Raw genomic sequence first — 288,358 nt, forward strand, 5'->3', positions numbered from 1 at the left:
GCGAGTGGGGTCTCGTGCGGTAGCTGAGCAGTACTCGGGACAGGCGGGTTTGGAGTGAGCCTTCTGTGACTCGTTTAAGGCTCTGTTTGATGGTTTGTACTGCCCGCTCTGCCTGCCCATTGGAGGCTGGTTTAAACAGGGCCGAGGTGACATGTTTGATCCCATTGCGGGTCATGAATTCTTTAAATTCGGCACTGGTGAAACATGGCCCGTTGTCACTGACCAGTATGTCAGACAAGCCGTGGGTGGCAAACATGGCCCTCAGGCTTTCAGTGGTGGCGGTGGCGGTGCTTCCTGACATTATTTCACATTCAATCCATTTTGAAAAAGCATCCACCACCACCAGGAACATTTTACCGAGAAACGGGCCCGCATAGTCGACATGGATCCTCGACCATGGTCTGGAGGGCCAGGACCACAAACTTAGTGGTGCCTCTGTAGGCGAATTGCTCAACTGAGCACACACGTGGCATTGCTGTACACAGGTCGATACCGGGCCACCACATGTGGGATCTGGCTATCGCTTTCATCATTACTATACCCGGGTGTGTGCTGTGGAGATCCGCGATGAACGTCTCCCTGCCCTTTTTGGGTAGCACTACGCGGTTACCCAACAACAGGCAGTCTGCCTGAATGGACAGCTCATCCTTTTGCCGCTGGAATGGCTTGGTTAGCTCTTGCATTTCAACGGGGATGCTGGCCCAGCTCCCATGCGGTACACAGTTTTTGACTAGGGACAGCAGAGGATCTTGGCTGGTCCAAGTCCTAATCTGGCGGGCTGTGACAGGTGATTTATCATTTTCAAACGCTTCCATGATCATCAACAAGTTTGCAGGCTGCGCCATTTCCTCCCCTGTGGTGGGCAATGGTAGCCGACTGAGGGCATCCGCACAGTTCTCGGTGCCTGGCCTGTGGCGGATGGTATAGTTATACGCTGATAGCGCGAGTGCCCACCTTTGTATGCGGGCTGAGGCATTAGTATTTATCCCCTTGTTTTCAGTGAACAGGGATATGAGGGGCTTGTGATCGGTTTCCAGCTCAAATTTGAGGCCAAACAGGTACTGATGCATTTTCTTTACCCCGAACACACACGCAAATGCCTCTTTCTCAATCATGCTGAAGGCCCTCTCGGCCTTAGACAAGCTCCTGGAGGCATTGGTGACAGGTTGCAACTTCCCCGCACTGTTAGCTTGTTGTAATACACACCCGACTCCGTACGACAACGCATCACATGCTAGCACAAGTCTTTTACACGGGTTACACAATACAAGCAGCTTGTTGGAGCATAACATGTTTCTGGCTTTCTCAAAAGCAATTACTTGGTTTTTTCCCCATACCCTGTTCTCACTTTTACACAATAACACGTGTAGGGGCTCTAAGAGGGTGCTTAACCCTGGTAGGAAGTTACCAAAATAGTTGAGGAGTCCCAGGAATGACCGCAGCTCCGTGATGTTCTGTGGCCTGGGCACGTTCCTGATAGCTTCTGTCTTGGTGTCTGTGGGCCGAATGTCGTCCGCCGCGATCTTTCTCCCCAAAAACTCTACTTCTGTTGCCATGAAGATGCATTTCGACCTCTTCAGCCACAGCCCTAAGCGATCCAGTCACTGGAGGACCTCCTCCAGGTTTTGTAGGTGCTTGATGGTGTCCCGACCCGTGACCAATATGTCGTCCTGAAAAACCACCGTGCGTGGTACCGACTTGAGTAGGCTCTCTATGTTTCTTTGGAAGATCGCTGCAGCCAACCAAAATCCAAACGGGCATCTGATGTAGATGAACAGTCCCTTGTGCGTGTTGATGCAGGTGAGGCCCTTCGAAGACTCCTCCAGCTCCTGCGTCATGTAGGCCGAAGTCAGGTCGAGCTTGGTGAACGTCTTGCCTCCTGCCAGTGTCTCAAATAGGTCGTCTGCCTTAGGTAGCGGGTATTGGTCATGTAGCGAGAAACGATTAATAGTTACTTTATAATCACCGCAAATCCTGACCGTGCCATCACTTTTGAGTAATGGAACAATCGGGCTGGCCCACTTGCTGAATTCCACTGGGGAGATGATGCCCTCGCGTTGCAGCCTGTCCAGCTCGATTTCCACTCTCTCCCTCATCATGTGAGGTACTGCTCGTGCCTTGTGGTGAATGGGTCGTGCCTCTGGGACCAAGTGGATCCGCACCTTCGCCTCAGAAAAGTTTCCAATATCTGGCTCAAAAAGGGAAGGAAATTTGTTAAGAACCTGGGTACATGAGGCCTCATCGACATGTGATAGCGCTCGGATTTCATCCCAGTTCCAGCGGATTTTGCCCAGCCAGCTCCTTCCAAGCAGTTTGGGTCCATCGCCCAGGACAATCCAGAGTGGCAGTTCGTGCACCGTGCCCTCGTAGGTGACCTTGACCATGGCGCTGCCCAGGACAGTGATGAGCTCTTTGGTGTTCATTCTCAGTTTTGTGTGAATGGGGCTCAGGGCTTGTCTGAATGCCTTGGTACACCACAGTCTCTCAAACATCTTTTTACTCATGATGGATTGGGTAGCGCCAGTGTCCAGTTCCATGGCTACGGGTAAGCCATTCAATTTTACATTTAGCATTATAGGTGGACATTTCGTCAAAAGTGCGTGCAACCCGTGTACTTCAGCATCTGCCTCCTCTCTCTGAGGCTCGAAATTGCTATGATCCACCATGGACCGACCTTCCTCTGCCATGTGGTGGTTAGCAGGTTTTGCAGAGCTTGCAGCTCCTTTGTTGGGGACTTTTGAGTCGTCTGGGTCACCTGAGGCCTGCTGGCAGTTGCAGACTCGTGGCTTCTGCACTGTACATTTCTGCTCGCAAACACATTTCCTGTTAATTTCTGAACATTACTAGCATTTGTGTGCTGAGAGATTTGTTCAGTGTTATCACTGGTGGACATAAACGCCTGTGCTATCGCAATGGCCTTACTGAGGGCCGGTGTCTCTACAGTCAAATGTTTTCGTAGGATGGACTCGTGGCCAATGCCCAGTACAAAAAAGTCTCTGAGCATTTGCTCCAGGTAGCCATCAAACTCACATTGTCCTGCAAGTCGCCTTAGCTCAGCAACGTAGCTCGCCACTTCCTGACCTTCAGATCGCTAGCACATGTAGAACCAATACCTCACCATCAGCACGCTCTCCCTCGGGTTAAGATTCTCCGGAACCAGTGTACACAGCTCCTCATATGACTTATCTGTGGGTTTCACCGGAGCCAGAAGATTCTTCATGAGGCTATAGGTCAATGCCCCGCAGACCGTGAGGAGGACTACTCTCCTTTTTGCAGCGCTTCCTTCTCCGTCCAGCTCGTTGGCTACAAAGTACTGGTCTAGCCGTTCGACATAGGCTTCCCAGTCCTCACCCTCCGAGAACTTCTCCAGGATGCCCACAGTTTGCTGCATCTTTGCGTTGGATTCGTATACTCGTCGCCAGTTATTGTTTTGCGAACACAGATGAGACTGTACACAGGGAGGTTGAAGTAACAGTGACCTCAGTCTTTATTAAGACTCTCGAGAGTAAGGAACAGGCCTGAGGGGCCGGCTTATATACAGTGCTCCCAAGGGATGCTGGGATCCCTTGGGACTTCAGGGGACACTTCCAGTGTCCCTGACTACTATGTGTGCGGGAAGTGTGTCCAGCTGCAGCTCCTGACATTACACATGATGGCACTGGAGCTGCGGATGGACTCACTCTGGAGCATGCGCAATGCTGAGAATGTTGTGGATAGCAGATTTAGTGAGTTGGTCACACCGTGGGTAAGGGTTAAGACAGATAGTGAATGGGTGACCAAGAGACAAGGCAAGAGCAGGAACATAGTGCAGGAGTCCCCTGCGGTCATATCCCTCCAAAACAGATATACCATTTTGGATACTGTTGGGGGAGATGACTTACCAGGGGAAGGCACCAGCAGCCAGGTTCATGGCACTATGGGTGGCTCTGCTGCACAGAAGGGCAGGAAAAAGAGTGGGAGAGCTATAGTGATAGGGGACTCTATTGTAAGGGGAATAGATAGGAGTTTCTGCGGCTGCAACCGAGACTCCAGGATGGTATGTTGCCTCCCTGGTGCAAAGGTCAAGGATGTCTTGGAGCGGCTGCAGAGCATTCTGGAGAGGGAGGGTGAACAGCCAGTTGTCGTGGTACATGTAGGTACCAACGATATAGGTAAGAAGTGGGAAGAGGTCCTACAAGCTGAATTTAGGGAGCTAGGAGTGAAATTAAAAAGTAGGACCTCAAAGGTAGTAATCTCTGGATTGCTACCAGTGCCACGTGCTAATCAGAGTAGAGGGAGCAGGATAGTTAGAATAAATACGTGGCTTGAGCAGTGGTGCAAGAGGGAGGGATTCAAATTCCTGGGACATTGGAACCAGTTCTGGGGGAAGTGGGACCTGTATAAAAGGGATGGTCTGCACTTGGGCAGGACTGGAATTGATGTCCTGGCGGTAACATTTGCTAATGCAGTTCGGGAGTGTTTAAACTAATATGGCAGGGCGATGGGAACCTATGCAGTGAGACAGGGTGAAGTAATATGGAGTCAGAAACAGATGGTAGAAAGGTAAAAAGCAATAATGGAAGGCCGAGTAAACAAAGGCAAGAAACAAAAAGGGCCACACTACATTATAATTCTAAAAGGACAAAGGGTGTTAAAAAAAACAAGCCTGAAGGTGTTGTGTCTTAATGCAAGAAGTATCCGTAATAAGGTGGATGAATTACCTGTGCAAATAGATGTTAACAGATATGATGTGATTGGGATTACAGAGACGTGGCTCCAGGATGATCAGGGCTGGGAACTCAACATCCAAGGGTATTCAACATTCAGGAAGGATAGAATAAAAGGAAAAGGAGGTGGGGTAGCATTGCAAGTTAAAGAGGAGATTAATGCAATAGTTAGGAAGGACATTAGCTTGGATGATGTGGAATCTATTTGGGTAGAGCTGCAGAACACCAAAGGGCAAAAAACGTTAGTGGGAGTTGTGTACAGACCTCCAAACAGTAGTAGTGATGTTGGGGAGGGCATCAAACAGGAAATTAGGGGTGCATGCAATAAAGGTGCAGCAGTTATCATGGGTGACTTTAATATGCATATCGATTGGGCTAACCAAACTGGAAGCAATACGGTGGAGGAGGATTTCCTGGAGTTCCAAAGGGATGGTTTTCTAGACCAATATGTCGAGGAACCAACTAGGGGGGAGGCCATCTAAGACTGGGTGTTGTGTAATGAGAGAGGATTAATTAGCAATTTCGTTGTGCGAGGCCCCTTGGGGAAGAGTGACCATAATATGGTGGAATTGTACATTAGGATGGAGAATGAAACAGTTAATTCAGAGACCATGGTCCAGAACTTAAAGAAGGTTAACTTTGAAGGTATGAGACGTTAATTGGCTAGGATAGATTGGTGAATGATACTTAAGGGGTTGACAGTGGATGGGCAATGGCAGACATTTGGAGACCGCATGGATGAACTACAACAATTGTACATCCCTGTCTGGCGTAAAAATAAAAAATGGAAAGTGACTCAAACGTGGCTATCAAGAGAAATCAGGGATAGTATTAAAGCCAAGGAAGTGGCATACAAATTGGCCAGAAATAGCAGCGAACCCGGGGACTGGGAGAAATTTAGAATTTAGCAGAGGAGGACAAAGGGTTTGATTAGGGCAGGGAAAATAGAGTATGAGAGGAAGCTTGCAGTGAACATTAAGACGGACTGGAAAAGCTTCTATAGATATGTAAAGAGAAAAAGGTTAGTGAAAACAAATGTAGGTCCCCTGCAGTCAGAATCAGGGGAAGTCATAACTGGGAACAAAGAAATGGCAGACCAATTGAACAAGTACTTTGGATCGGTATTCACTAAGGAAGACATAAACAACCTTCCGGATATAAAAGGGGTCAGAGAGTCTAGTAAGAAGGAGGAACTGAGGGAAATCCTTATTAGTCGGGAAATTGTGTTTGGAAAATTGATGGGATTGAAGGCCGATAAATCCCCAGGGCCTGATGGACTGCATCCCAGAGTAGTTAAGGAGGTGGCCTTGGAAATAGCGGATGCACTGACAGTCATTTTCCAACATTCCATAGACTCTGGATCAGTTCCTATGGAGAGGAGAGTAGCCAATGTAACCCCACTGTTTAAAAAAGGAGGGAAGAGAGAAAATATGGAATTATAGACCGGTCAGCCTGACATCGGTAGTGGGTAAAATGATGGAATCAATTATTAAGGATGACATAGCAGCGCATTTGGAAAGAGGTGACATGATAGGTCCAAGTCAGCATGGATTTGTGAAAGGGAAATAATGCTTGACAAATCTTCTGGAATTTTTTGAGGATGTTTCCAGTAGAGTGGACAAGGGAGAACCAGTTGATGTGGTATATTTGGACTTTCAGAAGGCTTTCGACAAGGTCCCACACAAGAGATTAATGTGCAATGTTAAAGCACATGGGATTGGGGGTAGTGTGCTGATGTGGATTGAGAACTGATTGGCAGACAGGAAGCAAAGAGTAGGAGTAAATAGATACTTTTCAGAATGGCAGGCAGTGACTAGTGGGGTACCGCAAGGTTCTGTGCTGGGGCCCCAGCTGTTTACATTGTACATTAATGATTTAGATGAGGGGATTAAATGTAGTATCTCCAAATTTGCGGATGACACTAAGTTGGGTGGCAGTGTGAGCTGCGAGGAGGATGCTATGAGGCTGCAGAGTGACTTGGATAGGTTAGGTGAGTGGGCAAATGCATGGCAGATGAAGTATAATGTGGATAAATGTGAGGTTATCCACTTTGGTGGTAAAAACAGAGAGACAGACTATTATCTGAATGGTGACAGATTAGGAAAAGGGGAGGTGCAATGGGACCTGGGTGTCATGGTACATCAGTCATTGAAGGTTGGCATGCAGGTTCAGCAGGCGGTTAAGAAAGCAAATGGCATGTTGGCCTTCATAGCGAGGGGATTTGAGTACAAGGGCAGGGAGGTGTTACTACAGTTGTATAGGGCCTTGGTGAGGCCACACCTGGAGTATTGTGTACAGTTTTGGTCTCCTAACTTGAGGAAGGACATTCTTGCTATTGAGGGAGTGCAGCGAAGGTTCACCAGACTGATTCCCGGGATGGCGGGACTGACATATCAAGAAAGACTGGATCAACTGGGCTTGTATTCACTGGAGTTCAGAAGAATGAGAGGGGATCTCATAGAAACGTTTAAAATTCTGACGGGTTTAGACAGGTTAGATGCAGGAAGAATGTTCCCAATGTTGGGGAAGTCCAGAACCAGGGGTCACAGTCTAAGGATAAGGGGTAAGCCATTTAGGACCGAGATGAGGAGAAACTTCTTCACCCAGAGAGTGGTGAACCTGTGGAATTCTCTACCACAGAAAGTTGTTGCGGCCAATTCACTAAATATATTCAAAAAGGAGTTAGATGTAGTCCTTACCACTAGGGGGATCAAGGGGTATGGTGAGAAAGCACGAATGGGGTACTGAATTTGCATGTTCAGCCATGAACTCATTGAATAGCGGTGCAGGCTCGAAGTGCCGAATGGCCTTCTCCTGCACCTATTTTCTATGTTTCTATGTTTCTATGCGCTCCCTGGTGGCGGGACATGTGGGTGCATGCTTTACAGATACACAAGCATTTCTCCTTTTCTGCCATATTTCACATGTTCACTATTGATAGAACAAGATAGACTTGGCCTCTTTCATGAGCACCAAACATCCCAGTGTAATTGTAATTGGAGTCTAAAGATGATTTCACCACAAAAAGCGAACAGTTGAATGCTCAATTCTCAATTTCATCTCAATCAGTTATACCTGAACAATTACATTTCCTTTTGGAGCGAACGCCTATTGTTTTAAAAGGCGGGACCATGCAAGGAGGACTCCATTCCGATTGGTAGTCTGTTTGTGGTTACTTTGGTTACGGTATGTGATGGAGAGATGATTTGCGTTTATGAAGTGCTGCGGGCTCACCCTGAATAAGTCTTGTCAGAGGTTACTGCTGCTGTGCTAGACGGCGCTTCCACAGCGATGGAGAATCTGTTGGACGACGTGTTCATTTTGTTTGGCATTTTTGCTATTTTAACTTTTTTTCTAAAAGTAATGAAATGCCTAAAGTATTTAATACTCACCAACTGGTATGGAGTACCGAATTCGTTCTTCAATTCAATGGGCGAATGGGCAGGTAACTTTTTTTTACACGAATGGAATCGTTTTCAGTCACATGTGACAATTAATATTAATGTGTCAATATTCTGAAATAAGGGATTCTTCAGAGTTTCGAGATTTCGATCGTTTAGTTATGTACATATTAAGCAATTCTATCGGACTTTTTCCTGCAAATTAAAACTTTCGAAACCGGTCAACATTGATCTTTTGAACATTTGTTATTTTGCAAAAGTTTTTCTTAAAATGCTTGCGTTTCATGGGAAATCTACAACTTTAGAATCCAAAATTGTGCATTATTTAGTGGGAAAGTGGACCACTTCTAGCAGAGCGGGTCGGAATTTGTGACGTAATTCAGTTACACCCCAATTGTATTTGTTCTAAAATACATATTTATTCTGGTGGAATTGAGTGCTTCCACAAAGTGATCCATGAATCGCAAAGGATTCTATTCATCGAAAGAGCAGCTACTCTGCAACACATCAAGATCACCCTGCAGTTTTTGATCAGCTGTCATTTGAACATAGGAACAAGAGTAGGCCATTGAGTCTACTTGCCCCACCCCGTCAACCCCCCCCTTCTCTGACCCCCCCCTTTCTCCGTCCAGCCGACCCCCCCCCTTTCTCTGCCCAGCCGACCCCCGCCCCCCCCTTCTCCGAAACCCGATCCCCTTCTCCGAAACCCAGCCCTTCTCCGAAACCCGCCCTCCCCTTTCCCCGAAACCCGCCCTCCCCTTTCCCCGAAACCCGCCCTCCCCTTTCCCCGAAACCCGCCGCCAACCTCTTCCCCGAAACACGCGTCCCTCTTTTCCGAAACCCACCCCGCCGACCGGGCATCTGCCCGCGGGTAGCCTCAGACCGCAATTTCTGGGTCAATATCTTGAACTTTGATCAGATTACCCCTTAACCCTCTAAATTCTAAGGAATACAACAATAATTTGTGTAATCTCTCCTTGAAGTTTAACCCCTGGAGTCTGGGTACCATTCTGGTAAACCTAGGCTGCACTCTCTCCAAGGCCAAAATATCCTTCCTGGAATGTGGTGCCCAGAACTGCTCACAGTCCTGCAGATGTGGTCTAACCAGGGTTTTGAATAACTTCTACCCCCTTGTATTCGAGTCCTCTACATAAAAGGCCCGCATTCCATCATGCTGTTTGATTATTTTCTGTACCTGTTCATGGTCACTCTGCTATTTAAGAATGGCGCAAGAGGGTGTAAGAGAAATTTGGCATTAGGAGTACCAGCGGGACAAAGGTTAAAGGGGAAAATGGGAAGGCTTCTCCACCCACGAGCGGGCCCCCTGATATAGAGGGTCGACGCTCACCCCAACCCGCGTAACAGCCCCCGGAGTTAGCAGACAGAGACGAATGGCAAGGTATAACGATCTTGTATTACAGACGTCCGGGAACAGCTCTCATCACAGCCGCCTGTGAGTGAAGATGCTCTCCGAACAGCACAATCATACAACTTTTATACATTTCAAAAACCCCTCCGTTCCTGGTAAAACCTCCCTAGATCTCTAATTGGACTACCTTATCAGTGCTACTTCTCTAATTGGACTACCTTATCAGTGCTACTTTGGATTGACAGGCCAAGACCCTCGTGACCACTTTAGGCCGTGACTAGAATGACTTCATTAGGTCAGAATTTGTTGATTCTCCTTGATGCCTGTGAGTCTGCCTCGAGCCTCTTCGCAAGGTCTTTTCAATGTCTGTTTAGGTTCTCGCATCGTATCCTGTCAGAATATTATTGAATTGATAACTTCTGGAGCCTTGGTACTGGAATGTACAAGGCCAAAGAGAGGCCTTTTACCTCCTTATGGGTCGGTGCAGGAACCAGCACTTTAACCCTTGTCCCGCTGGTACCCCTAATGCCAAATTTCTCTTACACTCTCTTTCGCCATTCTTAAATAGCAGAGTGACCTACAAAACTTTTATAAAGAATGCTTATTTAGGCCACATACTCTTACCTGTCCTTCAGCTCTGATGTTTTACTCGCCTGTTTCTTATTTCTCTCTCCTGGTTTAATCACTTTACATCTTTTAGTTTTCCCTTTATCTGTACTCTTTCCTTTTGTTAATTTTTGAAGGAATATTTTTATTACAATTTCCACCTGAGCCCCCCCCCCTCCCCTGCCTTTTTACTAATTAAAAGAATTTGTGATCGCATTATTTACTGCTAGAGCTCTGGTCCCAGACCAATTCAAGTGGAGCCCCTCCCAATGGTACAGTTCCTTCCTGTCCCAATACTGGTGCCAGTGTCCTATGAAATGGAACCCCTCTTTCCCACACCATTCCTTTAGCCATGTGTTCATTTCCCTAATCAGCTTATCCCTACGCCAAATTGCACGTAGCTCCGTTAATAATTCAGAGATTATAACCCTTGAGGTCATGTTCTTTAATTTAGCTCCTATTTCCTGGTACTCTCTAAACAGGACCTCTTGTCTACTCCTCCCTATGTTGTTGGTCCAACGACTGGATCCGTCTCCCACCCTGCCTCTCCAATACCCTTTCAAGCTGGTTTGAGATGTCCCTCACACGGCACCAGGTAGGCAATATTCCATGTGAGACTCTCGATCTTGCTTACAAATTATATAATCAACCGCCACCATCACCACCACTGTGACCTCCTTGTTTTGCTTTGTCATTTTTGAATTCAACGGAGATGCTCTGCCTCCACTGCTGCCGCCGCTCAGGTCTGCGCTGACCTCTGTCTCCTGCTTTGTTTATATTCTATCGTCGCCACTGCTGCTGCTGTTCAGATCCACAATGTCACGATGGCAAGATAGTTCCGTGTTAAGTGCCGAGATGCACCAGTCTAGTTTGCAGGTTGTCGAAATCTCGACTCTCAATATAAGACTCTGACACAATCAGCTCCGGTAGATGCTCCTTTAATAAGTTTTACTTGCAGCAAGGGAGAGTCCCGTCCAGTCAAAGGCTAAGCGGAGACTCTCACTGTGGTACAGATTCATAATATATTTATACAGTAGAACAAACAAGTTATGATTCCATCCTGTGTATTGGTTTCGCCTTTGCAGTCAGCAAAAACAGATAAAGAGTTCTCCAATCAGTTAATGATTACCACATCCTTGTCTGAGTCTTTTACATATTTCCAAATGTCTCCTTTGTCAGTGTTTTTGGTGGGCTAGTCAGCAGTAACTTGATTAGGGTGTGATAATGTGCTATCACTGGTTTTGCATTGTTTTAGGATTGTCCAGTTTCCTGGCCATCTATTTGGGCCCATAATTTCCATAGTGGTTGATTGGGCAATTGGCTTCTTGCATATTTTGGATGAGTTCTGTAGTCTAGATAATGGCTGGTAATTTGATTATCTCCTAGGGGGTGAATTGGTGCTGCATCTTTACAACCTTTATCTAGCCCTTCTAAGGTCTGGCACAGCGACAGACTATTGATAATACAGGGGAGCACAATGGGTGGTACTTATCTCAGCAGGACAGTCTTTCTGTTGTCTGGTGGTTATGCCTCTGGCTGGGTGGGTTTGCTCGAGGTTCCCTCACCCATACAGATGGCTCCTGCTTTTCTTAATTAATCAGCTATCAGCAGTTTGTCAAGGTTAGCATGTTTGCTGCAGAAGCTTCTGGCAGGATCGGGACTCCATTTTGTTTTATTGCAAAAGGGTACATGAAACAGTGTATGCAACTTTAAAAGAACATTTCCACAGGGTCAAGCAATGTCTTTAATGTAAATGCCATTTTGGGGGACTGGGGGGTGGATGGGGGGGTGCCAATGATGCCAGAAAGTTTGAGGAATGCTAGACAAGAGAGGAATGGAGTGGCTCCTTCTGTGTCATTTTATGATTCAGTTCATATATCGGGCTATCGCCCATTTTCATAAAAAATGTAAATTTCCGCCCGTTTAGCGTCGGTGGTAATTTGGGCGGACCTTTACCGCAGGCGTTGCTGCAAATCGCTCGCCCACTCTGGACATCCAAAAATCTCGGAAAATTCACTCCCATTGCTAAATTCCATTAAAATCTGTTTTTTAAGGCCTGCTACTGCCCGTTAACGCTGCGCTGGAAACCGCCCATTTCTGGAGTACTTACCTGACTTGGGCTCAGCGTTATGCCTCCCTCCATTTTGCTTGCAGCTTGACAGTGGATAATGAAGAAAAGCAATTTTTGAAGCAAATGTAATATGTGCTGTACATATTAACAGATATGAGGTTTCGACAACAGGAACACCACTATAGTACTTATTCTATGCAGAAAATTAACTTTTGTATCACTTGAATGTAATTGGGAGAACCTTTTGTTCAGTAGGCTTTGGGCTGACATATATGCTGAGTTTCTGCTATAATTTGGTTCTATGTTAGCTGATTGACACTTCGACTCTGTGGTGGACTGGAACATCACCTCACCAATGTGCGAACATTGCATCAGAAAGTCTATGAAGGATTGTGACCTCTAAAAGCCTTGCAAATGATTTGATTGTGTAATAAAAAAGTGCTCCTATTCAAAGAGGCTCATTGCCTCATACACACACACCAGGCATTGAATTAACTCCCAGTACAGGATTACAGAGAGAAAGGAGCTCACTGAGGGGGGAGAGGTTGTGCCCACGCAATGGGGCCTCGTCCAAGTCACTGTGTACATAATGACCTGGGGGGCTGGAGAAGGGATTCACTCACTAGGTGTACATCCAAGTAACCATTCTTTCCGTGACTTGACACTGGTCGTGGGGCTATTCAACTGTAGCAGGCATCATAACTGCAATGTATGCACCTGTGAGAATAGAGCTGTTGCATTGTGAGTGGCTTACCCAGTTACGTGATGTTCACAAGACTCAAGAAAATCCCAGTCAGTTGGGTCTCGGTCATCCAAAATAAGATATGAGTTTACAAGGCACGCTATCAATCACACATTTAAAGTTGTCTTTCCTAAAAGTTGACAAATGGGATATATTTTTCCCTTCCCAGAAGTGAGTGAGACACAGCACAAGAATCGTTGAATAAAATTTTATGTAAAAGTAGTAATTTAAAATTTTTTTTTAACAATCTAATAAAATAAATTTTTTTATATGAATACAAATTTTGACAACAAACATTATGAGCAACAACAGTATAAACAGCATCCTGCACCCCCTCTCAATTCTACCTGCGGCAACCTTTCCCAATGCCTTTCCTCCCCAATTCCCCCTGACCCCTTCCTCCTCCTCCTGCTAACAATACCCCTGGCCCTGCCCATATCGGGACCAGTACGTTCTGGACCAGCAGAGCACCTCGAGCGTGACTGCTGGGGTGGGGGAGAGCGACAATGGTAGCGCTATGTTTGGGGGTTCTGGAGAAGTTGGAGGTGCTGAGGACCCATCTTCAAAGTCAGAAGAAACTGGCTCCTCCCGATGATCAGGTACTGTCACCATTGGTGGTATGGCACCTTAGGGTGCAGTGCCATATCCCACAACCGTCGATTGCCACATTGCATTGACGGTCTGGGTGTTCTTTCTCACTGCGGCAATCAGCTCCGCCATGTCCTCCGATTGGTGGGCTGCTAAAGCCGCGATGTTTTCCGACATCCCAGTAATGGACTGAGGAGCTCATGACTCAAGTCGATGCTCATCCTGGGCAGTACCACTATATCCAGGCTAGCATCTGTCCTTCGCGCAGCATTCCCACTTTGGCGGAACAGCCGCCGTGGATTCACCACGAGGGTCGGTGTGTGCTGTTGCAATGTGCTTGGTCCCGCTTCCTCGGATTGGAATCCAAGAAAGTTGGATTCCGACGAGAAACCGGTGGTTGCAGGTAGAAAAGATCCTTAAAGTGCCACCACCCCTCTCTCCTCATGCAACAGCAGCGTTACACGCTTTGACGAGTGTTCTCCTGCGAGACTCCTCCACCATCATCTCTTCATTTCATCTCCCCTGCAATGACTCCTCCCTGGGAGGGGCAGCCAGCTCCACCTGTGCAACTGTAAAAACATAACATTAATGATTGGTGACAGGGTAGTGGAAGGGTCAGAGGTAACATCAGAGCAATTCACATTGCGCAAGCTTATGTGGCGAACAAACATTTTTTACTGAGAATCATTACATCAAAGTACCATAAGCAAAGAATAGAGAAAGTACATGACATAGCAAAACTTCAGTCCCAAACAGTTTGGTTTCCGGGACAACTGGTACCCAAACATCCCACACACATTGCGGCACTGTTATGGCCCCCGCATCACGGGCGCGACGGAGGACACCGCCTCAGCGATCTCTCACCATAATCGCTGATAGTGGCCCTTTTTCTCCCACCTAACTCCTTCTCCACTTTCATGGCATGATTCTCCATTGTATTGATATTTATTTATATGTAAATGTATATTTTATTATCTTTATTTTATTATATTTATATTTTATAATATATAATTGTCAAGATAGTAAATACTCCTCAAAAAACCAAACAAATCCTCACAGCTCCTCTCTCATTGATGTACGCAAACCTCTGCAGTTAGAAAATATTGAGTGCTGTCCTTCTCTTCTCTGTGCATGTGCGGGGTCACCTTTGACCCTGAAATCGCGGGAGAATGTCCGCACATGCACAGAGAAGCTTTTCCGGCTGTTTTCTACAGAAGTTCAGATTTCCTTTGTACAGGTAAGCTGATCGCTGACTTTTGTCCCAGTTTGGCCGCCCGCTCCACTCTGCTATCGTAACGCTTCGCCGCTGCCGACATCGACGACCCGAAAACCTCGGGAGCGCACACCAGTGGTATTCCGGCGGTATACTGCTAACGATTGGGCAGGGGCGATCCGAATGCAAATCCCAGCCCATTGTGTCTCCTCATTCTTCCTACCAAAATGAATTACATCACGCTTCTCTGCATTAAATTTCATCAGCCCATTTCACCAGTCTGTCTTCCTAAAGTCTGTTGCTATCGTACTCACTTTTTTACTACATTGAATTTTGTGTCACTGCAGACTTTGAAATTGTGCTCAAGTCCAGGTCATAAGATATATCAAAAAAAAATACAAGGACGTTATGCTAAACCTTTTATAAATCAGCTGGAGTATTGTGGCCAATTCTGGGCACCACACTTTAGGAAGGCAGTCAAGGCCTTTGAGATGGAGCAGATGAGATGAGAGAGCGAGAGGCAGAAGGGTTCGTAACCAGAGGACAATATTTAAGGTGATTGGCAAAAGAACCAGAGTTGGGAGGGGAAATCACGCACAGTTGTGATCTGGAATGCACTGCTTGAAAGGGTGGTGGAAGCAGATTTAATAATATTCAAAGGGGAAGTGGATAAATACTTGAACGAAAATTTGCAGTGCTATGAGGAAGGAAGTGAGATGAATTGGCTAGCTCTTTCACAGAATGGGCTGAATGGCCTCCTTCTTTGCTATATGGTTCTATGCTGAATCTTGACAACCATCTTCCTCATTCCCTCTAAATATGTGTCCTTTACACCATAAGAAAGATGAACTGCACAACTGCAACAAGGACTACTGGAGGTGATTTTTGAGCCAGACCTGTAAATGCCTCTTCTGATCTCATTTTTGAACCAACCAGGGGGCAGTCTATCTTAGATCTGGTCCTGTGTAATGAGACAGGATTAATAAACAATCTCCTAGTAAAGGATCCCCTTGGAATGAGTGATCATAGCATTGTTGAATTTCAAATTCAGATGGAGGGTGAGAAAGTTGGATCTCAAACCATCATACTAAGCTTAAATAAAGGAGACTACAGAGGTATGAGGGCAGAGTTGGCTAAAGTGGACTGGGAAAATAGATTAAAGTGTCGGATGGTTGATGAACAGTGGTGTACATTTAAGGAGATATTTCACAACTCTCAAGAAAAATATATTCCAGTGAGGAGGAAAGGGTGTAAAGAAAAAGATAGCCATCCGTGGCTAACTAAAGAGATAAAGGACGGTATTGAATTTAAAAACCAAGGCATGCAAAGTGGCCAAAACTAGTGGGAGGACAGAAGATTGGAAAACTTTTAAAAGCCAGCAAAGAATGACTAAAAAAATTATTAAGAAAGGGAAGATAGAATATGAAAATAAACTAGCACAAAATATAAAAACAGATAACAAGAGTTTCTATAGGTATATAAAAAGGAAAAGAGTGGCTAAAGTAAATGTTGGTCCCTTAAAGGACGAGACCGGGGAATTAGTAATGAGGAACATGGAGATGGCAGAAACTCTGAACAAATATTTTGTATCAGTGTTTACGGTAGAGGACACTAAAAATATCCCAACAGTGGATAGTCAAGGGGCTATGGGGGGGAGGAACTTAACACAATCACAATCACTAAGGAGGTGGTACTCAGTAAGATAATGGAACTAAAGGCAGATAAATCCCTTGGACCTGATGGCTTGCATCCTAGGGTCTTAAGAGAAGTAACGGTAGGGATAGTGGATGCATTGGTTGTAATTTACCAAAATTCCCTGGATTCTGGGGTGGTCCCAGCAGATTGGAAAATTGAAAATGTAATGCCCCTATTTAAAAAAAAAAAGGAGGCAGACAAAAAGCAGGAAACTATAGACCAGTTGGGAAAATGTTGGAGTCCATTATTAAAGAAGCAGTAGCAGGACATTTGGAAAAACATAATTCAGTCAGGCAGAGTCAACATTTTTGAAAGGAAGTCATGTTTGACAAATTTGCTGGAATTCTTTGAGGATGTAACGAACAGGGTGGATAAAGGGGAACCAGTGGATGTGGTGTATTTGGACTTCCAGAAGGCATTCGATAAGGTGCCACATAAAAGGTTCCTGCACAAGATAAAAGTTCATGGGGTTGAGGGTAATATATTAGCATGGATAGAGGATTGGCTAACTAACAGAAAACAGAGAGTCGAGATAAATGGTTCATTCTAGAGTTGGCAATCAGTAACTAGTGAGGTGCTGCAGGGATCAGTGCTGGGACCTCAACTATTTACAATCTATATTAATGACTTGGAAGAAGGGACCGAGTGTAACATAACCAAGTTTACTAATGATACAAAGATGGGAGGAAAAGCAATGTATGAGGAGGACACACAAAATCTGCAAAAACATAAGAACATAATAATTAGGAACAGGAGTAGGCCATCTAGCCCCTCGACCCTACTCCGCCATTTAACAAGATCATGGCTGATCTGGCCATGGACTCAGCTCCACTTATCCGCCCGCTCCCCGTAACCCTTAATTCCCTTATTGGTTAAAAATCTATCTATCTGTGATTTGAATACATTCAATGAGCTAGCCTCAACTGCTTCCTTGGGCAGAGAATTCCACAGATTCACAACCCTCTGGGAGAAGAAATTCCTTCTCAACTCGGTTTTAAATTGGCTCCCCCGTATTTTGAGGCTGTGCCCCCTAGTTCTCGTCTCCCCAACCAGTGGAAACAACCTCTCTGCCTCTATCTTGTCTATCCCTTTCATTAATTTAAATGTTTCTATAAGATCACCCCTCATCCTTCTGAACTCCAACGAGTAAGGAACCAGTCTACTCAATCTATCATCATAAGGTAACCCCCTCATCTCCGGAATCAGCCTAGTGAATCGTCTCTGTACCCCCTCCAAATTTTGAATTTCTTTTTTTCTACAACATTTAATTAACTTTAATTTCAATTAATTTTAAATATGTGAGGTATTTTATTTATTATGTTGTGTTTGGGTGTTTTAGGGATTTTTCTCATTGATGGTAATGGGAACTCAGAGAAACGGAGTTTCCATTATTGTCAATGAGAATACTGTACCGTGATTGGTTGTTCAGGCCCACGTGACTCCAGCTTGGACTTGCGTACCTCGAAGACGGGTCCCCATGCACTGCGCAGCGAATATAGGCCTCCGACCGGGATCCTACGTTTCTCCGGGACCAACGAGTAGAGTCGTAGATTTTTTTTTTCAGATTGGAGGCGTTCATACGAAGGAAGCATACGACCGGACTTTTAGCCCCATTTGTTTTTCAGTGTTTTTGAAAAAAAAAGACTTTCATTTATATAGCAACCAAAGGTGCTTTATAGCCAATGAGGTATTTTTTTTAAGTGTAGCCACTGTTGCAATTTGTGCATAACCAGCTCCCACAATAATGTCCAGATAATCTGTTTAAGTAATGTTGATTGAGGGATAAATATCCCTGGGCAGAACACCAGGGATAACTCCCCTGCCCTTCTTCAAAATAGTGCCATGAGAATTTTTACATCCATCTGAGGACAGACGGCACCACTGACAGTTCAGCACTCCCGTCAGTACGGATTGGAGTGTCCACCTAGATTTTTGTACTTGAGTCTCTGGAGTGGGACTTGAACCCACAACCTTCTGACTGGGGCGAGATTGATAACCACTGAGCCACAGCTGACGCTGAAGAATAAAGAAACTGGGCTCGTGATTTATACAACCAGCACTGTTGCTTACCCGCAGAAAATGTTGATAACAGTAGATCATTCAGCTAGCATATAAATTAAAAAAAATGTCAATTCCTATAAATATAAGGGATCATTTTAAGTCTAAGGACAGCCCATGATTTTCGAACAAATTTAGCATTTGGAAAATTGTGGGTAATGCATGCTTGAGTTCTAATATGTATTCCCAGTGAGTATGGCTCCTTCCAGGAGCGCAAATGCATAAATTTATCCCTACAGTCAGTGATCAACTAATTTATTTGCTTTTTCAGGTAAAAGTTGTTTTTCAAAAGTGGAGTTACTATAAATTATCATTTTTAATATTTGTTTTTAGTTGTCACTGGTGGAACAGATGGCATTGGAAAAGCGTATGCACACGAGGTAAGATGTTGCCATAATTTCTTCATCTTGCATAAATTATAAGGCTATATTATTTATTTTGGATATCTTTGTCTGATTTTATTTAATCTGCAATTATATTTGTGTTTCAAGATACTTCATTTCCAGGTATGTGTTCTTAAAAAGAAAATAATTATTCCGACACTCTGTAACCACATTGTTGAAGATGATGGGTTAAAGACTGGTTTTGCAGTTGAGTTTTGAGAGAAGCTACCCTGAAAGTACTGCCATGATACTGCTCTGAATTGGGTTCAAGAAAACATTTTATACTAATGCTTCCAAGCCTGAAATTTATATTCCTTGCTCCGCAAACCCGTTGATGGTTGCATGTTCTGGCCTGTCATTATTTGTGGCTAAAACAAGAACACTACTTTTGGAAATTTGAACTTTTGTAATTCCTTAACTTATCACATAATGAATGCAATGTTCTCTTCTATTTACACACTCTGCCAAGTGCTGACTGGCACTTAAATATTTTTGCAATTTGCAAATTCCTGTGCAGGGATGCCAGAGGTCCTTTATGCTATGTTACCAACATCCACATCCAGAGGTAGAAGTCAAATTCCCTTCCTATGGCAAATGTTGAGATTCCCTTTTCCAAAGCAGACCCCTGATGGCATCACTAAGATAGGAGTGCCTAACGAGCACTGTGCTAGATCATCATAGAATCATAGAAGTTTACAGCACGGAAGGCTGTCATTTCTGCCCATCGTGTCCATGCCGGCCATTAAGAGGCTATCCAGCCTAATCCCACTTTCCAGCTCTAGGTCCGTAACCCTGCAGGTTATGGCACTTCAAGTGCACATCCACTTTTTAAATGTGGTGAGGGTTTCTGCCTCTACCACCCTTTCAGACCCCCACAACCCTCTGCGTGAATAAATTTCCCCTCTAATCCCTTCTAAACCTTCTACCAATTACTTTAAATTTATGATTGTTGACCCCTCTGCTAATGAAAATAGGCCCTTTCTATTCTCTGTTTGGCACCTCATAAATTTTATACACCTCAATGAGGTCTCCTCTCAGCCTCCTCCATTCCAATGAAAACAAATCTGTCCTCGTATCTTAGATTCTCCACTCCCGGCAACATCCTCGTAAAGCTCCTCTGTACCCTCTCCAATCACATGTAATGTGGTGACCAGTAATTACTCCAGCTGTGGCCTAACCAGTTTAAGCATAACCCCTCTGCTCTTGTATTCTATGCCTTGGCTAATAAAGGCAAGCATTCTGTATGCCTTCTTAACCACCTTATCCAGCTGGCCTGCTACTTTCAGGGATCTGTGGACATGCACTCCAAGGTCCCTTTGTTCCTCCTACACTTCTCAGTATCCTGCCATTTAATGTGTATTCCCTTTCCTTGTTAGCCCTTTCCAAATGCATTACCTCACATTTCTCTGGAATAAATTCCATTTGCCACTGTTCTGCCCACCTGACCAGTTGATTGATATCTTCCTGCAGTCCGCAGCTTTCTACTTCATTATCAATCACACAGCCGATTTTAGTATCATCTGAAAACTTCTTAATCATACCCCCTATATTCAAGTCTAGATCATTGATGGATATCACAAAAAGCAAGGGACCTAGTACTGAGGCCTCCAAACCCCACTGGAAACATCCTTCCAATCGTAAAAACACAACATTACCCTTTGTTTCCTGCCTCAGCCAATTTTGGATCCAACTTGCCACTTTGCCCTGGAGCCCATGGGCTTTTACTTTTGAAGGCATGTTGTGCATTTCATGAAATGCACAATGAAAGAATGCATGCTCGGGTGATTGCGAGCCAGTGTTGTTTAATTGGTGACACGTGACCAAAGTCATTTTTGCAAACCCTGGAACAGTTGTCTAAAAAAAAAATCAGATATAGAGCTGTGCCATTTACCTTGGGGTAACATGTAGTAGAGAGCTGGCACATGCAGAGACCATAACAGTTGTGGTCTGAAACGTGGCTGTATCGCCTTGCAATGTTGACCTGTGGGTATGGTACCATGACATGCAACCGAGCGCTGTGTTGCTCACAAGCACCTCGTTCAGCACCACCTTTATTACAGCAGCAATCAAACTGGGGGGCTGATGCTGTCCAGAGGATTGCCTTTTCCTTCCTATTAGCCTGCCACTTCTTAATCTCCTGCCACTTCTTAATCTCCTGCCCCATAGCCTTGGCTAAAGCTTCAATAGGCCAGAGATGCCTTTTAAGGCTCAAAGCTTTCTGAATTTTTGTTCCCCTATTGTGACACTCCAATTTAATTGGCGCCATCTCCATAAATTTCACCGTGCAATTTTCCACTCATTACCAATGTGTTCCTTGGCCCATCCAAGTCTGCACCTAGTCCTATGAATAATTATTTCAATGAGTGTACCTCTGCGAACTGAGTGCAAGTGACATTGACCTTTTTGGCAGGATTTGCATTAGTTTGTAAGCATTTAGAACTGATTTATACCCCGTTGACACAGATCTGTCCTATTATCTTTCAAAGCCCATAATGCTATACAATGTATTTTTTCGACAGTTTGCCAAGCGTGGTTTAAACATTGTACTTATCAGCAGAACGAAAGAGAAGCTAATAAAGGTTGCCGATGAAATTGGTAAGATCACTATTTTCTGTTGACAATTTTTTTTTGTGACTAAATTTCAAAGTTAGGAATTTCTTTGGGCTCTTGCCGTTACTTCAGTGGAAGATGAGCAGAAAGCCCAGATAAACAATGTGAATGGGGATGGTTGATGGGATAGTTGTGCGTAATATTAGAGTACAGGAAATGGTTGTACTTTTTCATTTGGGCTGGGCGCAGAAAGTCCCGGCCCCAGATGGCTAGCACCCCCAATCGTGGCGCAGGGCAATTTCACCCCCTAAAGCTCAATTTTCAGTCCTTATAACTTGATTTCATTTTACTTTAGTAGTTCTTGTAGTGATTGTAGCAGAGGGTGTAGATGCTCATTGTCTATTATATGTAGAAAGTGCCTCTGTAAAATAGAGTGCATTTCCAACAGAGAAAGTCTAAATTGTACAGCTATACCAGCCAGATACAGGCAGATGTAAATGTGTCACTTAGATGTACAAATTTCCCTGCGATCAAGAGGTGAGATTTCAGCCACTAGTCCAGATACAGATATTGGACATTGACTGCCATGATGCGCTGAGTAAAAGAACATAAGAACAAGGAGTCCATACGGCCCCTCAAGCCTGCTCCGCCATTCAATAAGATTGTCATGTATGTATGCTTGGGGTTACCAGCCGCCAGGGGGCGCTCCTGTCGGAGGTTATTGGGCTATACCCACGTGTGTGCAGGTAAGATATATAAAGCAAGCCACCATGTAAATGTGCTCACTTTGGGCCTGAATAAAGTTGAGCCAGGTTTGCACCTGAGTGAGTTTACAGTATTCAGTCTATTGAGTTATTACATACATAACAAAAATCATGGCTGATCTGATCATGGACTCAGCTCCACTTTCCTGCCCGCTCCCCATAACCCCTTATCCCCTCATCGTTTAAGAAACTGTCTATTTGTCTTAAATTTATTCAATGTCCCAGCTTCCATAGCTCTCTGAGGCAGCAAATTCCACAGATTTACAACCCTCTGAGAGAAGAAATTTCTCCTCATCTCAGTTTTAAATGGGTGGTCCCTTATTCCAAGATCATGCCCTCTAGTTCTAGTCTCCCCTATCAGTGGAAACATCCTCTCTGCATCGACCTTGTCAAGCCCCCTCATAATCTTATACATTTTGATAAGATCACCTCTCATTCTTCTGATGAGTAGAGGCCCAACCTACTCAACCTTTCCTCATAAGTCAAGCCCCTCATCCCCTGAATCAACCTAGTGAACCTTCTCTGAACTGCCTCCAAAGCAAGTATATTCTTTTGTAAATATGGAAACCAAAACTGCATGCAGTATTCCAGGTGTGGCCTCACCAATACCCTGTATATCTGTAGCAAGACTTCCCTGCTTTTATACTCCATCCCCTTTGCAATAAAGGCCAAGATTCCATTGGCCTTCCTGATCACTTGCTGTACCTGCATACTATCTATTATGTATAAAAGAACTCCACGAGGCTGAGTACTGTGAGCTAAACTTAGTGTGACCTTAATCTTCTTTATTACAACTCTAGAGTGCCTAAACAACATGGCAGCCAACCTTTTATACTGGCCTTGCACGTGTGTGCAGGTGACCATTAGGACTCCAACAGTCGCGCCCTCTGGTGGCAAATATTACATAGTTACATACATAACTCTATCTTTTTGTGTTTCATGCAAAAGTACTTTTTTTCTGCCAAAGTGCATGACCTCACGCTTTCCAACATTATACTCCATCTGCCAACTTTTTGCCCACTCACTTAGCCTGTCTATGATCGCAGACGATCTGTACGTTCATGGAGTGGAATCCCTTTCAGTTTCGGAAAACCTCTGGATTCTGTAAAGGTGCTCGCAGGGCGATATGCGTACAATCAAGGGCAGTCTGAACCTTGGGGAAGTCAGCAAATCATCCAAAACCTACAGCCCTCTCATTTTGGGTCACCTTGGTTCATTGGGAAGTTTATGAAGTCTACCTTGCATACATACAGTGCAGCAACGTATAGCGTGCTGCGAGGTGGAGCATATGTTCCCCACTGAAAGGAGCTGGAGGCATAGAAGGCAAGTCTTGCAGTCACCTTCACCTCAATGGGCAGTGCAGTCCTGTTGCTGCTGGTAGGCTGTAGGTCTGTCTGTAGGAGCTGGCATATCTCTGTGACCATCTCTTTTCGGAAGTGCAGCGTTGTAACGCAGTGTGCCTCAGAAAGCTGGAGGTATGAGCGATGTTCCCTGTAAATTCGGGGGTAAATGAGGGGGTAAGGCCGCCACCCCATACATCTGCGATCTCTTCGATTACGTTGTAAATGATCATCAATAAGCCTTCTTCCAGCTCGTGCCATATAAATATAGCAGCCAGGATTCATGGCTGACTTAGCATGATCCCCATCTTTTAAAATGTCCTTTATAAAACTGTTGTGTATGCAATAACTCAATAGACTGAATACTGTAAATTCCCCAAACAGGTACAAACCTGGCTCCACTTTATTTAAGTGATTACATTACAAGATGGCTGGCCTTTTATACCTGGGCCGCACACACGTGCGCACAGCCCAAAGATCTCAAACAGTGGCACCATCTGGTGGCTAGTAAACCCAAGCATACATACATGATTCTCTCTCGCGCTCTCTGTGCCTCTCTCTCGCGCTCTCTGTGCCTCTCTCGCTCTGTGCCTCTCTCTCTCTCTCTCTCTCTCTCTCTCTCTCTCTCTCTCTCTCTCTGTTATATATGCAGACGATAGATATACTCTCTGTTTAGTCACTGTACAGTTGAATTAGATGGAGATTTGTTTACCTGATGTACTTGCAATAAGGTTTACACTGTATATATACTATTCTGGCACCACTAGAGGGTGCAACTGGTGGAAACCGGGGTTTCCTGCGCTGCTGGCAAGGGCTGTATAAAAGGGTAGCCACCATGCGGCTGCCTCACTCTGGAGTTACGAATAAAGGACCAAGGTCACTACAGTTTGAGTACAACACATTGCCTCATGGAGTCATTCATAAGTACATTACAGACATCATAACTGGCGATGAGAATACGGACTTTCTCGCAATTATGGCTACCTTTGGCACACTAAACGACTTCGCAGAGGATGATGATTGGGATGCCTTCACGGAAAGGCTTGAGCAATATTTTGTGGCAAATGATCTGGTGGGGAGACGGACGCATTGGCGGAGAAGCGCAAGGCTATACTGCTGACCAGTTGTGGGCCCGAGGTTTACTGCCTCGTCAGGGACTTGCTGGCACCCACGAAGGCCAAGGATAAGACATAAGATGAGCTGACTGAACTAATTCGCGACCAACTAAAATCAAAAGAGAGCATTCTCACGGCCAGGCACAGATTCTACACTCACCGCAGACCTGAGGGCCAGGAGAGTGCAAAATATGCTGCCGACCTCAGGAGACTTGAGGTGCGTGCCAAAATCACATGGTGCCGCAGCGAAGCATTGCGAGACATCTTCGTTATAGGAATTGGCTACGAGGGCCTCCTTCACAAGCTATTATCTGCCGACACCACAGTCAACCTGCAGAAGGCCATCAGCATCAGTCAGGCGTTTATGACCTCGACCTGCAGCACCAAGCAAATTATTCATCCTGTGGACTCAAACCCAGCAAGTACTGTACACAGAATGGTGCCTTTCACAGGCAAGACTGTAGAACGTGGCTCTGCCCAGGGCAGAGAGCACAGACCTCAGGGTTGCAGAACTGATCTGCCGAGGGATGCTAATCGAGTAGCACCATGCTGGCATTGCAGAGGAAACCATACGGCTCACCAGTGTCGGTTTGCTGAGTACCTATGCAAAGCCTGTAACACGAAGGGCCACCTCCAGCGTATGTGTAAAAGAAATACAACTCATCATCTAGCAGAGGAGTTGGTAGATGACTTTGATGATTTGACGAGAGAGGCAGCTCAGCCCCAAGAAGAAGTGTGTGGAATGTATACCTGCACCACCGATTGTCCTCCAGTGAAGATGGAAGTCGAGATAAATGGCATTCCAGTCTTCATGGAAGTGGACATGGGAGCGAGCCAGTCAGTGATGAGCCAGGATGCCTTTGAGAGGCTATGGAACGAAAAATGACCCGAGCTGGTTCCAGTACAGGAAAAGTTGTGCACCTACACCAAGGAGCCGATCCCAGTCCTTGATAGTGCGGATGTAAGTGTAATCCATAATGGCGTGGTGCACAAGTTACCTCTATGGATTGTTGCAGGTGATGGTCCAACGCTACTCAGAAGAAGGTGGATGGGGAAGATCCAGTGGAAATGGGAAGATCTCTTCACTCCAGCAATCGATGTCCCCCGTGCTCAGAGGCAGAGCAAAACCTCACCTTCGCTTGGGCCAGGCACCAGAGAACAGACCAGCGCAGCACCTGAGGCACAAACCCTCCATCATGACTGCATGGCAATGATCCGACCTGGACGACCTAAAAGTACCTTCCCAGCTGTAGTGGCGGGACTCCTGGGGAGGAAGATCGAATTCACAGGCACTCTTCCAGCTTTTGTGGCAGAATTGCGGGAGCGAAGGATCAAGGCAGTTGACCTCGAGGACAGAGGCAAGATGGCGTCCCTGATGCAGCGAGGTGCAACGTGGCTGAAAAAAAAGATGCCCGCAGCAATACCACGAGGTGCAATGCTGAGGGACCAACACGTGGTGTCTAACAAAGGATTTGATTGGGGTAAAGCCAACAGGGTTCTCTTAAAGGAGACCTGCAACCAACTGAATATAAAGAGACATTGTATGCATGGCAATCAATGTAACGAACCGATTAAGATTGTGAACAAAATGTTGTTGCGAGATATCGGTACCATTCCTAATGTAAAGAACAAAATGTTGTTGCGAGATGTCGGGAATAGAGTGTCCCCAAAAATATCAAGCGAGCGAATTCGGGAGGGTAAAGGCGCTGATCCTGATGCCCTGCCCAAGGTGTCCCCACAAGTTATAGGCCAGCGACCTCAAGAGGGTGAAGGCACTGATCCTGATACCCTGCCCCAGGTCTATCCCACGCTGCAGGCACCCGATGGCACTATTCGCCATGGACCTGGAAATGAAAATAACGCTAAACGTGCAGTCAGCCGCCGTTGCCCACCACCCGGGTGGAGACGGTGCAGCCCCCAGACCCAGTCACTACCTCGGCCATGTCCGGGAGCAGGTCAGAACCAACGAGGTCCCCAAACGGGACCTGGAACAACCAAGTTTCCAACACCGTTAGAGAGCAGGCAGAAGATTCTTCAGCCCTCAAAGGAGGACAGGGAGGCCGCACACATCTGTGGCTCTGCCCACCACTAGGCAACGGCAAAGGCCCTGAGTCCTGGCTTGGTGAGCGAACCAAGCCCACCCTGCTAGCAGGGGGCGCAGCGCCACCATCAGACGACTAGGACCCCGTCCAGTTGCTCTGGAACCAGCGTCCTCGCATTCCTGTACTGCTACCTCAGTACTGACCATGACTGAACCATGAATGCAATCTACCGAATTCTGGCGCACGACCGTAAAACATAACGAGTGTAAGTCACTGAACCAAGGTGTCATGATACAAACTTTTTTTTTCTTCCTTTCTTTGTACTTGCACTGTGTCTGATCCTGTATGTTAATGTAACGGGCCAGCTGCATGATCGCGCTGTGGTGGGGGGGCGGGGGGGGGAATGGATGTATGTAGCCGTGGACACACACACGGATCATACCTAGAACCCCCACTGCATCATCGAACCATCCAAACTGGTAACCAATACCCAACGTTGTGGCAAAAGGACTTGGGGGTTAACAGGGAGAGAGCACAGCCAAGGTGCAAGGGCTATTGGCACTTAAGTCTGGGGAGAGCTAAGCTAGAGCACATAATGTAAAGGTAATTGGCACAAAGGACTTTGGGGAGAGTGATGTTATACATGCAGATTATAGATATACTCACTGTATAGTTGCATAAGATGGAGACTTGTTTACCTGATGTCCTATCAATAATGTTTACACTGTGTATATACGTGCTGGCACCACTAGAGGTGGAGACCGGGAATGGAAGACCAGCAGGAAGAGCAGTGCAAGGAAGGTAGTGCAGGGGTAGCCTGCGGTCATCCCGCTGCAAAACAGATACACCGCTTTGGGTACTGTTGAGGAGGATGACTCATCAGGGGAGGGCAGCAGTAGCCAAGTTCATGGCACCGTAGCTGGCTCTGCTGCACAGGAGGGCGGGAAAAAGAGTGGGAGAGCTATAGTGATAGGGGACTCTATTGTAAGGGGAATAGATAGGAGTTCCTGCGGCTGCAACCGAGACTCCAGGATAGTATGTTGCCTCCCTGGTGCAAGGGTCAAGGATGTCTTGGAGCGGCTGCAGAGCATTCTGGACAGGGAGGGTGAACAGCCAGTTGTCGTGGTACATGTAGGTACCAACGGATATAGGTAAGAAATAGGAAGAGGTCCTAAAAGCTGAATTTAGGGAGCTAGCAGTGAAATTAAAAAGTAGGACCACAAAGGTAGTAATCTCTGGATTGCTACCAGTGCCACGTGCTAATCAGAGTAGAGGGAGCAGGATAGTTAGAATAAATACGTGGCTTGAGCAGTGGTGCAAGAGGGAGGGATTCAAATTCCTGGGACATTGGAACCAGTTCTGGGAGAAGTGGGACCTGTACAAAAGGGACGGTCTGTACTTGGGCAGGACTGGAACTGATGTCCTGGCGGTAACATTTGCTAATGCAGTTCGGGAGTGTTTAAACTGCAGGGGGATGGGAACCTATGCAGCGAGATAGGGCGAAGTAATATGGAATCAGAAACAGATGGTAAAAAGCAATAGTGTAAGGCCGAGTAAACAAAGGCAAGAAACAAAAAGGGCCACATTACATCATAATTCTAAAAGGACAAGCCTGAAGGCTTTGTGTCGTAATGCAAGGAGTATCCGTAATAAAGTGGATGAATTAACTGTGCAAATAGATGTTAACGGATATAATATGATTGGGATTACAGAGACGTGGCTCCAGGATGATCAGGGCTGGGAACTCAACATCCATGGGTATTCAACATTCAGGAAGGATAGAATAAAAGGAATAGGAGGTGGGGTAGCATTGCTGGTTAAAGAGGAGATTAATGCAATAGTTAGGAAGGACATTAGCTTGGATGATGTGGAATCTATTTGGGTAGAGCTGCAGAACACCAAAGGGCAAAAAACGTTAGTGGGAGTTGTGTACAGACCTCCAAACAGTAGTAGTGATGTTGGGGAGGGCATCAAACAGGAAATTAGGGGTGCATGCAATAAAGGTGCAGCAGTTATCATGGGTGACTTTAATATGCATATCGATTGGGCTAACCAAACTGGAAGCAATACGGTGGAGGAGGATTTCCTGGAGTGCATAAGGGATGGTTTTCTAGACCAATATGTCAAGGAACCAACTGGGGGGAGGCCATCTTAGACTGGGTGTTGTGTAATGAGAGAGGATTAATTAGCAATCTCATTGTGCGAGACCCCTTGGGGAAGAGTGACCATAATATGGTGGAATTCTACATTAGGATGGAGAATGAAACCGTTAATTCAGAGACCATGGTCCAGAACTTAAAGAAGGGTAACTTTGAAGGTATGAGGCGTGAATTGGCTAGGATAGATTGGCAAATGATACTTAAGGGATTGTCTGTGGATGGGCAATGGCAGACATTTAGAGACCGCATGGATGAACTACAACAATTGTACATTCCTGTCTGGCGTAAAAATAAAAAAGGGAAGGTGGCTCAACCGTGGCTATCAAGGGAAATCAGGGATAGTATTAAAGCCAAGGAAGTGGCATACAAATTGGCCAGAAATAGCAGTGAACCTGGGGACTGGGAGAAATGTAGAACTCAGCAGAGGAGGACAAAGGGTTTGATTAGGGCAGGGAAAATAGAGTACGAGAGGAAGCTTGCAGTGAACATTAAGACGGACTGCAAAAGTTTCTATAGATATGTAAAGAGAAAAAGGTTAGTAAAGACAAACGTAGATCCCCTGCAGTCAGAATCAGGGGAAGTCATAACGGGGAACAAAGAAATGGCAGACCAATTGAACAAGTACTTTGGTTCGGTATTCACTAAGGAGGACACAAACAACCTTCCAGATATAAAAGGGGTCAGAGGGTCTAGTAAGAAGGAGGAACTGAGGGAAATCCTTTAGTCGGGAAGTTGTGTTGGGGAAATTGATGGGATTGAAGGCCGATAAATCCCCAGGGCCTGATGGACTGCATCCCCGAGTACTTAAGGAGGTGGCCTTAGAAATAGCGGATGCATTGACAGTCATTTTCCAACATTCCATAGACTCTGGATCAGTTCCTATCGAATGGAGGGTAGCCAATGTAACCCCACTTTTTAAAAAAAGGAGGGAGAGAGAAAACAGGGAACAAGGGGTCTTGCAAATGCATGGTCAGCCTGATATCAGTAGTGGGTAAAATGATGGAATCAATTATTAAGGATGTCATAGCAGCGCATTTGGAAAGAGGTAACATGATAGGTCCAAGTCAGCATGGATTTGTGAAAGGGAAATCATGCTTGACAAATCTTCTGGAATTTTTTGAGGATGTTTCCAGTAGAGTGGACAAGGGAGAACCAATTGATGTGGTATATTTGGACTTTCAGAAGGCTTTCGACAAGGTCCCACACAAGAGATTAATGTGCAAAGTTAAAGCACATGGGATTGGGGGTAGTGTGCTGACATGGATTGAGAGCTGGTTGTCAGACAGGAAGCAAAGAGTAGGAGTAAATGGGTACTTTTCAGAATGGCAGGCAGTGACTAATGGGGTACCGCAAGGTTCTGTGCTGGGGCCCCATCTGTTTACATTGTACGTTAATGATTTAGACGAGGGGATTAAATGTAGTATCTCCAAATTTGCGGATGACACTAAGTTAGGTGGCAGTGTGAGCTGCGAGGAGGATGCTATGAGGCTGCAGAGTGACTTGGATAAGTTAGGTGAGTGGGCAAATGCATGGCAGATGAAGTATAATGTGGATAAATGTGAGGTTATCCACTTTGATGGTAAAAACAGAGAGACAGACTATTATCTGAATGGTGACAGATTAGGAAAAGGAGAGGTGCAACGAGACCTGGGTGTCATGGTACATCAGTCATTGAAGGTTGGCATGAAGGTACAGCAGGCGGTTAAGAAAGCAAATGGCATGTTCATAGCGAGGGGATTTGAGTAACATAGAAACATAGAAAATAGGTGCAGGAGTAGGCCATTCGGCCCTTCTAGCCTGCACCGCCATTCAATGAGTTCATGGCTGAACATGCAACTTCAGTACCCCATTCCTGCTTTCTCACCATACCCCTTGATTCCCCTAGTAGTAAGGACTTCATCTAACTCCTTTTTGAATATATTTAGTAAATTGGCCTCAACAACTTTCTGTGGTAGAGAATTCCACAGGTTCACCACTCTCTGGGTGAAGAAATTCCTCCTCATCTCGGTCCTAAATGGCTTCCCCCTTATCCTTAGACTGTGTCCCCTGGTTCTGGACTTCCCCAACATTGGGAACATTCTTCCTGCATCTAACCTGTCTAACCCCGACAGAATTTTAAACGTTTCTATGAGGTCCCTCTCATTCTTCTGAACTCCAGTGAATACAAGCCCAGTTGATCCAGTCTTTCTTGATATGTCAGTCCCGCCATCCCGGGAATCAGTCTGGTGAACCTTCGCTGCACTCCCTCAATAGCAAGAATGTCCTTCCTCAGGTTAGGAGACCAAAACTGTACACAATACTCCAGGTGTGGCCTCACCAAGGCCCTGTACAATTCTAGCAACACCTCCCTGCCCCTGTACTCAAATCCCCTCGCTATGAAGGCCAACATGCCATTTGCTTTCTTAACCGCCTGCTGTACCTGCATGCCAACCTTCAATGACTGATGTATCATGACACCCAGGTCTCTTTGCACCTCCCTTTTCCTAATCTGTCACCATTCAGATAATAGTCTGTCTCTCTGTTTTTACCACCAAAGTGGATAACCTCACATTTATCCACATTATACTTCATCTGCCATGCATTTGCCCACTCACCTAACCTATCCAAGTCGTTCTGCAGCCTCATAGCATCCTCCTTGCAGCTCACACTGCCACCCAACTTAGTGTCATCCGCAAATTTGGAGATACTACATTTAATCCCCTCGTCTAAATCATTAATGTACAGTGTAAACAGCTGGGGCCCCAGCACAGAACCTTGCGGTACCCCACTAGTCACTGCCTGCCATTCTGAAAAGTCCCCATTTACTCCTACTCTTTGCTTCCTGTCTGACAACCAGTTCTCAATCCATGTCAGCACACTACCCCCAATCCCATGTGCTTTAACTTTACACATTAATCTCTTGTGTGGGACCTTGTCGAAAGCCTCCTGAAAGTCCAAATACACCACATCAACTGGTTCTCCCTTTTCCACTCTGCTGGAAACATCCTCAAAAAATTCCAGAAGATTTGTCAAGCATGATTTCCCTTTCACAAATCCATGCTGACTTGGACCTATCATATTACCTCTTTCCAAATGCACTGCTATGACATCCTTAATAATTGATTCCATCATTTTACCCACTACCGTTGTCAGGCTGACCGGTCTATAATTCCCTGTTTTCTCTCTCCCTCCTTTTTTAAAAAGTGGGGTTACATTGGCTACCCTCCACTCCATAGGAACTGATCCAGAGTCAATGGAATGTTGGAAAATGACTGTCAATGCATCCACTATTTCCAAGGCTACCTCCTTAAGTACTCTGGGATGCAGTCCATCAGGCCCTGGGGATTTATCGGCCTTCAATCCCATCAATTTCCCCAACACAATTTCCCGACTAATAAGGATTTCCCTCAGTTCCTCCTCCTTACTAGACCCTCCGACCCCTTTTATATCCGGGGCAGGGAGGTGTTACTACAGTTGTACAGGGCCTTGGTGAGGCCACACCTGGAGTATTGTGTACAGTTTTGGTCTCCTAACTTGAGGAAGGACATTCTTGCTGTTGAGGGAGTGCAGCGAAGGTTCACCAGACTGATTCCTGGGATGGCGGGACTGACATATCAAGAAAGACTGGATCAACTGGGCTTGTATTCACTGGAGTTCAGAAGAATGAGAGGGGACCTCATAGAAACGTTTAAAATTCTGACGGGTTTAGACAGGTTAGATGCAGGAAGAATGTTCCCAATGTTGGGGAAGTCCAGAACCAGGGGTCACAGTCTAAGGATAAGGGGTAAGCCATTTAGGACCGAGATGCGGAGAAACTTCTTCACCCAGAGAGTGGTGAACCTGTGGAATTCTCTACCACAGAAAGTTGTTGAGGCCAATTCACTAAATATATTCAAAAAGGAGTTAGATGTAGTCCTTACAACTAGGGGGATCAAGGGGTATGGCGAGAAAGCAGGAATTGGATACTGAGGTTGCATGTTCAGCCATGAACTCATTGAATGGCGGTGCAGGCTCGAATGGCCGAATGGCCTACTCCTGCACCTATTTTCTATGTTTCTATGTTTCCTGCCCTCGTGGCAGGGGCTGTATAAAAGGGTAGCCACCATGCGGCTGCCTCACTCTGGAGTTACGAATAAAGGACCAAGGTCGCTACAGTTTGAGTACAACACATTGCCTCGTGGAGTCATTTGTAAGTACATTACAGACATAATTCTCTCTCTGTGTCTCTCTCTCTCTCTCTTTCTGCTTCTCCCTCTCTCTCTCTCTGTGCCTCTCTCTGTGCCTCTCTCTCTCTCTCTCTCTGCCTTTCCCTCTCTGCCTTTCCCTCTCTCTCTCTCTCCCTCTCTCTCTCTCTCTCTCTCTCTCTCTCTCTCTCTGCCTGCTGCACTCTCTCTCTCTCTCTCTCTCTCTGCCTACCGTGCTCTCTCTCACTCTGTGCCTGTTATGTATGTATTTAAACCTTACCAAAATGTAAGACTTGCCACTAGGGGGTGTTATGTCTACAGTGTACTCACAATTGATCCCACAAGGCAATATGTGGTACTTAAACTGTAGTGACCTTGGTCCTTTATTCCAAACTCCAGAGTGCCGTGAAGGCATGGTGTGCAGCCTTTTATGCAGGGCAGGAAACCTGCGGTCTCCACTAGTTGCACCCTCTAGTGGTGCCAGCATGTATGTACATGGTGTGAACCTTATTGACAGTACATCAGGTAAACAAGTCTCCATCTTTACAATCTCACAGTGACAACACATAGAGTACATCCATAGTCAGCATATACAACAGGGGGCACACCTGTGAGAGACCTAAGGGTCACCTGTGCACCCTGGGGAAAGCAGGTATGAAAGGTGATTCACCATGCTGCTTCCTCACTCTGGAGTCTGAATAAAGAGACCAAGGTCACAACAGTTTGAGCTTGCAATACAGTCCTGTGGATTTATTCTGAACATAAATTGGCGACAATTAACGGATCACGAACTTTCACGTGGATATGGCTGCCGTTGGTATTCTTGCGAGATTTGTTGAGAGTGATGATTATGAAGCCTTCGTTGAGCACCTCGACCAGTACTTTGTGGCCAACGAATTGGACAAGGCTGAGATGGCGACCAAGCGCAGGGCGATTCTCCTCACCGTATGTGGGTCTTCGATATATGGCCTCCTCAAAAATTTGCTCGCACCGGTCAAACCAACAGACAAGTCTTACACAGAGCTGTGTACGCTGGTTAGGGAACACCTCAAGCCAAAGGAGAACATCCCGATGGCCAGGTATAGCTTTTACACGCACCATCGCTCTGAGGGCCTGAACGTGGCGAGTTTTGTCGCCGACCTAAGACGCCTTGCGGGGCAGTGTGAATTTTCAGGATCCTTGGGGGAAATGTTGCGGGACTTTTTCGTGCTTGGAATTGGCCACTAAATCATTCTTCACAAACTGCTGTCTGCCAAATCCCTAGATCTGAGCAAGGCCATCACACGATAGCTCAAGCCTTTATATCCACGAGCGATAACACGAAACAGATATCGTCACAGAATCGAAGCTCACCGGCAAGTACTGTGCATTAAAATAATGTTTTCAGCAGACAGAATGGCACAGGGCAGGGCCCACATGACTGCAGAGGCCAGACCTAGGCCTAGAGTGACTCAGAGTCTGCCGTGGGGCGTGAATGTGTATCTATGAGCACCATGTTGGCGCTGCAGGGGCAGCCATAGAGCTCATCAATGTAGTTTCAAGCCCAATGTGTACAAGGGCTGTGGAACAATGGGGCACCTCCAGCGAATGTGCAAACGATCTCTGACTCACCACGTGGCAGAGTCAGAGAGGAGGGCCGATCCAGTGAGAATCATGATGAACGAGCAGGAGAGGCAACTGAACCTGAGGATGAAGAGGAAGTATATGGGATACACACCTTCACCACCAAAAGCCCTCCGATAATGTTAAAAGTTGAACTTACCGGCACTCCAGTCTCCATGGAACTAGACACGGGGGCGAGTCAATCAGTTATGAGCCAGAAGGCATCCGAGAGGCTGTGGAGCGATGAAGTATAGCGACCCAAGCTGATCCTGATTCAGGCAAAGCTGTGCACCTACACCAAGGAACTGATACCAGTTATTGGTAGTGCGGACATAAGAGTATTCCATGAGGGAGCAGTGCACGATTTACCACTGTGGATTGTTTCAGGTGATGGGCCAATGCTGCTTGGCAGGAGGTGGATGGGGAAGATTCGATGGAACTGGGAAGACGTCTGCGTTCTTTCTCCGGCGAACGATGTCTCCCCTTCTTAAAGGCTGAACAAACCCCGACCTTCAGCTGAACTAGGCATCGAAGTGCAGATCCATTTGCAGATCCCCGAGGCACAGGATGCTCATCACGACTATAAGGAGGTGAAGATCAACCAAGCAACGGTACAGACATGGTACCCACCATCCAAAGCCAACGACCTCTTCGCGACGATGGAAGAGGCTCCAGGTCGACCATGCAGAGTGGGACTCCGGCCAAAATGATCTGAATGCGTCTTCCTGACGCCAGAGGCAAAATCCCTGGGGAGGAAGATCGCGGCAGTCGGCATCACGGACACAGACAAGAGGGCATCCAGACCACGGGACGAGGGTGCGTCCAGACCACGGGACGAGTGAGCGTCCAGACCACTGGAGGTCGCTGCAATGGAACGGAGGAATGTGTTGCCCAGCGAGCAAGACAGCTGGGTTTGGGGCAAAGGTAAAGGGCCGGCCGCTGAGAAGGCCAGGAACCCACCATGTTCCAATAGGTTGTTTTCACTATGTAACCCATGTGAGCGGTCCTTCGCGGCCAATGATGTACCATGATATGGGGTCGGCGGGACCTTGCAACAAGCCAAAGTAGCGGGCGAACATCAACTGGTCGTATATGTATCTGACAAAATTCTTGTAACAAGTGATGTGTTATCACACGGGGTCGGGTGTGTTGTACAGCAAGCGGGCGAACCCCAACCAGCTGTAAATGTATCTAACAAAGTATTCGTAGCAAGTGAGATGTTACCGCACAGGGTCGGGAGTTTTGTGCAGCAAGCAAAAGTAGCGGGCGAGCCCCAAACGATTGAACATGTATCCAATAAGTTAACCAAGGCAGCAGCCTGTCTTCACGGGACTAAAGAGACATACCAAAGAGTGTCCCAATAAGTGCTCGAGTCAGACAACTGCTCATCCCACAAGTTTGGGAGAGCAGAGGCACCATTATCGATGCGTTGTTTCAAGAATGTCCAACACTGTTTGTGCACTGTAACATGATCCGCTACGGGCCAGGCACTGAGAACGGTACTAATGCGCTCAGTTGGCTACTGTTGCCCACCCCCAGGGTGGAAACGGCGCAGCCTGCAGACCCACTCGCGGTCGTGGAAGTGCTAGAAAGCAAGGGGTCAACCGTAACGGCCCCCCAGTTTAGGACCTGGACCAGCCAGGATCCCATGTTATCGCCTGCCAAAGGTAAACTGCGAGACAGGATGTTGCAACCTAGCATCGCGAAGACGATAGGCCCATACCAACGTTGCAAAGTAAGGCAGGGCACACAGTTGGTGGTCCGGGGCCCCCATACTATGGCTCAGGATCCACGGGGACCACTAGGCCTCCTGCCACTACAGAAAGTCTCAAGGCCATTGCGGCCACCTTGGGCTTGCTAGACCTCAGGGTCAGCGACAGTAGTCTGGAGCAGGCAGCCCAAATTACTAAACCAAGCACCATGTGTGCCACGGTAGACTCCCTACAGACCCGGCTATCCTGGGTGCTACGCAGTCACCAGACAGAATCACTCAGAACCGAGCCTTCCGTAGGCCATCAGCAGAGAACGCACCATGATCACACGGCCTCCCCACGCGACATCAGAATAAGTGATGTAGACCATGTTCAGGGCCCCTAGCACAGCATTAGCCAAGGGTGGGAATGGAGTGTATGTGATGAAAACGGAGCGTTTGATTGTGAAACCATATACTGGGCTAACGCGTAAAGCATTTAGACCAGACCAAACCGCAAACTACAGATAACCAGGAACCACTGTGAAAGAATCTGGTCCCCAGCAACCCACTAACATGATCAACTTCGCCGTCAACCACAAGGATGAACCCATCACGTCAACCCAGGCGATCGACCTGGGGACGCGGGGCGCCAGATCACCTGAACTTAAAAATAACTTGCACATAAGACTTTGGGGGGAGTGATGTTATGTATGTATGTAAACCTTACCAAAATGTAAGACTTGCCACACCTGTGGGAGACGTTAGAATCACCTGTGCACCCTGGGGCAAGCAGGTATAAAAGGTGACTCACCATGCTGCTTTCCCACTCTGGAGCCTGAATAAAGAGACCAAGGTCACAACAGTTTGAGTTTCCAATATAGTCCTGTGGATTTATTCTGAACATAACAGTGCCTGCCGCACTCTCTCTTTCTGTGCCTGCCGCACTCGCGCTCTCTCTCTCTCTCTGTGCCTGCCGCGCTCTCTCTCTCTGTCTGCCGTCGCTCTCTCTGTGCCTGCCGTACTCTCTCTCTCTCTCTCTCTCTCTCTCTCTGCTGCGCTCTCTCTCTGTGCCTGCCACGCTCTGTCTCTCTGTGCCTGCCGCGCTCACTCTCTCTATGCCTGCCGCGCTCTCTCTCTCTCGCTGCCTGCCGCTCTCTCTCGCTCTCTGTGCTTGCCATTCTCTCTCTTTCTCTCTGTGCCTGCCGCTCACTCTCTCTCTCTCTCTCTCTCTCTCTCTCTCTCTCTCTCTCTCTCTCTCCGCTCTCTCTCTCTCTGTGCCTGCCGCCCGCTCTCTCTCTCTCTGTGCCTGCCGCGCGCTCTCTCTCCCTCTGCCTGTCGCTCTCTCTCTCTCTCCCGCTCTCTCTCTCTTTCTGTGCCTGCCGCTCTCTCTCTCTTTCTGTGCCTACCACGCTCTCTCTCTCTCTCTGTCGGCCGCTCTCTCTCTCTCTCTCTGTGCCTGCCACGCTCTCTCCCTGTGTCTGCCGCTCACTCTCTCTCTGCCTGCTGCTCTCTCTCTCTCTCTCTGTGCCTGCCGTGCTCTCTCTCTCTCTCTCTCTCTCTGCCTGCCGCTCTCTCGCTCACTCTCTGCCTGTCATGTATTTAACTGTCATTGTAACCCATGTATAAACTGACGAGTTGTAGACTGTAAGAACATTGACCACTAGGTGGTGAACTTGTGGGAGACACTCCTAACCTGGACTTTCAGGTCAAAAAAGGGGAAGCTCCACCCATCTTCTTCACTTCAGTGCTGGAATAAAGGTGACTGGTCACAGAGTGGCTTTCTCTCTAGTATGGGCCTCGTGTGCATTTGTACAGTATAGTAAGGACATATTATTGGCGACGAGAAACTGGGATTTAAACCACGCGAGCATGGCCACTAGCAGCACAGACGAGAGGTACTGTGTCGGTGATAATTGGGACGACTTTATTGAGAGACTACATCAAAGTTTCGTCACTAAGGAATGGCAGGGACAGGATTCGGCCGACAAACGCAGGGCTCATCTCCTGACGGTTTGTGGATCCAGATCGTACTCCCTGATGAAGGACCTTCTAGTGCCAGAGAAGCTGGTGGACAAGACTTTTGAAAAGCTCAGTAAGTTGATCGGGGAACACCTTAAACCGGCGAGCAGCATGCACATGGCGAGACATCGGTTTTACATGCACCGGCAGCGAGAAGGGCAAAGCGTTCCAGACTTCGTGGCAGACCTCCGGCGACTGGCGAGTCTATGTAAGTTCCCAGATGCATACAGAGCGGAGATACTGCAAGTCTTTTTTATTGAGGGCATCGGGCACGCTGGGGTTTTCAGGAAACTGATTGAGACCAAAGACTTGACCCTGGAAATAGCGGCTTTGATGGCCCAGACATTTATCTCGGGGGAGGAAGAGACCAGAATGATGTTTGACAAAAATCTTGGTTTAAATGCAGCAAATGGACAGGGAGTCAACATTGTTAACGCGGCACACAGTTCTCCAGGCAGACAGTGGCAATTGGATATGCCCGAGCATGTAGTCGAACCCAAAGGGGGAATTCAACAGAGACAATGGCTAGCTGAACGGCGATTCATGCCATCGCAAGGGACAATGCGGCCAGTAATGGGGCCATCAACACCTGTTAATGGTGTGCTTAAAAACAGTTACAGAGACAGTCAGAGACGATCGACTGGTAATGGGCCTTTTGTTTCCAACAACGGCTCATGTTGGAGGTGTGGAGGCAAACACACAGCCAGAGCTTGCAGGTATCAGCAATATACCTGCAGAAATTGCAACGTCAGCGGTCACTTGGCGCGTATGTGCAGGAAGCCTGCAGCCAGGTTGATGTACGAGGAGGACGGGCCCGATGTAAGCCCTATGGGGCCAAATGGACACTGGGGGAAATCGCTGGAAGCTGAAGTTCAGCGAGTTCATGTGGAGCACATATACAGTTCATACACCAGGATGCCACCGATAATGATGAAAGTGCTCCTCAATGGCATCCCGGTATCAATGGAGCTAGACACAGGGGCCAGCCAGTCCCTGATGAGTATTAAACAGTCGACAAGTTGTGGGCGTCCAAGGCCAGGAGGCCAAAATTATTGCCGATTGACGCACAGCTACGGACATACACAAAGGAGATCATTCCGGTGCTAGGCAGCGCCACAGTAGTCATGACCCACAAAGATTCGTAGAACAGGTTGCCACTCTGGCTTGTTCCGGGGGACGGTCCCGCACTAATGGGGAGGAGTTGGCTGGCTGTCATGAACTGGAAATGGGGCGATGTCAATGCAATTTCTTTGTGGAGCGAATATCATGCTCACAGGTCCTGGACAAATTTGACTCTCTATTTCAGCCCGGCATTGGCACTTTCATGCGGACCAAGGTAGTGATTCACATAAACCCGGATGCCAGGCCAGTTCACCACAAGGCCAGAGCGGTGCCGTACGTGATGTGGGAAAAGATAGAAGGCAAATTGGACCGCCTGCTGAGGGAAGGCATCATCTCGCCATTCAGTGACCGGGCGAGCTCGATTATGCCGGTGCTCAAGGCGGATGGGTCGGTCAGGATATGTGTTGATTACAAGGCCACCATCAATCGGGTGTCACTCCAAGACCAGTACCCGCTACCGAGAGCGGAGGACCTCTTCGCGACGCTATCCGGTGGCAAACTTTTTTCAAAATTGGACCAAACCTCAGCTTACATGACCCAGGAGCTGGCGAGTGAGTCAAAGAAGCTGACCACCATCACGACACACAAGGGGTTGTTTGAGTACAACAGATGTTCGTTTGGGATTCGCTCGGCTGCCATGATCTTTCAACCAATATGGAAAGCCTCCTCAAGTCGATTCCAAGGACAGTGGTTTTTCAAGACGACATCCTCATCACGGACTGTGATACTGAAGAACACCTCGCAACCTGGAGGAGGTGCTATGCAGACTGGACCGGGTAGGTCTGCGACTGAAAAAGGTGAAGTGTGTCTTCCTAGTTCCAGAGGTAGAATTCCTGGGGATAAGGGTAGCAGCAGACAGGAGCAGACCTACTGCGTTCAAAACAGAAATGATCCAGAGAGCACCCAGACCCCGTAACACGATGGAGCTGCGTTCGTTCCTGGGGGTCCTGAATTATTTTGGTAACTTTCTTCCCAAATTGAGCACGCTGTTAGAGCCGCTACATGTGCTCCTACGCAAAGGTCACGAATGGGTCTGGAGGGACAGCCAGGAAAAGGCTTTTGATAGAGCACGAAATTTGTTATGCTCCAACAATCTGTTAACGCTATATGACCCATGTAAGAAACTTGTTTTAACGTGCAACACGTGGTCCTATGGGGTCGGGTGTATGTTGCAGCCTGCTAATGCCAAGGGTCAGTAACAGCCGGTAGCTTATGCCTCTAGAAGTCTGTCCCAGGCAGAAAGGGGCTACAGGATGGTAGAAAAGGAAGCGCTTGCGTATGTATATGCTGTAAAAAAAAAAATGTACCAGTACCTGTTTGGCAGGAAATTTGAGCTGGAGACAGATCACAAACCCCTAACGTCCCTTTTGGCCGACAACAAGGCCATAAATGCAAATGCATCGGTCCGCATACAGAGATGGGCACTCACGTTAGCCGCCTATGACTATACAATTCGGCACAGACCGGGCACTGAAAACTGCGCTGATGCACTCAGCAGGCTCCCACTAGCCACCACCGAGGGGGCAACCGAGCATGCTGCTGAGATGGCCATGGCTGTGGAAGCTTTCAAAAGCGAAGGCTCACCCGTGACAGCCCGTCAGATCAAAGTCTGGACAAATAGAGACCCGCTACTGTCTTTAGTCCAGAAATGTGTCCTTAATTGGGACTAGGCAGCCACATACGGCGCATGCCCTGAGGAATTCAAACCATTTCACAGGCGCAAAGATGAACTCTCGATTCAGGTCGATTGCCTGTGGGGAAACCGAGTAGTCATGCCCCAGATGGGCAGAGCGATGTTCATCAGAGAACTCCACAGTGAGAACCCGGGCATTGTCACGATGAAGGCAATTGCCAGGTCACACGTTTGGGGGCCAGGGATAGATGCAGATATGGAACTTTGTTTTCGCAGGTGCAATACGTGTGCTCAGCTGGGCAATGCGCCCAGGGAAGCCCCTCTTAGCCCCTGGTCCTGGCCCGCCAAACCATGGTCACGTATCCATGTGGACTACGCAGGTCCTTTCATGGGAAAAATGTTTTTGGTTGTAGTAGACGCCTACTCCAAATGGATCGAGTGTGACATTCTCAATTCAAGCACATCCTCGACCACGGTAGAAAGTCTACGGGCAATGTTCGCCGCCCATGGTCTACCTGACGTCTTGGTCAGTGACAATGGTCCGTGCTTTACAAGCATTAAATTCCCGGACTTCATGGCAAGGAAATGGTATCAACCATGTCAGAACGGCACCATTCAAGCCGGCCTCAAATGACCAGGCGGAATGAGCAGTGCAGATAATCAAACAGGGGATGCTCAGAATCCAAGAGGGTTCCCTACAAAGCCGCTTATCACGCCTCCTGTTGGCCAATAGATTCCGACCTCACTCGCTCACAGGGGTCCCACCCGCAGAGCTGCTAATGAAAAGGACGCTCAAAACCAGGTTATCCCTTATACACCCTACTATGAAATAAATTTTTGAGAGCAGGCGCCTGTCACAATATGACTACCACGACGGGAATGCGAGGGCCCGATGTATTGATGTCAATGACCCTGTCTTTGTTCTCAACTATGCTGCAGGGCCCAAATGGCTCATAGGCACTGTGATTGCCAAAGAGGGGAATAGGATTCCGGGAGTTAAACTTACCAGTGGACAAATCTGCCGCAAACATGTAGATCAAACAAAAAGGTGGTTCAGCAACCCCATAGAAGAAGCAGCGGAAGAACACGATGTCGAGTTCACTCCTCCACAGCTGGCCGAACACTGGAACCAAGTGGAGGAGAGCCCAGTCACTGTGGGCAGTCCGGACAGGCCTGAGGCACCGCAAACAGCAGACACTCAGGCCAGCGCCCAACAACCGGAGCCCCAACTCGGGCGCTCTACAAGGGAGCGTAAACCATCAGAGAGACTTAACCTGTGATCCCAAAATGACTTTGAGGGGAGGTGATGTCATGTATTTAACTGTCATTGTAACCCATGTATAAACTGACTAGTTGTACACCTTGAGAACATTGACAACTAGGTGGTGAACTTGTGGGAGACACTCCTAACCTGGTCTTTCAGGTATAAAAGGGGAAGCTCCACCCACCTTCATCACTTCAATGCTGTAATAAAAGTTGCAGGTCAGAGTGACCTTCTCTCAAGCATGGGCCTCGTGTGCTTTTGTACTGTATAGTAAGGACATATCAGTGATGATTGGGATGCCTTTGTGGAGCGGCTAGAACATTTCTTCACAGCAAACGACCTGGCAGGAGACGACCCGGCCGCACTGGCTGATAAACGCCGAACTATCTTGCTAACCAGTTGTGGGTCCAATGTCTATGGCCTCGTCAGGGACTTGCTGGCACCAGCGAAGACAATGACCAAGTCGTACAAGGAGCTCATAACCCTGATCCAAAGCAACTCAAGCCCAAGGAGAGCAACCTCACAGCCAGACACCAGTTCTATACCCACCGATGGCCTGAAGACCAGGAAGTCACGAAGTACGCCGCAGACCTCAGGAGGCTGGCGTCACCGTGTGAGTTCGGCACTCACCTCAACGAAGCACTGCAGGACATTTTTGTCATTGGAATTGGCCATGAGGGCCTTCTTCACAAACTACTGTTGGCGGATACCACAGTCACAATGCAGAAGGCCGTCTCTGTGAGCCAGTCATTCATGACTTCGACCTGCGGCTCTAGGCAGATGTCTCACCCTCAGGACTCAAACCCGGCAAGTACTGTGCACAGAGTGGCGTTGTTCAGGGGCTGTACTGAAGAGCCCAAACTCTCTCAGGGAAGAGAGAACAGGCCCCCGAGTCCCTTAACTCAGAGTCCGCCGAGGGGGGCTAATCGAGTCGCACCATGCTGATGTTGCGGACGGAATCACAGGGCTCACCAGTGTCATTTTAAAGACTATGTATACAAAGACTGCAGCACAAAGGGCCACCTCCAGCGAATGTGTAAAAGAAATAAGACTCACTGTGTCGATGAGGAGTCCACAGATGGTCATGAATCCAGCGCGGATTATGAATTGATAGACAGAGAGGCTTCCCAGTCCCACGGGGAGGTACATAGCATGTTTATCTGCACCACCGAGTGCTCCCCACTGAAGATGTAAGTCGAGATAGAGGGAAGTCCATCTTCATGGAAGTGGACACGGGAACGAGCCAGTCAGTGATGAATCAAGGAGCCTTTGAGAGGCTATGGGACAATCCGGCTGAACGACCCGAGTTGGCACTGGTTCAGACAAAGCTACACACCTACACCAATGAAATCATCCCAATCGTTGGTAATGCGAATGTAAAGGTACTCCATGATGGCGCGTTGCACAAGTTACCTCTGTGGATTGTTGCAGGTGATGGACCAACGCTGCTCAGCAGAAGGTGGAAGGAGAAGATCCATTGGAAGTGGGAAGACTTCACCCCTCCAGCGTTCAAAGCCCCCTGCGCTCAGAGGCAAAGCAAGCCCTCACTTGAGGGTGGACCCGGCACTGGAGAGCAGACCAGCACAACACCTGAGACACAGACCTCCCAGCATGACTGCGTGGAGAGGATCCCGCTGAGATGACCTGAACGCACCTTCCAGACTCCAGTGGCAGGACTCCGGAGGAAGAAAATCGGATCCAGAAGCGACTTCCCAACTGCGGAGGCAGAACCCGGGGAGAAGAGGATCATCGCAGTCGACATCGTGGATGAAGGAAAGATGGCGTCCAAACCACGAGGTGATGTGCTGAAGACAAAGATGGCCGTGGCCAGATCACGACGTGCAGCGCTGATGGAGCAACACATGGCACCAAACGGAGAAGCAGATTGGGGTAAAGCAAGCAAGGCTCTCTTAAAGGAGGTATGCAACCCACCACAATTAAAGGGACAGTTCCACACATTTTAGCAATGTAATAGTAATTGTGAGTTAGAGACAAAATGTGTAACGGATCATGTAAAGTGTGTAACTGATCATGTAAAATGTGTAACTGATAATCGGAATTGTATACATGCAACCAGCGAGGAAAAGTCGTGCGATCGTGATCGGACACCCAGAGTGTCCGTCATAAGTAAGGAAAAGCTGTGCGATGCAGGATTTCCACTGCACGCAGCCAATGCAGCGGGCAGACACCCATCGGGTGCACACAGGTCCAGCGAGCTATCCAATACTGTAGCCTGCGTCTCAGGGATCAGAGCCATGCACCATGAAGTGTGGCCACAAGCAGCCAACACACATGAGCTACGGAGCAAGCGACCTCAGCAGGGCAATGACACCGGTAGTGATACCATGCCCTGGGTCGGCTCCACCTCTCAGGCAACCGATGGCACCAACTGCCATGAGCCTGAAGGAGCAGACTGCACCAAGGCCATACCCCTAGATGTAGTGTCACCCGCCACTGTTCCCCCAGAGGAAACAGGCACCAGCCAAGATCCCAAACCAAACAACGCTCAGGCCAGCGAGTCAGCAGTTCCCTGTGCACTGCTAGACAACAGCTCCTCAGGGAGCAGCTGTGACCCAGGGCACAAAGAAAGGACAATGAGGACACAGGCATCTGTGAACCTGCCCGACGCTAGGGACCACGGCAACAGCCCCGAGAGCAGGCTACGCGAGCCAACCGGGCTCCCACTACTAACACCGGGCACTGAACCGCCACCAGATTGCAGGGACACCACCCAGCAGCTCCAGAGCTAGCTTGTCCTCACGCACCAGTCACTGCATCGACACGGCATCTAATGTACTTGTCACACCACGGAACCACGCAAAAAAACTGCAAAACCCACTTACCTGAACTTGAAGGTACACGAATGTCAGAAACCCCCGCCATATCGATGTGGGAGGGGGGAGAATGGAATGGTTAGGAACACACACACACACAAATAGCAACCACCATCACGCTACTGCACCAACTATCCACTCAAGGTTGAGGTCGCCCACCAGAGGTCAGCCAGACAAAACACACATAAAGCTAAGCCCAAAGCACAGACAATGCAGACGCGATTTGCACTGAGGATTCAAGGGGGAGTGATGTCATGTATCCTACACGGCTACTGTTGGTACTATCACAAGGTGTGCCACCAGAGGGCACAGCAGTGGGAGACTCATAGATTACCTGTACAGGTGTTCTTGGCCTAGTATAAAAGGCAGGCCACCAGGTGTGATCCTCACTCTGGAGTTAAAAGGACTAAGTTCACTACAGTGCAAGTACAACACACTGCCTCGTGGAGTCATTGTTAGAGCATCTAAGGACACAACAGACAGACTCCAGCGTGAAGGGAGCATCTCACCGGTCAAATTTAATGAATGGGCCAGCCCCATTGTTCCTGTGCTGAAAAGTGATGGCACAGTCAGAATCTGTGGCGACTACAAGGGTTTCAAAACCAGATCAGTACCCCGTTACCGAAGGCTGATGACGTGTTTGCGATGCTAGCCGGAGGGAAGTGGTTCACAAAACTGGACTTGACGTCGGCCTATAAGACGCAGGAGTTGGTCGAGCTGTCGAAGAGATATATGTGCATTAGCACGCACAAAGGACTGTTTATTTACCACAGGTGCCCCTTTGGAATTTGCTCGGCTGCAGCAATATTCCAGAGGAATATGGAAAGTTTACTGAAGTCCGTTCCCAGAACCGTCATGTTCCAAAATGACATCCTGATCACCGGTCGTGACTCCAAGGAATATCTGAACAACCTGGAAGAGGTTCTACTGCGTTTGGACAGAGTGGGACTCAAACTTAAACACTCGATGTGCGTCTTCATGGCACCGGAGGTCGAATTCCTCGGGAGGAAAATCACCGCTGATGGCATCAGACCTACTGACGTGAAAACCAAAGCCATCAAGAATGCACCCAAGCCACAGAACGTGACGGAGCTGCGTTCGTTCCTGGGTCTACTCAACTACTTTGGTAACTTCCAACCTAAATTGAGCACCTTACTTGAACCACTGCACATGCTATTGAGAAAAGGCAACAACTGGGTGTGGGGCGCATTGCAAGACAGAGCTTTTGAGAAAGCCACCAATCTGCTTTGCTCGAACAAGCTGCTGGTACATTATGACCCGTGTAAACGTTTAGTTTTGGCCTGTGACTCATCGTCATATGGAATTGGTTGCGTGTTACAACAAGCCAATGAGTCGGGGAAACTTTAACCTGTCGCGTATGCATCCAAAAGTTTGTCTAAAGCAGAAAGAGCCTACAGTATGGTAGAAAAAGAAGCTTTAGCGTATGTGTACAGTGTTAAAAAGATGCATCAATACCTGTTCGGTCTGAGGTTTGAATTAGAGACTGATCACAAGCCGCTCATTTCGTTGTTTTCCGAGAGCAAAAGAATCAATACCAACGCTTCATCCCGCATCCAAAGATGGGCGCTGACATTAACTGCCTATGATTATGTCATTCACCACAGACCTGACACAGACAATTGTGCCGATGCTTTGAGCCGGTTGCCGTTGCCCACACCGGAGGTGGAAACGCCACAACCGGCAGATTTAATGTTAATCATGGATGCTTTTGAGAGTGAAGGTACCCCTGTCACGGCTCAACAAGTTAAGACCTGGACCAGCCAGGATCCGATATTATCGATGTTAAAGGGTTGCATCCTCAAAGTGGATTGATCTGCCATACCTAAGTAAATGTGCGAGGAGGCCAAACCGTACATTCGTCACAAGGACGAACTATCTATTCAAGCAGATTGCATATTGTGGGGCAATCAAGTTGTAATGCCTAAGAAAGGGAGAGAGAAGTTTGTGCGTGAGTTACACAGCACACATCCTGTTTTAGTGATGATGCCATCTCCAGGTCCCACGTATGGTGGCCAGGAATTGATTTTGAGCTGGAAGCATGCGTGCATCAGTGCAACACCTGCGTTCAGCAAAGCACCAGTGGAATCACTGCTGAGTCTGTGGTCATGGCCATCCAAACCTTGGTCCAGGATCCATGTAGATTTTGCAGGTTCCTTCCTGGACAAGATGTTTTTAGTGGTGGTGGATGTTTATTCGAAGTGGATAGAATGCATAACCATGTCATCCAGTTCATCCACGGCAACCATAGGGAATCTCAATGTCATGTTCGCAACACATGGTCTGCCTGACATAATGGTGAGCGACAATGGGTCGTGCTTCACCAGTCAGGAGTTTCAGGAGTTTGTAAAACTTAACGGCATAAAACATGTAAAGTCAGCACCATTCAAGCCTGCGTCCATCGGGCAAGCAGAACGTGCAGTACAAATTATCAAGCAAAGCATGAGGAGAGTAACCCAAGGGTCACTGCAGACCCGCTTGTCTTGCATACTGCTGAGTTACAGGACAAGACCCCGCACACTCATAAGGGTCTCGCCTGCTGAACTCATGATGAAAAGAGGTCTTAAGTCCAAGTTATCTCTTGTACACCTGGATTTAAGTAATCATGTTGAATACAGAAAACAGAGTCAACAAGGGTACCATGATTGCACAACTGTGTCACGCGAGATTTCTGTTAATGATCCTGTATATGTGTTGAATTATGGTCAGGGTCCCAAATGGATCGCTGGTATGGTCATGGCCAAGGAAGGCAACAGAGTATTTGTTATTAAGCTCAAGAATGGGCAAACTTGCAGGAAACACATGGATCAAACAAAGCTGAGGCACACAGATGAGCCAGAGCAGTCGGACGAAGAAACTGTCGATGACCAACCAACCTACCAGCAGCCTTCAGTGGATTCCAGAGTCATCAGTGAACCCGAAATTTCCATCACGGACTTGTTCAATAAAAATGGGCTATCAATTCCTGACATGGCCACTGCCACCCCCAATAAGTCAGCCATCCAGCCACCAGCCACAACAGACTGCACATTCACCCAAGGCCGCAATTGAATGGAGACGCTCAACCCGGGAATGTAAAGCACTGGACCGTCTCAACCTGTGAAAGACTGTGATAAGATCTTAGAGGAGGGTATTGTCATGTATGTACATGCTGTTTATAGCCACCAGATGGTGTCATTGTTGGAGGCCACTGAGCAGCACGCACATGGTGCTGCTCTGGTGTAAAAGGCCAGCCATTTGTGAGTCAGGCACTTTGGGGCCGTAATAAAGCAGAACAAGGTTGTACCTTGTTCAGTTAAACAGTACTCAGTTTGTATCTTTATTGCATACATAACACACTCTCTCTGTGCTTCTCTCTGTGCCTCTCTCTCTCTTTGTGTCTCTCTGTGTGTGTGTCTCTTCTTCCCTCTCATAGAAACATAGAAAATAGGTGCAGGAGTAGGCCATTCGGTCCTTCGATCCTGCACCACCATTCAACAAGTCCATGGCTGATATATTCCCTCAGTACCCTTTCCTGCTTTCTCTCCATACCTCTTGATCCCTTTAGCCGTAAGGGCCATAAAAATAGAGTTGTTGCATACTTAACACTGTGCCTCTCTCTCTCTCTCTCTCTCTCTCTCTCTCTCTCTCTCTCTCTGTACCTCGCGCTCTCTGTGCCTCTCTCTCTCTGTCTCTCTCTCTCTCTCTGTCTCTCTCTCTGTGCCTCTCTCTCTGCCTTTCTCTCGTTCTCTCTCTGTGCCTCTCTCTCTGTCTCTGTGCCTCTCAGAGAGAGTGAGAGAGAGAGTGAGAGAGAGAGGCACAGTGTTAAGTATGGAAGAACTCCACAAGACTGAGTACTGAGAGCTAAAACTGATGTGACCTTAGTCTCTTTAATACAACTCCAGAGTGCCTAAGCAGCATGGCAGACAACCTTTTATACTCCCTCGCACGAGGTGTGCAGGTGACCCTTGGGCCTCCAGCAATTGCACCCTCTGGTGGCAAGTCTTCCACAGTTACAATGTTTACATAACATCACCCCCCCCGCCCCCCCAAAGTCAAATAATTTACAAGTTGAGATGATCCGGGGCCCTACGCTCCCGGGTTGATCGTCTGAGTTCAAACTCTGGCATGGGTGAGTTGGTCGGACCATTGCTGCACTGCGGCGCGGCTGGTCAGACAGGACTGTTGGGAATGGTAAGTTCATCCTCTTGATTGACAGTGAGGTCGATTGCTGGTTGGGTGTGTGTTGGTGGGTCGATGATGGTGAGGCCCTCTTCAGGTTGTTCCTGGTTGTCAGTGAGCCGCAGTTTGGTCTGATCCAAATGCTTTCTGCACGTTTATCCATTCAATAGTTTGACGTTAAACACTCTATTCCCCTCCTTGGGCAAGACAGTGCCAGCGACTCATTTAGGACCATGATTGTAATGAAAGACAAACACAGGGTCGTTAACATCAATGTCACGTGATACAGTCGCGCGCTCGTGGTACATGTTTTGCCGGTGACGCTGGGTTTCCACATGATCATTTAGATCCGGGTGGACTAGGGAGAGCCTGGTTTTGAGTGCTCTCTTCATTAACAATTCTGCAGGGGGAACCCCAGTGAGCAAGTGGGGTCTCGTCCGGTAGCTGAGCAGAACCCGAGATAAGCGGGTCTGCAAGGAGCCTTCCGTCACGCATTTCAAGTTCTGCTTGATGGTTTGGACTGCCCGTTCCGCTTGACCGTTGGATACAGGCTTAAACGGGGCAGACCTGATGCTTGATGCCATTGCGGGTCATAAGCTCGTTGAATTCTGAGCTGGGGAAACACGTTCTATCGTCACTGACAAGGATGTCGGGCAAGCCATGGGTGGCGAACATAGCCCGGAGGCTTTCAATGGTGGCAGTGGATGTGCTGGATGACATGATTACACATTCAATCAATTTAGAGTAAGCATCCACTCAACTAAAAACATCTTTCCGAGAAAGGGGCCAGCAAAATCTACATGGATCCTGGATCACGGTTTGGAGGTCTCAATGGAGCCTCTCTTGGTGCATTGCTCAATTGTGAGCACGTGTTGCACTGGTGTACGCATGACTCTAAGTCCGAGTCAATGCCGGGCCACCAAACATGCGAGCTGGCTATAGCCTTCATCATGACTATACCTGGGTGGGTATTGTGTAGGTCGCGTATAAACGTTTCCCTGCCTTTTTTTTTGCAAAACCACGCGATTACTCCATAAGAGACAATCCGACTGGATGGACATTTCATCTTTGCGTTGGTGAAACAGCTTAATTTCATCTTGCATTTCCCCGGGAACGGCCGACCAGCTCCCATCGAGGACACAACTTTTTACAAGTGATAGCACAGGATCCTGGCTGGTTCAGGTCCTGATCTGGCGAGCAGTGACGGGTGATCCCTCGCTCTCAAAGGCATCCATGACCAGAAGCAAGTCTGCGGGCTGCGCCATTTCCACCCCGGTAGTGGACAATGGTAGCCGACTGAGGGCATCAGCACAGTTCTCCGTGCCTGGTCTGTGGCGGTAAACAGTCATATGCGGACACTGTTAGCGCCCATCTTTGGATGCGGGACGATGCATTAGTGTTTATACCTTTGCTTTCTGAAAACAGCAAAATGAGCGGTTTGTAGTCGGTTTCAAGCTCAAACCAAAGTCCAAATAGGTATTGGTGCATTTTCTTAACCCCGTAAGCACATGCTAATGCCTGTTTCTCGACCATACTGTAGACTCTTTCAGCCTTAGACAGACTTCGAGATGCGTATGCAACTGGTTGAAGTTTGCCCGATACATTGGTTTGCTGTAACACACAGCTGACCCCGTACAAAGATGCATCACAAGCTAGCACTAATCATTTACACGGGTCATACAGTACAAGTAACTTATTAGAACAAAGTAGGTTTCTGGCCTTCTCAAAGGCTGTCTCGAGATTTTCCCCAAATGCAGTCATCACCCTTATTTAGTAACATGTGCAATGGTTCCAGCAAAGTGCTTAACCCGGGTAGAAAGTTACCAAAGAAGTTGAGGAGTCCCAGGAACGCACGCAACTCCGTCACATTCTGTGGGCTGGGTGCATTCTTGATGGCCGTCTGCCACAATCTTTCTTCCCAAAAATTCAACCTCTGGTGCCAGGAAAACAAACTTGGAGCGTTTCAGCTCGAGTCCCACTCTGTCTAGTTGAATTAGAACCTCTTCCAGGTGCAGGTGTTCGGTGGTGTCACGGCCGGTGATCAGGATGTCGTCTTGAAACACAACGGTGCGCAGAACCGATTTCAGCAAACTCTCCATGTTCCTCTGGAAGATGGCAGCAGCCGAGCGAATCCCAAAAGGGCACCTGTGGTATATAAACAGTCCTTTGTGCGTGTTGATGCACGTCAATCTTTTCGAAGATTTAGCCAGCCCCTGTGTCCAACTTGGTTAGGTCCAACTTGGTGAACAACTCCGCCCCTCCCCCCCACTAACGTTGCTGATAGAGAATTCAAGCTCTGCAGCCTGGCTGCAGTTTTGAGAAAACACAGACCACATTGCATTAAGTCATCAATCAACTTGACATTTTAGGATCTTGGGTAGCGAGCCAATTAAAGGTTAACAGACTATCAATTGAGCCAATAAGGTCAAAGAAGGCGAGTTCTTTTCTGTAAATTGAATCAGGTATAAGTACAGCCATTTTGGCCATGTGGTCTCAGAAGGACAAAGGCCTGGCTTAAAGCCAGAAGCTTGTTGCTGCTGCCAGAATAAAGTTACATTTACCGGAGTTCGTATTTCATTGGGAATTAAGAGATCTAACAATTTTGGCATCACGAACAGGATCGCTGAGGAAAGAAACTGAATTTTGGACATCGGACCTACATACCGAGGTAAGGACTCCTCTTTATACAACTCCTCGGTCAAAAGCCAAAATTCGCCTCTCCTTCTATGCGATTCCAAAAGCTTCCGGTTTGCAAGCCCTCCGGTTGGTAGTCGGCTCGAGGTCCCATAGACGTCTAACTTCGGCGGTGTGTTAGTTAATTAATCACCGACCTACTGATTGGCTGGAAAGCCTACGACTCGAGACCCCAGTAAAGAAATCAGTATTAAATCAGCAGGAGATAAGAGCAAAGAATTGCCTACAACTGTTAAAGATGGGCGGGCACCACCTGAGGTTTCGATAGATGAAATCCTCCAACAGTTGAAAGAATACATAGAGCAACAATTCAACTTATCTAAAACCTGTATTAAGATCGAACAAAAATACGGAACCTCCAAAGGACAATGGTCCTTGGACGAGATGAAAAGAGTCTGGGGAAAAACAACCCGTATGAAAAATAAAGAGCGAACTAGATGGCCCCTAGCCGAGATGGGACAGATCCGAAAGCGGAATGAAATTATAATGCGATCCAAACATGATCGAGAACTGACTAGTACAAAGGACCAATTGCAAGCTGTTTGTGCACAGCTGCGACAGAAAAGATTTGAACTTGAAAAGTCGGAAGCGGAAGTTAAAGATCTTAAAGGTGAAATTAAAGAATGGAAAAAATCATTAGGTCAAGAGACAGTAATTGGAAAAGGAAAATGTATCGGTCAATTCCCAGGGTACCCATGTTTGGATAAATTAAAAACGCAAACCCGAAGACACGACCGAGGAATAGATACAGATTCTGAGTCCTCCGACGATACAGGGTCGGAGGATGAAGATGCTTTGCCCCGTTTAAAAAAAGACGAGCTGTAGTCAAATCAGAAGAGACTGCGGATGAGGGTGGAACCAAAAAAACGAGGAAAAGGGTGTATGCAGAATATTTAGTTCATGATCCAGAGAAAATTGATAAATGGTCCAAGGAATTGCCCAATCCAAAGAAAGGGGGAGTAAAAACGTGGGACCAATTGGACCGCTTAAGAAATATATATCAACTTCATCCCTGGGACGGAGTGCAAATTTTGACCATAATGGTACCAAAAACACAGGGAAGAAAATTGCATGACAAGGTAGATGAAGCTTTGGGGCAGGATGAGCAAGAATTAGATGCAGGGTGGGAGGCGATTAAACACTGGCTGTAAGCCTTCAGTCCAGCTAAGACAGACTGGGGAAAAATTGCAGCCTGCCAACAGAAAGGAACAGAGGATGTCCTGGAGTATGACGAGCGGTTTAGATGCACGTGGCTAGAACATTTGGGTATGAATAATACGGATGAGGAAATGGATGAACAAGTGTTTGGACCCCTGAAAGCAGCTTTTGTGGCAGGTCTAAAGCCAGAACTGTCCAAAATGCTTAAGGTAGTGTTACCGGACTGGGAAGGTAGAGGAACTACCTTTTCAGCATTGGTGGATCGATGTAACCAATTAGATCGGGATATGGGAGCTAAAGTCCGAGCTGTACAGGCTATGGGATGGAAATCCCAGGATTCCAATGAACAGTTATTCGGAAAATTACCTAGAAAATGTCATTATTGTGGGAAAGAAGGTCACTGGGCCAAGACGTGCAAGGCAAAACAGAAAGGTCGTGGCCGGCGAAGAGGACGCAGCCAGGGATACAATTCAGCCAACAAGCCAGGCTTGTCACAAGAAACCGACCTCATAGAAGCATTTAAGCGACTGACAATACAACAACAGAAGGAGTTACTTGGGATAGCAAAAAACGATTAGAGCCCACCCTGGTCCATCTCCTCGCATTAATACAACAAAGGGGAGATGGGCTATATATAACTGTGAGGGTGGGCGATAAGGATGTGGACTGTCTTTTAGACACAGGGTCGAAATTAACATGCTTACCCCTACAATATGGAGACTTTTTGTCGTTGGATGGTAGGGCACGTACAGCCTATGGAGTTGGGGGACGTGGCTCCAGGATGATCAGGGCTGAGAACTCAACATCCAGGGGTATTCAACATTCAGGAAGGATAGAATAAAAGGAAAAGGAGGTGGGGTAGCATTGCTGGTTAAAGAGGAGATTAATGCAATAGTTAGGAAAGACATTAGCTTGGATGATGTGGAATCTATATGGGTAGAGCTGCAGAACACCAAAGGGCAAAAAACGTTAGTAGGAGTTGTGTACAGACCTCCAAACAGTAGTAGGGATGTTGGGGAGGGCATCAAACAGGAAATTAGGGGTGCATGCAATAAAGGTGTAGCAGTTATAATGAGTGACTTTAATATGCACATAGATTGGGCTAGCCAAACTGGAAGCAATACGGTGGAGGAGGATTTCCTGGAGTGCATAAGGGATGGTTTTCTCGACCAATATGTCGAGGAACCAACGAGGGGGGAGGCCATCTTAGACTGGGTGTTGTGTAATGAGAGAGGATTAATTAGCAATCTCATTGTGCGAGGCCCCTTGGGGAAGAGTGACCATAATATGGTGGAATTCTGCATTAGGATGGAGAATGAAACAGTTAATTCAGAGACCATGGTCCAGAACTTAAAGAAGGGTAACTTTGAAGGTATGAGGCGTGAATTGGCTAGGATAGATTGGCGAATGATACTTAGGGGGTTGACTGTGGATGGGCAATGGCAGACATTTAGAGACCGCATGGATGAATTACAACAATTGTACATTCCTGTCTGGCGTAAAAATAAAAAAGGGAAGGTGGCTCAACCGTGGCTATCAAGGGAAATCAGGGATAGTATTAAAGCCAAGGAAGTGGCATACAAATTGGCCAGAAATAGCAGCGAACCCGGGGACTGGGAGAAATTTAGAACTCAGCAGAGGAGGACAAAGGGTTTGATTAGGGCAGGGAAAATGGAATACGAGAAGAAGCTTGCAGGGAACATTAAGGCGGATTGCAAAAGTTTCTATAGGTATGTAAAGAGAAAAAGATTAGTAAAGACAAACGTAGGTCCCCTGCAGTCAGAATCAGGGGAAGTCATAACGGGGAACAAAGAAATGGCAGACCAATTGAACAAGTACTTTGGTTCGGTATTCACTAAGGAGGACACAAACAACCTTCCAGATATAAAAGGGGTCAGAGGGTCTAGTAAGGAGGGGGAACTGAGGGAAATCTTTATTAGTCGGGAAATTGTGTTGGGGAAATTGATGGGATTGAAGGCCGATAAATCCCCAGGGCCTGATGGACTGCATCCCAGAGTACTTAAGGAGGTGGCCTTGGAAATAGCGGATGCATTGACAGTCATTTTCCAACATTCCATTGACTCTGGATCAGTTCCTATCGAGTGGAGGGTAGCCAATGTAACCCCACTTTTTAAAAAAGGAGGGAGAGAGAAAACAGGGAATTATAGACCGGTCAGCCTGACCTCAGTAGTTGGTAAAATGATGGAATCAATTATTAAGGATGTCATAGCAGCGCATTTGGAAAATGGTGACATGATAGGTCCAAGTCAGCATGGATTTGTGAAAGGGAAATCATGCTTGACAAATCTTCTGGAATTTTTTGAGGATGTTTCCAGTAAAGTGGACAAAGGAGAACCAGTTGATGTGGTATATTTGGACTTTCAGAAGGCTTTCGACAAGGTCCCACACAAGAGATTAACATGCAAAGTTAAAGCACATGGGATTGGGGGTAGTGTGCTGACGTGGATTGAGAACTGGTTGTCAGACAGGAAGCAAAGAGTAGGAGTAAACGGGTACTTTTCAGAATGGCAGGCAGTGACTAGTTTCTGTGCTGGGGCCCCAGCTGTTTACATTGTACATTAATGATTTAGACGAGGGGATTAAATGCAGTATCTCCAAATTTGCGGATGACACTAAGTTGGGTGGCAGTGTGAGCTGCGAGGAGGATGCTATTAGGCTGCAGAGTGACTTGGATAGGTTAGGTGAGTGGGCAAATGCATGGCAGATGAAGTATAATGTGGATAAATGTGAGGTTATCCACTTTGGTGGTAAAAACAGAGAGACAGACTATTATCTGAATGGTGACAGATTAGGAAAAGGGAAGGTGCAACGAGACCTGGGTGTCATGGTACATCAGTCATTGAAGGTTGGTATGCAGGTACAGCAGGCGGTTAAGAAAGCAAATGGCATGTTGGCCTTCATAGCGAGGGGATTTGAGTACAGGGGCAGGGAGGTGTTGCTACAGTTGTACAGGGCCTTGGTGAGGCCACACCTGAAGTATTGTGTACAGTTTTGGTCTCCTAACTTGAGGAAGGACATTCTTGCTATTGAGGGAGTGCAGCGAAGATTCACCAGACTGATTCCCGGGATGGTGGGACTGACATATCAAGAATGACTGGATCAACTGGGCTTGTATTCACTGGAGTTCAGAAGAATGAGAGGGGACCTCATGGAAACGTTTAAAATTCTGACGGGTTTAGACAGGTTAGATGCAGGAAAAATGTTCCCAATGTTGGGGAAGTCCAGAACCAAGGGTCACAGTCTGAGGATAAGGGGTAAGCCATTTAGGACCGAGATGAGGAACTTCTTCACCCAGAGAGTGGTGAACCTGTGGAATTCTCTACCACAGAAAGTAGTTGAGGCCATTTCACTAAATATATTCAAAAGGGAGTTAGATGAAGTCCTTACTACTCGGGGGATCAAGGGTTATGGCGAGAAAGCAGGAAGGGGGTACTGAAGTTTCATGTTCAGCTATCATTGAATGGCGGTACAGGCTAGAAGGGCTGAATGGCCTGCTCCTGCACCTATTTTCTATGTTTCTATGTTTCTATAAAATGGAAATTAAAAGGACAACACCGGTACTTATAGGGCTGGGTCCACATGAACTAATCACGCCGGTCTGGATAGGCCCAGTAGATCAACCCCTTTTGGGAATGGACGTTCTAATCCAAGTAGATTCATCGTTGCATTTCGAGGATGGTCGGGTGAAATGGTCAATTAGAACTTTGAAGAAAGAAGAATTGAAGGAACACCCGATATGGGCTAAAGATAAGAATGATTGTGGCCTACTCCAGATAGAGCCTGCGTCATTTACCGGGACCAAGCCTCCATGCACTAAACAGTATCCCATCAGTCCAACTGCCATCGCGGGAATCTTACCGGTTATTCAGCAATTGGAGAAACAAGGGGTGCTTATTAAAATGCATAGCTCCTCCAATAGCCCCGTGTGGCTGGTACAGAAATCTAATGAGACTTGGCGTTTGACTGTCGATTATAGCAAAGCTAACCAGTGTATTGATCAAAAAACTCCTTTGGTCGCAGATCCCTCCACCATTTTTAATGCCCTCAAACCGGAACATAGTATTTCTCGGTTATAGATATGGCCAACGGATTTTGGTCGGTGTCTCTGGCACCGGAGGTTCGACAGTGGTTTGCTTTCACTGTCCAAGGACAACAGTATACTTGGACCCGGTTACCGCAGGGTTTCCACAACAGCTCTACTATATTCCACATGGCTTTACAAAGCCATTTGCGAGAATTACCTCTCCTGTCATCCACAGTCATCCAATATGTAGACGATATCCTGTCAGCTTCAAACACGGAAGAACAGCATGAGCAAGAGTTACGAGCTTTGCTGGACCACCTTCGGCTGAAAGGACATAAAGCCAGCATCGACAAAGCACAAATATCCCAAGAAGAGGTTGTATACCTGGGACAAAAGATTTCACAAGGAAAGAGAGAACTTACCCAGGATAGAACTGCAGCCATTCGGGCTGCTAAAAAACCCACCACTATTCAGGAACTAAGGTCTTTTTTGGGATTGTGTAACTTTAACAGAAATTGGGTTAACTCCTTCACACAGCTTGCTCAGCCATTGATTGATATCGTAAAGGGGAAACGTGCCTCTAAATAAGCCATCACCCTCACTAAGGAACAGCAAGAGGCCTTCCTGAGTTTGAAAAAGGCTTTGTGTTCGGCACCGGCTCTGGGAATCCCCGACAGTGGTAAGCCATTTACCCTGTTTGTCCATGAGAAAGAAGGATATATGACAGCTACACTGACACAAGAACATGGGGATCGGCAAAGACCTATTGGCTATTATTCGGCAAAACTGGATGCGGTAGCCCTCGGATGGGGAAGTTGCCTAAGGGCCATGGAAGCTACATGTCGAGCGGTAATGATCACTGCGGGTCCAGTCCTCGACCAAAAGCTGATTGTCAAGTGTCCCCACACCGTACACGCTTTGCTGTCTTTGAAAAGAATGTCTCAGGTGACGGCAGCTAGATGGACCCGCTGGACAGTAGTTTTGGAAGCTCCTAATCTCCATACCGTCCGGGCCAGCCCGGTTAATCCCGCAACTATGCTCCCGATGTCAGAATCGAGGGAGCAAGAGGGGGGAAGAATGTGAAGAGCATGACTGCGTGGAGATTTTAAAAGAAACAGAAGAAGCAGCCTTAGGAGCAGAGGAGCCTCTGCACAACCCAGACCTCATCCTGTTTACAGATGGTTCCTCCTTTGTTGACAATGGTACCAGAAAAGCAGGATGGGCAGTTACAACCTTATATGAGGTAGTGGCAAAAAGATGTTTACCCTCGGGAACATCAGCACAACAAGCCGAGTTACGGGCCCTGTCAGAAGCATGTCGAATAGCAGAAGGACAGACAGCTAATGTCTACACAGATTCGCGTTATGCTCACGACTTTGGTCTGTTATGGCGGAAAAGGGGATTCCTCACTGCTGCTGGTACACCTATCCGAAATGGCAAAGAAGTCCGAGACTTACTAGAGGCCATACAATTACCTCAGGAAGTGTCCATTCTGAAGTGTAAGGCCCATACCAAGGAAAATACCACGGAAGCACAGGGAAATGCCCTAGCCGACCAGGCAGCTAAAGATGCTGCCTCACAGGGCGTTCCCCCAGAAGAACCAACACAGATGTGCAGATTGAAAGCACTCAGGACTCTGACACAAGACCTTCAAACAATGCAAGGCAAGTGCTCCCGAGAGGAAAAATGGACATGGATTGAGGCAGGAATTAAGCTATGCGAAGATGGTGTCTGGAGACAAAGAGTTACCGACAAGCCAGTCGCGCCACAAGCGCTTATGCCTTTTTTTAGCCCAACAGATCCACTCGTGGGGACACTTGGCCTCACAACAGATGACGGCACGGTTCCAGAAAAGCTGGTGGGGTCGGGGATTTAAAAAACATGCCCAGCTGGTAGCAGACTGCTGTGTGGTCTGCTAGAAAAATAATTCTGGACCCATCACGGTAATGCCCCAACTGAGGCCCCCTGCCCCTGTCTGACCATTCCAGCATCTGCAGGTTGATTATATATCTCTTCCTTCATGCCAAGGATACACTAACATTCTTGTCATGGTCGACAGATTCTCTAGATGGGTAGAAGCTGTCCCAACTAAAAGAGCCACAGCCAATCACACTGCAAAGGTCTTGTGTAAGGATTACATTTCCTGATGGGGAGTCCCAAGTAGCATTGACTCAGATCAGGGAACACACTTCACAGGTGCTGTCTGCCAAGAAGTCTGTAGGTTACTGAACATTACCTGGGATTTACACTGTCCTTATCATCCACAATCATCAGGACAAGTAGAACGAATGAATCGAACTCTGAAACAACAGCTTGCCAAATATCACCAAGAAGGAACACCCTGGCCCCAGGCACTACCAATAGTGCTATGTAGCATTAGGGCAACTCCGAACAGAACTACAGGTCTAAGCCCATTTGAAATTATAACAGGAAGACCCATGTCGCTGCCAGGAACTATCGATTTAAGGAAAGCTGATGTTCACTTGTCAGAACCTAACCAATGCTATTAGTTCTGTTTCCCGACAGGTATTGGCAGCTTGGGGTAATCCACCCGAAGGAGGACACGACATCATCCCGGGAGTCTGGGTGTATGTGAAAAAGTTGCATAAAGAACCTTTGGGTGCCAAGTGGGAGGGACCTTATCAAGTGTTATTGACCATCCAGGCAGCTGTTAAAGTCTAAGGAAAGAAAGCCTGGATCCACGCTTCACACGTTAAACGAGCACCTGTAACTGAAGCTGAAATCTAATAAAGACAATTACTTTTTGCCAAAATGTATAAATTTACTGTATTACTGATTGTAGGTATTCTAGGCATTTGCCTACTTCTTACTAGCCGACCCTAGGGAATTACATGTAAATACCTTTTTATATATGTCATACATTTATGCTAAACAAGGTAACATTTCTAGTTGTTGGATGTGTGCGCATATTCCTATTCACTCAAAGGGAGGGATTCCCTTGAGGCCAGTTCCCTTGAATATCTCGGAAATGGTTGAGTGGATAATTAATCAAAACAAGACAGGCAATGCGTTTCAGGATACGGAAAACTGGGCACGTAAATGGAAGTCAGCAGGTTACAATCTGACTACCTTTGAAGGGGGATACCAACCGTGCTACAATAATTCCAAACGGCCCCCATTTTTTGTTATCACTAATGCAACGGGAATAGGAAGATCGGGGAAATCGGTCTGTCTGATTAGAAACATCAAAGGAGGCCAAAATATGGGGTATAGTAACTGCTCCCAGAATTATAATATAATCAAGCCACGGAACCGTCCAAACTGGGCCGATGTGGGAATTTTTAACGTAACGGGGATTCTGAATAAAACAGATGGAAAAGCCTGGACAGGCCCCGGAGTGTTGCTGACAAACAAACAGCTAACCTTCATTGCCTATAATGGCACCTATTGGGTGTGTGGCCATAAGGCCTACCCTTGGCTGCCCCAGAATTGGACAGGATCCTGCCATTTAGCCTACATTGTGCCTTATATGTATCATAAAGTCACTGTCGGAACATTTGCACCGTCCTAAGAGAGCTATCACAGAAACAGAGAGGTTCTTTGCCATTCTGATCCCCAGGTATGGGACCGCCAGACTGGCAAGGGAATCCATTAACATGGCATCCGTTGTGGAATGGGTAGCCAATGATACCTCAGAGGCCCTTGTTAAAATCAATGCAGAAATGGTAGAAATCCACACAATAGCCCTACAGAATAGACTGGCCCTTGATTACATCCTAGCTGAAAAGGGAGGTACTTGCGCCCTGCTCGGAACTGAGTGTTGCACATATATCCCAGATAGCTCCGAAGAAATTACCCACTTAGCGGAGCATAACCAAAAGGAGGTAGAAAAATTTAAGCAACCCCCATCATTCACTTTGTGGAGCGGAGCCACTGAATGGCTAGGTTCAATAGGAACTTCATTGGTGGAAGGTTTAATTCTATTTGTTGTAATTATTTTACTTTTATATTGTTTGTTTATGTTGATTAAATGTTGTTGCAACCAGGCGGCTGCAGCTGCTATCCTGATGTGAGACACCTTGCAGGTCCCAGCAGACCATCTGTACGTGGCACAGGGGTATGTTATGCTTAAGGGAAGGTTGTTTACTGGTTGAATTAAGATATTGATTTGGATTAAATTGGAATAAGGTTAATTAACCTACTAAAACCAGACTTCCATAGTGGTCACGATGGAACTCGGGTTGGTGTAAATTTGTGTGGAAGCTACTAGTCCGGACATGTGGCGAAACACATCTACAAATTTTAGAAGGAAACTCTATTAACATGTATGAAATTATTTTGTAGAATGTTTAACCAGTGATAGCTGATGTTTTATGATTCAGTTTGTGAAAGAATCAAAGGGGGGATTGATAGATAATTCAAGCTCTGCAGCCTGGCTGCAGTTTTGAGAAAACACAGACCACATTGCATTAAGTCATCAATCAACTTGACATTTTAGGACCTTGGGTAGCGAGCCAATTAAAGGTTAACAGACTATCAATTGAGCCATTTTGGCAATGTGGTCTCAGAAGGACAAAGGCTTGGCTTAAAGCCAGAAGCTTGTTGCTGCTGCCAGAATAAAGTTACATTAAAACTACAACCGGAGTTCGTATTTCATTGGGAATTAAGAGATCCAACAGTTGCGAACAGATCATCCGCCTTGGGTAGTGGATACTGATCTTGTAACGAGACTCGGTTGATCGTTACCTTGTAGTCTCCGCAGATTCTGACCGTGCCATCACTTTTCAACACTGGAACAATCGGACTGGCCCACTCATTGAACTCGACTGGCGATATCATTCCCTCTCGTTGAAGTCTGTCCAGTTCGATCTCGACTTTCTCCCTCATCATAAATCGAACCGCTCGATACTTGTGATGAACGGGCCTTGCATTGGGGACTAGATAGATCTGCACCTTGACGCCTGTGAAGTTGCCGATGCCTGGTTCAAATAGCGACGGAAACTTGCTCAGCACTTGGGTACATGAGGCATCATTCACTGAAGATAGTGCTTTGATGTCGTCCCAGTTCCATCGAATCTTTCCCAGCCAGCTTCTGCCGAATAGCGTTGGGCCATCGCCTGGTACAATCCGTAGTGATAAACCATGCACAGCTCCATTGTACGATACCTTAACTGCCTCACTGCCAATGACTGGTATGAACTTTTTGGTGTAGGTGCGCAGCTTTGTCGGAATCAGGCTCAGTTTGGTCCTTGTTGCCCCATAGTTTCTCAAAAGCCTTCTGGCTCAGAATTGACTGACTCGCCCCGGTGTCCAACTCCATTGATACCGGAATACCATTGAATTTGACTTTCAGCATGATAGGAGGGCTCTTGGTGGTGAAGGTGTGTACCCCATACACTTGTTCCTCGGGTTGAGTTGCCTCTCTTGTTTATTCTGCGTGATCCGTGCCGGATCGATCATCCTCTGCCAGCTCTGCCACGTGGTGAGTCGCAGCACTCTTGCACATTCACTGGAGGTGCCCCATTTTAGTGCTTGAATCGACATTGATGGGCTCGATGATTACCCCCGCAGCGCCAACATGGTGCTAATGGATTTGCATTCACACCCGATGGCGGACTCTGAGTCATCCTAGGTCTTGCAGCTGCAGATGTGTAGGTCCTGCCATATGCAATTCTGCCTGCTAGCGATGTTATTTTATGCACAGTACTTGCCGGTGAGCTTCGAAGCTCGGATGATATTTGTCTGGTATCGCTCGTGGATATGAATGCCTGGGCTATCGTGATGGCCTTGCTCAGGTCTAGGGATTTGGCGGACAGCAGCTTGCGAAGAATGACCTCGTGGCCAATGCCAAGTACAAAAATGTCCCGCAGCATTTCCCCCAAAAATCCAGCAAATTCGCAAGTTCCTGTAAGGTGTCTCAGGTCGGCGACATAACTCGCCACGTCCTGGCCCTCGGAACGGTGGTGCGTGTAGAAGCGATACCTGGCCATTAAGACACTCTCTTTCGGCTTGAGGTGGTTACGAACCAGTGTACACAACCCTGTATATGTCTTCGCCGCTGGTTTCTTGCAGATTCTTGATGAGGCCATATATTGTGGACCCACAAACGGTGAGGAGAATCGCCCTGCGCTTGATCGCTTTATCGTCCCCATCCAGCTCGTTGGCCACAAAGTACTGGTCGAGACACTCAACGAAGGTTTTCCAATCATCACCCTCTACAAATCTCTCTAAAATACCAACGGCAGCCATGACCGCGTGAAAGTTCGTAATCTGTCACTCGTCGCCAATTGTTAAGTATGGAAGAACTCCACAAGACTGAGTACTGTGAGCTAAAACTGATGTGACCTTAGTCTCTTTAATACAACTCCAGAGTGCCTAAGCAGCATGGCAGACAACCTTTTATACTCCCTCGCACGAGGTGTGCAGGTGACCCTTGGGCCTCTAACAGTTGCGCCCTCTGGTGGCAAGTCTTACACAGTTATAATGTTTACAAACATAACACTCTCTGTGCCTCTCTCTCTTTCTGTGCCTCTCTCTCTCTCTCTCTCTGTGCCTCTGTCTCTGTCTCCTTTTCTGCGCCTCTCTCTCTGTGCCTGCCTCTCTCTCTCTCTGTCTCTCTCTCTCTCTGTCTGTCTGTCTCTCTCTGTGCCTGCCTCTCTCTGTCTCTCCTTCTCTCTGTCTGTCTCTCTCTGTCTGTCTCTCTCTCTCTCTCTCTCGCTCTCTCTCTGTGCCTCTCTCTCTCTCTCTCTCTCTGCCTCTGTCTCTGTCTCTCTCTGTGCCTGCCTCCCTCTCTCTGTCTCTCTCTCGCGGTGTCTGTGCCTGCCTCTCTCTGTCTCTCTGTCTCTCTCTCTCTGTCTCTCTCTCTCTCTCTCTCTCTCTCTCTCTCTCTCTCTCTCTGTCTCTTTGTCTCTGTCTGTCTGTCTGTCTCTCTCTCTCTCTCTCTCTCTCTGTTATGTATTTATGCTTCGGGGTCACCAGACACCAGGGGGCGCCACTGTCGGAGGTTATCGGGCTGTACGTGCACGGTTACTTGTATATAGGCGCGAGTATCATGTCACGCGGGTTACTTTGGGCGCAAATAAAGTTGGATCAGGTTTGCACCTGAGACAGTTTACAGTAACAAGTCTTTTCAGTCATTACATTCATTACATTTGGCGATGAGGTAACTTAAGAATCTTCGCATTTACAATAGGCACTATTGGAATTCTGGAGAGATTCACAGATGGCGAGGATTGGGCGGATTTTATCGACCGCCTAGATCAGTATTTTGTGGCCAACAAACTGGAGGGAGATGCTGACGCAGTACGGCGCAGGGTGGTTTTCCTCACTGTTTGTAGTCCAAAAATTTATGACCTCACGAAGAAGCTTCTCTCACCTTTACGTCCAATGGACAAAGAGTACGAGGATTTGTGTGCTTTGGTGCATGACCATCTCAAACCAAAAGAGGAGATCATCATCTCACACTATCGCTTCTAGATTGTTTGATTGGCGAATGATACTTAAGGGGTTGACTGTGGATGGGCAATGGCAGACATTTAGAGACCGCATGGATGAACTACAACAATTGTACATTCCTGTCTGGCGTAAAAATAAAAAAGGGAAGGTGGCTCAACCGTGGCTATCAAGGGAAATCAGGGATAGTATTAAAGCCAAGGAAGTGGCATACAAATTGGCCAGAAATAGCAGTGAACCCGGGGACTGGGAGAAATGTAGAACTCAGCAGAGGAGGAGAAAGGGTTTGATTAGGGCAGCGAAAATGGAGTACGAGAAGAAGCTTGCAGTGAACATTAAGGCGGATTGCAAAAGTTTCTATAGGTATGTAAAGAGAAAAAGGTTAGTAAAGACAAACGTAGGTCCCCTGCAGTCAGAATCAGGGGAAGTCATAACTGGGAACAAAGAAATGGCAGACCAATTGAACAAGTACTTTGGTTCGGTATTCACTAAAGAGGACACCAACAACCTTCCGGATATAAAAGGGGTCAGAGGGTCTCGTAAGGAGGAGGAACTGAGGGAAATCTTTATTAGTCGGGAAATTGTGTTGGGGAAATTGATGGGATTGAAGGCCGATAAATCCCCAGGGCCTGATGGACTGCATCCCAGAGTACTTAAGGAGGTGGCCTTGGAAATAGTGGATGCATTGACAGTCATTTTCCAACATTCCATTGACTCTGGATCAGTTCCTATGGAGTGGAGGGTAGCCAATGTAATCCCACTTTTTAAAAAAGGAGGGAGAGAGAAAACAGGGAATTATAGACCGGTCAGCCTGACCTCAGTAGTGGGTAAAATGATGGAATCAATTATTAAGGATGTCATAGCAGTGCATTTGGAAAATGGTGACATGATAGGTCCAAGTCAGCATGGATTTGTGAAAGGGAAATCATGCTTGACAAACCTTCTGGAATTTTTTGAGGATGTTTCCAGTAAAGTGGACAAGGGAGAACCAGTTTATGTGGTATATTTGGACTTTCAGAAGGCTTTCGACAAGGTCCCACACAAGAGATTAATGTGCAAAGTTAAAGCACTTGGATTGGGGGTAGTGTGCTGACGTGGATTGAGAACTGGTTGTCAGACAGGAAGCAAAGAGTAGGAGTAAATGGGTACTTTTCAGAATGGCAGGCAGTGACTAGTGGGGTACCGCAAGGTTCTGTGCTGGGGCCCCAGCTGTTTACATTGTACATTAATGATTTAGACGAGGGGATTAAATGTAGTATCTCCAAATTTGCGGATGACACTAAGTGGCAGTGTGAGCTGCGTGGAGGATGCTATGAGGCTGCAGAGTGACTTGGATAGGTTAGGTGAGTGGGCAAATGCATGGCAGATGAAGTATAATGTGGATAAATGTGAGGTTATCCACTTTGGTGGTAAAAACAGAGAGACAGACTATTATCTGAATGGTGACAGATTAGGAAAAGGGGAGGTGCAACGAGACCTGGGTGTCATGGTACATCAGTCATTGAAGGTTGGCATGCAGGTACAGCAGGCGGTTAAGAAAGCAAATGGCATGTTGGCCTTCATAGCGAGGGGATTTGAGTTCAGGGGCAGGGAGTTGTTACTATAGTTGTACAGGGCCTTGGTGAAGCCACACCTGGAGTATTGTGTACAGTTTTGGTCTCCTAACTTGAGGAAGGACATTCTTGTTATTGAGGGAGTGCAGCGAAGATTCACCAGACTGATTCCCGGGATGGTGGGACTGACCTATCAAGAAAGACTGGATCAACTAGGCTTGTATTCACTGGAGTTCAGAAGAATGAGAGGGGACCTCATAAAAATGTTTAAAATTCTGACGGGTTTAGACAGGTTAGATGCAGGAAGAATGTTCCCAATGTTGGGGAAGTCCAGAACCAGGGGTCACAGTCTAAGGATAAGGGGTAAGCCATTTAGGACCGAGATGAGGAGAAACTTCTTCACCCAGAGAGTGGTGAACCTGTGGAATTCTCTACCACAGAAAGTAGTTGAGGCCAATTCACTAAATATATTCAAAAGGGAGTTAGATGAAGTTCTTACTACTAGGGGGATCAAGGGGTATGGCGAGAAAGCAGGATGGGGGTACTGAAGTGCATGTTCAGCCATGAACTCATTGAATGGCGGTGCAGGCTGAATGGCCTACTCCTGCACCTATTTTTTATGTTTCTATGTTTCTACACGCATGTTCGTGCTGAGGGCCATGATGTGTCTTGATTCGTCGCCGACCTGCGACGTCTTGCTGAGCCGTGTTAGTTTGAGAACATGTTGAAAGACATGCTGCAAGATTTCTTCGTGATAGGAATCAACCATGATGTGATTCTTCGGAAGTTATAGGCCGAAGGGAAGCTGGATTTGAGCAAGGCCATCGCGACTGCCCAGGCTTGCATGACGACTGATGATAATTTGAGGCAGATATCATCGAAGAGTCGGCGCTCCATGGCAAGTACTGTAAACAAGATTGTGTCATCGTTTGGCAGAGCTGCTTATGGCAGGGCCTACTCAACTGCTTATGTGAAACCTGTAGCTGCTCAAAGTCTGCCAACTGGTACGAATCTGATTTCACCCTGTTGGCATTGTGGGGCCAATCATCAGTCTCATCAGTGTCGGTTTAAACAGTACTCATGCAATGGATGTTCGAAAGTGGGGCATCTTCATAGGATGTGTCCACAACGGAGCAAGCATGATGCGGCTCACCATGTGGTTGATGAGGACCAGTTCAGTGATGGCCTGAGTGTATGGTCTGTATTCGCTCTTGGGAAAGAGCCAGCCGATAATCGTTAATGTGAAGCTGAATGGCGTGCTTGTATTAATGGAGCTGGACACGGGTGCGGGTCAGTCGATAATGAGCCCAAGGACATTCAACAAGCTGTGGGACTCTAAGGCTGTGAAGCCTAAGGTGAGTTCAGTCAATGCCAAGTTGCGTACCTACACTAAGGAACTCATACCGGTGATTGGCAGTGCAGTAGCCAAGGTGTTATATGATGGTGTGGTTCATGATGTACCATTATAGATTGTCCCAGGTAATGGTCTAACGCAGTTCGGCAGGAATTGGCTTGAGAAAATCAAGTGGAATTAGAATGATATCAAAGCATTGTCATTGGTGGATGACACTTCGTGTGCTCAAGTGTTGAAAAAGTTTCCTTCTTTGTTTGAACTGGGCATTGGCAATTTTACTGGAGTCAAAGTGCAGATTCACCTGGATTCTGATGCAAGGCCTGTCTATTAAAGCTCGGTCTGTTCCTTACATGATGAGGGAGAAGGTTGAAATTGAGCTTGACAGACTCCAACGTGAAGGGGTCATATCACCGGTCGAGTTTAATGAGTGGGCTAGTCTCATTGTTCCTGTGTTGAAGAGTGATGGCACTGTCAGGATTTGTGGAGACTACAAGGTTACGATTAACTGATTTTCGAAACAGAATCAGTAACCTTTACCGAAGGCTGATGACCTGTTCGCCATGCTAGCTGGTGGAAAGTCGTTCACTAAACTGGATCTGACGTTGGCCTACATGACACATGAGCTTGTCGACACTTTGAAGAAACTCACCTGCATCCACGCCCATAAAGGACTGTTTGTCTACAACAGGTGTCCTTTTGGAATTGGTTCGTGTTATGTATTAATGCTTAGGGGTCACCAGGCACCAGAGGGGGCTGTGGTCGGAGGTCATCGGCGGTACGCATGCGGCATGTGTGCTCGGTCACCTGTATATAAGCTGAGTGTCTTTGTCACGCTGGCACTCTTGGGCTGGAAAAAAGATGGATCAGGTTGCACCTGAGTGAGTTTACAGTAACCATACTCTTGAGTCATTACAAGTGGCGATGAGGTAATTTAAGAACCTTCGCATACACAATGGGCACTGTTGGAATCCTGGAGAGACTCGTGGAGGGTGAGGATTGGGTGGATTTTGTCGACTGCCTGGATCAGTATTTTGTGGCCAACGGCATGGAGGCAGAGGCTTACGTAGTTAAATGCAGGGCAATTCTCCTAACCGTTTGTGGTCAAAATATTTGTGGCCTCATGAAGAATCTTCTCTCGCCTGAACGTCCGGCAGGAAAAGGGTATGAGGGATTGTGTACGAAGGTGGGTAACCATCTGAAACCAAAAGAGGGGATCATCATATCACGCTACAGTTTCTACACGCATGTTCGTGCTGAGGGCCAGGACGTGTCGGGATTTGTCACCGACCTGCGATGTCTTGCTGAGCCATTTAAGTTCAGGAACGTGCTGGAAGACATGCTGCGTGATGTCTTCGTGATAGGCATCAGCCATGATGCGATCCTCAGGAAGCTGTTGGCTGCAGAGACACTGGATTTGAAAAAAGCCATCGCGACTGCCCAGGCATGCATGACGACGGATGATAATTTGAGGCAGATACCATCGACGAGTCAGAGTTCCATGACAAGTACTGTAAACAAGATGGCGTCGTCTTCGGGCGGAGCTGCTTACGTGAAACCTGCCGCTGCTCAGAGCCCGCCAACTGGTTCGATCCAGATTTCACCCTGTTGGCGTTGTGGGGGCAATCATCGGCCTCATCAGTGTCGGTTTAGACAATACTCATACAATGGATGTTCGAAAGTGGGGCATCTTCATAGGATGTGTCCACAACGGAGCAAGCATAATGTGGCTCACCATGTGGTTGATGAGGACCAGTTCAGTGATGGCCCGGATACACAACCCAAGGAGGAAGTGTATGGTCTGTATTCGCTCTTGGGGAAAGAGCCAGCCGATAATTGTTAATGTGAAGCTGGATGACGTGCCTGTATTAATGGAACTGGACACGGGTGTGAGTCAGTCGATAATGAGCCAAAGGGCATTCAATAAGCTGTGGGACACTGAGGCTGTGAAGCCTAAGCTGAGTCCAGTCAATGCCAAGTTGCATACCTACACTAAGGGACTCATACTGGTGATTGGCAGTGCAGTAGTCAAGATGTCATATGATGGTGTGGTTCATGATGTACCATTATGGATTGTCCAATGCAGTTTGGCAGGAATTGGCTTGAGAAAATCAAGTGGAATTAGAATGATATCGGTGGATGACACTTTGTGTGCTCAAGTGTTGAAAAAGTTTCCCTCTTTGTTTGAACCGGGCATTGGTAATTTTACGGGAGCCAAAGTGCAGATTCACCTGGACTCCAATGCAAGGCCTGTCTATCACAAATCTCGGTCTGTTCCGTACATGATGAGGGAGACGGTTGAAATTGAGCTTGACAGACTCCAGCGTGAAGGGATCATATCATCGGTCGAGTTTAATGAGTGGTCTAGTCCCATTGTTCCTGTGTTGAAGAGTGATGGCACTGTCAGGATTTGTGGAGACTACAAGGTTACGATTAACCAATTTTTGAAACAGGATCAGTATCCGTTACTGAGGTCTGATGACCTGTTCGCCATGCTAGCTAGTGGAAAGTCATTCACGAAACTGGATCTGATGTCAGTCTATATGACCCAGGAGCTTGTCGACACGTTGAAGAAACTCACCTGCATCAACACCCACAAAGGACTGTTTGTCTACAACAGGTTTTGGGATTTGTTCGGCTGCAGCCATATTTCAGAGGAATATGGAGAGTTTACTGAAGTCCGTTCCTAGAACTGTAATGTAGGATTAGGGGTAGGTCATTTAGGACTGAGATGAGGAGAAACTTCTTCACTCAGAGAGTTGTTAACCTGTGGAATTCCCTGCCGCAGAGGGTTGTTGATGCCAGTTCATTGGATATATTCAAGAGGGAGGTAGATATGGCCCTTACTATGGCTAAAGGGATCAAGGGGTATGGAGAGAAAGCAGGAAAGGGGTACTGAGGGAATGATCAGCCATGATCTTATCGCATGGCGGTGCAAGCTCGAAGGGCCGAATGGCCTACTCCTGCATTTATTTTCTATGTTTTTATGTTTCAAGATGCCATTCTGGTCACAGGTCGCGACACTGCTGAACATCTGAACAATCTTGAAGTCATACAGCTTCTGGACAAAGTGGGACTCAGGCTGAAACGCTCAAGGTGTTTATTCATGGCAGCTGAAGTCGAATTCCTTGGGAGGAAGATTGCTGCTGATGGCATCAGGCCTACTGATTCGAAAACCGAGGCTATGAAAAATGAATGTGACGGAGCTGCGTTCGGTCCTTGGGCTACTCAACTACTTTGGTAATTTCTTACCCAGATTGAGTACTTTACAAGAGCCACTGCATGTGTTACTAAGAAAAGGCAACAACTGGGTCTGGGCTGTGTCCCAAGATAGAGCCTTTGAGAAAGCCAAGAATCTGCTATGTTCACACAAGTTGCTTGTTCATTATGATCCACGTAAGCGTCATGTATTGGCCTGTGATGCTGCTTCATATCGGGTTGGCTGCATATTCCAACAAGCAAATGAATCGGGTAAGCTACAACCTGTTGCGTATGCTTTGAAAAGTCTGTCTAAAGCGGAAAGAGCTTACAGTATCGTAGAGAAAGATGCTTTGGCCTGTGTGTATGGGATAAAAAAAATGCACCAGTACCTGTTTGGTCTTCGTTTTGAATTAGAAATGGATCACAAGCCACTCATTTCATTGTTTTCGGAAAACAAAGGTATTAATACCAATGCATCGTTCTGCATTCAAAGGTGGGCGCTGACATTGTCTGCCTATGATTATGTCATCTGTCATAGACCTGGTACTGAGAATTGTGCCGATGCACTGAGTCGTCTGCCCTTACCCACAACTGAGATGGAGAAGCCTCAACCTGCAGATCTACTGTTAGTAATGGATGCTTTTGAGAGTGAAGGAACCCGTCACTGCTCAACAAGTTCGGATCTGGACCAGCCATGACCCTATCTTGTCGATTGTGAAACGTTGTGTACTCAGTGGTGATTGGTCTGCCATACCTATGGAGATGTGTGAGGAGACCAAACCTTACAACCATCGCAAGGATGAGCTGTCCATTCAGTCAGAATGTTTACTGTGGGGTAATCGTTTAATCATGCCTAAGAAAGGTAGAGAAAAATTTGTACGTGAACTTCATAGCACTCACCTTGATATTGTCATCATGAAGTCCATTGCTAGGTCTCATGTCTGGTGGCCTGGAATTGATTCTGATCTGGAATCATGTGTGCATCAGTGCAATACTTGCATGCAGCTAAGTAAAGTACCAGCGGAATCTCCGCTGAGTCTTTGGTCGTGGCCATCTAAACCATGGTCGAGGATCCAAATTGATTTTGTAGGCCCGTTCCTAGAAAAGATATTTTTTGTCGTAGTAGATGCATATTCTAAGTAGATAGTGTGTTGTTATGTCATCCAGTACGTCTACAGCTACTATTAAGAGCCTTCGTATCATGTTTGCTACACATGGTTTGCCTGACATTGTTGTGAGCGATAACGGATCTTGCTTCACAAGTCTGGAGTTTCAAGAGTTCATGAAACTCAATGGTATTAAACATGTGCGGTCAGCCCCATTCAAACCTGCTTCTAATGGTCAAGCAGAGAGTGCTGTTCAAACGATCAAGCAGAGTATGAAACGTATGACTTAGGGTTGACTGCAGACTCGCTTGTCCTGTATACTGCTGAGTTACAGGGGTCTCCCCTGCTGCACTACTGACGAAGAGAAATCTCAAGACCAAGCTCTCTTGTTCATCCTGATTTGAATGATCGTGTTGAAAACAGACATCAACGTCAGCAAGGATATCATGATCGTGCTGCTGTATCACGAGACATCCCTGTCAACAATCCGGTTTATGTACTGAACTATGGTCAAGTTCCAAAGTGGATCGCCGGTACTGTTACAGCCAAGGTGGGTAACAGAGTGTTTATTGTCGTGCTCAAGAATGGGCAAACATACAGGAAACATGTTGATCAGATAAAACTGCGGCACACGGATGAACTGGAACCGCTTGAGGAAGATGCAGTCAGTGACCAACCAGCCAATGTTCATTCATCAGAGGACTTTGCTGTCATTATTGAAACTGGACCTCCAGTCTCTGATGTGGTCATTACCACTCCCATCAGATTGGTTACTCAGCTTTCAGTCACAACTGACTCAGAACGCTCGCCGAGAACTGAAATTGAACTGAGACGATCAACTCGTGAGCGGAAAGTCCCAGATCGTTTTAATTTGTAAAAAGACTGATATTAAGATCTTGAAAGGGGATGTTGTTATGTATTTATGCTTGGGGTAACCAGACACCAGGGGGTGCCACTGTCGGAGGTCATCGGGCTGTACACGTGTGTGCGGTCACTGGTATATAAGCGCGGGTACCATTTCACGCGGGTTACTTAGAGCGCGAATAAAGTTGGATCAGGTTTGCACCTTAGGCAATTTACAGCAACAAGTCTTTTGAGTCATTACATTCATTACACTCTCTTTCTGTGCGCCTCTCTCTCTCTCTCTCTCACTCTGCCTCTCTGTGCCTCTGTCTCTCTGTGCCTCTCTCTCTCTCTCTGCCTCTTTGCCTCTCTCTCTCTCTCTCTCTCTCTCTTTGCCTCTCTGCCTCTCTCTCTCTCTCTCTGCCTCTCACTCTCTCTGACTCTCTCTCTCTCTGACTCTCTCTCTGCCTCTCTCTCTGCCTCTCTCTCTCTCTGCTTCTCTCTCTCTCTGCCTCTCTCTCTTTCTCTGCCTCTCTCTCTCTCTGCCACTCTCTCTGTGCCTCTCTCTCTCTGTCTCTCTCTCTCTGTCTGTGCCTCTCTCGCTCTTTGTTGTGTGCAATAACTGTTAGACTGAGTACTGTTTAACTCCAAGAGGTATAACCTTGATTCTGCTTTATTAAGGCCCAAAGTGACTAATATACAAAATGGCTGGCCTTTTATACTTGGGCAGCACACACATGCGTGCAGTCCAATGGCCTCCAACAGTGACGCCATCTAGTGGCTAGTGATCCCAAAAGTACATACATGCCTCTTTCTCGCTCTGCCTCTCTTTGCCTCTCTCTCTGCCTCTCTCTCTCTCTCTCTCTGCATCTCTCTCTCTGTCTCTCTCTGTCTCTCTCTCTCTCTCTACATCTCTCTCTCTTTTTCTCTGCATCTCTCTCTCTCTCGCTGCATCTCTCTATCTCTCTCTGTCTGTCTCTCTCTCTCTGCATCTCTCTCTCTCTCTGCATCTCTCTCTCTCTCTGTCATGTATGTACTTTTGGGATCACTAGATGGCATCACTGATGGAGGCCATTGGGCTGCATGCATGTGTGCGCAGCCCAAGTGTAAAAGGCCAACTATCTTGTATATTAGTCACTTTGGGCCTTAATAAAGCAGAGCCAAGGTCATACCTCTTGGAGTTAAACAGTACTCAGTCTAACAGTTATTGTAAACACAACATTTGGCGATGAGGCAACAAGAACCTTTGCATGCAAAAATGAGCATAATTGGATTGTTGGAGCGATTTGTGGAAGGAGAAGATTGGGCAGACTTGGTGAGCTGCTTGGGCCAGTTCTTCGTGGCACAAAATGGAGGAGGTCAGCGACGCAGATCGGCGCCGGGCGGTGTTCCTCACGGTTTGCGGTCCAAAAATTTGTGGTCTGATAAAGAATCTACTCCTGCCTGTGAGTCCAACAGAGAAGACGTATGAAGAATTGTATACACTGGTACAGGACCACCTTAAGCCAGACGAAGGCATCATCATCTTGAGATACGGATTTTACACGCACGATCGCTCAGAGGGTCAAAATGCAGTGGAATTCGTTGCCGACCTGAGACGTCTAGCGGGACCGTGTAAGTTCGGGGCTGTGTTGGCAGACAGGCTGCGGGACTTCTTTGTAAACGGCATCAACCACGAGGTGATCCTGCGTAAACTACTGGCGGTGGAGACGTTGGACTTGAACAGGGCCATCACGATCGCTCAGTCATGCATGACGACGGATAGAAATCTAAAGCAGATATCAGTGAAAAACTGAAACTCGGCAAGTACTATAAATATGATTGATTCGGCAGAGTGGCACATGGCAGGGCCTATCCGACTGCGTACGCGAAACCTGTGGCTGCCTAAAGTCCGCCAGCGTGAATGCATCCGATTTCTCTGTGTTGGTGTTGTGGGGGAAATCACCGGCACCAGCAGTGTCGATTTAAGCAATATAGTTGCAAAGGCTGTCTGAGAGTTGGGCATCTCCAGCGCAAGTGTCTGCAGATGAGCAAGTGAGCTGCGACACACCATGTGGAGGATGATGGTCAGACTAGCGCGGATCCAGATACGCTATCCGAGATATCAGAGGAGGAAGTGTATGGACTGCACTCGTTCCTAACTAAGAGCAAACCGATAATGATCAACGTGAAATTTAATGGGGTGCAGGTATCGATGGAACTTGACATGGGGGCGAGTCAATCGATAATGAGCCAGAGGGCATTCGACAAGCTGTGGGATGCTAAGGCTGTGAGGCCCAGGCTGAGTCCAGTCAATGCCAAGCTGTGCACATACACCAAAGAACGCATAATGGTGATTGGCAGTGCCACAATTAAAGTGTCGTATGACGGTGCGGTTCACGAGTTACCACTATGGATTGTCCCAGGCAATGGGCCAACGCTGTTCGGCAGGAACTGGCTTGAAAAAAATCAGATGCGATTGGAAGGACATAGAAACATAGACATAGAAAATAGGTGCAGGAGCAGGCCATTCAGCCCTTCTAGCCTGCACCGCCATTCAATGAGTTCATGGCTGAACATGAAACTTCAGTACCCACTTCCTGCTTTCACGCCATACCCCTTGATCCCCCGAGTAGTAAGGACTTCATCTAACTCCCTTTTGAACATATTTAGTGAATTGGCCTCAACTACTTCCTGTGGTAGAGAATTCCACAGGTTCACCACTCTCTGGGTGAAGAAGTTTCTCCTTATCTCGGTCCTAAATGGCTTACCCCTTATCCTTAGACTGTGACCCCTGGTTCTGGACTTCCCCAACATTGGGAACATTTTTCCTGCATCCAACCTGTCCAAACCCGTCAGAATTTTAAACGTTTCTATGAGGTCCCCTCTCACTCTTCTGAACTCCAGTGAATACAAGCCCAGTTGATCCAGTCTTTCTTGATAGGTCAGTCCCACCATCCCGGGAATCAGTCTGGTGAATCTTCGCTGCACTCCCTCAATAGCAAGAATGTCCTTCCTCAAGTTAGGAGACCAAAACTGTACACAATACTCCAGGTGTGGCCTCACCAAGGCCCTGTACAACTGTAGCAACACCTCCCTGCCCCTGTACTCAAATCCCCTCGCTATGAAGGCCAACATGCCATTTGCTTTCTTAACCGCCTGCTGTACCTGCATGCCAACCTTCAATGACTGATGTACCATGACACCCAGGTCTCGTTGCACCTTCCCTTTTCCTAATCTGTCACCATTCAGATAATAGTCTGTCTCTCTGTTTTTACCACCAAAGTGGATAACCTCACATTTATCCACATTATACTTCATCTGCCACGCATTTGCCCACTCACCTAACCTATCCAAGTCACTCTGTAGCCTCATAGCATCTTCCTCGCAGCTCACACTGCCACCCAACTTAGTGTCATCCGCAAATTTAGAGATACTACATTTAATCCCCTCGTCTAAATCATTAATGTACAATGTAAACAGCTGGGGCCCCAGCACAGAACCCTGCGGTACCCCACTAGTCACTGCCTGCCATTCCGAAAAGTACCCATTTACTCCTACTCTTTGCTTCCTGTCTGACAACCAGTTCTCAATCCATGTCAGCACACTACCCCCAATCCCATGTGCTTTAACTTTGCACATTAATCTCCTGTGTGGGATCTTGTTGAAAGCCTTCTGAAAGTCCAAATATACCACATCAACTGGTACTCCTTTGTCCACTTTATTGGAAACATCCTCAAAAAATTCCAGAAGATTTGTCAAGCATGATCTCCCTTTCACAAATCCATGCTGACTTGGACCTATCATGTCACCATTTTCCAAATGCGCTGCTATGACATCCTTAATAATTGATTCCATCATTTTACCCACTATTGAGGTCAGGCTGACCGGTCTATAATTCCCTGCTTTCTCTCTCCCTCCTTTTTTAAAAAGTGGGGTTACATTGGCTACCCTCCACTCGATAGGAACTGATCCAGAGTCAATGGAATGTTGGAAAATGACTGTCAATGCATCCGCTATTTCCAAGGCCACCTCCTTAAGTACTCTGGGATGCAGTCCATCAGGCCCTGGGGATTTATCGGCCTTCAATCCCATCAATTTCCCCAACACAATTTCCCGACTAATAAAGATTTCCCTCAGTTCCTCCTCCTTAATAGACCCTCTGACCACTTTTATATCCGGAAGGTTGTTGGTGTCCTCCTTAGTGAATACTGAACCAAAGTACTTGTTCAATTGGTCTGCCATTTCTTTGTTCCCCGTTATGACTTCCCCTGATTCTGACTGCAGGGGACCTACGTTTGTCTTTACTAACCTTTTTCTCTTTACATACCTATAGAAACTTTTGCAATTCGCCTTAATGTTCCCTGCAAGCTTCTTCTCGTACTCCATTTTCCCTGCCCTAATCAAACCCTTTGTCCTCCTCTGCTGAGTTCTACATTTCTCCCAGTCCCCAGGTTCGCTGCTATTTCTGGCCAATTTGTATGCCATTTCCTTGGCTTTAATACTATCCCTGATTTCCCTAGATAGCCATCAAGGCATTGTCGTCGGAGAAAGATACATGTGCTCAAGTACTGAGCAAGTTCCCCTCGCTGTTTGAACCAGGCATCAGCAACTTCACGGGAGCCAAGGTGCAGATCCACGTGGACTCGGATGCAAGACACGTCCATCATAAAGCTCAGGCAGTTTCGTATATGATGAGGGAGAAGGTCGAAATCGAACTGGACAGACATCAGTGTGAAGGGATCACATCACCGATTGAATTTAATGAATGGGCCAGTCCCATTGTTCCTGTGCTGACAAATGATGGCACAGTCAGAATCTGCGGAGACTACAAAGCTACGATCAACAGGGTTTCGAAACAGGATCTGTACCCGTTACCGAAGGCTGATGACTTGTTTGCAACGCTAGCCGGGAGGAATTCGTTCACCCAACTGGACTTGACGTCGGCCTACATGACACACGAGCTGGGCGAGACTTCGAAGAGACTTACGTGCATTAACACGCATAAAGGACTGTTTATTTATCACAGGTGCTCTTTTGGAATTCGTTTGGCTGCAGCTCTATTTCAGAGGAATAAGGAGAGTCGACTGAAGTCCGTTCCCAGAACCGTCGTGCTCCAAGATGACATCCTGATCACAGGTCGTGACTCCGAGGAACATCTGAACAACCTGGAAGAGGTTGTACATCGTCTGGACAAAGTGGGACTCAGACTGAAATGCGACTTCATGGCATCAGAGGTCGAATTCCTGGGGAGGAAAATTGCTTTTGATGGCATCAGGCCCACGGACGCGAAAACCAAGGCCATCAAGAATGCACCCAAGCCGCAAAATGTGACGGAGCTGCGTTCGTTCCTGGGTCTACTCAACTACTTCGATAACTTCCTACTTAACTGGAGCACCTTATTAGAACCACTGAAAATGCTACTAAGAAAAGGCGACAACTGGGTGTGGGGTGCATCTCAAGTCAGAGCTTTTGAGAAAGCCACTAATCTGCTTTGCTCTAACAAGCTGCTGGTACATTATGACCCATGTAAACAATTAGTTTTGGCCTGTGATGCTTCGTCATATGGAATTGGTTACGTACTCCAACAAGCTAATGAGTCGAGTAAACTTCAACCAGTCGCGTATGCTTCAAAAACTTTGTCTAAAGCAGAAAGAGCCTACAGCATGGTAGAGAAAGAAGCACTAGCCTGTGTGTATGGGGTTAAAAAGATGCATCAGTACCTGTTTGGTCTTCGGTTTGAACTGGAGACAGATCACAAGTCGCTCATTTCACTCTTCCCTGAAAACAAAGGTATCAATACCAATGCTTCATCCCGCATCCAGAGGTGGGCACTGACATGATCCGCTTATGATTATGTCATTCGCCATAGACCTGGCTCTGAGAATTGTGCCGATGCTTTGAGCCATCTGCCGTTGCCCACACCGGAGGTGGAAACACTACAACCGGCGGACCTATTGTTAGTTATGGATATTTTTGAGAGTGAAGGAACCCCTGTCATAGCTCAACAAGTTAAGACCTGGACCAGCTAGGACCCGATTTTATCAGTGGTGAAGAGTTGCATCCTCAAAGGTGATTGGTCTGCCATACCCAAGCAAATGTGCGAGGAGACCAAACCTTACATTCGTCGCAAAGACGAACTATCTATTCAGTCGGATTGTATACTGTGGGGCAATCGTGTTGTTATGCCCAAGAAAGGGAGAGAGAAATTTGTACATGAGCCAAATAGCATACATCCCGGCATTGTAATGATGAAAGCCATCGCCAGGTCTCATGTATGGTGGCTGGGAATTGACTCTGAGCTGGAATCATGTGTGCATCAGTGCAACACTTGCATACAGCTCAGCAAAGTACCAGCGGAATCGCCGCTGAGTCTGTGGTCATGGCCGTCCAAACATGGTTCAGGATCCACATAGACTTTGCAGGTCCCTTCCTGGGGAAGATGTTTTTACTTGTGGTGGATGCATATTCAAAGTGGATAGAGTGTATAATCATGTCACCCAGCACATCCACAGCTACCATTAAGAATCTCAGTTTCATGTTCGCGACACATGGTCTGCCTGACATCGTTGTTAGTGACAGCGGATCGTGCTTCACCAGTCAGGAGTTTCAAGAGTTCATGAAACTCAATGGTATCAAACAAGTAAGGTCAGCACCATTCAAACCTGCATCCAATGGGCAAGCAGAACATGCTGTCCAAATCATAAAGCAAAATATGAAGTGAGTAACCCAAGGGTCACTGCAGACCTGCCTGTCATGCATACTGCTGAGTTACAGGCCAAGACTACACATGCTTACCGGGGTGTCGCCTGCTGAACTAATGATGAAGAGAGGTCTTAAGACCAAGCTATCTCTTGTACACCCTGACTTGAATAATCATGTTGAATATAGAAGACAAAGTCAGCAAGGGTATCACGATCGCGCAGCTGTGTCACATGATATTTCTGTAAATGACTCTGTATATGTTTTGAATTATGGTCAGGGACCCAAGTGGATCACTGGTACTGTCATGGCCAAGGAGGGCAACAGAGTATTTATTGTCAAGCTCAAAAATGGACAAACATGCAGGAAACATACGGATCAGACAAAGCTGTGTCACACAGACGAACCGGAACAGTCGGAGGAAGAGACAATCGACGAACAACCAAACTACCCCCCAGTCATCAGAGGACTCAGTGGTCAACAATGAATCGGGACTTTCAATCACTGACATGTTCAATGAAAATGGATTTTCAATCCCTGACATGGCCATTGCCACTCCCACCAGGTCAGCCACCCAGCCACCAGTCACAACAGACTCTGAACACTCGCCAAAGGCTGGAGTTGAACTGAGACGGTCAATCCGGGAGCTTAAAACCGGACCGTCTCAATTTGTAAAAGACTATGTTAATATCTCAGAGGGGGATATTGTCATGTATGTACTTTTGGGATCACTAGCCACGAGATGGTGTCACTGTTGGAGGCCCTTGGGCTGCATGCACGTGTGTGCAGCCCAAGTATAAAAGGCCAGCCATTTTGTCTATTAATCTCTTTGGGCCTTAATAAAGCAAAGCCAAGGTCATACCTCTTGCAGTTAAACAGTTCTCAGTCTAACAGTTATTGCATACACAACAATCTCTCTCTGCCTCTCCCTCTCTCTCTCTCTGCCTCTCGCTGTCTGTCTCTCTGTCTCTGTCTCTCTCTGTCTGTCTGTCTGCCTCTCTCTGTCTCTCTCTGAGCCTCTGTCTATCTGTCTGTCTGTTTCTCTCTCTGTGTCTCTCTCTCTCTCTCTCTGTCTCTGTATCTGTCTCTCTGTCTCTCTCTCTCTCTCTCTCTCTCTGTCTATGTGTCTCTTTCTCTCTCTCTCTGCGTCTCTGTCTCTCTCTCTGTCTCTCTCTGTCTCAGTCTCTCTCTGACTCTTTCGTCGCTCTCTCTCTCTCTCTCTCGTCTCTCTCTAACATTGTTTGGACCATTTTTACTGCAGCATCTTCAAATTGATCTCCAGTTTTGTACAGTCAGGAAAAAAAAAATTTTTGCAGAAGAAAATAGATTTTCCTATGGTGGGAAAGAGATGTTCCTGAAGTTTCTTGCGCCCAGTCACTTACTGTGAGGGTATGGAGGTGAATCATACCTCTATCATTCTCACACAATGTGACTGGGGACATGTACTTTCATTTACCTTGGCCAACATTCATGCAGTCATTAAACCTATTCTTGCATTGTGGCTGCACATGGGTGGTGGAGATAGCACTGACTGCTTTGGCCACTCCTGACGTAATGCTTGTATCACTTTCTTATAGGGCTTCTATCCCTCCATTGCCAAGAGATGATTCCTCTTTGATCATATTTTTGATAACAGCACATCCACTAATGCATCAGGAAACCTGGGGGCTCTTCCTGCTGTTGACCTACATGAGGCCACTTTTGCTTCAGTCATTTTTGCAGTCTTTCACATCTTTTGGTGTGATTCTAGAATTCACAAGAAGAATGTGCTACTGAGCAGCTGCAGCATTTTAAAAGAGTTGGGAACATCAATGTTGCTCTATACCTATATTTATTAGGTGATCCAGGAAAATGTGTTATGTTGCTGGTGGGGTTTGATGGAAAAGAAATGTGGTTTGAAGCTGTATTAATAGTCAAATAGGATGATAAGTTTGTGGATTGACTGGGAAGGGGACGTGGCACAGACGCAAAGTGTTTTGTAAGGGACCAAAGACGATGGCTCTGATTTTTTTTAAAGGGAGCATACAGCTAGTCTGCTGATCTAAATGGCCAGACCCCGTATTCATAATTTCCTTGGTGACCTGGGCAGGGGCAGGAATTTGGTGGCAGGAGGCCACAGACTGGGACCTAGGCAAGTGGCACAGAGGATTCTGGATGCAGGGGGGAAGAGAGTCCAGGGCAAGGGAGGAACCACCTGGCTCATGACTCCGCTCCGCAATCCGGCCACACATGGTCAGCATGTGTACAAGAGCCAGGCTGCCACATACAATATCACAGAGAAGGTCATATGGGTGCTGAAGCAAAGGTTCCAATGCCTGGACTGCTGTGGAGGAGCCCAGCAGTATTCACCAGAGCGGGTGTTCTGATTCGTCATGGTCTGCTGTATCCTCCACAATGTGGCCATCATGAAGGCACAGCCCTTGCCCCCAGGGATATGGCCACCAGCTCCGGAACAGGAGGAAGCGGAATAGAAGATGGCAACCCAGACAGCCCCTTTCTGGCTGTGATAGCTGGGATCAAATCATCCGCCTGCAGTACGATTGAACACAACCCCAATTCCCCTTTCTACTTTTGTCCCACACCTTATCTTTCCTCTGTTGCTGACTATCACAGCATCCTCTTGGCCACAATGCTACAATAGAAGCCACTACAAAACAAACATTCCAGTCAAACTTTATCCAACTATTGATCCAACATTACGTCAAAAAATCAACTAAGCACTCTTGTGAATTCCCTTGGAGTCTGTTTTGTGTGTGCCTTTGCCTATTCTGGTGCTTCTTCGCAGTGCTACCCAAGTGGCAGCAGCATGGTTGGTGGAAGGCTGCTGACTTTCAGTGGGGGAGACTGCAGATGGCCTTGCAGGTTTGGCTTTGGACTGCACCACCTTCGCATGGGTGGGAGCAGTCTGAGCTGGCTGGCTAACGGGCAACAGCAAGGGTACTGGCAGAGGGGCAGTGGTAGGAGGATGCATGCTGTCATCCTGAGAGGGTAGCAGGGTCATCCTCCACAAATTCGTTGCCACTCCCCGGGATAATGCCTCAGTAATCTGATGGAGTACAGACTGCTGGATTGCTGTGACCCCCTGCATGCTGCATTCAACACTGGTAAACCCAGCCACAATGGCAGTCTGTGCTTGCATGACTTCAGTACTCAAATGTTTGGTGGCTTCTACTTGTGCTGCAATGGAAGCTGAGATTTCGACTATCAGATGTGGCATGATGGTTGGGCCCACAAGTATGATAATGGATCTGCCCAGCCCTTTCATGCTGGAAAGGATTTTCTCCAAGCGCTGCCCAAAGCTCTGTGCAAGGTTGGTGTCAGACCTCTCCATGCTCCTTGACATTGCATTCAGGCTTTCTGGCAGGTCTGCCAATGCACAACGCATTTCATTGCGCATTCCCATCAGTTTTGTTTTGTAGGCCACCCCATCAAAGTCTTTATCTGAATCCTGTACAGCAGAACTCATGTGTGACTTTCCCCTATGGGGAGCTGCACCTATGCTACCCTTTCCCCTTGGCTGCAGGCCCCTCATGTCCAGTGTCTCGCCATGTTCAATCTTGCGTCCAACCTATCCTCTAAATTACGCAGAGTGTTAGTAGCTGAGCTGTGGCTGGGAGTGTGAAATCGAGTGATGGTGTTTCTTCTGCACTTTCTTCTCTTGTTCAATCACCGGCTGGGCAGGCTGAATTTCTTGATGTCTGAAATGAGAAAGGCACAAGGGTAAGGCTGTGGTGGTGGGGTGGAGGGTGGAGGATGGGGAAGTGAAAGCTGCATGCTTACATCATGTACAACTTGTAAGTCAGAAGTAATTGTGGATTGTGAGAAGGTGGATAACTTGTGAGGATACCGGCATCTTCTATTCTTTCATCCCTGCCACTGGCCACTGGCTCAGCCATGCCCCTTCCAAGAATGGCCAGCATAGTTTCCTCCAAGGGGGTGAGGTAATGCAGGTGAGCCTATCCCATGCCAGTTAAGGTGTACTAGCGCCATATGCGCCATCTTTTCCTGCAAAAGAAAGGAAATGTGTCTGAGTGTGGTGCAATGTATTTGGGTGATGTGCCTGTCATGGTGGAATAGTTGGCAGTGTGTTCAAGTTGAGATGTGGGTGTGAGGCTTGCAGGTGAGGTAAAACTATGAATGTGAAGTATGAGTCGTATTTGGTAGGTAAGTGGGTGTGGTGCGTTTGAGGCTAGTGATGGGATATGGCATTTGAAGTTGAATTCACTGACCTTGACTATCAGTGTGAGGTCAATAAACTTCTTCCTGCGCTTAGTCCTGGTCCTCGTGGCTTTACAGCTGGCATTGACTATGTCGGCTATCTGCTCCCACTGCAGTCTAGTCTGTTACCTAGAGGGCCTCCTGGACTCCAGTGGCAAGAGAGCCTCTCTCCTGGAGTTGACGTCCTGGGCCAAGGCCACCAGTGCTGCATCCGAGAATTTTGGAGCCTTTTCTTTGGCTTGTTGAGCCATTAATCAGTCGTCTTGTTCATAACATGTTTCAGCATCTGTTGCAGGCAGAGTGGAGATGCAGGCTAGCTTTAATTGGAGCTAGCCTTGCGCAAACTTTGGTCACCTGCTGAGCGTTCAGCCACTTGGTAGCGCTTTCAGTGCTCAGCTGAATGCTACAATCATGTAAAGTAGCAGGCAGCACAAATTTCGCGTGATGCCTGCAGTCCTCTGAATGGGTGCATTCGGGGACACAGAATGTCTAGGTCTGCAAATTGTGAACAAGCAAAGGGATTTGGGTGTCCAGCAACACAGATTTTAAAAAGTATCTATCTCAACGGGATTGGTATACAAAGGAATGCTTCAGTTGTACAGAGCCTTGATCCATCCCCATTTGTGAGTTTTTGCTCCACACCTCGAAGGATGTATTGGTTTGGGAAGGGGTCTAGTACAAATTCACCAGATTACATCAGGTTTTAAAATATTAAATTATGAGGACAGTTTCATAAATTTGGTTTATATTGCTTTGCTCTTTGCAATATACATTAATGATTTAGATGAAGGAATTGAGTGTAATATCTCCAAGTTTGCAGATGACACTAAACTGGGTGGCGGTGTGAGCTGTGAGGAGGACGCTAAGAGGCTGCAGGATGACTTGGACAGGTTAGGTGAGTGGGCAAATGCATGACAGATGCAGTATAATGTGGATAAATGTGAGGTTATCCACTTTGGGGGCAAAAACACAAAGGCAGAATATTATCTGAATGCCAGCAGATTAGGAAAAGTGGAGGTGCAATGAAACTTGGGTGTCATGGTTCATCAGTCACTGAAAGTTGGCATGCAGGTACAGCAGGTGGTAAAGAAGGCAAATGGTATGTTGGCCTTCATAGCTAGGGGATTTGCGTATAGGAGCAGGGAGGTCTTACTGCAGTTGTACAGGGCCTTGGTGAGGCAGCCCCTGGAATACTGTGTTCAGTTTTGGTCTCCTAATCTGAGGAAGGACGTTCTTGCTATTGAGGGAGTGCAGCAAAGGTTCACCAGACTGATTCCGGGATGGCTGGACTGACATATGAGGAGAGACTGGATCAACTGGGCCTTTATACACTGGAGTTTAGAAGGATGAGAGGGGATCTCATAGAAACATATAAGATTCTGATGGGACTGGACAAGTTAGATGCAGGAAGAATGTTCCCGTTGTTGGGGAAGTCCAGAACCAGGGGACACAGTCTTAGGATAAGGGGTAGGCCATTTAGGACTGAGATGAGGAGAAACTTCTTCACACAGAGAGTTGTTAACCTGTGGAATTCCCTGCCGCAGAGAGTTGTTGGATGCCAGTTCATTGAATATATTCAAGAGGGAGTTAGATATGACCCTTATGGCTAAAGAGATCAAGGGATATGGAGAGAAAGCAAGAAGGGGGTACTGAGGGAATGATCAGCCATGATCTTATTGAATGGTGGTGCAGGCTCGAAGGGTCGAATGGCTACTCCTGCACCTATTTTCTATGTTTCTATGTTGAGTGGGATCTAATTGAGGTGGTTACAATGATAAAAGGATTTGATAGAGTAGATTTTTTTTATTCGTTCATGGGATGTGGGTGTTGCGGGCAAGGCCAGCATTTATTGGCCATCCCTAATTGTCTAATTGTCCTTGAGAAGGTGGTGGTGAGCCGCCGACTTGAACCGCTGCAGTCCGTGTGGTGAAGGTACTCCCGCAGTGCTGTTGGGGAGGGAGTTCCAGGATTTTGATCTAGCAACAATGAAGTAGATAGAGAATGTATTTCCTCTGATGTTAGAATCCAGAACAAGGGGCACGAGTGAAATCAAGAAGCACTTTTTACGAAGGATAGTCGAAATGTAGAATGATCTACTCCAAAAAAGCTGTGGATTCTGGGTGAACTGAAATTTTAATTGGGCAAGGGTATCAAAGGATATGGATCAGCAACGGGAGCCTACTTTGAAGTCTAGACAAAGAGTTGCCATTTATATTTGTGCAGGAGGAGCAGAGTATTGGATGATAAGAATGAGCTAGTTGTAAAGAGAAAGAACAGAAATGTATTTGTGAAGGTCAGCCAAAATTAAGGGTAGAAGCTCCAATACAATCAGTATATAAGGGTGGTAATTTTATTTTTCTAAAGGGAGGAAATATTATCATAAATGTGGTTTGCCTTGTATGTGAGTATATATGATGTACAGAATAAAGAAGAAGAATGTACTTGACACTAAGCTGGCAGGAAGCCACATGCAGACCATCAGAAATTGATTGCTACTGCTATCCTGCCGCTGCCCCCACCTCCCCCCCCCCCACTCCCCCCCACTTCACCAGCATGAGGTATTTGAAAATAAATGTTTGTTGTGGCTACTTGCCTATCAGTGGATGCATTGACGGAATGTAAAACATGTTAGAAAATATGAGCTTGGATAATCCTGGAATTTTCAAATTGGGCACATACAGAGGAGTACGATATTTATGATTTTTAGTACAATTTAGTTGAATTCAGAAATGTCTGACCATTAAATTTTATACATATGCAGTATTTTTAAATGTTTTAAAAAAAATATTTGACAGAGCAAGCAACAAGAAGAAAAGTAAAGACAATTCAAGTTAACTTTACTAAAAGGGACATATATCAGCACATTGAGGAAAATCTGAGAGGACTTGAAATTGGGATCCTGGGTAAGTTAAATATTTTGTTCAGTTTGCATAATTCCTTACTTTAAGATTATGGGGGCTGATTCTAGTCTCCACTGTCCTGGACACAAGCAAATAAGTTCAAAATGTTCAAATTCTGACTTGGCACATAGTACCTGCAAAATTGACTTGTATATTGTATGTTCATGTATTGAACCTAGGATGTTACCACAGAGAGATTACAGTTACGAAGAGACACGTAACTCTAACTGTAATACATTTGCTTCATGGGTTCTTGCTTGCGATTTCATATTGCGAATTAGTTGGTTTATTAACTACTTGGGCTTTTTTTCAACAGAGCTAAGAAGGTGAAGGAGTGATTTGATAAGGGCCTTGAAGATTATTAAGAAATAATGATAGGATAAATAGATGGATGGCATGGATTTTGCAGTGAGCAATGAAATGTCGGTGTTCGCCGCTGACCTAAAAAAAAACCTGCCCCAAAAAATCTAGCAATCTATGGCATCAATTTTGCCTTTCCTGATAATTTCATTCTGGCACCAACTCTAGTGGATCTCCAGCATCCAACAACAGTGTACTTAAACAGGCTAAGTAGCCAATCACATTGAGGAATTCTCAGACAGCAAATGCACTGATTATCCTTCACTTTTTAGAAACTTGAGCAAAATAAAGATTGGGACATACACATGGGATTAAGATAGAAGCTGAAACATCAAACTTTAAAAAAAAGTTTACATTAAAAATCTATGGGATTTTTATCATAATGGAAAAATTTGACATTCCACAAATATAAAATTGTTTTTTAGAGCCAGGAAAGGTTGGTCAGCAGTAGTTATGGCTTAGTACGCCATTTAAAATCCACTTATACCTCTTGAGGCCATCTCTGACCACTTCCTTGTATCGCTCTCCACCCACATTCCTGCCCCCAACCCTACTTTCTTCTGTGTCTGTCCCTGGGGAAAAAAACTCTCTCTTAACTCTTACAACTACACTTACAAAATCCCAACTGTCCAGCGTTTGGCTCTCCATTCACCACAACATTCCTGCAGCTACCGATCAGCTCAACCATACCCTCACCACCATCTTTGATTCGCTAATCCCTATTAAAACAGTTACCCTTTCTCACCCTGGTCATTCCCCCGATACAGCCCTCTCCTTCACTCCCTTAAGTCCAAGGGATGCAGACTTGAACAGATATGGCGGACAACTGGTTTAGCCATTCACTGCCAGATCTGGCTGGACTATTGGGTCCTGCTCTCGTCTGCCAAAATCGCTCACTATTCCAGAATCATTCTGGAATGCAAAGATAAATTCCAGCTTCTATTCTTTACTACTAACCGTCTTCTTAAACCCCTCCCCTATCTCCTCCACTCTCACCTCAGACAACAAGTGTGAGAAGCTCATGGACTTCTTTGTCTCTAAGATTGAGACCCATCCATTCAGCTGTCTCTGCCACTTCCCATCCTTCCGATAGCCTACTTCCTCTAAGGTTTACCACCTACCTGAACTCGCATCTTTCTCCAGTTTCTCTCCTATCTTGCCTCATGACCTCTCTGGCTCAATCATGTCCATGAGACCCACTTCCTGCTCCCTCGACTCTATTCCCACCAAACTGCTGACCACCCAATTTCCATTTCTGGTTCCCATGTTAGCTGACATTGTTAATGGTTCTCTATCCTCGGGTACTGTCCCCCTCTCCCTCAAATCTGCCGTCATCACCTCTCTCCTAAAACCAACCTTGACCCCTCCGTCCTTGTAAACTAACACTCCATCTCCAACCTCCCTTTCCTCTCAAGTCCTTGAACATGTTGCCTCCCAAATCTGTGTCCATATTTCCCGCAATTCCACGTTTGAACCCCTCAAGTCTGGTTTCCGCCCTTGCCATAGTACCAAAACGGCTCTCAAGGTCACATATGACATGACATTCTTTGTGACTGTGATAAAGGCAAACTATCCCTTCTTGTCCTTCTTGACTTGTCTGCAGCCTTTGACGTGGTTGACCACTCCATCCTCCTCTGACACCTCTCCATCATCATCCAGCTGGGTGGGACTACACTCACCTGGTTCCATTCTTGTCTAGTTAATTGTAGCCAGAGAATCACCTGCAATGGCTTCTCTTCACACTCCCGCATTGTTACTGTTGTGTATGGAGAGAGAGTCAGACTGAACACTGTGAGCTCAAAGTAAAGTGTGAACTTAGTCTTTTATTGCAGGTCTCCAGAGTGCCTCTCCAACCTGTGAAGCCTCCTTAAATATCTGTGCTCCCAAGGGATTATGGGATCCCTTAGGTCTCCAGAGAATGAGCCCTCTGGTGGCTGTACAGAGTAAATACAAGTATACATATATAACAACACCCCACCCGCCCCAAAGTCAATAGTGTAACTATTTACAATGTGAGTCGATCTGGGGCGCTTCTTGCCCTGGTTGATCGTCTCGGTGTGAAAGCTGGTGTTGTTGGATCATTTGTTGGGCTGCTGTGCAGCTGGCCTTGATGGGCTGCCTGGTGTGTTGGGCCCTGCAGGGCTGCTGTGGATGATGGGTTCTGCTTCGTGGTCAACCGTGGTGCCGGTTGCCACTGGTGTGTATGTTGGGGGATTAAAAAAGGTAGGGTCCAAGGTGGGTTGCTCAGGGTATTCCGTGAATCTGAGTTTGATTTGGTCCAAGTGTTTCCGGTGAATGAGTCCATTTGAAAGTTTGACCCGAAACATCCTGCTCCCTTCTTTGGCCATGACAGTGCCGGGAAGCCACTTGGGACCTTGTCCATAATTTAATACAAATACAGTATCATTGATTTCAATCTCACGTGACACACTTGCGCTATCATGGTATGTACTTTGTTGAAGCCGACTGCTCGCTACCTGTTCATGTAGATCAGGGTGAGCTAACGAGAGCCTTGTCTTAAGTGCTCTTTTCATGAGCAGTTCAGCAGGTGGGATCCCAGTGAGTGAGTGGGGTCTCGTGTGGTAGCTAAGCAGGACTCGGGATAGGCAAGTCTGCAGTGAGCCTTCAGTTACCCTCTTCAAGCCTTGCTTGATGGTTTGCACTGACCATTGGACGCTGGTTTAAACGGGGCAGATGTGACATGTTTGATCCCGTTACGGATCATGAATTCTTTGAACTTGGCACTGGTAAAACATGGCCCATTGTCGCTCACCAGGACATCGGGTAAGCCATGTGTGGCAAACATAGCCCGCAGGCTTTCATAAGTGGCAGCGGATGTGCTAGCCGACATTATCTCACATTCAATCCACTTGGAGTACACGTCTACAACCACAAGGAACATTTTACCCAAGAATGGGCCTGCATAGTCGACGTGTACCCTAGACCACGGTTTGGAGGGCCAAGACCATAAACATAGTTGCGCCTCCCTGGATACATTGCTTAACTGCGAGCATGTATTACAGCTGTGAACGCAGGACTCTAAGTTCGCATCGAAACCGGGCCACCACACGTGGGATCTGGCTATCGCTTTCATCATTACGATGCCTGGGTGGGTACTGTGGAGATCATTGATGAAGGTGTCTCTGCCCTTCTTGGGGACCATTACTCAAATTGCCACACAGAAGGCAGTCTGCCTGTATAGACATTTCATCTATGCACCGCTGGAATGGCTTTATCTCTTCCTGCATTTCCACTGGGACACTGGACCAGCTCCCATGAAGCACACAGTTTTTGACTAGAGATAATAAGGAGTCCTGGCTTGTCTAGGTTTTGATCTGCCAGGCAGTGACGGGTGATTGCTCACTCTCAAATGCTTCCATAACCATGGCTAGATCTGCTGGCTGTGCCATTTCCACCCCCGTGGTGGGCAATGGCAGCATACTGAGAGCATCAACGCAGTTTTCTGTGCCTGGCCTGTGGCGGATGGCGTAGTTGTATGCGGACAATGTGAGCGCCCATCTCTGGATGCGGGCCGATGCATTGGTATTTATCCCTTTACTCTCGGAGAACAGGGATATAAGTGGTTTATGGTCAGTTTCCAATTCGAATTTTAGCCCAAACAGGTATTGATGCATTTTCTTTACCCCATTAACACACGCTAACGCTTCTTTCTCAATGATGCTGTAGGCTCTCTCAGCCTTAGACAGAATCCTAGATGCATAAGCAACCGGTTGCAGTTTCCCGAAATCATTTGCTTGTTGCAATACACACCCGACGCCATATGACAACGCATCACATGCTAGTACCAAACGCTTACATGGATCATACAACACAAGCAATTTGTTTGAGCATAACAATTTTCTCGCTTTTACAAAGGCATTTTCTTGGCTTTTGCCCCAAACCCATTCATCGCCTTTTCATAGTAAGACATGTAGTGATTCTAGCAGTGTGCTGAGACCTGGTAAGAAGTTACCAAAGTAGTTCAGGAGTCCCAGAAACAATCGCAGCTCCGTCACGTTCTGTGGCCTCAGTGCATTTTCGATTGCCTCCGTCTTCGCGTTGGTGGGCCTGATGCCGTCCGCCGCAAGCCTCCTTCCCAGGAACTCCACTTCAGGCGCCAGGAAAACGCACTTCAAGTGTTTTAACCTGAACCCCACACAGTTGAGTCGACTAAGAACCTCCTCCAGGTTCTGCAGATGCTCGATTGTGTTCCGCCCTGTGACCAAGATGTCATCTTGGAAGACCACGGTGTGCGGGACCGACTTTAGTAAACTTTCCATGTTTCTCTGGAATATTGCCGCCGCCGGTTGGATTCCAAATGGGCATCTGTTATAAATAAAAAGACCTTTGTGCTTGTTGATGCAGGTGAGGGCCTTTGATGATTCCTCCAGTTCCTGCGTCATGTAGGCTGAAATCAGATCCAGCTTCGTGAACGTCTTTCTTCCCACCAGTGTTGCAAAGAGGTCGTCGGCCTTTGGTAGTGGTTATTGGTCCTGCAGGGAGAAACGATTGATAGTTACTTTGTAATCGCCACAGATTCTGACAGTGCTGTCTCCCTTGAGGACTGGGACGATAGGACTGGCCCACTCATTGAACTTGATCGGGAAAATGATGCCCTCTCTTTGCAGCCGGTCTAGCTCGATCTCTACCCTTTCTCTCATCATGTACGGTACTGCTCTCGCCTTGTGATGGATGGGTCGCGCCCCCGGAATTAGGTGGATCTGCACTTTTGTTCCTTGGAATTTCCTGATGCCTGGTTCAAACAGCAAAGGAAATTTGTTTAAGACCTGGGCACACGAAGTGTCGTCAGCAGGCGATAGCACTCGGACATCATCCCAGTTCCAGCGTATCTTACCCAGCCAGCTCCTGCCGAGCAGCGTGGGATCATCACCCGGTACCACCCAGAATGGTAGCTTGTTCACCGCTCCATCGTAGGAGACCTTTACGGTAGCACTGCCGATTGCAGGAATCAGTTCTTTCGTGTAAGTTCTTAGTTTCGTGCGAACTGGTATTAAGACTGCCCTTGAGGCATTGTTGCACCACAACCTTTCGAAAGTCTTTTTGCCCATGATGGACTGGCTCACACTCGTGTCCAGCTCCATTTACTCTGGGAGTCCATTTAGTTCAACATTTAGCATTATCGGGGACAATTCGTGGTGAATATGTGCACTCCATGTACCTCTGTCTCCTCGATCTGAGGCTCTGGTTCGTCGTGATCCTCCGTGGATCTGTCCTCCTCTGCAACATGGTGGTTTGCAGGTGTAACAGGCTTTGCAGCTCGCCTGCACACTCGTTGGAGGTGTCCCATTGTTCCACAGCCCTTATAAACATACTCTTTGAATCGACATGAATGGAAACGATGATCACCCCCGCAGCACCAACAAGGTGTTAATGGCATTGCATTCATTACCCTTGATGGTGGCCTCTGAGACATTTGTGGATGTGTAGCTGCAGGTATGTGTGACCTGCCCTGTATGCTTTGTTCACAGTACTTGTCGCAGCACTTGTGTGCTGAGAGATTTGCTTCGTATTGTCACTGGTGGCAATGAATGCTTGGCCTTACTCAAGGTTGGGGTCTCTACAGTCAAATGTTTGCGAGGTATGATTTTGTGGCCAATGCCAAGTATGAAAAAGTCTCTGAGCATGTGCTCCAAATGTCCTTCAAATTCGCAATGTCCTGCAAGGCGTCTTAGCTCGGCGACATAACTCGCCACTTCCTTGCCTTCAGACCTTTCGTAGGAAGTAGAACCGTTATCTCAGAATGCTGTCCTTTGGGTTCAAATGCTCTCGGACCAGTGTGCACAAATCGTCGTACAATTTCTCCGTGGGTTTCGCTGGAGTGAGCAGATTCTTCATGAGGCCATACGTTGGTGCCCCACAGACGGTGAGGAGGATCGCCCTTCGTTTGGCAGCGCTCTCTTCCCCATCTAGCTTGTTGGCCACGAAGTATTGGTCGAGTCGCTCCACAAAAGTTTCCCAATCATCTCCCTCCGTGAATTCTCCAGGATGCCCACTGTTCCCTGCATCTTTGGGTTCGCTATCTGTATCTTGTCGCCAGTTGTTGCGTCTGGAGAAAGAGTCAGACTGAACACTGTGAGCTCAAAGTAAAGTTTGACCTTAGTCTTTTATTGCAGGTCTCCAGAGTACCTCTCCAACCTGGCTGGTTAGCACTACCCATTAGGTCAGTTGCAGTGGTAGCAGCCATGGCCTCAGCTTCATAAAGTAATTGAATTGAGAACTTTATTGAAGATTTGTCATACTGAAAATAAAACTAGCCCTGTCTAATATAGTGCACATCCTCACCAAGCTCATTACAAATGGCAGAGTCATAGTTATTGAATGTTTGTGCCAGAGAATTCCACAATCTAGTCACCCTCAAAGTTTTTTTTAATTTGCTTTAAAGCGACTTTCTTCAATTTGTGCACCTCATTCCCATCCCACTGTGAAGCCTCCTTAAATACCTGTGCTCCCAAGGGATTATGGGATCCTTGGGACTCCAGGGGATGAGCCCTCTGGTGGCTGTACAGGGTAACTACATATATAGTATACATATATAACAGTTATCTCTGGTGTCCCCCAAGGTCCTATTCTTGATTGACCCCCTCCTATTTCTCATCTACATGCTGCCCCTTGTCGACATCATCATCAAAAAACACAGTATCAGTTTCCACATTGACGCTGACAACACCCAGCTCTTTCTCCTCACCACTTCTCTCGACCCCTCCACGGTTTCTAAATTGTCAGACGCCTTGTCCGACATCCAGTTCTGGATGAACAAAACCTTTCTCCAATTAAATATTGGGAAGACCGAAGCCACAAACTCAGATCTCTAGCTACTGACTCCATCTCTCTCCCTAACATTTGTCTGAGGCTGAACCACACTATTTGCAACCTTGGTGTTCTATTTGACCCTGAAGTAAGCTTCCGACTAATATCCGCGGCATAACTAAGACCACCTATTTCCACCTTCGTAACATCAACCGTCTCTGCCCTGGCTTCAGCTCATCCACTGCTGAAACCCTCATCCATGCCTTTGTCACCTCCTAGACTTGACTATTGCAACACACACCTGGCTGGCCTCTCACGTTCTACCCTACGTAAACTTGCGGTCATCTAAAACTCGGCTACCCATGTCCTAACTTGCACAAAGTCCCGTTCACCCATCACCACTGTGCTCGCTGACCTACATTGGCTCCCAGTTAAGCAGTGCCTTGATTTCAAAATTCTCATCCTTGTTTTCATATTCTTCCATGGCCTCGCCCCTCCCTATCTCTGTAATCTCCTCCAGCCCCACAACCGGCCCCAGATATCTGCACTCCTGTAATTTTGCCCTCTTGCGCATCCCTGATTATAAATCGCTCAGCCATTGGTGGCTGTGCCTCCTGTTGCCTAGGTTCTAAGCTCTGGAATTCCCTGCCTAAACCTATCTGCCTCTCCAACTCTCTCTCTTCCCTCATTTAAGACACTCCTTAAAACCTACCTCTTTGACCAAGTTTTTGGTCATCTGTCCTAGTTTCTCCTTATGGCTTGGTGTCAAATTATTTTTGTCTTCTGATTTTCCTGTGAAGTGCTTTGGGACGTTTTACTATGTTAAAGGTGTGGTTGTCATTGTCATGGCCATGTGCGGACACCAGAATTTGCTGTCTGTTTCACGGAGTCATTGCGGTGAACGCTGACTGTTTCGCCATCATTAAAACTGCAAAATCCAGGCCATTGTTTTTAGTAGCTAGTGGGATGGGAATGAGGTGCACAAATTGAAGAAAGTCACTTTAAAGCAAATTTTTAAAAACTTTGAGGGTGACTAGATTGTGAAATTCTCTGGCACAAACATTCAATAACTATGACTCTGCCATTTGTAATGAGCTTGGTGAGGATGTGCACTATATTAGACAGGGCTAGTTATATTTTCAGTATGACAAATCTTCAATAAAGTTCTCAATTCAATTACTTTATGAAGCTGAGGCCATGGCTGCTACCACTGCAACTGATCTAATGGGTAGTGCTAACCAGCCAGCATCGCAACCGCTACCATCTCAGCTGCCAGCTTTGCCAGTAATGAATTTGTGTTCAGCATCTACATTGCTGCCCCTTTCAGAGGTTTTATCAATTATCAGTTGATCTTGACCAAGGTGTGCCCCCCAGGTTGGGCCGGCACGCGGTGTCCTCGGGCTGGCCGTTCCCGCCCCCCCCCCCCAACCCCCCGGTCGGGTCCGAGCGAGGAGCGCGGCAGCTGACTGAGGCGCCGAAGCTGGGCTTGACATGCTGTGTGACGACTCAGCCGCATTCTGTGCATGCGTTGTGCAGAAGCCTACTGCACAGCATTTTGGGCCCAGCTTCAGCACCTCGTTCGGCCGCCGCGCTCCCTGCTTGCTCTCCGCGCCGACCCGGCCAGGGAGGGGGCAGCGGGGGCAGCGGGGAGCGGCCGGGCCCAGGACGCAGCGTGCTGATCCGCCCTCGGAGGGAACACTGGAGGCGGTGGGTGGAGGAGGAGCAGGAGGAGGAGGAGCAGCCAGCCCCAGGATACAACACGGGTCGCGACCCTCCCGCCAGGAATGATGCCGGATTGGAGAGGTACAACTTGTAGCTGGGTTTCGTGCCCTATTATGACTATAACATGAAACTGAATTAAAATTAGTAGATGTAAGCATTATATCTGGAGTGCTTCAGTGATTTTGTTTCTTTTGTTCAGATATCATGTACCATTGAGCTTAATAACTCCTTTAAGTCAGTTCTTGGTGTATCAACAATACTCAATATTTTGACAGGTACTTTTTAAAGTCAATAGAAATGGACAGAAACATATAAGATGGCATTGGGTAACTTTTTTTTTGTAACTTTTTAACAAGAGGAGAATTGATGATGCAGGTATGAAAAAAACAAACCCATAATATAATTAGCTGTGGGCAGCAGGAATGTTTTTGCAATCTTCTGACCAGATGCTCTATTGGTTGGATTGGGATTATAAATTGAATTTGGTTAGTGTGCAAAGCTGTTTTCGCATGATTTGGGCAGGGTTTTTTTATTATTTTGGTACTGAATAGATCAATGCAGTGTATAAACAAAGTTGTATTATCTATTTCTGTATATTGTAAACATAACGACTTTAATTTTTCTTATAGTAAACAATGTTGGAATGATGCCAAACCCAAATCCATGTAGGTTTCTTGAAATGGCCGACATCGATAAGGTACAATGCTTTTTTTAAACGCACAGAATCTGGGTGTTATATTTTGAAACAAACCTTTACTTTTCAGTACACTTACAACATAAACACCATATGTGATTATGGGCTCAGTACTGGGTCCCTTGCTTTTTGTGGTATATATCAACGATTTAGATTTGAATATAGGGAGTATGATTAGGAAGTTTGCAGACGATATTAAAATTGGCTGTGTGGTTGATAATGAAAAGGAAAGTCATAGGCTGCAGGAGGCTATCGATCTACTGGTAAGGTGGGCAGAGCAGTGGCAAATGGAATTTAATTCAGAAAAGTGTGAGATGTTGCACTTTGGGAGGGCTAATAAGGAAAGGGTATACATATTAGGCGGATGGCCACTTAATAGTGTAGATGAACAAAGGGACCTTGGAGTGCTTGTCCACAAATCCCTGAAAGTAGCAGGCCAGGTAGATAAGGTGGTTAAGAAGGCATACGGAATGCTTGCCTTTATTGGCCGAGGCATAGAATAAAAGAACAGGGAGGTTATGCTTAAATTGTATAATACTTTGGTTAGGCCACAGCTGGAATATTGCGTGCAGTTCTGGTCGCCGTATTATAGGAAGGTCGTGATTGCACTAGAGAGAGTGCAGAGGAGATTTACTAGGATGCTGCCTGGAATGGAGAATCTTAGTTATAAGGACAGATTGGATAGGCTGGGTTTGTTCTCATTGAAACAGAGGAGATTGAGATGAGACCTCATTGAGGTGTACAAATTATTGAGGGGCCTGGACATAGTGGATAGTAAGGGTCTATTACGAGGGGGCATAGTTTTAAGATGGTTGGTGGAAGGTTTAGAGGGGATTTGAGGGGGGGCTTCTTTACGCAGAGGGTTGTGGGGATCTGGAACTCACTGCCTAGAAGAGTGGTAGGTGCAGAAACCCTCACCACTTTTAAGAGATGGTTGGATGGGCACTTAAAGTGCAGTAACCTGCAGGGTTACAGACCTAGAGCTGGTAGTTGGGATTAGACTGGATGACCTTTTGTTGGACGGAGCAGATATAATAGTAAGTAGTGCAGGGAATAGAATACAGCCAGGGTGGTCTCCTGGACTAGTTTCGATCGCCTGGATGGGACGGAGAGGAATTTTCCCAGATTTTTTTCTCCCTAAATTGGCCTGGGTCTTTATCTGGTTTTTGCATCTCCCAGGAGATCACATGGCTCCGGTTGGGGTGGAGTGTAGAATGTTTTAGTATAAGGGGTGTCGCAGTTGTGGTGAGGCGGACTGGTTGGGCTGGGTGCTCTTTGCCTTTCCATCATTGTTCATAGATTTATATATAACCTTTAGGGCTGCTGACCAAGGGCCGTGTGGCTCTTTGTTGGTCGGCGCGGACATGATGGGCCAAAATGGCTTCCTTCTGCGCTGTAAATTTCTATGTTTCTATGTTCTATGTGACAATATCATGGCTCAAATAGCAGTAGTGGTTTTGTGACATTGAAGTAATTGTTTTTGTCATTTAGGGGAAACTCTTGCCATCAAATAATTGCTGAAGTATAAAAATCCTGAGGCATGGGAAGGATTCTGTAATGCATTTGCTAATATTTTGACAAAACAGAATTAATTTAGTTTGAGTTTAAAACCTATGCCAAAGATGCTGTTTTTTATAAAGCCATAAATTGTTCTTCTTAACATTTGCACTAGGGGGCTTGCTGCCACTACCTTGAAATCTACTGCCACCTCTCATGGTCCCTGGGGTCAGCTGGAGTTGAGACGAGAGGCAAGGAAATTGGCTGGGTTCTTGGAATCCACCAACATTGATGTGTAGCAGGGCAGTTGAAGGTTGGGTGGCTGACTTCCTTGCTGTGGGGGATGGGTGGGGGAGTTTGAGGGGGAGTTGGAGGAAGATTCTTGACTATGCTGGCAGGGGCTGGGATTTGGTAGTCCTCCCCTACTTCCATTAATTTTTCATTGCCCAAATCCAGTTCTTGTTGCCATAGAACATAAGAACATAAGAATTAGGAACAGGAGTAGGCCATCTAGCCCCTCGAGCCTGCTCCACTATTCAAAAAGATCATGGCTGATTTGGCCGTGGATTCAGCTCCACTTACCTGCCCGCTCCCTTATTGGTTAAAAATCTATCTATCTGTGACTTGAATACATTCAATGAGCTAGCCGCAACTGCTTCCCTGGGTAGAGAATTCCACAGATTCACAACCCTCTGGGAGAAGAAATTCCCTCTCAACTCGGTTCTAAATTGGCTCCCCCGTATTTTGAGGCTGTGCCCCCTAGTTCTAGTCTCCCCGACCAGTGGAAACAACCTCTCTGCCTCTATCTTGTCTATCCCTTTCATTATTTTAAATGTTTCTAGAAGATCACCCCTCATCCTTCTGAACTCCAACGAGTAAAGACCCAGTCTACTCAATCTATCATCATAAGGTAACCCCCTCATCTCCGGAATCAGTCTAGTGAATCGTCTCTGTACCCCCTCCAAAGCTAGTATATCCTTCCTTAAGTAAGGTGACCAAAACTGCACGCAGTACTCCAGGTGCGGCCTCACCAATACCCTATACGGTTGCAGCAGGACCTCCCTGCTTTTGTACTCCATCCCTCTCGCAATGAAAGCCAACATTCCATTCGCCTTCCTGATTACCTGCTGCACCTGCAAACTAACTTTTTGGGATTCATGCACAAGGACCCCCAGGTCCCTCTGCACCGCAGCATGTTGTAATTTCTTCCCATTCAAATAATATTCCCTTTTACTGTTTTTTTCCCCAAGGTGGATGACCTCACACTTTCCGACATTGTATTCCATCTGCCAAACCTTAGCCCATTCGCTTAACCTATCTAAATCTCTTTGCAGTCTCTCTGTGTCCTCTACACAACCCGCTTTCCCACTAATCTTTGTGTCATCTGCAAATTTTGTTACACTACACTCTGTCCCCTCTTCCAGGTCATCTATGTATATTGTAAACAGTTGTGGTCCCAGCACCGATCCCTGTGGCACACCACTAACCACCGATTTCCAACCCGAAAAGGACCCATTTATCCCGACTCTCTGCTTTTTGTTAGCCAGCCGATTCTCTATCCATGCTAATACATTTCCCCTGACTCCGCGTACCTTTATCTTCTGCAATAACCTTTTGTGTGGCACCTTATCGAATGCCTTTTGGAAATCTAAATACACCACATCCATCAGCGCACCTTTATCCACCATGCTCGTTATATCCTCAAAGAATTCCAGTAAATTAGTTAAACATGATTTCCCCTTCATGAATCCATGCTGCGTCTGCTTGATTGCAGTATTCCTATCTAGATGTCCCGCTATTTCTTCCTTAATGATAGTTTCAAGCATTTTCCCCACTACAGATGTTAAACTAACTGGCCTATAGTTACCTGCCTTTTGTCTGCCCCCTTTTTTAAATAGAGGCGTTACATTAGCTGCTTTCCAATCCGCTGGTACTTCCCCAGCGTCCAGAGAATTTTGGTAGATTATAACGAATGCATCTGCTATAACTTCCGCATCTCTTTTAATACCCTGGGATGCATTTCATCAGGACCAGGGGACTTGTCTACCTTGAGTCCCATTAGCCTGTCCAGCACTACCCGCCTAGTGATAGTGATTGTCTCAAGGTCCTCCCTTCCCACATTCCTGTGACCAGCAATTTTTGGCATGTCTTCCACTGTGAAGACCGAAGCAAAATAATTGTTTATGGTCTCAGCCATTTCCACATTTCCCATTATTAAATCCCCCTTCTCATCTTCTAAGGGACCAACATTTACTTTAGTCACTCTTTTCCATTTTATATATCTGTAAAAGCTTTTACTATCTGTTTTTAGGTTTTGTGCAAGTTTACCTTCGTAATCTATCTTTCCTTTCTTTATTGCTTTCTTAGTCATTCTTTGCTGTTGTTTAAAATTTTCCCAATCTTCTAGTTTCCCACTAACCTTGGCCACCTTATACGCATTGTTTTTTAATTTGATACTCTCCTTTATTTCCTTGGTTATCCACGGCTGGTTATCCCTTCTCTTACCGCCCTTTTTCACTGGAATATATTTTTGTTGAGCACTATGAAAGAGCTCCTTAAAAGTCCTCCACTGTTCCTCAATTGTGCCAATGTTTAGTCTGTGTTTCCAGTCGACTTTAGCCAATTCTGTCCTCATCCCACTGTAGTCCCCTTTGTTTAAGCATAGTACGCTCGTTTGAGACACTACTTCCTCACCCTCAATCTGTATTACAAATTCAACCATACTGTGATCACTCATTCCGAGAGGATCTTTTACTTGGAGATCGTTTATTATTCCTGTCTCATTACACAGGACCAGATCTAAGATAGCTTGCTCCCTTGTAGGTTCTGTAACATACTGTTCTAAGAAACAATCCTGTGTGCATTCTATGAATTCCTCCTCCAGGCTACCCCGTGCGATTTGATTTGACCAATCGATATGTAGGTTAAAATCCCCCATGATTACTGCCATTCCTTTTTCACATGCCCCCATTATTCCCTTGATTATTGCCCGCCCCACCGTGAAGTTATTATTTGGGGGCCTATAAACTACGCCCACCAGTGACTTTTTCCCCTTACTATCTCTAATCTCTACCCACAATGATTCAACATTTTGTTCATTAGAGCCAATATCGTCTCTCACATAGAAAGAATGAATATTTGGATGAGAGGGATGCTAATGCCTATGGCACCATAACCCAGCTGGAGTCTGTGGTTTCAGGAGAGGAGGGGAAAAAAATCAACATTATTCAACACAATTTTGAAGTAGATCAATTGGTTGATATGGCTAAAATATTGATTTGCATTGACAGCAAGATATAAATAAGCCCTTTGGGATGTTTGTATACAGCTGTCTATTTGTTTCATTTGCTGCTTACTATCTGGACCCTTGTAAGATTTTATAATTCAGTTGGATTTACTTTAAAGCAATATTCCTTGATAAAACTCTAAGGGGTCGAAATTCGGTATCGTCGATTTTGAGGCAGTCTCACCAGCTGAGACGATTATTTAGTGTCAGGCGTTGGGCACAGCCTCCAAATGCGAAATTTCATTTTGGCGCCTGAAAAGTGGATTGCAGCCTTCAGTCATGGCATTGCTCAGTTACCTGGGGGCGATAAGCGGCGTTGAGTGGACCGTTAAGTGGGGGCCTTAGCATCTGGCTGTTAGGCAACATTTAGAGCTGCGCCACACACATATTGCCGCCACCTGGATTCCATTGAGGGGTTTGATTGTGTGCCTCAACGCCTCGTGGATATATTCACTTCCTATGCACTCAGACAGTGAGCATGGCAGACCTTACAACGGCAGCGTGCTCACAGGTTCACGGACGCCGCCATGGATGCCCTGAAGAGGCGGCAGGAGTTGCTCAGGACAGAGGTTAGGAGGAGACTACAATCACAAACGTACAGAAGGCTATGGAGGGAAATAGCAGAACGAGTGACACGAAGGCCAGGACAGCCACTTAATGCAGAAAAAAGTGGAATGACATGACGCGGCTGGTGAGGGTGAGTATCTTAAATTTTAAATGTCACTGTGCTAAGCTCTGAGCTCAATGTGCATTCTCTGCTCAATGACGTGTTTCAGAATCCATGCTCTATGTGGGTGATGCCAGATGCAAGATTCCCATTTGAAGCCTCACCCACTGCAAGGACCTGCATGTACTGTTAACCTTGCTACCCGGTTCTACAGACCCATCCCTAATGTTAACTCCTCAGTCTTCTTATGCGTCTGGAAGACGGTAGCCTCCTCATTACTGGTCATGGCCCCCTAATTCAAGCATTGCCACAGCAAGTCCAGGCAGCGAATGGAAATTACATCAAGTTGTGAAGACTCTCATTCAGTAATATCTGCTAAACTATGTAAGGCACTTGGGACACAGATAGAAGGGCTGTAACTCAGACGTTCTCTTTAATCTTACAGGCGAAGCTCGCCCATAACCACAGAGAGCAGATGCGGACTGCAGGAGTGAACTCTGAACTCCAGGACCTGACTCTGTTGGAGGAACACGTCTCGGCCCTGATGGGCGTTCAAGTTGGTGCCATGACAGTGGATGAGGCTGAACCCCCCTCGGGGTAGTGACGGTATTTTGAGTTCCTGTGCAGCGTCCGGCAGGCCACTTGGGCCTGATACCACAATCCTTCAACTCTTTCCATGAGACTGGCATTCTCGAATGTCTTCACCGCTGCTGGGCTCCCTCCCCTGCAGGTAACCAGTCTTCTGTGTGATTGTGCTTTCAGATGATCAACAAGACGCACCGGAGCCTTCACGTCAGCCTTCCACTTGTGGAGATGCTGCCTAGAAAGAGGAGGAGGAGGAGGAGGACACCTCATTCGATGTAACGCAGGAGCAAGCGGGACCAGCAGCTTTGTGGACAATAGGGTGGTCGGGAGGTGGAAGTGGGTGATGCTCCAGGACCCAGTGCCTGCAGCTACGCCGCGGGGGAGGGGAAACCCAGGGATCAGCTCCCTGATGATAAGCAGGAACTAGAGATTGTCGTAAGAGAATCCTTGCAGCTGCCCAGCGATCTATTGGGTGCACTAGCAAGGGTGCCACAGAATCTTGATGCACTAGCTGTGACGATGGAGGAGTCCACCTCCACTAATGCTCATGCCTCTCAGCAGCCCACCGAGCCCATCCTTGGTAGATACCAACGGATGTAGGATCTCAGACATGGTGGCACGGGCTATGGCTATGTCCATTGGGCACCAGGCCAATGCTATTGTAGGCCTGCAGACTGTAATGTCGTCCGTGCGTGGAGGCATCAATCAGCTCTGTACTGTGCTGCAGTCGCAGTCAGTCATAATGCAGAGGCAACTTGATTCCACGGACGCACTGACCGTTGCCATCCTGTCTGGGGCCCCATCAGTTGAACGGGGACCTAACCTTGCTGAACCAGGGCAGCAATCTGTACTCACCCAGATTGCTGCAGATGATGAGGTTCTGCCCCGGGGGAGTAGCACCATGTTGGGCCTGTTGGAATGTGATGTCATCTTGTAGGATGATATCATTCTGCCCTTGCCCCTGCCGTTCTCTGCAACCCATCCACAACAGAGTGCTGCCGCCCATGCTGAGGTGAGGCAATCCGCAGCCGGGCCTTCCTGGGCCTGAGCTGGTCGGGGACTTCCTGCTAGGCCATCATGTGTGGCTGTGGCTCCAAGTCTGCAACTGACTGCCAGCCTTGCTGAAGGCTCTGAGACCCCATTGAGGAGGAGCAGTAGGTGAGGGAGAGGAGAGAAGGGAGGGGTGTTAAAGCACTGTACAAGAGCAAATAAAGACTTGTGGGAAGGTGGCCACATATCCTCACCTTATTGAGATCTGAACTTATATAACTAGTTGCAATTGTATATGTAACTAGCACCCAGCAAACATTTACTTGATAGTCAACAGAGATGGCTACTTTGTTGGAAAATGAACTGAGGTCAATAGTTGCACTTGGATGTCATTGAGAATGTTTGAAGTAGTCTTGTGGGTATGATTATTTGTTGGGGATGAAGGCGTTGTCTTGTGCTTGTTTTCAGCACACCATGGTTTATGTGTTAAATAAATAAATGTAGATTCTTCACATTATTGTGCTGCGATTTATATACACGGAGGGTTGCAGGGTGGGGAGCAATGTGTTTAGTAGATGCCGAGGTGTACAGGCTGGCAATTTGGCAGGTCTTGAGCCATTCACTGGAATCGATGCACGATGAGTCTCTGACGAGCAGCCCTTCCAGCCACAGCAGTGTCAGGCTGCCTCCTCATTGGCTGAAGCTCATCATCGTTGTCCTCCTAAGGTGGGTCATCCATCTCTGGTGGTAAAGGTTGTCCCCTCATAATGGCCAGGTTTTGCAGCAAGCAGCACACTATCAGGAGAGTACTGAAATGCCCTTCCAGAGCGCTCAAGACAGTATAAACACTGCTTCAGGACCCTGATAGTTTGCTCTATAAAGGGTTGCTGGTTGCGATATGGCTGCTGTTATAGCGCTGCTCGGCAGGTGTGGTGGGATTGCGGAGGGGTATCGTTATCAAGGTGGCAACACCATATCCTTTGTCACCAAGAAGCCAGCCACGGTCTTCACGCATTGGCTGGAAGAGTCGTGGCACAGTGCTCTCCCGCAGGATGAAGTCATCGTGGCAGCTGCCAGGATAGCGGACATTGACAACGAGGATCATCTGCCTATAATCGCCGACTAGCTGAACGTTGAGGGAGTGGAATCCCTTGCGATTCAGAAACAGCTCTCCATCTTGGGGTAGTGCCCTCAATGCCACATGTGTACAATCAATGGTTCCCTGAACCCTTGGGAAGCCCGCTATCTTGGCAAAGCCACGGGAGCACTCATCCAGGTCTTCCCTAGACATCCTGAACTTGATGTAGTCCATTTGTTTAGTCACCTGGCAAATGCAACAATGTACTGCAAACTGTGAGATGTTGCCTATATCACTTACAGGAGATTGGAAGGAGCCGGTAGCATAGAGGTTGAGGGCACTTTCACTGCCACTGACAGCGAGGGCCTGGTGCCGATGTCAGTTGCCAGGTATATCTGCAGGAGGTGGCAGAGCTCCGTCACCACCTCCATGCGGAACCTCAGCCTTCTTAGGCACTAGTCCTCAGACATGTCAAGGTAAGGATAATGCGCACAGTAAACCCTGTGACTATACGGCTTCCTGCCCCACTGTCTGGGGTCTCTCCTTTGGTGAGCATCCACATTTGCCATAAGCCGTCTCTGCAGCCAGCGCCTTTCAAGTCTTCGCCGCAGGACGACGTGGTGTGCGATCACTGCCCCCATAAACTTGCAGAGGTAAAAGTGATACGTTAATTCCAAATTTATACGGTGTTGAACCCACCAATGTCTCCGAGGTGCTAGTACTAAAGCTTAGGGATCAGTAGCCGCAGGACACCAGCACCTTCAAACTGTGCGAGCAGCCAATGCAGCACGGGCCACAAACTTTCTGGGCCAGCTGCAACTTGCTTTAAATAATGCCCTGGATTTGTTTCCCCGCCTTCTGCACGCCAACTTTTTCAGGCGTCATCGCCGCCAATGAGGCGGCAAAAGTGAATTTGGTGAGACCGGCGCCAAGGAGACATTGCACACGTACTGATATCAGGATTTTCATGGCGGTAGTCGGCGGGGCAAATCTATACACCCTTGAAAAAGGACAACCAAATTTCCCATCAGGCGACACCCGCGCCTAATGCCATTCATGCCCTGTTGCCCCCCTCACTCAGGCCGTATCAGCTGGCGATAGCAACTGAATTTAGACCCTTAATTGCTTTATCTTGAAGTTTCTACAACTATAATAGTTACATTGTTAAGTTTTTAATTACACCTTAAATATACTTAATGTGAATCTCCACTTAAACACAACTGCTGATTGGGCGGGTAAGTGGAGCTGAGTCCACGGCCAGATCAGCCATGATCTTATTGAATGGCGGAGCAGGCTCGAAGGGCTGGATGGCCTACTCCTGCACCTATTTTCTATGTTTCTATGTTTCCTGCTTGGTGGTTGCAGCATTAACACTCAAGGACTGGATTAATCTCCCTGCCTCCATCACTCTGCTTGCTGCCCATTATAGTAAATGTGTCAAAGCTATTGAGCAGATAGCTTTCAACCTGCTTTGTATTATTAATGCAATTCTATTTTAATTTCATGGGAAACATGAGATTGCGATTTGCTTTATGGATATTCAAAAATATGTTATACAATTGTTATTGTAATAGTGTCGATTCTAATTGTAATGCCGATTCTAGTCCTACTGCATCACTTGCTAATTTCCTCTTATTTCTGTACATTAGACCATCAATGATATAATCGCTGTTAATATGGTATCTGTTGTCAAGGTATGAAGTCTTTTACTATGATTAGTTTTTTTGTGTGTTACACCAAGTACCGTTAAAGCAGCATTGGATGATTCTCCATTCATGACTTTTTTTCTCTTCATGGTTATGTCCTGTGTAAATTCTACAAATTGAAGCCTTTTGTATTTGTTAAATCGCTGTCATAATGGTTTTCAAGTAGATGTCTTGGTATGCAATGTTATAAAAATGCAATAATTGGTATTTTTATACATGGATAAAATGTAGCTATTTACAAATTGTCTCAATTGCTCCACTGATGGCACAGCTAATGGGCTCAATTTTTCCCAAAGCTTTATTACGACTGTTTTTTTTGGGCCCAAGTTAGCCAAAAGAAAATATTCTAAGTTTCCCCGTTGGACGTCTTCATTTTGGCGCAGCCTAACCTGTCCTTAAGTTTTGGGGGTGGAGCCTTGATCTGCGCCAAAAACATCAGGTTGCCACGGTAACCAGGGACACAATGCCGTCTGAGGCTGGAAAGTGACACAGCTCAGCTTGCAACCTGCACAAGCACATTAAAATACATTGCAGCAACTTAAAAACACCTTAAAATACATTGCAGCAACTTCACAAACACATTAAAATATATTGCAGCGACTTACCTCTATTAAAGTTCCCCCCCCAATGCCGGTGCCGATCCCCGCTCCTATCCCAGGTCGAAGGGCTTCCCACTTTCCGAGCCGAGTGTCTTGCCTGTCCACTCCTCCACCCCAGCCCAGTCCAAAAGGCCTTCCGGTCCACTCCTCTGGCTGAGTGGCCTCCCGGTCTGTTCCTTAGCCCTGGCCGAATGGCCTCCCAGTCTGCTCCCCCGCACCTAGCCCAGGCCTCCTCCCTCCCGGTCCCTGCACCTAACTATACTCGAAAGGCTTCCCCCCCCTCTCTCCCCCTCTCTCTTACCTCTCCTGCTGTTGCTGTCCAGGCATCTGCTGCACTTACTTGCACCGATTTCCTTACCTGTGCCGACTTCCTTAACTCTCCAGAGGTTTTTCTACAGAGGCCACATACGCTGGCTTAAGAAGAACTGGGGTTCTCAGCTGGCCAAACTTGCCTAAATGGCCAGAATTGGTGCGGGTGGCAGGTTACGCCCCCTTTGGCTGAAAAAAAAGTACCTAAAAAAAATCGTACCTAACTGAGTTACGCTGGTGCAAATTGATCGGGGAAACTGTTTTTTAACTTAGGACAAAAATGTTGCCTGCGCCAAAAAAACAGCGCAAATCACCGGGGAAAATTGAGCCCAATGTAAGTAAACTATTGAAGTATAATGCTGAAAGTTTGCAAAACTGGAATGATAATGAAGCTACTTTTGGATTCAGTTTTTAATGTTGATGTATAATAATTACATTTTGAAGGGGGATTCAAGAAGCTAATCTATATAAAAAATGGTAGCACAGGAGGAAGAGGTACCAGCTGCTTGTCTCCCTCCTTGACTGAGCCTGGGATCTGGTCCTCAAGGGACCTCGTTTTCTTTTAAAAGAAGGATGATTTCTAAACATCTGCACTGGTGCAGTCACTAGACTGTCGAGCAGCGTGCTGCTGATTGTTGTTCAGGTGGAGGAATTCATTAGTGGCATGTGTAGAACAGTCCATCATGGAGCATGTAGCAACTCAAAGCTGAGACATTTACCCACCATAAGCCCAAATAACTCTCATCCTACTAGAATCCTCGGGATCAGATGTGGTTTTGTAACAAGCTTTACAAGTTAATATCAGCAAGAAATAATTTAGTAGTTTGATTTTGGTGGTTCTTCAATAAATATTGCTGAACCCAGTCGAAAGGCATATGTTTTTAAATAGATGCATGAAGTGTATCTTGCTATCAAGTGCATTAATATCTTGCAACTATTTGCAGATGACCCAGCTTGTCCTGCCGAAAATGAAAGAGAGGTAGGACTTTGAACTTTTTTCATAATTTGAGAAGTCTAATTAGTCATTAGCAGACGTCCTTTTAGAGTTTTACTAGAGGTGGTTTTATAATGAATAATTTGTATTTTAGTAAACATCAATACAATTAAAATATCTAACAGAATTTTATTGGTAGTTAGTGCTGGCATCACTAAATGGGATAACTTGTATTTGTACTTGGCAGCAGGTTTTTGTGTATATGTGTATCCATTGTACAATATACCACTTCTCAGTTCTGTGTCTATTCTTTCAGCCAATTAAGGGCAACATGTCAATGAATTAAAAACGGGATGTTAATGAGATACACTGGGTATAAAGGACAGAACTTGCTGATGTATAGAAATCCATGCAGTTAAAAATGGTTTGAGACTCTGTCAGCGTAGCAATAGTGCGACTCCAAAGTGTGCTTATTGTGGATAACTTGGATACGTCTGACTTTTCTGCACCCCCCAGCGCACCCCCCCCCACCCCCACCGCAATAAATTATTGTTTTTAAGCATCTGGACACCAGATGCTTAAAAACAATAATTTATTGCGGGGGGGAGAGGTGGGGTGCAGAAAAGTCGGACGTATCCATACTCAATTTACACATTTGATTTGATGCTTTGCGTAAAACAAAAATTGTGACCATCACTGTTTCTCCATTCATCTGTTTACAGTGAGTGCAGACACTTTAGAACCTTTCTCAAGTTACCACACTATAGATGATCCCTAAAAGTATGGTGATCTAAATGGTGCATGGGACCCATAATTACCGACATTGCAGCTGTGACTACATTTCAAAAGTACTTCATTGGCTTTAAAGCGCATGGGACATTCTGAGGTTGTGAAAGGTGCTATATAAATGCAAGTCTTTTTATCCCATCACTTGTATGGGAATAGATCAATTGCTTTTCTGTCTCCCAGATAAAGTTAATTTCATTTTTCCAATTATAAAACTAAATGATGCAAGATGGGGTTGGAATAGCATAGAGACAGGTCAAAGGGTGGGATCACTTGTCTTTTTGAAGTTTTCTTCACTGCTAATGAAAACTAACTTTTCCACATTTTAAAACAAAAAAAGTAAGAGTGAGCTAGGGACAATAGGCTTCTACTTTATTTAAAAAAACAGAATTTGGTATCCAGTTTATATTACAGAAACTTCTGGACTAACTGGTCCAAAAGTGGATGGATGTTGATAAAGGATACACATTTATAGATGTTCCCTTACTTTAGAAAATTAACGCACTAGTAAGGAAGGACATTAGCTTGGATGATGTGGAATCGGTATGGGTAGAGCTGCAGAATACCAAAGGGCAGAAAACGCTAGTGGGAGTTGTGTACAGACCACCAAACAGTAGTACTGAGTTTAGGGGCAGCATCAAACAAGAAATTAGGGATGCGTGCAATAAAGGTACAGCATTTATCATGGGCGACTTTAATCTACATATAGATTGGGCTAACCAAACTGGTAGCAATACGGTGGAGGAGGATTTCCTGGAGTGTATTAGGGATGGTTTTCTAGTCCAATATTTCGAGGAACCAACTATAGGGCTGGCCATCCTAGGTTGGGGGGGGGGGGGCGTGGTAATGTGTAATGAGAAAGGACTAATTAGAAATCTTGTTGTGTGAGGCCCCTTGGGGAAGAGTGATCATAATATGGTAGAATTCTTTATTAAGATGGAGAGTGACACAGTTAATTCAGAGACTAGGGTCCTGAACTTAGGGAAAGATAACTTCGATGGTATGAGACGTGAACTGGCTAGAATAGACTGGCGAATTATATTAAAGGGTTGACAGTGGATAGACAATGACAAACATTTAAAGATCACATGGATGAACATCAACAATTGTACATCCCAGTCTGGAGTAAAAATAAAATGGGGAAGGTGGCTCAACCGTGGCTAACAAGAGAAATTAAGGATAGTGTTAAATCCAAGGAAGAGGCATATAAATTGGCCAGAAAAGGCAGCAAACCTGAGGACTGGGAGAAATTTAGAATTCAGTAGAGGAGGACAAAGGGTTTAATTTGGAGGGGAAAAATAGAATATGAGAGGAAATTTGCTGGGAACATAAAAACTGACTGCAAAAGCTTCTATAGGTATGTGAAGAGATAAAGTAGTTTGTGAAGACAAACGTAGGTCCCTTGCAGTCAGAAGCAGGTGAATTTATAATGGGGAACAACGAAATGGTAGACCAATTGAACAACTACTTTGGTTCTATCTTCACGAAGGAAGACACAAATAACTTTCCGGAAATACTAGGGGACCGAGGGTCTAGTGAGAAGGAGGAACTGAAGGAAATCCTTATTAGTCAGTAAATTGTGTTAGGGAAATTGATGGGATTGAAGGCAGATAAATCCCCAGGGTTGATAGTCTGCATCCAAGAGTAATCCCCAGGGTTGATAGTCTGCATCCAAGAGTACTTAATGAAGTGGCCCTAGAAATAGTGGATGCATTGATGATCATTTTCCGGCAGTCTATCAAACATAGAAACATAGAAAATAGATGCAGGAGTAGGCCATTCGGCCTTTCGAGCCTGCACCACCATTCAATAAGATCATGGCTGATCATTCACCTCAGAACCCCTTTCCTGCTTTCTCTCAATACCCCTTGATCCCTTTAGCTGTAAGGGCCATATCTAACTCCCTCTTGAATATATCCAACGAACTGGCATGAACAACTCTCTGCGGCAGGGAATTCCACAGGTTAACAACTCTCTGAGTGAAGAAGTTTCTTCTCATCTCAGTCCTAAATGGCTTACCCCTTGTCCTTAGATCATGTCCCCTGGTTTTGGACTTCCCCAACATCGGGAATCTTCTTCCTGCATCTAACTTGTCCAGTCCCGTCAGAATTTTATATGTTTCTATGAGATCCCTCTCATCCTTCTAAACTCCAGTGAATAAAGGCCCAGTCGATCCAGTCTCTCCTCATATGTCAGTCCAGCCATCCCGGGAATCAGTCTGGTGAACCTTCGGTGCACTCCCTCAATAGCAAGAACGTCCTTCCTCAGATTAGGAGACCAAAACTGAATACAATATTCCAGGTGAGGCCTCACCAAGGCCCTGTACAACTGCAGTAAGACCTCCCTGCTCCTATACTAAAAAAAACCCGAGCTATGAAGGCCAACATACCATTAGCCTTCTTCACCGCCTGCTGTAACTGCATGCCAACTTTCAATGACTGATGTAGCATGACACCCAGGTCTCGTTGCACCTCCCCTTTTCCTAATCTGCCGCCATTCAGATAATATTCTTCCTTCGTGTTTTTGCTCCCAAAGTGGATAACCTCACATTTATCAACATTATACTGCATCTGCCATGCATTTGCCCACTCATCTAACCTGTCCAAATCACCCTGCAGCCTCTTAGCGTCCTCCTCACAGCTCACACCGCCACCCAGTTTAGTGTCATCTGCAAACTTGGAGATATTACACTCAATTCCTTCATCTAAATCATTAATGTATCTTGTAAATAGCTGGGATCCCAGCACTGAACCCTGCAGCACCCCACTAGTCACTGCCTGCCATTCTGTAAAGGACCCATTTATCCCGACTCTCTGCTTCATGTCTGCTAACCAGTTCTCTATCCACGTCAGTACATTACCCCCAATACCATATGCTTTAATTTTGCACACCAATCTCTTGTGTGGGATCGACTCTGGATCATTTCCTAAGGACTGGAGGGTAGCTAATGTAACACCACTTTTTAAGAAATGGGGGAGAGAGAAAACGGAGAATTATAGACAGGTTAGCCTGACATCAGTTGTGGGGAAAATGTTGGAATCAATTATCAAAGATGAAATAGCACGCATTTGGAAAGCAGTGACAGGATCGGTCCAAATCAGCTTGGATTTATGAAAGGGAAACCATGCTTGACAAATCTTCTAGAATTTTTTGAAGATGTAACTAGTAGAGTGGACAAGGGAGAACCAATGGATGTGGTGTACTTGGACTTTCAAAAGGCTTTTGACAAGGTCCCACACAAGAGATTGGTGTGCAAAATTAAAGCGCATGGTATTGGGGGTAATGTATTGAAATGGATAGAGAACTGGTTGGCAGACAGGAAGCAGAGAGTCGGGATAAACGGGTCCTTTTCAGAATGGCAGGCAGTGACTAGTGGGGTGCCGCAGGGCTCAGTGCTGGGACCCCAGCTATTTACAATATACATCAATGATTTAGATAAAGGAATTGAGTGTAATATCCCCAAGTTTGCAGATGACACTAAACTGGGTGGTGGTGTGAGCTGTGAGGAAGATGCTAAGAGGCTGCAGGGTGACTTGGACAGGTTAGGTGAGTGGGCAAATGTATGGCAGATGCAGTATAATGTGGATAAATGTGAGGTTATCCACTTTGGTGGCAAAAACACAAAGGCAGAATAATATCTGAATGGCAACAAATTAGGAAAAGGGGAGGTGCAACGAGACCTGGGTGTCATGGTACATCAGTCATTGAAAGTTGGCATGCAGGTACAGCAGGCGGTGAAGAAGGCAACTGATATGTGGGCCTTCATAGCTAGGTGATTTGAATATAGGAGCAGGGAGGTCTTACTGCAGTTGTACAGGGCCTTGGTGAGGCCTCACCTGGAATATTGTGTTCAGTTTTGGTCTCCTAATCTGAGGAAAGGCGTTCTTGCTATTGAGGGAGTGCAGCGAAGGTTCACCAGACTGATTCCCGGAATGGCAGGACTGACATATGAGGAGAGATTGGATCAACTGGGCCTGTATTCACTGGAGTTTAGAAGAATGAGAGGGGATCTCATAGAAACATATAAAATACTGACAGGACTGGACAGGTTAGATGCAGGAAGAATGTTCCCAATGTTGGCGAAGACCAGAACCAGGGGACAGTCTAAGGATAAGGGGTAAGCATTTAGGACTGAGATGAGGAGAAACTTCTTCACTCAGAGTTGTTAACCTGTGGATTCCTCTACCGCAGAGAGTTGTCGATGCCAGTTTGTTGGATATATTCAAGAGGGAGTTCGATATGACCCTTACGGCTAAAGGGATCAAAGGGTCAAATGGAGAGAAAGCAGGAAAGGGATACTGAGGTGATGATCAGCCATGATCTTATTGAATGGTGGTGCAGGCTCGAAAGGCCGAATGGCCTACTCCTGCACTTATTTTCTATGTTTTTATGTTTTTATGTTTCTATGTTTCTATGTTAGCAATTGCCCTTTTTAGTTTAGACTGATAATTGGTGACATTGGGTGAAGCCTCCAGAACAATTCAAGCCTTCTCCCCCATAAAAGGCAGGTACCATGAATAAAATGATGGATGGTCTGCCCAAACCAAATGTCAGTAACTGGTAAGTTCTTGAAATAATAATTCTGGAATTGGTGCTGATTATATATTTGATTTCCTGTGGTACTCAGCAGTTGGGAAAAACTTCAGTAAATACCCAATCCCACAAGCCAACTTAAAGCATCCCATCCCATTTACAGTGATTGCCACTAATAATGTAAACAGTCTGTACAAACTAAATGTCCAGTCATTGGATTGAGCATACATTCAATCCCTCTGATACCCACAGGTTAGGGAAAGATTATAGAGAACTGGTGGACACCAAGTGGTTACATTCTTTCTGGACATGTGCCAGAGCTCTAAACATGGACAGTCATTCTGAGAGATCATGCCCAGTGATCTTTGGCCACCAGGATACATAGACTGCAGATTTTATTGAGCCCAGGGGTAGACCCACTAGAATTAGCTGCACTGCTCTAGTCTAACACTGGGAAAATTCAGTGAGATGGGTGCTGGATAATGAGGGCGGGCAGAATTCCCACAGCATCATACTTCTGAATAAATAGTGACAACTTGGAGTATCCAGGCCTGAGTATAAACTGGGTTTCCATTCAATGTATAACTAACATTTGCCATGCACTATGATGAAAATAATGCATTGATAGTTGGATTCAGTTCTACTGAGTTTGACTTTGACTGTTTTTGTGGCAATACAGATGAAAGTGAGCCTGTTTATATTCTCTCTCAGAATTACTTTAACTGCTATGACCCACTTCTGATAAGATTTTGTTTGGGGAAGCATAGCTGTATGTTTTTCACTCTGCTCTGATTTAGTCTTGCTGCACCTGGACTAACATGTTACCACTTGCACTTCCTGTGCTGCTATGGCATATTTCTGTGGGCCAATCTGCGCTGTATGTGCTGCTTAATTATTAGATGGATGGGACCCTGGAAAATATCAGGCGATTTCCCTTCTTGCACCTAAAATTAAATTGCTGCTGCAATGTGTTGGTGGAAAACCTGTTCTTAATAGCAGCACTTTACATCTCAAATGTTAAATGCAAATGAAAAATTTCATAGATGCAATTGTACTGTGATCAAAAGGGCAGAGCGTTGGCATGGTGCCAGGTTTTTGGAATGTTTTTCAGTCATTTTGTGGTAGTGTGTGTTTTGAGATCGCTTCCTTCATTGATTACTTGCCCTTCTCTTGACCCCAGGAACATAGGCCCCAAGTTTCCACATGATTTGCTCCTGATTTTTAGGAGCAACTGGTGTAGAATGGAGTATCTCAGAAATCGGAATTCTCGTCATTTAGTTTGCTCCAGTTCTAGTCAGTTAGAACAGTTTCACTTTGGAACAGAATTTTTTTTTCAAAAGGGGGCATGTCCGGCCACTTATGCCTGATTTCAAAGTTTCGTGAGTGAAAACTTACTCCAAACTAACTTAGAATGGAGTAAGTGAAGATTTTTGTACGCTCGAAAAAACCTTGTCTACACTTTAGAAAATCAGGCGTAGGTTACAAATCAGGCGTAGGGAATGGTGGGGGGGGGGGTTTAAAGGGAAGTTTACAAACATTAAACACTTCAGTTTTACAAATAAAGAGCCATCATCAATAATAAATGATAAATACATCAATAAATCAACCAATAAATCAATCAAAAAAAATTAATAAGAAATTTAAAAAAAAAATCAATAAATAAAACATTTTCTACTTACCGACTGCAGCACCTGGAGCCCTCCAACAGCGTGCTGGGATGCCCCCCTCAGTGTGTCTCTGTCAGTGTCTCTATCTCTCTGTCTGTGTGTGTCTCTCATTCTCTGTCAGTGTCTGTGTTTCTGACAGCAAGGGGAGGGGGAGGAGGGGCGTAGAGGGAGAGAGTGGGGGGAGCAGAGGGAGGGAAGGGGGAGGGATGGGGAGAAGGGGGAGGGATGGGGAGAAGGGGGAGGGATGGGGGAGAAGGGGGATGGGGAGAAGGGGGGAGGGGATAAAGGGGAGAAGGGGAGAAAGGAGATGGGAGATGGGGGGGAGAAGGAGATTGGGGGGGAAGGAGATTGGGGGGGGTGGGGGGGAAGGAGAAGGGGGAGGGAGGCTGAACGGGCTGGGCCCGAGACTTCGGGCAGGGCCCGTCCCCAGCACCAGATTTGGGAGGGAGGTCGGTTCGGGTCGGGGGGAGGGAGGGAGGGAGAGGGAGGTCAGGTCGGGGGGAGGGAGGTCAGGTCGGATCCAGTCCGGAGGCGGGGGGGGGAGGGGGGAGCGGGTGTCGGTTCGGGGGCGGGGGCGGGAAGCGGGAGTCGGGTCGGGAGGAAGCAGGAGCTGGCCATGGGAGGAGCCTTAATCACGCAGCCCCAGTGAGGCCATTCGGCCAGGGCTAGGGGCTGCGTGCTTCGGGCCCCTCCCACACAGTTTCGGGCGCCTGGGGCTACTGCACTTGCGTGCCCACTGTAGCGCGCATGTGCAGAGGTCCCGGCACTGTTTTCAGCGCAGGGACCTGGCTCCGCCCCGTACAGCTCTTGCTGGCTGCGCCGAGGGCCAGAGGACCTGTAGGGAGGTGGACAATATGGAGGGTTTTTTTAGGCGCACTTTGTGGCGTGAAAAACGGGCGTCCAGGTCGGGACTGCGCCGTTCGAGGCACGGCTCGAAACTTGGGCCCAAAGAAGGGTGGGTGGGTGGAGGGAAGGAGTAGAAAGGAGCATTTTAACCTAAAAGAAATGGGTGAATTGGGGGCATGAGGGTGTTAAAGTATTAAAAATCTGAATCCTGACTCCAACCCGCCCACTTCTGGGCTGAATGGAGACAGATTGGGCAGCCAACCTGTTGTGAGGAGGCAAGTTGGCACTTGAAATATGATGAGTCTCTGAAGCCCTGGGGATCCCAGACCTCAAGACTTCTAGTAACTGCAGTGAGGCGAGGACAGCCTTGCCTACCTGTGCTTGTGGCCTCCTATCCAGCGTTTCCCACCCGACTGTAAGCCAGCCTGTCAATCAGCCCCTAAGATTGAAAATGTCCCAAGAACCTTTACAGAGGGGGAATGGGGAGGTAAAATATATATTTTTTAAACCAAAGAAACGGGTGCCGAGTTATGGGGAGGAGACTAAAACCTTGGTCGAAAAGATGGGTTTTGAGAAGGTTTTTAATGGTGGAGAAAGAAGTGGAGTGGTAGCGGGCTGGGTATAGGCAGGGAGTTCCACAGAATGGGGCAAGGTGGCTGAAGAGAAAAATGTACAAAACAAGTGTTATGGCAAATAACTGGATATTTTGGATCTAATCTAATCTATTTTCTCTGGAAAGACAATGACGGTTATCTGTAAAGTATATTTTAATCTTTATATAAAGCAATGTTGCACTTTCAGGCAAAAGGGTCTGATCCTGAACATTTCGTCTGGTGTGGCTAATACCCCATGTCCTGTATACTGTTTGTACAGTTCTACTAAGGTGCGTTTTAGATCAATAGGTTATCATGTTAATCTAGTAGGTCTATATTTCCCTGTAAAATATATTTTTGAATTCCTCTATTTAGAACTAGAAGTAAAAATTCACAGAGTACAGAATAAGCAATTAAGGATGGGTATTTTCTCACAGCTGCTCCAGCTCCGCCCTTGTAGTTTCATTGCAAGTGCGGTAGAAACCCCATTTATGCACAAACAGGGTTTCTGTTGTATTTCCGGTGAAGTTTCAGCAGTGGAGCAGGAGCAGCTTCGAAGGAATTCCTGGTTGAAACCAATGATGTGTAGTTCTGTTCAGAAAAATATACAAGAAGCGTTATGAAAACTGACTCATTGATGACTTGTTTCTGGTTTTTCAAAAAATTATTTTCCTTTCTCAAGTCGTATTTGACTTCTATTATTTTGTATGCTCTCAATAAGGAAATTAAATAAATTAAATGCTATTGGAAGGTAAAACTTTCTAATTCCTCTCATCGTCCCCCACAGTCATTTAATCTCCTGGGAGAGGGAAAAAAAACCACGGCCAATAAGTGAAAAAGATACTCTGTAAAAATTCTTCTCCGACCCCCTCAGGAGATCGCAACTGGTCCATAGACAAAGTGTTACCTATAAAGACACTTCCTTCTTGTATGATACGATCTCTGTCCTCGCCAAGAACCTGTCCAGCGCCCTCTTGAAGGCATACAAAGAGTTGGCACCCAACACAGCAGCTGGGAATGTATTCCAGAGGCTCACAAGTATTTGGGAAAAGAACTGCCTAACATCCAGTCTATTCTGACTCTTGAATAGTTTAAACTCATGTCCCCGGTCCTCCCCTCCTCAATCTATTGAAGTGGAATAATCTATCATTAGAGATCTGGTCCTTTAATTATTTGATAGACCTCTATTGGGTCTCCTAAATCTGCAGCTCTGGATTGGCCAATAAGACTAAACCTAATTATATTGTGATCAGAGCTGGCCAGGTGTTCTTTCTCTCCTCTCCCCCCTGCCCCCCCACTCCCCGCCCCCCCCCCACCCCCTGCCTCACGTGGAGGTTTGATACAGCACTAGGTTCAATTATTAAAAAAAAACAGATCTAGAATTTGTTTATCCCTAGCTGCCTCACCAACATGTGTCAGGAAACAATCATTGATAGTGTCCACAAAACTCTCAGCTACTCTCCCCATTACACTCGATGGTTCACCATTGGCCCATTTAATATTGGGAAAGTTGAAGGGGTCGAAATTCCATTTGCAATGCCACCCATTAGCACCGGAGATGGGCGGCTAACGGATAGTTAAGGACTTACCCTTGGCGGGAAGCGGGTTCCTCAGCTCACGAGAAATTTAGTTGGGCGCTGGGGGAGGTGTCAAGATGTACCGCTGCGCGCTCTACCGCCACCCACGTGGTGATGTCATCGAGCGTGCAACATCCCCTTGGCACTGCGGCTGCGAAATTAGGTAGGTACGGTGGCCTTACCGGCAGGCGTTTGTACGGCCTGAAAAAGCTATCGGTACATCGGGGATTCCGGGGCGGTATTGTCCAGAGATCAAGGTAAGTTGTTTTTAATTTCTTCAGCATTTATGTATTAATGGCACCAGTGGGGAAGTGTGGGTGTGGGTTAGAAGTTTTCGGAAATTTACTTTTTCAGTTTTTTCAACTCGCCTGCCGGCAGCCTACCGTCAGGAAATTCAGTAGGACCCCTGAGCTACCGCTCCGTTGGTGCCCGAGGATGAGTGTGCAATGCCACTTTTAGCACTGCTCTCTCATCTTTGGGCGGCAAAACTGAATTTGGCAGTTTGAGGCGGCGATTACTGCCTGGCGGTAAAATCACCGTTCATGCATTGTCACCGCCTCCAACACAACGGTACTGAATTTCGACCCCGAAGTCTCCCATAATGTAAATTGGGCTCAGTGTGTTAAAAAGAATTCCAAGCATTTTTCATGACCATACCCTTTAAACAAATTCTTTTTTCCTCATCTATACGTGTTCAGCTAATTATTTCAATGGAAAGTGAAAAGTGGTACTATTCGGGAGAGAAAAGGAGGGAGCATATACACCTCAGAAAAGGATCATTGTCTTTGAAAGAGAAAAGTGGCAATGCAGAGCACCACAATATTATCAGTTTTGCTGATTTCTTGACTTTATGAATGTGCGGCCTGAAATTCCAAAGAGATGCAAATGCATTAGATTGCATATTGTTTATGATTTAAAAATAAATTCTCTTAATAATCTGAGATCTTTAAAATAGATTTTTGCTTGACATATTCCGGATAATTTAAAATGTATAAATTTCTGTTTCTCATTAAATCATGTGTCAGGTTTTTATGGAAAGATTCTCCAGAGGCTGTCAAGCTGAATATTGTTCAGAGGGAGTTATCATTCAGGTAAAAGTGAATTATCCTTTTGAGGATGCTTGTGTGAAATGGAAAAACATGGAGCCCGTGCTGTGTGTTTCTGCTGCATTTCCACTGTATAAATACTTAGCATTTTAGTTTTGCAATACAATATTTCGATAAATGTCATAGTAAACTTTTTTGAAGCAGACCAGTAAAATATATCCAAAATAACATGGCTCAATTCATATTGCATTAATGTACCAGGGATGAGTGGGCATGGTTTCTTTCAATTCCCTACATAGTGAGTTAGAGCACAAGAACTTAAGAAAAAGGAAAGACCTTTTGTCCCGTTTCATGGGTTAAACCCTTCTTAACTACCATCTTTCAATCCTTTCTCCAAAATGCATTTAATTGTTTTTGGAACCCATTTATATTGTCTGTCTGTTTCAATAGCTTTTCTGGTCATTTATTCCACAATTCTTTATTATCCTTGAGAAAGAATGTGCTTTTTAATTTCCCTTCTTACTGCCAGTTTCCTAATTTTTAACTTCTTTACCCTTTTTAACTAATTTGAACCCTTTACCAAAAAGAAGAATTTGCCTTGGTCACTTTTGTCAGTTTCCTTCTAATCGTGAAATCACTTCAAAGTCTCCACTTCTAAAGATAAAATGCATAATTTTTGAACCTTTCCTCATAACTTAGATTCTTGACACCATGCCATTTTCAGGGCTTTCTTTGATTCTTCTGCTGAAGTTACCACAGAAATTCACCCTCTTAGTTTCTCAGCAGTATTTTTAATTCTTGCTCCAGTCATACTACAAACATCAGTCATCATCATAATGGAGGAAGACTTGCTTCCACTCAAAGTGACTTCTCAGGTGACTGAACAGTCCAATACGGGAATTACAGTCTCTGTTACAGGTGGGACAGACAGTCGTTGGAGGAAAGGGTGGGTGGGGAGTCTGGTTTGCCGCACGTTCCTTCTGCTGCCTGCGCTTGTTTACTGCATGCTCTCGGCGATGAGACTCGAAGTGCTCAGCGCCTTCCCAGATGCTCTTCCTCCACTTAGGGTGGTCTTTGGCCAGGGACTCCTAGGTGTCAGTGGGGATGTTACACTTTATCAAGGAGGCTTTGAGGGTGTCCTTGAAACATTTCTTCTGCCCACCTGGCACTCGCTTGCCTTGTAGGAGCTCCAAGTAGAGCGCTTGCTTTGGGAGTAGTGTGTCGGGCATGCGAACAATGTGGCCTGTTCAACGGAGCTGGTCGAGTGTGGTCAGTGCTTCAATGCTGGGGATGTTGGCCTGATCGAGAACACTGACATTGGTGCATCTGTCCTCCAGGGGGATTTGCAGGATCTTGCGGAGCCATCGTTGGTCGTATTTCTCCAGCGATTTGAGATGTCTGCTGTATATGGTCTCTGAGCCATACAGGAGGGCGGTATTACTGCAGCCCTGTAGACCATAAGCTTGGTGCCAGATTTGAGAGCCTGATCTTCGAACACTCTCTTCCTCAGGCAGCTGAAGGCTGCGCTGGGGCACTGGAGGTGGTGTTGAACCTTGTCGTCTATGTCTGCCCGTGCTGATAATAGGCTCCCGAGGTATGGAAAGTGGTCCACGTTGTCCAGGCCTGCACTGTGGATCTTGATGACAGGGGGCAGTGCAGTGTGGCGGGGTCAGGTTGGTGGAGGACCTTTGTCTTACATATGTTTAGTGTAAGGCCCATGCTTTTGTATGTCTCGGTCAAGATATTGACTATGATTTGGAGTTCAGCCTCTGAATGTGTGCAGACAATGATGCAGCCCTGCTTGACTCTGGTCCGGACATGGATTGGGTCTGTGGTGGATCTGTTGGTCAGGATCACGGCTTGCATGTCGTCGTGAAGCAGGCGGAGGATGGCAACAAACTTTTGGGGCCAGCCGAAACGGAGGAGGACGCTCCACAGTCCCTCACGGTTAACAGTGTCAGAGGCCTTTGCAAGGTCAAAGAAGGCCATGTACAAACGTAAGTGTGTGGAGGTTGGCTTCCAAACTGCCGCATTAATACTACAGATGGGTTCCCACTGATTACTTGCTATGTTTATTGAGTATGATTACGCAATCTCTGGACAACAGTAGATACTTTGGGCCTGACTTATCTAGTTGTGGCTTCTTTGTCATCAGATATCTTTGTTGCCCACTTTACTTGTTTTTTTTTTAAAAGCGCACCTGAGGTGGATGGTGGTATTTCTATTTCCACTTCCAATCACTGACAATGACAGGTTCTGCTAGCTGGTGTAGATCTATGGTGCTCCACTGAAGCAAGAATGTTGTCTAAAAGACCAGAGCATAACTTGTGGTGCAGTGTGGAGCATTATTGTAGAGACATCCTTATCAGCATAGCTTCAAAAACTCCCAGCTATCAATTAAAGTTCTGCTGTATATGTCGAGTTGAATCTGGTAAACACTGTTATCATGTATAACTGGCATAACTCCACATGCTGCAAGTGCAAACTGACTGTGCTGGAGTCACATCTTCAAGGACAAACTATGTTGCCGTTTTAGAGTCCAATAAAGAGATAATATTGGGGGGAAAAATCCAAGAATGAAGCAATGTTATTTATCATTTAAAGTCCTATTTTGTCTGAGATTTTACAGCTGTTTGTGTTTGAGCATTTTCCATTTCAAAATTCTGTGCTTCAATTTCTATGTTTGCATCCCGAGGCAAAGCAGCGCAGAAAATCTGTTGTATATGTTTTATAATAATTCTGCCAGATAATCCAGATGCTACTATTGCATTCAGTATCTCATGGTTATGCTTTCAATTCTGCCTTCCATGAGAATTGTGTTAAAGATACTTCAATGTTTCCTGAAGTTTTTCTATTTCATGCTTTGTCATTTCTTCATTAAGTTATTCATTTTGGACTTTGCAGTCTAGAAATTGATTGATGTACAACAACTTGTATTTATATAGCGCCTTTAACCTAGTGAACTGTCTCATGGTACTTCACAGGAGCGTTGTCAAACAAAATTTGACACTGAGCCACATAATGAGATATTAGTGCAGAAGAGGTAGGTTTTAAGGAGTGCCTTAAAGGAGTAAGGAGACCTTTTAAGGAGGGACTTCCAGAGGTTGGGGCCTTGGAGCTGAAGGCATGGCAACCAGTGGTGTGCTGTTGTGTGGTCAGTTCTTTGTGCGGCAAATATGGCCAGTGCGAGTGCACAGCGATTCTGGTGCCAAAATGAAGTATACCCTGAATGGTAAGATAGTGGACAAATATGATAATATGATCGAGAGGTATAGCTATGTAGAGTGAAAATTCACTGGAATTACACCAGGGATAAAGGGTTCAAGTTAGGAAGAAAGGCTTGGGCATGTTTTAACTTGAGGAAGAATTGAATTGCTGTTTTCACAATTCTGACGGGTTTGCGGAGGGTAAGGTTGTTTTCTCTGTTTGGCAAATTAGTTAACAAAGGGGCACAAACTCAGGAATGTGACCAGTTGATCAAAAATGGAAGAAATCTTTTTCACAGGATTATTAGATCATGGAATGCTTTACCATAAATGACTCTTGCAGTTGTGGCTATATGGTCATTTTGCGAGACCCCACTCTCAGCGGGGCGCGTTGTGACACAGTGACCTCATAAAATTGACGTTGCAGGTCTATACATCAGATACAAAGCTTTGCTATATTTTATAGATCACGGGTTTTGGAGCTACGGAAGATCATGCACTTCAGGATTTCATGTGTTTTAGGCAGCCTCTGCCTCAGCACGGAAATCTCCCATGAGTAATCCTACAACCTTACCTGCTTCATTTCAATTCTTAAAGGAAGGTTATTGCTGCTGAACTTGTTTAACAAATGTTCTTGTTTTTGCAGTTAAAATTCAAATTTTAAATCCCAGTTTGTTTGATTAGCTGGTCAGTCAAGTTGGACACGGGCCCCGATTTTTTCCTACCTCAGTGGGTCCAAGGTGGGCGATGTTGGTGGCGGGTCATGGCCTTGCTGCTGGCTCCATCCTGGCCTCCGACATGACTTTCCATTGATTGGGCTTGTTAAGCCCGCCCAGCGAGTTTCCCAGCCTATTGAAGAAAGCAGGTCTGATGACGTCATTTGATGATATGTCATCAGCTGGTTTCCTTAAAGAGACCATGTGTAAATTTATTTTGAAAGTTGTGCTGCCAGTGTTCTACAACACTGATGAGCACTGCAGAGGTGCACGGCTGCACCCAGGCTCTCCCATGACTCCCTCCATATGCTCACAGCATGTAGGGTGATTCTCTTCCCTTCCAATGGATGGAAGAGACCCCCACCATGAGATCAGCACAGCCTGGTTGCACATTGCAGAGGAGGGCACAAGCCGAGATATGGTGCAAACCTTTCAATTATCTAAGTGGATCACAAAATGTTACTGCAAAGCCACATGCAACCTCATCCTGCTATGCCACTCATCACATCCCATCACTCTGCCTTCCCTACCCTACTCCTGCACATCCTTACACATACCAACTTATTTTGCACCTCCACCCATCCCTCTCTATCTACATTATCACTTCCCCATCTCACTAGCCACCCCACACACACTCCCTCATCCTTGTCCAATCATACCAACTAACAATACACAAGGGTAGGCACTTTTGTGTTTTAACCAATGTTCATGTAAAGTTTCTGTTAATGTGGTGTCAAACTGGCATGTATGTATGCTTGAGTTTATTAGCCACCAGGTGGCACCACTGTCGGAGGTCATTGGGCTGTGCGCACGTGTGTGCGGCCCAGGTATAAAAGGTCAGCCATCTTATAATGTGATCACTTTGGGCCCTAATAAAGTAGAGCCAGGTTCGTATCTGTTGGGAGTTTACAGTATTCAGTCTTTTGAGTTATTGCATACACAACATTTGGCGACGAGGTAACACGAACCTTTGCATGCAAAAATGAGCACAATTGGAATTCTGGAGCGATTCGTGGAGGGAAAAGATATGACAGACTTTGTAGCCCGTTTGAACCAGTACTTCTTCGTGGCCAACAAAATGGAGAAAGAGGAACACACAATTCGGGTCCTCCTCACGGTTTGCGGTCCAAAAATCTGTGGACTCAAAGAATCTCCTCTCGCCCTTTAGTCCAATGGACAAGGACTATGAAACATTGTGTGCTCTGATACGTGACCATCTCAAACCAGATGAAGGCATCATCATCTCAGGATATCGATTCAATACGCATGTTCGTTCTGGGAGCCAGGATGTATTGGAATTCGTTGCCGAACGAAGACATCTAGCTGGACCATGTAAGTTCGAAACTGTTTTGGCAGACATGCTGCTGGACTTCTTTGTAATCGGCATCAACCATGAGGTGATCCTGCGTAAGCTACTGGCGGCGGAGACACTGGATTTGAGCAAGGCCAATCATGCATGACGACGGACAAAAGCTTAAAGCAGATATAATTGAAAAATCAGAACTCAGCAAGTACTGTAAACAAGATAGTATCGTCGTTTGGCAGAGCTGCATATGGCAGGGCCTTCCCGACTGCGTCGCGAAACCTGTGGCTGCTCAGAAAGTCTGCCAACAGGAATGAATCCAATATCACAGTGTTGGCGTTGTGGGGGAAATCATCGGCATCATCAGTGTCAGTTTAAACAGTATATCTGTAAAGGCTTTTGGAGACTGGGGCATCTCCAGCGCATGTGTCCGCAACTGAGCAAGCGTGCTGCGACACACCACGTGGAGGATGATGACCAGTCTAGCATGGATCTGATATGCAATCCAAGACACCAGAGGAGGAAGTGTATGGACTGTATTCGTTCCTAACAAAGAGCCAACCGATAATGATTAAGTTAAACTTAATGGTGTGCCGGTATCGATGGAATTGGACATGGGTGTGAGTCAATCAATAATGAGCCAGAGGACATTCGGCAGGCTGTGGGATACTAAGGCTGTGAGGCCTAAGCTGAGTCTAGTCAATGCCAAGTTGTGTACGTACACTAAAAAACTCATAATGGTGATTGGCAGTGCCGTAATCAAGGTGTCGTATGATGGTGCGGTTCACGATTTACTGTTGTGGATTGTTTCAGGCAATGGTCCAACGCTGTTCGGCAGGAACTGGTTAGAAAAAATCAAATGGAACTGGAATGAGATCAAAGCGTTGTCGTTGGAGGATGATACTCCATGTACTCAAGTGCTGAGCAAGTTCCCCTCGCTGCTTGAACCAGGCACCGGCAATTTCACGGGAGCCAAGGTGCAGATCCACGTGGACTCGGATGCAAGACCCGTCCATCATAAAGCTCGGGCAGTTCCGTACATGATGTGGGAGAAGGTTGAAATCGAACTGGACAGACTCCAGCGTAAAGGGATCATATCACCGATCGAATTTAACGAATGGGCCAGCCCCATTGTTCCCGTGTTGAAAAATAATGGCACTGTCAATGTTATGTATTGATGTGTGTATCGTCCTGGTACCTTAAATGTATAATAAGCACAATGGTACACCACAGAGGGCGCTGTGGTGGGAAACCTGAAAGTACCTGCAAGAGGCAGTATAAAAGGCTGACCACCACACCTGAGAGTCACTCTGAGGCTGTTCAATAAAAGACAAAGGTCACAGCAGTTAGATTAACACCAGACCGTGTGGAGTCAGTGATTTGTGTGCTGCATACACCACAGTCAGGATTTGTGGAGACTACAAGGTTACGACCAACCGAGTTTCGAAACAGGATCAGTATCTGTTACCAATCTGATGACCTGTTTGCAACGCTAGCCGGGGGGGAAGTCATTCACAAAACTGGATCTGACATTGGCCTGCATGACACAGGAGTTGGTCGACACATCGAAGAAACTTATGTGCATCAACACTCATAAAGGACTGTTTATCTATAACAGGTGCCCTTTTGGAATTCGCTCGGCTGCAGCCATATTTAAGAGGAACATGGAGAGCCGACTGACTTCTGTCCCCAGAACCGTCTTGTTCCAAGATGACATTCTGGTCACAGGTTGTGACTCCACCAAACATCTGAACAACCTGGAAGAGGTTCTACATCCTTTGGACAAAGTGGGACTCAGACTGAAACGCTCGAAGTGCGTCTTCATGGCATCGGAAGTCGAATTCCTGGGAGGAAAATTGCTGCTGATGGTATCAGGCCTATGGACTCGAAAACCAAGGCCATCAAAAATTCACCCAAGCCTCAGAATGTGACGGAGCTGCGTTCGTTCCTTGGTCTACTCAACTACTTGGTAATTTCCTACCTAGATTGAGCACCTTATTAGAGCCACTGCACATGCTGCTAAGAAAAGGCGACAAGTAGTTTTGGGGTGCGTCTCAAGATAGAGCTTTTGAGAAAGCTACTAATCTGCTTTGCTCTAACAAGCTGCTGGTACATTATGATCCGTGTAAGTGTCTAGTATTGGCCTGTGATGCTTTGTCATGTGGAGTTGGTTGTGTGCTCCAACAAGCTAATGAGTCGGGCAAATTACAACCTGTTGCATATGCTTCAAAAAGTTTGTTAAAGGTGGAAAGAGCCTACAGCATGGTAGAAAATGAAGCATTAGCCTGTATGTATGGGGTTAAAAAGATGCATCAATATCTGTTTGGTCTTCGGTTTGAACTGGAAACAGATCATAAGCCACTCATTTCATTGTTTTCAGAAAACAAAGATATCAATACCAATGCATCGTCCCACATCCAGAGATGGGCGTTGACATTATCTGCCTATGATGATGTCATTCACCATAGACCTGGCACTGAGAATTGTGCCGATGCATTGAGCCATCTGCCGTTGCCCACACCGGAGGTGGAAACGCCACAACCGGCCGACCTACTGTTAGTCATGGATGCTTTTGTAAGTGAAGGAACCCCTGTCACGGCCCAACAAGTTAAGACCTGGATCAGCCAGGACCCGATATTATCGGTTGTGAAATGTTGTATTCTTAGTGGTGATTGGTCTGCCATACCCAAGCAAATGTGTGAGGAAACCAAACCTTACAACCGTCGCAAAGACGAACTATCCATTCAATCAGATTGTATACTGTGGGGTATATTGTGTTGTTATGCCCAAGAAAGGGAGAGAGAAATTTGTGCATGATCTACACAGCACGCATCGTGGTATTGTCATGATGAAAGCCATTGCCAGTCTCATGAATGGTGGCCTGGAATTGACTCTGATCTGGAATCATGTGTGCATCAGTGCAACACTTGCATGCAGCTTAGTAAAGCACCAGTGGAATTGCCGCTGAGTCTTTGGTCATGGCCATCTAAACCATGGTCCAGGATCCACATCGACTTTGCATGTCCCTTCCTGGGAAGGATGTTCTTAGTTGTGGTGGATGTTTATTCCAAGTGGATAGAGTGTATAATCATGTCATTCAGTACATCCACAGCTACCTTCATGTCATGTTTGCTACGCATGGTCTGCCTGGCATCGTTGTAAGCGACAACGGATCTTGCTTCACCAGTATGGAGTTTCAAGAGTTCATGAAACTCAATGGTATCAAACATGTGAGGTCAGCACCATTCAAACCCGCATCCAATGGACAAGAAAAGCGTGTGGTCCAAACTATCAAGCAGCGTATGAAACGTGTAACTCAAAGTTCACTGCAAACTCGCTTGTCACGCATATTGCTTAGTTACAGGACAAGACCCCATACGCTTATTGGGGTCTCCCCTGCTGAACTATTGATGAAGAGAAGTCTCAAGACCAGGCTCTCTCTTTTCCAGCCCAACTTGAATAATCGTGTCGAATACAGACGTCAAAGTCAGCAAGGGTATCATGATTGCGCTACTGTGTCACGCAACATTCCTATCAATGATCCTGTGTATGTACTGAATTATGGTCAAGGTCCCAGATGGATCACCGGTACTGTTACGGCCAAGGAGGGTAACAGAGTGTTTATTGCTATCAATAATTAATCTGGACTTTCAATCACTGACATGGTGAATGAATCTGGACTTTCAATCCCTGATGTGGTCATTGCCATTCCCATCAGATCGGCTACCCAGCCCCCAGTCATAATGGACTCAGAACGCTTGCCCAAGGCTGGAGTTGAACGGAGACTGTCTCAATTTGTAAAAAGACCGTTACTAATATCTTAAAGGGGAATATTGTCATGTATGTATGCTTGGATTTACTCAACACCAGGTGGTGCCACTGTCGGAGGTCATTGTGCTGTGTGCACGTGTGTGCAGCCCAGGTATAAAAGGCCAGCCATCTTGTAATGTAATCGCTTTGGGCCCTAATAAAGTAGAGCCAGGTTTGTACCTGTTCGGAGTTTACAGTATTCAGTCTTTTGAGTTATTGCATACACAACACAAATATTGAAATCTTTATCTTCAACACTTTGCTTTCTTGGACACCTTTGTGTGCATCTTTGGAAGTGGCTTTGTGAGTTGCAGTGAATGGTGAGACATAACGGAACCCCCGCAATGGTCAGGAGTGTGAAAAGAATGAATTGGGCATTGTAGGGAAGCTTTTTGTAGTTGACTGGTGCCAACCTGGTGCATCATTTGGCAACCAGGGTGTGCAGTAATGTGGTTGGGTGCTGATGCCCTGTGTCCTGTGCAGCATCAGGTGATTGCAGAGAAGGTTGGTGTGGTTGTTGGTGCTGTTGGTGATGCTGGTGTTGGGGATGATTGTGGTCAGATTCTGAGGACCAAGTTAACAGTGTGTAAATGGTTCCCATTCTGATGGAGTACATAGCAGTTGAAGTTGAGATGACCGAAGCGATCTGTCAAATGTGAGCGAGGTTGCTGCAATGAGGTGACCTAGGCTAGAGAGTTTGCTCCAAAGACATGCAGCCTGCAGAAAGCTCAATCTGTGTTCCAAAGAGTCTCTGGGTTTGGAAAGTGAGCAGTTGTAAAGTGGGAGCTTTTGTGTGAGTTCTCAAGCTGTCGGCAACAATCTGCTTCAATGGCCACTCAACCTCCGCCTGAGACGGGGCCCAGGAGATGCGTGAAAGCTATGGAAAACTGTTAAAGTTAAAAGGTGAGTAAAATATCACTGTGAAGGGCTTGTGAACAAGCCAATAATTGCTTCAGTTGCCTCCTCCGCCGCTGCCGGCCGGGTCCGCTCAGCGCAGGCAGACCCGATGTTGGGAAAGTAGGGTATGCGCGATATGACAGCGGGTTCCCGACCCGCTGTAAATCATTATCAATTTCACTTCTGACCCGCTACCAATCCTGTACACTGAGCGCCAGCAAAATCGCGGCCATACTTTTTGTTTATGGATCCTTACTCTGGATGCCGCTTCCGTTCTATGTTGGCACAGGCCTGTTCATTCTGCACCCCACATGCACAGACTTAAAAAAAAATTAGATTTTTAATTATTAACTTAGATCTGTTTTAAAGTTACAAATCTTGTATGGGCCAGTGCAATGAGTAACATGATTACAACAGCTCTCCTGGAAGATTTCTGCTGGTCACTATTTATAGTGAAATCATAAATGAATGTGTAAAGAAAATTTTATTGTTAGCCTCTCATTCATTTTGCTATAACGTGAACAACAACAATCTTCCACCTGCACCCCTCACATTATTACACCCTCTCCTACATACAAATCTGGTAAATATGCATTTTCTACTGGCACAAGTATAAAGCCACCAGAAACAAACTGTTTCCTTCCTTTATATTTATTTTGTGCATATAACTGGTGTTTGTTCTTGTTGCCATCCTCTTTACTGTTTTCTTTCTTTGCCTTCTGCTGTTCTCTTACTCTTTTCTCCCTTCATTCAGCCTCCCACCATTGCCTTGACTGAGATAATTACATTTGGTGGGAATTCCTCAATCCACTTCTCTGCCTAACATTATTCCTTAGTGAGTCCTGCTCCACTACTGTACCATGGCAGGGAGATGCTTCGCCTGCTGGCATGATGCACCCCAAACCCCAATTTCCCAGAGTTTGGGATATTTGTATAAAGTAGGCAGACACTTACAGCAGCGGATGGGAGGAAATTTGTGGCAGAAGCTAGCTGTGATGCAGTGGAGCAGGTCGAGCCAGAAGAAGAAGCTGGCCTGAGCGGGGGCAGGGGAGAAACAGTCACGTTTCCAGAAAGGCTGGAAACCGTCAATGCCAATTGCTTTGCAATGGAAAATCGCCTTATAATGGGGATCACTTCATTAAATCAAAAGTTTGTGGGTTCAAGTCCCACGCCAGAGACTTGAGTCGATAATCTAGACCTAACAGTCCAGTGCAGTATGGAGGGAGCATGGCACCAGCAAGGTGCCATCTTTCAGATGAGTTTTAAAATTCTCATCCTTGTTTACTGTGTCAGTGTCTGTCTGTCTGTCTCTCTCTCTCTATCGCTAAGCTGAAAGTCGTGATCCAAAAAATGAGCAATGTTCCAGCGATCATGAAGGCTGGAACATTGCTGGCTATCGCCCCAAAAATGGGCAAAGTGTAAAGTCTAGCGCTCAAGGTGTTCGGTGCTTTCCCAGATGCTTCTCCTCCACTTTGAGTGGTCTTGGGCAAGGGATTCACTGGTCTCGATGAGGATGTTGCACTTTTTCAAGGAAGCTGACAGGTTGTGCTTGAAGTGTTTCCTCTGACCAGCTGAGGCTCGCTTGCCGTGTCTGAGCTCTGAGTAGAGCGCTTGTTTAGGGAGTCTAGTATTGGGCATGCGGATGATGTGGCCCGTCCATCAGAGCTGATCGAACGTGGTCAATGCTTCAATGCTGGGGATGTTGGCCTAAACGAGAACACTTACGTCAGTGTGCCTATCCTGCCAATGGATTTGCAGAGGCAGCATTGGTGGTGCTTCTCCAGTGCTTTGAGGTGCCTGCTGTACATAGTCCATGTCTCTGAAGTAATTAGGAGGACGGGTATCACTACTGCTCTGTAGGCCATAAGCGTAGTGCCGGGTTTGAGGTCCTGGTCTTCAAACACCCTTTTCCTCAGGAAACCGAAGGCTGCACTGAAGGCAGTGTTGCACTTCGTCATCGACATCTGCCCTTGTTGACAGTAGGCTACCAAGGTATGGAAAAAGGTCCACGTTGTCCAAGGGCTCATCATGGATCTTGATAATCGGGGGGTAGTACTGTGTGGCAGAACATTTATCTAACAGATGTTTAGTGTTAGTATACTCACGTACGCTTCGGTGAAAGTGTTGCCAATGGTTTGGAGTTCGACCTCCGAGTGTACACAAACGCGAACATTGTCTGCATACTGTAATTCAATGATAGAGGATGGGACAACCTTGGATCTGGACTGGAGGAGACGGAGGCTGAACACTTTCACGTTTGTTCTGTAGATTAGCTCCACTCCAGCGGGGAGCTTATTGAGGGTGAGATGGAGCATTACAGCAAGGAAGATCGAGAAGAGCATTGGTGCGATGACACAGCCTTGCTTGACACCCAGTCCGCACGTGTATTGGGTCTGTGGTGGATCCATTGGTCAGGATCATGGCTTGCATGTCATCGTGAAGCAGGCAGAGGATCATGGCAAACTTTTGAGAGCAACCGAATTTAAGGAGGACTCTCCATAATCTCTCCTGATTGACTGCGTTGAAGGCCTCTGTGAGGTCAAAGGCGGCCATGTACAAAGGCTGGCTGCTCCCCGCATTTTTCTTGAATTTGCCACGCGGTGAAGATCATATACATTGTGCCCCTTAGTGGGCGGAATCCGCATTGTGACTCTAAGAGGAGCTCTTCAGCCAATGGCAGAAGGCAATTGAGGAGGATTCTTGTGATGACTTTCCCTGTGACAGATAGCAGGGAAACTCCTCTGTAATTACCGCAATCGGACATGTCACCTTTCTTGAAGATGGTCACGATTACGGCATCTTTGAGATCCCCTGGTATGCTCTCCTCCTTCCAAATAAGATAAATGAGCTCATGGATTCACGCCAATAGTGCTTCTCTGCCTTGCTTTTAGTGCTTCGATGGGGATTCCATCTGCTCCTTAGACCTTGTTGTTCTTCAGTTGTCGGATGGCCTTCTCCACCTCATGCTGGGCTGGGGTTGTGCTGAGGTGGTCATGGGTAGCATGCTGTGGAATACAGTTGAGGATACTCCCATTGAAGACAGAGTCTCGGTTAAGGCAATCTTTGAAGTGCTCCTTCCAGCGGGCACTGACTGCCTCTCTGTCCTTGATGAGTACCTCTCCGTTCAGTGGGGTAGGACCTTGGGTGCTTAGGCTGTAGGTGGTTTTGACTATGCACGTCGTGGTTGTTGGCTAGTTGCTCGATCTCCTGCGCTTTTTCCGCACACCATCTGTTCTTTAGGTCGCGAGTTTTCTGTTGGACCTCAGCCTTCAGAGCTGCTTCCTAGCTCTTGAGTTGTGTTTCAAGACTTCAATTTGTTCATGTCGAGTTCTGCGCATGCGTCACCTGGGAATAATTCTGGACAAGGGATGGTTCCGGATAAGGGAGTTCTGGATAAGGGAGGGTGAACCTGCACGATAATTGTGAGGGACTTTATTGTTCATATAGACTGGGCACATCAAATTGTCAAAGATAGTCTGGAGGATGAGTTCATAGAATACATTCGAGGCAGTTTCCTAGAACAATACACCATGGAACCAACCAGGGAACAGGTTATTTTAGATCTTGGATTGTGTAATAAGACAGGGTTAATTAGTAATCTTATAGTAAAGGATCCTCTGGAAGGTAGCAAATGTAGCCCAGCTATTCAAGTAAGGAGGAAAGAGAAAACCGGGAACTACAGGCCAATTAGCCTGACATCAGTTGTCAGGAAAATGCTGAAATCCATTGTTAAGGAAGTTGTAACAGGGTACTTAGAAAATCATATAATTAGGCAAAATCAACATGGTTTTATGAAATGAAAATAGTGTTTAATAAATATTCGTTTTTTGAGGATATAAGTAGCAGGGTAGAACTAGAGGAAACCAATGGATGTAGTCTATTTGGATTTCCAAAAGGCATTCGATAAGGTGCACCATAAAAGGTTATTACACAAGATAAGGGGGCCAAAATTGTCCCTCTCCTTAAGGCCTGTTACCACCGCAAATCGGCGGCCACGCTGCGGAGTTGAGTGGCTGCCAACTTTTCGTGGAATGGCTGCTGATAAGGCAATTGCCCTTCAAGGTTTCCCAGCAGTGCCCCTCCCGTCCCCGCCCATCCCCCCTCTACTGCTCTGCTGCTGCCGATCCGTGTTAAGTGCGTCATCGCCGTGCGCACCGTCGATCTATGTCGGCCCGACAATTATGCCCCCGGGTTTGTCCGGGCCACCAACAGGAAACCTGGCATCCCTCTCTTGGGTGCCAGGCTGCTGGCCCGGCCAAAACCCTCCCAGGTGGCCCAGTGGACCGAAGTTTTAAAATCGCGAAAGCTCTCCCGTTTAAGTTAAGGAGAAAACTGTGGGGACGCGGCGCCGTGATGACATCATCGCGGTGGTCACTCCGTTATCCCCCCCCACCCCACATCTGCCCCTCGGGCATTGCCACCGCCACGTATCCGCCCCTCTAGTGTAGTCACCGCCCCCATTAGGAGCGACTACCGGATCCAAATTTTAAAATAAACAACAGAGTGGAATTTCGCTCAAGAGGTGACCTCAATCATAGCTGCGATTAAAAACCATTGAGACGGGGTGCCTGCGCCCCATTTCGGGCGGGGGGCAATTTCGGCCACAAGGGCTCCTGGGGGTAATAGCACAGATAGAAGATTGGTTAATGGACAGAAAACAGAGTCGGGATAAACGGGTCATTTTCTGGCTGGCAGGCTGTACCTAGTGGGGTGCTGCAAGGATCAGTGCTTGGGTCTCAGCTATTTACAATCTTTATCAATGATTTGGATGAGGGGACCAAATATAATATATCCAAGTTTGCTGATATGAAGCTAGATAGGAAAATAAGCTGTGAGAGCACACAGAGCCTGGAAAGGGATATAGACAGGTTAAGTTAGTGGGCACTAAGGTGGCAGATGGAGTATAATGTGGGGAAATATGAGGTTATTCACTTTGGGGAAGAATAGAAAACAGTATTTTTAAATGGTGAGAAACTATTAAATGTTGGTGGTCAGAGAGATTTGGGTGTCCTCATACAGGAAACACAAAGTTAGCATGAAAGTACAGCAAGCAATTAGGAAGGCAATTGGCATGTTGGCCTTTATTGTAAGGGGGTTGGAGTACAAGAGTAAGGGGGGCCGAAATTGCCCCTTCCCTTAAAGCTTGTTACTGCCGGAAATCGACGGCCACACAGCGAAGTGGAATGGCCGCCAATTTTTTGTGGAATGGCCGCCATTTTGAAATTTCCACTCTTGTGGTATCCCGGCGGTGACCCTTTTAGGTAGAGAATTCCAAATATTCACAACCCTGAGTGAAGAAATTCCTCCTCATCTCAGTCTTAAATGGCGGACCCCTTATCCTAAGACTATGCCCCTTGTTCTGGACTCTCCAGCCAGGGGAAACAATCCTTCAGCATCTCAATCTCCCTCAGAATCTTAAGTTTCAATGAGATCACCTCATTCTTCTAAACTCGAGTAAAGGCCCAATATACTCAATCTCTCCTCATAGGACAACCCACTCATCCCAGGGATCAATCTAGTGAACCTTCATTGCACTGCTCTAAGGCGTGTATGTCCTCCTTCAGGTAAGGAGACCAAAACTGTGCACCAAGGTGTGGTCTCACCACAGCCCTGTACAATTGTAATAGGACTTCCTGGAGCCAAAATTGCCCCCCGCCGAAAATGCGGCGCACCTACCGTGTTTCGACTGTTTTTACCGCAGCGGTAGATGTGATGACCTCTTGCATGAAATTCCGCTCTTTGGCTCTTTTTTTCGAGCGGCGTGGAAGTCGGTCATAATGGGGACAGAAGTGCGGCGGTCAACGGAAGTTCGGGAAGTAGTAGCGCTGATGATGTCATCATGCTGGCGTGTCACCATGTCTCTTCCCTTCATTTAAAAGGGGAGAGCCGCTGCGATTCTTGTAAGTTAGGTTTTGGCCGGGCCAGTGGCCTGGCACCCAAGAGGGGGTGCCAGGCTGTCTGTCGGTGCCCGGCCAAACCCGGGGGCATAATTGTCGGCCAGACCTGGCTGTCGGCTGACAAAAAAACTAAGATGGCAGTCGTGGCAGTAGGTCCTCCCCTTTAATGGCAGCCTCACTGCCATTTTGCAAGCACTCCAAGCCCAGAAAAAGCTGTCAGTGGCACTGAGCAGCGGGAGGAAGATTTTCAGCATGGAATTTCGCATTCGGGCAGGCACATCGGCAGTGCGTGCACTGATGACGCACTTGGGATGGGTCGGCAGCAGCAGAGCAGTACTGTGGGGAGCGGATCACTGCCGGAATACCACAAGAGCGACATTTTCAAAATGGCGGCCATTCCACCAAATATCGGCGGCCATTCCACTCCGCAGCATGGCCGCCAATTTCCGGCGGTAACTGGCCTTAAGGGAAGGGGCAATTTCGGCCCCACTCATCTCTAACCTCCTCAGCATGTTAGAACTGTATAAAACACTAGTTAGGTGACAGAGTACAGTTTTAAAAGCAAAATACTGCGAATGCTAGAATCTGAAATAAAAACAGAAAATTCTGGAAATCTCAGCGGGTTAGGCAGCATCTGTGGCGAGAAGCTGAGTGAGTGATAGCTGGAGTATTGTGCACAGTTCTGGTCACCACATTACAGGAAAGATGTGATTGCACAAGAGAGGATACAGAGTAGATTTACGAGAATGTTGCCAGGACTAGGGAATTTTAACTGAGGAAAATTGGATAGTCTGGGGTTTTCTTTGGAACACAGGTGGCAGAGGGGGGACTTAATTGTGGAGCCGAGATAGAGTGGATAGGAAGGATCGATTTCCCCTAGCAGAGGTTAATAAACAGAGGGCATAGATTTAAAGTAATTGGTAGAAGGATTAGAGGGGAGTTGAGAACTTTTTTCATCCAGTGGGGGTCTGGAACTTGCTACCTGAATAGATGGTAGAGGCAGAAACCCTCATTACATTTACAGTACTTGGAAAAGCATTTGAAGTGCCGTAACCTACAGGGCTATGGACTAAGAGCTGGAAAGTGGGATTAGGCTGGATAGCTATTCTTCAGATGGGCCAAATGGTTGCCTCCTGTGCCATAACTTTCAGATTCGATGATTTTAAATCTGCTCTATCATCCACGCCCTGCTTCTAAGTCTTTTCTACTTTCTTCCATGGCTTTTTCTACTAAATTCACCCCCCCCCCCCACCCCCATGCAATGTGTATATTTTAAAATCCTTAACCCTCATCCATCACTGGTGAGGAGTGGATACTGCTGGCCTCGTGCCTTGATCCTGCCAGTGTACTGGAATATCTTGGTAACCACATGAACCAGTGTGGGTACATGTTGGGCACTGGTTAAAGGTGGTGGGGGAGGTGTGGGAAGAGGAGATGCAAGAGGCACGACACTAGCAAGTCATTAGTGTACCAGCCAGAATCATCAGTTTGTCTCAAGGCAGACCGTGCCGGCTGCCATCAGGAAAACCAAGTCTACCACCATAAACATTTAGGGGCCGAAATTGCTCTCCGCCCGAAACTGGTCGCACCCACCGCTTTTCACGTGTTCCGCCCGCCCCAATGCATGGGGCGGACAATCTGGAAAAATTCAGCTCTTTGGCTTTTTGGCTTTTGTTTCCGGTCAGAGTTGGTGTGAGGAGAGGGGCTGAAGTGAGGTCGGGTTGGAGTAGCCGCCACTAGCGGGGGCGGGTCGGAGTGGCCGACGCTCCAAGTCATCAGCGCCGTGCTGATGACATCATCGCGCTGGCACATCACAACGTCCCTCTCCTTCAGTTAAAGGGGAGGGCCGCTGCGAACTCTGCAGCAATTTTAGTGGCAAACACTAGGCCACCAGGGAGGGTTTCAGCCAGGCCAGCAGCCTGGCACGCAAGAGGGGTGCTGTGAGAAATTTGGCATTAGGGGTACCAGCAGGACAAGGGTTAAAGTGCTGGTTCCTGCACCAACCCATAAGGAGGTAAAAGGCCTCTCTTCAGCCTTGTACCAAGGCTCCAGAAGTTATTAATTCAATAATATTCCGACAAGATACGATGTGAGAACCTAAACAGACATTGATAAGACCTTGCGAAGAGGCTCGAGGCAGACTCATGGGCACCAAGGAGAATCAACAAATTCTGACCTAATGAAGTCATTCTAGTCACGGCCTAAGGTGGTTACGAGGGTCTTGGCCTGTCAATCCAAAGTACCACTGATAAGGTAGTCCAATTAGAGAAGTAGCACTGATAAGGCAGTCCAATTAGAGATCTAGGGCCCAAGTTTCCACATGATTTGCGCCTGATTTTTAGGAGCAACTGGTGGAGAACGGACTATCTTAGAAATCGCAATTCTCCACATTTTTTTTTCTGCAGTTCTAGTCAGGTAGAACAGTTCTACTTTGGAACAGAATTTTTTCTTCAAAAGGGGGCGTGTCCGGCCACTGACGCCTGATTTCAAAGTTTCCACAGTGAAAATGTACTCCAAACTAAAGTAGAATGGAGCAAGTGAAGATTTTTGTAGAACTGAAAAAACCTGTTCTACACATTAAAAAATCAGGCGCAGGTTACAAATTAGGCGTCCAGAACGAGGTGGGGGGGAGGGGGGGGGAAGGGAACTCATTAAATTCTACAATAAATCCTTATTTATACTTCTACAAATATTATACAAATAAATCCAACCTGAATAAACATTTATAAGCAAAGAAAAGATTAAATAAACCATCTTCCTACCTGTGTGAAAGTGCTTCAGCCAGGGAGAATTCTGCAGCCGTTCGTTGCCGCTGAGCGGGAGGGGGGGGAGGAGAAAGCGGTTTGTTGTTGTGGAGGGGAGGGAGGGGAAGGAGACAGCGGGTTGTTGCCGCGGAGGGGAGGGAGGGAAAGGAGACAGCGGTTTGTTGTTGTGGAGGGGAGGGAGGGGAAGGAGACAGCGGGTTTGTTGCCGCGGAGGCGAGGGAGGGGAAGGAGACAGTGAGAAGGGTAGCCTCAGTGCTGATGTGCTGATGGCAATGTGATTATATTAAAAAATGTTCAAAAATTAAACAGCTACAAGGAACTACAAAAATGGCCGAGTGGCAATTTTTTTTTCACATTGAGCATGCGCGAACGCTCCAACGCGCACACGCAGCGTTGCCGGCAGGAAAAAAACTAATTTAAATAGTACCCGCCCCCTCCCACTTACAAAATCGGCGCGAGTGTAGGCTCCGCCTCCCTTGGGCACCGCGCCAAACAGACAAGGAGCTGCCAAGCCCTCGAGAATAGCGCGTTTTTTTTCTGGCGCCGTTTTAGGCACGAAAAATGGGCGCCCAGCTCGGAGGGGCGCCCGTTTTTTATCCTGTGGAAACTTGGGCCCCTAGGGAGGTCTTACCAGGGAACGGAGGGGTTTTCAAAATGTATAAAAGTTGTATGATTGTGCTGTTCGGGGAGCATCTCCACTCACAGGTGGCTGTGATGAGAGGTGTTCCCGGACGTTCGTAATAAAAGATCGTTATACCTTGCCATCTGTCTCTGCCTGCTAACTCCGGGGGCTGTTACGCGCGTTGGGGCGAGCATCGACCCTTTATATCAGGGGGCCCGCTCATGGGAGGAGAAGCCTTCCCATTTTCCCTTACATTTGGCGCTGCGAGCAGGGTACGGACTTCCCGAACGGAACAATGACCCAGCTGTCGGGGTGAGTATGTTTTAATTTACCACCTTCAAGTTAGAGCTGTGGCATTGTAAACCGCAAGGGAAGGACATCTGTACAAAGAACCATTTGTAGCAGGTCCAGGAGGGACGGAGACAGAGGACAGGGACGATCTAGGGGTAGAAGGGGGTCAAAAGGTGCATCCTAAAATGCGCGCGTGGAGGTAGCACGGCAGTGCAAGGGCACGACACAAGGGAAGATATAGAGGAAGGTCTATTGACCCGAAGCAGTACAAGCGCACGGTGCAGGGACGAGACATATTGACCCAAAGCATGGCAGTACGAGTGTACGGCGCCAAGGGAAGACATATAGATATAAATAACGTCCTGCATGCCTAACACGAATTAAAGGGAGTGCCCAAGATAGCCCTGAAGAAGATGGGTAACACGGCTATTAAAAAGGCGAATAAAACCAATTGTAACTTGCGTAACTACGTAATGCCATAAAAAAGCTGATAGTGACTATCTTAAGTGACATATGGATCCAAAAATAGAGCCGGCCAAACAATTAATAGGCTTTGTTGAATGAAGAGAGACTTTTGTGAATGTCTGTCATTGAGTGAGAGTCCGTGTGTTATTCTTTGACTGCGGAATGAATTTTTCATGTTTCTGAAAGCGTGTTTGGAAAAATAGTGCAGCTCCACCTACTTTTCCAAACAGAGTGAATTTTTTTTTTAACCCTTTGTAGTATTGTCCTGTATGTGGGAAGTTTTAAGACATTTTAAGTTAGAAACGCAGGTGTGGACTTATTCGGATAATAAGTTACGGAGCTAGGAAATACACAAAGGATAGGTTTGTTGAGCAAAAGATAAAAAATACATAGTCCCTGTTGGCGGCCCAGCCGAACCTGCGGTCCAACCTGGCAGTCGGCCAACCATAAAAATACAATGGAGTCATCGGCAGCACCACCACCCCTTTAAGGGCAGCCGCACCGCCTAGCCACAGAAAGGTACTGATAGAAAAAGCTGTCGGGGACACTTCCGTGGGGCAATTTCCAAAAGGGGCAATTTACCACGGGACAGTTTTGGAAAGGGAACGCCGCCGGTCACCAAGCGGTCGGCACATACACACCGCGGTGGGAAAACGGGCGGGGCGGTCCCCTACTCCGCTGCAAAACTAAAGGAGGGCAATATCCAAAATGGCGGCCCCTCCATGACGATTCGGCGGCCACGGGCCGTATAGAAAGGGGCAACTTCGGCCTCTTATTCCCTCCACCACTGGTGCATTGGCTGTAGATGCACTGCGGCGACTCACCAAGACTTCTTGGACACGACTCCCAAACCCATGACCTATACTACCTAGAAAGGACAAGGGTAGCCGACACATGGGAACACCACCACCTGCAAGTTCCCTTCTATGTCACACATTAACCTGACTTGGAACAATGGGGGGAAAATTGCGGTCGGAGGCTTCCTTCCTACGAACGCCTCTGACCCGAAAAAAATCTATGAAATGACCTGGTGGTCCCGGAGCAACCTACGATTCCAGTCGGAGGCCTAGCTTCGCTGCGCAGCACCTGGCGAGATGTCTTTCAGGTACGTACGTACAAGCTGGAGTCACGTGGGCCTGGACCACCAATCACTATGGAGTATTCTCAATGATAAAAATGGGAACTCCGTTTGTGTTAGTTCCCTTTACTATCAATGTGAATAACCCTCTAAAACACAGCACAATAAATAAATAAAACACCTCATATATTTAAAATTAATTGAAATTAAATGTTTTAGAAAAAATATATATTTTGGGGATTTTTTTTAATGTGTTTTAATAGGGTGAAAAATAAACTTGCCTTAATGGACAGGGTTTTTAAATATAAAAATGAATGTTTAAATGTTTTTTTATATGTTTTAAAACTCTTGCGCTGGTAAAAAATAAGCTATGCGCTTGCTTTTCCCAGGCGTAAAAGTTTGAAGGACATTCGTTGGGCAGATAGCCCAATCTCTCCGACACGAATGTCCTTCCTGCGGGGATGTGGAGGATCTGTCAAGAGGAATTTTGACAGATCGGAAAAGCTGGTTTTCGGCGCATGTGCATTGTGACCGGAAAACTGGCGTTTGCGAGGCCTTGCCACACTTCGTACGGACCCAGCAAGGCCGCAATTTTCGGCCCTATATCACTATTCCGTCATTGTCGCAGGGTCAGAATCCTGGAACTCACTCCCTAACAGCACTATGGGAGTACCTTCATCTTACGGACTACAGCGGTTCAAGAAGGCGGATCACCATCACTTTCTCGAGGGCAATAAATGCTGGCCTTGCCAGCGACGCCCACATCCCATGAATTATTTTTTTAAAACTTGCAGCCTAAAAGGAACACTGCAGGCCCCCACCAAAAAGGTAAGTTTGTTTAAAAATACCTGAATATAGAGCCGGGACTGTTCCTACCGACCTTATATCGAAACAGCAGCTGAAGCCGACCATCATTGCCACCCCACACCTCTTTTCCAATTACAACCTCATCTCCCAATTGCCCGGTCACCTAATTCTCTTTTGAGGCCTTGCCTGAAGTCTGCTGCCGGCAACACAATGGCCTGATCTTCGAGGCCTCTTCTCTGTCGAGCTGCCTGGACACACCAATTGGGGGCTGGATTTCGGGGCAGTAAAGTTTGCGTCGGAAATAGTTTGTGCCTCAGTCATCAAAATTGGGCAGCTGGGCACTGAGTGTGGGGCGGAGTGCTAAGGGAGGCATTATACACCTCTCTTAGGGCGCTAGACTGGCTGAGCATTCGAAAATCCCGAGCTAAACAGCCGGTCCGGGGGCACTGAGGTTGGGGGAGAAAAAAAACTGAAAAAAACCTATTGACAATACATGGCCCATGCCACCACAGCATAAATCACAAAAAAATTAAAAGAAAAAACAATCCCACTTACCTGAGGTCGACATTATTTACCTTACTGCAGCCAGTATAGGTTAGGCCGTCCGTTTTTACAGGATGGTCCTAGGATGGCACACTGCAGGGTGTATGGGTCGGGCGGGAGTCAAAAATCGAGCCGGTGTCGCAACCAGGAGCGTTGCACACTGGTTCAACTCTTCTGGGCGGTACTGTTCCGTGGCCCCGCAAAACTGGCCCCGAAACCTCCGCGGAGTGCTGAAAGCTAACCACCCGCCCAGAAGAAGCTCATTGCCGTGACTCTGGGCGAAAACAGAAGTTTAAATCACCGGAAAATTCGACCCTGGGTGTCTGAGGCCCATATTCATTCAGGTGCAGGTATTGTTCCCTGTGTGCCCATTTTTCAAAGTGAACAAATCTTTACCCTCCAGTGTTCGGGTCTCACTCGAATTATTTACGTGATTTTGGGCCTAAAATCTTTTTAATTATTTTTCTAGCAGTACTCCGAATACAGAACTCTTTATTTGCTTATCTTACAGTGTTTAATGCCCTATACCGTTACTTCTAAAATGTCACGAATTAAGCCTGGGGTGATCACTCAGATGCCTGAAGACTATGTGAGGAAATCATTGGATTGTACTTTGGTTGGAGATCGATGCCATGGCTGTCTGCCACATGAGATACTGGTAATCATTTGCAGTGAAAATTCATCTTGCTGTCAGGCTTAGTGATGGAATGTCAACTGTAAGCATTACAATAGTGTATTTGTAAATCACACACACAACAGAGCACCTTTTAAACAATTTCTGCTTTTTTAGGGCTATGTTTATGGAAAAATCCCTCGATGGATTATTTATAGTGATGAGGCTCAGGATAAAATGGTGGACTATGTGCAGAATTCTGCCAGAAGTTAGAGCAGCAATCAACCCTGGAGAAGAGCGTTATCTTCATCCTGTTCATTGTGATTAATAGTCCATTGTAATGTCACTGCTGTATTCAAATTGTAGCTTTGCTGAACAATATTTAATGGCTTTTTGTTTGATTTTAAAAATATTAACTAGCTTACTACAATTTTCATCAAAATTGCAAATATATAATGACTGCCTACATATAAGCCCTGATAACTCCTGTTGTGTAGGCATGCCTGTTCATTGTGTGATGTCTGTAACACTGTCATGCAACATTGAATGTACCCTTGCACTGCACACACCTTACCGGTACACTAGAGGGTGCTGTTGTTGGAGACCCAGGGGTTGCCTGCACACGGCAGGTAACCCAGTATAAAAAGGAATACACAGCTTGTTGTCATCACTCAGGAGTTGCTAATAAAAGACTGCAGGTCTACACAGTTTAAGTACCATACCCTGCTCCGTGGAGTTATTACTAAAGGTGCCTACATACAACACAACTCCAGGACGCATTTGCGAGGATTGGGGCGGGGTGGTGTAGGGGAGGGAGAGAGGTGCTGCGATATCGATTTGGGGGTGAGGGGCTTTCAGCGGATCTGTCTGTCATTTTAACGCAGCTACCTCATTAGAATAGAACTTCTGGGTTTGGCTCAGCAGCGGGTGTGATGCATGATCTCAACTTAAAGGGCCAATCCAAAGGTGGAATTTGAAGGAGTTAGGCGTTTGAACCAAAAGAGCGCAAAGTCTCCTCATCGATTCAGATCAGTCAAAGACTGCGTCCCAAAGGATGCTGGAATCTGCAATAAAACCAGAAAATGATGGAAATCTCAGCAAGTCAGGCAGCATCTGCAGAGAGGAAGCAGAGGTGACGTTTTGGGTCGATGACCCTTCGTCCGAACTGGAGAGTGTTCAAAAAGAACATTTCCAACTCGTGTCATTACCATTTGAATTTGGGCCATCATCCCTTTTGTTTCTCTGATCTCTCCTGTTTTCCAACCTATCATTGATCTTTCCTTTTGTTCTTTCTTCCCCTCCCCCATTCAGTGCTTGTTAAGAATCTGTTCTTTTCGAAAACTTTCCCATTCTGCTTCCTCTCCACAGATGCTGCCTAACCTGCTGAGATTTCCAGAATTTTCTGTTTTGAGTCAGATTCTATTCCCCAGCCACGGGAGGAAGAAACCTGCTGCTGTAGCAAAGACAGCGTGGCTTGAGGCGATCCAGGAGGTCAGCAGCAGGAGGATTGTGGGACACTCCTGGCTTCAGTGCAGGACATGCTTTCAAAACCAGGTCCCCCCACCCCACCCACCCCCAAAAACTCCTATGTTAAGCCGACTCCATCGCATTACTCCTTGCACCCACTTACCTTACAGGTGCATCCATCCTTCTCTTTTTATGCACTTCCTCACAGCCCCATCTATCCATCCACTACTGCCACTCATCCTTACCCTTTTGTAATTGGTGACACTCCCTGTCACCCTCACCAAACACACTGCATCCATCTCGTGAACACATGCCATTACAGTCACTTTTATAGGCCTGTTCTATAGGGAAAATAGAGTACGAGAGGAAGCTTGCAGGGATCATTAAAACGGACTGCAAAAGCTTCTATAGATATGTAAAGAGAAAAAGGTTAGTAAAGACAAACGTAGGTCCCCTGCAGTCAGAATCAGGGGAAGTCATAACTGGGAACAAAGAAATGGCAGACCAATTGAACAAGTACTTTGGTTCGGTATTCACTAAGGAGGACACAAACAACCTTCCGGATATAAAAGGGGTCGGAGGGTCTAGTAAGAAGGAGGAACTGAGGGAAATCCTTATTAGTCGGGAAATTGTGTTGGGGAAATTGATGGGATTGAAGGCCGATAAATCCCCAGGGCCTGATGGTCTGCATCCCAGAGTACTTAAGGAGGTGGCCTTGGAAATAGCGGATGCATTGATAGTCATTTTCCAACATTCCATAGACTCTGGATCAGTTCCTATGGAGTGGAGGGTAGCCAATGTAACCCCACTTTTTAAAAAAAGGAGGGAGAGAGAAAACGGAATTATAGACCGGTCAGCCTGACATCAGTAGTGGGTAAAATAATGGAATCAATTATTAAGGATGCCATAGCAACTCATTTGGAAAAAGGTGACATGATAGGTCCAAGTCAGCATGGATTTGTGAAAGGGAAATCATGCTTGACAAATCTTCTGGAATTTTTTGAGGATGTTTCCAGTAGAGTGAACAAGGGAGAACCAGTTGATGTGGTGTATTTGGACTTTCAGAAGGCTTTCGACAAGGTCCCACACAAAGATTAATGTGCAAAGTTAAAGCACATGGGATTGGGGGTAGTGTGCTGATGTGGATTGAGAACTGGTTGGCAGACAGGAAGCAAAGAGTAGGAGTAAATGGGTACTTTTCAGAATGGCAGGCAGTGACTAGTGGGGTACCGCAAGGTTCTGTGCTGGGGCTCCAGCTGTTTACATTGTACATTAATGATTTAGACGAGGGGATTATATGTAGTATCTCCAAATTTGCAGATGACACTAAGTTGGGTGGCAGTGTGAGCTGCGAGGAGGATGCTATGAGGCTGCAGAGTGACTTGGATAGGTTAGGTGAGTGAGCAAATGCATGGCAGATGAAGTAGAATGTGGATAAATGTGAGGTTATCCACTTTGGTGGTAAAAACAGAGAGACAGACTATTATCTGAATGGTAACAGATTAGGAAAAGGGGAGGTGCAACGAGACCTGGGTGCCATGGTACATCAGTCATTGAAGGTTGGCATGCAGGTACAGCAGGCGGTTAAGAAAGCAAATGGCATGTTAGCCTTCATAGCGAGGGGATTTGAGTACAGGGGCAGGGAGGTGTTACTACAGTTGTACAGGGCCTTGGTGAGGCCACACCTGGAGTATTGTGTACAGTTTTGGTCTCCTAACTTGAGGAAGGACATTCTTGCTATTGAGGGAGTGCAGCGAAGGTTCACCAGACTGATTCCCAGGATGGCGGGACTGACCTATCAAGAAAGACTGGATCAACTGGGCTTGTATTCACTGGAGTTCAGAAGAATGAGAGGGGATCTCATAGAAACGTTTAAAATTCTGACGGGTTTAGACAGGTTAGATGCAGGAGGAATGTTCCCAATGTTGGGGAAGTCCAGAACCAGGGGACACAGTCTAAGGATAAGGGGTAAGCCATTTAGGACTGAGATGAGGAGAAACTTCTTCACCCAGAGAGTGGTGAACCTGTGGAATTCTCTACCACAGAAAGTTGTTGAGGCCAATTCACTAAATATATTCAAAAAGGAGTTAGATGAAGTCCTTACTACTCGGGGGATCAAGGGGTATGGCGAGAAAGCAGGAATGGGGTAATGAAGTTGCATGTTCAGCCATGAACTCATTGAATGGCGGTGCAGGCTCGAAGGGTCGAATGGCCTACTCCTGCACCTATTTTCTATGTTTCTATGTTCTTTCACCCATTGCAGGAGAATAGAGCACCAGAGGTGGTCTTCCACAGATTTCCCTTTTGTTTTCTAAGGCCTTCACGCAGAGAAAGTGTGGCTGGACATGAGACATACAGCCATGCAGCAGTGCAAATACATTTCCTCCGGTAGATCCACTTAGATAGTTGGGTTTTCACCAGGTAATTCACAACTCTCAAGTGTGCATGAACAGACACTGGTGGTAGGACAGTTGTGGAGTGTCTGTGTCAGGGGGCCGCAAACCTCCAAGCTCTGCTCAGCTGGACACAGATGCTGAGCCGCGGGGGCTATCATTGACAAGTGCTAGTGGTGCATCAACAACTTAGCGAGCTAATGACAGATGTATCACACATACTCCACAATAGCGGAGAGGATAGAGAAGTACAACTCGATCATTAGTGGATTGGTGGTTCAGGGAATTGCGAGAATGTCTGACATGGTGAGAATGGCTGCCTCCATGGAGCTTCAAGCATAGCTCTAGGCCCCACCCACAAAAACTGGCCACACCCCCAGGGTGAATTAATCATCTCTTGGAGTTTCTGGACCTTCGTGGAACTTGAACTTTTGGATGCAAGAACACTAACAGGCATGCTTTGAAATGTTTTGAATTTTCAAAAAAATTACTACTGTATCCCAATCTAATGAGGAAATAGTTTTGTATATTTTTTTGTAAGTAATTTTCAGCAATTAAAATTGGATTACTCGGGTAGTGGATTGACATTGGGATTTAAAATGCTTACTTTTTGTAATAAACTAATTTTCAGCTATATTAATAAAAATTACCAAGTTAACACTCTTAAATATATTAAGGAATCACTCTTAAAGCAAGTTATTATAAAATTACATTTTAAAACTCTACCTGATTGTGCTGGTTCAAGGCAGATTTTGCATTCGGTGATGTGCAAAATGAGTGAGCAGAAACTTAGGAAAAGAGGCTATGAAATTCAGAGGTTTAGTGCCGGCTGCTAAGGCAGGTTTGCTGAAAAATGGCGGTCGCCCACTTCCGGCGGGTCCTGCGGTTGCCCCCATTTTGGGGAGGTCGGTAGCGCTGCAGTTGCCTGCGCTCGTTCCACTTTAGATGAGGCAGATCGTGACATCAATAAGTGTGCAACGATGATTTGCCGAACGATCTGCCATTTTGAACAACGCCATTTCATTTCATGCCCTCTTTTAGTCATAATCAGCTGACCATGTGTTCAGCAGGAAGGACCCCCCTCCCCCAGCATCACTATTAAAAGGGATCATTAACAACTTGCAGCTGAAAGGCTTTTTCTATTCTACTGGCTCTAAGTGTGTGCAACTGTTTGGAGCTTTCTAAAGTTCCTTAGTTGCTGAGGTGACGAAGTGTTGCTGCAAGTGAAGGACACCTTGCTTCTCAGTAAAAGCTTCTGTTCATACCACTTGCTCCTAGTTATGGGGGCTCTACTTGCAATTCCCCCCATACTTGAGTATGCCAGGGAGATGGAGCGAAAGGAGAGGGTGACAAGATGCTCAGGTGGAAGAGGAGGAGGGCTCTTAGCAGGAGGTTTTACCTACCTAGGGTTTTCTGAGAGCACTTCACCGGCCTGTACTTCAGCCAGTACAGGCTCCGCTTCACCGGGGAGGTGGTCACAGAATTCTTCCGCCTCCTGCAACCAGACCTGGAGCCTCAGAGCAGAGCGACCAGTGGCTCTCAAAGTCATAGTGGCCCTCGTTTTTTTTCACCAGAGAATCTTTACAGTCTGGAGCAGGAGATGTAGCTAACATCCCCCAGTTTGCCATGCATGGCTGCATCCGAGAGGTCACAGAGGCTCTCTACTCCAGGAGGAGGGACTTCATTATCTTCTCTCTGAACAGAGAAGAAGGACGAGTGGACTTGTGCCTTTGGCAGAATAGTGGGCTTCCCTATGGTGCAGTATCAACTGCACACGTGTGGCTTTGTGGGCACCGTTTACCAAACCAGCGATGTCTGTAATGCAAAGGCTACCACTCACTTAATGTTATTGTGCGACCACGCCCAGTGCATCATCATCATCATAGGCAGTCCCTCGGAATCGAGGAAGACTTGCTTCCACTCTTAAAATGAATCATTAGGTGGCTGAACAGTCCAATAGGAGAGCCACAGTCCCTGTCACAGGTGGGACAGATAATCGTTGAGGGAAAGGGTGGGTGGGACAGGTTTGCCGCACGCTCTTTCCGCTGCCTGCGCTTGATTTCTGCACGCTCTCGGCGATGAGACTCGAGGTGCTCAGCGCCCTCCCGGATGTTCTTCCTCCACTTAGGGCGGTCTTTGGCGAGGGACTCCCAGGTGGGGGTGTTGCACTTTTTCAGGGAGGCTTTGAGGGTGCCTTGTAGCGTTTCCTCTGTCCACCTTTGGCTCGTTTGCCGTGAAGGAGTTCTGAGTAGAGCGCTTGCTTTGGAATATTTTAGCAGTGATCACTTAAACCCTTACTCTAAACCCAACCCTGCGAATCCCACAAGTTCGGGCCTACCTCAGGCTTCTCACCACACCACCCATCGGCGACGATGGTCGGGCCTCCTGTGGCGGCAACCTGAACTATAAGTGATACGTCCTTACTATACAGTATAAATGTACACGAGGCCCATGCTTGAGAGAAGGCCAGTCTGTGACCTGTCCTTTATTCCTTAGCACTCAAGTGCAGGAAGTGGGCGGAGCTTCCCCTTTTATATCTGAAGGTCTAGGTTAGGAGTGTCTACCACAAGTTCACCACCTAGTGGTCAGTGTTCTCACGGTGTACAACTTAGGTCAGTTTATACATGGGTTACAATGCTGGTTGAATACATGACATCACCTCCCCCCCCAAAGTCTTATTGGGATCACAGGTTGAGTCTCTCTGGTGGTTTACACTCCCTTGTAGAACGCCTGAGTTGGGGCTCCGGTTGTTAGGCGCTGGCCTGAGTGTCTGCTGTTTGTGGTGCCTCAGGCCTGTCCGGACTGCCCACAGTGACTGAGCTCTGCTCCCTTTGGTTCCTGTGTTCGGTCACCTGTGGTGGAGTGAACTCTACATCGTTTTCTTCCTCTGCTTCTTCTATGGGGTTGCTGAACCTCCTTTTTGTTTGATCTACATGTTTGCGGCAGATTTGTCCATTGGTAAGTTTAACTACCAGAATCCTATTTCCCTCTTTGGCAACCACAGTGCCTGCGAGCCATTTGGGCTCTGCAGCGTAGTTGAGGACAAAAACAGGATCATTTACATCAATACATCGCGCCCTCGCATTCCTGTCATGGTAGTCATATTGTGACTGGTGCCTGCTCTCGACAATTTATTTCATGGTGGGGTGTATAAGGGATAACCGGGTTTTGAGCGTCCTTTTCATTAGCAGCTCTGTAGGTGGAACCCTTGTGAGCAAGTGTGGTCGGGATCTATAGGCCAACAGGAGGTGTGATAAGCGGGTTTGTAGGGAACCCCCTTGGATTCTGAGCATCCCCTGTTTGATTATCTGCACTGCTCGTTCTGCCTGGCCGTTTGAGGCCGGCTTGAACGCTGCCGTTCTAACATGGTTAATTCCATTGCCTGCCATGAAGTCCTGGAATTCAGTGCTTGTGAAGCACGGGCCATTGTCGCTGACCAAGATGTCCGATAGACTGAAGGCGGTGAACATTGCCCGTAGACTTTCTACCGTGGCAGAGGATGTGCTTGAATTTAACATGTCACACTCGATCCATTTGGAGTAGGTGTCTACTACAACCAAAAACATTTTCCTCATGAAAGGACCTGCGTAGTCCACATGGATGCGTGACCAAGGCTTGGCGGGCCATGGCCAGGGGCGAAGGGGGGCTTCCCTGAGCACATGGCCCAGCTGGGCACACGTGTTGCACCTGCGAACACAAAGTTCCAGATCTGCGTCTATCCCTGGCCACCAAACGTGTGACCTGGCAATTGCCTTCATCGTGACAATGCCCGGGTGCCCATTGTGGAGTTCTCTGATGAACACCTCTCTGCCCATCTGGGGCATGACTACGCGGTTTCCCCACAGTAGGCAATCGGCCTGAATCGAGAGTTCATCCCTGCACCTGTGAAATGGTTTAAATTTCTCAGGGCATGCCCTGTACGTGGCTGCCCAGTCCCCATTCAGGACACATTTCTTAACTAAAGACAGTAGCGGGTCTTTATTTGTCCAGACTTTAATCTGGCGGGCTGCCACGGGTCAGCCTTCGCTTCCGAAAGCTTCAATAGCCATGACCATCTCAGCAGCATGCTCGGTAGCCCCCTCAATGGTGGCTAGTGGGAGCCTGCTGAGTGCATCGGCGCAGTTTTCGGTGCCCGGTCTGTGCCGAATTGTGTAGTCATAGGCGGCTAACGTGAGTGCCCACCTCTGTATGCGGGCCGATGCGTTTGCCAAAAAGGACGTTAGGGGTTTGTGATCTGTCTCTAGCTCAAATTTCCTGCCAAATAGGTACTGGTGCATTTTCTTTACCGCATATACACATGCGAGCGCCTCCTTTTCTACCATCCCGTAGCCCCTTTCTGCCTGGGACAGACTTCTGGAAGCATAAGCTATCGGCTGTAACTGACCCTTGGCATTGACATGCTGCAACACACACCCGACACCATAGGACGACGCATCGCACGTTAACACAAGTTTCTTACATGGGTCATATAGCGTTAACAGATTGTTGGAACATAACAGATTTCGTGCTCTATTAAAAGCCCTTTCCTGGCTGTCCCCCCAAACCTATTCGCGACCTTTGCGTAAGAGCACGTGTAGTGGCTCCAGCAGTGTGCTCAATTTGGGAAGAAAGTTACCAAAATAGTTCAGGAGCCCCAGGAATGAACGCAGCTCCGTCGTGTTAGGGGGTCTGGGTGCTCTCTGGATCGCTTCCGTCTTGGACGCAGTAGGTCTGATCCCATCTGCTGCGACCCTCATCCCCAGGAATTCTACCTCTGGAGCTAGGAAGTTGCACTTCGCCTTTTTCAGTCGCAGCCCTACCCGTTCCAGTCTGCATAGCACCTCCTCCAGGTCGTGGAGGTGTTCTTCAGTATCGTAACCCGTAATGAGGATGTCGTCCTGAAAAACCACCGTCCCTGGAATCGACTTGAGGAGGCTTTCCATATTTCGTTGGAAGATCGCGGCGGCCGAACGAATCCCGAACGGACATCTGTTGTACTCAAACAACCCCTTGTGTGTCGTGATGGTGGTCAGCTTCTTCGACTCACTCGCCAGCTCCTGGGTCATGTAAGCTGAGGTCAGGTCCAAAAGTTTGCCACTGGATAGCGTCGCAAAGAGGTCCTCCGCTCTCGGTAGCGGGTACTGGTTTTGGAGTGACACCCTATTGATGGTGGCCTTGTAATCGCCACATATCCTGACCGACCCATCCGTCTTGAGCACCGGCACAATCGGGCTCGCCCAGTCACTGAATTCGACTGGCGAGATGATGCCTTCCCTCAGCAGGCGGTCCAATTTGCCTTCTATCTTTTCCCGCATCACGAACGGCACCGCTCTGGCCTTGTGGTTTACTGGCCTGGCGTCCGGGTTTATGTGTATCACTACCTTGGCCCCCATGAAAGTGCCAATGCCGTGTTGAAATAATGAGTCAAATTTGTCCAGGATCTGTGAGCATGATACTCGCTCCACAGAGGAAATTGCATTGACATCGCCCCATTTCCAGTTCATGACAGCAAGCCAACTCCTCCCCAGTAGTGTGGGACCGTCCCCTGGGACAATCCAGAGTGGCAGTCTGTTCTCCGAATCTTTGTGGGTCACGACTACCGTGGCGCTGCCCAGCACCGGAATGATCTGCTTTGTGTAAGTCCGTAGCTGTGCGTCAATTGGCGATAATTTTGGCCTCATGGCCTTGGACGCCCACAACTTTTCGAACTGTTTGATACCCATCAGGGACTGGCTGGCCCCCGTGTCTAACTCCATTGATACTGGGATGCCATTGAGGAGCACTTTCATCATTATCGGTGGCGTCCTGGTGTATGAACTGTATACGTGCTCCACATGAACTCGCTGAACTTCAGCTTCCAGCGATTTCCCCCAGCGTTCATTTCTGCAATTTCTGCAGGTATTTTGCTCACCTCTGCAAACTCCGGCTGAGTGTGTGCCTCCACGCCTTCAGCATGAGCTGCGGTTTGAAATAAAAGGTCGCTTGCCAGTCGATCGTCCCTGACTGCCCCTGTTATTGTCCTTGAGTGCGCCATTAACAGGTGTTGATGGCCTCATTACTGGCCGCATTGTCCCTTGCAATGGCGTGAATCGCCGTTCAGCTTGCCATTGTCTCTGTCGAACTCCCCCTCTGGGTTCGACTACATGTTGGGGCATGCCCGACTGCCCTTGTCTGCCTGGAGAACTGTGTGCTGCTTTAACAATGTTGAATCTCTGTCCCAACCATTCCTTAACACAGTACCTCTCGTCTGTTCTGCTAGTGGCCATGCTCGCGTGCTTTAAATCCCAGTTTCTTGTCGCCATTGATATGTCCTTACTATACTCTATAAATGCACACACGCCCATGCTTGAGAGAAGGTCAGTCTGTGACCTGTCCTTTATTCCTTAGCACTCAAGTGCAGGAAGTGTATGGAGCTTCCCCTTTTTTATCTGAAGGTCCAGGTTAGGAGTGTCTCCCACAAGTTCACCACCTAGTGGTCAGTGTTCTCACGGTGTACAACTTAGGTCAGTTTATACATGGGTTACAATGCTGGTTGAATACATGACAATAAGGATCATAAAGCAGAGAGCGGAGGAACAGCGTGGACCTAATTGGAGGCACCAGTAGTGGTGGATGAAGCAGAAACACCCCTTTACCCCTCCAGCGGCGATCGGAACCAAGAGGATCTTGGCTGGTCCAAGTCCTAATCTGGCCGGCCGTGACAGGTGATTTATCATTTTCAAACACTTCCATGACCATTAATAAGTCTGCGGGCTGCGCCGCCATCAACAAGTTTGTAGGCTGCGCCATTTCCACCCCCGTGGTGGGCAATGGTAGCCGATTGAGAGCATCCGCACAGTTCTCGGTGCCTGGCATGTGGCGGATGATATAGTTATACGCTGACAGCGCGAGTGGCCACCTTTGTATGCGGGCTGAGGCATTAGTATTTATCCCCTTGTGTTCAGCGAACAGGGACATGAGGGGCTTGTGATCGGTTTCCAGCTCAAATTTGAGGCCAAGCAGGTACTGATGCATTTTCTTTACCCCGAACACACACGCAAATGCCCTTTTCTCAATCATGCTGTTGGCCCTCTCGGCCTTAGACAAGCTCCTGGAGGCATAGGCGACAAGTTGCAACTTCCCCACAATGTTAGCTTGTTGTAATACACACCTGACTCCATACGATGACGCATCACATGCTAGCACAAGTCTTTTACACGGGTTATACAATACAAGCAGCTTGTTGGAGCATAAAATGTTTCTGGCTTTCTCAAAAGCAATTACTTGGTTTTTTCCCCATACCCAGTTCTCACCTTTGCGCAATAACACATGTAGGGGCTTTAAAAGGGTGCTTAGCCCCGGTAGGAAGTTACCAAAATAGTTGAGGAGTCCCAGGAGCGACCACAGCACCGTGGCGTTCTGTGGCCTGGGCGCGTTCCTGATAGCCTCTGTCTTGGAATCTGTGGGCCAAATGCCGTCCGCCGCGATCTTTCTCCCCAAAAACTCCACTTCTGTTGCCATGAAGACGCATTTTGACCTCTTCAGCCGCAGCCCTATGCGATCCAGTCGCTGGACGACCTCCTCCAGGTTTTGTAGGTGCTCGATGGTGTCCCGACCCGTGACCAATATGTCGATCTGAAAGACCACCGTGCGTGCTACCGACTTGAGTAGGCTCTCCATGTTTCTCTGGAAGATCGCTGCAGCCAACAGAATTCCAAACGGGCATCTGTTGTAGATGAACAGTCCCTTGTGTGTGTTGATGCAGGTTAGGCCCTTCGAAGACTCCTCCAGCTCCTGCGTCATGTAGGCCGCAGTCAGGTCGAGCTTGGTGAACGTCTTGCCTCCTGCCAGCTTCGCAAATAGGTTGTCTGCCCTAGGTAGCGGGTATTGGTCCTGTAGCGAGAAACGATTAATAGTTACTTTATAATCACCGCAAATCCTGACCGTGCCATCACTTTTGAGTACTGGAACAATCGGGCTGGCCCATTCGCTGAATTCCACTGGGGAGATGATGCCCTCGCGCTGCATCCTGTCCAGCTCGATTTCCACTCTCCTTCATCATGTGAGGTACCGCTCGCACCTTGTGGTGAATGGGTCGTGCCTCTGGGACCAAGTGGATCCGCACCTTCGTCCCAGAAAAGTTTCCAATGCCTGGCTCAAAAAGGGAAGGAAATTTGTTAAGAACCTGGGTACATGAGGCCTTATCGACATGTGATAGCGCTTGGATATCATCCCAGTTCCAGCGGATTTTGCCCAGCCAGCTCCTTCCAAGCAGTGTGGGGCCATTGCCCAGGACAATCCAGAGTGGCACCGTGCCCTCGTAGATGACCGTGACCATGGCGCTGCCCAGGATAGTGATGAGCTCTTTAGTGTACGTTCTCAGTTTCGTGTGGATGGGGCTCAGGGCTCGTCTGAATGTCTTGTTGCACCACAGTCTCTCAAACATCTTTTTACTCATGACGGATTGGCTAGCACCAGTGTACAGTTCCATGGCTACGGGTAAGCCATTCAATTTTACATTTAGCATTATAGGTGGACATTTCGTCGAAAATGTGTGCACCCTGTGTACTTCAGCATCTGCCTCCTCTTTCTGAGGCTTGAAATTGCTTTGATCCACCATGGACCGATCTTCCTCTGCCATGTGGTGGTTCGAACTGCAAGCTCGTTGGAGGTGCCCCATTATTCCACAGCTCTTGCAAACATACCCTTTGAATGGAAGCCTCCACAATGCCAACAAGGTGTCAATTGCCTTGCATTCATCCTTTATTGGGGACTCTGAGTCATCTGGGTCACCTGAGGCCTGCTGGCAGTTGCAGACTCGTGGGTTCTGCCCTGTACATTGCTGCTTGCAAACACAGTTCCAGTTAATTTATGAACATCGCTAGCACTTGTGTGCTGAGAGATTTGTTTGATGTTATCACTGGTGGAAATAAACGCCTGTGCTATCGCAATGGCCTTACTGAGGGTCGGTGTCTCTACAGTCAAAAGTTTTCGTAGGATGGTCTTGTGGCCAATGCCCAGTACAAAAAAGTCTCTGAGCATTTGCTCCAGGTAGCCATCAAACTCACATTGTCCTGCAAGTCACCTTAACTCGGCGACGTAACTCGCCACTTCCTGACCTTCAGATCGCTGGCACGTGTAGAACCGATACCTCGCCATCAGCACGCTCTCCCTCGGGTTAAGATGCTCCCGAACCAGTGTACACAGCTCCTCATACGACTTATCTATGGGTTTCACCGGAGCCAGAAGATTCTTCATGAGGCTGTAGGTCATTGCCCTGCAGACCGTGAGGAGGACCGCTCTCCTTTTTGCAGCGCTTCCTTCTCCGTCCAGCTCATTGGCTACAAAGTACTGGTCTAGCCTTTCGACATAGGCTTCCCAGTCCTCACCCTCCGAGAACCTCTCCAGGATGCCCACAGTTTGCTGCATCTTTGTGTTGGATTCGTATTCTCGTCACCAGTTCTTGTGTTCCTAACACAGATGAGGCTGCACATAGGGAGATTAAAGTAGCAGTGACCTCAGTCTTTAATAAGAAACTCCAGAGTGAGGAACAGGCCTTAGGGGCCGGCTTATATACAGTACTCCCTTGGGATGCTGGGATCCCTTGGGACTTCAGGGGATGAGCTCCCTAGTGGCGGGACATGGGAGTGCATGCTTTACAGATATACAACAGGAAGACCTCCAGCGGCGGTTGATGGGCCTCTTCTCCACACCCAGTGCATCATGACAGTGAATGCCCACTATCGTGGCAGCAGTCATCATGCCTTTATCCTGCGGCCAGTCCAGTGTGCCTGCAATCTTCCAGTCTCCATGCCAAATCCGAGACGAGGGCTATTGACTCTGCATCTGGCTGATGACTTCCCTCCGCAACCCTCACCACCTTGCCCAGCATTCATATAATGAGAGCCATGCTGCAACGAGGAACACCATGAAGCAGTGCATTGGGCCGCTCAGGCAACAATTCCGCTGCCTTGACCACTCGGGAGAAGCTCTCCAGTACTTCCCAGAGCGAGTGTCCTATTTCATGGTGCTGTGCTGCATGTTCCACAATGTGCAGGCCTTGCCACCACAGGTTCCGTGATCACCTTGGGAGGAGAATGATGAGGAGGAGAAAGGGAGGAGGCAGGCACCACATTCCCATTCCAGACAGGCTGTCCGCGGGTGCTTCATCAGACTCTAGTTTCAGTGGATGAAACCCCAGATCCCCATTGATCATCACTTTCCCATCATCCTTCTGGTGCGTCTGTCCTCCCAGGGGATTTGCAGGATTTTGCAGAGATGTCATTGGTGGTATTTCTCCAGTGATTTTGAGGTGTCTACCGTATATGGTCCACGTCTCTGAGCCATACAAGAGGGCAGGTATCACTACAGCCCTGTCAACCATGAGCTTGGTGGCAGATTTGAGGGCCTGATCTTCGAACACACTTCCTCAGGCAGCCAAAGGCTCTACAAGATTGTTCGCATGCCTGACACAAGACTCCCAAAGCAAGCGCTCTACTTGGAACTCCTACATGGCAAGCGAGCCCAAGGTGGTCAGAGGAAACGTTTCAAGGACACTCTCAAAGCCTCCTTGTTAAAATGCAACAACCCCACTGACACCTGGGAGTCCCTGGTCAAAGACTGCCCTAAACATAGACACATAGAAAATAGATGCAGGAGTAGGCCATTCGGCCCTTCGAGCCTGCACCACCATTCAATATGATCATGGCTGAACATGCAACTTCAGTACCCCATTCTTGCTTTCTCACCATACCCCTTGATCCCCCTAGTAGTAAGGACCTCATCTAACTCCTTTTTGAATATATTTAGTGAATTGGCCTCAACAACTTTCTGTGATAGAGAATTCCACAGGTTCATAATTCTCTGAGTGAAGAAGTTTCTCCTCATCTCAGTCCTAAATGGCTTACCCCTTACCCTTAGACTGTGACCCCTGGTTCTGGACTTCTCCAACATCATAAGTGGAGGAAATGCATCTGGGAGGGTGCTGAGCACCTCGAGTCTCGTCGCCAAGAGCATGCAGAAACCAAGCGCAGGCAATGGAAGGAGCGTGTGGCAAACCAGGCTCCCTGCCCACCCTTTCCTTCAACGACTGTTTGTCCCATCTGTGACAGAGACTGTAATTCCCGTATTGGACTGTTCAGTCACCTGAGAACTCACTTTTAGAGTGGAAGCAAGTCTTCCTCGAGTTAGAGGGACTGCCTATGATGATGATGATGATGATGAGATCTCTGTTGTTCAAGACTTCCTCATCTTACCATTCCTCTGTCATGAAACACCTGGGCACAAAGCTGAAATGAGAGCCATCACAAAGCACACCTTCCAAACATAATTTGTATGTTGATCAAATTCAAATCAAAAGAACAATCAACTAATCACCCTTCTGCTGACGTCCAGTGTGGGAGACTGCAAATGGCCTTGCAGGCTGACCTCAATCAGATCTGGCAGGTAGGGAAGGAGTACCCCGAGTGCATCTCACTCGCTAACCGGTTTTCAGTTCTGGATACTGGTGCGGGCAATGGTTCCTCTGGGGAATGCAGCCAGAGCCAAGTACACAGCACCATGGGTAGCTCAGCTGCACGGGGAGGGCGCGGGGGGGAGGAAGAAGAGTGGAAGAGCAATACTGGTAGGGGATTTGATAGGGGAACAGACAGGTGTTTCTGCGATCATAGATGTGACTCTAGGATAGTATGTTGCCTACCTGGTGCCAGGATCAAGGATGTCACTGAATGGCTGCAGGACATTCTGAGGGGGAAGGATGAAGAGCCAGAGGTTGTGGTTCATATTGTACTAAGCTGAGACATGGCTGAAAGAAGAGCAGGAATGGCAGCTCAACATTCCTGGTTACAGGGTTTTCAGGGGGATGGGGACCTAAGAACAAATTCAATAGGGAAGGAAGTAAAGCTGAAATTGGAAAGCAAGAATGTAGAATGTGAATCTGTAAGACAGAGGAAACAAGGGTTAGTAAGTAGTAATCAAGGAGGTCTTCCTGTGCTAAATGTTATATACTTCAATGCAAGGAGTATAGCGAATAAGGTGGATGAGCTGAAAGCACAGGTAGACACTTGGGAGTATGATGTTATAGACATCACAGAGACATGGCTGCAAGAGGGGCAGGTTTGGCAGCTCAATATTCCTGGCTACAGGGTTTTTAGACAGGACAGAGAGTGGGTGTAAAAAGGGGGAAGGGTCGCAGTATTGATTAAAGAAACTATTACAGCTGTGAGGAGGGATGATATGTTAGAGGATCATCAAATGAGGCCATATGGGTCAAACTGAAAAATAAAAAAGGGGTGTTGGGCATGTATTATAGACTCCCAAACAGTGGGAGGGAGATGGAAGAGCAATTATGTAGGCAAATTGCTGTGAAATCCAAAAACCATAGGGCAGTAATAGTAGGGGATTTCAACTATCCAAATATTGATTGGGGCAAATATAGTGTGAAGGGTATAGAGGGTGCGGAATTCTTAAAATGCATTCAAGAGAACTTTTTTATTCAGTATGTGACAAGCCCAACATGAGAGGAGGCGGTTCTGGATTTAGTTTTGGGGAATGAAGCTGGGCAGGTGGAAGGGGTATCAATGGGAGAGCACTTGGGTGCCAGTGACCATAATTCAGTCAGATTCAAGGTAGTTATGGATAAGGACAATGATAGACCAGGAATAAAAGTCCCAAATTGGGGAAAAGCTAACTTTGCTAAGTTGGGAAGTGATTTGGCCATAGTGGGCTGGAAACAGCTACTTGTAGGTGAATCAGTGTCGGAACAGTGGGAGGCATTCAAGGAAGCGATCTGAAGGGCTCAGGCCAAGCATGTGCCCTTAAAGAAAAAGGATGGGAAAACCAATTCTCGAGCCCCTTGAATGTCTAGGGACTTACAGGAGAGGATAAAGAAAAAAAAGGAAGTTTATATCATAAAGCGACAGCTAAATACTGTAGAATCTCTGGAGGAATGTAGAAAGTTCAGAGGTAAAATTAAAAAGGATATCAGGAATACTAAGAGAGAGCATGAAAAAGTCATGGCAAGTAAAACCCAAAAATGTTCTATAAATATATTAAGAGCAAGAGGATAACTAAAGAAAGGGTAGAGCCTATTAGAGACCATGAGGCTAATCTGTGTGTGGAGGCCGAAGATGTTGGTATGGTTCTTAATGAATACTTTGCATCTGTTTTCACAAAGGAAAGGGGCAATGCAGATACTGCTATCGAGGAGGAGTGTGAAATTCTGGATGAAATAAACATAGTGAGAGAAGAGGTATTAAAGGGTTTAGCGGCTTTGAAAGTGGATAATTCCTGAAGCCCAGATGAAATATATCCCAGGTTGTTGAGCGAAGCAAAAGAGGAAATAGCAGAGGCCTTGACCATCATTTTCCAGTCCTCTTCAGATTCAGGCATTGTGTCGGAGGACTGGAGGACTGCTAATGTGCTACCCTTGTTTAAGAAGGGATAGGCTGAATAATTACAGGCCTGTCCGCCTAACCTCAGTGGTGGGACAATTACTGGAAAAAATCCTGAAGGACAGGATAAATCTACATTTAGAAAGGCAAGGATAAATCAGGGACAGTCAACACGGATTTGTTAAGGGAAGATCGTATTTGACTAACCTGATTGAAATTTTTGAGGAGGTAACCAGGAGGGTCGATGAGGGTAGTGCGTATGGTGTAGTGTATATGGACTTTAGCAAAGCTTTTGATAAGATCCCACATGGCAGACTGGTCACGAAGGTAAAAGCCCATGAGATCCAGAGCAAAGTGGCAAGTTGGATCCAAAATTGGCTTTGAGGTAGGAAGCAAAGGGTAATGGTTGATGGATGTTTTTGTGACTGGAAGGATGTTTCCAGTGGGGTTCCACAGGGCTCAGTACTGGGTCCCTTGCTTTTTGTGGTATACATCAATGATCTAGATTTGAATATAAGGGGTATGATTAAGAAGTTTGCAGATGACACTAAAATTGGCTGTGTGGTTGATAATGAAGAGGAAAGTCATGGACTGCAGGAGGATATCAATCTACTGGTCAGGTGGGCAGAACAGTGGCAAATGGAATTTAATTTGGAGAAGAATTTTGAGATAATGTACTTGGGGAGGGCTAATAAGGAAAGGGTATACACATTAAATGGTAGGCCACTTAGAAGTTCAGATGAATAAAGGAACCTTGGAGTGCTTGTCCACAGATCCTTGAAAGTAGCAGGCCAGGTGGATAAGGTGGTTAAGAAGGCATACGGAATACTTGCCTTTATTGGCCGAGGCGTAGAATACAAGAGCAGGGAGGTTATGCTTAAATTGTATAATACACTGATTAGGCCACAGCTGGAATACTGCGTGCAGTTCTGGTCGCCGTATTATCGGAAGGACGTGATTGCACTGGAGAGGGTGCAGAGGAGATTTACGAGGATGCTGCCTGGAATGGAAAATCTTAGTTATGAGGACAGATTGGATAGGCTGGGTTTGTTCTCCTTGGAACAGCGGAGGCTGAGAGGAGACCTCATTGAGGTGTATAAAATTTTGAAGGGCCTGAATTTAGTGGATCGCAAAAGCTAAGGGCTAATTACGAGGGGGCATAGGGGGCATAGGTTTAAGGTGGTTTAAGGTGGTTGGTGGAAAGTTTAGGGGGGATTTGAGGGGAAGCTTCTTCACGCAGATGGTTGTGGGGGTCTGGAACTCACTGCCTGGAAAGGTGGTAGAGGTAGAAACTGTTGTGTATAGGAGAACTCCATGAGGCTGAGTACTGTGAGCAAAACTTAGTGTGACCTTAGTCTTCTTTATTACAACTCCAGAGTGCCTAAACAACATGGCAGCCTTTTATACTGGCCCTGCATGTGTGTGTAGGTGACCACTAGGACTCCAACAGTCACGCCCTCTGGTGGCAAGTATTACATAGTTACATACATAACATCACTCCCCCCCCCCCCCCACCCAAAGTCTTCGGTACAAGTTGAGGCGATTCTGAGCCCTTCGCTCCCTGGTTGATTGTTAAACCCTGGCGTATGTGAGTTGGCCGGACCATTGCTGCACTGCACCGCAGCTGGTCTGACCGGACTGCCAGGAATGGTGGGTTCATCCTCGTGATTGACAGCGAGGTCGATTGTGTAAGGTTCTGCAAAACCAACCACGGAGACATGTGGCAGGGAGAATGGGAAGATGCCATGTTTAAAATGACCAACTGCAGCCAACAGCCTGTAAACCGCGGAGGATGATGGGACTCTGGCCACCCTGTACAGTAACAGATAGTGTTGCAGGGGCACGGAACCGGACGGGGGATGAGCCAGCTACCGTAAGGGGGAAGAGTATACATTCGGTTCTTCCAGGAAAATGGATACAAGGCAACTTTATATTTTAAAAGGACATTTCTCCAGCTTTTCGTGTAAAACCCTCACAGAAGAGGCAACATGTCCAGGCAAAATCTCCCCAGTAATACACAAGGCAATACAAAGGGTATCAGTTTGATAATTAAACAAAGGCCCACAGGTCTGATGCAATCATTTTGGCCAGCCCAGACAGAGTGGCACCTCTGTCGAGATAGTGAACAATCATCTTCATTCACCCCATCAGCGAGCGACAGGATACAGGAGGTGTGGCTAATTTCCCATTCCAGACAGATCGATACATATCGAACTGCCATTCACACCCCATTTTATTCAAGGAAGTCCCAAGACAATGGCATGCAGTTTTGGCGTGAAGATGAACAGACTATAAGAAAACGCTGCAAAAACACACAAAGAGGTTGGGAGGTTGGAGGTTGGAGTTTGGAGGTTGGGAGGTTGGAGGTTGGAGTTTGGAGGTTGGAGGTTGGAGTCAGCTTTTGCATTGAGTTGTAGAGTTGAGTAAGAAGGTGGGAGTCAGTTTTCGTTATGGTTGAGTTGAGTTAAAGGGGAGTTGAGTCAGCTCTTCCACAGGGCCCTCGCTCTGGGGAAGGTGTGCTTAACTCCAGCAGCCTTTTGCTTAGGAGCCAACTGAGAGGCAAAGAGAAGAAACCGACGCAACATCGAGGAGGAAAACCGAACCGACCAACAATGTAAAACCCATCCCAGAGGGACCCCGAGCTGAAATAAGTGCCCCCAGAACCCCGGAGTTGATAGGGATTGTGAGTAGAGCCCAAACTCCCTCACAGACTCAATTTAGGATAGGAATTGGTAAGAAGGGTGGAAGTGGGAGGTGGGGTTGTGTGTGGGTGGAATGTTTCAACCTCTTATCTTCCCCTTCCCTGTTGCGGGAATTTTTCGTGTTGTTGTGTGAGATTGTGCCATTACTGCTATTTATGACCACTTCCTATGCCCTCTATCTTTGTGTTTACTATTCTAAATAAACAACATTAGCCATTTTGTACTCTTACCCACTGTGTCTGGTGCCTCGTTACTCACCCACCCTCATAAATCGCACGTACAGAATCTCAGGGAAGTGTGGATTCGAACCCACACCCCAAGCTCACCTTACAATTGCTGGTTAGGTGTGTGTTGGTGGATCGTTGATGGTGATGTCCTCTTCAAGTCGTTCCTGGTTGTCATAAATCACAATTTGGTCTGATCTAAATGCTTTCTGCACATTTGGCCATTCAACAGTTTGATTATAAACACCCTATTCCCTTCCTTAGCCAAAACAGTGCCAGCAACCCACTTGGGACCATGACCATAATTCAGGACAAACACAGGGTCGTTAACATCAATGTCACATGAAACAGCCGCGCGATCGTGGTACAGGTTCTGCCAGTGTCGCCCGATTTCCACGTGATCATTAAGATCTGAGTGGACTAGGGAGAGCCTGGTTTTGAGGACTCTCTTCATTAACAATTCTGCCGGGGTAACCCCGGTGAGCGAGTGGGGTCGTGTCCGGTAACTGAACAGAATGCGAGACAAGCGGGTCTGCAGGGAGCCGTCCGTCACGCGATTCATGCTCTGCTTGATTGTTTGGACTGCCCCTTCCGCTTGACTGTTAGACACGGGCTTAAATGGAGCAGACATGACATGCTTGATGCCATTGTGTGTCATAAACTTGCTGAATTCCAAGCTGGTGAAACAAGGATGGTCCATTGTCGCTGACAAGGACGTCGGGCAAGCCATGTGTGGCGAACATGGCCCAGAAGCTTTCAATGGTGGCTGTGGACATGCTGGATGACATGATTACGCATTCAATTCATTTGGAGTAAGCGTCCACAACTACTAAAAACATCTTTCCTAGAAAGGGGCCGTCAAAATCTATGTGGATCCTGGACCACGGTTTGGAGGGCCATGGCCACAGACTCAGTGGAGCCTCCCTTGGTGCATTGCTCAGTTGCGAGCAAGTGTTGCACTGATGCACGCATGACTCCACGTCTGAATCAATGCTGGTCCACCAAACATGTGACCTGGCAATTGCCTTCCTCATGACAATGCCTGGGTGGGTACGGTGTAGGCCGCGTATAAATGTTTCCCTGCCTTTTTTTGGCAAAACCACGCGATTACCCCACAAGAGACAATCCGACTGGATGGACATTTCATCTTTGCGTCGGTGAAACAAAATGGCTTAATTTCATCTTGCAATTCCCCGGGAACAACCGATTAGCTCCCATTTAGGATGCAACTCTTTCCTAATGATAGCACAGGATCCTGGCTTGTCCAGGTCCTGATCTGGCGAGCCATGACGGGTGACCCCTCACTCTCAAAAGCATCCATGACCAGTAGCAAGTCTGCGGGTTGCGCTATTTCAACCCCGGTGGTGGGTAATGGTAGCCGGCTGAGAGCATTGGCACAGTTTTCAGTTCCTGGTCTGTGGCGGATAACATAGTCATAAGCGGATAATGTTAGTGCCCATCTTTGGATGCGGGCCGAAGCATTGGTATTTATACCTTTGCCCTCTGAAAACAGCGAAATGAGCGGCTTGTGGTCAGTTTCAAGCGAAGTCCGAATAGGTATTGCCGCATTTTCTTAACCCTATTTACACATGTTAGCGCCTCTTTCTCGACCATACTATAGGCTCTCGCAGCCTTAGACAGACTTCTAGACGCGTATGCAACCGGTTGGAGGTTGCCCAATACATTGGCTTGCTGTAACACACAGCCGACCCCGTATGAAGAGGTGTCACAAGCTAGTACTAAACATTTACATGGGAAATAGTGTACAAGTAACTTATTTGAACATAGCAGATTCCTGGCTTTCTCAAAGGCTGTGTCTTGAGATTTTCCCCAAACCCAGTCGTCACTCTTACGTAGCAACATGTGCAAAGGCTCTAACAACGTGCTCAACCCGGGTAGAAAGTTATCAAAATAGTTGAGGAGTCCGAGGAACGAACACAGCTCCGTTACATTCTGTGGTCTGGGTGCATTCTTGATGGCCTCTGTCTTTGAGTCTGTGGACCTGATGCCGTCTGCTGCAATCTTTCTCCTCAAAAATTCGACTTTTGGTGCCAGGAAAACACACTTGGAACGTTTCAGCCTGAGTCCCACTCTGTCTAGGTGACTTAGAACCTCTTCCAGGTTGTGTCGATGTTCGATGGTGTCACGACCAGTGATCAGGATGTCGTCTTGAAACACCACGATGCGTGGAACAGATTTCAGCAAACTCTCCATGTTTCTCTGGAAAATGGCTGCAGCCGAGCGAATCCCGAAAGGGCACCTGTGATATATAAACAGTCCTTTGTGTGTGTTGATGCACGTCAGACTTTTCGAAGATTCAGCCAGCTCCTGTGTCATGTAGGCGGAGGTTAGGTCCAACTTGGTGAACGACTTCCCCCCCCCCCGCTAACGTTGCGAACAGGTCATCCACCTTGGGCAGCGGCTACTGGTCCTGTAGTGAGACTCGGTTAATTGTTACCTTGTAGTCTCCGCAGATTCTGACTGTGCCATCGCTTTTCAACACCGGAACAATTGGACTGGCTCACTCGCTGAACTCGACTGCCGATATGATTCCTTCACGTTGGAGTCTGTCCAGTTCGATCTCGACTTTCTCTCTCATCATGTACGGAACTGCCCAAGCCTTGCGATGCATCGGGGCCCAGATGGATCTGTAACTTGGCGCCTGTGAAGTTGCCGATGCCTGGTTCGAATAGCGAGAGACACTTGCTCAGCACTTGAGAACACGAGGCGTCATCCACTGAAGATAGTGCTTTGATGTCATTCCAGTTCCATCTAATCTTTTCTAGCCAGCTTCTGCCGAACAGTGTTGGGCCATTGTCTGGAACAATCCACAATAATAGGTCATGCACAGCTCCATCATACGATACCTTCACTGCCGCACTTCCAATGACTGGTATCGGCTCTTTGGTGTAGGTACGCAGCTTCGCATTAATCGGGCTCAGTTTGGGCTTTTGTGTTTTATTGCCCCAGTTTCTCGAAAGCCTTCTGGCTCATTATTGACTGACTCGCACCCATGTCCAACTCCATGGATACTGGAACTCCATTTAATTTGACTTTCAGCATTATTGGTGGTGAAGGTATGTCCCCCATACACTTTTTCCTCGGGTTGAGTTGCCTGTGCTGCATGATCGCGCTGGATCGATCATCTGCCACGTGGTGTGTCGCAGCACGTTTGCACATTCGCTGGAGGTGCCCCATTGTTGCGCAGCCTTTGCACACGTAGTGATTGAATCAATATTGATGGGCTCGATGATTACCTCCGCAGTGCCAACACGGTGCTAATGGATTCACATTCTACCCTGATGGTGGACTCTGAGACATCACAGGTCTTGCAGCCGCAAATGTATAGGCCCTGCCATATGCAGTACAGCCTGCTAGCAACGTCATTTTATGCACAGTACTTACCGGTGAGCTTCGATGTTGAGAAGATATCTGTTTGGTGTTATTGTCTGTGGCCATGCATGCCTGGGCAATCGCGATGGCCCTGCTCAGGTCTAGAGTTTCGGCAGCCAGCAGCTTTTGAAGAATGACCTCGTGGCTGATGCCCAGCACGAAAAAGTCCTGCAGCATTTGCCCCAACGCCGCTTCAAAATCGCAAGGTCCCGTGAGGCGTCTCAGGTCGGTGACATAATCCGCCACGTCCTGGCCCCGGAGCGATAGTGTGTGTAAAAACGATACCTGGCCATGAGGATACTCTCCTTCGGCTTGAGGTGATACTGAACCAGTGTGCACAACTCTGTATACTCCTTCTCCGTTGGTTTTGTCGGTGCGAGCAGATTCTTGATGAGGCCATATGTTTTAGGCCGACAGATGGTGAGGAGAACCGCCCTGCGCTTGGCCGCATTAGTGTCTCCTTCCAGCTCGTTAGCCACGAAGTACTGGTCGAGACTTCCGACGAAGGTTCCCAATCATCACCCTCTACGAATCTCTCTAATATTCCAATGGCAGCCATGGTTGCGTGAAGGTTTGTATTCTGTTACTCATTGCCAATTGTTGTGTATAGAAGAACTCCATGAGGCTGAGTACTGTGAGCTAAACTTAGTGTGACCTTAGTCTTCTTTATTACAACTCCAGAGTGCCTAAACAACATGGCAGCCAACCTTTTATATTGGCCCTGCACGTGTGTGCAGGTGACCATTAGGACTCCAACAGTCGCACCCTCTAGTGGCAAGTATTACATAGTTACACACATAACAGAAACCCTCACCACATTTAAAAGGTGCTTGGATGTGCAATTGAAGTGCCGGGTTATTGACCTAGAGCTGGTAATTGGGATTAGATTGGATAACCTCTTGTTGGCTGGCACAGATACAATGGTAAGTACATCAGGGAATCTAATAAGGCCAGAGTGATCTCCTGGCCGACTTTCGATCGCCTAGATGAGTCGGAGAGGAATTTTCCCAGATTTTTTTCCCCAATTGGCCTGTTTGTTTCCCTCTCCCAGAAGATCGCATGGCTCTGGATGGGGTGGAGTGTAAAATACTGTGATACACGGGGTATCGCAGTTGTCTCGGGCGGACTGGTTGGGCCGGATGCTCTTTACCTGTCCACCATTGTTCATTGTTCATAGTTTTATATGTTACCTGCAGGGCTGCTGACCAAGGGCTGTGTGGCTCTTTGTCGGCCAGCACGGACACGATGAGCCGAAATGGCCTCCTTCTGCGCTGTAAATTTCTATGTTTCTATGAAACCCGATTTACAGCTCCTCCTCAGTTGGAATTGCACTGTGGTTTCCCTCCCTCATCCTGGATTGCGCATGTTTTTCCGTCTGATTGTTGGTGACACGAGGGAGCACCTCCGTGTCAGTAATTTTTATGAAAAAGAAAAGCACTGCACCAGTGCCATTTGCACTCTCATGAGCATGAAGCAAAAACTACGCACGATCCGCTCTTGGAGAAAGTCTCATTTATGCCAGTATTAGCCCACACCAATAACATTGCACTGTATTCTGAAGGTGTCCTGTGGCACTAAGTGAGAATGGAAGTTTTGCATCTCAATAGTTAAATTGCCTTTCAAATCACACTTATTGTAAAGTCTGTCCCCTCAGTACAGATTCACACGAGGCATGTAGTGAAGTCAAGGTCACTCTGGACCTGCACCTTTTATTTCACAGCTCTGGAATGCTGCACTTGCCTGAGACCTGTCCTTATATACCTGTCTCTTGCAAGTGCACCCCTGGTGGTAAGGTATGCTGGTGGTTACAGGTCATATCTTATTACAGTCATGTATAGCATGTTGGGATACAGTTATATATAATAATGTAAGATACATGACATCACCCTCCCCCAAGGTCTTATTTTCTTTATAAGTTCGGTCTCTCAGGTGGTCTATGCTCTCGCGTGGAGCGTCTGAGTTGCGGTTCAGTTGTTTGCCTTGGTGTCTGTTTTTCTTTGAGTGTAGTTGCTGGTATCTCACCTGGGCTGTCTGTTTCGATTGGTGTGATTGTTATTGACTCGCCTGGGCTGTCTGTTGGGATTGCCTTTTCCTCAGGTTGTTCCCTCTGTCTGTCCACCAGGTGTGTGCAAGTTCCATATTGTAGTCTGCCTCTGGTTCCGCAGTGTTGTTGATAAATCTGCTTTTGACTTGGTCTACATGCCTCCGGCAGGTTTTGCCATTGTCCATTTGTACTACCAGTAGCCTGTTTCCTTCCTTGCCCATTACTGTCCCTGCAAGCCATTTGGGACCCCTGCCATAGTTTAGTACAAACACTTTGTCCCCTATCTCATTCCATCTCCCCCACGAATTTCTGTCATGGTACTCAGTCAGCTTACGGCGCTTTGCCTCAATGATTTCATGCATGTCTGGGAGGATTAATGAGAGCCTTGTTTTTAAAGTCCTTTTCATCAACAGTTGCGCGGGGGTGATCCCAGTCAGTGAGTGCGGATGAGATCTGTATGCCAACAGCAGTCGCGACAGACGACCCTGCAGCGTGGGACCTTGGATTTTAAGCATGCCTTGTTTAATGATTTGCACTGCTCTCTCCGTCTGGCCGTTGGAGGCCGGCTTGAACAGTGCCGGCTTGACGTGATTCGAGGAGGCGGGAGCTCGGAGCAGCGCGAGTCCGGGGTCGGCGAGAGGCCTATAAAGGCCAGCGGGAGTCGAGCAGTTCGAGCAGTCAGTCGAGGAGGCGGGAGCTCGGAGCAGCGCGAGTCCGGGGTCGGCGAGAGGCCTATAAAGGCCAGCGGGAGTCGAGCAGTTCGAGCAGTCAGTCGAGGAGGCGGGAGCTCGGAGCAGCGTGAGTCCGGGGTCGGCGAGAGGCCTATAAAGGCCAGCGGGAGTCGAGCAGTTCGAGCAGTCAGTCGAGGAGGCGGGAGCTCGGAGCAGCACGAGTCCGGGGTCGGCGAGAGGCCTATAAAGGCCAGCGGGAGTCGAGCAGTTCGAGCAATCAGTCGAGGAGGCGGGAGCTCGGAGCAGCGCGAGTCCGGGGTCGGCGAGAGGCGTACCGGTGCAGCTACAGGGAGAAGGCAAAGAAAGAAACAAAGGTGACGTCACAGCCTAGGGGGTAAGTGATTGGCTGGTGATTGGTGAGTAGTTTTTCTTTTTCTTCTTATATTAGTCAGTAACTTTTAACATTGTTGTTGCCAATTTAAGTGTATCTAAGGGTTAAGTCATGGCAGGAGAGCTCGGTCGGGTGTTATGCTCCTCCTGTACCATGTGGGAACTCAGGGACACTTCCGGTGTCCCTGACGACTACGTGTGCGGGAAGTGTATCCACCTCCAGCTCCTGACTGTCCGCGTTGCGGAGTTGGAGCTGAGGGTGGATTCGCTCTGGAGCATCCACGATGCTGAGAATGACGTGAGTATCACATGTAGTGAGTTGGTCTTACCGCAGGGAAAGGGTCCACAGCCAGCTAGGGAATGGAAGACCAGCAGGAAGAGTAGTGCAAGGAAGGTAGTGCAGGGGTCCCCTGTGGTCATCCCCCTGCAAAACAGATACACTGTTTTGAGTACTGTTGAGGGGGATGACTCATCAGGGGAGAACAGCAGCAGCCAAGTTCATGGCACCGTGGCTGGCTCTGCTACACACGAGGGCAAGAAAAAGAGTGGGATAGCAATAGTGATAGGGGATTCAATGGTGAGGGGAATAGATAGGCGTTTCTGCGGCCGCGACCGAGACTCCAGGATGGTATGTTGCCTCCCTGGTGCAAGGGTCAAGGATGTCTCGGAGCGGGTGCAGGACATTCTGAAATGGGAGGGAGAACAGCCAGTTGTCGTGGTGCACATTGGTACCAACAACATAGGTAAAAAAAGGGATGAGGTCCTACGAAACGAATTTAAGGAGCTAGGAGCTAAATTAAAAAGTAGGACCTCAAAAGTAGTAATCTCGGGATTGCTACCAGTGCCACGTGATAGTCAGAGTAGGAATCACAGGATAGCGCAGATGAATACGTGGCTTGAGCAGTGGTGCAGCAGGGAGGGATTCAAATTCCTGGGGCATTGGGACCGGTTCTGGGGGAGGTGGGACCAGTACAAACCGGACGGTCTGCACCTGGGCAGGACCGGAACCAATGTCCTAGGGGGAGTGTTTGCTAGTGCTGTTGGGGAGGATTTAAACTAATATGGCAGGGGGATGGGAACCAATGCAGGGAGACAGAGGGAAACAAAAAGGAGGCAAAAGCAAAAGACAGAAAGGAGATGAGGAAAAGTGGAGGGCAGAGAAACCCAAGGCAAAGAACAAAAAGGGCCATTGTACAGCAAAATTCTAAAAGGACAAAGGGTGTTAAAAAAACAAGCCTGAAGGCTTTGTGTCTTAATGCAAGGAGTATCTGCAATAAGGTGGATGAATTAATTGTGGAAATAGATGTTAATAAATATGATGTGATTGGGATTACGGAGACGTGGCTCCAGGATGATCAGGGCTGGGAACTCAACATTCAGGGGTATTCAACATTCAGGAAGGATAGAATAAAAGGAAAATGAGGTGGGGTAGCATTGTTGGTTAAAGAGGAGATTAATGCAAAAGTTAGGAAAGACATTAGCTTGGATGATGTGAAATCTATATGGGTAGAGCTGCAGAACACCAAAGGGCAAAAAACGTTAGTAGGAGTTGTGTACAGACCTCCAAACAGTAATAGGGATGTTGGGGAGGGCATCAAACAGGAAATTAGGGGTGCATGCAATAAAGGTGTAGCAGTTATAATGGGTGACTTTAATATGCACATAGATTGGGCTAGCCAAACTGGAAGCAATATGGTGGAGGAGGATTTCCTGGAGTGCATAAGGGATGGGTTTCTAGACCAATATGTTGAGGAACCAACTAGGGGGGAGGCCATCTTAGACTGGGTGTTGTGTAATATAGAGAGGATTAATTAGCAATCTCATTGTGCGAGGCCCCTTGGGGAAGAGTGACCATAATATGGTGGAATTCTGCATTAGGATGGAGAATGAAACAGTAAATTCAGAGACCATGGTCCAGAACTTAAAGAAGGGTAACTTTGAAGGTATGAGGCGTGAATTGGCTAGGATAGATTGGCGAATGATACTTAGGGGGTTGACTGTGGATGGGCAATGGCAGACATTTAGAGACCGCATGGATGAATTACAACAATTGTACATTCCTGTCTGGCGTAAAAATAAAAAAGGGAAGGTGGCTCAACCGTGGCTATCTAGGGAAATCAGGGATAGTATTAAAGCCAAGGAAGTGGCATACAAATTGGCCAGAAATAGCAGCGAACCTGGGGACTGGGAGAAATTTAGAACTCAGCAGAGGAGGACAAAGGGTTTGATTAGGGCAGGGAAAATGGAGTACGAGAAGAAGCTTGCAGGGAACATTAAGGCGGATTGCAAAAGTTTCTATAGGTATGTAAAGAGAAAAAGGTTAGTAAAGACAAACGTAGGTCCCCTGCAGTCAGAATCAGGGGAAGTCATAACGGGGAACAAAGAATTGGCAGACCAATTGAACAAGTACTTTGGTTCGGTATTCACTAAGGAGAATACAAACAACCTTCCGGATATAAAAGGGGTCAGAGGGTCTAGTAAGGAGGGGGAACTGAGGGAAATCTTTATTAGTCGGGAAATTGTGTTGGGGAAATTGATGGGATTGAAGGCCGATAAATCCCCAGGGCCTGATGGACTGCATCCCAGAGTACTTAAGGAGGTGGCCTTGGAAATAGCGGATGCATTGACAGTCATTTTCCAACATTCCATTGACTCTGGATCAGTTCCTATGGAGTGGAGGGTAGCCAATGTAACCCCACTTTTTAAAAAAGGAGGGAGAGAGAAAACAGGGAATTATAGACCGGTCAGCCTGACCTCAGTAGTGGGTAAAATGATGGAATCAATTATTAAGGATGTCATAGCAGTGCATCTGGAAAATGGTGACATGATAGGTCCAAGTCAGCATGGATTTGTGAAAGGGAAATCATGCTTGACAAATCTTCTGGAATTTTTTGAGGATGTTTCCAGTAAAGTGGACAAAGGAGAACCAGTTGATGTGGTATATTTGGACTTTCAGAAGGCTTTTGACAAGGTCCCACACAAGAGATTAATGTGCAAAGTTAAAGCACATGGGATTAGGGGTAGTGTGCTGACGTTGATTGAGAACTGGTTGTCAGACAGGAAGCAAAGAGTAGGAGTAAATGGGTACTTTTCAGAATGGCAGGCAGTGACTAGTGGGGTGCCGCAAGGTTCTGTGCTGGGGCCCCAGCTGTTTACATTGTACATTAATGATTTAGACGAGGGGATTAAATGCAGTATCTCCAAATTTGCGGATGACACTAAGTTGGGTGGTAGTGTGAGCTGCGAGGAGGATGCTATTAGGCTGCAGAGTGACTTGGATAGGTTAGGTGAGTGGGCAAATGCATGGCAGATGAAGTATAATGTGGATAAATGTGAGGTTATCCACTTTGGTGGTAAAAACAGAGAGACAGACTATTATCTGAATGGTGACAGATTAGGAAAAGGGAAGGTGCAACGTGACCTGGGTGTCATGGTACAGTCGTCATTGAAGGTTGGCATGCAGGTACAGCAGGCGGTTAAGAAAGCAAATGGCATGTTGGCCTTCATAGCGAGGGGATTTGAATACAGGGGCAGGGAGGTGTTGCTACAGTTGTACAGGGCCTTGGTGAGGCCACACCTGGAGTATTGTGTACAGTTTTGGTCTCCTAACTTGAGGAAGGACATTCTTGCTATTGAGGGAGTGCAGCGAAGATTCACCAGACTGATTCCCGGGATGGCGGGACTGACCTATCAAGAAAGACTGGATCAACTGGGCTTGTATTCACTGGAGTTCAGAAGAATGAGAGGGGACCTCATAGAAACGTTTAAAATTCTGACGGGTTTAGACAGGTTAGATGCAGGAAGAATGTTCCCAATGTTGGGGAAGTCCAGAACCAGGGGTCACAGTCTGAGGACAAGGGGTAAGCCATTTAGGACCGAGATGAGGAGAAACTTCTTCACCCAGAGAGTGGTGAACCTGTGGAATTCTCTACCACAGAAAGTAGTTGAGGCCAATTCACTAAATATATTCAAAAGGGAGTTAGATGAAGTCCTTACTACTAGGGGGATCAAGGGTTATGGCGAGAAAGCAGGAATGGGGTACTGAAGTTGCATGTTCAGCCATGAACTCATTGAATGGCAGTGCAGGCTAGAAGGGCTGAATGGCCTGCTCCTGCACCTATTTTCTATGTTTCTATGCCGTGGTCAATTATAAAGTCTTGGAATTCTGCACTGGTGAAGCATGGACCATTGTCACTGACCAATATGTCAGGGATTCCGTGCATTGCAAACATGGTTGCGAGGCTCTTCATAGTGGTGAGGTTGTGCTCGAGTTTAAAATGGTGCATTCGATCCACTTGAAAATGCATCAACAACTACGAGGTACATTTTGCCCATGAATGAACCTGCATAGTCGACGTGCACCCGCGACCACGGTTTGGTAGGCCAGGGCCAGGAGCTCAGTGGAGCCTCCCTGGGGGCATTGCTGAGTTGGGCACAAATGGTGCACCTTTGGACGCAGAGCTCCAAGTCCGCGTCAATACCAGGCCACCAGACGTGGGATCTGGCTATGGCCTTCATGAGAACGATCCCCGGGTGCTCGCGGTGGAGCTCCCGGACAAATGCCTCTCTGCCTCGCAGAGGCATGACTACTCGGCTGCCCCACATCAGGCAGTCTGCTTGTAGTGATAGCTCATGTATGCGCCTGTGAAAGCGTTTTAATTCCTCGGGGTAGGCATCGCGAGCCTCTGCCCAGTCACCGGTTAGGACACATCTTTTTACTAAGGAAAACGTGGGGTCGCTAGCCGTCCAGGCTCTGATTTGGCGAGCCATCATAGGCGAACCTGTGGACTCAAAGGCATTGATTGCCATGACTATCTCACAGTCCTGTTCGTCAGACCCTTCCGTGGTCGCCAGGGGTAGCCCGCTGAGCGCGTCGGCACAGTTGTCTGTGCCTGGTCTGTGCCTTATGGTATAGTCGTAGGACGCCAGCATGAGTGCCCACCGTTGAATTCGAGCTGAGGCGTTGGCGTTTATTGCCTTGCTCTCGGATAGGAGGGACGTGAGGGGCTTGTGGTCAGTTTCTAACGCGAACTTGGCCCCCAAAAGGTATTGGGGCATCCTTTTGACACCATACACGCACGCGAGCGCCTCCTTCTCTACCATTCCGTACCTGCGCTCCGCCCGAGAAAGTGACCTGGAGGCATAAGCTATGGGTTGTAATCTGCTCGCACTATTGACATGTTGCAAAATGCACCCAACCCGATACGCTGATGTATCGCATGTGAGAACTAGCTTTTTACCTGGGTCAAAGAAAGTCAAAACACTGTTGGAACACAGAAGGTTGCGTGCCTTATTGAAGGCGCGTTCCTGGGCGTCCCCCCAAAACTAATCGCATCCCTTCCTGAGTAGCACATGGAGAGGCTCCAGCAGCGTGCTTAAGTTCTGCATAAAGTTCCCAAAGTAATTGAGTAGCCCGAGAAAGGCGCGCAGTTCTGAGACATTCCGGGGCCTGGGTGCCAGGCGAATTGCTTCTGTTTTGGACTCTGTTGGGCGGATTCCATCAGCGGCAATCCTTCTGCCCAAAAATTCAACCTCGGGTGCAAGAAACAGACACTTGGATTTATTGACTCGTAGGTCTACCCGATCCAACTGCTTTAGTACTTCCTCCAAATTACGGAGATGGGAGTCGGTGTCCCTGCCCGTGATAAGTATGTCGTCTTGAAATACAACCGTCCCCGGGATGGACTTGAGCAGACTCTCCATGTTGCGCTGGAATATGGCAGCTGCCGACCTGATGCCGAATGGGCATCGATTGTACATGAAAAGGCCTCGATATGTGTTGATGGTGGTGAGTAGCTTGGATTCCTCGGTCAATTCTTGCGTCATATACGCAGATGTGAGGTCTAATTTTGAGAAAAGTTTACCTCCAGCCAATGTGGCAAATAAGTCCTCCGCTCTGGGCAGCGGGTACTGGTCCTGTAGGGAGACTATGTTTATGGTAGATTTGTAGTCCCCACAGATTCATACGGATCCATCAGGCTTCATGACTGGGATGATGGGACTTGCCCAGTCGCTAAATTCCACAGGTGATATAATGCCTTCCCGCAGAAGCCTGTCTAGTTCGTGTTCAATCTTTTCCCTCATCACATAGGGTGCAGCTGTGGCCTTGTGATGAACCGGTCTAGCATCCTGTGTGATGTAGATTTTGACTTTGGCCCCTTTGAAAGTGCCCACACCTGGCTGAAAGAGATGTTCAAATCGCTTTATAACTGTTGAGCAGGAGGTCCGTTCCTCCAATGACATGGCATGGACATCATCCCATGTCCAGTTTAGTTTTGCCAGCCAGCTTCTCCCCAGCAATGCTGGGGGATCTCCAGGGACAATCCGCTGTCCCTTTGTGTATGACAGAGAGCATGCGCTGCCGAGGACAGGTACAATTTCTTTGGTATAGGTCCTTAGTTTGGTGTCGACCCTTGTGAGTTTTGGTCTGTCTCTTTTATGCAGCCACAGTTGTTCAAATTGTTGAGCACCCATGAGAGATTGACTCGCTCCTGTATCCAGCTCCATGTTGACAGATATCCCGTTGAGTAGGACCCTCATCATTATAGGAGGCGTCCTGTCGTAGGAGCAGCGGCCATTGATCGTGTTGACCCGCTGTACATCGGTGTCCCGGGTACTGTCCCCACCGTCTTCTGGTCCACTTTCTGACCCATCCGATTCGTATACCAGCCGAGCTGCCGTTTTTTTGCACATGCGGGCCAAATGCCCTGTATATTCACAGTTCCTGCAAACAGCCTGCTGAAATCGGCGTTCCCTTGACGAGTGCCCACCCCCACACCTCCAGCACGGACTGCTTGCAAAGAATGAGCTGTGTCTGGCTGATCTCTCTTGAGCTTCTCTCAGTTTGTAGTTGATTGCTTGCATTGTGGGTTGATGAAGTGTGAACGGCCGTTCCTGTGGCCCTTGATGGCTTCTGTTGCCACTGCTTGCTGTCGAAAGCCTGTTCTGCTGGTTTTGTCTGTGTGTGGGGGTAGCAGCTTTTCTAATGCTGTGAACTCCTTGTTGCATTATTTCGTTAGTTGTCGTACCTGCATTGTAAATCAACCTCGTTTCTTCTTTCCCTACCAAGAATGTCTGTGCAACCAGTGCTGCTGCCTCTAAGGTCAGGTTCTTGGTCTCTATGAGCTTTCGGAATATGCCTGCGTGGCCTATTCCTTCAATGAAAAAGTCTCTCAGCATTTCTCTCCTCAGTTCATCGGAGAACTCACATAAACTAGCCAACCTCCGAAGTTCCACCACAAAGTCCGGTATGCTCTGGCCCACACAGCATCTGTAGTTATAGAACCTGTGTCTGGCCATGTGTTGGCTGCTTGCTGGCTTCAAGTGGTCTCTTACCAGTGTGCTCAATTCTTCAAACGACTTGCTTGCTGGTTTCTCAGGTGCTAACAGATCATCAAAGCGTATGTTTTCGAGCCACAGCTGGTCAAGAGATGGGCTCTTCTCTTGTCTGCCATATCGTCGCCTAGCCAGTCTTTGGTTACAAAGCTTTGCTGGAGCCTTTCTATAAAGTCCTCCCAATTGTCTCCCGCATTGTACTTTTCATCTGATCCGTTGTTCGCCATTCTGTGGATTCTGTAATCCCGTAACCTGTCGCCTCTGTAAAGTCCTGTCCCCTCAGTACAGATTCACACGAGGCATGTAGTGAAGTCAAGGTCACTCTGGACCTGCACCTTTTATTTCACAGCTCTGGAATTTTGCACTTACCTGAGACTTGTCCTTATATACCTGTCTCTTGCAAGTGCACCCCCGGTGGTAAGGTATGCTGGTGGTTACAGGTCATATCTTATTACAGTCATGTATAGCATGTTGGGATACAGTTATATATAACAATGTAAGATACATGACACTTACCTTATTAAAAAAAATACTTGTACTGTGGGTGAGGAAAACAGCTTTTAAAAAGGAAGTTGATAACCATTTGAGAAAGAAAAACCTTTTAATAGGGAAGGGGAATGGGTCCTGGTGTACAGGCTGAATGGCCGCCTTCTCTGCTAAAATAATCTGATTGTGATCTTTCTGTCAAACTAACCTTAAGTACGAAATTTTGTTTTGAAGTGAGGGAGGCTTCCTTTAGCTGCTCGGTGCATAATCGGCATTATTCTGAGGAAATAAAATGGATTTGGGGAATGGGAGAAGAGTGGCTGTAGTGGAGAGAACAAGGTATAAACTTAAGGATGCATTTATTTGCACTGCAAAAATGGCCACCATGCTCCACCCTGTGTAACTCAATCCACTTTGACTTCCTGAAGCAACAGAGGACAGAGCTTTCCTGAAGACATCAAGGGCCAGTCAAAGTGCCTTACCCCAGCGCAAGTGCATCCTTCCCCTTCCCCCCCCACCACCCCCCCCCCCCAGCCCAAAGATGGGGCAGGCATTGTGTACGGATTGTTAACAGCTTTATTGGGTATGAAGTGAATAGTGACAGTGTCGTGACTTCTGGATATCATCCACTCCAACGATATCCCTTGTAGGGGATGGAAGAACGTGATTCAATTTCCCTGAGTTCCTGCTCTCCCCTCCGATCTCTGATTCCCCCCCACCCCCCACCTGCATCTCCCTTTTTGCCACGCCCCCGCCCAGTCTCTCTCTCTCTCTCTCCCTCCCCCAGTCTCTCTCTCTCTCTCTCCCTCCCCCAGTCTCTCTCTATCCCCCCAGTCTCTCTTTCCCTCTCCCTCCCCCAGTCTCTCTCTATCCCCCCAGTCTCTCTTTCCCTCTCCCTCCCCCAGTCTCTCTCTCGCTCTCTCCCTCTCCCAGTGTGTCTCTATCCCCCCAGTCTCTCTTTCCCTCTCCCTCCCCCAGTCTCTCTCCCTCCCCCAGTCTCTCCCTCTCCCCTCTCCCTCCCCCAGTCATCCTCCAGTCTCTCTGTCTCTATCTCCCAGTCTCTCTCCACCCCGCTCGCCTTGGCCCCCCCCGCCGCTTCTCTGCCCATCAACGCTGCTCTCGGCTGCCCACGGGCCCTCTCCCCCCACCCCCGCCACCGCTCTCTGCCCTCCCCCGGCCACCGCTCTCTGCCCCCCCTCCCTGGCCACTGTTCTCTGCCACCCCCCCTCCCCCGCCGCCACTCTCTGCCCTCCGACTGCCGCTCTCTGCCCCCCCCACCGCTGCTCTCTGCCCCCCCACCGCCACTCTCTGCCCTCCGACTGCCGCTCTCTGCCCCCCCCCCCACCGCTGCTCTCTGCCCCCCCACCGCCACTCTCAGCCCTCCAACTGCCGCTCTGCCAACCGCCCCCCCCCCCACCCTCTGCCCCTCCGGCAGCCGCTCTCTGCAGCTCCTGGCCACTGTTCTGTGCCCCACCCGACTGCCGCTCTCTGCCCCCCCCACCCCCGGCCGGCGCTCTCTGCCCCCTGAGAGGGGTTGGAGCGGGAAGAGAGTTGAGGGGTGGGGGAAGGGAAGAAGAGCGTTGGGGGGGGCGGTAGGTGGAGAAGGGAGTTGAGAGGGGAGGGGGAGAAGAGAGTTGGGGGCGGGGAGAAGCGATTCGTGGGGGGAAGAAAAGAGTCGGTGGGGGTGGGGTGGGGGGAGAAGAGAGCCGGGGTGGAGGGCGGTGGGGGGAAGTTGGAGCCGGGGCCTGAGTGGGCAAAGAGAGTTGGGGCCTCCGGTCCTGTTTCTCAGCACCACGTGGCGGGAATGATTTGAGGCGGGGGGTGGGGGAGGGGGGAGTAAATAATGGGGGCGGGGCTTGACCTACGCATGTCTGCCAAAAAAGGAGCATTACGGACAGGGGCTGGGGGCATGAGCACTGGAAACTGGAAACAACATAGTCCTGATGTATGATTTTAAATGTCATGACTGCATTGAGGTTGGACTGTGACTAAATTCCCCCCCCTCCACCCCAAATTTACAGAGAGACTGAGGCTACTCCAGCTGAAGAGGTGACTGAAATGGAAGAACCCCAAGAAGTGCTTGAAGGAGATGCAGAGAACAAATGAGTTCACTACTGATTTTTGTTACTATGCAGCACTTGTGCTTTCCTCACTTTTGTATCGGCTCAGAAGATACTTATAGATGAGAGAAGCAATTTAGTTCATCTTGCTTCATCCATCTAAAAAGTCGTTTTGTTTTGTTTTACTTTAATTCTTTCTTGAATAATTCAATTTTTCTTCCACTACTCTATCCAAAAGTCCATTCCATGTATTAATCACTATCAATACTTCCATAAGATCACCCTTCAAGATACCTTTTAAAGCTGAAAAGCCCAAGTTTCTTCAGTCTTTCCTTATAATGCAGATATTTAACACTATGGGTTAGTTTTGTGGGTTTTCTGGGTACTGTTTCCAGTAATTGAATGTCTTGGGGACCAGAACTGGAAACAGGAATGGTCTGATTAGACACTATACAGTTGACTTCATCTGACTTGTGCTGACTATTTTGGTTATATAGGTCAGCATTCCATTTACTTTGTTGATTGTGGCTCTGCATTGGTAGGACATAGTGTCAAGTCTATTAAAACTCATAGATCTTTTTCAACTTCATCCTAGGCTATTTCAACATCATTCGGAATACATGTATCACTGGGTCATGATACTGGGTCATGAATCAGTCACTGATTACATTTGCAATCTTGAGCTCTGAACCCGATGGTTATTGCCAATTTATATTTGGTTGATTGAAGTTGCCCATTACAAATAACTTTCCTGCTCTTGCACATCTATCCTCGCATACCGTTCTGTCTTGTGGAGCAAACTGTCTTCCTTCTTTGGTTGATGTGGAGTCCTGGTATTAGTTTTGTGCTTTTGCGTTAAAGATGTCTGACCAGAATAGGATCAACTTATTACCTCCCAGCTGTTCCTGACGTATAGGACTACTTCCTTTTGCTGTCCACCATCTTTTCTGAACACTCCATGAACGTTGTTTTCACTACCATTCCCGGGACTGAATAACATTCAACATAACCGCTACATTGAAGTTCCCTGCTGCCACAACAGCCTTCATTTCTGGCATTTTTTCAAATGCTTTCAGGTGTTTGTTTATATATAGCTTTATTGTTGATTTGCCTCCTTTGGTCACCAGTGTGCCTGTTATTGTACGTGGTTCCCATAAAGCTGAGTTACTGTGTTTACATCCACCTGTTCTTGGGGTCGGTGGACAAGGGAAGATTGAAGAAACTGGGGGCAAGGTCAACAGCTTTGATTTTCATGCCCACTTAAGCCCCTTCAGTCCTGTTTATTGTCTTGCAATGATGCTGAGAATTCTCTTTAAAAGGCTACATCTGCCTAATTTAATTAGAAATCCTTGATTGAAATAGGACTATCTCGGAAAAAGAAGCAGAATACTGCGGATACTGGAAATCTGAAGCAAAAAAGGTTGGAAATAGTAAGTAGGTCAGGCAGCCTCTGGAGAGAGTTAACATTTCAGATCGGTGACCTGTAACTGTTAAGAGATGAACAGCATTTAAGCAAGTGCAGAGCCAGGGAAAAGAACATGGAGAGGTCTGATTGGGTGGAGGATAGACGTGATTAAATGACAAAAGTGATGATGAGATATTATCACCTCCTTTTGTCTTGTACCATCAAATATTTTTGAGGAGTTTATCATTAATTTGGCTGTTTTTTTTGTGTTGTGTTGTAGACTGAATGAAGGGGAGCATGAAGCAACTGTCGATGATGGTCCTCATGAAATGACTCTGGATGAATGGAAAGCACTTCAGGAACAGACTCGCTCCAAGAAAGAATTCAACATCCGCAAACCAGACTCCAGTGTTTTGTCAAAGGCAGTTGTGATCCATAAGTCTAAATATGAAGGGGATGTAAGTGGATTAGGTTGTTAAACTGTCCCAGCGCCTATTGGTATTTATAAAATTCTGCAAATTTGGAAAGCCTAGAAGTAGGCGTGTTGCTCTGTCTCTCTGACATGGTACCAAACAGTCACCACTCTGCTCAGTCCCTGATTTCGACCACCTTGAGCTTTTGGTGCAGGTGGCTGAGCAATATCTCGGGAGGGGAGGAGAATCAGTGGGTCGTCCAGCTTGATCAGAAACATGTTTCACCCAGCTACATTCTTGCAGCAGTCCAGTCAGCCCAAAGAATGGAGATAACTTGGAAGTAGCATTACCAGTTTAGATTGTTTTAAACAAATTCTTCTTCTCATTAGCCAATATGCCTGTCATACAAATATTTGTTTTCTAATATTGATTGCTTCCTTTATTAGGAACAGAAGGAAGAATCTGATGATGAGGATCACCATTACTTTAGAAGATCAGCAAATGACATCACCTCTAAACTGGACATTAACTTTGGCAGTCTAACACGCCCTGGACGAGGACGGGGTGGTGCTAGAGGTCGTGGAAGAGCCAAACGAGTCACTGAAACCAGGCCAGAGGTGCCAGCTGCAGAGATGGTAAAGGTGGTCTTCATATTGGGGGAGTGGGCAATTGCTGGAGGGAAAAGAGAAAACACTTCTAAATGGGACAAGTGTATGAATCAATAACTATGGCACTTCGAAGCAGTGAATGCCCGTCTTGGTAACAACAACAACTTGCATTTATATAGCGACTTTAACATACTAAAACATCCCAAGGTGTTTCACAGGAATGTTATCAGGTAAAATGTTACACTGAGGGACATGAGATATTTGGACAGTGACCAAAGGCTTTTGTCAAAAAGGTAGGCTCTAAGGAATGACTTAAGAGGTGGGGAAGTTTAGGGAGAGAATTCCAGAGCTTGGAGCCCAGTTGCTGAAGGTATGGCCGCCAATGTGAAGTGAAGGAAATCTGGGATGTTCCGAGATCTGAGGGTTGTAGGGCTGGAGGAGGTTATAGAGATGGGAAGTTATAATTTATATAATGGGTAAATACACCATGCAGTATAGTATGACTCCTATAGACAAGTAACTTGTTGGGTTCGATCTCTGGGCTACACTGATTTAAACCAACTTAATCATGGAAGTTCTACATTTCACCTTGGGATTCCTGGTGTGCATTGCTATTTACAGATCCCTTATTAAAAGTGAACGTTGCATAGAATTGCAAAGAAATTATAAGACTAAAACAGGCCATTCATCCCAACTAGTCCATGGGGATTATAAGCATTAAAACGAGCAGTACTCCTAATATCATGTACTTGTCCTTTTATCCCCTTTTTCTTCAACCACCTATTAAGCTATTCTTAAATGTTGCTTTAATAGTCAATGATCTCTTCTTCAATAAATAACTTTGGTAGTGCGTTCTATGGCCTCATAACGTCTCTGTTCTAGATCATTTTTTAAATATTTATATTTTTGTACTATGTCCACTTGTCCATCAAAAAACAACTTGTTTCTAGTATAATATTAGGCAGTCCCTCGTATCGAGGATGACTTGCTTCCACACCAAAAAGGGATGAGTTTACAGGTGTTTCAATGAGAGACCTGACATTTTAGGTCCCGAACTACATATTGAAGGGTGGAAGATGCCTATGCATGGATTCTTTTAACGTGGGGTGACCGTTGCACACCAGTCACTACACAGGCTTGACAGAGCTAAGTCTTGATCTAGTGGCAAGGGTTAATGAAGACGACTGGAGACCAAGCTCTGCTGCACAGACCTAGTGCATACACATGCTCCTACTCTCCATAGATTGCAGTGTGGGCTGGCCCATGCTGCCCCATGGCCCTCGCCTCTTCTTGGCCCCAAACCCTCGCCTCCCTTGGGCCCCGATCATGATGGTCCTCCGCCCTGATCTCTCACCACTCCTCTATCCCAATCAAAAATGGAGCAGTCAGTAACAGGACATCAATTAGTCTCCTCTTATCTTGGAGAGGTAAACATACCTTGCCTTTGGCAGGTGCCTGATCCATACGGAGGCTCCTATTCCCGAAGGAAGCTGGGACAACAGAACTGATGACGCCACTAAGATATGTGAATGTCTGACTCAGAAGCACCCCAATCACAGATGGTCTTACTTTCAGTGGTGAAAGAATGTATTCCAGGGTGACCAACAGCCAGAATAGCCTGGATGACCACACATACCAAGATGCCATCAATCATATCTGCAGGCTTTGGCATATCTTCCTGTCACTAGCCAAGGGAACCATCTGCGCAGATCTGAATCAGCAAACATCCAGATGCAGATAAGTGCCGTCTGCTGCAAGGATGCTTGCGGTGACTGTGCAGCTTAGGTTTGGCGCATCCAGTGGTGATAATGGTTCGTTGTAGCCTGAAAGTTGGTTTATCGCCTTGCTAACATGGCCCATGAGGCTTTATAGTGAGTACTTAAGCAACCCAAGAAGCCAAAATCTTGCACACTCCTGTGTTTGGTATTTTCAAAATATTTTTCAGATAACTAAGAGTTAATAGGTGGTCTACTGTGACTTCATTTTTTCTAAATCCAATCTGTTCTTTACAGAAGGAGATCAACTTTGTAATTTGATTGCCCAAAACTCTCAATTACTTTATTAGGTAAACTCAAGACAGTTAAGGTCCCACTGATCCCTTTTTTGAAAAGAAAACAAATATAGCTTTCACTTCCCTCCCATTCTTTCGGGAAGTTTTAGTTTTCTATGGAGCATGGCAGTTGGTATATCTGCTTGGAGCATTAGGAATCAAGAATCACGACAGGTGATTCTTCCAGGTGACTTGCAAGGTTTAAGCTAAATTGAAAACTCTTCCATCAGCTTTCAAAACATGAGGCTGCATGATGTCATCAAATCAGTGGATGGGTGAAGAGTAAAACGACACCAGCTCTTTGTATCAGATGTAAAGTGTACAGCTAACATGAAACTTAAGTTTTAGTCCCATTATCATCCTTAACACAATCTAATTAGCATTTTTGTTCTCCTTTGTTGGTCTTGCTCCTTTCATATAAGAATGTGTAATAGTCTTTACTAATCTATCATCACTCATTCTATTTATTTGTCCAAACCAACTATGTGGTCTTTAAATGATTTAGAGCTTTTGCTCAGTCCATGTTTCTTTTGTATTGTGCCATTTCAAATTCTCTAGAACCCAAGAATGATTATAATGCAGATCAGACAAGCTGTTTCTGTCATTAATAATTTTGGTTCTTCTTCTGCCCTGAGGCACCAGGCTTCACTACCATCTAGTAAGACTTGAAATCAAGAACCAATTTTCACACAAAAAGTGGTGGAAATTTAGAATTTCCTCCACCAAAAGCAATAGGGCAGTAATGGGATAGGATTAGTGTGAAAGAATTCTTAAAATGCATTCAGGAGTACTTTGTTTAGCCAGTACATATCAAGCCCATCAAGAGAGGGAGCGTTTCTGGACTTAGTTTTAGGGAATGAAGCTGGGCAGGTGGAAGCGGTATCAGTGGGAAAGCATTTTGGTGGTAGTGATCATAATTCAATTAGATTTAGGGTAGTTATGGAAATGGACAAAGATTGACCAGGAATAAAAGTTAACAATTGGGGAAAAGCTAATTTTACTAAGCTGAGAGGTGATTTCGCCAAAGTAGACTAGAAATAGCTACTTGAAGGTAAATCAGTGTCAGAGCAGTGGGGGACATTCAAGGAGGAAATAGTGAGGGTTCAAAGCAAGTATGTTCCCTTAAAGAAAAAGGGTGGGACGAACAAATCTAGAGCCCCCTGGATGTCAAGGGGCATACAGAGTAGGATAAAGAAAAAAAGAGAAGCTGATGACAGATCTCAATACTGCCAAAAACTCTAGAGGAGTATAGAAATTGCAGGAGTGAAATTAAAAAGGAAATTAGGAAAGCAAAGAGAGGGCATGAAAAAATATTGGCAAGTAAAATCAAGGAAAAGCAAAAGATGTTTTATAAATACATTAAGAGCAAGAGGACAACTAGAGAAAGAGTAGGGGCTATTAGGGACCATAAAGGTAACTTGTGTGTGGAGGCGGAAGATGTGGGTATGGTTCTTCATGAATACTTTGTGTCTGTTTTCACAAAAACGAAGGGCAATGCAGACACTGCAATAAGGGAGGACGAGTGTGAAATATTAGATGAAATAAACATAGTGAGAGCGGAGTTATTAAGGAGTTTAGCATCTTTGAAAGTGGATAAATCCCCAGGCCCGGATGAAATGTATTCTAGGCTGTTAGGAGAAGCAAGAGAGGACCCTCTCTGGCTACCACTGTGGTGCTAGAGGACTGGAGGACTGCTAATGTTGTATCGTTATTTAAAAAGGGAGAAAGGGATATACCGAGTAATTACAGGCCAGTCAATCTGACCTCGGTGGTAGGAAAATTATTGGAAAAAATTCTGAGGGACAGGATAAATCTTCATTTAGAAAGACATGGATTAATCAAGGACAGTCAGCATGGATTTGTTAAGGGAAGGTCATGTCTGACTCACTTGTTTGAATTTTTTGAGGAGGTAACAAGGAAAGTCGATGAGGGTAGCGCATTTGATTTAGTCTATATGGAGTTTATTAGCAAGGCTTTTGATAGGTCCCACATGGCAGACTGGTCACAAAAGTAAGAGCCCATGGGGTCTAAGGCAAAGTGGCAAGTTGGATCCAAAATTGGCTCAGAGGCAGGAAGCGAAGGGTAATGGTCAATGGGTGTTTTTGTGACTGGAAGGCTGTTACCAGTGGGGTTCCGCAGGGCTCAGTACCAGGTCCCTTGCTTTTTGTGCTATATATCAATGTAATGGGTATGATTAAGAAGTTTGTCGATGATACAAAAATTGGCCGTGTGGTTGATAATGAAAAGAAAGCTGTAGACTGCAGGAAGATATCAGTGGACTCGGTGAAGATGTTGATGATGGCTTGGAGTTCAGCCTCTGAATGTGCGCAGACACTTTCTGAATGTACGAAAGCATGGGCCTTACACTAAACATCCGTAAGACAAAGGTCCTCCACCAACCTGACCCCACCACACAGCACTGCCCCCCCCGGTCATCAAAATCCATGGTGCGGCCTTGGACAACGTGAACCACTTTCCATACCTTGGGAGCCTACTATCAGCAAGGGCAGACTTGACGACGAGGTTCAACACTGCCTCCAGTGCGCCAGCACAGCCTTCGGTCACCTGAGGAAGAGAGTGTTCGAAGACCAGGCCCTCAAATCTGGCACCAAGCTTATGGTCTACAGGGCTGTAGTGGTACCCGCCCTCCTGTATGGCTCAGAGACATGGACCATATAAAGTGGACATCTCAAATCGCTGGAGAAATACCACCAACGATGTCTCCGCAAGATCCTGCAAAGCCCCTGGGAGGATAGATGTACCAACGTCAGTGTTCTCGATTAAGCCAACATCCCCAGCATCAAAGAACTGACCACACTCGACCAGCTCCGTTGGGCAGGCCACATTGTCTGCATGCCCGACACAAGACTCCCAAAGCAAGCGCTCTACTCAGAACTCCTACATGGCAAGTGAGCCCCAGGTGGGCAGAGGAAACATTTCAAGGACACCCTCAAAGTCACCTTGATAAAGTGCAACATCCCCATTGACACCTGGGAGTCCCTGGCCAAAGATCACTTTAAGTGGAGGAAGAGCATCCAGGAGGGCGCTGAACACCTCAGGTCTTGTCGCTGAGAGCATGCAGAAAACAAGCGCAGGCAGCGGAAGGAGCATACGGCAAACCAGGCTCCCCACTATCCTTTCCTTCAAAGGGTCTGTCCCACCTATGACAGCGACTGTAATCCCATATTGGACTGTACAGTCACCTAAGAACTCATTTTTAGAGTGGAAGCAAGTCTTCCTCGATTTCGAGGGACTGCCTATGAATGATGATCAATGGACAGGTCAGGTGGACATAACAGTGGCAAATGGAATTCAATATGGAGAAGTGTAAGGTAATGCATTTGGGGTGAGCTAACAAGGCAAGGGAATACACAATAAATAGTAGGACACTGAGAAGTTTAGAGCAACAGAGGGACCTTGAAGTGCATGTCTACAGATCCCTGAAGGTAGCAGGACAGGTAGATAAGGTGGTTAAGAAGGCATACGGGATATTTGACTTTATTAGCCGAGGCATAGAATATAAGAGCTGGCAGATTATGCATCAACTGTATAAAACACTAGTTAGGCCACAGCTGGAGGACTGTGTGCAGTTCTGGTGACCACAATACAGGAACGATGTGATTGCATTAGAGAGGGTACAGAGGAGATTTACGAGGATGTTGCCTGTACTGGAGAATTTTAGCTTTGAGGAAAGATTGGATAGGTTGGGGTTGTTTTCTTTGGAACAGAGGAGGCTGAGGGGGGACCGAATTGAGGTGTATAAAATTATGAGGGACCTAGATAGAGTGGATAAGAAGGACTTATTCCCCTTAGCAGAGGGGTCAATAACCAGGGGGCATAGATTTAAAGTAAGTGGTAGGAGATTTAGAGGGGATTTGAGAAGATATTTTTTCACCCAGAGGGTGGTGGGGTTCTGGAACTCACTGCCTGAAAGACTAGGAGAGGCACAAACCCTCATAGCATTTAAAAAATACTTGGATATGCACTTGAAGTGCCGTAAGCTAATGACTATGGACCAAGAGCTGGAAAATGGGATTAGGCTGGATAGCTCTTTGTCGGCCGGCACTGTAAATTTGTATGATTCTATGATGGACCTAGAAGGCCTGGCTGTAGACTGTACCAGTTTGGCATGGACGTCAGCAGTCTAGGCTGGCTGGATGATGGGCAGCAGCAAGGGCACAGGCGGAGTGGCAGTGGTGGGAGTAATCTTGAGAGAGGACAGAAGGTTCATGCTTCACAGCACTGTACCCAGGTCCTCCACCAAAACCCTGTGCAATGACAGCTTGAGCGATCTCCTCCCAGTTTCTTCTTGTGGTTATCCTTGCAGGCCTCCTGCCACCCTGTGGGTAGATAACATCATGGCGTTGTTGGACCCCCCAGGACCAAGGCCTCCAGTGCCGCATTAGAAAATCGTCTAGCCCTTTCCCTCGGCTGTTGGGCCATGGCTTCCTTTCGACTGACAATGTGGTGCTTCTGCAGCAAAGCACTCCTTTATGTAATGGAGAGAGCTCATGCCAAACTTTGTTGGCCAGCAGACTGCACATGATCTTGGCCCTCCTGCTGTGCGCTAAGCCAATCAGCAGCGCATTTAGCGTTGAGCTCAGCGCTGCAATCATGTAAATGAGCAGGCAGCATGAATTCTGCATGCTACCTGCACCACTTTGAACAGGAGCTGGGAAATTGCGCTGGGCGTTATCCCTGCCCGTTTTCAGGCCTTTTCCAATTTCTGGGCCACACACTTTGCTAAACGGGTGCAATTTTGGGTGGAATTTGTGCAGGAATCGCCCAAAGCAGAAACTCCACCCCATTATATCGAAATCGCAACATGAAAACAGGCGATTTGGCCCAACTAGACAATGTGCATGCTCAATTCCCATATCCCAAGAAGGGCTGTGGGAATAAAAACTCATGATTTAAATGGCAGTCTGGAGCTGTGATTGGGGGATGGGGATTTTTTTATGGAAAGGTGAAGTATGTGGGGCTGAATGTCAGTTCAGAAAGAGTTACTAAGCTCTTGTAGACAATTCAGTGTCTACTTGCCAGCTTAAAAATGAAGAGCAACTACTTTAACTTGAGTGTAATAGCTTTTAAAATGACAAACAAGCCTAAAAAAAAAACAAGGCGGTTGAATTTCCTCGGGGCATCTCCTGCTGTACTGTCGTAACTTTGATGGAAATCCAGTTTTCATGCGTAAGCGGGATTTCCAGCGAACTTCCACTGAAACAAGCCCCGAGGAAATTCAAATATTTAAATTTTTGTTGCACTCGTACCTACTTTCTGCTACCGTATCCCTAAGTTTCTAATCAAAGTGAAAGCACTCATATTATGTTCAAAGTAGCTAACACAAGAATTTTTTAAAAACTCTCTTGTTGTCCTGCAGCACTAACCAGAAATCCCCAGTGGAAGTACACAAGACATTTTAAAATAACAAAGTGCAGATCATTTTGTAAAACATTCCTCTGATAAAATGACTCAATAGTATGTCAGCTCCCTGTCTATGAACATCATGTTCTTCTAATCGCAATAACTATTGGACTGAAGGTCTGTTCATTTATGGCTGTTAGGACTACTCTTATTTCATCTGTTATATTACAAATAGTAATTGTAGCAAATGTATTATGATAATGACAAAGTTGTGCGATTGCATTGAAATAGCACAGCCGTGAACTACTGAACACTGTTGCCATCCTAATCAGTGAAATACATTTGGTGCCATTAATTCTTGTAAAACCCAGTTCCTATGGATTTAACTATTTTGTGAATTTTGTGCTCATCAAAGTGAGGGATATTATGGGAATAGAACACTTTATTTGAGACACCTACACCCTGATTTTAACTCGGGAAAGAAAATGGGTGGGCAGGGCCAAGGTTGGCGGCAAAGCGTCCTGGTCATGGCAATATGCGGCCCAGGTGATTTTAACTCTCGGGCCTCATGTGCATGCTGCTGGTCAGTTTCGTGCCTGAAATCGGCAGGAAATGACATTTGGGATGTGGGCAGGAGTGGGCTGTCGAGCAACAGGAATCTGCCACCGGGAACCAAAGGAATAGTCCCCGGAATTCAGATCTTCAGTGGCCTAAAGTGGGAAGGGTGTTATAGGTAGGCCTCGTGACTGGTGGGAGAGGAACTTGAGGCCTCAGAGGCTTACAGTTTGTTTGTGGGGCCCAGAGGAGTCCTCCTGACCACATAAGGAAAGTTTAAAAAAAAATGTTAACAGACATACCTCCTTGGTCCTCTTCTGGCATCGGCTCCTCTTCCTGTTAAGTTCACCTAGCCGGAAAGCCAAAATGGCTTCCTCGCTCAAGTCCATGGTTAAAATAGTAGTTGAACTTGATGTTGACATCGGAGCCTGATTTGCATATTTAAAGGACCCTGCAAGTTTTTGGTGGGTGTCCTTCCCACCTTCTCAGAAGAATAAGTTACAATTGAAGATTGCAGGAACAGGCAAGTAGCTAGGGTTAGCCCCTTAGGGTCAGGATTAAACATTAATTACTCTGTAATGAGGGATTGCACATTTAGCAATGCAAAGCTCCTTGCACGTAACCCAACTTCAAGTGAGAATGCAACAAATGAATTGACTAGTTGTAATGTTTGAATTACTAACTAGCTGTGGTATTGGATTAACTAGTTGTGTTTAATTTACTGTGCAACAGATCAGAGATCTGTCCTGTCTCAGTTTATAAGAGATGCAATTGATTTAAATGATTTGATGAGAATTGATAGCTTGTCAGAATTGTAGCCATTTTTAAATTGCTGTATGCAGCCAGTCTGGAGCAATACATGTAGAGCAGAATTTTCAAAAACGTTATACCACTGGCAGGGCCTCAAAGTTTCCATCATATTATCTGAACCTGGACTCCACCATCTATGGTGACTGTTCATCTTTTATCCTGTGATGTCTTTAATTACGTTTAAGGAAATATATAGGACTGGGAATAGTTATGGGGAATGAAAGTTCTTTCCATATTATTCATCAAGTGAGAGAAGACTCATGGCCCTGCAGATGATAGAAACAATTAAAATGGTTATGATCTTTTCAAATTTACAATCTTCTTCTAGTAGCAAAGCAAATCAAATGTCAATATCTAAATCAGATATCTAGGCCAAAGCTTCTGCTGTAACAGCGTGGATATCTTGTAGGCTGCCTGCGAATTTCCTCTAAGGACAGTGCTCAATGATGTGTTCCAGAGTTTGATAAGGAGCTCCACAGTCACATGATGTGGATGCTTTAATCTTCCATCTATGGAGAAGGTGGCAGCATCCACCATGACCAGTTCTGAGGCGGTTGATGGTTATCCACTGTTTGCAAGGAAGGTTTGATCCTTTAGGTTGTACTGTGGGGTCCTCTATAAGGAATCCATTCTGTATATCACAATTCTTCCAAGCATTTTGCCATCGGTCATCAAGGGAGAGGGGCGATTGCTGAAGGGCTTCGGCGATGGTTCAAATGTCCTTCTAGATTTGAGACAGGTTGGTGGTAGGTTGGTTAAGTTGGCCTGGTTCAGATTGCTTTTGCTGGTATAGTGGCTGCATTCTCTGGAGACTGCATAATTGTGGCGGAGGTGTGGTGTTGAGATGTTTGCTATTGCACAGCTCTTTGAAAGGTCACCAGCTGTGAGAGCTATCTCAACAGGGATCCTGGTTATTAGATTCACAGCTCTTATTCTGTGATGAAATGGATGAAAAGCTTGAGCCAGGCTTCTGAAGGGTTGCCCAAGTAGCTTTGAAGTCTATTTTAATTGACAGTTCTGTTGTCAGAAGTAATCGGAACCTGGGTGTATGACATGTTCACCACTTGCTTCTTGATGGATAAGCAGAAGTAAATGTATGAAAAATGTAAAACTTTTATTGAGAACAAATAATTCTGCGGGGAGGAAGCCACAATGCAGACCAAGGCACCGTGGCTCAGAAGGTTGTCCAAGGTGGGGAAGAGCAGAATATTAATGTGGTAGTGATTCTATAATTGAGGGGATAGATAGCATCCTCAGCAGCCATGAACGAGAATCCCAAAGGATATGTTGCCTATCCGGTGCCAGGGTAAGGGATATTTTCTGGCGGCTGGAGAGGAATTTGGAAAGAGAGGGGATAAATTCACTTATCATGGTCCATGTCGGAACAAACGACTTGGGTAGGAACAGGGAGGAGTTCCTGCTGAGGGAGTATCAGGAGTTAGGAGCTAAATTTAAAAAGCAGGACCTCGAGGGTAATAATCTCTGGATTATTGCCCGAGCCATGTTCAAATTGGCATAGAAACAGCCCGATCAGATGAATTAATACGTGGCTAAAGGGATGGTGTGGGAAAGAGGGATTTCTCTTCATGGGACACTGGCACCAGTACTGGGACAGGAAGGAGCCGTACCGATGGTACAGCTCCACCTGAACCAGGTTGGGACCCATGTCCTAGCAGAAAGGGTAAATAGGGAGGTGGCAAAGGCTTTAAACTAGTAACACAGGGGGAGGGATCTACAAGAAATGAACCCAGTCTAAATATAAACAAAACAGGAAAGGAGAGCATATGAAAGAGTAAAGTAAGGGAGGATATTGATGGCCAGGGAATAAATAGAGTTATAAAACAGGAGTTTAAAAAGATGGTTAAAAATAAAGTGAAAGAAACTGCTATTAAAAATAGTATTAGGCAGTCCCTTGTAGCAAGGATGACCTGCTTCCACACCAAAAAGGGATGAGTTCACAGGTGTTTCAATGAGGAACCTGACATTCTAGGTCCAGAATTACATATTGAAAGGTGGAAGATGCCTGTGCATGTATTCTTTTAACGTATGGTGGCCGTTGCACACCAGCCACCACACGGGCTTGACAGAGCTAGGTCTTGATCCAGTGGCAAGGGTTAACCAAGACGACTTGAGACCAAGCTCTTCTGCACGGATCTAGTGAGCACGCATGCTCTACTATCCATAGATCGCAGTGTGGGCTGGCCTGTGCTGGCCCTGGGCCCTCGCCTCTCCTGGGCCCCGATCACGACACTCCTGGGCCCCGATCTCTCACTGCTCCTCCGCCTCGATCAAAAATGGAGCAGTCAGAAACAGGACATCAATTAGTCTCCTCTTATCTTGGAGACATCAAATATCAACACTGTTATTTGAAATATCAAAATATTAAACTCCAGTCTAATTGAAGGGCTATTAACATCAGCAGAAACAAACGCCACCTAACAGAATGAACACGATTCAGTAGGATGTGAATAACAGCAGCAACAACAGCAGAATCCAACCCCTGCAGTCACTTGTGAATGTGCTGGTGTGTCAGCAGGTTGGATGACTGAGTGAATCCCTTCCCACACACTGAGCAGGTGAATGGTCTCTCCCCAGTATGAATGTGCTGGTGTGTCAGCAGGTTGGATGACTGAGTGAATCCCTTCCCACACACTGAGCAGGTGAATGGTCTCTCCCCAGTATGAATGCGCTAGTGTCTCAGCAGGTTGGGTGAATGAATGAATCCCTTCCCACACTCAGAGCAGGTGAATTGTCTGTACACCAATGCACACAGTATCCGTAATAAAACCGGGGAGCTGAAGGCAATCTTGCGTTGCTAAGGAACCAGGCATACTAGGGATTACTGAGACAAATTTACAGAAAAATCAGGGCTGGATATTAAATATTGCAGGGCATCACATATTTAGAAAAGATAGAGAGGGAAAAAAGGGAGTAGCTGTATTAGGGCTAACTTAATGGCAGTATAAAAAAGTGACTCAGCCATCAGCAAAACAGAAATAGAATCCATTTGGATAGAGATAAAAGGTAATAAAGGATAAATCACACTAATTGGAGTAGTCTACAGACCACCTAATAGTAGAAAGGAGGCGAAGGAAGAAATATGCAAACAAATTAGGGAAATGAGTAAAAAAATATAGAATAATAATCATGGGGATTTCAACTACACAGATATTAATTGGACAGAAGACGTAGGTAAAGGGGATAAGGGAATGGAGTTCCTACAATGTGTATAAAACTCCTTTTTAACCCAATATGTAAGAAGCCCAACAAGATATTGGATCTAGTAATGAGGAATGAACCAGAGCAGATGGGAAGTAAAAGTGGGGGAACATCTAGGAAATAGTGACCATAATATAATACGCTATAAAATAATTAAGAAAGACATAAGCATGACACAGATCAGGGTAATACATTGGAGAAAACCTATTATTGATTTACATCTTAGACTTTTTAATAACTCTTAGAAACTTTTTTAACAAATTGGGAATGTTCATCAACTTTTAACTTTTAAAATAACTTTGGAAGTGACCTTCCTAATGCCTGCCCCCCAAACAAACCTCGGGCCATCTACGATCAATGGCGCTACTCGGCGCTGAGCTTGCGGCCAACACTTTGCCGTAGGCAATTAGGTTTATAGAGCTGTGCCTGGTCTCCAGTTGTCTTGGACCCCCTTGCCATTGGACCAAGACCTTGCTCAGCTAAGCCCGTGTGGTTGCCGGTATGCAGCGGCCACCCCACGTTAAATGCACTCACGCACAAGCATCTTCCACTTTGTCAGTATGTAGTTTGGGACCTGGAACATCAGGACGCTCATGGATAATTCCAACAGCAACAGGCCGGAACGCCGCACCGCTATAGTTGCTCGGGAACTCAGATGTTTTGACATTGACATCGCTGCCCTAAGCGAGACACGGTGGGCAGGGGAAGGCCAGTTGAAGGAACATGGTGGAGGTTATACCTTCTTCTGGAAAGGGAAATCAGAGGCAGAATGCCACCTTCATGGAGTCGGCTTTGCCATCAAGAATGAGCTGGTCGACTGCCTCAAAGACTCACCCTGTGGGGTTAATGAACGCCTCATGACTCTTCGTCTTGCCCTATCCCGGAACCAATGCGCCACAGTCATTAGTGTGTACGCCCATACACTCGATGCAACGGATGAGGCTAAAGAGGGTTTTTATTCCAACTTCGAGACATCCTTGTCCCGCCTCCCCACGGGTGACAAATTGATCCTCCTGGGTGATTTTAATGCCAGGGTCGGCAAAGACACAGCCATCTGGGGAGGCGTGATTGGTAGAGAGTGGGTAGGGAAAGCCAACTCCAGCGGTACCCTACTCCTGACAAAATGTCTAGAACATGAACTCCTTGTGATGTGTGTAGCACTCAAATCACTGACTCCACACAGTCTGGTGTTGTAGTAACTGCTGTGACCTTGGTCCTTTGTTGTGTAACTGCAGAGTGCCCTTCAGGTGTGGTGGTCAGCCTTTTATACTCTGTCTCACAGGTACTTTCGGGTCTCCCACCACAGTGCCCTTTGTGGCGCACCATTGTAACTATACATTTAATGTACATGGACAATACATAACACTGCACATCACCAACACCCTGTTTCGCCAGAGGGACAAATACAAAGCATCGTGGCAACACCCTCACTCCAAACACTGGCACCTGCTCGGCTATGTCATTGTCTGAGCCAGGGATCGCAAGCCCCATGACAGGGGCTGACAACTGCTGGATGGACCACTGCCTAATCCAATCCATCATCAACATTAACATTGCCCCAAAGCAGAAGGGACAGCAGAAGCAGTTCCGCAAAAAAGTTAATGCCGGGGCACTTAGAGACCCAGCTAAGAGAGCCCTATAGAGCCAGCGCCTCACAGCCAATCTGGCGTGCCTTGATGACCCTGAGATGCTGGATGCCCACAGCGCTTGGTCTGCCCTCCAGGCCTCTATAACCAGTGCCTGTGAAGAGACACTTGGTCACTCAACCAGAAAACATCAGGACTGGTTTAATGAAAATGATCAGGAGATCGAAGAACTAATAGATCGCAAGCGCAAAGCATTTCTGAGCCTCAAGCAACAATCCAACTTGGGACCTGCAAAACAACATTACAGATGGCTCAAGGCTCAGGTCCAACAAAAAATCCGGGATCTAATGAACAGGTGGTGGATGGAGAAAGCACAGGAGATACAACAACTGGCCGACAGCCATGATATGTGAGGATTCTTCACTGCAGTCAAGGCCACCTAAGGTCCAAACTCCCAAGGCCTCACCCAACTCTTGGTCAAGAACGGGGAAACACTCATCAGGGACACCAAGGCTGTCAGGGCCCGATGGAAGGAGCACTTCGAAGATCTCCTCAATCGAGACTCTTCCTTTGACTCGAGTGTTCTCGACTCCATCCCGCAGCATGCGAGCCTCCACCAACTCAGTGAAACCCCAACGTTGCACGAGATAGGCAAAGCCATAAAACAGCTCAAGAATAACAAAGCTACGGGTGCGGATGGAATTCCTGCTGAGGCGCTAAAGTATGGCGGAGAGGCATTGTTGGCACGGATACATGACCTCATCTCTCTCATCTGGAGGGAGGAGAGCATGATAGGAGATCTCAGAAATGCAATGATTGTGATCATTTTTGAAAAAGGGGACAAGTCCAACTGCAGCAACTACAGGAGAATCTCCCTGCTATTAGCCACTGGGAAAGTTGTCGCTAGAGTTCTCCTCAATCGTCTTTTCCCTGTGGCTGAGGAGCTTCTCCTGGAATCACAGTGCGGATTTCATCCCCTATGGGGCACAACTGACATGATCTTTGCAGCATGACAGCTGCAGGAAAAATGCAGGGAGCAGCGCCAGCCCTTATAGATGGCCTTTTTCGATCTTACAAATGCCTTTGACATTGTCAACCATGAGGGTCTATGGAGCGCCCTCCTCCATTTCGGATGTCCCCAAAGGTTTGTCAGCATCCTTCGCGTGCTTCACGATGACATGCAGGCCGTGATCCTTACCAATGGATCCATTACAGACCCAATTCACGTCCAGACCAGGGTCAAACAGGGCTGCATCATCGCTCCAACCTCTTCTCAATCTTCCTCGCTGCCATGCTCCACCTCACAATCAACAAGCTCCCTGCTGGAGTGGAACTAAACTACGGAACCAGTGGGAAGCTGTTTTACCTACGCCGCCTCCAGGACAGGTCCAAGATCACCCCAACCTCTGTCGTTGAGCTGCAGTACGCGGACGACGCCTGCGTCTGCGCACATTCAGAGGCTGAACTTCAGGATATAGTCAATGTATTCACTGAGGCATATGAAAGCATGGGCCTTACGCTTAACATCTGTAAGACAAAGGTCCTCCACCAGCCTGTCACCGCCGCACAGCACTGCCCTCCAATCATCAAGATTCACGACGCGGCCCTCAACAACGTGGACCATTTCCCATATCTCGGGAGCCTCTTATCAACAAAGGCAGACATTGATGTGGAGATTCAACATTGCCTCCACTGTGCCAGTGCAGTCTTCGGTCAATTGAGGAAAAGAGTGTTTGAAGACCAGGCCCTCAAATCTACCACCAAGATCATGGTCTACAGGGCTGTAGTAATGCCCGCCCTCCTGTATGGATCTGAGGCATGGACGATGTATAGAAGGCACCTCAAGTCACTGGAGATATATCACCAACGATGTCTCTGCAAGATCCTGCAAATCCCATTGGAGGACAGGCGCACCAATATCAGTGTCCTCGTCCAGGCTAACATCCCCGGTATTGAAGCACTGACCACACTCGATCAGCTTTGCTGGGCAGGTCACATAGTTCACATGTCAGATACGAGACTCCCTAAGCAAATGCTTTATGCAGAGTTCCTTCATGGTAAATGAGCCAAAGGTGGGCAGCGGAAACGTTATAAGGACACCCTGAAAGCCTCCCTGGTAAAGTGCGACATCACCACTGACACCTGGGAGACCCTGGCCGAAGACCGCCCGAGGTGGAGAAAGTACATCCGGGAGGGCGTTGAGCTCTTCGAGTCTCAACGCAAAGAGCATGAAGAGGTCAAGCGCAGGCAGTGGAAGGAGCACGCGGAAAACCAGCCCCATCCACCCCTTCCCCTGACAAATGTCTGTCGCACCTGTAACAGGGTCTGTGGCTCTCGTATTGGACTGTTCAGCTATCAAAGAACTCACTTTGGGAGTGAAAGCAAGTCCTCCTCGATTCCAAGGGACTGCCTATGATGGTGGAGGGCCTTTAAGGGATGGACAAGATAATACCACAGGCAGCGATAGTGAGATGGCAGAGATACAAAATAATTACTTTGCTTCAGTATTTATCAGGAAGATGGAACAGGTGGAGATGACATTGGATGATGAGATTAGTAATTAGAAAGCTGCATTTAAAATAAAACAAGGAGATATATGAAATAAACTAATGAAGCTCAAAGAGGATAAAACCCCTGGTCCAGATGGATTACATTGGTGCATTTTAAAAGAATCTAGGGAAGAGATAGCAGAGGCATTACTACACATATTTAGTAATTCTTTAGAAAAAGGTGTAGTGTAGAGTACTTGCTTGTTGCTAACGCAGCACTTATATTTAAGAAGGGAGATAGAACATGTCCAGGGAACTATAGACAAGTCAGCATAACATCGGTGGTTGGAAAAATAATGGAATCCCAACTAAAGGAGTAAATGCAAATATAAAATATAATAATAAATAGTTAGCATGGATTTCAAAAGGGCAAATCTTGCTTGGCCAACATAATTGAATTTTTTGAAGAGGTAACAGAAAGAGTAGACAAAGGTAATGCCATAGATGTAATTTATCTAGATTTTCAAAAGGCATTCGATAAAGTACCCCATAATAGACTAATGAATAAGGACAGGGAATGCAGAATCAGGGGACAAGTAGCAAATTGGCTAGCTAGCTGGCTTCAAGAAAGAAAGCAGAGAATATGGGGAAGGGATAGTTATTCAGAGTGACAGAAGGTGGGAAGTGATGTTCCACAAAGGTTTCACTGTTGCTCACAATTTATAGCAATGATTTAGACTTTAGAATCAAAAACACCATTTCTAAAGTTGCGGACAACACCAAATTGGGGGAGATAGTCAATACTGAGGAGGACTGCAAAAAATTATGAAAAGACATTAATAAACTTGCAGAATGGGCATATGAAATTCAACACAGATAAATGTGAGGTATTACATTTTGGTAAGAAAAATAGGAAGGTCACATATTGGAAAATAAGAATCCAAATGGGTAGAAGAGCAAAGGGAGCTTGGAGTACAAATACACAAATCACAATGTATAGATACAGGTTAACAAGGCCATAAAAAAGCAAACCAAGCTTTAGGGTTTATTTATAGAGGGATAGAATTGAAAAGTAGGGAAGTTATGCTAAACTTGTATCGAAACTTGGTTAGACTACACTTGGAGTACTGCATACAATTCTGGTCACCATATTATAAAAATAATATAGAGGCACTGAAGAGGGTGCAGAGAAGATTTACAAGGATACCAGAAATTCAAGGGTATACCCATCAGGAAAGGATGAACAGGCTGGGTTTTTTTTTCTGGAAAAGAGAAGGCTGAGAAGTGACCTAATAGAGGTCTTTAGAATTATGAAAGGTTTTGATAGAGTATATACAGAGAGAGTGTTTCCACTTGTGGAGAAGAGTATAACTAGAGGCCATCTATATAAGATAGTCACCAAGAGAGTAGTGAGAATGTAGAACTCGCTACCACAGGGAGTGGTTGAAGTGAATAGTATAGATGCATTTAGTTAGATGGCATATGAGGGAGAAGGGAATAGAGGATTATGCTGCTAGAGTTAAATAAGGAAAGACGAGAGGAGGCTCGAATGGATTATAAACGCCGGCATGGACAGGTTGGGTCAAATGGTATGTTTCTGTGCTGCATATCCTATGGGCTAGACTTTCCACTTCACATCGCTGGGCTAATGCCTATATATCGCCCAAAACGGCCTGCTATCGCACATTTTAACAAAAAAGTGGAAAGTTGGGCTGGAACATCGCCGGAAAATTCTCCCCCAACTTTCGGCTCACATTGCCGAGGTGCTCGCTCAGGTGATCGCCCGCACATCGCCCAACGCAACTTTTGGCACATCGCCGGGCTGATCGTCGCCGAGAACATCACTGGAGAATAGTTGCTTTTCCCTGGTCTTCCTCACAGAACTCGGCACTACGGACACCATTTTGAACGTCGCAGGAAGAGAGGAGGCTGCTTAAACAGGGGCTTCGTTAGTTTGTGAATTATTTAAAGGCCTTTTAAAGATAGATCCACTCACAATTAGATGTTTTATTATATTTAAATTAATAAGTGACGTTTCATCCTTACTTGGTTGGCGTGGCCATTGTTTTACAACAGTTGCATTCATGTTTTACTAAAACTTACGTTATTAGAAGACACTGCACAACAACTGTAAAGTGAAACACCCTTCCGTCCCCCAACCATCCCCCGCCCACATACACCCCAACAGTGAAACAACAATAAAACACCAGCAATAAACAATGTGAACACTGGAGTTTAGAAAGATGAGAGGGGAACTAATAGAAACTTATAAGATTCTGACGGGACTGGACAGGTTAGATGTGGGAAGAATGTTCCTGATGTTGGGGAAGTCCAGATCCAGGGGACACAGTCTTAGGATAAGGGGTAGTCCATTTAGGACCAAGATGAGGAGAAACTTCTTCACTCAGAGAGTTGTTAACCTGTGGAATTCCCTGCCACAGAGAGTTGTTGATGTCAGTTCATTGGATATATTCAAGAGGGAGTTAGATATGGCCCTTACAGCTAAAGGGATCAAGGGGTATGGAGAGAAAGCAGGAAAGGGGTACTGAGGTGAATGATCAGCCATGATCTTATCGAATGGTGGTGCAGGCTTGAAGGACCGAATGGCCTACTCCTGCACCTATTTTCTATGTTTCTATGTTTCTATGAACAATATGTACAATATAAAAAAGATTGCACCCCCCTCCCTACCTGCAGCCACGTTGCCCTCCAGGTCCTGGACCCAACCGTCTCCTTACCTCACCCACCCGTTTTGGTCCCTGGGTACTGCTACGAAGCTGGCGTGCAGTGAGCAATGGAAAGACTTCCTGCCGTGGTGGGGGATTTGGTGAAACGATCACCTGTTGGGGGGCTGTTGGAGGGGAAGACAAAACAGGGGGAATCGTCTTCTGAGTCAGGAGGTGGTGCTTCCTCCGGACCCGCCTGTGTGCTGGTGCTTGTGGTCACGGGAGCTCGGGGTGCAGCGCCGTGTGCCGCCAAGAATGCATGTCGCAATGCATGGGAGGAGGCGGTGTTTTCACGCATTTCGTGGATCATCTGCTGCGTCACCTCCGCTTGGTGAGCAGACACCCGGGAGAATTCCTCTGTGGACCCCACAAACACCTGGAGCTAGATTTTACACTTTTTTTGCATGCATAATACCCACTTAACGTCCATTTTACCGCAGAAATGATGTATAACGCCCAGATATTGCTCATTTAGCCACAAAATGGAAACTGACGCCCATTTTTCAGACACTTATCGACAAGCGTTACTTTCCCCATGTACATAACGCCGGGAAAAAAAACTACCGCCCGCCCACTTTTTTGGGGCGGAATCATCAGAATGGGCGAGACCAAAGCACATAATATCGCCCGGCGTTACTTTCCGCACATAATTAACGCTGAGATTCAATAATACCGACTTCCCACTTTATTTTGTTGTAAAGATCACACTTGCCGAAACTAACGCCCAGGAGATCGCCCAGCGTCACTTTCACCACCTCGCACACATCTCGCCCACAATATCGCTCGTCCAAAAAACCGCTGGGAAAAAGTGGAACTAACTGGAACTACTCACAGCGGTATGGACGCCATGTTCTATATCACCCGTCGCATCATTTAAAAGGCTGCTCTGCTTCAACCTTGGGGGAGTTCGGATGCACTCTGGAGGTCTTTGGAGGTGATGTGAATATCTGAACAAACATCTTTTTCATACTGTGGACGATTGGAATTTAATAGGTGTCTTCGTCAGGACATTCATTCTTTGTGACCAATCGGTAGAAAACAGATAGCTATTGGAATGGGGCCTGCCCTTTCTCAATCTCTCTTGATGACCACATACATGCTGCAGACTCGAGATATCCGAAGGTATGCTCCATAGCATCATGTGCCCAATGTAAGATGTGCCAGACTGATGAGGAGGACCAGACGTTACACACGCAAATACCGGGAGCAGCAGTCTTCCCTTAACTTACCCAACACCATCTGCCTTCGGAGACTGCGCTTCCACAAAGAGGTTATCAGTGAGATATGCTGGCTGATAAGGACAGATCTGCAGCCTGCCAGCACCATCAGAAATGCACTGTCCGTCGAGGTCAAAGTCACCGCGGCACTGTCGTTCTACGCGTCGGGTTCTTTTCAGGACTCAGCTGGTAACATTTGCGGACTTTCTCAGCATGCCACACATCGCTGCATTAGACAGGTCACTGAAGCTCTGTACGCATGCAGGAGGGACTTGATCAGCTTCCCTATGACCAGTGAGGCACAGACTGAGAGGGCTCTAGGATTCTACCGAATTGCTAACTTCCCCAAGGTGCAGGGAGCAATAGACTGTACGCACATCGCAATGCAGGCACCTTTTCAGGATGCAGAGGTTTGCAGGAACCGCAAGGGATTCCACTCCCTGAATGTGCAACTCGTTGTCGACCACCAGCAAATTATTATGGCAGTGAATACTAAATTTCCGGGCAGCATCCATGATGCACACATCCTGCGTGAGAGCACTGTATCTGACTTGTTTAACAATCAGCCACAAGGTCAATGCTGGATGCTTGGTGACAAAGGATATGGCCTCGCCACCTGGCTGATGACCCCCTGCATGACACCCACACCGAATCCGAGAAGCGATACAACGAGAGCCACAGAGCCACTCGCAATATCATGGAGAAAACCATTGGAGTACTTAAGCAGCACTTTAGATGCCTGGACCACTCAGGAGGCAAGCTCCAATACCACCCTGAGCAGGTAGCTCAATTCATGGTGGTGTGCTCCATGCTGCACAACTTGGCTATCAGGAGGGGACAAGAATTGCCAGAAGGGTGTGACGGTCCACCTCACCAGAGAGAGGAAGAGGAGAACGAGGAGGTGGATACAGACATCAGCCCACACAATCAGGCTGATGCTGAAGCCATGCCCCTGCCCCCCTGTAGACAGCATGAAAGGGCCCGTGGTGGCATGATAACTGCAAGAGCCTTACATCAGGAGCTCATAAATGAGCGCTTTGCCTGAAAGAACGTTAGTATTATTTGCAAGGCTGACACATTGCTGGGTGTGCAGGTCATGCATCAATGGTGGGCATCACCTTGGTGACAGTTAAAGTTTAAGTTGATTGAAGTTAAGTGTAATTATACCCTTTGATACACCAGTGTATAACGGTGCAGCTATCTGAGCCAATGTGCAACAAGGTTTTGCTAAATAAAAATCATTTAAACCGAACATTTGTCTGAAATCATAAGTATATTTGTAAAAACCAACGCTCCCCCCCCCCCCGCTTCTCATCCCCACCTCTACCCCTTCCCCTTCCTCTCCTGACTCCAAGCCGCCTGGCTGAGGAGTTCCTCAGGCGATGTTTCATTGGGGGGTGGGGATGACAGCCGACCCACTGCTTGGATGGATACGGGAGAGGACGGTCACGAGGTGTGAACGTGCTCCGAGCCAGAAGCAAGATGTTGCTCCTGGCTCTCATGTGTGGTTGGCAATGGGTGTGTGGCATCTTGGGGTGCAGTGCTGCGCTCCGGGACCACTGGGAGCCCTCTGCCACCAGTGTTCCTGGCTAACAGCTCCAGAGCCTCCTCCATCCCTTCCATGTTATATATTATTTGTTGGACAAATACTCAGTGCCAACTATGTTCTGGGTGCTTAGTAGGCTTTTTGCTACTGGTGAATCTCCCTCGTGCCTCCAACAACAGCCAAACAAGCACATACAACATCCATACATGCTTTCAGTCCCTCTCTGCTCCCTCTCTCTCTGTCTCCTCTTCTGTGCATGTAATGATGACCCCTGGCCTCCTGAATCGCGGGAAACGAGCGTTGCCATGCCGTTGCTAAGGACGGCGATACTTTACGGCAGAAGGTCAGAGAGATTTAACGCTAACGCCCATTTCAGATCGCTCGTGGTAATGCCAAATTTTTTAAATGGAGACTAGGGGCTTTGAAAATGGGCGAGAAGCCGGCGATCTGAAAACCCATGTTTACCGCCCACGCCGGAAATAACGCCCATTTTTGGGCGATCTGCACAAAAGTGTAAAATCTAGCCCCTGGAGCTGCTCACGATTGATCACGACAAACTCCTCGCACAGTCGTGTCAGGCTGTCTACGCGATCATTCAGGGTAGGCCTGTGCTCAAGCCATTGAACAGGCCTCCATGGGGTCTGTGACAGCACCAATGTGCGCCTTGGCATCGCCAACTGCATGCCGCTTGTTGCCGGTACCTCTTCGGTGGAAATCAATGTCGTGGCCACAGGTTCAACAGACAGAGGAATGCAAGGGGCATCCTCCTTGTGTATGGAGAAAGAGTCAGACTGAACACTTTGAGCTCAAAGTAAAGTGTGACCGTAGTCTTTTAATGCAGGTCTCCAGAGTGCCTCTCCAACCTGTGAAGCCTTCTTAAATACCTGTGCTCCCAAGGGATTATGGGATCCCTTGGGACTCCGGGGAATGAGCCCTCTGGTGGCTGTACAGAGTAAATACAAGTCCACATATATAACAACATTCTCACCCAAAGTCAATAGTGTAACTATTTACAATGTGAGTCGATGTGGGGCCCTTCTTGCCCTGGTTGATTGTCTCGGTGTGAAAGCTGGTGTTGTTGAATCACTTGTTGGACCCTCGCTGGGCTGCTGTGCAGCTGGCCTTGCTGGGCTGCCTGGTGTGTTGGGCCTTGCAGGGCTGCTGTGGATGATGGGTTTTGCTTCATGGTCAACCGTGGTGCTGGTTGCCACTGGTGTGTGTGTTAGGGGATCAAAAAAGGTAGGGTCCAAGGTGGGTTGCTCAGGATAGTCCCTGAATCTGAGTTTGATTTGGTCCAATTTGGTTTCCGGTGAATGAGTCCATTTGAAAGTTTGACCCGAAACACCCTGCTCCCCTCTTTGGCCACGACAATGCCGGGAAGCCACTTGGGACCTTGTCCATAATTCAATACAAATACAGGATCATTGATTTCAATCTCGCATGACACATTTGCGCTATCAAGGTATGCACTTTGTTGAAGCCGCCTGCTCTCTACCTGTTCATGTAGATCAGGGTGAACTAACGCGAGCCTTGTCTTAAGTGCTCTTTTCATGAGCAGTTCAGCAGGTGGGATCCCAGTGAGTGTGTGTGGTCTCGTAGCTAAGTACGACTCGGGATAGGCGAGTCTGCAGTGATCCTTCAGTTACCCTCTTCAAGTCTTATTTGATGGTTTGCACTGCTCTCTCTGCCTGACCATTGGACGCTGGTTTAAACGGGGCAGATGTGACATGTTTGACCCCGTTATGGGTCATGAATTCTTTGAACTCAGCACTGGTAAAACATGGCCCGTTGTCGCTCACCAGGACATCGGGTAAGCCGTGTGTGGCAAATATGGCCCGCATGCCTTCGGTGGTGGCAGTGGACATTATCTCACATTCAATCCACGTGGAGTACGCGTCTACAACCACAAGGAACATTTAACCCAAGAACGGGCCTGCATAGTCGACGTGTACCCTAGACCACGGTTTGGAGGGCCAAGACCATAAACTTAGCGGCGCCTCCCTGGGTACTTTGCTTAACTGCGAGCATATATTACATCTGTGAACGCAGGACTCTAAGTCCGCATTGATACTGGGCCGCCATACGTGGGATCTGGCTATCGCTTTCATCATTACGATGCCTGGGTGGGTACTGTGGAGCTCATTGATGAAGGTGACTCTGCCCTTCTTGGGGACCACTACTCGATTACCCCACGGAAGGCAGTCTACCTGTATAGACATTTCATCTTTGCGCCGCTGGAACGGCTTTATCTCTTCCTGCATTTCCACTGGGACACTGGACCAGCGCCCGTGAAGCACACAGCTTTTGACTAGAGATAATAAGGGGTCCTAGCTTTTCCAGGTTTTGATCTGCCGGGCAGTGACGGGTGATTGCTCACTCTCAAATGCTTCAATAACCATGGCTAGATCTGCGGGCTGCGCCATTTCCACCCCCGTGGTGGGCAATGGCAGCCTACTGTGAGCATCGGCGCAGTTTTCTGTGCCTGGCCTGTGGCGGATGGCGTAGCTGTATGCGGACAACGTGAGCGCCCATCTCTGGATGCGGGCCGATGCATTGGTATTTATCCCTTTACTCTCGGAGAACAGGGATATAAGTGGCTTATGGTCGGTTTCCAATTCGAATTTTAGCCCAAGCAGATGTTGATGCATTTTCTTTATCCCATAGACACACGCTAACGCTTCTTTCTCAATCATGCAGTAGGCTCTCTCAGCCTTAGATAGATTCCTGGATGCATAAGCAACCAGTTGCAGTTTCCCGAAATCATTAGCTTGTTGCAGTACACACCTGACGCCATATGACGACGCATCACATGCTAGTACCAAACGCTTACATGGATCATACAATTCAAGCAATTTGTTTGAGCATAACAATTTTCTCGCTTTTACAAAGGCATCTTCTTTGCTTTTGCCCCAATCCCGTTCGCCCCCTTTTTGTAGTAAGACATGCAGTGGTTCTAGCAGTGTGCTGAGACCCAGTAAGAAGTTACCAAAGTAGTTCAAAAGTCCCAGAAACGATCACAGCTCCGTCACGTTCTGTGGCCTCGGTGCATTCTCGATTGCCTCCGTCTTCGCGTTGGTGGGCCTGATGCCATCCACCGCAATCCTCCTTTCCAGGAACTCCACTTCAGGCACCAGGAAAACGTACTTCAAGCGTTTTAACCTGAGCCCCAAGTAGTTGAGTCGACTAAAAACCTCCTCCAGATTCTGCAGGTGCTCGACTGTGTTCCGACCTGTGACCAAGATGTCGTCCTGGAAGACCATAGTGTGCGGGAGCGACTTCAGTAAACTTTCCATGTTTCTCTGGAATATCGCCGCCGCTGATCGGATTCCAAATGGGCATCTGTTATAAACAAAAAGACCTTTGTGCGTGTTGATACAGGTGAGGGCCTTCGATGATTCTTCCTGTTCCTGCGTCATGTAGGCTGAAGTCAGATCCAGCTTCGTGAATGTCTTTTCTCCCGCCAGCGTAGCAAGGAGGCCATCGGCCTTTGGTAGTGGGTATTGGTCCTGCAGGGAGAAACGATTGATAGTTACTTTGTAATCGCCACAGATTCTGACGGTGCCGTCTCCCTTGAGGACTGGGACAATAGGATTGGCCCACTCGCTGAACTCGATCGGTGAAATGATGCCCTCTCGTTGCAGCTGGTCTAGCTCGATCTCTATCCTTTCTCTCATCATGTACGGTACTGCTCTTGCCTTGTGAAGGATGGGTCGCGCCCCCGGATCTGAACTTTTGCTCCTTGGAATTTCCCTATGCCTGGTTCGAACAGCGAAGGAAATTTGTTTAAGACCTGGGCACACGAAGTGTCATCAGCAGGTGATAGCGCTCGGACGTCGTTCCAGTTCCAGCGTATCTTTCCCAGCCAGCTCCTGCCGAGCAGCGTGGGACCATCGCCCGGTACCATCCAGAGTGGTAGCTTGTGCATCGCTCCATCATAGGAGACCTTTACAGTAGCACTGCCGATTACAGGAATCAGTTCTTTAGAGTAAGTTCTTAGTCTTGTGCGAACTGGAGTTAAGACTGGCCTTGAGGCCTTCTTGCACCACAACCTTTCGAAAGTCTTTTTGCCCAAGATGGACTGGCTCGCGCCCGTGTCCAGCTCCATTGACACCGGAAGTCCATTTAATTCGACATTCAGCATTATCGGGAGACAATTCGTGGTAAATGTGTGCATCCCATGTACCCCTGCCTCCTCTATCTGAGGCTCTGGTTCATAGTGATCCTCCGTGGTGGTTTGCAGGTTTAACGGGCTTAGCAGCCCGCCTGCACACTCGTTGGAGGTGTCCCATTGTTCCACAGCCCTTGCTGGAATGAAAATGATGATCACCCCCCCAGTGCCAATAACGTGTTACTGGCCTTGCATTCATCACCCTTGATGGTGGACTCTGAGACATCTGTGGACATGTAACTGCAGGTATGTGTGACCTGCCCTGTACGTTACCATTTGAAAATAACATCACTTTGTTCACAGTACTTGCAGCAGCACTTGTGTGCTGAGAGATTTGCTTCGTATTGTCACTGGTGGCAATGAACGCCCGGGCTATCGCTATGGCCTGAATCAAGGTTGGGGTTTCTACAGTCAAAAACTTGTGAAGTATGGTTTCGTGGCCAATGCCAAGTACGAAAAAGTCTCTGAGCATGTGCTCCAAATGTTCTTCAAATTCGCAATGTCCTGCAAGGCGTCTCAGCTCGGCGACATAACTCGCCATTTCCTGGCCTTCAGATCTTTTGTAGGTGTAGAACCGGTACCTCACCATCAGAATGCTTTCCTTCGGGTTCAAATGCTCTCGGACCACTGTGCACAAATCGTCGTACGATTTCTCCGTGGGTTTTGCTGGAGTGAGCAGATTCTTCTTGAGGCCATACATTGGTGCCCCACAGACGGTGAGGAGGATCGCTCTATGTTTGGCAGTGCTCTCTTCCCCATCTAGCTTGTTGGCCACGAAGTATTGGTCGAGTCGCTCCACAAAAGTTTCCCAATCATCTCCCTCCAAAAATGTCTCCAGGATGCCCACTGTTCTCTGCATCTTTGGGTTCGCTAACTGTATCTCGTCGCCAGTTGTTGTGTATAAAGAAAGAGTCAGACTGAACACTGTGAACTCAAAGTAAAGTGTGACCTTAGTCTTTTATTGCAGGTCTCCAGAGTGCCTCTCCAATCTGTGAAGCCTTCTTAAATACCTGTGCTCCCAAGGGATTATGAGATCCCTTGGGACTCCGGGGAATGAGCCCTCTAGTGGCTGTACAGAGTAAATACAAGTCCACCTATATAACACTCCTCTGTCTCCAAGTATTCCTCCTCCTCTGGCATGGTGGTCTCCTCTTCACTACCCATGGTTAATGACACATGCAGTGGGGTAGGTGCATGTGAGGGTGTGTCCTCCATTGGTGCCTCTGGAGCTGGGAGTCCTGCAAAACACACTTTAGCTTATTAGAACAGAAGGGATTGTTGCAACGCACTGGCATACATAGGAGGAACAGCACTACTCCAATAAATGCGAGTGAGAGACGTTACATATTAATGCATCATATGGTAGTACATATGGTGGTACATCTATGTGGAATTCACTGCACCAGAGAGCTGTGGAGGCTGGATCAGTCGCTGATAGACAGAATGATAAGGGAGTGGGGGTTTATGGGGTGTGGACAGAGGAGGGGACAGATGGCCTGCTCTTATGTTCTTATGTTGTCAACCTGAGAGTAGCACAGAGGCTGCATGCATAACATGACATCATTTGTCGATTCTATTATAATAAAATGATGTTACATTACTTGAACACTGCTTGACACATTACTCACGTGAGGCATGGGAGGGTCCGGCAACACCACGGGTGGTGACCGCGCGACTGTGGGCCCCCACTAGTGATGCAGCACGTTTCTCAAGGCCGGTCAGTGGCTGTAGTACAGCAGGGTCTCCTCCGGTGCACCTCTGCTGCGCCCGATTATGAGATATCTTCCTCTGCAAACGTGAAAAGAGCACGGCATAAGCTACTTGACCAGGTTTTATAATTTATAGATAATTGTTTCCTGCGTTAGATGCTAATAGGGTTTGTGTCCACAATTGATGCATGGTAATAACAAAGATCGGTGTGTTTAGGAGCTAATGCTTGACACAAACATCTCTCTTGAATATAATCTACATTGAACTCAGCAATGACAGTAGCTAATGTCCCAAATTGTCTCAGGCCAGACAGTGAGTAAAAGCAGCTCTCCCCCAGTCCATGCTGTGTAAGTGACAGCATCCAGAGAGACTTAAAAAGGGCACAGGTTCATAGCCATGTCCAGTTCTTAGCAGGGATGAAATATCTTATATATGTTAGAATAACAAGCTTACATTCAATCCAGGATATTGACTATTATAATTAAAATGATACTTAGAATTTGCATCATTACAGTATAAAATCGTACTTACTCTCACAAGGCTGTTCCAGTGCTTGCGGCACCTTGCTTTATGGGACGAAGACGAGACGACAGTGGCGATCTTGCTCCATATTTGACAGTACGCCTGTGGTACTAGTTTCCCATCACGCTCCCCCCCCTCCACCGGTCAATTGGGCCTACCGGGAGTGAACCTCTGCGACGAGGGTCTTGTTGGCCTCTTCCTTCCAGTCTCCACATCTCTAACACTTTCATCAATCTCAGACATATTCTTTACCTCTCTCTCTATCTATCTCTCTCTTTTCACTCTCCTCTCTGTCTCTGCTTTCCTCCTCTCTCTCTATCTCCCTCTCTCCTCTCTTGATCTCTCTCCCCCTTCTGCGCATGTGTGGATGACCCCTGATCTCCCGAAATGCAGGAAACATGTCCACCAAAAAAAACCATGCATGCACAGAAGCCCGTTGCTAGGGAAGCTTTTGCCTTCACCATCGCTGCGCTATCGCTGGGCGACGTCACATCGCTGGGCTGTCGCCGAGCCGAAAGTCGCTATCCAAAAAATGGGCGATGGTCCAGCGATCATGAAGGCTGAAACATTGCTAAGGCTGGAACATCGCCCATTTTTGGGGCGCTAGCGAGCAAAGTGGAAAGTCTAGCCCTTTGTAATTAGAACAGTAAGATAGAGATGAAGAAAAGTTAAAACAAGTAATCCTGACACACGGGATATTCAGTGAGATTCAACCTCCTTATAGCAGAACATAGGGCTGAGTCTCTCGTGTTGTGCTCAAGCACTCCCCTCGCTGGGAACACACAATATCTCGATCAGGCCAGTAGCCTAAAACTCAATTCCTGAATCTGTGGGAGATGTTTTGTCAGTTTCTGTGACTGTACGACAGGCAATATGCTGGCTTCATTTGACCCACCAAAATCATTTAAATGAATATTAATGAATCCCACAACGAATTACCTATTGTCTTTTGCATCACCACACCTTATTTTCTGAGCACCCATATAGAATGGATGCTGGGAGGCCTCTGTGTTGTTCACTGAAGAACTCCAGTACTTAAAACTGGCTTGGCTTAATTTTGGAGAGATGCTGTTTTTGACTTGATTAATTGAACTTTGTGGATTATTGTCAGTACACTTTTTATTTTTCTCCTGCTGCTTGCTGATTTTCTTCTGCAATTCAAGAACTGCTTTTGTGCACCCCTCTAACAGCAACATCATTTACTGCCATCAGTTGACTACCACAGCTATACCACAGTGTTCAGCATAAGCATTCCTTTGGGCCAATCAATGGCTGACCTGGATTTAGAAAAGAAAGAGAAAGTTTCTGCAGAAGGAGAAGAGACTGGTATACTTGCACTTTTTGTAACTGGCTCCCTGAAGCTAGTACTCTGATTTACTGCCCAAACAGCCTAGGCAGCTACCAGGAATTACATAATCTGACGCTGACACAACTACTTAGACATGGCTGAAGAGACCTACCATTGCTGTGTATATTTCAGCTGTCACCATCTACTGCAGCCTAACCGTCAGACTACACTCAGCCCTGCGCATTGTGATGAAAGTCATCACTCCATTGAACTTTATGCAACTAGCTCGTTTCAAGTCACCACTGAAGATATTTAGCAGATCAGTCAGATTTCTGTTGTTTTCCAGGGTAACACACATGTCACTTTTCCCTTGGAAATGAGAGAACCACTCGAGGGTACAGCATTTATCCAGGTGACCGGGATCCCAAGAGTGAAGGACTTCATTGATGGCTCCCATGTAGCCGGCAGGATGCCTAATAGCAACCATGTGACAGATATGAATTACAAAGGGTTCTATTCCATTAACCTCAAGATGTTCTTCAATCACCATAAAAGAATAATGTAATGACTGCAAGATCCCCAGCAGCAGATCTTGTGACCATAGACAGCAGCACAACTATTTGAGATAACAGGAAGAATGGATGGGTGGCTGCTGCTTCAATAGGAATACCCCTTGTTGCAGTGGCTGTCAACACTAGTCAAGAACCTCCATACATAGCTGGAAAGGAAAATGCAGGCATATGCCTGCACCCAAATTCCGGTAGAACATATGATCAATATGTTAAAGGAGCTACAGCAGATCGGGTGCATTTTTACTCTACAGTCCCAACTGTATGCTGCACAACTTTCCCCATTCAGAGGGGCATGCATACAGCCAGAGAGTTGGAAGATGAGCCTACTGCCTTGGAGGAAGAAGAAGAACTTTCAGTTAAAATCAGCTGGTGAGCTCTTATATGGAAAATCCTAGGGTCCTGTTTCCATTACACTTGCTCCATATCAATATACTGGGTCAAATCCCCACTGGCATTCACTACCGTCCCTGTATGTTCGTTGCCAACACAAACAAACATGTGTCTCTTCTGCCCCAAAATATTTTCAAACTTTACAAAGTAGGTGCAATCAGTGCCCCTGCCTCAATATTTAGTTCATCAGTGCTTGACCTTGGTGATAGTGTTACTTACTTTCTAATCTTCTGTTGACTATTCCAACACTGTCCTGGCTGGCCTCCCACATTCTACCCTATGTAAACTAGAGGTAATCCAAAACACAGCTGCCCATGTTCTAACTCGCACCAAGTCCCGCTCACCCATCACCCCTCGCTGAACTACATTAGCTTCCGGTTAAGCAATGCCTCAATTTAATATTCTCACCCTTATTTTCATATCCCTCCATGGCCTCGCCCCTTCCTATCTCCGTAATCTCCTCCAGCCCTAGAATCCTTTGAGATATCTGCACTCCTCTAATTCTGCCCTCCTGAGCATCCCTGATTGTAATCACTGAACCATTGGCGGCCGTGCCTTTTGTTGCCTAGGCCCCAAGCTCTGGAACACCCTGCCTAAACCTCTCCACCTCTCCACCTCTCTTTCCTCCTTCAAGACACTCCTTAAAACATAGATCTTTGACCAAGCTTTTGGTCACCTGCGCTAATTTCTTCTTATAATGGCTCAGTGTCACATTTTTATCGCATATTATGCCTGTGAGGCACCTTGGGACATTTCACTACGTTAAAGGCGCTATATAAATACAAGTTGTTGTTGTTCTTCTTCTAAGTTTCACCTCACTGGTGTGCTGCTATGCTGCTGCCCTTGAATGGGAGCATCGTGACTCACCTGTAGCAGATAACCTTTTCGTACATGGTCATGAGGTGGCCCTGTCACTAATTCTGGCACCTTGATGCCTGTGCTGGCTGGCTGCTTCTGTTCTTGACCTGCCTCTTCTATAGTCCTTTAAGGTGTTTGGATGAAAGGGAAAAATAGGTGAAGTTCTCATATGTCTTTCCATCTGCTAAACCCCAACTTTTGATTGCCCTTGTGGATAATCCAGGATCTGTGTGGAGACAGACTTTGGCCACCACTGTGACTGCAGCAAAAATGGCCCTGTGGGTTTTCAGGCTCTACATGATCATGTTTTTGGCTAAATTAGTTGTACACTTTTCTTCAAACTAGAAATTAGGGATGCGTGCAATAAAGGTACAGCAATTATCATGGGCGACTTTAATCTACATATAGATTGGGCTAACCAAACTGGTATCAATACGGTGGAGGAGGATTTCCTGGAGTGTATTAGGGATGGTTTTCGAGACCAATAGGTCGAGGAACCAACTAGAGGGCTGGCCATCCTAGACTGAGTGATGTGTAATGAGAAAGGACTAATTAGCAATCTTGTTGTGCGAGGCCCCTTGGGGAAGAGTGACCATAATATAGTAGAATTCTTTATTAAGATGGAGAGTGACACAGTTAATTTAGAGCCTAGGGTCCTGAACTTAAGGAAAGGTAACTTCGATGGTATGAGACGTGAATTGGTTAGAATAGACTGGCGAATGATACTTAAAGGGTTGACAGTGGATAGGCAATGGCAAACATTTAAAGATCACATGGATTAACTTCAACAATTGTACATCCCTGACTGGAGTAAAAATAAAACGGGGAAGGTGGCTCAACCGTGGCTAACAAGGGAAATTAAGGATAGTGTTAAATCCAAGGAAGAGGCATATAAATTGGGCAGAAAAAGCAGCAAACCTGAGGACTGGGAGAAATTTAGAATTCAGCAGAGGAGAAAAAAGGGGTTAATTAGGAGGGGGAAAATAGAGTATGAGAGGAAGCTTGCAGGGAACATAAAAACTGACTGCAAAAGCTTCTATAGATATGTGAAGAGAAAAGATTAGTGAAGACAAACGCAGGTCCTTTCCAGTCAGAATCAGGTGAATTTATAGTGGGGAACCAAAAAATGGCAGACCAATTGAACAAATACTTTGGTTCTGTCTTCACGAAGGAAGACACAAATAACCTTCCAGAAATACTAGGGGACCGAGGGTCTAGCGAGAAAGAGGAACTGAAGGTAATCCTTATCAGTCAGGAAATTGTGTTAGGGAAATTGATGGGATTGAAGGCCGATAAATCCCCAGAGCCTGATAGTCTGCATCCCAGAATACTTAAGGAAGTGGCCCTAGAAATAGTGGATGCATTGGTGATCATTTTCCAACAGTCTATCGACTCTGGATCAGTTGCTACGGACTGAAGGGTAGCTAATGTAACACCATTTTTTTAAAAAGGAGGGAGAGAGAAAATGGGGAATTATAGACCGGTTAGCCTGACATCAGTAGTGAGGAAAATGAAGGAATCAATTATTAAAGATGAAATAGCAGCGCATTTGGAAAGCAGTGACAGGATTGGTCCAAGTCTGCATGGATTTATCAAATGGAAATCATGCTTGACAAATCTTCTGGAATTTTTTGAGGATGTAACAAGTAGAGTGGACAAGGGAGAACCAGTGGATGTGATGTATTTGGACTTTCAAAAGGATTTGACAAGGTCATACACAAGAGATTGGTGTGCAAAATTAAAGCACATGATATTGGGGCTAATGTATTGATGTGGATAGAGAACTGGTTGGCAGACAGGAAGCAGAGAGTAGGGATAAACGGGTCCTTCTTAGAATGGCAGGCAGTGACTAGTGGAGTGCTGCAGGGCTCAGTGCTGGGACCCCAGCTATTTACAATATACATTAATGATTTAGATGAAGGAATTGAGTGTAATATCTCCAAGTTTGCAGATGACACTAAGCTGAGTGATGGTGTGAGCTGTGAGGAGGATGCTAAGAGGCTGCAGGGTGACTTGGACAGGTTAGGTGAGTGGATGGCAGATGCAGTATAATATGGATAATTGTGAGGTTATCCATTTTGGTGGCAAAAGCATGAAGGCAGAGTATTATCTGAATGGTGGCAGATTAGGAAAAGGAGAGGTGCAACGAGACCTGGGTGTCATGGTACATCAGTCATTGAAAGTTGGCATGCAGGTACAGCAGGCGATGAAGAAGGCAAATGGCATGTTGGCCTTCATAGCTTGGGGATTTGAGTATAGGAGTAGAGAGGTCTTAATGCAGTTGTACAGGGCCTTGGTGAGACCTCACCTGGAATATTGTGTTCAGTTTTGGTCTCCTAATCTGCAGAAGGACATTCTTGCTATTGAGGGAGTTCAGCGAAGGTTCACCAGACCGATTCCCGGGATGGCGGGACTGACATATGAGGAGAGACTGGATCGACTGGGCTGGAATTAACTGGAGTTTAGAAGAATGAGAAGAGATCTTATAGAAACATATAAAATTCTGACGGGACTGGACAGGTTAAATGCAGGAAGAATGTTCCCGATGTTGGGGAAGTCCAGAACCAGGGATCACAGTCTAAGGATAAGGAGTAAGCCATTTAGGACCGAGATGAGGAGAAACTTCTTCACTCAGAGAGCTGTTAACCTGTAGAATTCTCTACCACAGAGAGTTGTTGATGCCAATTCATTAGATATATTCAAGAGGGAGTTAGATATGGCCCTGACAGCTAAAGGGATGAAGGGGTATGGAGAAAAAGCAGGAAAAGGGTACTGAGGTGAATGATCAGCCATGATCTTATTGAATGGTGGTGCAGGCTCGAAGGGCCAAATGGCCTACTCCTGCACCTATTTTCTATGTTTCTATGTTTCTATGTTTACATTCAGTTTATATTCTTAAGACTGTAACTTGTGCAAATACAATGCAAGTGTGTGTTTTTTTTTTAAGTTGTTGAATTCATTTTGGACTCACCAAATTGAAATGGAGCATATTCTATTTCAGACATCTAGATCAGGTGTAGCACAGATAGATACAGCATAAAGCTCTTATTATTGTTATCATGTATGTAACCACAATGTAACACCACTGTATTACTGTATACACTCAACCTAGATGCACACCTTGACCATAAGGGGTGAACTTGTGGGAGACACTCCTTACCTGATCACTCAGGTATAAAAAGGGAGGTCCCACGCAGGGTCACTGTCTTTGGAGTCCTGTGAATAAAGAGTTCAGGTCACAGAGTGACCTTATCCCCAGAATGTGCCTCGTGTGGTTTCATACTGTAGAGTAAGGACTTTACAATTGTGGTCTGGCAATCTGCCTCAGATCCAACCTCAAAACTGTGCGTCCAACTATACCAATGTCACATTTTTTCCAGTTTCCACACCTGCTTTCCTGGCAATTTAGTACCAGCACTAATTAGTAGCTGATTAAGGACAGTTTTACAGTGTAAGCCCTGCTTCTGCCCTATATTCATTCCATGTAGCACCCTACAGCCATTAAAGAGAACATTTTCATCTTGAATTTGAACCTGTGTCTTGAAGGTGAAAGGCTCATGTCTAAATCGCTATACCCAAAAGTGTGTTTTTAATTTTGAAAAATCCCATATGATTAAACATCTATGGTAAATTATGAAAATCATATATTGCCTAATAAAATCCCTCCATGACTGCTCCTCTCTATCCTTGTAACATCCTCAATCACTACAACCCTCTGTAATCTCTGTGCCCCTCCAACTCTAGCCTCCTACGCATCCCTGATTTTCATCACTCCATCATTGCCAGCTACCTAGGCCCCAGCTCTGGAATTCCCCCTTTAAACCTCGCTGCCTCCCTCATCCTTTTAAGATGCTCCTTAAAACCTACCTCTTCGATCAAGCTTTTGGTCACCTGTCCTAATACCTCTTAGTGTCGCTCTGTAATGCTCCTGTGAAGTGCCTTGGGATGTTTTAGAATGTTAAAGGTGCTATATAAATATAAGTTGCTGTTTTACTATGTTGAAGGTGCTGTATAAAAGCAAGTTGTAGTTGTTGAAATAGCCAAATAGTTGGAAAATGACTCCTGGCCATTAGCATTTGGAGTAAAAAATAAAAGAAAGTGAGCCAGGTAAACATACTATTCAAAACAAGTTGACAAATCAGCAGGTGTACTTGTGTAACACAAAAGCAAAATATTGCAGATGCTGGAATCTGAAATAAAAACAGAAAATGCTGGAAATCTCAGCGGGTCAGGCAGCATCTGTGGAGAGAAACAGAGTTAACGTTTCAGGTCGATGGCCCTTTGTCAGAACTTGCAAAAGTTAGAAATGTAACAGATTCTTAAGGAAGTGCAAGGGGCATTAAAAGGGGAAGGGAGGAAAGAACAAAAGGGAAGGTCTGTGACAGGGTGGAAGGCAGGAGAGATTTGAGAGACAAAAGGGATGATGGTGTATTTGTGTGTTGTTCAGGAATTGAATAGTTTAGGTCACCATACTTAAAAATGTTAGAAAATAATGCAAAGGATTTAGAGCAGGGCTACAAGGATGATTCCAGGTATTTAATCATTCCTAGGTTGAGAAATATTGCAACTGGAAACAAAGATTAAGAGTACACTGCTGCATTACGAGTTCTTTTTGAATGGACTCTGGATTCTGAAGCAATCGATCCCCAGAACATGTTTTCCAGGGGCCTTGTAGCTTCCAGCGCAGCAATGAAAATTCTGCATTTGAATACTGTCCTCAAATCAGATTAAAGGGCTGAAATTGCCCCCTTTTTAAGAGCCGTTACCGCTTCAAAGAGACGGCAAGGTGCGGAGAGCAATCACCGCTCGGTCGGCGAGGAGACGCCGACATTTTGTAAATTGTTCTACTTTATTTTTGGAGCAGTGTACAACACCGTCTCAGCCGTCTTCCCGCACCGTTGGGTACCACCGACCCCTTACCGATCAGCGACGACCTCCTTCCTGGGAGGGAAATTGCCCCGCGGGAGCGGATCGGACGCTGCTCGGTGTCCCCAACCTCAATATTGCTCAAATCTCCACTCCATGGATTGAGGCGGAGAAAAAAATTTAAAAATCGGTAAGTCCGCCCCGTTTGGAGTGGAGGGGCAATTTTGGCCCCGATATCTGCTGTCTCTCTCTTTACAGTGACTCAGCACTCCCTCTGTTGGCCTTTATTTATATTGCATATATACGTAGGTAAGAGCTGTTGACTACAGGTCCTGATTGGTAACACCAACTTGCATTTATATCGCATTTTTAATGTAGAATAACAACCCAAGTCACTTTATTAACGCACAATCAGACCAAAGTGAATTCCAAGCCAAAGAAAGCGATATTAGGAGGGATAATCAGCCAAGGTTCGTTACATCAATTATTCATCTTACTGAGGTATTACTTCAGCAAACATGTTCCTTTCCTGCTATATATTTATTTCCATGTAGTATCATAAAGGGAAACTTAAATTTCATTTTAAATTTGAAAAATGACTTTACCTTAACTTTTGTTCATTTATAGATTTAGATGTCATTAACCCTGATGGGCAAGATAAAGTGACTATTTTTTATTTATATATATCAGGTACTGAAACATGATGGCAGAGTGAGCTGATTGGGATACACAGACTGTTCTCATTTTTATATTCTTGTATTGTTAAGTTGATTGATTTGCATGGATGGTTCGATTACCTTGAGCTTCACCAGTGGAATGGGAAGATTGTATGGAGCCTTGGTTGGAGAGTTGAAATGAAAGAATTCCTGCTCTAACGCTGATAAGCATATCATCTAAGAACCTATAGAACTCACCCAGCTCTACGGGCATATCTAATTCTACTATCTTCTCTTTAATCTCAACACAATGGAAACGACAACAACTGTTTTTATATAGCACCTTTAACATAGTAAAACAACCCAAGGCACTTCACAGGAGTGTTATAAAACCAAATTTGACAATAGCCACATAAGGAGAAATTAGGGCAGATGACCAAAAGCTTGGTCAAAGAGGTAGGTTTTAAAGAGCGTCATAAAGGAGGAAAGAGAGGCAGAGAGGTTTAGAGAAGGAATTCCAGAGCTTAGGGCCCAGGCAGCTGAAGGCACGGTCGCCAATAGTTGAGCAATTAAAATCAGGGATGCTCAAGAGGCCAGAATTAGAAGAGTGCAGATATCTCGGAGGATTGTGGGGATGGAGGAGATTACAGAGGTGGGGATGGCGAGTCCATGGAGGGATTTGAAAACAAGGATGAGAAATTTGAAATTAAGGCGTTGCCTAATCAGCGTTGCTTAACAGGGAGCCAATATAGGTCAGCGAGCACAGGGCCGATGGGTGAATGGGACTTGGTGCGAGTTCCAACATGGACAGCTGAGTTTTGGATGACGTCAAGTTTATTAGGGTAGAATGTGGGAGGCCAGTCAGGAGTGTGTTGGAATAGTAAAGTCTAGAGGTAACATAGGCATGGATGAGGGTTTCAGCAGCAGATGAGTTGAGGCAGGATCGGAGATCGGTGATGTTACAGAGGTGGAAAGAGACGGTCTTAGTTACGGCGCAGATATGTGGGCGGAAGCTCATTTCAGGGTCAAATAGCAAACAAACAGCAAGGATGGTTTGAAATTTTAGCATAAATCCTTTAAATAAATGGGCTTATACCATTATGCCACACTAAAATGGTAGTGAGTGGAATTTCAGACAAACCTATTAATTGTTCGTCCACTATTATCTCTACAACTTTCACAATAATACTCCCATCAGAACTTCTCTGCTGTGATGACTATGTATATTACAATACATTTAATGCATTCTTCTCAATTGCATTTGCTTGAGAGTAAAATCTCCACTTTCCTCCACTGGATTCTCAGCAATTCTTACCGTATTTTCCAATGGTTTATACTAAAATATTAGGAAACATACTATTGTTTTCTATTAAAATGACTATTTTTCTGTCCTAGACTATATTTTAAAATTAACTCTCTAAAATATATATTGCACTGTTCAAGTTCAAATTGTATACGCCTCTGACCCATCTCTGTTATTGTATAATCACCTGTAATTAGGGGTCAATTTTAACCCCGAGCTTCTTTTGGGCAGGTGGGGGCTGGGATGAGTGCTGGCTTAAATTTGAGGCCCTGATATTTAACTCCTTGGGGCCTTATCTACAAGCCGCCAGTCAGCTAACCGCACCCCCCCCCCACCCCACAAAACAGGTAGTAAGCCCCGTTATCTGACCTCGCCATATCCTAACACTGCCCACATGAACTACTGACTGCTGCTTCTGCCTGCAACCTGCCAAAACTAACTCCTGCTACTCAGCCTCTCAATCAGCGATATGCTGCTTACCCTTGCAATAAATGAAACCTAGCTCATCCTCTCCATTTCTTTGACTCTGGATTACTGCAATTTCCCTGCCCTCTAGAATTCCCTTCCAAAACCATGTTGTTACCTCTTCCCCTGCATTTAAAAGCCTGCTGAAAGCTCAAGGGATGGATTTTAGGCTTTTCGGTTTTCGGGCGAAAACAGAGGCAGGACGGGAAAGTTACCGGCCGGGAATAGTTTGTGCTTTGGTAAGGAAATTTCGGCATCTGGGCCCTGCATCAGGAGACGCAGCGCTAAGGGAGGCGTTGTTCACTTTTCGTGGAGCAAGGATCGGAAACACGCGAACTCAACTGCCGGACCATGTGAGCTCTTAAAAAAAAAAATACACAAAAGCATTCCCAAAACATTGCCCATGCCACCACAACACAAATCGCTAAAAAAATTAAAAGAACAAACACTCGCACATACCTTTGGAGTACCTTACCTTCCTCTGCACCGCCAGCTATGCTGGACTGCACTGATTTCCCAGGTGGTCATTGTGTGCGCACATCCGGGTGGACGGAATGGGCAAAAGTCCAAAGTACTGCCAGTATCGCAAACAGAAACATTGCACACCTGGAACTGCTCTTCCCGGCAGTGCTATTCAGTGCCGCCGCAAAATGGGACTGGAGGATCACAACGGGGCGCAGGAGACCTGAACACCACCAAAAGAGGTTCTGCTTTTTAATTTAGCACCTAGCTGCTCATACTCCCTCAGCAGAACCTCTTGGCACTAAGGTAATAATCTCTAGATTACTACCTGAGCCACGAGCAAACTTGCATAGGGTAAATAAGATTAGAGAGATGAGCACGTGGCTCAAAGACAGGTGTGGGAGAAATGGGTTTTGATTGGGGCACTGGTACCAGTACTGGGGTAAGAGGGAGCTGTTCCATTGGGACGGGTTCCATTTGAACTATGCTGGGACTAATGTCCTGGTGAATTGAACAACTAGGGCTGTAGATAGGGCTTTAAACTAAATAGTGGGGGGGGAGAGTTCAGGTGAGTGGAAATTTAAAAAGTCAATGAGCAAGGAGAAGGCAATAGAGCAAGGTAGTGGTGGGGGCAATGATAACCAGAGTGTGACAGGAAGGGACAGAGGGGTCGATTTTTATCAAGGCCTCCGCCCAGCCAAGTGCTGTCCAAAGTGCCGCTGATGGCCGCCGAGGTACCAGATGGTACTTTGGGCGGGATATTTATCGCCAAGGTCCCTCCAAGATCGCCGGGCAACAAATGGATGATGTACGCCGCCAATCTGGGTGGCAGCGGGTGGGAGGTCTCATTCTCGGCGGCAGAGACGTTGCCACCCAAGTGCCGCCGAGGATAGAGTTGGGGCCCACGGAGGGTCAAAGATCTGAAAAAAAAAATCAACAATAAAAAATACAAAAACTATCTGAAGACCTTCAGGGGACCCCATCCAGGTAAGTCACTGTTGCAAATACATTTTTAAATGTTCACTTACCTTTTTTTTAGGTTCTTCATACTTACCGTCGGGGACAGACTAACCTTCTCACAGCTGTCCACCCCCGTTCTGCCGCCGAGTCCCGCCCGCAGGAATCTGGGAGCTCGGCGGGCGGGAGGTCAGTTGCACCACTCAGCCCTCTGCTGACGTCAGCGGGCGGATCCTGGCGGCTCTCCCCTCCCGCCCGCTCCAGCCCGCTCCAGGCCATCTCCAAAGTGGCACTGGGCGGATCTTTACGAGGAATGTCGGCGGCATTGGGCGGCAGCGGGCAGTGAGTTGATGAATTTCGGCCCCAGAATGTATAAAAATAAGAGTGTATCAGAAAGTGGGTCAAAGCAGGGAAAAATGGCAAAAAGAAAAAATTAAAAGCTCTTTATATGAATGCACACAGCATACGTAAAACGATAGATGAGTTGATGGCACAAATAGGTGTAAATGGGTATGATCTGATAGCCATTACAGCGATGTGATTGCAAGATGATCAAGACTGGGAACTGAATATTCAGGGTTTCTTGACAATTCGGAAGGATAGACAGAAAGGAAAAAGAAGTAGGGTAGCTTTGTTAATAAAGAATGAGATCAGTACAGTAGTGAGAAATGATACTGGCTCAGAAGAGCAAGATGTAGAATCAGTTTGGGTGGAGATTAGAAATAATAAGGGAAAGAAGTCACTGGTGGGCGTAGTCTATAGGTCCCTTAACAGTAACTACACTGTTGGATGCAGTATAAATAAAGAAATAATGGAGGCTTGTAAGAAAGGTACAGCAATAATCATGGGTGATTTTAATCTTCATATTGATTGGACAAATCAAATTAGCCAAGGTAGCCTTGAGGAAGAGTTCATAGAGTGTATCCGAGATGGTTTCCTTGAACGGTACATTGTGGAACCAACCAGCGAGCAGGCTATCTTGGATCTGTTAGTGTGCAATGAGACAGGATTAATAAATGAACTCATAGTAAAGGATCCTTTAGGAAAGAGTGACCATGGTTGAATTTCAAATTCTGTTGGCGGGTGAGAAAGTTGGATCTCAAACCAGTGTCATGATCTTAAATAAAGGCGATTACAAAGGCATGAAGGCAGAGTTGGCTAAAGTGGACTGGGAAAAGAGATTAAAGTGTAAAACAGTTGATAAACAGTGGCAGACATATAAGAAGATATTTCGTGACTCTCAACAAAAATATGTTCCAGTGAGAAGGAAAGACTTTAAGAGAAGGGAGAACCATCCATGGTTAACTAAGGAAGTAAAGGATGGTATCAAATTTTTTAAAAATGGCATACAACGTTGCCAAGATTAGTGGGAGGTCAGAGGATTGGGAAATTTTTAAAAATCAACAATGAACAACCAAAAATATTATAAAGCGAGGGAAGATAGAGTATGAGAGTAAATTAGCAAGAAACATAAAAACAGACGGTAAAAGTTCCTACAGATATATAAAAAGTAAGAGAGTAGCTAAAGTAAACGTTGATCCCCTTGAGGATGAGACTCAGGAATTAATAATGGGGAACAGGGAAATGGCAGAGACTTTGAACAAATATTTTGTATCGGTCTTCACAGTAGAAGACACTAAAAACAGCCCAATAATTGATAATCAAGGGGCAATAGGGAGGAACTTAAAACAATCATTATTACTAAAGAAAAAGAACTTGGTAAAATAATAGGAGTAAAGGTGGACGTCCCCTGGACCTGATGGCCTGCATCCTCGGGTCTTAAAAGAAATGGCTACAGAGATAGTGGTTGTAATTTACCAAAATTCCCTGGATTCTGGAGAGGTCCCAGCAGATTGGAAAACCGCAAATGTAACGCCCCTATTTAAAAAAGGAGGCAGATGGAAAGCAGGAACCTATAGACCAGTTAGCCTAACATCTGTCATTGGTTAAATGTTGAAATCCATTATTAAGGGCTCAATTTTCTCCAAAGCTGTTTTTGGCGTACTTGAAGAGTTACGCCCGTTTTGTGGGGGCCCAAGTACACCAAAAAAAAAATGTTCTAAGTTGCCCATTTGATTTCTTCATTTTGACGCTGCCTAACCTGTCCTTTAGTTTTGAGGTGGAGCCTTGATCTACGCCAAAAAGATCGGGTTGCCACAGTAACCAGGGACACAATGCAGGCTGAGACTGGAAAGTGAAACATAACAGCCATCTCGCAACCTGTACAAGCACCTTAAAATACATTGCAGCAACTTCACAAGCACCTTAAAATAAGAACATAAGAAATAGGAGCAGGAGTAGGCCCTTTGGCCCCTCGAGCCTGCTCCGCCATTCAATAAGATCATGGCTGATCTGATCATGGACTCAGTTCCACTTCCCTGCCCGCTCCCCATAACCCCTTATTCCCTTAGCAGTTAAGACACTGTCTATCTCTGTCTTAAATTTATTCAATGACCCAGCCTCCACAGTTCTCTGGGGCAGAGAATTCCACATATTTACAACCCTCTGAGAGAAGAAATTCCTTCTCATCTCAGTTTTAAATGGGCGGCCCCTTATTCTGAGTCTATATCCCCTAGTTTTAGTTTCCCCTATAAGTGAAAATATCCTCTCTGCATCCACCTTGTCGAGCCCCCTCATTATAGAAACATAGAAACATAGAAAATAGTGCAGGAGTAGGCCATTCGGCCCTTCTAGCCTGCACCGCCATTCAATGAGTTCATGGCTGAACATGCAACTTCAGTACCCCATTCCTGCTTTCTCACCATACCCCTTGATTCCCCTAGTAGTAAGGACTCCATCTAACTCCTTTTTGAATATATTTAGTGAATTGGCCTCAACAACTTTCTGTGGTAGAGAATTCCACAGGTTCACCACTCTCTGGGTGAAGAAATTCCTCCTCATCTCGGTCCTAAATGGCTTACCCCTTATCCTTAGACTGTGTCCCCTGGTTCTGGACTTCCCCAACATTGGGAACATTCTTCCTGCATCTAACCTGTCTAACCCCGTCAGAATTTTAAACATTTCTATGAGGTCCCCTCTCATTCTTCTGAACTCCAGTGAATACAAGCCCAGTTGATCCAGTCTTTCTTGATAGGTCAGTCCCGCCATCCCTCTCATTCTTCTGAACTCCAATGAGTATAGGCCCAACCTACTCAACTTATCTTCATAAGTCAACACCCTCATCTCCGGAATCAACCTAGTGAACCTTCTCTGAACAGCTTCCAATGCAAGTGTATCCTTCCTTAAATATGGAGACCAAAACTGTATGCAGTACTTAGGTGTGGCCTCACCAATATCCTGTACAGTTGTAGCAGGACTTCTCTGTGTAGTGTCCTTACACCTTACTATAGAATCACACGAGGCATGTACTGCAGACAAGGTCACTACGTGACCTGAACCTTTACTCCCAGGATCAAGAAGTGCTGACCCTGCATGGGACCTCCCTTTATATACCTGGATGACCAGGTGAGGAGTGTCTCCCACAAGTTCACCCCCTGTGGTCAAGGTGTGGATTTCTTACATATATACAGTTACACAAAGGTTACAGTTATGTGAAGGTTACAAACATGACATCACCTCCCCCCAACATCAGGCGGTCGACGCTCTCTCGTTGAGCGCCGCAGTTGGGGCTCTGGTGGTTGAGCCTTGGCATGCGTCTCTGTCGCCTGAGGTGATTCCGGCCTGTCCGCAGAGACTGTGCATGCTGGTGAATGTCCTTGTTGCTCGTTCACTGGCAGTGGTGTGGGTGACATCTCATGATCTTCCTCAGGTTCCTCAGTGTCCATGCTGAACCTTTTCTTTACTTGGTCCAGATGTTTGCGGCATATCTGTGACCATTGTTAAGTCTGGAGACTATGACCCTATTCCCCTCTTTGTCAATTACAGTACCCTCAAGCCACTTGGGTCCCAAAGCATGATTCAGAATGAATACAGGGTCATCAATTTCTATGCATCTCCCCACTGAGTTGCAATCATGGCACTCAATTTGGGACTGGCGCTTGCCTTCACCAATGTCTGACAGGTCTGGGTGAATGAGGGACAGCCGCGTTTTAAGCGTGCGTTTCATGAGTAGTTCCGTGGGCGGGACTCCCGTGAGCGAATGCGGGCGGGACCTATAGGCCAGCAGGAGGTGCGATAGGCAGTACTGAAGGGAGGGTCCTTGAATTCGGACCATGCCCTGTTTTATGATTTGAACCGCACGTTCCGCTTGGCCATTGGAAACCAGCTTGAACGGTGCTGTCCTGACGTGTTTGATACCATTACCCGACATAAACTCCTGGAATTCATAGCTAGTGAAACACGAGCCATTATCGCTAACCAGGATGTCCGGCAAGCCTTGGGTTGCAAAGACCGTATGCAGACTTTCCACGGTGGTGGATGTCGTGCACGAATTCAATATGATGCACTCGATCCATTTCGAGTATGCATCGACAACAATTAGGAACATTTTTCCCATGAACGGGCCCGGGTAGTCTATGTGAATACGTGACCATGGCCTGGTGGGCCAGGGCCACCGGCTGAGTGGGGCCTCCCTGGGGCATTTCCCAGATGAGCACACGTCGTGCACCTGCGAACACAGTGTTCCAGGTCTGAGTCAATTTCCGGCCACCAAACCTGTGACCGGGCAATGACCTTCATTAGCACAATGCCTGGGTGCTCACTGTGGAGTTCCCTGATGAATGCTTCCTTTCTGGGGCATGATTACCTGGCTGGCCCATAGCAGGCAGTCGGCTTGGATGGAGAGCTCATCCATCCGTCTGTGAAACGGCCTGACCTCCTCGGGGCACGCTCCGTGTGTGGGCGCCCAATCCCCAGTCAGGACACAATTCTTTATCAGTGACAGGAGGGGGTCTCTGTTGGTCCAGATTTTGATCTGGCGGACTGTGATGGGGGGGCCTGCGGTGTCGAAAGCCTCAACGGCCATGACCATCTCCGCACTTTGTTCCGACGCCCCCTCAGTGGTCGCCAGTGGGAGCCTGCTGAGTGCGTCAGCGCAATTTTCGGTGCCTGGCCGGTGCCATATGGTGTCGTCATACGCAGGCAGCGTAAGGGTCCACCGCTGTATGCGAGCTGACGCATTGGCATTGACAGCCTTGCTGTCAGACAATAGGGATGTTAACGGTTTGTGATCCGTTTCTAACTCGAACCTTCTGCCGAAAAGGTACTGGTGCATCTTTTTCCCCTGTAGACACATGCGAGTGCTTCCTTTTCAACCGTATCCCCGTTTTGCCTGGGAGAGCGACCTGGAGGCATAAGCCACAGGTTGGAGTTGGCCCTCATCATTACTCTGCTGCAACACGCACCCAACCCCATAGGATGATGCATCACACGTTAAAATCAGTTTCTTACAGGGGTTGTACAAGGTCAACAGCTTGTTAGAACAAAGCAGATTCTGCGCCCGATTGAAAGCCCGTTCCTGACAGTCCCCCCAAAACCATTCACAACCCTTATGCAGGAGCACGTGTAGTGGCTCCAACAATGTGCTTAAGTTCGGCAGAAAGTTCCCGAAGTAGTTCAATAGTCCCAGAAATGACCGTAACTCCGATGTGTTTCTGGGCCTGGGTGCACGACGGATCGCCTCTGTTTTGGATTCGGTAGGCCGGATCCCGTCTGCAGCAACCCTCCTGCCCAAAAACTCGACCTCTGGGGCCAATAACACACACTTGGACTACTTTCGTCGCAAGCCTACCCGGTCCAGTCGGTGTAGTACCTCCTCCAGGTTGTGGAGGTGTTCCTCGGTGTCTCGACCCGTGATAAGGATGTCATCTTGGAATACGATTGTTCCAAAGATGGATTTAAGCAAGATTTCCATGTTCCTCTGGAAGATAGCGGTCGCTGAACGAATGCCAAACGGACACTTGTTGTAAACGAATAGCGCCTTGTGCGTAGTGATGGTGGTTAGTAGCTTGGCTAGTTCCTGAGTCATGTAGGCCGAAGTGAGGTCCAACTTGGTGAACAGCTTGCCACCTGCTAGCATGGCAAAAAGGTCCTCCGCTCTCGGAAGCGGGTATTGGTCCTGCAGTGTCACTCGGTTGATGGTGGCCTTGTAGTCGCCACAAATCCTGACCGAGCCTTCCGCTTTGAGAACAGGAACGATGGGGCTTGCCCAGTCACTGAATTCAACGGCCGAAATTATGCCCTCTCTGAGCAGCCTGTCCAATTCACTTTCAATTTTCTCACGCATCACATACGGCACCGCTCTGGCTTTGTGGTGCACTGGTCTGGCGTCCGGGGTCTTGCGTATCACTACTTTGGTGCCCTTGAAAGTCCCGACACCGAGTTGAAACAGTGCCCCGAATTTCTGTAGGACCTGTGAGCATGAGCTTCGCTCCACAGATGAAATGGTGTGCACATCCCCCCATTTCCAGTTCATCTCGGCTAGCCAGCTCCTCCCCAAGAGCGTGGGACCATTCCCCGGGACAATCCAGAGTGGCAGCCGGTTCTCCGATCCATTGTGTGTGACCACCAAGTTTGCACTGCCTAGTACTGGGATGATCTCTCTGGTGTACATCCGTAGCTGCGTGTCAATGCGTTCCAGTTTGGGCCTGTTAGCTTTGAGTGGCCATAGTTTTTCAAATTGTTGGGCACTCATAAGTGATTGGCTGGCTCCTGTGTCCAGCTCCATGCGTTCCGGGATGCCATTTAATAGAACTTTCATAGGTGGCGTTTTAGTATACGAGCTGTGGACGTCTGCCACATGAACCCGCTGGACTTCAGCGTCCAAAGCTTTGTCCCAAGCATTACCCTGCCTTGCAGACCCCTCGTCTGGTTCCTCTGCCTCATAAACTAGCCTCGTTACGGGCTTTCTGCACATTCTGGCCAGATGTCCATTGAAGTTACAGTTTCTATAGATAAATTGTTGAAACCTACAGGTTTTCGTAGCATGTCTGCCACAGCACTTCCAGCATGATCTGAGATTATTGTGAACAAAGGAACTGTTTACAGGCATTCCTCTCTGATTGTCTCTTTGATTACTCCTGAGCACTCTGTTGCTGAGTGTCAATGGCCCCATTCTGGGACACATTGTCCCTTGTGATGGTGTGAATTGCCGATCCCCCTGCCATTGTCTCTGTTGCTGGCCCAACCTACAGCCTGTTGCTGCCTGGGTGGTGTCGAATTGCCCTTGCCTGCCTGCAGGGTTCTGTGTCTCGTTTACAATGTTAACTCCCTGGTCCATCGCCACATTGGAACCAGGGCTGCGCGCGTAAATTATCTTGGTCTCCTCTTCAGCATTGCACTTTCCAGAGTCAAGTCCTTGGTCTCAATAAGGTTCCTGAAAATCCTGGCATGACCAATGCCCTTAATGAAGAAATCCCTTAACATCTCTCCCCTGCAGGCGTCTGTGAACTTACAGAGGCTGGCCAAACGCCGAAGGTCCGCAACAAAGTCCAATATGCTTTGTCCCTCCGACGCCGGTGTGTATAGAACCGGTGCCGGGCCATGTGTATACTGCTCGCCAGTTTGAGGTGCTCACCGATCAGTGCTGAGCTCTTCAAAGGAATTGTCCGCCAGCTTCTCGGGTCCGAGCAGGTCTTTCATCAGCGCATACATCTTGGATCCACAGCTGGTCAGTAGATGCACTCTCCGCTTGCCAGCCGCTTCCTCTCTCAGCCAGTCCTTCGTGACAAAGCTCTGCTGGAGCCTCTCAACGAAGTCGTCCCAGTCCTCACCAACACAGTACCGTTCCTCTGTGCTGCTGGTGGCCATCCTTGTGGGTCGTTGACTCCCGTTTCTCGTTGCCAAATGTAATGTCCTTACACCTTACTATAGAATCACACGAGGCATGTACTGCAGACAAGGTCACTACGTGACCTGAACCTTTATTCCCAGGACCAAGAAGTGCTGACCCTGTGTGGGTCTTCCCTTTATATACCTGGATGACCAGGTGAGGAGTGTCTCCCACAAGTTCACCCTCTGTGGTCAAGGTGTGCATTACTCAGGTGTATACAGTGTTCAGTGTTGTTACATAAAGGTTACAGTTATGTGAAGGTTACAAACATGACACTCTGCTTTTATACTCTATCCCCCTTTACAATAAATGCCAACATTCCATTTGCCTTCCTGATTACTTGCTGTACCTGCATACTAACATTTTTGTGTTTCATGCACAAGGAGCCCCGTGTCCCTCTGTACTGCAGCACTTTGCAATTTTTCTCCATTTAAATTATAATTTGCTTTTCTATTTTTTCTCCAAAGTGGATAACCTCACATTTTCCAACATTATACTCCATCTGCCAAATTTTTGCCCACTCACTTAGCCTGTCTATATCCTTTTGCAGATTACTTGTGTCCTCCTCACAATTTGCTTTCCCACCCATCTTTGTATCATCAGCAAACTTGGGAATTGTTTGCCAACCAGAAAATTACCCATTTATCCTGACTCTGTTTTCTGTTAGTTAGCCGATCCTCTATCCATGCTAATATATTACCCCCAACCCTGTGAACTTTTATCTTGTGCAGTGAACTTTTATCTTGTGCAATAACCTTTTATGTGGCACCTTTTCAAATGCCTCCTGGAAATCCAAATACACGACATCCACTAGATTAATGTAGTACGATGTCCCAAGGCACTTCACAGGAGCATTATCAAACAAACATTTCACACCGAGCGCCTAAGCACTTGGTCAAAGAGGTAGGTCTTAAGATCTGTCTTAAAGGAGGAAAGGGAGATGGAGAGGTTTAGGGAGGGAATTTCAGAGCTTAGGCATGGCTGGCAATGGTGGAGAGATTAAAATGTTGGATGTTCAAGAGGCTTGAATTGGAGGAGTGCAGCTATCTCGGAGGATTCTAGGGTTGGTGGAGATTCCAAAAGAAGGAAGAGGTGAGGCCATGGAGGGATTTGAAAACAAGGATGAGAATTTTAAAATCGAGGTATTGCTTAACTGAAAGCCAATGTAGGTCAGCAAGCATATGGGTGAACGGGATTTGTTGCGAGTTAAGACACAATGTAAGATTTCTAAATCTCTGGCATTAAATTAACAGCAAGACTGATTCTTTTAAAACAATTTGGAATCGTTTATTAAACACACACACATGCACATCTTTCAGCAATTGTCAGCTATCCAACGGATCTACTTAGTTACAACAGATACAATGATGTTACAATAAAAAACGTATACTTCACTTCCCTCTGGCAAAGCACACGGCCTGCTCCTTTGTCTGTAGAGGAAGGAACTGCTTTTGCCATGTGCTGAAGAAAAGAGAAAAGGAAGAAGAGACCCAGCAATCTTTGGCTTGGATTATTATACCCTTAAGGCTATTGTTTCTCAGAAAGCCTCAGGATTGGGTTTTGGTTCCAGGGCCATTCCTGATTGGCTTCTCCTCATACATGTGTCTGTCTGGAGGGCCGGTGCCATTCCTCGATTAGGGTAATAGCTTTCCAATTAACATCTTTTCTAGTTTGGTGAGTTTCAAAGCCATGGAGACATGAACTTGGGGAAATCATCCATTCTTACAGACTCCCCACCTTGAGGGGGAAATATCCTTATTGACTCCTCAAATGGTTTATCTCCTCAGGGTTCACATATCATAAACATTGAGAGAGATCTGATAGTTCTGCTGTTTGTGTTTCTGTGAGGTGGATGACCACTGTATAATGGATTTTAAACTTAGAGAGAGAGAGAGAGAGAGAGAGAAAAGTGGATGGCCTGACTCGGTCCACACCTCATAAAGTGTATGCCACACGTAGGGGATTTACTATCATTATCATAGGCAGTCCCTCGGCATCGAGGAGGACTTGCTTCCACTCTTAACATGAGTACTTAGGTGACTGAACAATCAAATACGAGAGCCACAGACTCTGTCACAGCTGGGGCAGATAGTCGTTGAGGGAAAGGGTGGGTGGGACAAGTTTGCCGCACGCTCTTTCCGCTGCCTGCGCTTGATTTCTGCATGCTCTCAGCGATGAGACTCGAGATGGTCAGCGCCCTTCTGGATGCACTTCCTCCACTTAGGGTGGTCTCTGGCCAGGGACTCGCAGGTGTCAGTGGGGATGTTGCACTTTATCAGGGAGGCTTTGAGGGTGTCCTTGTAACATTTCCACTGCCCACCTTTGGCTCGTTTGCCGTGAAGGAGTTCCGAGTAGAGCACTTGCTTTGGGAGTCTTGTGTCTGGCATGCGAACAATGTGGCCTGCCTAGCGGAGCTGATCAAGTGTGGTCAGTGCTTCAATGCTGGGGATGTTGGCCTGGCCGAAGATGCTGATGTTGGTGCGTCTGTCCTCCCAGGGGATTTGTAGGATCTTGCAGGGTCATCGTTGGTGGTATCTCTCCAGCGACTTGAGGTGTCTGTTGTACATGATTCATGTCTCTGAGCCGTGGGTGGGTATTACTACAGCACTGTAGACCATGAGCTTGGTGGCAGTTTTGAAGGTCTGGTCTTCAAACACTCTTTTCCTCAGGCGGCCGAAGGCTGCACTGGCGAACTGGAGGTGGTGTTGAATCTCATTGTCAATGCCTGCTCTTGTTGATAAGAGGCTCCCAAGGTATGGGAAATGGTCCACGTTGTCCAGGGTTGTGCTGTGGATCTTGATGACCTGGGGGCAGTGTTGTGTGGCGAGGACAGGCTAGTGGAGGATCTTTGTCTTACGTATGTTTAGCGTAAGGCCCATGCTTTCGTACGCTTCAGTAAAACATCGACTATGTCCTGGAGTTCAGCCTCTGTATGTGCACAGACGCAGGTGTCGTCCGCAAACTGCAGCTCGACAACAGAGGTTGGGGTGGTCTTGGACCTGGCCTGGAGATGGCGAAGGTTGAACAGGTTCCCACTGGTTCTGTAGTTTAGTTCCACTCCAGCAGGGAGTTTGTTGACTGTGAGGTGGAGCATGGCAACAAGGAAGAATGAGAAGAGGGTTGGGGCAATGACGCAGCCCTGTTTAACACCGGTCCGGACGTGGATTGGGTCTGTAATGGACCCGTTGGTAAGGATCACGGCCTGCATGTCGTCGTGGAGCAGGCGGAGGATGGCGATAAACTTTTGGGGGCAGCCGAAACGGTGGAGGACACTCCATAGACCCTCGCGGTTGACAGTGTCAAAGGTCTTTGTAAGGTCGAAGCAGGTCATATATAAGGGCTGCCGCTGCTCCCTGTATTTTTCCTGCAGCTGTCGTACTGCAAAAATCATGTCCGTTGTGCCCCGTAGGGGACGAAATCCGCACTGTGACTCCGGGAGGAGCTCCTCGGCCACGGGGAGAAGACGGTTGAGGAGGATTCTAGCGACGACTTTCCCAGTGGCTGATAACCGGGAGATTCCTCTGTAGTTGCCGCAGTCGGACTTGTTCCCTTTTTTAAAGATGGTCACGATCACTGCATCTCTGAGATCTCCCGGCATGCTCTCCTCCCTCCAGATGAGAGAGATGAGGTCATGTATTCGCGCGAACAGTGCCTCTCCACTATACTTCAGTGCCTCAGCGGGGGTTCCACCTGCTCCCGTAGCCTTGTTGTTTTTAAGCTGTCTTATGACTTTTTCTACCTCGTGCAGTGTTGGGGTCTTGCCGAGGTGATGGCGGGTAGCATGCTGCGTGATGGAGTACAGAACACTCGATTCGAAGGCAGAGTCTCAATTGAGGAGATCTTCGAAGTGCTCCTTTCAGTGGGCCCTGACTGCCTTGGTGTCCTTGATGAGTGTTTCCCTGTTCTTGGCCAGCAGGTGTATCTTTGGACCGTAGGTGGCCTTAACTGCGATGAAAAATCTTCGCACATCATGGCTGTTGGCCAGCTGCTGTATCTCCTGTGCTTTCTCCATCCACCACCTGTTCTTTACATCCCGAGTTTTTGTTGGACCTCAGCCTTGAGCCGTCTGTAATGCTGCTTTGCTGCTCCCGAGTTGGGTTGTTGTTTAAGGCTCAGAAATGCCCTGCGCTTGCGATTTAATAGCTCTTGGATCTCCTGATCATTCTCATCGAACCAGTCCTGGTGTTTTCTGGTTGAGTGACCGAGCGTCTCTTTGTAAGCACTGGTTATGGAGGCCTGGAGGACAGACCAAGCGCTGTGGGCATTCTGCATCTCAGGGTCATCAAGGCGCACCAGGTTAGCTGTGAGGCGCTGACTGTATAAGGCTCTCTTAGCTGGGTCCTTAAGTGCCCCGGCATTGACTTTTTTGCGGCACTGTTTCTGCTGCCCCCTCCACTTTGGGGCTATGTTGATGTCAATGATGGATCGGATTAGGCAGTGGTCCGTCCAGCAGTCGTCAGCTCCTGTCATGGCACGGGTGATGCGCACATCCTTGCAATCCCTGGCTCGGACGATGACATAGCCGAGCAGGTGCCAGTGTTTGGAGCGAGGGTGTTGCCACAATTCCTTGTGTTTGTCCCTCTGGCGGAACAAGGTGTTGGTGATGAGGAGTTTCTGTTCTAGACATTTTGTCAGGAATAGGGTACCGCTGAAGTTGGATTTCCCTACCCCCTCTCTGCCAATCACGCCTCCCTAGAGGGCTGTGTCATTGCCGACCCTGGTGTTGAAGTCAACGAGGAGGATTAGTTTGTCATCTGCAGGAACGCAGGACAGGGATTTTTAGAGGCTGGAGTAAAAACCCTCTTTGGTCTGTGGCACATTGCTTCCGGGATAGGGTGAGTCGAAGAGTCACGAGGCGTTCATTAATCCCGCAGGGGGAGTCTTTGAGGCGGTCGACCAGCTCGTTTTTGATAGCGAAGCCGACTCCGTGGAGGTGGCATTCTTCCTCTGGTTTTCCTTTCCAGAAGAAGGTGTAACCTCCACCTTGTTCCTTGAGCTGGCCTTCCCCTGCCCGTCCGGTCTCGCTTAGGACGGCGATGTCGATATCAAAGCGTCTAAGTTCCCGGGCAACTATGGTGGTGCAGTGTTCCGGCCTGTTGCTGTTGGAGTTGTCCATGAGGGTCCTGCTGTTCCAGGTCCCGAACTTCATGTTAGAGGAGTGGAAGATGCCTGTGCGTGAGTTTTTTTAACGTGGGATGATCGTCGCACACCGGCTACCACACGGCCTTAGCTGAGAAAGGTCTTGATCCAGTGCAAGGGGGTCCAAGACAACTGGAGACCAGGCACTGCTATAGGGGCCTAGTTGCCTACGGCAAGATGTTGGCCGCAGTGTCGGCGCTGAGCAGCGCTCTTGATGGTAGCTGGTCTGAGTCTTGGTTGGGTGGAGGCATTGGGAGGGTCAGTGGCCCACTGGGGTTCAGAGTGGGAGGTCAGGGGGGTCATAGCCATGATGCTCACCATGTGTTGGAGAGGGAGAAGAGGCCAGGTCACCAGTGGGGCAGGAGAGCCCCAGTCGTCATGTCGCCGTTGAGGAGGAGGTCGCCTGTCGCTGCAGGAGGTCCAGCTAACGCCGGGGAGGAGAGCCCCATCTGCCACCGCTGGAGGTGTTCCAATCATCAGGTCTGGGCCATCGCCGCAGGAGGCCCCGGCCGTCGCCGCAGGAGGCCCCGGTTGTCGCCACCCAGAGGCCCTGGTCATCGCCCTAGGAGGCCCCGGTCATCGCCGCAGGAGGCCCTGGCCGTCGCCGCAGGAGGCCCCGGTTGTCGCCACAGGAGGCCCCGGTTATCGCCACAAGAGGCCCTGGTCATCGCCGCAGGAGGCCTCGGTCGTCGCCACAGGAGACCCTGGCTGTCGCCGCAGGAGGCCCCGGTTGTCGCCATAGGAGGCCCCGGCCATCGCCGCAGGAGGCCCCAGCCATCGCCGCAGGAGGCCCCGGTTATCGCCAAAGGAGGCCCTGGTCATCGCCCTAGGAGGCCCCGGTCGTCGCCGCAGGAGGCCCTGGCCGTCGCCGCAGGAGTCCAGGTTTGGTGATGGGTGGTGTAGTGGGAGGCCTGAGGTAGGCCTGAACTTGTTGGGTTGGGTTTAAGCTAAAGGTTTAAGTGTTTAAGATCCCCTATTAGGGTCTGTTGGGGCTAGGGGATGTTTAAACAGTGGGAGGGGGAAGGTTGAGGGTTGAAAGTTGCCGATGGTAGGGGATGGGAGTTGATTAGTGGGAGTTGCCACCCCTAGCGGCCATTTTGCAGTGCCATTTACTATAGTACAATAACATCTCCAGCGGAGACCCTCCCTTCCCATATCTTCAGTGCACCGTCACTTCTTAAAGCACATTGATGATGTTTGTAAATCATGCTGCAGCTCCCGCTTCTCCATCTTCCCTCGGCATCGGTCGTGGCCAGTGCTGTCCCGACGATCATAAGGTCTGTGGGAAATAAGATCAGTGTAGTATTAACTCTTTGGCAGTTTTTAACTGATTAATGTGAAACCATTTCTTGCACTTAACGTCCTTTTTCCCCGGTAACTGAATCAAATAAACCGCAGGGTTCAATCGGTCGATAATCGTACACGGTCCCCACCACCTGGGCTCAAAGGCAGCTTCTTTTTCCCATAATTTAGAATCATTACTGAGTCTCCCACCTGATATTCAAAGGGACGTACTTTCTTGTCAAAGTACCTTTTCATTTGTCTTTTTGACTTCCCCAATTTGGTGGCCACAAATCGATTGATCTGATCGGTGTGATCTACCACTTGTTCCAGCCACTTGTCAGGGGACTTAACCCTGTTGGTGTTAGCTAGCCTGGCATTCTAATGAGCCTCCCAGTCATGGCCTGATATGGGGAGACTCCTGTTGGTTTGTGAGGTGTGGACCTCATTGCCATTAAGCACATTGGCAGCATGTTAGCCCATTGAGTGGGGTGGTCCGCGCACAATTTTTTAACATTAACGTGAGGGTCCTGTTCCCCCTTTGGATAACTGGGGGCGATGAGCAATATGTAATTTGTGTTTTATCCCCAACATTTCCTGCAGGTGGGTAAAAATTTTACTGGTAAAGTGTGAACCTTGATTGCTGTCCACTTGTACTGGTACTCCCAACTACAAAACATATGATTTAATAATGTTTTGGCTGCTGTGATTGCGGAGTGTTGGAGGAATGCTTCGATCCATTTAGTGAATTGATCCACCACCACTAGGGATGCTGAAAATTGCCTTGTGCCTGTGGAAGTGGCCCAATGAAGTCTATCTTGAGGTGAGTCCATGGCCCTTGAGGTGAGGGCGTGCTTTGAAAGGCTCGGTTAGTGTATGCGGAAGGATTGTGCTGCAGACACGGTAGGCATTGTGCCACATATTGGTTGATTATTTCTCTCATGGAAGGCCACCAAGCTGTGAATACTACCTTATAGAAGGTTACCTGGGCCAAATACTGCCCTGCTGTGGGGTGGGAGAGCAGTTCCTGACCCACCTCTGGTGGAACACACAGAGGGTGGGCAGGCATTTGTCTTTCTTTTGAACATCAGCAACTGCTCATCTGAATCAGGGGCTGTTATGTATTTAACCCCTTGTAACCTGTATTACCCTACCACAAGAGGGCCTAATTGTTGGAGTCCCAAGGGATCCCAGCATCCCTTGGGAGCACGGTATATAAGCAGGCCACCCACGAGGTACCTGCACTCTGGAGTCTTATTAAAGGATCTAAGGTCACTTGCTCATTGTACACAGTACTCAGTTTCATCCTTTATTATAAGTGTACCAATTGGCGACGAGGTAACGAACAACCGTGCGAAAATACAAAGAACAGTTGGTATCCTGGAGAAGTTCTCAGAAGAGGATGATTGGGAGGCCTTCATGGAGAGACTCGACCAATACTTCATGGCCAACGAGCTGGAAGGGGACGAGAACGCTGCCAAACGAAGGGTGATCCTCCTAACTGTCTGTGGGGCAACAACCTATGGCCTCATGAAGAACCTCCTAGCTCCGGCAAAACCAACAGGGAAATCTTATGATGAATTGTGTACACTGGTCCAGGAGCACCTAAATCCTAAGGAAAAAGTTTTGATGGCGAGGTATCGGTTCTGCACGTGTCAACGATCGGAGGGCCAGGAACTGGCGAGCTATATCGCCGAACTAAGGTGCCTCGCAGGACATTGTGAATTTGAGGGATTCCTAGAACAAATGCTTAGAGACTTTTTTTGTACTGGGCATTGGCCATGAGACAATCCTTCGCAAATTGTTGATTGTAGAAACTCCGCATCTAAGTAAAGCCATAACGATAGCCCAGGCATTTATATCCACCAGCGACAACACCAAACAGACTTCGCAGAGTAAAGAAGTTTCGGCCAGTACTGTGCATAAAGTAACATTGGTTTCAAGCAGAAATGTACATGGCAGAACGTACACGCCGGCTGCTGCTGCCCGATCTCAGATGACCCAGAGTTCGCCATCAATCGTTAATCCGACGCCTTTAACACCTTGTTGGCACTGTGGAGGTGATCATCGGCCCCATCAATGCTGCTTCAAGCACTATGCGTGCAACAGTTGCAGAACAATGGGACACCTCCAGCGCAAGTACAGGCGAGCTGCAAACCCTGCAAACCACCACGTTCCAGAAGAAAATCGATCCACTGTAGATCAGGTTGAATTGGAGACTCGTACCGACGAGGCAGAAGTGTACGGGGTACACACATTCACCACGAAATGTCCATCAATAATGTTGAAAGTTGAACTGAATGGAATTCCAGTATCTATGGAACTGGACACAGATGCAAGTCAGTCCATAATGAGTAAAAAGGCCTTCGACAGGCTGTGGGGCTAAAAGGCACACAGGCCCAAGCTTAGCCCCATTCACACCAAACTAGGGACTTGCACCAAGGAACTAATCCCTGTAATTGGCAGTGCAGAAGTCAAAGTCTCCTATGATGGAGCAGTACATGAACTCCTGCTGTGGATTGTGCCAGGGAATGGCCCCACATTATTTGGCAGATGCTGGCTGGGAAAAATCCTCTGGAACTGGTACGACATCCAAGCGCTTTCATCCGTCGATGATACCTCATGTGCCCAGGTTCTGAGCAAATTTCCATCATTATTCGAGTCAGGCATTGGAAGCTTCTCGGGGGCGAAAGTGCAGATCCATTTGGTTCCCGGTACGCGACCCATCCACCACAAGGCAAGAGCGGTACCGTACATGATGCGAGAGAAAGTGGAAATTGAGCTGGACAGGCTGCAGCGAGAAGGCATCATCGCGCCGGTGGAATTCAACAAGTGGGCTAGTCCGATTGTCCCGGTACTTAAAGAGGACAGCACGGTTAGAATTTGTGGGGAATATAAAGTAACGATTAACCGTTTTTCGCTACAGGACCAGTACCCGCTACCCAAGGCAGACAACCTATTTGCGATCCTGGCTGTAGGGAAGATGTTCACCAAGCTGGACCTGACCTTGGACTACATGATGCAGGAGCTTGAGGAGTCTTCGAAAGGCCTCCCCTGCATCAACACGCACAAAGGTCTGTTCATCTATAACCGGTGCCCATTTGGGATTTGGTCGGCCGCGGCAATCTTCCAACGGAACATGGAGAGCCTGCTAAAGTTGGTTCCTTGCACCGTGGTTTTCCAGGATGATATACTGGTTACAGGTTGGGACACCATTGAGCACTTGAAGAATCTGGAAGAGGTTCTTAGTCAGTAGGATCACGTGGGGCTCAGGTTGAAACGCTCAAAGTGTGTTTTGCTGCTGCTAGAGATCGAGTTCTTGGGAAGAAGAATCGCGGCAGATGGCACCAGACCCACCGATGCCAAGACGGAGGCCATCAAGAACGCGCCAAGACCACAGAACATGACGGAGCTGCAGTCGTTCCTGGGACTCCCTAACTATTTCGGAAATTTCCTACCTGGTTTAAGCACCCTGCTAGAACCCCTACATGTGCTACTGCGCAAAGGAGATGACTGGGTATGGGGGAATTCACAAGAGGCTGCCTTTAAGAAAGCCAGAAATCTGTTGTGTTCAAACAAACTGCTTGTTCTGTATAATCCTTGTAAAAGATTAGTGCTAGATTGCGATGCGTCGTCATACGGGGTCGCGTGTGTGTTACAACAGGCTAACGAATCGGGGATCTTGCAACCGGTCGCTTATGCGTCCAGGAGTTTGTCCAAGGTCGAAAGGGCCGACAGCATGGTTGAAAAAGAGGCTCTGGCGTGCGTTTACAGGGTAAAAAAAATGCACCAGTACTTATTTGGCCTCAAGTTTGAGCTTGAAACTGACCACAAGCCACTCATATCGCTGTTCTCTGAGAGCAAAGGGATTAACACCAATGCCTCTGCCCGCATCCAAAGATGGACGCTCATGCTATCGGCATACAACTATGTAATCCGCCACAGACCGGGCACAGAGAACTGCGCAGTTGCTCTCAGTCAACTGCCATTGCCCACCTCCGGGGTGGAAATGGCACAGCCTGCGGACTTGCTCATGGTCATGGAGGCATTCAAGAATGAAAAGTCCCCCGTTATGGCCCGCCAGATCAGGACTTGGTCCAGCCAGGATCCTTTACTGTCCTTGGTAAAAAACTGTGTCCTCCATGGGAGCTGGTCCAGTGTCCCAGCGGAGATGCAGGAGGCGATTAAGCTGTTCTACAGGCGCAAAGACGAAATGTCCCTACAGCCGGACTGTCTGTTGTGGGACAATCGCATGGTCTTGCCCAAGAAAGGCAGAGATACGTTCATTTGTGAACTGCACAGCACCCACCCAGGCATTGTAATGATGAAAGCCATAGCCAGATCCCATGTGTGGTGGCCTGGCGTCGACTCAGATTTAGAGTCATGCATGTGCCAGTGCAACACTTGCTCGCAACTGAGCAATGCGCCCAGAGAGGCACCGCTAAGTTTGTGGTCGTGGCCCTCCAAACCGTGGTTGAGGAACCACGTGGACTATGCGGGCCCATTTCTAGGCAAACTGTTTTTGGTTGTCGTGGATGCTTATTCAAACTGGATTGAATGTGCGATAATGTCTGTAAGCACGTCCACGGCCACTATTGAAAGCCTACGAGCTATGTTTGCCACGCACGGCTTGCCTGATGTCAAAGTCAGTGACAATGGGCCGTGCTTCACCAGTGCTGAATTCAAGGAATTCATGATCCGCAATGGGATCAAACACATCACAACTGCCCCGTTCAAGCGCGCATCCATCGGCCAGGTACAACGGGCAGTTCAGACCATCAAGCAAAGCTTGAAACGTGTGTCGGCAGGCTCCTTGCAGACCCGGCTGTCAAGGGTGCTGCTCAGCTACTGCACCAGACCCCACTCACTCACCGGGGTTCCCCCAGCCGAGCTGCTCATGAAAAGGGTGCTAAAAACAAGGCTCTCTCTTGTCCACTGTAGAATTTACCAATATTTCACAAAGATTCCTTGTACCTTTCCCCTGCAGAGGAGAAGAATCCCTTTTTGGACTTTTAAAATGGAAGGAAAAACTTCGGGACACAAATGAGTTTAAAGGGCAGACGAGGCCTGCAGGGGATAAGAGGGGATGCATTCATGGAGACCCCGCCCCCAGTGTTTGGACTCATAGGAAAAGGAATTTAATTTGGAACTCGATGAACATTTTGGTATCCTAGGAAAAACTCTGAGGAAGATACCTAAGAGCTTTACAAGTTTAAGATCTTTAAAGGAACGCGTTGGAACAGACTGCCAGAACAGAGGGTGGGACTTCACTCAGGAATTGGGTATTGGAGCTAATTCAATTTGTCTGGGAGAATGAGTCAATCGATAACTAACAAGAACTGTGAGGCATAAAAATTCGCTCCCTAGGACATAAACGCATCAAGAGCTATCAGGCTAATTACCACAGGCTAATTATTGGCATGCATGTGCCACGGACCCAGCCATATGGCCCAAGAGTTTAAACACTGCTTCAACAATGCCAACCGGTGATTTTCCACATTACCACATCATAATCAAATTACTGCTGAACGAGCCCGCCAAATTCTGACAAAGAAGAGAGCTCAAAACTAATGAGCAGCTCCCTTGAAACAAAGAGCTGGGCCAGATTTGGTAGGAGATAAGGAAGCCTTTTTGGGGTATATCTATTCCCAGTTTTATAAGGGAAAGAAAAGCAGCAGGAGGTGGGGAATGAAGAAATGGAGTAGTGGCGAAAACTACAAGAAACCATCAAGGATCAACTGAGCATGCCGACAGCAAGAGGCCCATGAAACGGAAGGTTGTCAGCAACCAAATTGACAACCCGGGCCACCACAACCAGCGAAACGACCAACCAAAACCAACTAAGCAAAAATTGAAGAATCGACATTTATTTCCACTCTACAATCTACTTCTGAATGACCAACGGGTGAGAAATTACCTAAAAGGACTAACTAAAACTATTCCTAACCAAAGAAAGTGGGTACTTATCCCAAACATCCAAAACGCGACTTACCGCATCAGCAGACTCACCCCAACTGAAGACTACGCAGTCCAAAGTCCTCTCCTCCGTCGGGGTACGGCTCGCCTAGAAGGCAAAGTGCAGCGGACCCCAAAACTGACGGCAACTGTCAAAAGGGATTTCTGAGCATAGCCCCTGAACCCCCAGAGTCCTATAACTTAGTTAGTTAGGGGAATTGGGAGAGGCAGGCTGGGATAACTTGTGTAAATGTATCTGCATTCTCCTCTTTACCCCATTTAGAGTTTAAGCTGTATTCTTTTCCCCACAGGCTGTATTTTGACAAATTATTCAATGTGTTGTATCTCTCAGTGTGTATTGGTATCACTATTCTGTGTGTGTTATTAAAGGTGTGCCTTTTACTTCTTTTTAAACACAATAAAGCCATACCTGCTTCCTACCTTGAAACCAATTGTCTGTCCAAGTCTGTCACAGTCCCCTCATAATTCCAGAGTCTAGAACCAAGGGTGTGGGAGCGATTTGAAACCGCTCATATAAGGTCAGAAGGGAAAGCTGACTCCCTGAAAACCACCCCTTACACTACCCTGATCTCCTTGATCACATGGAGGGCAAGCGGCATCAACAAAGTGTCTGCGCAACTTTGTCACGCGATATTGAGATAAATGATCCTGTGTTTGTGCTCAATTATGGACATAGTCCCAAATGGCTCGCTGGCACGGTCACAGCCAAAGAGGGGAGTAGGGTGTTTGAGGTCAAATTGGCCAATGGATAAACGTACAGAAAACATTTGGACCAAATCAAATTGCGGTTCACCAACAGCTACGAACAACCCGAAGAAGACACCATCAACTTTGACCTTCCAACACACACACACAAGTGGCAACTGACATCATGGTTGACCACGAAGCCGAACTCACCATCCCCAGCAGCCCGGCAAGGCCGGCTGCCCAACAGCCCAGTGAAGAACTAATCAACCCACCCACATCTGCATTTGTACCGAGACGATCGACAAGGGAGAGAAAAGCCCCAGATTGTCTCACCTTGTAAATAAGTGTACTATTGACTTCACGGGGGAGTGATGTTATGTATTTAACCCCTTGTAACTTGTATTACACTACCACCAGAGGGCCTGCCTGTTGGAGTCCCAAGGGATCCCAGCATCCCTTGGGAGCACGGTATATAAGCAGGCCACCCATGAGGTACCTGCACTCTGGAGTTTTATTAAAGGAGCTAAGGTCATACTTGCTCATTGTACACAGTACTCAGTTTCATCCTTTATTCTAAGTGTACCGGGGCAGTGGCTAGTATGGTATTGGGAGCCCAGGCTGTCGGTTGAGGAAGGGGTCTGCCTTCCTCGTGCCAGGCGCTTACAACAGCATGTGGCCAGTATTCCTGCTGCAGGGATTTTAAATCTATGTGATCTGTTGGGGAGGCCTTGCGAACAGCATTGTAGGGCTCAACAACTATATCCTGTATCTCTCCATCAATTGCGACGTCCTTGGCTGCTCTGTCTGCTCTGGAATTTCCCTCACTATATCGACCCCCTTTTCTATGGGCTGCTATCTTTCCTATGAAGCAGGGCTGGGATCGCTGTTTAAGGTATGACCAGAACAGGTGTAACCACGGCCGATGGACCAGGGCCTTACCGTCTATCGTACGATAGTTATTTTTGTGGTATAAATATCACCAACGATGTCTCTGCAAGATCCTACAAATCCCCTGGAAGGACAGGTGCACCAACATCAGCGTCCTCATCCAGGCCAACATCCCCAGCATTGAAGCACTGACCACACTTTATCAGCTCCGTTGGGCAGACTATATAGTTCACATGCCAGATACGAGACTCCCAAAGCAAGTGCTCTACTCGGAGCTCCTTCACGGCAAATAAGCCAAAGGTGGGCAGCGGAAACGTTACAAGGACACCCTCAAAGCCTCCCTGATAAAGTGCGACATCCCCACTGACACCTGGGAGTCTCTGGCCCAAGACCACCCTAAGTGGAGGAAATTCATCCGGGAGGGCGCTGAGCACCTCGAGTCTCAATGCCGAGAGCATGCAGAAATCAAACGCAGGCAGCGGAAATAGCGTGCGGCAAACCAGTCCCACCCACCCCTTCCCTCAACGACTATTTGTCTCACCTGTGACAGAGTCTGTCGCTCTCGTATTGGACTGTTCAAACATCAAAGAACTCACTTCAGGAATGGAAGCAAGTCTTCCTCGATTCTGAGGGACTGCCTATGATGATGATAGGGGCAAGGAGAGCATTGTGTTTATAGCATAGGCACTATCTGACCAAATATTCATGGGTCTATCTGAGGTTTCCTTCACAGTGGTTAGAAACGCGGTGATTTCTGCATATTGTGAAGACTGTTTGTTGCATCTTCGCTGGATGGTTCTTTCTGGCAATACCACAGCATACCCGGTGTGGGGAGATTCCTCAATGTGATATGAGGACCTATCGATGTAGGCATCTGGGGCATCCTGTATGGGCTCTTTCTGCACAGGATGGGTCTTAAAGTTAATCGGGGTAACGGACATTCATATGGGTCCCCCTCATAGATCAGAAATTGTGGCAGCACGGTGGTGGGTTTGGAAATGGTATCAATGTCTCTTTCCATAAATTCCAATGGCCATTTGCTGAGAAGCTGTGAGGAAACTAACGAATCTCCCGGTTTCATCAGTAGTTTCAGAGGTGTGTGTCCGCTATACAGGATTGTTGCCTGTAACCCAGTAATAAAGGTAAAGTGATGTACCACCCAGAAAATGGCCAGTAGGTGGCGCTCACATGCGGTATACGTCTTTTCTGCCCCCTGCAGGATTCGGGAAGCATATGCAATGGGATGTAGTCGATCAGTTTGCGTTTAGCACAGAACTGCAGTGAGGCTTTGCTCTGTGACCCTGACCTCTAAATGAAAGGGCTACATGGGATCAGGAGGGATCAGACATGCGGCCTGTATCATTGCAGTTTTTAATTTAGCCACGGACTGGGTGTGAGCATCAGTCCATGCCGGCCGTATGTCATCACCCTGCAGTTTTATCAAATCATACAGGGGCTTAGCGCACTCTGCAAAGCCTGGGATAAAGTTCCTTTGGTACCCCACCAAACCCAAGAATGATGATAGGGCTGTTTTGGAAGTGGGTAATGGCAGTCGCTGTTTTATCTACACCTTGTGAGAGTCAGGGGATGATCCCTCTGGAGAAATGGACACTCCTATAAAGGTGACCTACTCTTCTACTAAGTGAGCCTTTCGGGGATTCACCTTTAGTCCCGTCTGAACCAACAATGTCAACAGTTCGTACAAAAGGGACAGATGTTCCTCCATGCTGTCGGTTGCCAGCAGTAGGTCGTCTACGTACTGCAGCAAGCAGGTAGGGCAGGAAAAGTCTTTTAAAGTTGCAGCCATTCTTTTGTGAAACCCCTGAGGCAGGCATGTCCAGGTGTAGCTCTGGTCCTCAAATGTGAACGTGAATTTGTGCTGGTCTTCCCTTTTAACAGGGATACTCCAGAATCCATTGGCGATGTCGAGGGTCGAGAAGTACCTGGAACCAGCAGGAATTTGAGATAATATGGTGGGAGTTTTACTTACTGAGCAGGCCGGTGTTACAGAGTTTAACTTTCTGTGATCAATAGTCAGTCACCAGCTGCTATCAGGCTTTTTAGCCGGCCATGTGAGTGAATTGGTCGTGAAAGTGCCTGTCCTAACAACACCCTGCTCGACTAGGGATTTTATAGTATCTCGGATGTAAGGCTGACTCTCCCTTGGGATGGGGTACTCTCTAATGAGTGTGCATCGTCGATTGCATATATTGGTAAATGATTTTGCATCCCCCTGCGCCGTGGCAATTTGGGTTTGTATGAGGGTTATCAACTGGTCCAATCATTGATCTGTCACAGAGGGCTTGGATTCATCCCTTGGGAGATATCTGTGCATTGCACCGTGGTCCGGTGCCTGTCTGGGTCTGCTGCAGTCTTTTGCGAGGTGGCCTACCTTCTTACAATTAAAGCACTATTCTTTAAAGGGGTAACACCTAAATCCCTCCACCGTTGACACTGTTTTATTTGTGGTGGGTGGTGACTTCATCTTTAACTGGTCTTTTACCACCTCCCAGGCTATTTGAGCGCTGGTCTCTATATCTGTCCATTGATTGGTGGGCCTCATGGCTATGCCCCAGAGTGGAGTCGATTTAAATTGTTCCTGATTCTTTCCTACTGCAGCATTTGCAGGTACTTGGTTCTGGGTACGTTCATAGATATCATACAGGTGATTATTGAAGGCTCTAGGAGTCTCTTCTGGGCGCTGCTTGGTCTGATTAAGCAGAGCCACCAAGCTTAAGTTTTGGATCACTAAATGGTTTTGGATCTCGGTCATGACTGCATCGGTCGCTGTGCCAGGCTGGAGGACTGCGTCTGGCAGATTATCTTTTAGGAAAGTGGAACAGGCCAAGAAAAGGAATCGAGAGCGGGAGAGTACGTGACGAGAGCGGAAGAGTCTGTGACGAGAGCGGGAGAGTCTGTGAGTTCCGGGGAGTCCGAGTTCAGGAGGTCGGCGATTCGGTAGGTCCTGAGGTCGGCGATTCGGTAGGACCTGAGGTCAGCGAGTAGGTAGGCCCTGAGGTCGGCAATTCGGTAGGCCCTGAGGTTGGCGATTCGGTAAGTCCTGAGGTCGGCGATTCGGTAGGACCTGAGGTCAGCGAGTAGGTAGGCCCTGAGGTCGGCGATTCAGTAGGACCTGAGGTCGGCGAGTACATAGGCCCTGAGGTTGGCGATTCGGTAGGCCCTGAGGTCGGCGAGTAGGTAGGCCCTGAGGTTGGCGATTCGGTAGGACCTGAGGTTGGCGATTCGGTAGGTCCTGAAGTCGGCGATTCGGTAGGCCCTGAGGTTGGCGATTCGGTAGGACCTGAGGTTGGCGATTCGGTAGGTCCTGAAGTCGGCGAGTAGGTAGGCCCTGAGGTCGGCGATTCGGTAGGACCTGAGGTTGGCGATTCGGTAGGACCTGAGGTTGGCGATTCGGTAGGTCCTGAAGTCGGCGAGTAGGTAGGCCCTGAGGTTGGCGATTCGGTAAGTCCTGAGGTTGGCGATTCGGTAGGACCTGAGGTCGGCGATTCGGTAGGCCCTGAGGTTGGCGATTCGGTAGGCCCTGAGGTCGGCGATTCGGTAGGCCCTGAGGTCAGCGATTTGGTAGGTCCTGAGGTCGGCGAGTAGGTAGGCCCTGAGGTCGGCGATTCGGTAGGACCTGAGGTTGGCGATTCGGTAAGTCCTGAGGTCGGCGAGTAGGATGTTCGGAGGCCGGGAGTTCGGAGGCCGGGAGGTCGTTGAGGTGAGTTGGTAAGCAGCTGTCCTTTTTCTATTTTCTCTATTTCTTGTTAAGTAGGTCGGGAGTTCGGAGGTCGAGTGGTCGGGAGTTCGGAGGCCGAGAGGTCGGGAGGCCACAGAGGTCGGTGAGTTCGGGAGGCCACAGAGGTCGGTGAGGTGAGTTGGTGAGTAGCTCTTTTTTCTCTATTTCTTTTTAATTAGATTTTAAACTAGCTAAGTCTAACTAGAGGGATGGCAGTGCAGCTCAGCCCCATGGAGTGGACATCCTGCGGCATGTGGGAAGCCTTGGACGCTTCGCGCAGCCTAGACAACCATGTGTGCAGGAGGTGTCTCCAGCTTCAACTGCTCGAGCTCCGCATTTTGGAGCTGGAGCAGTGGGTGAAGTCAATAAGGTGCATCCACAAGGCTGAGAATTACATGGATAGCACGTTTCAGAAGGTGGTTACCCCGCAGCTTAAAAGCGTGCAGGTGAAGAGGAAATAGGTGACCACCAGACGTAGTAAATGTGCTAGGCAGGTAGCGCAGGAGTCCCCCCGTGAGTCCATCTCGCTTTCAAACCAATACGTATCTTGAGGAGTGGTGCAGAAGGGAGGGATTCAAATTTCTGGGATATTGGAACCGGTTATGGGGGAGGTGGGACAAACCGGACGGTCTGCAGCTGGGCAGGACCGGAACCAATGTCCTAGGGGGAGTGTTTGCTAGTGCTGTTGGGGAGGAGTTAAACTAATATGGCAGGGGGATGGGAACCTATGCAGGGAGACAGAGGGAAGTAAAATAGGGGCAGAAGCAAAAGATAGAAAGAAGAAAAGTAAAAGTGGAGGGCAGAGAAACCCAAGGCAAAAATCAAAAAGGGCCACATTGCAGCAAAATTCTAAAAGGGCAAAGTGTGTTAAAAAGACAAGCCTGAAGGCTCTGTACCTCAATGTGAGGAGTATTCGTAATAAGGTGGATGAATTAACTGCACAGGCAGCAATTAATCAATATGATATCATTGGCATCACGGATACATGGCTCCAGGGTGACCAAGGCTGGAAACTCAATATCCAGGGGTATTCAACATTCAGGAAGGATAGACAGAAAAGAAAAGGAGGTGGGGTAGTGTTGCTGGTTAAAGAGGAAATTAACACAATAGTAAGGAAGGACATTAGCTTGGATGATGTGGAATCTGTATGGGTGGAGCTGTGGAATACCAAAGGGCAGAAAACACTAGTGGGAGTTGTGTACAGACCACCAAACAGTTATCATGGGCGACTTTAATCTACATATAGATTGGGCTAACCAAACTGGTAGCAATACAATGGAGGAAGATTTCCTTGAGTGTATTAGGGATGGTTTTCTGGACCAATATATTGAGGAACCAACTAGAGGGCTGGTCATCCTCGACTGTGTGATATGTAATGAGAAAGGACTAATTAGCAATCTTATTGTACGAGGTCCCTTGGGGAAGAGTGACCATAATATGGTAGAATTCCTTATTAAGATGGAGAGTGACACAGTTAATTCAGAGACTAGAGTCCTGAACTTAAGGAAAGGTAACTTTGATGGTATGAGACGTGAATTAGCTAGAATAGATTGACAAATAATATTTAGAGGGTTGACGGTGGATAGGCAATGGCAAACATTTAAAGATCACGTGGATGAACTTTAACAATTGTACATCCCTGCCTGGAGTAAAAATAAAACGGGGACGGTGGCTCAACCGTGGCTAACAAGGGAAATTAAGGATACTGTTAAATCCAAGGAAGAGGCATATAAATTTGATATGTCCTTGCTATACAGTATAAATGCACATGAGGCCCATACTTGAGAGAAGGTCACTCTGTGACCAGTTACCTTTATTACCAAGACCTCAAGTGATGAAGCTGGATGGAGCTTCCCCTTTTATACCTGAAAGTCCAGGTTAGGAGTGTCTCCCACAAGTTCACTCCCTTGTGGTCAATGTTCTCAAGGTGTACAACTTAGGTCAGCTTATACATGGGTTACAATGATAGTTGAATACATGACAACACCTCCCCCCCCAAAGTCTTATTGGGATCACAGGTTAAGTCTCACTGATGGTTTACGCTCCCTTGTAGAGCGCCTGAGTTGGGGCTCCGGTTGTTGGGCTCTGGCCTGAGTATCTGCTGTTTGCGGTGCCTCAGGCCTGTCCAGACTGCTCACAGTGACTGGGCTCTCCTCCACTTGGTTCCGGTGTTTGGTCACCTGTGGTGGAGTGAACTCTACGTCGTGTTCTTCCTCTGCTTCTTCTATGGGGTTTGCGGCAGATTTGTCCATTTGTAAGTTTAACTACCAAAACGCTATTCCCCTCTTTGGCAATCACAGTGCCTGCAAGCCGTTTGGGCCCTGCAGCATAGTTGAGGACAAAAACAGGGTCATTGACATCACTACATCGCGCCCTCGCATTCCTGTCATGGTAGTCACATTGTGACTGACGCCTGCTCTCAACAATTTCTTTCATAGTAGGGTATATAAGGGATAACCTGGTTTTGAGCGTTCTTTTTATTAGCAGCTCTGCGGGTGGAACCCCTGTGAGCGAGTGTGGTCGGGATCTATTGGCCAACAGGAGGCGTGATAAGTGGCTTTGTAGGGAACCCCCTTGGATTCTGAGCATCCCCTGTTTGATTATCTGCATTGCTCGTTCCGCCTGGCCATTTGAGGCCGGATTGAACGGTGCCATTCTGACATGGTTGATTCCATTGCCTGCCATGAAGTCCTGGAATTAAGTGCTTGTGAAGCACGAGCCATTGTCTCTGACCAAGACATCCGGTAGACCATGAGCAGCGAACATTGCCCGTAGACTTTCTACCGTGGCAGAGGATGTGCTTGAATTTAAAATGGCACACTCAATCCATTTGGAGTAGGCGTCTACTGCAACCAAAAACATTTTTCCCATGAAAGGACCTGCGTAGTCCACATGGATGCGTGACCATGGCTTGGCGGGCCAGGACCAGGGGCTAAGGGGGGCTTCCCTGGGTGCGTTGCCCAGCTAAGCACACGTGTTGCACCTGCGAACACAAAGTTCCAGGTCTGCATCTATACCTGGCCACCAAACGTGTGACCTGGCAATTGCCTTCATCATAACAATGCCCGGGTGCTCATTGTGAAGTTCTCTGATAAACACCTCTCTGCCCCTCTGGGGCATGACTACTCGGTTTCCTCACAGTAGGCAATCGGCCTGAATCGAGAGTTCATCCTTGCGCCTATGAAACGGTTTAAATTCCTCAGGGCATGCCCTGTACATGGCTGCCCAGTCCCCATTCAGGACACATTTCTTAACTAAAGACAATAGTGGGTCTTTATTTGTCCAGGCTTTAATCTGACGGGCTGTCACAGGTGAGCCTTCGCTTTCGAAAGCCTCAACAGTCATGACCATCTCAGCATCATGCCTAGTTGCCCCCTCAGTGGTGGCTAGTGGGAGCCTGCTGAGTGCATCGGCGCAGTTTTCAGTGCCCGGTCTGTGCCGAATTGTGTAGTCATAGGCGGCTAACGTAAGTGCCCACCTCTGTATGCGGGCCGATGCATTCGCATTTATGGCCTTGTTGTCGGCCAAAAGGGACGTTAGGGGTTTGTGATCTGTCTCCAGCTCAAATTTCCTGCCAAACAGGTACTGGTGCATTTTTTTTACTGCATATACACATGCTAGCACTTCTTTTTCTACCATCCCTAGCCCCTTTCTGCCTGGGACAGACTTCTGGAGGCATAAGCTACCGGCTGTAACTGACCATAGGCATTCACATGCTGCAACACACATCCGACCCCATAGGACGACGCATTGCACATTAGAACAAGTTTCTTAAACGGGTCATATAACGTTAAAAGTTTGTTGGAGCAGAATAAGTTGCATGTTCCATCAAAAGCCCTTTCCTTGCTGTCCCCCCAGACCCAATCACGACCTTTGCGTAGGAGCACGTGCAGCAGCTCTAACAGCATGCTCAAATTTGGGAAGAAAGTTCCCAAAATAGTTCAGGAGCCCCAGGAACGAATGCAGCTCCGTCGTGTTACGGGGTCTGGGTGCTCTCTGAATCGCTTCCGTTTTGGACGCAGTGGGTCTGATCCCATATGCTGCTACCCTTCTCTCCAGGAATTCTACCTCTGGAGCTAAGAAGATGCACTTCGCCTTTTTCAGTCGCAGCCTAACCGGTTCAGTCTGCATAGCACCTCCTCCAGGTTGTGGAGGTGTTCTTCAGTATCGCGACCCGTGATGAGGATGTCGTCTTGAAAAACCATCGTCCTTGGAATCGACTTGAGGAGGCTTTCCATATTTTGCTGAAAGATCGCAGCGGCCGAATGAATCCCGAACGTACATCTGTTATACTCAAACAATCCCTTGTGTGTCGTGATGGTGGTCAGCTTCTTCGACTCACTCGCCAGCTCCTGGGTCATGTAAGCTGAGGTCAGGTCCAATTTTGAAAAAAGTTTGCCACCTGATAGCGTCGCAAAGAGGTCCTCCGCTCTCGGTAGCGGGTACTGGTCTTGGAGTGACACCCGATTGATGTTGGCCTTGTAATCGTCACATATCCTGACTGACCCATCCGCCTTGAGCACCGGCATGATCAGGCTTGCCCAGTCACTGAATTCGACTGGTGAGATGATGCATTCCCTCAGCAGGCGGTCCAATTCACATTCTATCTTTTCCCCCATCACGTACGACACCGCTCTGGCCTTGTGGTGTACTAGCTTGGCGTCTGGGTTTATGTGAATCACTACCTTGGCCCCCATGAAAGTGTTGATGCCGGGTTGAAATAATGAGTCAAATTTGTCCAGGACCTATGAGCATGATACTCGCTCCACAGAAGAAATTGCATTGACATCGCCTCATGACAGCAAGCCAACTCCTCCCCAGTAGTGCGGGACCGTCCCCCGGGACAATCCAGAGTGACAACCTGTTCTCCGAATCTTTGTGGGTCACAACTACCATGGCGCTGCCTAGCACCGGAATGATCTCCTTTGTATATGTCCGTAACTGTGCGTCAATCGGCAATAATTTTAGCCTCCTGGCCTTGGACACCCACAACCTTTCGAACTGTTTGATACTCATCAGGAACTGGCTGGCCCCTGTGTCTAGCTCCATTAGTACTGGGATGCCATTGAGGAGCACTTTCATAATTATCGGTGGCGTCCTGGTATATGAACTGTATATGTGCTCCACATGAACTCACTGAACAACAGTTTCCAGTGATTTCCCCCAGTATTCATTTGGTCTCGTAGGGCTTACATCGGGCCCGTCCTCCTCATACATCAACATGGCTGCAGGCTTCCTGCACATATGCGTCAAGTGACCGCTATGTTGCAGTTTCTGCAGGTATATTGCTGATACCTGCAAGCTCTGGCTGGGTGTTTGCCTCCACACCTCCAGCATGAGCTGGAGGCCCTGTTGTTGGAAACAAAAGGTCCATTACCAGTCGATCGTCTCTGACTGTTTCTATAACTGTCCTTAAGCGCACCATTAACAGGTGTTGATGGCTCCATTACTGGCCGCATTGTCCCTTGCGATGGCATGAATCGCTGTTCAGCTAGCCATTGTCTCTGTTGAATTCCCCCTTTGGGTTCGACTACATGATGGGGCATGTCCGATTGCCCTTGTCTGCCTAGAGAACTGTGTGCCGTGTTAACAATGTTGACTCCCTGGTCGTTTGCCGCATTTGAGCCAAGATTTTTGTCATACTTCATTCTGGTCTGAGATAAATGTCTGGGCTATCAGAGCCGCCGCTTCCAAGGTCAAGTCTTTGGTCTCAATCAGTATCCTGAAAACCCCAGCGTGCCAGATGCCCTCAATAAAAAAGTCTCGCAGCATCTCCGCTCTGCATGCATCTGGGAACTTACATAGGCTCGCCAGTCGCCAGAGATCTGCCACGAAGTCAGGAACGCTTTACCCTTCTCGCCACCGGTGCGTGTAAAACCGGTGTCTCATCATGTGCATGTTGCTCTCCAGTTTAAGGTGTTCCCCGATCAACTTACTGAGCTCTTCGAATGTCTTGTCTGTCGGCTTCTCTGGCGCTAGAAGGTCCTTCATCAGGGAGTACGATCTGGATCCACAAACCGTCAAGAGACGAGCCCTGCGTTTGTCGGCCGAATCCTGTCCCAACCATTCCTTAGGAACAAAACTTTGCTGTAATCTCTCAATAAAGTCATCCCAATCATCACCAACACAGTACCTCTCTTCTGTGATGCTAGTGGTCATGCTCGCATGGTTTAAATCCCAGTTTCTCGTCGCCAATGATATGTCCTTGCTATACAGTATAAGTGCACACGAGGCCCATACTTGAGAGAAGGTCATTCTGTGACCAGTTATCTTTATTACTAAGACCTCAAGTGATGAAGGTGGGTGGAGCTTCCCCTTTTATACCTGAAAGTCCAGGTTAGGAGTGTCTCCCACAAGTTCGCCCGCTTGTGGTCAATGTTCTCAAGGTGTACAACTTAGGTCAGCTTATACATGGGTTGCAATGATAGTTGAATACATTATAAAACCTGCCAGAAAAAGCAGCAAACCTGAGGACTGGGAGAAATTTAGACTTCAGCAGAGGAGGACAAAGGGTTTAATTAGGAGGGGGAAAATAGAGTATGAGAGTAAGCTTGCCAGGAACATAAAAACTGACTGCAAAAGATTAGTGAAGACAAATGTAGGTCCCTTGCAGTCGGATCTAGGTGACTTTATATTGGGGAACAAAGAAATGGCAAACCAATTGAACAAATACTTTGGTTCTATCTTCATGAAGGAAGACACAAATAACCTTCCGGAAGTACTAGGGGACCGAGGGTCTAGTGAGAAGGAGGAACTGAAGGATATCCTTATTAGGCGGGAAATTGTGTTAGGGAAATTGATGGGATTGAAGACTGATAAATCCCCGGGGCGTGATAGTCTGCATTCCAGAGTACTTAAGGAAGTGGCCCTTGAAATAGTGGATGCATTGGTGATCATTTTCCAACAGACTAATGACTCTGGATCAGTTTCTATGGACTGGAGGGTAGCTAATATAACACCACTTTTTAAAAAAGGAGGGAAAGAGAAAATGGATAATTATAGACCGGTTAGCCTGACATCAGTAGTGGGGAAAATGTTGGAATCAATTATTAAAGATGAAATAACAGCGCATTTGGAAAGCAGTGACAGGATTTATGAAAGGGAAATCATACTTGACAAATCTTCTGGAATTTTTTGAGGATGTAACTAACAGAGTGGACAAGGGAGAACCAGTGGATGTGGTGTATTTGGACTTTTAAAAGGCTTTTGACAAGGTCCCACACAAGAGATTGGTGTGTAAAATTAAAGCACATGGTATTGGGGGTAATGTACTGATGTGGATAGAGAACTGGTTGGCAGACAGGAAGCAGAGAGTAGGGATAAATGGGTCCTTTTCAGAATGGCGGGCAGTGACTAGTGGACTGCTGCAGGGCTCAGTGCTGGGATCCCAGCTATTTACAATATACATTTACAATAATGATTTAGATCAAGTTTGAAGATGACACTAAACTGGGTGGCATTGTGAGCTGTGAGGAGGACGCTAAGAGGCTGCAGGGTGACTTGGACAGGTTAGGTGAGTGGGCAAATGCATGGCAGATGCAGTATAATGTGGATAAATATGAGGTTATCCACTCTGGGGGCATAAACAGGAAGGCAGAGTATTATCTGAATGGCGGCAGATTAGGAAAAGGGGAGGTGCAACGAGACCTGGGTGTCATGGTATATCAGTCATTGAAAATTGGCATGCAGGTACAGCAGGCGGCGAAGAAGGCAAATGGTATGTTGGCTTTCATAGCTAAGGGTTTTGAGTATAGGAGCAGGGAGGTTTTACTGCAGTTGTACAGGGCCTTGGTGAGGCCTCACCTGGAATATTGTGTTCAGTTTTGTTCTCCTAATCTGAGGAAGGACGTTCTTGCTATTGAAGGAGTGCAGCGAAGGTTCACCAGACTGATTCCCGGCATGGCTGGTATGACATATGAGGAGAGACTGGACCGACTGGGCCTTTATTCAACGGAGTTTAGAAGGATGAGAGGGGATCTCATAGAAACATATAAAATTCTGATGGGACTGGACAGGTTAGATGCAGGAAGAATGTTCCCGATGTTGGGGAAGTCCAGAAACAGGGGACACAGTCTAAGGATAAGGGGTAAGCCAGTTAGGATTGAGATGAGGAGAAACTTCATTCAGAGAGTTGTTAACCTGTGGAATTCCCTACCGCAGAGAGTTGTTGATGCCAGTTCGTTGGATATATTCAAGAGGGAGTTAGATGTGGCCCTTATGGCTAAAGGAATCAAGGGATATGGTGAGAAAGCAGGAAAGCAGTACTGAGGTGAAAGATCAGCCATGATCTTATTGAATGGTGGTGCAGGTTCAAAGGGCCTAATGGCCTACTGCTGCACCTATTTTCTATGTTTCTATGTTTCTATTCAATTCTTTGTATCGGTAAGGATGATGGTGCCTCTGAGGAGTGCAGCCAGAGCCAATTCGAAGGCACCACGGGTGGCTCAGCTGCACCGGTGGAGCCGGTAGGGTTCTTAACGAATACTTTGCATCTGTTTTCACAAAGGAAAGAGGTAATACAGATACTGCTATAGCTGAGGAGTGTGATATTCTGGATGAAATAACTATAGTGAGAGAGGAAGTAGTAAGGGGTTTAGCTGCTTTGAAAGTAGATAAGTCCCCAGGCCTGGATGAAATGCACCCAAGTTGTTGAGCGAAGTAAAAGAGGAAATAGCAGAGGCCTTGACCATCATTTTCCAGTCCTCTTTGGATATGGGCATGGTGCCAGAGGATTGGAGGACTGCTAATGTAGTACCCTTGTTTAAGAAAGGAGAAAGGGATAGGTCGAGTAATTACAGGCCTGTCAGCCTAATGTCAGTGTTGGGAAAATTATTGGGAAAAAATCCTGAAAGACAGGATAAATCTGCATTTGGAAAGGCAAGGATTAATTAGAGACATTCAGCATGGATTTGTATAAGCGAAGATTGTGTTTGACTAACCTGATTGAATTTTTTGAGGAGGTAACCAAGAGAGTCGATGAGGGTAGTGCATACGATGTAGTATATATGGACTTTAGCAAGGCTTTTGATAAGGTCCCGCATGATAGACTGTTCATGAAGGATAAAGCCCGTGGGATACAGAGCAAAGTGGCAAGGTGGATCCAAAATTGGCTTGGAGGTAGGAAGCAAGGGGTAATGATGGATTGATGTTTTTGTGACTGGAAGGATGTTTCCAGTGGAGTTCCGCAGGGCTCAGTACTGGGTCCCTTGCTTTTTGTGGTATATATCAACGATTTAGATTTGAATATAGGGAGTATGATTCAGAAGTTTGCAGACGACACTAAAATTGGCAGTATGGTTGATAATGAAGAGAAAAGTCATGGGCTGCAGGAGGATATCAATCTACTGGTCAGGTGGGCAGAGCAGTGGCAAATGGAATTTAATTCAGAGAAGTGTGAGGTGATGCACTTTGGGATGGCTAATAAGGAAAGGATGTAAACATTAAGCGGGAGGCCACTTAATAGTGTAAATGAACAAAGGGACCTTAGAGTGCTTGTCCACAGATCCCTGAAAGTAGCAGGCCAGGTGGATAAGGTGTTTAAGAAGGCATATGGAATGCTTGCCTTCATTGGCCAAGGCATAAAATATAAGAGCAGGGAGCTTATGCTTAAATTGTATAATACTTTGGTTAGGCCACAGCTGGAGTACTGCGTGCAGTTCTGGTTGCCATATTATAGGAAGGACGTGATTGCACTAGAGCGGGTGCAGAGGAGATTTACTAGGATGCTGCCTGGAATGGAGAATATTAGTTATGAGGACAGATTGGATAGGCTGGGTTTGTTCTCATTGGACCAGAGGAGGTTGCGAGGAGACCTCATTGAGGTGTACAAAACATTGAGGGGCCTGGACATAGTGGAGAGTAAGGGTCTATTTCCATGGGTGGAGGGGGCTATTACGAGGGGGTATAGTTTTAAGGTGGTTGGTGGAAGGTTTAGAGGGGATTTGAGGGCGAGCTTCTTTACACAGAGCGTTACGGACCGAGAGCTGGTAATTGGGATTAGACTAGATGACCTTTTGTTGGTCGGTGCAGATATCATGGTAAGTAGTGCAGGGAATAGAATACGGCCAGGGTGATCTCCTGGATTAGTTTCGATCGCCTGGATGGGTCGGAGAGGAATTTTTCCAGATTTTTCTCCCTAAATTGGCCCGGGTTTTTACCTGGTATTTGCTTCTCCCAGGAGATCACATGGCTCCGTTAGGGGTGGAGTGTAGATGTTTTTAGTATAACGGGTGTTGCAGTGGTGTGGGCCGGACTGGTTGAGCTGGCTGATTTTTGTCTTTCCGTCATTGTTCATGTGTTTGTATGTAACCTTTAGGGCTGCTGACCAAGGTCCATGCGGCTCCTTGTCGGCCGGCGCAGACACGATGGGCCGAAATGGCCTCCTTCTGCGCTGTAAATTTCTGTGTTTCTATGTTTCTATGTTATAAGTCTCTCTTTTCTAACTTGGGGTGAATTCTCCTGAAATTTGCCCATCTCCAGTTAATTCCTAGTGGGTCTTCCCCATCATTAATGGGCCACAACTCGTGGTTACCCGCCATGGCGTCAGCACCAGATATGGGCTGTGAGTCAGTGTGGTTACTGGTCATGTGACCATGTACATTACGTTGTAAAGAAATGGTTACTACCGCTACGTTTGGCTCTTGTGTCTCCAAGGTATCCCATCCTTCATCACCGTCCTGGGGATTATACTGACTGCCTTCCTCTTCCAAATGTGTCTCCCCCTTGTCCCCTTCTGTTGTTTCTGTTATGGCTCCCCATGTTACTGCGGATACCAGGGCCTGCTGCTCCCCTAGCTTACTTTTTAGCCTTGCTATTTCTAGTTGGCACCGGGACTGGTCTGCCTCCCTATGTGGTTCCTTAATTACTTTCCTTAATGCTCCCCTAGCATCCCTACCTTTTGCCAGAGCCCCAAGTTTTCGAATTTTTATATTTTTAACTCTAATTTGTTTTTATTCACTTCCATGACGGCTGCAGTGGCATTTAAATATGAGAGCTTTTGTTGCTGTAGCAACAAAGCTGCCTGTTTGGCCCCTCTTTCTAATTTCCTAATACTGTGGCTTAATCAATCAATTTCTTGTCTCAAATGTTGTATTTCTCCCTCCTTTAATGGCCGAATAAGTTGAAGGCTTTCTTTAGTTTGTTCTTTTATATTTTGGATCTCTTTTTCGTTTAGTCAAATCTCTTTTACTTTTGATTCTTTTAAATCTTTAATCCATTTTGCCTTTTGGTCTTTTAAATCATGTATCACTTCCCTTGAATTTTGAATCTCTTTTGAATCCTGCCCCATTAATTCCTTATCTCTCTGAGCGCAGTAATGTGCGCAGAATGCCAAGAGAACATTTGCCCGTTTTGGCCTTCGTGCTCCTTGATTTACTTTCTCCTGGATAAATGCCATGAGCTCCCCAAAGGATGCATGTTGGCCCTCATTATCTTATATGTTTCAATAAGATCACCTCTCATTCTTCTGAACTCCAATGTGTATAGGCCCAACCTACTCAACCTATCCTCATAAGTCAACCCTCTCATCTCCAGAATCAACCTGGTGAACCTTCTCTGAACAGCCCCAATGCAAGTACATCCTTCCTTAAATACGGAGACCAAAACTGCACGCAGTACTTTAGGTGTGGCCTCACCAATACCCTGTAGTGTTGTAGCAGGACTTCTCTGCTTTTATACTCTATCCCCCTTGCAATAAAGGCCAACATTCCATTTGCCTTCCTGATTACTTGCTGTACCTGCATACTAACTTTTTGTGTTTCACGCACAAGGACCTCCAGGTCCCTCTGTACTGCAGCACTTTGCAATTTTGTCCATTTAAATTATAATTTACTTTTCTACTTTTTCTGCCAAAGTGCATAACCTCATATTTTCCCACATTATACTCCATCTGCCAAATTTTTGCCCACTAACTGAGTCTGTCTATATCCCTTTGCAGATTTTGTGTGTCCTCTTCACAATTTGCTTTCCCACCCATCTTTGTATGATCAGCAAACTTGGTTACATTGCACTCGGTCCCTTCATCCAACTCATTAATATAGATTGTAAATAGTTGAGGACCCAGCACCGATCCCTGCGGCACTCCACTAGTCACTGTTTGCCAACCAGAAAATGACCCATTTATCCCGACTCTCTGTTTTCTGTTAGTTAGCCAATCCTCTATCCATGCTAATATATTACCCCCAACCCTGTGAACTTTTATCTTATGCAGTAACCTTTTATGTGGCATCTTATCGAATGCCTTCTGGAAATCCAAATACACCACATCCACTGGTTCCCCCTAATCCACCCGACTTGTTACATCCGCAAAGAACTCCAGCAAATTTGTCAAACCTGATTTCCCTTTCATAAAACCATGCTTCCTTAATAATGGACTTCAGCATTTTCCCAACGACAGATGTTATGCTAACTGGTCTATAGATTCCTGATTTTTGTCTGCCTCCTTTTTTAAATAGGGGCGTTTCATTTGCGGTTTTACAATCCGCTGGGATCGCCCCAGAATCCAGGGAATTTTGATAGGTTACAACCAATGCATCCACTATCTCTGCGGCCATTTCCTTTAAGACTCTAGGATGTAAGTCCACCTTTAGTCCCATTATATTACCGAGTACTACTTCATTAGTGATAGTGATTGTATCCTCCCTCCCTCCCTATAGCCCCTTGATTATCTACTATTGGGATGTTTTTAGTGTCTTCTACCGTGAAGACCGATACAAAATATTTGTTCAACGTCTCTGCCATTTCCCTGTTCTCCATTATTAATTCCCCAGTCTCATTCTCTAGGGGGCCAACATTTACTTCAGCCAATCTATTCCTTTTTATGTACCTGTAGGAACTCTTACTATCTATTTTTATATTTTGTGCTGGTTTACTTTCATAATCTATCTTCCCTCTCTTTATCATTTTTTTAGTCGTTCTTTGCTGGTTTTTTTAAATTTCCCAATCCTCTGGCCATCCACTAGTCTTGGCCACATTGTATGCCCTTATTTTTAATTTGATACCATCCCTTATTTCCTTAGTTAGCCACGGATGGTTATCCCTTCTCTTACAGTCTTTCCTTCTCATTGGGATATATTTTTGTTGCGAGTTATGAAATATCTTCTTAAATGTCTGTCACTGCTCATCAACCATCCCATTCTTTAGTCTATTTTCCCAGTCCACTTTCGCCAACTCTGCCCTCATACCTTTGTAGTCTCCTTTATTTAAGCTTAGGACCCAATTTTGAGAACCAACATTCTCACCCTCCAACTGAATTTGAAATTCAACCATATTATGGTCACTCATTCCTAGAGGATCTTTTACTATGAGGTAATTTATTAATCCTGCCTCATTATACAATACTAGATCTAAGATAGCCTGCTCCCTGGTTGTTTCTGCAATGTATTGTTTAAGGAAACTATCCCGGACACACTCTATGAACTCTTCCTCAAGGCTACCCTGGCCAATTTGCTTTGTCCAATCAATATGAAGGTTAAATTCACCCATGATTATTGCAGTTCCTTTATTACAAGCCTCCATTATTTCTTGATTTATACTCCGTCCAACAATGTAGCTACTGTTAGGGGGCCTGTAGACTATGACCACCAGTGACTTTTTCCCTTTATTATTCTTTATCTCCACCCAAACTGATTCAACATCTTAATCCTCTGAGCCAATATTGTTTCTCACGAACGCACTGATCTCATCCTTTATTAACAGTGCTACCCCATCTCCTTTTCCATTCTGTCTGTCCTTCCAAATTGTCAAATACCTCTGACTATTTAGTTCCCAGTCCTGGTCAGCTTGCAATCACGTCTCTGTAATGGCTATCAGATCATACTCATTTGTCTCAATTTGTGCCGTCAACTCATGTATTTTGTTACGAATGCTATCAGCAGTCATCAGCTATGCGATGAATCTACTTAGTTACAACAGGTCCAATGGTATACTTTACTTCCCTCTGGCAAAGCACATGGCCTGCTTCTTTGTCTGTAGAGGAAGGTGCTGCTTTTGCCATGTGCTTAAGAAAAGAGAAGAGGAAGAAGAGACTGAAGAAGAGACCCAGCAATCTTTAGCTTGATTATTATACCCCTTAATGCCATTGTTTCTCAGAAAGCCTCAGGATTGGGTCTTGGTTCCAGGGCCATTTCTGATTGGCTTCTCCTCATATATGTGTCTAGCTGGAGGGCTGGTGCTATTCCTCAATTAGGTTAATGGCCTAGAAATCCCGGTCGAGGTCTTCTCGCGGGCAAACGACTGTAAAAAGGAAAAAAAATGCGCATTTACCTGTTCCTCCTGTGCCCGCTCGAAATCCCGATCCTGAGGCTTCACTCCCTGCTTGTCGCAGCACGTGCACGTTGGTACGTCCGTAAGCTGGAGCTGGAGTCACACGGCTCTGGGCAACGAATTAAGGTACAGTATTTTCTCATTCATAATAGTGGGAACTCCGGGTGAGAGGGAGGGCGAGGGGGAGGAGCAGGTCGAGTCAGGAGACTTACAAGAGGCCCATCAGTCGCAGTTGGGGAGTGGGAGAGCGCGGAGGAGGAACAGCGTTGAGTCGGGAGGCCTACATGAGGCCCATCAGTCGCAGTCGGGGAGTGGAAGAGCGAGGAGGAGGAGCAGTGTCAAGTCGGGAGGCCTACATGAGGCCCATCAGTCGTAATTGGGGAGTGGAAGAGCGAGGAGGAGGAGCAGTGTCGAGTCGGGAGGCCTACATGAGGCCCATCAGTCGTAATTGGGGAGTGGGAGAGCGAGAAGGAGGAGCAGTGTCGAGTCGGGAGGCCTACATGAGGCCCATCAGTCGTAATTGGGGAGTGGGAGAGCGAGGAGGAGGAACAGCGTTGAGTCGGGAGGACTACAAGAGGCCCATCAGTCGCAGTCGGGGAGTGGGAGAGCGAGGAGGAGGAACAGCGTTGAGTCGGGAGGACTACAAGAGGCCCATCAGTCGCAGTCAGGGAGTGGGAGAGCGAGGAGGAGGAACAGCGTTGAGTCGGGAGGACTACATGAGGCCCATCAGTCGCAGTATGGGGGCGGGAGAGCTAGGAGGAGGAGCAGTGTCGAGTCGGGAGGCCTACATGAGGCCCATCAGTCGCAGTATGGGGGCGGGAGAGCGAGGAGGAGGAGCAGTGTCGAGTCGGGAGGCCTACATGAGGCCCATCAGTCGTAATTGGGGAGTGGGAGAGCGAGGAGGAGGAGCAGTGTCAAGTCGGGAGGCCTACAAGAGGCCCATCAGTCGCAGTCGGGGAGCGGGAGAGCGAGGAGGAGGAGCAGTGTCGAGTCGGGAGGCCTACAAGAGGCCAGCCAGTGCAGCTGCAGCAGGGAGAGAAGGCAAAAAAGATTTAGTAAGAAATCGAAAGGTGATGTCACAGCCAAGGGGGTAAGTGATTGGCTAGTGATTGGTAAGAAGTTTTTCTTTTTAATTTCTTTATCAGTAAGTAACCATTTAGCCTTGTTGTTGCCAAATTAAGTTGATCTAGGGATTAAGTCATGGCAGGAGAGCTCAGACACTTGTTATGCTCCTCCTGTACTATGTGGGAAGTCAGGGACGCTTCCGGTGTCCCTGATGACTACGTGTGCGGGAAGTGTATCCGGCTGCAGCTCCTGACGGACCGCATTGTGGCACTGGAGCTATAGGTAGATTCACTCTGGAGCATGCACGATGCTGAGAATTACATGAATAGCACGTTTAGTGAGTTGGTCACGCCGCAGGTAAAGGGTACACAGCCAGATAGAGAATGGAAGACCAACAGGAAGAGCAGTGCAAGGAAGGTAGTGCAGGGGTCTCCTGCGGTCATCCCCCTGCAAAACAGGTCAACCACTTTGGGTACTGTTGAGGGGGATGACTCACCAGGGGAGGGCAGCAGCAGCCAAGTTCATGGCACCGTGGGAGGCTCTGCTGCACAGGAGGGCAAGAAAAAGAATGGGAGAGCTATAGTGACAAGGGATTCAATTGTAAGGGGAATAGATAGATGTTTCTGCGGCCACAACCGAGACTCCAGGATGGTACGTTGCCTCCCTGGTACAAGGGTCAAGGATGTCTCGGAGTGGGTGAAGGATATTCTGAAAAGGGAGGGTGAACAGCCAGTTGTCGTGATGCATATAGGTACCAACGATATAGGTAAAAAAAGGGATGAGATTCTACAAGACGAATTTAGGGAGCTAGGAGCTAAATTAAAAAGTAGGACCTCAAAAGTAGTAATCTCAGGATTGCTACCAGTGCCATGTGCTAGTCAAAGTAGGAATCACAGGATAGCTCAGATGAATACGTGGCTTGAGGAGTGGTGCAGCAGGGAGGGATTCAAATTCCTGGGACATTGGAACCAGTTCTGGGGGAGGTGGGAGCAGTACAAACCGAACGGTCTGCACCTGGGCAGGGCCGGAAACAATGTCCTAGTGGAGTGTTTGCTAGTGCTGTTGGGGAGGAGTTAAACTAATATGGCAGGAGGTTGGGAACCTATGCAGAGAGTCAGACGGTAGTAGAATGGGGGCAGAAGCAAAAGATAGAAAGAAGAAAAGTAAAAGTGGAGGGCAGAGAAACCTAAGGCAAAAAGCAAAAAGGGCCACATTACAGCGAAATTCTAAAGCGGCAAAGTGTGTTAGAAAGACAAGCCTGAAGGCTCTGTGCCTCTATGCGAGGAGTATTCGGAATAAGGTAGACGAATTAACTGCGCAGATAGCAGTTAACGAGTATGATGTAATTGGCATCATGGAGACATGGCTCCAGGGTGACCAAGGCTGGGAACTCAACATCCAAGGCTATTCAACATTTAGGAAGGATAGACAGAAAGGAAAAGGAGGCGGGGTGGTATTGCTGGTTAAAGAGGAAATTAATGCAATAATAAGAAAGGACATTAGCTTGGATGATGTGGAATTGGTATGGGTGGAGCTGCGGAATACCAAGAGGCAGAAAACGCTAGTGGGAGTTGCGTACAAACCACCAAACAGTAGTAATAAGGTTGGGGACAGCATCAAATAAGAAATTAGGGATGCATGCAATAAAGGTACAGCAGTTATCATGGGTGACTTTAATCTACGTATAGATTGGGCTAACCAAACTGGTAGCAATGCGGTGGAGGAGGATTTCCGGGCGTGTATTAGGGATGGTTTTCCAGACCAATATGTCGAGAAACCAACCAGGGAGCTGGCCATCCTAGACTGGGTGATGTGTAATGAGAAAGGCCTAATTAGCAATCTTGTTGTGCGAGACCCCTTGGGGAAGAGTGACCATAACATGGTAGAATTCTTTATTAGGATGGAGAATGGCACAGTAAATTCAGAAACTAGGGTCCTGAACTTAAGGAAAGGTAACTTCGATGGTTTGAGGTGTGAATTGGCTAGAATAGACTTGCAAATGATACTCAAAGGGTTGACAGTGGATAGGCAATGGCATACATTTAAAGATCACATGGATACATTTTAGCAATTGTACATCCCTGTCTGGAGTAAAAATAAAACGGGGAAGGTGGCTCAAATGGTGGCGAACAAGGGAAATTAAGGATAGTGTTAAATCCAAGGAAGAGGCAAATAAATTGGCCAGAAAAAGCAGCAAACCTGACGACTGGGAGAAATTTAGAATTCAGCAGAGGAGGACAAAGGGTTTAAGTAAGAGGGGGACAATAGAGTACGAAAAGAAGCTTGCTGGGAACATAAAAACTGACTGCAAAAGCTTCGATAGATATGTGAAGAGAAAAAGATTAGTGAAGACAAATGTAGGTCCCTTGCAGTCGGATTCAGGTGAATTTATAATGGGGAACAAAGAAATGGCAGACCAATTGAACAAATACTTTGGTTCTGTCTTCACGAAGGAAGACACAAATAACCTTCTGGAAGTACTAGGGGACTGAGGGTCTAGTGAGAAGGAGGAACTGAAGGATGTTCTTATTAGGCGGGAAATTGTATTCGGGAAATTGATGGGATTGAAGGCCGATAAATCCCCGGGGCCTGATAGTCTGCATCCCAGAGTACTTAAGAAAGTGGCCCTAGAAATAGTGGATGCATTGGTGATCATTTTCCAACAGTCTATCGACTCTGGATCAGTTCCCATGGACTGGAGGGTAGCTAATGTAACACCACTTTTTAAAAAGTGAGGGAGAGAGAAAGCGGGTAATTATAGACTGGTTAGCCTGACATCAATGGTGGGGAAAATGTTGGACTCAATTATTAAGGATGAAATAGCAGCGCATTTGGAAAGCAGTGACAGGATCGGTCCAAGTTAGCATGGATTTATGAAGGGGAAATCATGCTTGGCAAATCTTCCAGAATTCTTTGAGGATTTAACTAGTAGAGTGGACAAGGGAGAACCAGTGGATGTGGTGTATTTGGACTTTCAAAAGGCTTTTGACAAGGTCCCACACAAGAGACTGGTGTGCAAAATTAAAGCACATGGGATTGGGGGTAATATACTGACGTGGATCGAGAACTGGTTGGCAGACAGGAAGCAGAAAGTCGGGATAAATGGGTCCTTTTCAGAATGGCTAGTGGAGTGCCGCAGGGCTCAGTGCTGGGACCCCAGCTCTACAATATACATCAATGATTTGGATGAAGGAATTGAGTGTAACATCTCCAAGTTTGCAGATGACACTAAACTGGGTGGCAGTGTGAGCTGTGAGGGGGACGTTAAGAAGCTGCAGGGTGACTTAGACAGGTTAGGTGAGTGGGCAAATGCATGGCAGATGCAGTATAATGTGGATAAATGTGAGGTTATCCAACTTGTGGGCAAAAACGCGAAGACAAAATATTATCTGAATGGTGGCAGATTAGGAAATGGGGAGGTGCAACGAGACCTGGGTGTCATGGTTCATCAGTCATTGACAGTTGGCATACAGGTACAGCAGGCGGTAAGAAGACAAATGGCATGTTGGCCTTCATAGCTAGGGGATTTGAGTATAGGAGCAGGAAGGTTTTACTGCAGTTGTACAGGGCCTTGGTGAGGCCTCACCTGGAATATTGTGTTCAGTTTTGTTCTCCTAATCGGAGGAAGGACATTCTTGCTATTGAGAGAATGCAGCGAAGGTTCACCAGACTGATTCCCGGGATGGCTGGACTGACATATGAGGCGAGACTGGATCAACTGGGCCTTTATACATTGGAGTTTGGAAAGATGAGAGGGGATCTCATAGAAACATACAAGAATCTGACGGGACGGGACAGGTTAGATGTGGGTAGATTGTCCCCGATGTTGGGGAAGTCCAGAACCAGGGGACATAGTCTTAGGAGAAACTTCTTCACTCAGAGAGTTGTTAACCTGTGGAATTCCCTGCCGCAGTGAGTTGTTGATGCCAGTTCATTGGATATATTCAAGAGCGAGTTAGATGTGGCCCTTACGGCTAAGGGGATCAAGGGGTATGGAGAGAAAGCGGGAAAGGGGTACTGAGGTAATTATCAGCCACGATCTTATCGAATGGTGGTGCAGGCTCGAAGGGCCGAATGGCCTACTCCTGCACCAATTTTCTATGTTTCTATGTAAGTTGGAGTTCCCATTATTATGAATGAGAAACCCCCCCAAACACCCAAAACACTAATAAAAAATAGAAAATATACACTACATATTTAAGATTCATTTAAATTAAAGTTATTAATGTCTGATAAAAAAAAATTATTCGATTTTTTAAAAAGTTTTTAAAATTATGGTTTTAAATAAACTTACCGTAGTGGGCAGAGTTTTTAAAACAATAAAATGTGTTTGTTAAATGTTATTTTGTTATGCTTTTATAAGTTTTAAAACTCTTACACCGGTATCAGATGCAAGAAATTTGAGGACTTTTGCTTGTCAAGATATGCATAAATCCCACAATCTTGCCCAAGCAAATATCATTGCTCCTGATCTCCGGATCATCTATCAAGCTCCAGCTGACAGATCGGAAAAGCTGGCTTTCAGCGCGTGCCGTGGAAACTTTGTACGGGCCCAGGAGGCCGCGATTTCTGCCTCAATGCCTTTCCAATTAACACCTTTTCTAGTTTGGTGAGTTTCAAAGCATACTGCCTTTGTTCTTTGAACTCTGCCCAGCCACAGTAAACATGAACTTGAGGAAGTCATCCATTTTGTTTCTTTCAATACTGCAGCCTTTCCGTATAATCTCCACTTTTAACATTTATATATAGAATCAATTTTATCATTACTAAACACTTTTATTCTTACAACGGGCAGCAGAGTTTTGGATGACCTCAAGATTACGGAGGGTCGAACATGGATGACTGGCTGGGAGTGCATTGCCAAGTCCAGAGATAACAAAGGCATGCATGAGGGTTTCATCAGCAGATGAGCTGAGACAAGGGTAGATTCAGGCGATGTTATGGAGGTGGAAATAGGCGGTCTCAATGATAGCGTGAATATGTGGTCAGAAACACATCTTGGGGTCAAATATGGCACCAAGGTTGCGAACAGTCTGGTTCAGCCACAGGCAGAAGTTGGGGAGAGGGATGGAGTCGGTGGCTAGGGAAGACGTTTTTGAGGTGACTGAAAACAATGGCTTCGATCTTCCCAATATTTAGTTGTAGGAAATTTCTGCTCATCCAGTACTGGATGTCAAACTAGCAGTCTGACAACTTAAAGACCGTGGAGGGATCGAGAGAAGTGTTGGTCAGGTTGACTTTGGTGTCATCAGCGTGCATGTGGAAACTGACTCTCTGTTTTCAGATGATGTCGCTGAGGGGCAGCATGTAGGTGAGAAATAGGAGGGGGGTAAAAATCTCTTTAGGTGGCTCTCAGACCTTCTATAGGAAGCAGCGCACCTTGTTTTTTTAAAATGTACTACTATCGAACTTCCATCAGCAGTGTTCCGGCTTAGCTCCACGGCTGGGCAGCTGTCTGAAACTCCTGCTTAGGCTGCTCACCAATTTCTCAATGGAAAAACCGCACACGTGTGGAAATTTGAATGGGTCGCGCATCCAACAAATAATTAACGGGAACATTGACTATCAGTGGCTTTCAGCATGATAAAGTAATTGTCAACTATACAGCAGCAGAACTGGGAGCTAGATCAACCAAAAATACTTCCACAAACATAAGAACATAAGAAATAGGAGAAGGAGTAGCCATATGGCCCCTCGAGCCTGTTCCACCATTCAATACAATTGTGACTGATCTGATCATGGACTCAGCTCCACTTCCCCGCCCGCTCCCCATAACTCCTTAACCACTTATCGTATACGAAACTGTCTATTTCTGTCTTAAATTTATTCAATGACCCAGCTTCCACAGCTCTCTAATTCCACAGATTTACAACCCTCTGAGAGAAGAAATTTCTCCTCATCTCTGTTTTAAATGGGCGGTCCCTTATACTAAAATTATGCCCTCTAGTTCTAGTCTCCCCCATCAGTGGAAACATTCTCTCTGCATCCACCTTGTCAAGCCCCCTCATAATCGTATACATTTCGATAAGATCACCTCTCATTCTTCTGAATTTCAATGAGTAGAGGCCCAACCAGCTCAACCTTTCCTCATAAGTCAACCCCCTCATCTCTGGAATCAACCCAGTGAACCTTCTCTGAACTGCCTCCAAAGCAAGTATATCCTTTCGTAAATATGGAAATCAAAACTGCATGCAGTATTCCAGGTGTGGCCTCACCAATACCCTGTAGCAAGACTTCCCTGCTTTTATACTCCATCCCCTTTGCAATAAAGGCCAAGATTCCATTGGCCTTCCTGATCACTTGCCGTACCTACATACTATCCTTTTATGTTTTATGCAGAAGTATCCCCCGGTCCCGCTGTACTGCAGCACTTTGCAATCTTTCTCCATTTAAATAATAACTTGCTCTTTGATTTTTTTTTGCCAAAGTGCATGTCCTCACACTTTCCAACATTATACTCCATCTGCCAATTTTTTTCCCACTCACTCACTCAGCCTGTCTATGTCATTTTGCAGATTTTTTGTGTCCTCCTCACACATTGCTTTTCCTCCCATCTTGATATCATCAGCAAACTTGGCTACGTTACACTTAATCCCTTCTTCCAAGTCGTTAATATAGATTGTAAATAGTTGGGGTCCCAGCACTGATCCCTGCAGCACCCCACGAGTTACTGATTGCCAACTCTAGAATGAACCATTTATCCCGACTCTCTGTTTTCTGTTAGTTAGCCAATCCGCTAATATATTACCCCCAACCTCGTGAACTTTTATCTTGTGCAGTCACCTTTTATGTGGCACCTTGTCAAATGCTTTCTGGAAGTCCAAATACACCACATCCACTGGTTCCCCTTTATCCACCTGTTCGTTACATCCTCAAAGAATTCCAGCAAATTTGTCAAACATGACTTCCCCTTCATAAATCCATGCTGACTCTGCCTGACCAAATTTTGCTTATCCCATTGTCCCACTACTGCTTCTTTAATAATGGACTCCAACATTTTCCCAACCACTGATGTTAGACTAACTGGTCTATAATTTCCTGCTTTTTGTCTGCCTCCTTTTTTAAATAGGGACATTACATTTGCAGTTTTCCAATCTGCTGGGACCTCCCCAGAATCCAGGGCATTTTGGTAAATTACAACCAATGCATCCACAATCCCTGCCGCTACTTCTCTTAAGACCCTAGGATGCAAGCCATCAGGTCCAGAGGATTTATCTGCCTTTAGTCCCATTATCTTACTGAGTACCACCTCCTTAGTGATTGTGATTGTGCTAAGTTCCTCCCCGCCTACAGCCCCTTGACTATCCACTGTTGGAATATTGTTAATGTTCTCTACCGTAAAGACTGATACAAAATATTTGTTCAGAGTTTCTGCCATCTCCATGTTCCCCATTACTAATTCCCTGGTCTCGTCCTCTAAGGGACCAACATTTACTTTAGCCACTTTTTTCCTTTTTATATACCTATAGAAACACTTGCTATCTGTTTTTATATTTCGTACTTACAGAGTCTATCTTCCCTTTCTTAATCATTTTTTTAGTCATTCTTTGCTGGCTTTTAAAAGCTTCCCAATCTTCTGTCCTCCCATTAGTTTTGGCCACTTTGTATGCTGTTGTTTTTAATTCGATACCGTCCTTTATCTCTTTAGTTAGCCACGGATGACTATCTTTTTTCTTACGCTCTTTCCTCCTCACTGGAATATATTTTTCTTGAGAGTTGTGAAATATCTCCTTAAATGTACACCACTGTTCATCAACTGTCCTACACATTAGTCCATTTTAGCCAACTCTATCCTCATACCTTCATAGTCTCCTTTATTTCAGCTTAGTATGCTGGTTAGAGATCCAACTTTCTCGCCCTCCATCTGAATTTGAAATTCAATCATGCTATGATCACTCATTCCAAGGGGATCCTTTACTAGAAGATTGTTTATTAATCCTGTCTCATTACACACGACCAGATCTAAGATAACCTGTCCCCTGGTTGGTTCAGTTACATACTGCTTAAGGAACCTGTCCCTTATGCACTCTATGAACTCTTCCTCAAGGCTACCCTGACCAATTTGATTTGTCCAATCAATATGGAGTTTAAAATCACCCATGATTATTGCTGTTCCCTTTTTACAAGCCCCCACTATTTCCTGATTTATGCTCCGACCAACAGAGTTGCTACTGTTAGGGGGCCTATAGACTACGCCCACCAGTGACTTTTTCCCCTTATTATTCCTTATCTCCACCCAAACTGTTTCAACATCCTGATCATTTGAGCCAATATTGCTTTTCACTATTACAGTGATTCCATCCATTATCAATAGAGCTACCACACCTCCTTTTCCTTTCTGTCTATCCTTCCAGATTGTCAAATACCCCATAATATTTAATTCCCAGTCCTGGTCACGTGGCAACCACGTCTCTGTAATGGCTATCAGATCATACCCATTTGTCTCAATTTGTGCCATCAACTCATCTATTTTGTTACAAATGCTACGTGCATTTCGACAAAATGCCTTTAAATTAGATTTTTTACCTTTTTTTCCTGCTTGTTTCCTCTTTCCTTCAAACTCGCTTTCTTTATTTTTGCTTTCTAATTCCAGCTTTACTCCTCTCCCTACTGAAACATTATGCAATATAAAGGAATCGTAACAAATCCCAACAAATTTGGTTGTTTTTATTCCAGTTAAATACATTGTGCAGTATTGCAATGCTAAAGGGCTTCAATAAAAAGACTTGCGATGAAAAAAATATTTGCACAGCGTATAGTGTGATAAACATTTTTAGTTTTAAACCTATTTCTTATTCCAATCTACGCTTTCCCTGGTATATAGACTGGAGCCAATGCATTAGTTTGTTGATGGATGAGTCAGTGTTGGTAAAGTTATTTTCTACACCATTTTTCTCCATTCTGGCATGTTGCACTAAAATTATGTTACTTCAGCTTTTAATCCATGATGCATCAGTATGTGTGTAAAATGTACAGGTTTACTTTGGCAAAAATAAACACCTGGATCATGAAATGTAACACATTCAAAAAGGGGAGCAAAACAGACACAGGCATTAGTCTTACTTCCATTTTATGCATAATGATTGAATCAAGCGAAAACTTGAGTACAATAATAACCTAGTTAGCAGCAGTCAACTTGGATTCAGCAGTACAAGATCTGCCTGACCTAATGGCTTGACTTCTTTGAGGAAGTGACATCCCAAGCAGACTGTAGGAAACCCTACCTGGACTTCTAAAAGGCGTTTGAAAAAGTTCCACCCAAAGGGCTATTGGTTATGCTCAACGTGATCGGAATTCAGGACAAACCTTGGGAGTAGATAAGAAATTGACTGAAGGCTAGAGTCCGAGTACACATGTTGGGTGGGGGGAATGTATGGAGTGGGGTGCTTCAGGGCTCACTGCTGTTTCTAATTTAAATAAATTAGAAACTCAGTGCAAATTGGCCAAATTTGTAGCCGAGGCCATATTAAAAGAGACAGTGCGTTTCGAGAAGGTAGCTCAGAAGTTACAGAATGAATTGGATAAAATTTGTAAGTGGGCGGAACAATGGCAGATGACATTTAATACATAGAAGTGTAAAGTATTACACATAGGAGGGAAAAATAAATGATGTGCATACTCCACCAATGGTGTTGAAATAGCTAAGGATGATTCAGAGAAAGACTGAGGTATCCGAGTTAGACTTAATGCTCAATACATCCAACTAATGCAGAGCAACAGTCAACAAAAGCAATAGAATGTTGAAGTACATAATTAAGCAGTAGAATACAAGTCAGAGGAAGTTGTGATCAAATTTTACAATGCTCTGACCAGATCACACCTTGAGTACTGCATCTAGTTCTGGTCACTGAGCAAACTAGGGAGATACTTAAGTGCTGGAAATAATGCAGAGAAGAGCCGTGAGGCTGATATCTACTGTCAGAGTAATGAGGAAAGACTGGAGAAACATGGGGGAGAAATTCATTATAGCCCAGGAATGGGCGGTAACGTTAGAAAAGCTTGAGATTTAGCATCAGGCACTAATGAAACACGCTGCAAGCAAAATTAAGTCTCATTGTTCAAAGAAAGGATTGGAGCGTTAATGGCCTAGCCCAGTGGCGTTACACTTAAAGCGCTAAGCAATATCAGGTGCAGTCTAATCGCGTCATCATTGCCACAGGCTCTTTTCAGTTCTTAAAGGGGAGATTCATTGATGCTGCAGAACCTCATTCTAGTGTCGGACTTTGATACGTTGTGAGAATAAAAATGTCACAAATGTTTAGTAGCCACAACACTCCGGAGACTAAACACTCTTTAAATGATTGAATTCAACTGCTGCACAGCGTCAAACTGACAATGAAGCAGTGAAACAGCACTAACCTGACAGCTGCAACTCATTACTCATGTTCCCTTTAAGTGGCACCCCCGGAGCCAGCATCCGCCTGCTTGACAACTCTTCTCCTTGTCGCTATCGGGGCAAGGCGCTAAAGCAAGGGTGACAATTAATTTTGCAGATCAGGCACCCAGTGAGCATTGCATGCTCACTGATGTCACGATCTACCTGGCGCTGAAGTCCCTGACGCTACCGTGTAGTGGCGGCACTACAAGGGACAGATTTGCTGTGCGTTGCTGGATTTGTTTCCTCGCGGCACTACTGCCTCAGCGCCCCATTAGCACCAGGCGCTAACTGGAGATGCTAAGGTACTGAATTTTTCCCCCTTGTGCTGGAAAGAAGACGCTAGAGAAGTGAACTTATAAAGGTACAGCCCCATCGCAATCTGCCCGCTATATGCGATGGCTGGTATAACGTTTGACTGACTTTATGGCAGGTGAGCTCCCAAAATAATGCTATTGCCACCACTTTTAATAAGCTGTTATTGCAAATGTAAGAAATATTGGCAAGCTCTATGGGTCACCATGACTCGTGTATGCAACTTTGACTCAAAAAATGCTATTATGTATTTGTAGCAGAAAACATAATTAAAGAAACAGCACATTCGGGTTGGTTTAGCAATAGAAACATAGAAATTTAGAAATTTACAGCACAGAAGAAGGCCATTTCGGCCGACAAAGAGCCGCACGGCCCTTGTTCAGTAGCCCTAAAGGTTACATATAAACCTATGAACAATGACGGAAAGGCAAAGAGCACCCAGCCCAACCAGTCCGCTTCACATAACTGCGACACTCCTTATAGAAATTTAGAAACATAGAAAATAGGTGCAGGAGTAGGCCATTCGGCCCTTCGAGCCTGCACCACCATTCAATAAGATCATGGCTGATCATTCACCTCAGTACCCCTTTCCTGCTTTCTCTCCATGCCCCTTGATCCCCTCAGCCGTAAGGGCCATATCTAACTCCCTCTTGAATATATCCAATGAACTGGCATCAACAACTCTCTGCAGTAGGGAATTCCACAGGTTAACAACTCTCTGAGTGAAGAAGTTTCTACTCATCTCTCCCAAATGGCTTACCCCTTATCCTTAGATTATGTCTGACTCATCCAGGTGATCAAAACTAGTCCAGGTGATCATGCTGGCCGTATTCTATTCCCTGTAGTACTTACCATTATATCTGCACCATCCAACAAAAGGTCATCCAGTCTAATCCCAATTACCAGCTCTAGGTCCGTAACCCTGCAGGTTACTGCACTTTAAATGCCCATCCAACCATCTCTTAAAAGTGGTGAGGGTTTCTGCATCCACCACTCTTCGAGGCAACAAGTTCCAGATCCCTTCAACCCTCTGCGTAAAGAAACCCCCCCCTCAAATCCCCTCTAAACCTTTCACTAACCACCTTAAAACTATGCCCCCTCATTATAGACCCCTCCACCAATGGAAATAAGCCCTTACTATCCACTATGTCCAGGCCCCTCAATATTCTGTACACCTGAGATCGCCTCTCAATCTCCACTGTTCCAATGAGAACAAACTCAGCCTATCCAATCTGTTCTCATAACTAAGATTCTCCATTCCAGGCAGCATCCCAGTAAATCTCCTCTGCACCCTCTTGAGTGCAATCACGTCCTTCCTATAATAGGGTGACCAGAACTGCACGCAGTACTCCAGCTGTGGCCTAACCAAAGTATTATACAATTTAAGCATAACCTCCCTGCTCTTATATTCTATTCCTTGGCCAATAAAAGCAAGCATTCTGTATGCCTTCTTAACCACCTTATCAACCTGGCCTGCTACTTTCAGGGATCTGTGGACAAGCACTCCAAGGTCCCTTTGTTCATCTACACTATTAAGTGGCCTACCGCCTAATGTGTATATCCTTTCCTTATTAGCCCTCCCAAAGTGCATCACATAGAAACATAGAAAACTTGGAAAATAGGTGCAGGAGCAGGCCATTCGGTCCTTTGAGTCTGCACCGCCATTCAATATGATCATGACAGATCATGCAACTTCAGTACTCCACTCCCGCTTTTCTCCATACCCACTGATCCTCTTAGCCGTATGGGCCACATCTAACTCCGTCTTGAATATATCCAATGAACTGGACTCAACAATTTTCTGTGGTAGAGAATTCCACAGATTCACCATTCTCTGGGTGAAAAAGTTTCTCCTCATCTCGGTCCTATATGGCTTACCCCTTACCCTTAGACTGTGACCCCTGGTTCTGGACTTCCCCAACATTGGGAACATTCTTCCTACATCTAACCTGTCCAGTCCCATCATAATTTTATGTTTCTATGAGATCCCCTCTCATTCTTCTAAATTCCAGTGAGTATAAGCCTAGCCGATCCAGTCTTTCTTCATATGTCAGACTTGCCATCCCGGGAATCAGTCTGGTGGACCATCGCTGCACTCCCTCAATAGCAAGCACGTCCTTCCTCAGATTAGGAGACCAAAACTGCACACAGTACTAATGGTGTGGTCTCACCAAGGCCCTGTATAACTACAGTAATACTACCCTGCTCCTATACTCAAATCTTCTTGCTATGAAGGCCAGCATGCCATTTGCTTTCTTTACTGTCTGCAGTACCTGCATGCCTATCTTCAATGACTGATGTACCATGACACTCGTTGCACCTCCCCTTTTACTAATCTGTCACCATTCAGATAATAATCTGCCTTCCTGATACCTCACATTTATCCACATTATACTGCATCTGTCATGCATTTGCCCATTCACCTAACCTGTCCAAGTCAACCTGCAACCTCTTAGCATCCTCCTCATAGCTCACACTGCCACCCAGTTTAGTGTCATCTGCAAACTTGGAGATATTACATTCAATTTCTTTGTGTAAATCATGAATATATGTTGTAAATAGCTGGTGTCCCAGCACTGAACCTTGCGGCACCTCACTAGTCACTGCCTGCCATTCTGAAAAGGGCCTGTTTATTCTCACTCTTTGCTTCCTGTCTGCCAACCAGTTCTCTATCCACGTCAATACATTATCCCCAATACCATGTGCCTTAATTTTGTGTGGGACCTTGTCAATAGCCTTTTGAAAGTCCAAATTCACCACATCCACTGGTTCTCCCTTATCCACTCTACTAGTTACATCCTCAAAAAACTCTGGAATATTTGTCAAGCATGATTTCCCTTTCATAAATCATTGCTGACTTGGACTGATCCTGTTACTGCTTTCCAAATGCGCTGCTATCATTCTTTAATAATTGATTCCAGCATTTTCCTCACCACCGATATCAGGCTAACCGGTCTATAATTCCCTGTTTTCTTTCTCCCTCCTTTTTTAAAAAGTGGGATTACATTAGCTACCCTCCAATCCATTGGTATTGATCCAGAGTCCATGGAATTTTGGAAAATGACCACCAATGCATCTACTATTTCTAGGGCCACTTCCTTAAGTACTCTGGGATGCAGACGATCAGGCCCTGGGAATTTATCGGTCTTCAGTCCCATCAATTTCCCTAACACTATTTTCTGTCTAATAAGGATTTCCCTCAGTTCCTCCTTCCCGCTAGACCCTCGGTCCCCTAGTATTTTCGGGAAGTTATTCGTGTCTTCCTTAGTGAAGACAGAACCAAAGTATTTGTTCAATTGGTCTGCCATTTCCTTGTTCCCCATTATGAATTCACCTGATTCTGACTGCAAGGGACCTACATTAGTCTTCACTAATCTTTTTCTCTTCACATACCTCACACTTCTCTGAATTAAATTCCATTTGCCAATGCTCTGCCCACCTGAAACATAGAAACATAAACCCCAAGTTTCCATACGCGGCAAAACAGGCGCCCCTCCGAGCTGGGCGCCCGTTTTTCGCGCCGAAAACGGCGCCTGAAAAAAACACGGTATTCTCGAGCGCCTTGCAGCTCAATGTCTGCTTGGCGCGGCGCACAAGGGGCGGGGCCTACCACTCGCGCCGATTTTGTAAGTAGGAGGGGGCGGGTACAATTTAAATGAGTTTTTTTGGTGCCGGCAACCCTGCGCGTGCGCGTTGGAGCGTTCGCGCATGCGCAGTCTGAAGTAAACATTGGCACTCGGCCATTTTAAAAAGTGCTGCAGAAAAAGTGAAAATTTGTTTATTGAACCCTTGCAAAGGCTTGTATTTTAATTTTCTTGATATTTCTGTGTGTGAGGGAGTGCATTCTGTAATTAAAGATAGACTGTGATAAACGGGACACATGCACTTGTTTGAGACTATTCAAATTTTTTGTAGCTATTCAATTTTTAACATTTTTTAATAAAACCACATTGCCCTTCCATGATCAGCACTGAGGCTTCTTCCAGCTTTCTCCCCCTGCCGTCGGTTGGTCCCGACGGCAAACCGCTGCCTGAAAGGCCTGCCTGAAGCACTTTCACACAGGTAGGAACATGGTTTATTTAATCTTTTCTTTGCTTATAAATTTTTATTCAGGTTGGATTTATTTGTATAATATTTGTATAAGTATAACTAAGGATTTATTGTAGAATGTAATGACTTCCCTTCCCCCCCCTCCCCCCCCCACCTCGTTCCCGACGCCTAATTTGTAACCTGCGCCTGATTTTTTAATGTGTAGACAAGGTTTTTTCAAGCCTACAAAAATCTTCACTTGCTCCATTCTAAGTTAGTTTGGAGTACGTTTTCAATGTGGAAACTTTCAAATCAGGCGTCAGTGGCCGGAACGCCCCCTTTTGAAAAAAAAATTCTGTTCAAAAGTGAAACTGTTCTACCTGACTAGAACTGCAGAAAACTTAAATGTGGAGAATTGCGATTTCTAAGATACTCCGTTCTACACCAGTTGCTCCTAAAAATCAGGAGCAAATCATGTGGAAAACTTGGGGCTATAGAAAATAGGTGCAGGAGTAGGCCATCGGCCCCTCGAGCCTGCACCACCACTTAACAAGACCATGGCTGATCATTTCTTCAGTACCCCTTTCCTGCTTTCTCTCCATACCCCTTGATCCCCTTAACCGTAAACGCCATATCTAACTCCCTCTTGAATATATCCAGTGAACTGGCATCAACAATTCTCTGCGGCAGGGAATTCCACAGGTTAACAACTCTCTGAGTGAAGAAGTTTCTCCTCATCTCAGTCCTAAATGGCCTACCCCTTATCCTAAGACTATGTCCCCTGGTTCTGGACTTCCCCAACATCGGGAACATTCTTCCTGCATCTAACCTGTCCAGTCCCGTCAGAATCTTATATGTTTCTATGAGATCCCCTCTCATCCTTCTAAACTCCAGTGAATAAAGGCCCAGTTGATCCAGTCTCTCCTCCTATGTCAGTCCAGCCATCCCTGGAATCAGTCTGGTGAACCTTCGCTGCACTCCCTCAATAGCAAGAACGTCCTTCCTCAGACTAGGAGACCAAAACTGAACACAATATTCCAGATGAGGCTTCACCAAGGCCCTGTACAACTGCAGTAAGACCTTCCTGCTTCTATATTCAAACCCCCAAACTATGAAGGCCAGCATACCATTTGCCTTCTTTACCTCCTGCTGTACCTGTGTGCCCACTTTCAGTGAATGATGAACCATACACCCAGGTCTCGTTGTACCTCCCCTTTTCCTAGTCTGCCGCCATTCGGATAATATTCTGCCTTCGTGTTTTTGCCTCCCTGATATCCTCCTGCAGCCCGTGACTTTCTTCTTCATTATCAACCACACAGGCAATTTTAGTGTCATCTGCAAACTTTTTAATCATACTCCCTATATTCAAATCTAAATTGTTGATATATACCACAAAAAGCAAGGGACCCAGTACTGAGCCCTGCAGAACCCCATTGGAAACATCCTTCCAGTCACAAAAACATTCATCAATCATTACCTTTTGCTTCCCACCTCCAAGCCAATTTTGGATCCAACTTGCCACTTTGCCCTGTATCCCATGGGCTTTAACCTTTGTGATCAGTCTATCATATGGAACCTTATCAAAAGCTTTGCATAAGTCCATATATACTACATTGTACTCATTACCCTCATCGACCCTCTTGGTTACCTCCTCAAAAAATACAATCAGGTTATTCAAACTTGATCTTCCCTTAACAAATCCATGCTGACTGTCTCTAATTATTCCTTGCCTTTCAAATGCAGATTTATCCTGTGCTTCAAGATTTTTTCCAATAATTTTCCCACTACTGAGGTTAGGCTGACAGGCCTATAATTACTTGGCCTATCCCTTTCTCCCTTCTTAAACAAGGGTAGCACATTAGCAGTCCTCCAATCCTCTGGCACCATGCCCAGATCCAAAGAGGACTGGAAAATTATAGTCAAGGCCTCTGCTATTTCCTCTTTTACTTCGCTGAACAGTCTGGGGTGCATTTCATCTGAGCCTGGGGACTTATCTACTTTCAAAGCTGCTAACCCCCTTAATACTTCTTCTCTTACTATATTTATTTCATCCAGAATACCACAGTCCTCCTCAATAGCAGTATCTGCATTACATAGAAACATAGAAACATAGAAAATAGGTGCAGGAGCAGGCCATTCAGCCCTTCTAGCCTGCACCGCCATTCAATGAGTTCATGGCTGAACATGAAACTTCAGTACCCCCTTCCTGCTTTCTCGCCATAACCCTTGATCCCCCGAGTAGTAAGGACTTCATCTAACTCCCTTTTGAATATATTTAGTGAATTGGCCTCAACTACTTTCTGTGGTAGAGAATTCCACAGGTTCACCACTCTCTGGGTGAAGAAGTTTCTCCTCATCTCGGTCCTAAATGGCTTACCCCTTATCCTCAGACTGTGACCCCTGGTTCTGGACTTCCCCAACATTGGGAACATTCTTTCTGCATCTAACCTGTCTAAACCCATCAGAATTTTAAACGTTTCTATGAGGTCCCCTCTCATTCTTCTGAACTCCAGTGAATTACCCCTTTCCTTTGTGAAAACAAATGCAAAGAATTCATCAAGAACCCTCCCAACATCTTCCGCCTCCACACAAAGATTACCCTCATGGTCTCTAATAGGCCCTACCCTTTCTTTAGTTACCCTCTTACTCTTAATATATTTATAGAACATCTTAGGGTTTTCCTTAATTTTACTGGCCAAGAATTTCTCATGCTCTCTCTTAACATTTCTAATATCTTTTTTAATTTTACCTCTTAACTTTCTATATTCCTCTAAAGATTCTATAGTATTTAGCCATTGGTATATGACATAAGTGTTCACTTTTTTCTTAATCCTCCCCTGTAAGTCCCTAGACATCCAGGGGGCTATAGAATTAATGTGCTGCACTTATTTCTTTTTGGATTATTTTGGATTATCCAATTAGATAAAAAATACAGTTAGACCAGGAAAACAAAACAGTTTCTCATCAGCTGCTCTTATTGTAACAGTTAAATTTGCTGTTTGCTGCCTCCAAACTGCCCTGGTCAATTTCGAAGTTCCTGAAGCGCTGGCCCTTCAAATATATGGGCCAGAATTTGCGGTTGGAGGCATACCTGTTAATATTTGTATGAATAATGACAGGTTTGATTATTTTTTGACTTAGAAATCTATCAACCACTTCACCTACAATTTATAATATCTGAATAGGGAGCTGGTGCAATGGTTTTAGAACTTCAATCTTTCTTCTTGCCAATTTTTTTCCTTTTTCATTTCTCCTGATATTCTGAAGGCTGAATTCGAGGCTGCCGGTTCGCCTGTTGGGTGAATCCATAATATTGTTTGATCTTTTTTTATTTTCCATTACATTTGCCCTGAATGCCATTGATGGAAAATAAAACACGTTTGTTGTTTTTGAATAATGTGGTATAATATAAATGGTAAGCATCTGCCAACAAAACAATGTCAGTTTTAAGGAACTATTCCTTTACCAATGACTCCTAGACATCAACATCACTATTAAATCCATTTAGGAGCAGTGTATTTCAGAAGTGTCAATGTTATTGTCATGTATGTAACCTCTATGTAACACCACTGCAATACTGTATATACTTAAGCAATGCACACCTTGACCACAGGCGGTGAACTTGTGGGAGACACTCCTTACCTTGTCATTCAGGTATATAAAGGGAGGTCCCATGCAGGGTCATCACTTCTTGGTCCTGTGAATAAAGGTGCAGGTCATAGAGTGACCTTGTCCATAGAATGTGCCTCGTGTGGGTTTTGTGCCATTGAGTAAGGACATTACATTGGCGATGAGAAACAGGAATCAATGACCCACGGGAATGGCCACAGAGGAACGGTACAGTGTTGGTGAGGACCAGGACGATTTCATTGAGAGGCTCCAGCAAAGCTTTGTCACGAAAGAATGGCTGGGAGATGCAGCGGCCGACAAGCGAAGGGCCCACCTGCTGACCAGCTGCGGACCTAAGACTTACGCGCTCATGAAGGACCTACTAGCACCTGAAAAGCCGGCGGACAAAACCTTTGAAGAGCTCAGAAAACTAATCGGAGAGCACCTCAAACAACGAGCAGCGTACACATGGCCCGACACAGATTCTATACCCACTGACATCGTGAAGGACAGAGCATACCGGACTTCGTTGCAGACCTCCGGTGTTTGGCCAGCCTCTGTAAGTTCACAGATGCCTGCAGGGGGGAGATGTTAAGGGACTTCTTTACTGAGGGTATCGGTCATGCGGGGATTTTCCAAAAGTTAATTAAGACCAAGGACTTGACTTTAGAAGCAGCGGGGTTGATGGCTCAGACTTTTATGGCGGTGGAGGAGAAAACTAAAATAATATATGCATGCAATTCTGCCTCCATCGCGGCGGGGGATCAGGGAGTCAATATCATAAATGCGACTCAGAGCCCCACAGGCAGGCAAGGGCAGTTCGACACACTCCAGGCAGCTATAGACCCCAGAGTAGGTTTTCAACAGTGACAATGGCAGGCTGAACGGACATTTACGCCATCACAGTGGATAATGCGGTCCGGGATCGGGCCACTGACACCCACTCACAGGGTGCTCAAGGGCAGTCAAAGGGACAATCAGCGAGGAATGCCAGGTCATAGCTCCTTTGTTCACAACAATGGGAATCTCAACTCATGCTGGAGGTGTGGGGGCAAACACTCTGCCAGGACTTGCAAGTTTCAACAATTTGTCTGCAGAAATTGCAACCTCAGTGGCCATTTAGCTTGAATGTGCAGGAAGCCTGTAACCAGGTTAATTTACGAGGCGGATGGACCAGAAGAGGGGTCTGTGAGGCAGGATGACTCTTGGGGCAAATCAATGGACGCTGAAGTTCAGCGGGTTCATGTGGCAAACATTCACAGCTCATATACCAAAACGCCACCAATGATGATGAAGGTTTTATTAACGGCATCCCTGTACGCATGGAGCTGGACACGGGGGCCAGCCAGTCACTCATGAGCATTCAACAATTCGAAAAGCTATGATCACTCAAAACCAGTAGACCCAAACTAGAACACATTGAGACACAACTACGGACGTATACCAAAGAAATCATTCCAGTACTAGGCAGTGCAATGTTGGCGGTCACACACAATGGATCAGTGAACCGGCTGCCGCTCTGGGTTGTGCCGGGCAATGGTCCCGCACTGTTGGGAAGGAGCTGGTTAGCTGAGATGAACTGGAAATGGGGGGATGTGCACGCAGTGTCATCTGTGGAGCGAAGTTCATGCTCACATGTCCAACAACAATTTCAGTCACTATTCCAACCTGGCGTCGGGACGTTCAAAGGTACCAAAGTAGTGATACGCATCACCCCGGACGCCAGACCAGTGCACCACCAAGCCAGAGCGGTGCCGTATGTGATGCGAGAGAAAATTGAGAGCGAATTGGACCGTTTGCTGAGAGAGGGCATCATCTCGCCCATTGAATTCAGCGACTGGGCAAGCCCCATCGTTCCCATCCTAAAAGCGGATGGTTCTGTCAGCATCTGTGATGACTACAAGGCCACTATCAATCGGATGTCCCTACAAGACCAATACCCGCTCCCGAGAGCGGAGGACCTTTTCGCCACACTGGCAGGCGGCAAGCTGTTTACCAAGTTGGATCTCACGTCAGCCTACATGACCCAAGAACTGGCCGACGAATCTAAACTACTGACCACCATCACCACGCACAAGGGACTGTTCGTTTACAACAGGTGCCCGTTTGGCATTCGATCAGCGGCTGCAATTTTTCAAAGAAACATGGAAAGCCTGCTCAAATCCATTCCCGGAACAATCGTATTTCAGGACGACATCCTCATCACGGGTTGTGACACCGAGGAACACATCCACAATCTGGAGGAGGTGTTACACCGACTGGACCGGGTAGGCCTGCAGCTCAAGAAGTCTAAATGTGTGTTTTTGGCTCCTGAGGTTGAGTTCCTGGGCAGGAGGGTTGCTGAAAATGGGATTCGGCCTACTGAATCCAAAACAGAGGTGATTCGACGAGTGCCCAGGCCCGGCAACACATCGGCGTTGCGTTAATTTCTGGGACTCTTGAACTATTTCGGGAACTTTCTGCCGAACTTAAGCACGTTGTTGGAGCCGCTACACGTACTCCTGCATAAGGGTTGTGATTGGTTTTGGGGGGGCTGTCAAGAGCGGGCTTTCAATCGGGCGCGGAACCTACTTTGTTCAAATAAGTTGTTGACCCTGTACGACCCCCGTAAGAAATTGGTTCTGACATGTGATGCATCGTCCTCTGGGGTTGGGTGCATGTTGCAGCAGAGTAATGCTGAGGGCCAACTACAACCTGTGGCTTATGCTTCCAGGTCGTTCAAGCAGAATGGGGATATGGGATGGTTGAGAAGGAGGCACTCGCGTGTGTCTATGGTGTAAAAAAAATGCATCAGTACCTTTTTGCAGGAGGTTTGAATTAGAAACAGATCACAAGCCGTTAACATCCCTGCTGTCAGACAGCAATGCCAATGCGTCAGCTCGCATACAGCGATGGGCTCTCACGCTGGCTGCTTATGACTACTCCATCCGGCACTGGCCTGGCACCGAAAATTGCGCTGACGCGCTCAGCAGGCTTCCACTGGCCACCATTGAGGGGGCAGCAGAACAAAGCGCTGAGATGGTCATGGCCGTTGATGCCTTTGTCAGCGCAGGCTCCCCCATCACAGCCCGCCAGATCAAGATCTGGACCAACAGAGATCTCTCCTATCCTTGATTAAGAAATGTGTCCTGACTGGGGATTGGGCGCCCGCACACGGAGCATGCCCTGAGGAGGTCAGACCGTTTCACAGGCGGATGGATGAGCTCTCCATCCAAGCTGACTGCCTACTATGGGGTAGCTGGGTGATCATGCCCCAGAGAGGCAGGGAGGCATTCATCAGGGAACTCCACAGCGAGCATCCAGGAATCATGCTGATGAAGGCCATTGCCCGGTCACATGTTTGGTGGCCGGGAATTGATTCAGATCTGGAACACTGTGTTCACAGGTGCACGACGTGTACCCAGCTGGGTAATGCCCCCAGGGAGGCCCCGCTCAGCCTGTGGCCCTGGCCCACCAGGCCATGGTCACTTTTCATGTAGACTACGCGGGCCCGTTCATGGGAAAGATGTTTCTCATTGTGGTAGATGCTTACTCGAAATGGATCGAGTGCATCATTTTGAAGTCGTGCATGACATCCACCACTGTGGAGAGTCTACGTGCGGTCTTTGCAACCCACGGCTTGCCGGACATCCTTGTTAGCGATAATGGCCCATATTTCACGAGCTACGAATTCCGGGAGTTCATGTCGGGCAATGGCATCAACCATGTCAGAACAGCACCGTTCAAGCCAGCCTCCAATGGCCAAGCGGAATGTGCGGTCCAAATCATTAAACAAGGCAAGCTCAGGATTCAAGGACCCTCCCTTCAATGCCGCCTATAGCGCCTCCTGCTGGCCTATAGGTACTGACCGCACTCGCTCACGGGGGTCCCGCCCGCTGAGCTACTTATGAAATGAACACTCAAAACTCGTTTGTCCCTCATTCACCCAGTCCTGACCGACATAGTTGAGGGCAAGCGCCAGTCCCAAAATGAGTACCATGACCGAAATTCAAGGAGGAGATGTATAGAAATAAATGACCCCGTATTTGTCCTCAATCACGCCGTGGGGCCCAAATGGCTTGAGGGTACTGTAATAGACAAAGAGGGGAACAGGGTCATCGTGGTTAAACTTAACAATGGGCAGATATGCCGTAAGCATCTGGACCAAGTTAAAAAAAAAAGGTTCAGCATGGACACTGAGGAACCCGAGGAAGATCATGAGATGGTATTCACACCACCGCCAGTGAACGAGCAACAAGAACATTTAGCAGCATGCACAGTCCCTGCGGCCAGCCCGGACAGGCCGGAATCACCACAGGTGACAGACACTCACGCCAAGACTCAACAACCAGAGCCCCAACTGCGGCGCTCCACGAGGGAACATAGACCACCTGAAAGACTTAACCTATGATCCCAATAAGACTTTGGGGAGGTGATGTCATATACGTAACCTCTATGTAACACCACTGCAATACTGTATATACTTAAGCAATGCACACCTTGACCACAGGGGGTGAACTTGTGGGAGACACTCCTTACCTGGTTATCCAGGTATACAAAGGGAGGTCCCATGCAGGGTCATCACTTCTTGGTCCTGTGAAAAAGGTTCAGGTCATGGAGTGACCTTGTCCATAGAATGTGCCTCGTGTGCGTTTTGTGCCATTGAGTAAGGACATTACAATTATTATGCCAACTTTGCAACAAAATGCAAATAAAGTTCCAAGAACTCACTTTATGTTGACTGGTTCTTTACTTTGACCTTGTATGATGCTGCCACACTACATGCATGGCTGACTTAGGGCACAATGAGCATTGTGTTTGAGACAGCATTATTTCTGTTTTGCAGATCGTCATTCAAGATATTGCCCTTGTGTTTGAATTAAAAATACAATATACTAGGGCGTCACCGAGCAACGGTGTGAGTACTTCAGTAAGTACTGTCTCACAATAATAAGAATAAAAAAATTAAGAATAATAATTATGGATGCAACTATTACTATGCTTCATGCAATAAGGTTGATTTGCATGTATGCCATGCAGAGGTGACAGATAATATGACGCCACCGTCGCAGAAACCAGATTGCTCAGGCATTGATGGGGAGGAAGCCATATTCTGATCAAATCTATAGGGACAGACACTCATACCTACACCTGAGTGAGGCAGACTGCATTCGCAGGCAGCGATTTGGAAAGGAGGTCATCACAGAGATCTGCCAGCTAGTCAGGGTAGACATACATCATCATCATCATAGACAGTCCCTCGAATCGAGGATGACTTACTTCCACGCCAAAAAGTTCACATGTGTAAGGTGGTGAAGTATTTTAAGGGGATAAAATATTGTCACTAAAGTGGAAGTAGACAGACAGATGGTCACTAAAGTGGATACTGAAGGTAGTGAATTGATCAGACACATAAAATGGTCCAGATTAAAGGGCTTAGCAGTATTAGCAGGTTGTGAGGAGTCGGGAGTTCCTCCACAAGGTAGGGATTGTAATAAATCGCCTATTGACAGATTGTATGTAAAACTCGCTTATGTATATAAAACTCGGTTACAAATGGGTTTTAAAATGGAGAGAGGCTAAAAAGCAAAGCTTGATGGTAAATGAACCATCCTAAGTAACCAAAACAATGTGTTGAACTTTAGTACAGACTGATAGAAAATGGAAACTTACATATTCAGTACAGAACAACACCTACCATAGACAGTAGTGAGTAAGCTGTCTGGAAACATAGATTGTAGCAGCAACTCCACTCATGAGAAAGTGATAGTTATGGCTGGAGCTCATGGGAAAGGGAGGATAAGAAACCAGATGCACAACAGGCCATGGAAAGCTAGGTTAAACCTCACATCAGAAGAAACTGAGGCAAAGTTGACACCATAGAACAACAGATTCCAGAAGGTTGACATGTGATGGGAGATGGAAAGGTTAGGAAAACACTCAGCAGCCGGTCTGATAAGGATCTACGAATTAATGAAGCTCCGCTGATAAGCTGTAGGCCAACCAGTAGAAGTTTTGTAGGAGGGTCGCACACCTTGAAAAACTGTATAACTGTGTGTGTAGAAACCCTTGTACATAGAAGGTTCATCGGAATTCTTCCCCTGCATATGCTTGAATAAAAATCGGCTGAACCGAGGTTTCATCTGAGTGATTCTGTGGTTGCTATATGGGCGGGTGTCGATCCCTTATTTCAGGGGATCCACCTTGAAGAAGAGGTCTTCTTTTTACCCCAACAACAGGTGTTCAATGAAGGACCTAATATTCCAGGTCACGAGCTAAATCTTAAATACAGTCAAGAAGTGGCAGGAGGACTGCCCTACCTGTGGAAGTGAAGGTCACTGCAGCACTTGTCGTCTATGCTTCTGGCTCATTTCAAGCAGCAACTGGGGACATGTGCTGCATCTTGCAGCATGCCACACATTGCTGCATTCGACAGGTGATTGCTGCACTGTATGCCAAAAAGGATCAGTTCACAGAATCCCAAAAAGTTAGTTTGCAGGTGCAGCAGGTAATCAGGAAGGCGAATGGAATGTTGGCCTTCATTGCAAGAGGGATGGAGTACAAAAGCAGGGAGATCCTGCTGCAACTGTATAGGGTATTGGTAAGGCCGCACCTGGAGTACTGCGTGCAGTTTTGGTCACCTTACTTAAGGAAGGATATACTGGCTTTGGAGGGGGTACAGAGATGGTTCACTAGGCTGATTCCGGAGATGAGGGGGGTTACCATATGATGATAGATTGAGTAGACTGGGTCTTTACTCGTTGGAGTCCAGAAGGATGAGGGGTGATCTTATAGAAACATTTAAAATAATGAAAGGGATAGACAAGATAGAGGCAGAGAGATTGTTTCCACTGGTCGGAGAGACTAGAACTAGGGGGCACAGCCTCAAAATACGGGGAAGCCAATTTAAAACTGAGTTGAGAAGGAATTTCTTCTCCCAGAGGGTTGTGAATCTGTGAAATTCTCTGCCCAAGGAAGCAGTTGAGACTAGCTCATTGAATGTATTCAAGTCACAGATAGATAGATTTTTAACCAATAAGGTAATTAAGGGTTATGGGGAGCGGGCGGGTAAGTGGAGCTGAGTCCACGGCCAGAGCAGCCATGATCTTATTGAATGGCGGAGCAGGCTCGAGGGGCTAGATGGCCTACTCCTGTTTCTAATTCTTATGTTCTTATGTTATCAATTTCCTTATGACCACGCAGGCAATGCGAGACAGGGCTGTGAGGTTTTACAGAATTGCTGGCTTCCCAAAGGTACAGTGTGCGATCAACTGTACTCACATCACCTTGAGAGCACCTTTGGACGACTCCGAGTTTTATTGCAACAGGAAAAGATTCCACTCCCTAAATGTTCACTTCGCCTGCCACAATTTGCATTGGATCATGGCGGTGGATGCCAAATATCCAGGTAGCATCCATGATGCTTTCATCCTATGTGAGAGTGTTATATCTACCATGTTTCAGGAGCTGCCAAAAGGGCAGAGCTGGTTGCTCGGGGACAAAGGGTACAGGCTTGCCACCTGGCTTATGACCCCCTACACAATTCCAGCACAGAGCCAGAGCGTCGGTACAACATGTCGCACATAATGACATGGAGCATCATAGAGTGGACAATTTGTATACTGAAGCAGCGTTTCCGATGCCTGGACCACTCTGGAGGCTACCTGCAATATGCCCCTCACAATGTCGGTCAGTTCACTGTTATGTGTTGCATGCTGCACAACTTGGCCATCATGAGGGGCCAGGCACTGGACATTGAAGATCCTCCTGAGGGGAGAAGGGGGTGGGGGGAGGAGGAAGCTGACAATGAGGATGATGATGATGAGGAGGAGGAGCAGCAGGAGGAGGAGGACCAACAGCAGGAGGAGAACAAACCCATGCCACCACCTCAACCTGCAGGATGACGGCGGAGGAGGCAGCCTCGTGCACTTATAACCATAGCTTGAGACTTGCGTCAGCGGCTAATCAGTGATTGCTTTGGTGCCTAAAGGCTAAACGGCCTGACAGTGTTGACTCTTTGCACCTGTTAGTCTGAAAAAATAATGTACATAATAATGTACGTAATGTTGTGTTGGTTTATGTGCAGGATTCTGGTCAAATTTTAAAAATAATTAGGTTTATTAAACATTTGTACAGTTGTACTTAACTTAAATAAAAAATGTTGTATCAAAGTTTAAACTTTTCAATAACGAGAACAACAAGTAGCAGCAACAAACAAGCAAACAAACAAACTCTTGCAGCAGCCATCTCTCCTCCCCCTTATTCAAAGACCTTAGAGCTGTGCGCCCCTCTTGTCACTCTTGCCGTCTCTACTCCTACCTGTGCCTGTTGTCGCAGACGTCTACGTCCTCACACCGACCCCAAGGTTTTTTCTGCTTTCTGCGTGAAGGCACATTTGTTGTTGGTGGGTTGGACAGGGACAAACCTAGCAGACAGCATTGTGGAAGGCCCAGGTTCCTCTTTGGACTCTTCTTCAGCCTGTGGATCAACCTGTGGCATACTACCTGAGGTTGGTCTGGGGATTGGAAAGTGAGTGTCAGCAGTTGAGGCTGCCAATTGCTGTTGGGCAATGACAGCCTGGGTGTGTCCACTTATTGCAGCAGCTATCTCCAACATTCCCTCCCTAATCTCCGACATTCCCTCCCTAATCTCCAACATCCCCTCCCTCATCTGTGCTCCCATTCCCCCAGACAGTGTTGCTACTTCTACTGACAGCCCCGCTAATTCTCCTCTCACCCCACCCATGGTGTCCAGGAGCGATCTGGTTAGCACAATGCTCTCCACACTCATTCCCATGAGCTGTCCTATGTCCCCTGTATCCTGCATTTCAGGTTGA

At 46.8% G+C, this 288,358-nt stretch overlaps 1 protein-coding gene across 2 annotated transcripts; it reads left to right on the forward strand.

Moving 5' to 3' along the window:
* The first annotated feature begins 7,947 nt into the window (after positions 1-7,947).
* Positions 7,948-142,449, forward strand: hsd17b3 (hydroxysteroid (17-beta) dehydrogenase 3). 2 transcript variants are annotated; one of them, XM_070860700.1, is made up of 11 exons: positions 7,948-8,151; positions 18,783-18,829; positions 21,352-21,427; positions 86,370-86,477; positions 95,954-96,021; positions 105,771-105,815; positions 107,680-107,714; positions 116,303-116,384; positions 118,697-118,762; positions 141,629-141,775; positions 141,908-142,449. In XM_070860700.1, the coding sequence occupies exons 1-11, from the start codon at positions 7,998-8,000 to the stop codon at positions 142,001-142,003; spliced, it is 924 nt and encodes a 307-aa protein (XP_070716801.1). In that variant the 5' UTR covers positions 7,948-7,997; the 3' UTR covers positions 142,004-142,449. The 2 variants fall into 2 exon arrangements, with proteins under 2 accessions (XP_070716801.1, XP_070716867.1); XM_070860766.1 differs by lacking the exon at positions 105,771-105,815.
* The last annotated feature ends 145,909 nt before the right edge of the window (positions 142,450-288,358 follow it).

This window comes from Pristiophorus japonicus, chromosome 1 (assembly GCF_044704955.1).
Source record: "Pristiophorus japonicus isolate sPriJap1 chromosome 1, sPriJap1.hap1, whole genome shotgun sequence".
Lineage (NCBI taxonomy): Eukaryota > Metazoa > Chordata > Chondrichthyes > Pristiophoridae > Pristiophorus > Pristiophorus japonicus.

Bases quoted from the DNA above. Each gene is read 5' to 3' on its own strand.
- hsd17b3 (XM_070860700.1), top strand. From the start codon at position 7,998: ATGGAGAATCTGTTGGACGACGTGTTCATTTTGTTTGGCATTTTTGCT. The intron at 21,428-86,369 runs GTAAGATCACTA...AATATTTGACAG, and splicing joins AAAGGTTGCCGATGAAATTG to AGCAAGCAACAAGAAGAAAA. The intron at 86,478-95,953 runs GTAAGTTAAATA...TTTTTCTTATAG, and splicing joins ACTTGAAATTGGGATCCTGG to TAAACAATGTTGGAATGATG.